Below are 233,354 nucleotides of genomic sequence, written 5' to 3'. Positions count from 1 at the left end.
ATACGGAGAAGGAAGTGAGCAAGGAGGAAGATGTCTGGACGGCAATCAAGCACAGCACAAACAGGAAATGTACATCTGCGGATGCCTCGACTGTTTTGTTTGGCCTCGCTGCTGTTCCAGTCGAATCAAAGTGGAATGAAACGACTTGAGTCATCCAAAATAGCCCGTTTACATTCGACAAAGTTTTCCCACTGTTTCAACGGCGCAGTGTTTGGAGCAAAACCATGTTGTTTATGACCTATGTGTATCCGCCGCCATAATAGAGGACACTTAACTCGGCGTGAGACAGATGGCACATGGGTGTGTTTTTGAGGATGTCGTCTCGATGGTTAATGGCTGCTGAATATTGATTACAGCAGCAACGTCGGACTAACGCGGTACTGGTCCTCTCCCTGATAAAAAAGGGTTAACCACTTGACCCCGTGCATGCCGAAGGGTTGGGCTCATACCTGCGTCCGCGCCCCGCCTGATAAAAGACCTGGCTCGCGCCGAGACTACGGCCCGCCGCACCCCAAGCTTGGCCCGTAGATCACGGCGTTGTCACGGAGACACACCGGAGGGAAATGTGCCAGACTTCATTAAGGGCAGATTAAAAGCAAGAGAAGGCTACTTAAACTGTGATTTATTTTCACTTTGAGGTTGCTGGCTCGGGTGTTGGCTGCCTTATCCAGAAATGATGTCATGGTTTCCATGTTTGTTTAGTGCAAATATCAGATTGGATGGGGGGATTTTGTCCTTGGTAGCAGAGTTCATCAGGAGGAAAATGAAGAATGCCTCCGTTTCAGTCAGCGTCAGGAGGAGAACGGAAACACATTTTCAACGTATTAACACGCGATTAAAATCATGTCTGGTTGTTGCGGCAGCTTCCGAATGAATTCTGGCTATTAATAGATGCACTAATCACCGCCAAGTATACACATTAACATGATGACCTCATTACTGGCAAATGCCACCATTTCATAGGTGACTCTCTCTCTCCCATCTGCATGTGTGTGTGTGTGTGTGTGTGTGAGAGAGGAACCTAAAAGCATCTTTCAACACATTTCTTTTTCCTTATAAGCACATCAGACTGTGTTAAGCCAGAGTGTTTTTCTGTAGATCTTTCACATTCTTTCCATAATCCTCCAGAAATGGATACAACGACTTGTTGTTCTTGTTCCAGTGCCACGTGTCATGGTAAACGCTGCCGGTTCGACATTCATTTTCATTACTTCCCACAGTATATGTTGGCGTGATATTGTCCTTGGCCAATAAAGGGATCCTGATCCCCAGCTATGGCTTGATCATAGTATAGTGTGAGATGTCGACTGTTAACGCCTCAGAGTCTTATTCCTATTGCACTATTAGCGCAGGCTGTGGTAGACCTCAAGCTCTTCTACGCTGGCTGCTTTCTGAAAGATCAGGTGTCCATCGGAGACTTTGTGCTGCAGAGGTATCAGGTTAAAACCAAATGTCGATATAATTAGTTCAAGAGGTATTTGGATAGTGTCCGTTTGTATTTTTACTTCTTTCAAAAAACAAGCAATATTCTATTTATTTGCCTTTAGGGAGTCTGCTTGTATAAAAGCTCATTATTCATGTGCAATGTTAGTGTAATTTGTCTGCTCCAAAACACTTTGCACGGATCTTGTCACTTCTGTCAGTCATCAAAAATGCCAGTTAGCCTCACTCATTAATTCCAATGAGTGCACCGTCTCTTTCATGATGTGGTATACTCATGAGCTGCTTCTATGCTTATGTATACTTTTCTCATGAAAATGTGAATAGATAATCTGGATCATATTTTAAAGACATTTGCTGACTCCAACCACAAAGGGTGAGACCCCACCCTGCATAATTTGGATGGATTACATTGGGGAACAATTAGATGAAAGAAAATCTGTTGAGTTAGATTTCTAAATATTGGCACACGGATTCCAAGATTGCAGTCAGTTTTTTTCAAGCACATCCATTTTTTTCTCTCCAAAGTGTAGCTACTGTTACACCCTGCATTCGATCTTGACACACAGGGGGAAATAATCAGAACAGCGAGATGTTGTTGTTAGTTCAATCCAAACTTTTACTGTAATCTATTAACACAAAAACCCATAACATACAATTAAACCCATATATATACATTATCAACACGTTAGAACCCAAAACATAATGTACAATTACACCTATATATATAAATATATATATATTCAACACTTTAGAACCCAAAACACAATGCACACACACACTCGTTCAACACACGGTCATAACTTGTCATATCTTTTCCCATTACAACTTCCAGTAGTCCTACTATTATTCAACAGGGCAAACAATGCAATATCAACAATATAACATCCTTTCTATGACCGTTATAGACACTGTCAACGATAATGGTGGCCGAAGGTAGCGTGCTAAATGCTATTCCATGTGCGTGCCCCGAGACTCTCACATTCACGCCCGTAATTCAAAAGTAAATAAACATTAATAACCATTATCTCTTTTCTCACACGCTAAACAGTGTATATTACAAACCCCAAACTCAAACAACCTTTACAACAAACAGCATACCTTGACACACAGGGGGAAATAATCAGAACAGCGAGATGTTGTTGTTAGTTCAATCCAAACTTTTACTGTAATGATTCAACAGACCTCCCGTGCCTCAAGCTCTTTGCTAAGACATCAATAATCGAATACCGATCTACTTTAACATGCCCCACACTTGCCATGTGGATCCAAGGATCACCAATCGAACACCGATACACACATTCAATCCAAACTCGTCATAGCTTCTTTACATGCAATCGTTAATAAATCAAACACTCTAGCATGTCACACTAATAAATCAAACACTCTAGTATGTCACACTAATAGATCAAACACTCTAGTATGTCACACTCTCCCCCACAAAAACAAATGTCGTCCCGACATCAGTATATTCCAAATATCTTCCCCTTGTTGGTTGTTATGCTGAACAGTCTAGCGAACTTGTCATTTCACATCCTCTTCTGTAAACTGATACTCATGAAAACTCCAGGCGGCAAGGGCCACAGTTCAAATATAATCCACACCTCGTACGGTCCACGTTCACTGGATGGAAACTGTAATCACAGTCGTAACAGTCCATGTTCGCATAATACATGCCACCCTTGTAGGCTCAAGCCCGTTGGAGTCCATACATAAAGGGTGGTTGAATGTAATATGGCTGCAGGTGTACTAACCAAGGAACCACTCCTGGTGCAGGGTAAGAAGGTAGCAGCTGATGTGGTGACTGAGTACTATAACAGGAGGGGACACCAAGCTGATCATAGGTCGTTCGTCGTGGTGGATGTCTCTCCCTTCTTGGCCGTTCATAAGTCAACGCCTCAGGTTCATTCACACCGGTTGGCGGAGAGGTCTCTGATAAATGATCATCACGAGGATCTTCAACAGCCAGATTTGTTCCCTCACCAGGCAGGTCCTCCCGCTGATAGTCATCTTCTCGTTGTACTGGTCCGGAAGCAGGGCCCTTCACTCCGAGTCTCTGATTCGCTGGCAGTGGCCTGTGCTCAGACTCCATCCCTTGTCTTCCTTTCTCCACTTTGGCCTTGTATAACTCCAGCTTGTCAGCTTTGATTGCGCGTTCTCTCAGCGCATCCAGTTCATCGCGATAGGCGCGGGCTGCACGGGCGTCTACGAGCAGCCTCAAATTCTCCTGCTGGAGCCTCTTTATTTCTTCCTCCATGTTTTCCTGCTGGTGTCTGTTGTCCAGCAGTTGTTCATTCCTCTCTTCTAGCTCTTGTCTAAGTCGTCTGATCTTTGCCTTTGAATCGGCAGGTTCCACCATCAGGTGTTGCTGAGTTCCCACCTGCTGCTGTTGCATGCTGGGAGGATTGACGATGGCCAGTGGACTGGGTGTGCCACAAAGCACACGAACCACACCTTCCCTTTCCTGAGTTAGCTCTGCTATAGTCTCTTCTTTTAGTGGTCTGCCTCCTCGGATTTTACATCCAGCTTGGAAATGTTCTCCACTCCCACACCGATAACAATGTGTGCACTTCACATCTCGCCCTCCCTGCTGACAAGCAAAACACCTTCTTGGGACATAAGCAGGGCGGCTAGTGTTCCAGGGGGGTGCTGGGGGCTTGCTGTAGTAATTTTGTTTTGCAAAAGGTGGCTGGGGCTCCCTAACTGGTCTTCTAACTGAAGGTGGGAGGTAGGATTGAGGCTGAAACATAGCCTGCTGTAGTGTCTCTCTGATCTGAGCTATCTCTGCACTGAGATCTTTAAGAGAAGCAACACTTGCCTTAAGTTCAGTCAACTCCGCTCGTACCTCAGGGGACACTTTTGGTTTTTCTTCTACAGGGCAATTGGTAGGTCGTAGTTCTTCTGACTGCACCTTGCTAACATGTGTCGCTGCCTGTGGGGTACAAAACTTCTTTTTATTTCTCCTTTCCACTTCATTAGCACAGGCTATATTTAACCGCTCTAGTAACAGTTCATCTGAAGTCTTACAGTCCAGCAAGAGAGGCTGCATATCTACTCTAACACTGTCACTCTGGAGACCAGTGAGTATCGTGTGCAAGCACATACGCTGGACTAAACTTGGGTTGTACTGGATTCCTGATTCTGATTCTCGAGATGCAAACAGTACCTTCTGCCTAAGAACTAAGACTCACATTAAGAAACTTTGAGGAGTCTCTTTGATATGCTGCACTTCTGAAGCTAACTGCACATAGAGGTCGGTAGCACTCCTTTCCTGAAAATGAGCGCGTAGGATGCGTTTGAGTGTGGGAAGATTGAGGTTAGGTTTCTCTTCCAAATAATTACGTAGCTGCAAACTGGGGGAGATAGCTCTGATAACTGCATCAATAATTTCCACATCTAGGTAACCCCTATTCAGTCCATTTTCAATTTGATGAACAAGGCTGGAGTATGTCAGCTTGTCCCTCTGGCCTGGTTCACCTATTTGGCCGGCAATTTTGAAGTCCTTGCGCCAGTATGAGCTTGGCTGGGGCTGGGGAGACACACCCCCTTGAGGGCCCGCAGCATCTGGTAGCTGGGGCAAAGTTATTGGAGTCTCTTCCAATCTTGATCCTTGCTTTTCGTTTTCATCTATTTTGACTTCATGCTTCATATCTGATATTTTATCTTTCAGTTTCAACAATTCAGACATGCCTTCATCCTCTACTTCCTCTAGTTCTTCTCTTTCTAGGTACTTTACAATGTGAGCCACTAATGATAGACGCGATTTCCGTTTAACACTTCTTAATATGTTAAGAAAATCACATATTTCCAGTAGGTTATTTTCCGTCAGGTTGTTCAATGTTCCTACCACCTCTTCGAGTAACTGTTCCATTTTGTTGACGATCTAGGAGCTCTGTTGACTGTACAGGAGTGAACTCTGAACTGGCACGTCTTTACTGTCCATCTGATGATCTCGTAGGCCTCAGATGACAAGTGCTCAACCGCCAACTTCCAGTTCTTCTTAAACAGCAACACCTCCTCTCACTGCCATCGGCCTGGTTTGTGGGGGGATTTAGCTGGCTCAGAATTCAGTGAGCAGGTCTTGGACACTGGACATCTGAACAGCAATCCCAGCGGTGCCTCCAAAATGTTACACCCTGCATTCGATCTTGACACACAGGGGGAAATAATCAGAACAGCGAGATGTTGTTGTTAGTTCAATCCAAACTTTTACTGTAATCTATTAACACAAAAACCCATAACATACAATTAAACCCATATATATACATTATCAACACGTTAGAACCCAAAACATAATGTACAATTACACCTATATATATAAATATATATATATTCAACACTTTAGAACCCAAAACACAATGCACACACACACTCGTTCAACACACGGTCATAACTTGTCATATCTTTTCCCATTACAACTTCCAGTAGTCCTACTATTATTCAACAGGGCAAACAATGCAATATCAACAATATAACATCCTTTCTATGACCGTTATAGACACTGTCAACGATAATGGTGGCCGAAGGTAGCGTGCTAAATGCTATTCCATGTGCGTGCCCCGAGACTCTCACATTCACGCCCGTAATTCAAAAGTAAATAAACATTAATAACCATTATCTCTTTTCTCACACGCTAAACAGTGTATATTACAAACCCCAAACTCAAACAACCTTTACAACAAACAGCATACCTTGACACACAGGGGGAAATAATCAGAACAGCGAGATGTTGTTGTTAGTTCAATCCAAACTTTTACTGTAATGATTCAACAGACCTCCCGTGCCTCAAGCTCTTTGCTAAGACATCAATAATCGAATACCGATCTACTTTAACATGCCCCACACTTGCCATGTGGATCCAAGGATCACCAATCGAACACCGATACACACATTCAATCCAAACTCGTCATAGCTTCTTTACATGCAATCGTTAATAAATCAAACACTCTAGCATGTCACACTAATAAATCAAACACTCTAGTATGTCACACTAATAGATCAAACACTCTAGTATGTCACACTACCACAATATGCAATTATAACTTTGGAATAGACAACACCTATGTTAAGTACAGTATATTTTTTCCCAACTAGGAAAACTGATAAACCATAGTTTAAAAACGTGGCATGATAGAGAATTTTATAATTCCGCACTCGAATGATTGGCTAAAAACACCTGTTAGACCTAACTCAACAAAAAGTATTTTGCCTAAAGATGTGTGTTTCTGCCTTTTTTAAGACCCAGACTTAAATATGATAGAACTAGAATAAAAAAATCCTTATCCATTGCCAGGGTTCGTCACCAAAACAACCACAACCCTATTAGGCATATGCAAGAAAACTATTGGACAGACAGAACCCTCATTTCACTATGTTCTCCCCAAATGCAAATTCATTTTGTGCGCCTCTTTCCCAAAATATTCTTAATTCCTCTTTAGGTTAGGCATTTTAACATCTGCATGCTCTCCTCACGTTCCAGTCATCGCCGTTAGGGGGCAGTATTGTTTGACCAAATCGAGTCGACAACAAGTCGAATCTCTCTCGTCGCGCCTTCCAAACTAAACACACACAGCAGACTCACAAAGGGGGCACAGACATGGACATGATCAATTATGTGTCAAGCATTTCTTCTCCGGTGAATGAATGGCTTGCAGTGACTATAGGCTACCGGCCTGCCATTGTCTCGAAACACTGGAGGATAAGTTCTCATGCAGTTCATTATCCCAAAAGGGGACAACTCGAAAAGAGATCCAAAGAGGCCATTAATCACCATTGCCTTCAAAGAAGAGAAAGAATGGACCAGAATAACTGCCACTGTAATCCTATAGTCACGAAGAAATATTCCAAACACTCCGACTGATACAAATTTAGACGTTTTGTTTACATAGAAATGATAGTCACTCGGTTAGATTTATTTCAGCGTCAACGTTGGCGATATGTTTACGGGGCGATGTTAAAGGGATATTCCGGCGTCTTGTGATTTATAGAGGCCAGAGTTTAAAAGTCCACCGGGCTGTCACAAGCAACGGTTTCGCTATGACGAAAACTCATAGCAAAGTCCGTTTTAATTTAGGTCGAGAGCTGCTGGTGGTTGTGGGGGGCGAGGGGGGTGGTGAGCAGCCCCCCCTCGGTCTCCTCTGGACGGATGCCATCACTTCCTGCTATCCAGTTGGAACCAAGCGACGTGATTGGTTGGTACGCGCGTTGGGCGGGTCCTAATCACTGCTCGCTCGAGCTCGTGTTACAGTCAGGCTGGAGCAGCCGGTGTGAGTGCGACTCGGACACGGCGCAAACAAAATCCACCGGCATGGAAGCAAGCGGTTGGATTCACTGAGCGAGCAGATTTTGCCTTTCTCATTTTAATTTGACACAAATTTCTTTCTTTAAAAAAAAAAAAAATCTTATCATTATTTTTTTAATTTGGATCCAGGAGCGTGTCCGATTCGGAGCGCAGATCCGCCGGGGACGCACGCCGAGCAACCCCTGGAGACCGGAGGGATATTTACAATAGAAACTCAATTCAATCGCAATAAGAAAAGCCGCGAGTGACAGCGCACCCGGGGATGACTTGGAGATCTCGGACCCCCAGCCGGACTTGTGACTGATGGATGGATGTGGAGGTAGCGACAGGTATCAATAGACTGAGCGAGAGGAACAGCCATCTGATTGGACGCCCCCTGCCGTGAAACCTGCCTTTTATTTTTTTTGCAATTCGCTTCTTTCGTCGAGAAGGTCGCTCGCTGCTTTTGCGTCAGACGCAGGCCACCGGGGACACTTGTCACCCACCTAAAGACAGGGTTCAGTCAAGGACACTGGGCCTGGACTAGAATTCACCAAATTGGCCACAAGGACATGTATATGATAGCCAGGTCACATGCTCCAGACTGACCGACGCTCATCTTCCCAGAGGCCCATATTCTCCTAAAGACTGTCCATTCTGGGCTTCCTGTCCCAATTTACTCTCACTTTGTGTGTGTCAGTGTGTTAGTGTACATTCAGCAGCATGGCAGGACTGGGCTGTTGGAAGTATTACCTCTGGATCTTTATCTTGATGTGTAGAACGCTGCTACTTTCAGCCAAATCTCTGGAGGCCATCGTTTGGAACTCGCAAAATTCCAGGTAAGTGTCCAACTTTCATTTATTTCTGACTCTTCGAGTGCATGCATAATGAAGGAATCCTGTAAAAAAAAAAAACTTGCCAATTGTTAATCTTGGTGTAACTGTTCTGTGAAATCTGACAATTATTTACAGCTGAAGCTAAATATTGGTAATTGTTTTTGGCCTTGATTAATTTCAACCACAATCTACACGCTGACTCATTATAAACATAATCTTACTCCAGGCGCCATGATAAATGCTTCATTATAATGAATTGTAACATCCACCTTTACACGCTACATTAAAAACATTTTGGTTCCAATCAAGGCGATGTAGGAGTTCTTTAAAAAAAAAAAAATCTCACTCACTTCCCACCAATTGTAATCAACAGGATCTGGAATCAAACTAATGCGTCAGCACACAAATGGAAAGGGAGAAACTGGCTAAATGGATCAAGTTTGGTCCAGGTGTTCTGAACACTAACTCCTGGGTGGTTAGCTTTGCACCCTTGCACACTGATCCATAGAAATGTGTGAGACTGTGGTTTCAGATAGCAAGGGAATAAGTGTTTTAACCACTTGGGAGATGAAGTGGGCCAGGTTGACGTTTGGGTCGTCAATTCAGAGAAATCCGCCATTAGGATTAGGTTCTCCGATGCAAGCACCTGGGAAAAGTTCCTATTATTGGTCTCATTCTCAAAACACGGCAACGCGAGTCCAGACTGCTTCTAATGAAATACGTTCTGGTAGCAATTATCACCCATTGAGTCTCGACTCCTGTGTTTGCGTGGTGTTGAATCGCACGCGCCGAGTGTGGAAATTTAGTCAAAAGAAACAAAAACCAAAAATAGCCTCTGTATTTGTGTGCTTGGAGGGAGAGCGTTGACCTTCAGCAGTGACTGAGGCCAGAATTTATTTATCCCTTAAATGCCACATGTCATAAGAGCTTGTTGTGGAGCCAGTGGGTAGAAGGAATATTAGTTCTGTTCATTGGTGTATTTATATACTACGTACAGAATGTATACAGAATGTGCGTGAGGTCAGAGTCGGACCCTGATGGCCGCACGACAACCCGTCACTTTTTTATTTGTCCGCGCCCTCAGAAGCAATAATCCCGGTCCGATACGTTAAAGACATTATAACAGCCTCAGTTGGGTCTAGACAAATACAAAAGGGCGACATTTATTACATTTATTGATTTATTGTTGATGTCACCTGAAGGGAATAGCTTCAAAACTAGCCGTGCTGCTTTAGGGAGTCAAAGATTATTCTTCCATCTGTTTTTTCACTCTGCTTCATGTCAATTCCCCACACTGACCAAATATTTCATAAAGTTCACGGTGGAACAATAAGGCGCTCGGTAAAGTGTTAGCAACCCCCCCCCCCCCCCCCCCAATCTAATTATTCTGCTGCTGTGTGCTTTGAAAACAATAGACAATTATCTTGCCGTTTGCAGGCTCGGCAATAACAACACACAAACCTGTTTTTCTTCTGCAACATATCCGTCAGCGGGCTGTCTGATGGCCAATAAAAAAAAGGAATACATGCGCGGCAATCAGCATTGCTTGTATTTTTCGTAAATCCATCTGTGTCAAGGCCTATACCAGCCTTCTGCGATAACACGGCAATGTACTATACAGTACACTATCAGGTGACCTATCTGGATTTATGATGTCTTACTTTCTCTTCCCAGTTTGGGGAGAACTGCTGCCTCGGCTAATAAATTAATACAGCCTTCTGCTTGCACACTGTTCCACGTAGACACCAAATATAACAATACCAGCACCTCCCCACAGGCCATGAGTTATGAGCCCATGTATAGGAAAGCAGTTGGGCTGGCCCTGTTATTTTTATTTAGGTGTGTGCCTACGTTTATGTTCACATTGCTGCTGCTGCTCCATTAGTTATAGATTTTAATGTGTTAGAAGTCTGGCGCCCGTCTTATCAATAGCTGAAGTCCACTTAATTGATTTTTTTCCCTTCAGCGTTTGAACAGGAAGATACATCAAGACAAAAGTGCTTTGTATGAAAGAGTCAGACTTTTACTTCAAGATAGAGAGGCTAATCAATGCTGTGATCATTAAAAACTTTTCTGGATTCAATTGCTTTGTAGATTAATCACGTCTCGAGGCAATGGAGGGGAAAGCCTGAGCATTGCTTTGGCCGAGTCAGCGGGGGGCCTGTTAGTAACGTGTCGAATAGATTGCAGTCACATCTTCTAGGAAAAGTTGAGATTGAATGCTGGCATCGAGACAGGTGTTCAACATTCAGCGAGAATTTTGCCCGTCTCATTTGAAGTAGCATAAACGGCGTATGGAAAACAAATACAGCTTTTTCCTGACTGTAAATGTATTCATAGTGTGTCTGGGCCATGCTAGAGTAGGAATTATGTTTTTTTCCCCCTCCTCGTTGTGCATTTTTTGCCTGGTGCGACTTTTGTGTGATTTATAGTCCCTAAAATACGGTGATAGTTAATTGATCATTTACTAACTCACTTTGGGTCAGATACGTAGTTAATTTAATTTGAGCCAAAGTGGGGGGAATCTGGGCAGAAGAAGGTTGAATGCTTCAACTCATGGCTGGCAAAAATTAAATAAATAAATAAAAACCAAAAGGACTGTTACATTTGATCAGAGCAAATCGGATTAGCTCTCATTTAGCTGAGTGGGATTACTCCGGAAAATGTCACTTTGTTATGACTGATCACGTCCTGTCAGTATGGCCGAAACTCCCGCATACACACACTGCACCTAGGAATTCTTCAGCGATGTCAATTTAATGATAATCTGACAAGGTTGCTGCGAGTGGCTCCTGCACGTCCTCTAGGGACCCCCATCCCCCGAGCTAATATTTACCTCATGACCCGCCGTCACAGTGGCGTGTTTGCCGCAGCTCGGGAAGCAAACAGCGCGATGGGAGAGGTTGGCGAACATTCTCGTACGCCTCGGAAATAAGTAAGTAAGACGACGGCTGCAGGCCGGCCAACAATATGGCGCGCCGGCGTTGAACTTGCAATCCGCCGAGGCTTGGGAACAGATATTTTGGCCTCTGACTTTTGAAGGTCGCAAAAATAAAAGCAGCACAAGGGAGGTTTTCGTGTCGATAAGGGTCAACACTCAACACACCTCTCTTGCCGCGAGTCTCTTCTCGTGCAATGTTGCTGTCTATTGACTTTAGTTGGCTTCAGTTTACTGCTTTCGTTTAGAGCACATGTGTCAAAGTGGCGGCCCGGGGGCCAAATCTGGCCCGCCGCATCATTTTGTGTGGCCCGGGAAAGTAAATTATGAGTGCAGACTTTCTGTTTTAGGATCAAATTAAAATGAAGAGTATAGATGTATATTAAATTTCCTGATCCCCCCCCCCTTTTAAATCAATAATTGTAATTTTTAAATCATTTTTTTCTGTGTTTTTAGTTCAAAAATCATTTTGTAAAATCTAAAAATATTTAAAAAAGCTAAAATAAACATTGTTTTAGATCTATAAAAAACTGAATATTCAGGGCTTTTAATCCAGTTCTTTTCATCCATTTATTAAAAAAAATAATCTAAATATTATATCTAAAATGGTCCGGCCCGCATGAAATCAAGTTCACGTTAATGTGGCCCGCAAACCAACCCAAGTTTGACACCCTTGGTTTAGACTTTAGAGCATGTTTTTTGACTATTGTGAAGGGGAAAATAGCATTTGGAGCATGTAAAAAATGCTGGTAATTTAGTTGTTGGCTGTCTCCTCAGGTAGAAATTCTATTCAATGTTCTGTTTTTTCTGCCTTAATTAGCTAGATAAGGGAAAGGAGGAAAATGCTTTTACAACGAGGCAATTAGTTTTAAGGACCTTGTCGTCTTAACTTTTTTTTCTAACCAACGTCTCTTATCAAAGCCACACCGGAATATCTTCCTCTCGAGCTGATCCATGTTCACAATGTTCCTGTGTACAGACATTTAAATGACAAAAAACAGAAAAACAGAAAAACAACCTCACTGACTAACTCCGAAACTGCCGTAACCCGTTGAACAAGAAGCAAAAGCAGCCCAAGCTCGGGAACGGGATTCGTTTGCTGGCGTGAAGCACTCCCTTTTGCCGCTGGCTGTGGTGCGGGTCACTGCTGAGAGGGTCAGAGGCCTGCTTGGCCCCTTTATCCCTGCGATATGCACCTTGGCGCCCCCACCTCACTCTTTAGACTCTGATTGTGTTTCCCTCTGATAGAGATCTTATTACACGCAGAGAGGACTTAGAGCCTGAGCCCCATTCCGGGAGCCGGACAGCGGCCCCGCGACCAATAAGAAATACTTTTCCCAAAGCAACTGCCGTAAAGGCACCCTGTGTCTCAGTATGACGACAGCTGCGTTTGCTTTTATGTGCGTGCACTTCTGCGTGGACATGTCTGTTGTTTCAGGGCCGCGGAACGAACGACACAGACACCTGGGTCCAGAAAAGGAGTAGCAGCTCCTCGGGATATTTTGGGGAAAAAAATGTTTTCTTTTCCCTCATGGTTTCAATCCAGATGGAGTCACTTTATCCGCTGGCGGTTTGGCTGCCGCGTCACTGAAAACTGATCATACTGATTTTCTGTGCTATTGATGAATCATTTCTGTTTATTCAAGCAGTTGCACATTCCCCAGCTCAGTTCGGATCAACTTGGTTCTCTGAAATGAGTTGCATTTGCAAGACATTTTATATATAATATACAAATATATATATATATATATATATATATATATATATATATATATATATATATATATATATATATATATATATATATATATATATATATATATATATATATATATATATATATATATATATATATATATATATATATATATATATATATATATATATATATATATATATATATATATATATATATATATATATTTATATTTATATTTATATTTATATTTTACCTCCCTCTTGTTCACTGCACATACGCCATGTGTTCCCACCCGGCCAACATGACATGAGCTACAGTTGGATTTCTTTGAAGACATATTATAGGACCGATTCACAACTGGAACAACAGCTGAATGTAATAAATGACTCGGAAAGACAGACCTCTGCAGGCATGATTCAACGCAGATTAATTACTTGATGGACAGAACATTAATTGAAATGATCAAGCGCCAAAACTAAAGTCATTCATGATTTTTATACGTCTGTCTCGCCGTCCCTCAAGCACACACATTGACTTTTTTTTTTACATTTAATACTAACAGCTTTGTCAGTCACATTCAGTTCCTAGTAAAAACATTTTGATCTTTTTATGAAGAAAAAAAACACTAACATTTTACACCATTGTTGTCAAACTAGCGGCCTGGGGGCTGGATCTAGCCCACCACATCATTTGGTGTGGCCCGCAAAAGTGAATCATGTTCTATCAACTTCATATTTTTCTGAAAAATATTATGTCTATGAAACGTCTGTCTCCTTGCAGAAAGATCAAGGACTCCAGATATTGGAAAATATTCACTGTTGCTTTTTTTATTTAAACAGAAGTAACTTCAAAGATCAAAACTACAAAATATGGAGAATATTATCAGTTTTCCCATTTTTATATAAAATAAATAAATTAAAAACTAAATAAACAAGTGGTTATCATTTCCTTTTTTGTTTCTTTTTATTAAATTATATAAATCAATAAAAGATGAAACTATGTAGAGCCTAATAAATAAAATGGAGAATCCCAATATTTTTCCTTTTTAATTAATAAAAGAAAACAAGTGAGAAATTTATGTTTATTTACCCACAATTTTTTTTAAAGAATTTTGAAAGTTTGAGGTCAACAAAGTGTCTCAAAAGGCTTCATTTACTAATCAATTTTGTGATCAATTTATCGTGGCAGCTCCACATTCACTACCAATGACGGCGCGAGACGTCAAATCCAATTTGACCGTCAAATTAATAAATATTCATCCAGTCAAAATTGCTTGGACATTTAGCGTTGTCCATGGCAGCCAAATTAGTTAACTATTCGAATGGGTTGGCCGACATAATGGCCATCCGTAAGAGACCATTACTCCAATGTTAAATATAACTGTCACTTGGGTGATAATTGTGATTTGTGGTATGCTTACATTTAAATCAACAGATGCCCTAAATGCAGACATCTTAAATATTTGGAACAGCAATAACATGGCACTTTAGAATCCCCTAAATGACCATTATAGAAACTCCAAGCCCTTACACTGGCGCACTTCTCAGTTGGCTGTTGAATTTCGCACATAAAACTACACCTCAACTCTTTACAATCGCTCACATTATTGAGAAGGTAGAACGACCATTAAAAAAACCTGCCAATTTGCTTTAATTGCACTGCGAGGGCCACTTGGAACGCCTAAAGTCAGTACAATTTCTGCTACTGTGCAAGTTCACACTCTCGGTAAAGAAAACACGATGGCCGCATGTGAAAGGGGCGAGTGTAAGCTTATGGCAGGCAGCAAACGAGCGCTTGAGAACGTCGCCTGGCTATTGTTCTTTGTTCAGCCACAGTAGAACATTAAGGAAGTGTGAGGAGTGTGCCAGTTTGCCCCCGTGAAAGTGTCGAGGAAGAGCGTGGAGTGGCTCAACAGTGGCTGCCTTTACAGGAGGCTGTTGGTTAGCAAACGGCCTTCATTAGACAGGAGCCGGGCTGGCACGGAGTGGGTGGAAGTTCCCATCGGCCTCGTCGGTGCCAATCTCCCTCGGAACGTTTCTACCCGTCTCCCGGTCTTTGCTCGGCCTGAATTAATTGAAAATGTTGGTATGCGGAGTTACAGGAAGTAGGGAGAAAGTTGAATACGCAAAGTCGTCCTTTGTTTGCCATTTTAATTCTTTTACATAGGCGCAGATGAAAATGAAGGGGATTAAGCGGCAGAGGAAAGGAAGCTAATATAGAGCGTTGAAACACAGCCCTGGGCTCAACCACACATCCTTTCAGACTGGCGCACAGCTCCCAGATTACTTCCATGTGTCAGTACGAGGTGGAAGGCGAGGGAATAAAGAAGCAGGGGGACACGGGGAGAGAAGTTGAGCGATTGAAAAGCGAGGGGCTTTGGATTGCTGGAGATCAGCGCTAGTGTTGGACAGTGGAACGGATCTGGGTGACAGCCATCTCTAAAACCATTACCCCCGCGGCTCCGACTGGAGAACTCGTAACCTCCTCATTCGGTCTGACTTCATCGACTTTCCGAGAGAGAGCCCGTCCGTCTGTGAAGCCGAGGCAGACCTCATCAGACGGCAGGGCAGGGCCGGCAATTTTCGCAGCCAGCCACGCACTGCACGTCCTCCCAGACGTCACCGCTCGCCGTTGGCCCGCGGGCGGGGACGGATGTGTTTTCCTCCACTTTACGGCACCGCAAATACCTTTGTGGGGACGCTGGTATTCAGTGCTCTTGGACTTGAGGGGAATTGGAATTGCGGCGGCCAGGGAGGAAACATTGGAAGGACAAATTGTTTTCGAAAATGTTAACTTACATGGCCCTTCTCAGAAAAGTCGAACAGTCATTGGAAAGTACTTTTTTTTTTAACCTTTGGAAACACTGTAGCTTTTTTTTCAAGGTTGGCGAGGTGTGAAAAAGGGGACTCGACACTTTTTATTTGAAGGAATTAAGGGAGCTTTTTCCAAAATGCACACAAAGATAAAATGAAAAGGTCATGCTGAAAGACATTAGTCCAGTGTTATGCTGCTAAGTCATTTAAATCACTTACATTTATCAAAGAATTAATTCAGAACAGAACAGATGAAACTTTCTTATATGAACTATGATTAATAGGTTTTCTACAGTTATCAGCACCAACAAGGTATTTCTTTGCCTAAAAATACACGAGATAGTGTAAAAAAATAGATTTTTAAAATTTAGAAATACATTTTAAAGAGTTTTAAATAGTAAACACCCAACCAAAAGGAATTTCCATACATCTAATACTCCAGACATTGACTCAAAAACACTAAAACCACAGTGATACAGTATATTTAACTAAATCCCAGTCCACAAAAAGTCATTTTTTTTATAACCAAGGTCATCTCCGACAATTATTGGGTGGCAGTAAAGATAATCCTGACCGTTATCTTGAGGTGTGGGTGTGTCAGGATTTTGTACTCTTCCAAAAACACTCAAAAATGTCAATGTTTATGATGAAAAATGTTGGTGCGTGCGTGTGGTCAACACGAAAGATTGTGATGTCGTCAAACAAATGCTAGTCAGGAAGTGAACAGAGGCTTGTGCTGTTGTCAACAACTTCAACAGGTTGTTTGTTGGAAAATATTGGTTGTTTGGGAAATACTGCAATAACGAATATATGATTAAATAAATATCTCAATATTTATCATTAGTGTCATTTTAAAGACAAAATGTCAATGCGGATGTTGCTTTAAGTGTCAATAGAGAAATGGTAAAGTGATCGTGATCATCCTGCATAGAACTTTTCTGGGTACTTGTGCGCTCTTGAAGAGAAAGAGAAAGTAATTAGCAGCAAAGTACTTCGACTTCAGATGTGACTGTAAGTATTGGAAGACTGAATGAATCATGGCCGCGCCAAACGAGCTCTGAACATCTCATCAATGATCATCATGGAGCTCTTTGTTCACTGTTATGAGTACACTAATGGAGTGGCAGTGTAATTGAATGGAGTGGTAAGATAATAGAATGATGGAATGATAAAGTCATGGAATAGCATGGTATAGCAGTCTGCTTTTCCCAATGGATCCCCCTCAGTAAAGTGTCTCGGCTTCGTAGATGGGTGGTCTGCGATAGCCGCCTTCCCCTGCAACACACACACACACACACACACACACACACACTCGCACATACACTCGTGTTAATTATAAAGCATCATAATCCATCTATGGCATACAGAGGCAGAACATGGAGACTATTAGGGAGAGCATGGAAATGGCACAGTGTATAATCCTCAGGACTTTGCCACCATTAGGCTCTCCAGGCCCCTGAGCAAAAAAAAAGTCATTCCTCCAGTAATTTAGCTGCTGTCCTCTCTTTCGCCCTCTCGATGTTTTCTCATTTTCCCTTCCGTTACAAACAACTGCAGCCTTTGAGTTTGTGTGTGTGTGTGTGTGTGTGTGTGTGTGTGTGTGTGTGTGTGTGTGAGTTACATCTATGTGAGTGTATGTATGCATGCTTCTGTTAACCCATTCTGCCAAGTCTCGGCTCAGCTTTTTCTAAGCAAACTCCCAGCATGGGGGCGCTCCCCCTTGTGTTAGTGAGGTTTTAGAAGAAAAGGGCTATGGGACTCCCGCCGATCCCAGGCCCGGGCCCGGCCCCTTTACCCGCGTGGGCCGGTCCTGGGATTTGCTGCGCGCCGGGGCTCTGTGTGGCAGCTGTGACTGACGCTTCAATCGGCGCTCCCCGGGACACCGCAGCGCAAGGCCGCATTCCCTTTCACACCTCGGAAACGGCAGAGAAAGACAATTACACACAAATTCTGCAACCTCCTCCTCTCGGGCTCCCACAAGCATACATCTGTGATGCATGCCCGTTTAGCACATGGATGAGATAAATCTCTCAAGTCATCTCTCGACAACAGTCCTTCTTTTGAAGAATCGGCAAATTAGTTTAGACGTCCGGGTCGCCTGTGTGCAATTTGACCAAAGTTGCTGTTGTTTAGTTTATGCCTTGAATTGTCTGCGTTTTGAGTAAACAGTATAACTCAGCTATTTCCTTTGAAAGTCCCTGGGTATTTAGAAAATGTAAGTAATGGAAAAAACATTTGAGCCTTAAAGTGGAAGTAATGCTATCATGTATGGATTGTCAGCAAATTGAGTTTGTCTCTGGCCTGTTGGAGCAGAGACTCGTGAGCCAGCAGGATTTAAGTCTCTTAATTGAATTATTTTGATTGCCAACTTGATTGATGGAGTCAGATGTGGAACGTTTTCCTTGAGTTTTTGTCCAACTAATTCTTCTTGCAATGCCGCCAGAGCAGACAGATACAATAGGAACCTGCTATCAATCACAAAGACAACCCAGAGCGTTTTGTTTAGAAAGAAACGGGCCTGCCGCGAGGTCCGAGTTCCATAAGGCTTCCAGACAACATAAAACCAACAATGACATCAGATAGCAGGGCACTCTAAAGTCTAATCTTCCCATGATGCCATGCTAAAACTCCAGAAAGACCAACGGTGGGGAAAATGTTTTATTTATTTATTTTTTTGAAATGCCCCAGGGCTGAACTTCCACTCACGGTCTTTAGTGCTCAGTGTTTTTGTGTGTGTGCGTCCTTGTACGTTGGGAGACTGAATGGAGATGTCACTGTCAGACTCAGGCTTCCTCGTGAATCCGCTCCAGAACGGCCATATTGGCAGCTGTGTGTGTTGAGTGAGAGAGCGTGTCGGGGGTCTGGTGCCCCCTATTCCTCCATAACACCCACCACCCCCTCACCTCCCTCGCCAAGTTCTTATGGCGGTGATTGCCGCGCAGTGGGGCACACGTCTATATTTCATCCTATTCCTATGAAGGAAGCTGCTTCATCTCGTGCACATGTGCTTCTCATTAGATGGGTGTTTATTCTCCCCCATGATGTGCACGACCGTGGAAGCCTCTCATCGCCACTATATTGGAAATAGCAGTGAAGGCCCTGCTAAAGCAAACACAATATCTTCCATCCTTGCACCCGCCAAATGTAGTACGTCGACGTTTTACACCCAAACTTGTTCCCTTGACTTGCCTGACTCAACTGTGATAGTAATGTAAACCTTGATTTCGAATAGTTGTCATATTATGTGGCGCTCTCCCTGAAGTCTTCTTTTCTTCTGCACTGAAAACTTTGACTACTTTTAACTGTTCTGCTCATCTGTCTCCCACTGTGCAACATGACAGGCTGCACCACCACATCACTCCTCCACTCTTCTGTCTTTGAGATAAAAGTGTTTCGCTGCAGATGGTCCCTTCATCCATGCTGGGTCTGGCCCGTGTTGCTGATTTTTGTAACTCCTTTGCTGCATTTTCTCGTGTATTTACCGTTCTTTCCGGACTATAAGTTGTTTTTTTGGGGGGAAAGTCTGGCTAGGTCTGTTACTTATACACATCTTTTTTTTCCCAGATGGACAGTCATGAGAAAGGCGCTCTAGTTTAACCAAACAAAAAAAATCGTGAATTGGAAGATATCGTTTTTTTAAATCTTTCGGGGCAAATTAATAATTATGTTATGTTGGCAGACACCTATTGAGTGTTCAGCATTTTATTACTTTTACTATCATGCATATTTGTTCTATTTTCATTCATTTTCCGACCCACTTATCCTCACAGGGGTTGTGGGGGGTGACATGCAAACTCCACACAGTGAGGACCCACCTGGGGTCGAACCTTCGACCCTAGAACTGTGGGGGTGACGCGCTAACCACTTGAACACCTGGCCGCCTTTGTTCTTCTATTTGTTCATAAGATAGAATTCCCCTCAAAATGTGATTTCTACTCCAGTTCAACCTTCTATATATTTTTCCTCCTGATTGTGTAGTTTTTAATTGGTGCGACTTAAAATCAGTGACGGATAGTCCTTAAAATTCTGCGCGATCGCTATCCCTTTTCTTTGTGTATGCGTAATCTATTTCGAAAATGATAAAACTGTTTGTAAACACATCTATTGTGGGGGAGACTCCGGTGCTTGTAGTTTAATATCCTGCTGTTGCCCTGCTCCGGAATGGAGTGGCGTGATTCCAGTTGACGGCCCACAGGAGGACACCAAATATAGTGGACTGATGCGCCCTTTGCAAAATGAAACGGCAGCGAAAAGGGAAATGATTTCTCTCCTATTGGAATGACTGCAGCAGTCGCTTCAAAGCAGCATATCTGGCTGAGGCTTTAAGCGGCCTTCCCTCCGCATTAGACGTGCGTTCCGTGATGAGCCTTTGAAGGGAGTGAGGATTCCTGGCGGCAAGATTGTGCTCCACGGGCGTCGGGGTTCAACCTCTGCGAGATTGCGCCCCCACACCACTGGTCTAAGAGTAAACACGTTGACCCGAAAGCTGCAATGTGACAACCAAACAGCTGTCGAGTTACGTTTGAATGTACAAGGGGACTCGTCTCGTAACAGAAGGTGGCGTGGATGCAGCGCGCGCTCAAGAGTCAGCTGTGGTTGGTTTGCGGAGATTAACATTTAAGTGCACGCTACAGATGGCGGTAATAACGACCAGATAGCCCTTGTAATAGAGATGGCCCAGTACGTAATGGCTTCCTAAAACAACACATGGAGCATCTTTACGAGGCCGTGATCCACCCAACTATCGCGGCGCAGACGAATGGTGTGAATGTGAATCGCGTGGTTTCAAATAAGCTATTCATTTCATTTTAATAGCGACAGCCTGCATCTTGCCTGCTTAGTGTTATCAGACTACAGCAGTCGGGCCATCCGCCCCTTTTGCATTCACTCTTAATGAGCCTAATGATGTGTGTCTGTGATTGCATCAGTCAATTTGGCGTTCAATAAGGCCTCAAGAAACCCACTGACATATAATGTATGTCTGCTGGGATAAGATCTCCCATCCAAAGGAGACAAGAAAGATCAACTATAATTTGTCTGGAATTGGCTAGGACATGTGTAACTGTCTCTTACTATCACGATTTGAGAGTAAACAGAAAATAGACCTGTCACTCAAATGATCTGATAAGAAGCTTCTTCTAAGACACCAAAGGCAGCTGTTTATCAAAAATAGTCTCCTAGTTTGAACTAAGGATGTCCCAATGCTCATTTTTTGTCTTCCGATTTTTTTCCAGCAATGTTTTGCCAATACCGAACCGATGTCCACATTTTTAATCCATAAAAAATATGGCTAGTATTATTTTTAGTATCAAAGTGAGCCCTAGTGCTACCTCCTCCATACATACTCTGTTTACACGATGCTCTGTTACCATTCACCATCTGTATTTTCCAAAGAGAAATTGTCACACTCAGCAGACATGTTTGCCAACTGCTTGGATTTACTGCAGTCAAAAAGCTCAACGGCACTGAAAACACTGACTGTCCAAAAATAGTCGTATCGGGCGCCGATATTGAGTATCGGATAGGGACATCACTAGGTAGAACACTATCTCTCATGTGGAATTAATCCCTTTACTAGATTTTATTTTTATCACGTCAAGAAATTCGCCTGAAAGTATTTTTTTAGTTTAGCTCCTTGACGTAATTTATGAGCGCCACAGATTTGAACCCATGCTTTCTTTATTTGTATAGTTGCCCCTTTCTACCAAAATAGGTCCCTTCCCACAATAAAAAATAGTGAGCAAATACCCTTGTGAGTGTGATAAAAGCCCCTTCTATTATAAAGCACAGAGCATTTGATTGATCTGTCCCTCGGTCTTGATCCCTGGGCTCGGCTGATTAAACCTATCCATCAGCTTCTCTTATCAGCGTACTCGCAGATCGACCGCAGGACACTGAACTAAACCCCCTCGTATTGTTGTAACACAGAAAAAGTCAAAGGCTAAGGACGCGAAGGGAGAGGTTTACCAGAACTCTTCTCTTCAAGGCCAGAACAAAGCCAAAAAAAAAAAGAAAAGTCATTACGTTGTTTTAAAGAAATGGCCTCTGTTAAAAGGGGTTTTAGATAAGTATCTGTCATGGGTGGCACACTTAGCTGCTGCACATATTGGAATAACCTTTTGGAAGAGGTTGAACAGCAGCACTGCACAATGTGACAAGAGTGTTTCCCCTCTAGAGGGAAATCAGAAAGTAATGTTTCCTGTCCACGGTGTCAGCTCGCTACGAGTGACGTGACCCCGCACCTGCTCAACACTCACACACACACATCACACAGATAATAATGTCTCTTTCACTGACAGCCTGTCATTCACACGCCTGTGCATGCACGCACACACTCGTGCAAAGGCAGGTATTTGCTTGAAAATGAGGCCAGACAGTCACTGTTATGTATCATCCAAATCATTTGCAAGTCAAATAGCCAGTTTTATAAGACGTGCCAGTTATTTTCTGAAATACATTTCAATTTTCCACCGTCTGAGTGAGTGTTAAAGCAAATACATCCGGGCTACTCAAATTGGAATGATTGCATGTCACTTTGCTCTCATTTACGCCCGCACATCAACTCCCATCATGTTGTCAAGTAAATGAAAACATGCCGTAAAAGCCTGCAGATGGGCTTTTATGACTTTTTAAAGGGCTGTTTTGAAAAAAGATAAAGCCACTGGCATTGATTTTGCAGCGAAAAAGCAAATAATTTTACAAGGCCTTCAAAAGATAACGATCATATTACGGCTCGCATTGGCACGTTCAAATCAGATAGCATTGACACGGCAAGACAACATGCTTCCTCACAATCTAAACACTTAGTTGGAATCTGATGTTGACAGGAAATGGTTTACCGAAATCAAGCCGCAGCGTGCCTCGCAGGGGCAAGTGGGAACCTGCCAGTCATTTCGCGACCAGGGGGGCACAGCGTGTGAACTTTCTCCCAACGCTAGACTGCATGGCACTTTCATTAACCTGGAAGCCCAACTAATCTCTTAGCCGATTCATTTAGCCCCCCGAGAACTCCCTTGTATTAATATCCTCTCTGTGTCTGCTCGTGGGACGCAAAAGGAGTGTAGCCATGGCGATGATTGTGTCATTATTTTGCAGTCAGATGAGTGATATCCCAGAGGGCCGAAGCCGGGTTGTCCAGGCCGGTTGAGAGGGACTGATTAGAATTGCAAATATCCGCCAAGTGTTGTGTTTATTGTGCGTCTCAATATTGGAGACAATCAGGCGAATCAAAGCCCTCAGCTGGAGAGATGGGACTGAGGCACGGTGGGCCTCTCTGCTTGGCACCGCGTCCTCGCCGCTTCCTCCTCTCCCCTTTTCTGCTCTCCTCGCAGCTCCATCACCGGGTCTGAAGCACGTAGACGTAGCTGGAGAAAGACGAGGGGATGCGGAAGGAGCCACTAAATCTTGCGCGCTCAATCATTCGCGACGTGGACGCCCTCTCACGGGGCTCGGAAATATTAAACACGTTTTATGATAATGAAAGCTCCGGCAATAGTCATAAATATCCCTGGCAAAGTGCTATAGGAATTTAATGTCTTGTACATTTGCTCCGAACACAAATTTGTCATTGATTTCATCGCTTTCGGAATCATTACAGGCATAATTATCAGCTTTTCATCAGTAGAATTTCTTTTCCACTCCTCAGAGGCTTTCTCGCATTAAGGAAAATTGAATGAGTACACATACAGACAGTATAAAGGGTTTGAAACACCTGCATGCAGTTCTGGGAAGGGATCCTATTGGCAGGGTGCCCTTGTTATGTTGGGTGACTGGCGGTGGTGCAAAGCGCCCCTGGCAAATCACTTGTGAATGGTTCTTCTTCAACGATTGGCCATTAGCTTATTATTGACTCAGTGTTTGTACTCAATTCCAGCAAATCCATCTAAAAGCCATCCAGTGGTCTTGTGTGAGTCAGGATGCTGCTGTTTCAATTCCAACTGTAATTACGCCTGTCAGTTGTTCCTTTCTGGGCCCTTTCTTTATCGTTTTGCCTAGGCTTGTTAGGATAACAAAAAAAGCATACAACTATTGTGATAAGGTACCATCATGGAACCCCCCAAGCTGGAATAATATTACCACCCGATGGTGCAGTGGTTCTTCCGCCTGACTTCGGCAGTCTCAGTTCATTCCCACTTGTTGGCGGTGTGATTGTGGTTATCAGTTTCATTATGCCCTGCAATTGGCTGGGAACCCTCTCAGGGTTTCCCATACTTACTGCCCACAGTTGGCTGGGATAGGCTCCAGCACCCCCCATGACCCTTGTGAGGAAAAGCGGTATGAAACGCGAGTGAATGCCATTATTATAATAAGTAAGTCGCAGGATACTTGAAAGTCAAGAAAAATTAGATTTGGTGATTTGATGAGCCATCTACCTTAAATATGAAATAGTATCTGTTTCATATGTTTATTGGCGAAACTGTCGCAAGTTGGACTAGATCGATGCCAAAATATGCAGAAATATACACCATTATTCTCCACATGGTCTGTTTTTTTCTCTACTGTGAATTCCTTTTAGGGCTTGGGAGTTTTAAGATCGAGATTGTAGATGGAAAAAAAAATCAAAGTTGATCTCGGTGATTTTCCGTGACATATTTAAATGACCATTATTGTCTGGATAGAAACTGACTACATTGGCAGATTTTTAACAGTTCCTTAAATAGAGTCAGACCAAGCCATTTACTTTAATTTCTACCAAGTAAACTGTTACAGTAATTCCACATGACAAAGAAAATTTTGAAAATGCATTAACATTCAAAATTTCCCTCCACGTAATGCTAACATCCAATCCAATATGGCATTCAAGCGCTAATAAGAATTAAAGATATTAACTTCCCAAAATAATAAGCATTAACAAACACTAATGCAAATCATATGAGAAAAACAATGCATTCGTTTTTGCTTTTCCTTTAAAAAATAATAATCTTAGGCAAGTGACAAAAAAAACAACGGTAATGAATGTTAACAACATGTAGTATAACCGCCCTGAAAAACGAAATCACCAGTTTATATATCTGATGATCAAGGCGATATAGTAATTATTGTTACTGGCTAGTCTAGCTATTGCTGGCTTGCAAAAGAATGTGTGTGCATACAAGTGCTCGTGCAAGAACATTTGTCAGAGTATATAGGCACATACATGACCCTGGAAATATAGAGGATAAGACCTCAGGTCATACATGATCCTCTTATAGCCCTGCATGACCAGTCCCAACAGGCATGTTGAGGCCCAGGTATGGGCATGTGAGCAGGTATGGCTACAGGGACCTGACTGTTCCAAATACGTTTCATTGCTCTACTTCTGCTTCGGGTCAACTGAAAAGTGAAGAGAATTATGTTTCCATGGTGTAGAAATGGCGCAGATTCGCAGCGAGTCAAGAGGTCAACATACGACTCGTGTTTGACGTGATATGATCAAGGTTTAGCAGCCGTGAAGCACAACAGTACGTAACTGTAGCTTTTGAGGCTTGTGGCCTGTTTTGTGCCTTTTGAGTTTGACAAGCAGTCGAAGAGCGAGTTTTAGAATTTTCTCAAGTCCGTGTGTGCGCGGCGCGCCAGCAGAAAAGAAGAGACTGAGAGGGAGAATTGTGTCGGATCGCAGACGTGGCGGGTTTGCAAGTGTGTGAAACCGAGGCGGGAGTTCATGAGGTGACATCTCGTCAGCTGTTTGACTTTTCCCGTTTTCCCAGGGAGGCACTTTTAAGAACAATGCTGACTTGGATTAAGCCACCAACAAGCGACAATTCAATGCCACAAAACGCTACTGTTTGCCGTCCGCCGGAATCATTGGCGTCATTTAAGATTACAGGCGAGGGAAATGTGTGAGAGACAAGCCTGCATATGTATCGCAGTTACATATCTGCTCGGCGATCAGACTCATCCAGCCATCAATCTCCTAGTCTTTCACACAATAGCAGGAATATATTAAAAATAGTGTCATGAAGAAAAGGGCACGTACCAAGATAAATATTGTCGCTCCCTCCCTTTTGCTGCCGTCCCCACATTCAAAGAAGAACAATGAAAGCACTGTATTTTGAACTTTACTCTTTGCTATTTTATATCTGTCTATGGTACAATGAACCTGATTGCTTCTGTGCAACTTGCCTTCCCTTAGTTATTAAAAGTAAACTGAGTTTATTGAATGAAAGCAAAGCAATCTACCACAGAGTAATATAACATGTGTTTGAGAGATTTTCTTAGGGTCCAATTAAGCTCATTTTTTGGTCAATTTTCCAAAACCCAACAGTATAAAAAACATTATGCGTTAGAGGTGGAAAAGCAGGAATTACCAGCATTTAAAAAACTGAACTTTGTTTGTTAATCAAACTCTCAATTAACATTAATTTGAATGTGATTACGTAATTCTAAACACAACCACACCCATGTTTGATAAGGGAGTGCATACTAAATGGCCTGCTTTAATGTTGATCCCCTCATTAAGGGAATTATGGCCGACATTATTTATCTTGCTCTCACTTTTTTATATCACAAAAATGTGGAAAAATGCAGAGACCTTTTTAGTATCTATAATATTGCTTTATTGGTCATTGTTTGAATCTTCATACATTAATAAAAACAACTTCTAAAATGATAAACTAATACCACACACTAATCCAATCAAATTAGGCAACGCCAACTTGAAATTGCAGCATTTCTGTCTTTTTCCGCAAAGTTAGCCTCATTATTCAGTCTTAAAACTCTGATCCCATGTGTTTAAATGAGCCATGCTGAGATAGCAGTGTAATTGTCAAAAATTGAATTTAACCATGACTGGCTCCATTGAAGCCCAAAACAATTAAAATAGCACAAAGCTGTGTGTGGCTGTGTATGAGTGTATGCGCTTTTATTAGTACAGCGATGTGCTGATTAGGTTGCATCATTAAACGGCTGGTCGCTAAGAGATGTTTTGTTTATAACAGAGTGTAAAATGGCTGCTGGTTACTCGCCTATGCCGCCTGCTTGGCTTTGATAATGGCTATGATTCTTCTCCCTCCCAGTTTCTTCCCTCAAGTGCGAGTGAAATGCAATCTTTTTGGAGTGGGAGATGCTATTGTTCGTCTGGGAGGTCTTCTTGCTCACTTCCCTCATGCTCTGCTCCGAGCTGATTACAACCTCACGTACACGTCCAGCTTTAGACTCGGGCTCTGAAGCGCTTGTTGCTTGGGGGTCCATCCCTGTGTGACTATCAAGTAAACCTTCTCGAAAAAGATCGCTCTCCTTCTCTCTCTTTCACTCAGTTAAGACACCAGCTCTCCCACTTCCTACACGGGTGTCGGGAAGGCGAGCACAGAGCTGCTCAGACATGTTCGGGCACACATAGATCTACAAAGACAGTCGCACATTCAGTGGGTTCTAGCCAGACGGGTTTTGGCAGCCACTGTAGACTGGGCCTGTGGAGAGATCTTTACGGAGCAAGCAGAGCCCATCTGTGGCTGCTCCTCGGGGATGGAAGGCAGCTGGCTTTATGTGTGTGCGTGAGAGAGAAAATGTGGGATGACCAAGCTAATGTGTGTGGAGCACAGAAGTAGCCCAGAAGGAGACTAAACTTGAAGAGACAAGGCTTTTGCATGAAATAACCACGAATACGGTGAAGATATGATCCTGAAGGAACTACAAAGAGAGAAAATCCGAGTCACTTTGTCGACTTTTATTAATTACAAATGGACTCGTGGAGATTTTTTTATTTTAATTAAAAAGAAAAATGTTGTTTCAAAACAAGTCAAAGTAAAGGTCTGGCTTTGATTTTTTAATTTAAGAGTGCTGGGATTACAACACAAAAGAGCTCAAGGTTGCAGGTGGTTTGTTGTATGAGAATGTCAGCCGACACACAATAGTATGCTAGGTTACAGCTGTGTTTTCATTATGATAGTGACTTTACAGATACATTTACTACTGCGATTGCGTGGGACACTGATGGACTCCATGGACTAATTATAAATACAGCATTGTAGCAGGACCATTTTGACCTTGGACGATAGGAAGGGTCAAAGCTGGACTGGTTACCAACCAATTGCAGAAGGCCTAACTTGAACTAAAGTAGAAAAAAATCTTCTAGGAACCTAATAGGCATGCTTATGGATTTTTTGCATGACTAAAAACCCACGCAGGATAAGATATAACCTCCACACAGGAAGGACAGAATATAGATTTGGACCCCTAAACTCAGAATTATGATGCGGATGTACTAACCACTCGTCCACCACACTGCTATTCTGTTATGCGTTCCATATAAATGTCGTACTTTGGCTGCCTTAGCTCAATAAGTCATATTTATTACTTTTTTGGTGCAACAGAATACGCTCGTCCTATTTAATTAATTTTGGAGCTAATGCAGACTTTGCTATTCAATCACAAACTGGATAGGTTCGGCCAAAACAAACATCTGGCTTTCACGAAAGAATAAATGTGATGGCTCATCTATTTATGTTCAGAAATTGGTAACAGCATGTTTAAAAATTTGTGGTTTCATAATTCAAAAACAATGCCAAATGTTCAATTTTTCTTTCCAGTGGAACGGGGAAGTTTGGTGGTTTTGCAACGTTGGAATCTTTTGTTTTTCGTTCGAATAAATAAACGTGCATTTGCGTGACTGCACATTTGTTTCTTCCAAAATGGAAGTATTCAGGGTCAAAGGTCGCCTCTCGCACTCCTGATGGATGATAAGTGGAGACACGGCAAGCGAGGGAGACTCCCGGCCTCCTCGCTGTCACCGATACCGACAATGACGTTCAATCATTACCGCACGCGGGCCGTGTTTAACTGGTCTGCTCTTAGAGAGGGATGGGCTCGGCTGGGTGGAAAACCACAGAAGCCATGAGGGGAAACAGATTATCCTCTTCGGACTCCGTAATGACTCCTGACACTCGTCTCGCTCAGCAGTTCTTCTCAGCCTGTTGGGTGTACAAACCGGTCGGCTTGTTTCCTCCTTGTGGCAAGGCCATCTGGGTGTCATCTTGTTAGCTCATTACGACGCCACGCGAGCCCCCGTGTGACAGTGATAGAGCGCGAGAGTGTACCGAGCTTGTCCGACGAAGATGGGAGGTGTGCGCGTGTACGTCGAAGATTGTCGATGTGCAACTGCTATGAGTCACACAGAAACGCATATACTCTGCGTGCTATCTTGTTAACTAACTCAAACGTGTGTGTGTGTATGCCTATGTGAGAGAAGAGGAAGGGTGTTTGACTTCACACGTACAAAAGCATCTCTCCGCAGGGTGGAAAGCAAATCATCTCTTTCTATTCATTTACGCTTACCAGTTTCTGTGATCACATCTCACCCATAATGCAGTTCCGCCGCTTAGTCGAGCCTACAGCAGGGATCCAATCGTTCCTGCTATTCTAAACAATTCCGGAGACGTTTGGGGTTTTGTTTTCTTGAATTTGAGGATGCTTGCCTGCTTGTGCACTCCCGTAGAGGTGACGTGTTTACTGAGTTCATCGTGAGGAAATTTGCGTGTGTATGTTCCGAGTTGCGTGTTTATATATGTGTATGACTGTGTTTGTAGTTCATGGGAACATCTACCCCTTCACTAGTCTGACATTATCCAGTTATGCATACAAGCTATTAAGTTGAATTTCTGGTCACAAGCTCGATGACCAGTATGCTTTCATAAGACGGCGAACGTTGGCGCGAGGCGCTTTTGTGACGAGCGGCTCCCAGAACTCTGAGGCGTCCACTTCAAGCTTCCTGACAGCTTTACCATGCATGTCTCACTCCCTAATACGAAATGATCACACCAAGTCAACAACTCTCGATGGATCTTAACCACACTTGATGAGTGGAGACAGTTCACACACCACATCTTGAATTCTTCCATTGTGTGAGCTTTAATCTGTCTTTAGTGACTCTCTTAACAGTTTTCGACTGTAACAACCCGGAATAAATGCTTTTTATGCAGACTTTAAGTTGCACTTTTTACATAGTTTTGCCGGTCCTGGGACTTAGGACCTGTGAGACTTGTGTATGTTTTTTTTCCCCCCGCCTTCATTTTTCATTTTTTGGCTGCCGCGATTTATACTCCAGTGTGAATTATTTTCCAAAAAATACAATACATTGCTGGTGGAGGAAAAAGGCTTAATTCTTTGTCACTCAAAAATAAGAAAGTCTTTGGCCTCAGAAGCATCATTTCAAATCGGTCTATGTGCTTGATTAAATGAACATATGGTCTTCCATAAATCGGAACTCTACAACAATGGATTATTGTATAAAATTATTGTACACATCATTGCACTATGTGAGGTGTCTCAACTGATAATGTGCAGGGCGGGAGTTAGAAGACACACTGATTGTGCGTGTGAGAAAGAAATGATAATTAAGTAGGGAAGACTTTTCCTGGTGCGATAATTACCGAACAAACTGACAGGGAGAGGAATGGAGTACCTGGTGTGGTGTTGATTGCATTTCTATGTGTGTGTTTTCTCACTCTTGTGTTCATTTTAAAGGTCACGCAATAGTCCTGAGTCCATGTTGAAGAGCCCTTTATCGTGATGGTTTTTCTTCCTATACTGTACCTGCATGGGAGCTGTTGGCTGATAACCCTTTAGATGTGTTGTTGTGGAGAATTGATTTTTATTGATATGTGTGACATACTCCTGCTGCTTCTCAGGAGGAACAAATCAATTAAATGCCCTTTTGTTGGTATTGAGTTGTTCGGCCTCTTCCTCTCCCGTTCCTGTTTTCGGGTTCATCCATTCAAGCGGCGAAGGATGCTTGCCAGCACGGCAGTCGGGACGCGGGGCTGAGTTGACTGGACGGGGGCGGGAGGATGAGGGCTGGTTGAGGCTCCGTGAGGGGTTCTGAGTGGGTCTTCATGTGGGCGGCGTTTCATACGAAAGTCGGCGAGGGCACGGCAAGTGAATAGGGGTGTCTGAGAAGGTCCAGGATGCACCCCGCGGTGCTTTTGTGCACGCTCACACCCGTGTGTGTATGGGAAAATGGGAAGGGTGAAGCATATGTGAGATCATGTGCTCATATTCACCATTGGAATGTAAAAAAATATGTTTCTTGGGGGGTTTGGAGGCAGGGGTCGGCTCCTTTCAGCTGCTTGGTTGTTTTCTGTTCTCTCTGCTGTGCTGTTTGTGTAAGCTCTTTACAGGATTGAGCTCACACTAGAGCCGTCCAGATGAAACAAAATCAACCTTGTTTGGGTTGATAGAAAAACAATTCTTTTTATTTTGCTTGGTACAGGAAGATCTTTCCAATTTCGCATCAGGGAATAGAGCCGGTCTCACAGTGAGGGTTTCTTCCTCCCTGCCCCAATCAACTTAAGTTTCTATCTGCATGATTGTTGTTCCTCTCTTTTAAAGTCTCTCGACATCCTGAATGAAAGATTCAATTCAACTCCCCCTTTTCGAACCAATCTCCCTTTTGACCTCTTCAAAAGTACAATAATCTTTAGTCCCACATCCCCTCCTCTTCAATGCGTGGCTGTTTGTAGCAAAGGAGTGCTGCTGATTAACCCAGCTGAGAAACAAACGCAAGACAAAGTCACAGCCCCACCAGTTTAGTTTCACATCCTGGACGCGAGATGGCATGCAGCTTGCCAAGTGGAGGGCTAAACACTAATTGCTGCCCTATTTCTTTTATGTTGCTTCTTTCCCATCTGCGATGGCGCTTCCAGACCTCCGCAGCAGCCAGAGCCTCATTATAGCAGACCGTTGACAAAAGCTGGGAAACAGAAGCAGGATAGCAATCTAACCGCCGACTATAAGACACGCTCAGAAAATTGAATCAATGACATGGGCGGGTTTGTGATTAAATCCTTGAAGGATATTAAGACATTCAGATTTTGGAAATCTTAATTATTCATCAAAAAGGTTGTGGCTATCTTTGATACCCGAACAAATGGTTTGTAGAAATGAGAAACGGGACGTGGTTATGCGCTTCAACTGATGGCCTTTTGAACGAGTACGCTTGCGGAAGCGATATCTGTTCAAAGGATAACAAAGACCCTACTTGTGGAGTGAAACAATTCCAGGTCTAATCATGATAGTCTTTCTTTTCACCTCTCTGGTTTCACACTTGTTTGTCTGCTTTTTTGTGTCTGTACTGTGAGGGCAAGTGGGGTAGGGGGATGTAATGAGAGAAATGTTGAAGAGGTGAATGGGCGAAAGGATAAAGCAATAGAGGATGGGATCGGCGAGAGAAATAAAGAAGAGAGTGCGTGAGAGATGGGAAGGCGGGGAGTAGATGAGATGGTCAGCAACAAAGCCCAATGTTGCCATGGGAACATGTTTATGCCTCACTGATGAATCTTGTAGATCCAATTAGAGACTGATTGTGTCCATGTCTTCATAGACTCACACACGTGAATTTGGGGATATTGTCTACGCACACACACGTATGCACTTGAAAGTCGGGTGTTGCTGTTGAAATGAAGAAATTGTTCAAAGACATTGGACAATGGATTTCCTGCATTCTCGTTCTTATAGCTCCCTCAATTAGCCCGCACCCTCGCCACAGACTCACAAGCAGCGCATAAAAGCACCTCACCGTCCAAGTTTGTGCTCTCATATTTTCCAAAAAGAAAACATAAACAGAACTAAGCTATAGTTGGATGCGGCAGTGTTGGACTATTTTTTTTTTTCAATTCCTTTTTGCATTCATCCTTTCATGTGATGGAAGACATTTATTTGGTAATGACTTACTAAGAAGGATGCTCATGAATGGTGAAAGGCTTTAATCCGATCATGTCCATTTTCATGGGGAGTTAACCCACGCAAATGTGACTTTTATGGAATTGTTTTTTTTTTAAATTTAATTTTGACAATGGCTGACTTTCTGCCCGTGTTTACCCCAAACTAAGGCATATTCCCAACAAATAGTACTCACAGGCTCCTGTTGTTAATATTGAAAGAACTCTCGCCAGCCCATCTGAAGTGTCAGATATTTAGTAAGCCATGATGAAATACGGAATCTAGATAAAGTGAGATTATGCTCTCAGAGAGAGAGACAGTGAGGGCCCCGGCCCCTGATGCCTTGTTAAAATGTGAGGGATCAGAAATAACAACAAATGCATTGCACACAGCTAAATCCTGCTTAAATCCGCTGGCATGGGCAGATCTTGCAGATAGGCTCGCTGCTGTGCTCACTGTCTGCGACCACGACACACACACACACACTCAAACATATACACACACACACACACACATACATACACACACATACGCGCACACACACACACCCGTGGTCAGTCCGGCTGTCTGGGTTAATGCTTGGCTAACTGGGACAGCAGAGCTGAAACATGTTGACATTTTAAGCCTCAAACAAGTCCAGAACAATGATTCAGTCCAGTCTGACCCCCCGTGCCCCCATCCCATCAGACCGCAAACTCAGCCCATTTTGCAGAAAACTATTTCACACACACACACACACACACACACACACATTCGCACCCACGCTGACCTGCATAAAGACAAACACCACTGCCCAAACACACTGCAATTCCTGCCTGCGGACCCCCTGCCCCCACCCATCACACACACATGCGTACATACTCGTCTCCTGTTCACAAGCTTTTGAGAATAAAAGAGAATAGAATCTGATCTGATTGAGTTGGCAGAAGCGAGCGAGGTGGAGTGGTACAGTAAGGCCAAATGGATTATCTTAATCCCCTAGCAGATGATCAGTCAGTGGGAAGATGAACCAGGAAGCCTGACCCCGCACAGTTTGTGTCTTTATAGCCAGACCTCTGTCGTCAAATAGATATCCTGTTGTAACTGGCCGTACGTAAAAGTATATGTGAAGCTGAAACACAAAAATGACAGCAGTCGATTCATGATAAAATGTAACATCTGATACACATTTCTGAAATAGCAATTTTACTTAGATTACTCATACCTTTTAAATTATTAACCAATATTGAATGACTGTACTGAACATGGAGCTGTGCAATTAATTCAAATTTAAACTTCATTATTTCTCCACTCTGGAATAAATTGTTTGTGATTATGACTTTTAAAATGTGCGATCTGGTGCACAAGTGGAAATATTTCAACAATGATAATGAAGCAACCCTGGCATTTTTTAAATAAAAATGTTTCTAATTATAAAACATTCACCAAATACTTACGTTTATTAATGTTCCTGAAAAATATGAGTAAAATTACCATTATTTTAAAGTGTCTATTTAGGGAACTAATGGTGAATTCCCATCTATATTGGGTACTTTTAGGTAATTATTCTAATTTATTCTAAAATGACAAAATATGAATTGAAAAGTTAAATTATGCGCTGCTTACATAATGTATTTTTGAAAAGTATTACAGCAAAATTTGCATTGCATACAGGATTAAACAAATGATAGAAAACAGGCTTTTATTTTAAATCTTTTCAAGTGTTTGCATTCTAAGTCCTATCTTGTAAAATATTTCTAGAAAATTATAAAATCCATCCGCTGGTCTTCAGTCTTCAGGGCACAAAGTCACTGAATTCCAGTTGACGTTTTTTATGTGCCTTCAGCTTCTTATCCTTTTTATGACCATCATTTTGAATGTGGTTATGTTGTTTCCTCCCTTATAAACATTTGGTATGTTTTATTTCAAACCTGCGTATATGGGATGGAACTTCAGAGGATTTGTGTGCCTGAATCTTGTCAAGCTGTAACGTGTCTTGCTTTTGTGGTCCCAAATTAACGGCTGTGCCTAAAAGCTGGTGCTAGACAACTTAAACACATTAAAGCCCAAAGCATTAGGACCATATAAACTGTTTTGAAATTATGTGGCTGCTTTTCCAGACTTTCTTTATGATGTGTTACTAACAGTCTGCCTTTTTTTGCCTCATAGATTTGTTGCTGGCAAAGGCTTGGTTCTATACCCTGACATCGGTGACAAGCTGGATATCATCTGTCCCAAAGGGGACCAAGGCCGAGAGTATGAGTTCTACAAGCTGTACTTGGTGAAAAGGGAGCAGGCGGAGAGCTGCAGCACAGTCCTTGACCCAAATGTGCTGGTCAACTGCAACAAGCCGGAGAAGGACATCAAGTTTACCATCAAATTCCAGGAGTTTAGTCCCAACTACATGGGCCTTGAATTCAAGAGGAACGTCAACTACTACATCACCTGTAAGTTTCCTAGGCAATTTGATGTATTGATGTCATGCTTTAACATTCATTAAGCCAGAGAAGCTTGAGGGAACAGGTAATGCACTCCAGTTCACACGCTATTGAACGCCGACATGGGCGGCAGGGGGGTTTTCAGTTAAACTGTTTTTTAATGGTGATGGCCGCATCACCGTGACAACGGTCCAAAGTGATTTACTTGTCTAATGTTTAAGGTCAATGTGGAAGGGGCCATTCAGTGCATTTTCTCGACATATTTATCCTATGAAAACGTCTAAAAAAGTCCTTTCAGAATTCTTATGCCCAAATATGTTGCGGCACTTGTAGCATTTAGGGCTTTGGGAGAGGAAATATCGCAATGTTTTTACAGCACATAAAGAAAACATGCATTCCATCACAGCCAGCGGCAGCAGTTTTATTACAGTTTACATTTTAACCCACCGGTAATAAAAGCAAGGTAATCTTGCACAGGGTTTTACGGATAATGCCATGAAATTCTTGATTTATCAGCATTTAAGTTTCATGTATTGTTTAAAGACTTCTAATGAAAAGGAAAGTAGCTATTGGAGGGGTGCTAGTCTGCTTCCTGCCCACTGACGCCCTCACTGCTTAATTACAGGATTTTTTTGAAAATAATTGAGTAAATAAATAAATGAGCTCATTATTAGTAAGCAGTAATACTAATTTATATCTAAACTAGATTATAGGTGAAGGAGACTATTGTGCTATGACTTATTATCATATTTTTCCAAAACTATTATCCTCACTATTGTCACGGTTGAGCTGGGTTCCATCCCAGACAACCTTGGGCAAGGGCGATGATATTAAACAGGCAATACAAAAACTATTTTGTACAAACTGTCCAGCTATTTCGGAAAAATAAAAGATTTGACCAATGTGCTTGTTATAAAGAACCTCCACAGTATTTCTGCTCGCGCTAAACTAAAGTCGCAGTTCAAATGCCACAATCTCTTGTGTTTTGAGACACTTTATTCATATTTTGGAACTGCATTCCTCCTCAAAAGCAGGCTTTAAGAAGGCATGCTGATTTTATCAAACAGCTTTGGTGGCCAAGGTATTATGTGGGCTAAAGAAATCATTTCTTTTATAATACACAAATGCCTTATGGGAGCACTTGGATTTTAAGATCTCTGCTCTTACCTTTTGTTGCTGTTTTATTCCATGAGTACATTCTGTCCCTTACGGCCAACGCAATCACCTCTCGGGCCACAGGGGACAGGATGGGCAAACAGACGGTGATTGCAGTTGATGTCTGGCTAGATTTTGAAACTCGCCGTAACTTTGCAGTCCCAGTATATACGTGAGAAAGATGTATTATAGAAAATGTCATGAGTTACGGTTGATTAAATACAATAGGATTTTTAGTGCAGTATTATTGTGTTCCAGGTTTATTCACACCAATTTATACATTGTAATATCAGACATTTCCACAGCATCTAGAAGTAGCTCTTACAAATAAGATTGGTTTTGTGCAATTGATTTGACAATAACTTTAAAGGAGCTCTCCTTTCTTTCTGCCGTGAATAGCGTATTGATAGTACCAACTAGAAATACTTGCCCGCAGTGTTTTGTTAGATGCGCCGACTCCATCCAAGTGATGGTGTATCATTATTAGCCTCATACAATGTACATCTCTCTTGTCAGCAATAATCAGATGTTGTATTCATCTTTGTTGTATGGTAATGCTGTTGTCATTTGCAGCGGGATTTCCTTTCGGCATTTATTACAATGCAGTCTGGGCATTCACCATGGTTAACGTCATTTATCATGTACAGTGTATAATGGCCGTGTCAGCCATATGTACAGTATGTATTTAAAGCCCAAGCCAGTGAAAAGTGAGCACATTTTTGCTGCTTTTCCTGTCCAGTGGAGTCTGTCGTAAGAAGGCTTGTTTTTCCAATGCGCTCCTATTGTCTTCGGTCGGAATGTGGTCCACTCGCTCAGCAGTGGGATGCAAATGTAAATCGAAAAAGCAGGATAATCTGGGCTCATTAACGCTCAGGCATGGCAAAGACTGGAGACGACAGAAAGAGGCAACGGGAGGGCGCATTCCTAAAGTCCACCTGCACTTTGACCTCGTGGCTCTGTATGTCTTTTCCTTGATCAACTTGACTACCCCCTCCACTTTATACTCCAAGAAAGGGGCTGAATAAGCAACAAAAGGTGTGGGGTAAAGTAAGCAACAAATGGTGCGTGTTTGTGTGACTCCCCGCTGCCCTTGTGTCCCTGCAGGGGATGTCCACTGGTTTGTGCATCCCAGGCAAACTCTGACAGCCGTGCGCATATGTGCTTGTGTAGTCGGTAGGGGACGGTGGCGGGGCAAAAAGTCGGAACCCACGCATAAAGGGTCACAGAGACACAGCAGGGGTCAGTAATGATAACCCCGCTCTGATCTAAATTCCAGCCCTCGTCTGTGATGTCCATCAGCACACGCGTACACGCGCACTGGCACGCTGACACGCGAATAACCAAACAGAACTGGCTGCATTTCATTGTGTTGTCTAAACATGGGATTTGAAATGAGATGTTTGTTTGGAAAATAGCTGTGCTGGTTTAGAGGCCAGAGACCTCAGAGGGGAGTGACTTGAGATTGCAAGCTTTTAAAGGAAATGAATTAAGGTGGAGAAGATGGGGAGGATGGCTAGGATTGTATACACAAGAGAAGCACATCCGAGAAGCAAGGCAGAAATCTATATTTATTTTAGAGATGGCATCCAGCTCACTTCTGACCTGATCGAATTGAAGAAATTAGAATAGATAGAAATTGGATGGACAGAAAATGAAAAAGCAGCATTGTCATTCGCCATTTGTAACTATTTCAATATGTCAGGCTTTTAGCCTACAAGCCCTCCACTTGCTCACTTGAAAAACACACAAGATTGTTTCACTCTGCGTTTGCAAATTTTACACTACATCTATAAAAATAAACACATTGTTTAATAATTATATCTCAGACATTAGCATCGACTGCAAAGAGAGTTGGGACAAATCTGCACTTTAAGATTTAATTTACAGTATATAGTAAAAAGTACTCCGTGTGTTAAGTTTCACAAATCATGGATGAACAGATGTTATTTTTATATACATTTTGCTCTGAGATCACAAACATAATCACCTGTGTAATGGTTTTTATGCGAGCAATCATGATGGTGAAGTATTTAATGTTTACCTAATTAATAGTATGTATAGTAGCTACGATCTAGAAAGGGCTTGTTTTCTTAGCGAGATTTTAAAATCATCACTTTATTCTCACATTGTATTTTTCCAAGAAAAAAAAAATATTTAATGGGCTCACATATTCTTTTTTTTTATTGGAAAAATACAATTTAATGGGAATTGTCTTGAAACGTGTCTTACTTTATCCCACAATTATTTTCACTTATCTGAATAACCACTAATATGTGAACTGACGTGTATTATTTGACAGTTTTTTAATTTCTGTTTTTGGTCTTTGACAGTTTGACTTACTATAATATACTGTATATTTTTTTTCCAACGCATTTTGCACGTTTTGACTGACGTCTTTCCTACTCATGTCCGACTTATATTTCGAATAATAGGATTTATGCACATTCTTTGAGCTCTCGTAAAAATGAAGTAGCAGTAGCCCGAGTGCTGGCTATGACTGTATGCTACGCAAGGATGAGGCCATGAAGCGGTAAACCCTAGCAGCCAATCCTTATAGACTCCTTTAGCCCTCTCCCATGATTCCTTATGAGGTCGTCAGGGTAAGCCTGATCCTTCCTGACAGCTGTCACTCCATCTCAGTGTGCCGTCGTAGACTCAGACAACCATAGACTCCTACACTGGAAGAATGAGGCAGCAGGGCACACGCTCCCTCAACCTCAGAAGACAACCCGCCCTCGTAATGACTTGCAGCAAACAGCAGAGATGTTTGTGCTCTTGTCACTCAATAGGCTTGACACTAAACCCCAGGAAACTCTCAACTTAACTATGATTAGCATTGGACAGAGAACGTGTCCAAGGATAAACTTGTTAGGTAAATATTTGGCATTACTTTTTGTAATTGTTGACAGGATTAAAAGTTAGTAGTCTTGTTTCGCATCCCCCAAAAATATTTTTCTTTTGCTCGAGTTATTTCTGTATTCTGTATTTATGCTTAACAACCTACACATAGACTTTAGCAATTCCCAACCAAACGATTATATATACATTGTACACAATCTTATGTTACAAACCGCCTTAGGGTTGGAGATGAAGGTCAAGTGTGAAATCCCCCGCAAGGTTACAGCAGATCACCAGAATCCCCCCATTACTCTACATTCAGTATCAATGTGCAGTGTGTGCTCTTGTAAGAACGTTCTCACACTGTTTTATAAAAGCGACATCAGGCTTCCTCTCAGATTTTGCCATAAAAGTCATCTGTTTTTTTTTTAAAAATTGTTAGATGTCATCTTTTGGAGTTAACATGAAATTACCATAATCAAATCACAGCCCCCTATTCAAAAGACATTCATTTGTCAGCTGCACCCTTGAAAAGACAAAGGCATTTTGAATGTCAGATTATAGAGATGCAAATGACTCACACATTTTCCAACTTGCAATTAAATGGGTTTTTAACATCTGGTAACCTCCCTCTGTAAAATCACGCAAAGATTTGTCTTACTGAAGAGACTGTGCTGCAGAGTTTCTTTTTGTCTAAATGGTTGAACCCCATGCATGCTTTTTATCAATGTAGAACAAAGGACAAGCTCCATTATTGCACATTCATCAGACTGCAGACATTTAAAATCACTTACAGAACCTACCAGCCTGATTGATGTTCTTACGTTTCACATACAATCTCAGTAAATAGATGAAAAATGCTGCACGGCAATGTTTAATTGAAATGTTTTTGGTAAGTCAAAATGCTTCATTTAGCCTCGATTGCTCGCATCACCTGAGGAAATCCATGTTGCTTATTGACTCGGGGTAACTGTCATTGATGTTACCGGTTAGAGTTTTAAGTAGCTAATCAGTAATACTTAGCGGATTTCCTTTTCAAAGTAAACCCCGCTAACAGCTCAGGTTAGACCCGATGAAGCGGCATGGCCCAGGATAAGGAGACCCCGCACCCCTCTCTTCTCGTTTTAGTGTTTATGGAGCAGCGGTGTAATATGTGACTTTCTGCTTGCTTTGCAAATCTATCCAGGCTGCCTCTCCTACTTCTCCTTTGGATATTTCATTCTGAGGGGGTTAGCAGGCACAGCGTTATTGCCTTTCGTTTATTACCGAGGAGTTTGTTTAGAGTGGGGTATGGTGTGGGGGTGAGGGGGCGGGTGAGAGGCCATGAGGACTTTGTCGCAACGGCAGGGCTGCTCACGTGGCCAGACAAGTGAATGGTCGTCATTGGTTACGACTGAACCCTTCTCTCCCACATGATATATTCATGTATTCGTCTCAATTAGTTAGCCTCGAACATCTCCTAACGCAGACACTCAGGGCGAGCTCCACACTTACCTTATTAGAATATTTTACCCCCCGCCTGGCTGTCGCCCTCTCCTCATCGTACCCGCCATTATTCAGCCTTTTAAGATCCCTAAATGTGCTAAGATTGCGTTCAAGTCACCATCTTGAGCGCACAGCTCGGATCTCCTTTCAAGCACAAAACCACACAACAGTCCTATTCATTTTTTGTATTGTATTTCTCCTCGGCCTCATTTGCCAACCTCTCACACAATGTTCCTTTTCTCCGAGAAGACCTCACTAAAAAAAAAGTTGAAAGCGAGCTCCAGGGTTTCATTTATTTCCATCGGCGACGTCAAATCCATCCGAGTGTCTTTAAAGCCTCCAAATAGCTCTCGGCAACAGGAAGAGGAGACACTTTAAGACTGTTGGAAAGATTAATGTTTGGGGTAGTGATTGCAAAGAGTCAATTTAGGAGATGAGCTGAGTTGCTGAAACATTGCGGTGTGGTCCTGATGAAACAATGGCATCTGCTCCCCTTTTTAACACATGCAAATCGATGTTTCCTCTTCCAGTTCAGATGTCTGAGGTTGTTTGCGCTGAGCTTTGCCAATAGCACATATTCTTTCTTCGTGGGCCAATGGCTAAGCTAAAATCATAGCCCTCTGTCAGATTGGCCTCGCTTTTCCCCCTCCAAGCAGTCACAGAACAGCGGTTTCTGTTTTCCAAGGCGCGCACTAAAATGACTTTGTTTTCTAACAGCCGCTCTGTTGCACTCTCAGACGGCTCTTGCCAAGAAGTCCTTTCCCGAGTTGGAACCCGAGCCTCTTTGCACATTCTCATCGGAGAAATATGGATTTATAATTATGGAGGTTATTAGTTTTAATGTCTTATCCTTTCTGAGGAAAACCGCGGCGTGCCCGCAAATGAGGGGTGGTGTGAACAATCCTGCAGAAAGCCAGGTTTGGGGGGGGTTGGCGAAAGAAAAGGGCCTCGTGATGAAATTGAATCGGCTCCGAGCAAAGCAAACAAACATGAATCACAAAGCGGTGATAGAGATTGCTGTGGTTCCCCAACGGATAAATAGGGAGTATAAATACTGTTCTGCAGGCCAGGACCAAGCCTGTTTCTGTGAATTCAGCTCAGTGGCAAAATGGCCATGTCCCTTTCCAGCATGACCACAAGCAACAGGAGCAGAGAGACGTGTGCGTGCCAACACAGGAAGAAATATCTTTTAAGCCACATAAGCAAATTCAAACCTATATCAAGTCATAACCCTACACTCATATGCAAATAGAGATACGGGAAAGAAACCGTGTGAACTTGCTGTCCCCTACCTTGAATAGTGCTGGAGTTATTGTGTTTAACAAATTATCTAATGCGTTCTATCATTTCTTAATGTTAGGTTACATCTTGTTGAGCAATTTTGACTGACTCTCTGACAGAAAAAGCAAGAAGACAAATACAAATAAATATAGTTATATAATATAGTTGGGATAAACTTCACTTTCTTTAAAAATGTAAAAATATACCTTACATGCAAATGACATTTTTGAGTACATTTCAATAAGCAGATACATCATATTTTTATTCATGTTTGCTTTGAAAGAACAGACATGACTTCCGTTCTATTCCTATTTGGTGTGTAATAAACTGTGAGACGGGTTGACGCCGACGAAGGAGAAAATAGACCTGCACCCTATTTTTATCACAGAGGTGGGATTGACGCGGAGTGGAACTTTGTACCGTATTTCCTGGACTATAAGTCGCACCTTTCCTCATAGTTTGGCTGAGCCTGTGATTAATACTCAAGTGTGACTATATGTATGTATTCTTTTCTCTCTCTGATCGTAACAGGATGTTATGTTTTTCGTTTAGGTTATAGTTATCTACAAAACTGTTAACAGATGCCTATTTAGCCTGTTTTTCTCCATTTTACTATTGTTCCTAGTGGCAAGACCTTCACAAAACAGACAGTGCCTCTCTTGAGCGTTTTTCTAAAGATAGATTGGACATAAATGAAAGCTTACACCCAACAAATAAGGACTGGCTTTTGCATGTGTTGATACACATTCAAACCATGTGTGACTAGAACAGGATTTTTTTCATTTTGGGTGTGAATGAATGCCACTGACCACAGTTTTTTTTCATGTTGACGGACGGGTAATGAAAATTAAGTGTCATCAAATAAGTATGTGCGATAGAATTCAGCCTATCGCATGATGGTTTGATTAAAATCCAAAGCCACTAGGCCGACTCCCTTCCCTCATTCTCTTCCTTTTCTGTTCCCCCGCAATATAATCTTGCTCAACTGTCTCCAGCCGCTTCACTCTTTAGATCCTCCACGCCTCTCCACTTCCTCTGCACATCGACAGATCCTTCAGGAAATTGTTTCGAATCTGCCAGACATTTTTGTGTCCTAGCTGTTTATTTGTATTGGGGAGCTCTGGGGCCCGGAGACTCCGTCGCTCCCTCCTGTATTGAAATGGAGGTTAAGCCCCCCAAACTCCTTCACCGCCCCGCGCCCAAAACGCTGATCCTCGATCAGCATGGCTTTACCGTGTAACCGATACCTGGGATGAGGAGAGAGGAGAGCCGTGGAGGACGTAATCAGTGTGTTTTTGCACCAGCTACTGGCTTTGTGTGTATTAGGATGTAATCAGCAGTATTTTCTCTGTGGTCCACTGCACTTTCTGATTGGGCTTTTGTCAAATAACAAGCAAAGGGAAGAAAAATCTTTTCGTCATTGTGTCACCGCATGGCCTGTTCTAACACTGTGGTCCAAGCAATTCAAATCTAAGGCACTGATTTAGAACGTATGCCTGTGCGTTTTTATACCCTGACTTGGCTCTCACATTGGCTTCAATTTTGTTCAGTTTGTGTATGTTAAAGGGTCGCCACAAGTGAGGATTTTTTTTTCCTTTAAAAAATAATTCAAAATGGTAAGGCTTTAGATTTCGTGATTTGGTTTTTCTCTTCAAAATAACTTCATACGTGAGAAATATTCTACCATCTAGAACAGGGGTGTCAGACTCGGGTTGGTTCGCGGGCCGCTTTAACGTCAAACTTGATTTCACGTGGGCCGGACCATTTTAGATATAATATTTAGGTTTTTTTTTAAATAAATGGATTAAAAGAACTGGATTAAAAGCCCTGAATATTCGGTTTTTCTAGATCCAAAACAATGTTTATTTTAGCTTTTTTTAATATATTTTTAGATTTTACAAAATGATTTTTGAACTAAAAACACGGAAAAAATGATAAAAAATTACAATTATTGATTTAAAAGGGGGAAAATCAGGAAATTTAATATGCATCTATACTCTTCATTTTAATTTGATCCTAAAACAGAAAGTCGGCACTCATGATTTACTTTCCCGGGCCACACAAAATGATGCGGCGGGCCAGATTTGCCCCCCCGGGCCGCCACTTTGACACCTGTGATCTAGAAGATTGTGTTAGATATTTCAAATGAAATTTCTCATGAGGATAAGCAACCTGGAAAATGATTGAGTGAATGGATGTTTTTTTTAATTTGATTGAAAATATTTCAAACAATATATTATAAAAATGAACACAAAAATCAACAAAATTAAAACAAGAGACTATTTACTTAACTCATTCACTGCCATGACAAATTAAAACAAGTGAATATTTACAGCAATAGACATCCATTCCATTTTGACTGGGAGGGTTGGTAGCAATTCATCAATAGTTAAAATGAGTTGGATGCCTATAAGTATCTTTTGCTGCCAGTAATTGAAGTGCCAAAAAGGAGAATTTGGACAATTTCAAGGTCAACCATGTCTTTAAAAACATTTATTAACTATCAAAATGGTTCAACTAATTTAATAATCGATCAGTTTTCGTCTGGTAGCGGCAGCCCTCGTAGGTCAGGATGTTCATTTGCATTAAAATCTACTTTCTTGAGTCAGAAGTTGCACGTGAACTGGGACACTAAAATTGCCAGCCCACACAGTGCTTTGTTCTTCTACTTTTCTCTCCCCTTTAATACATGCAATCTTTCCAGTCCTGTCACTTCTAGTAGATTTCATTCTTAAAGCACCAAGTGAAAACAGCAATTATCTCATGTCATATAGAGCAGGATTAGGTGCACCTTATATAATTAAAGAGGCCCCTTGAGTGAGAAACTCCCCTCTTACACAAAGAAACCTTAGAGTACAAAACTCAGAGTCAAGTCGATGAGGTAAGTATTTAATTTTAATTTCAACCTTCGAAATGGACTCTTTTTTTTTCTTGTGTTTCTAAATAATGTACCTCACATTTGAAATTACAATGAAAGCTTTAAACAGCCAAGTCATGATATTGATTTTTAATTCCTTTTCTTTCTGTGGCAATCACATTCGCGTAGATGCTGTATTAGCTTAGAATACACTCTCTAGGACACATCTTAATCAATCAATGAAATCAATCAAGTTGTCATCTGCACAGCTTCTTTATTCTTTCTAAATAGGACAATAGTCCTTTCAACTTGGATACATTACAAAATATCCAGTAAAAAAAAAGGATAAACGGTAGAACATGGAGAAAAATATCTATTTTCTAAACTCTCATGATTCCATTTTGCATTCCACTTTTACATTTGCACTAAAAGAAGAATTTGTCATTCACAACACCCCCTTTTTTTGTCCTGCCTGTGGGCCGATATTTCTTCTGTTTAGCATACCCTCCTCACCGATGCCTGCGGTGTGTTGCGGTTGTTGTTTACTTGCTTGTTTGTGTCCCATCCTTGACGTGTGCTATTGCGCCGCGGATGGCCCCACTCGGTTGTCATAATTCAGCCTGAAAAGGTCAGTGACGATGAAGCACCCTTCTTCTCAGCGTGTGAACAGACGCAGTCTTGGAGCTGTGCACACAGATGACTCATACGCACACACACACACACACACACACACACACACACACACACACACACACACACACACACTGGCATCCAAGCACATTTGCATAAACGCACACACAACTGCATTTTTTTCACGTGCATAAGCACTTGTGGCAAATGTGGGTATTTTGTCTTAGTCTCTTCGTTAATGTGTTCCAGCTCCTTGGCTCTTGTTTCATTCACGACTGGGTGGCGCGGGGATTTGGGTGGGGGGGGATCTTTATGCTGGGGTATTGCACACAGATGAGCTCTTTAGCACGATAGATTTTTGGAGCCTTGTGGCCTTTGACACGCCGCTACTATCTCTCATCGCATTCCGATCCATCCCACTGCTCCTTTTATCAGCGGAATTGGCTGATTTGTGGCTCGTGGACCTTCGGATTAGAGGAGGGTGACTTCTTTTTGGAGTCCAGAGTCCTAAACCACCTTTTTTTTGTATGACAACAAAGGCTGGACAAAAGATGAAGAGGATCACTATTATCATCTGGTGGGATTTAGTGAGTGAACTAGCGTTCACCTCATGTGATTATCAGTACAAATGAGGCCCAAAGAGCAAAACTTCAGTTTGCCTCCTGCTGGGGACAAGCTCACCAGGAGACTCTTTGTCTGTGTGAAGCCGCTGATTGCATAACCAGACAAGAGAAACATGGCTCACAAATCTGTAGCTTTGTTGTTGTGGAAAAATACAATTAGGGCTTTTAAAAATCTTGATAATATCATCTCTATGTCCGAAAACCTGTAAACCTAAATACTAATTTCACCAAGCAGTTTAACAGAAATTGAGATATTTTCAACAGTGAAAATTTTAAAAGGACATACCATCATTTACAAACATGGTAAATAAAACAACAGAGAATTCCTGATCACATATTTTCGCCCCGAGGTAAAAAGCCCATTTGAATATAAAGTGCAAATATTATCACTCTTGCAAGATGCTATCTTACTGTTATCGTCTTGCCCCTGCTACCAGAACATTCTCTGATAGCTACCAGAACATTTACTTCAGCTGTTTCTTGCAGAGCTCAGGACAAGTGTGAATGGCGGACATGCCGATAAAAAATATATATATATATATGTATATATAACAATGTGCAATGACACATTCCGTGGGAAACAGTCCAAAATAAGAACACGGGGGTTTCTTCAACATGCAGGGGACGTGCTCTTTAATTAAATCAACGTCTCCACTCCTGTCTCCTAATAGTTTTTCATACCTCACATTCCGCGATTGGGCACAGTAGAGATGTCAGCCTCCTTGCCATCAGCGGCTGTAATGAAAGGTTGTCATAAGAAAAATAAGGGTTTTCCATTCGACAGGAAGGCATCGTAAAAGATGAAGGCCTAGATTTATTCATACTCCAATAAGAACTTGTCGCCTGCAGCCTGTCATCTCATCCTCCTCTCGCTGATCTGTGTGGTGAAAAACCTGATAAACATCTGTATCGCCATATAAATCAGTGATTCCTCTCGGAATGCTTCTCTGAAAGGGAATGTTTTAAATCTCTGACGCTTTTTTCCTCCTCTTTCGTTCTTTCTAATGACCGACCTGTCTACTTTGGTCTTCTTGGAGAGAGAGATAGAAAAAAAACTCTATTTAGTAAAACTGCATACTCAAATGTAGCGAAGGGTCCCTTTGGATTTATTTTACGAGACGCACTAATATCACCATGTAAAAAGGGACACTTGACTTCATTTTAGCAGCCTTATAACAAAAAAACCACATGTGCTCAGTGAAGACCAAAATATTACTTTGTCACAAAAAACTGTCACGAGACGGGATTTTCGTTCTCCCGTAATCCCTTGCAGAATTTCCTGCATTTACCCTTTCTCTTTTTATTATTTCGAAAATATTTACTGCATCCGCTATGAGTTGTTTCATTTCATTACACAACTCTTTGTTTTCCCTCAGCGATACTTTCCTTTGGCCATCAATTTTCTTCCCACAAGTGTGTTTTTCTGCTTAATAGAGAATGAAACGACAATTCTATGCTCAATTTAACCGTGTTCGCCATTCTTTTCCAAGCAAAGGGAAAAAAAAGACTTCAGGAACTTATCAGACTATACACTAATGCTGCCAATAGCAACGACAAGCCGTGAAGCTGCTGTCTTTCACATGGAAGACGACTGCAGACGGGAGTAGATGTCAAATAGAGTGTTGATTTACTAACATCTCCCTTGCTGCCTTATGTTGTAAGGGATACATTAGCCATGTGATGGGATTATTGGCAACGCTATTTTCAACTCCCCCTAACCATAGACGAATCGGTGTATGTTCACCTTCCACACGCTCATAAACAAGCCTTGTGCACACATTAGTGCAAACAAGATAAACAGTAACTCGGCAACACCCACATGAACAATATTAACCTTTTGCACTTATGCGTGCCTCTAGCCGTTCGCTCCAACTGATTGGAAGGTAAAATTACTTTTTTTTTTCTCCCTCTTCTTGTGACCTAGTTTCTTCTCTGCTTATTTCTCTGAACACGCAACATTTCTCCTGCCATTAGTTAAACCACGTCAACAACTGTGAGGGGAGTTTACGTGCGAGAGCGTGCACTAGCTGTATTTTGTCTGGAAGTCTTTCTGGGTGTGCTGCACTCAACGTGCGTTTATCCACCTGTACATTTTGTTTATTCAGGGGGGCTAATGTGTGTGTTCCCACCAGGGCTATGCCATTTGAAGTGTAACCCCCCCGCGCAAAAAAAAAAAAAATACAAGGAGAGGCTTTTATGTACTGAGGGTGAGCTTTTAGGGGAAGACATAAATCTGAATTTGATATTATTAACAATTTATTGTGTTCATTTATAATTCAATTTTGATGATACTCTTCACTTAAGTCACTAATGTATCATTTAAAAATCCATGTGATTTCTCGTCCCAATATATGTCAGATATTTGTGCAACCTGATGGCATCACTCTTAACACTTGGCTGAAATATATATATATATATATATATATATATATATATATATATATATATATATATATATATATATATATATATATATATATATATATATATATATATATATATATATATATATATATATATATAATAGCTAAGATTTCTTGAAAAATTGAAATGATAAAAATAGTTTAGGCAAAAAATGTTTTAGCTACAACTATATTAATAAATGCAGTCATTTCGGCTGTTCATTTTCTGCCTATTTAAAATGTTCACATGCGTATAACAATTACCCAATGTGCATTTCTTTATGCTTGATTGTTTTTTTTTGTGTACTTACAAAGAATTTGTCAAGCTTGCCTGACCGTATGCAGTGGCGACAGTACAGGACTGCCTGTTATACATATCCTAATGTTGTCAACCATTTTTGCCAGTTTAAGTCATTGCTTCCTCAAATTGTATTGGACATCTACGCAGTCAATCGCAGACGATTAATTTAATGAGTTGAGATCAGTTAGACAGAACCCTGTGAATATGGACAAAAACAAAGATACCCTGATTTTACTAGGTCATCGTCATGTAACTACAATTGCAGAGGACATGAGTGTATGAGAACCAAACTATAATTGCCAACCACAAAGCACTGCACACGATGTGGGTAAAAATGTCATTTTTTTTCCAGCTCGATCACCACAATACTGAAAAGTACCATTAGAGACAATTATCTCATTTGTCATTAGGGAGGCTTGCGTGGGATACTACCAATGGATTCTATTATATCTGAAAAAGCTAGGAAAGGTGAATTGCCGAATGTTCCACGCAACACTGCCGTGATGGATTTCTATTTTGCATTCAAGGTAATTATGATGTCAATAGCGAATATTTCAGAAGCTTTTCTTCTCTTACCTTAGTGCTGTATTATTTGCAAGCATTGACAGATCCACATAGCCTCCTGCTGGCTTTTCTATTTTATTCCGCCAATCGACTATAATCAAAATTCCACTATCTTGCCTCCCCTTGGTGCATTCCTGCCCCATTATATGGGTATCAGCCCAGAGGCATGCATGCACATTTTGAGCAGGTTTCATTTTGTGTGCCCGTGCATGTGTGTGTGTGTGTGTAGCGGGGAGGCGCGCAGGGGGCTGCTTGAGGATGTGATGTGTTCAAAGACGTGTGTGTCCACATCTGTCATATTGGAGTGGGCTCAGTCTGCTTCTATTTGAGACAGATGACTTATTCTGCTCCCTATGGTCCTCCTGTTATTCTGCATCCTTTATCCCCCCGCTGATCTGACAGGCGACCTGTGCCGTGTGCACATATTTCATATGCCAATAGACGCGCATGTGGAAGCCCCAAATGTGTGCGGGGCTATGCTGTCTTCAGGTGTTTGTGTCACGGATGCTTTGTGCGAAGAATGAGAGCAAGGGGGCTTTAGCAGCACGCCGAGCCGGGAAATGGAGAGTGGAGAGTGCAAGGGTGTTAAAGCTCTTCCCTGCTGGATTCAGCACAAGGTGACACCTAGACACCCGCAGCTAAATGATGCAGGGTCTCTCTCTGCTGCCTGATTCCTGTATTCGAACACCTACGGACACTTTTGGGCGCATTGCAAGGTGCTGACAGCTCCTCTGTGGAGGTTAAAAAGCTTTTATAGGCAGTCATGAAGCACCTAGGTGATGGGCTGGTTCTGGAGTCCTTACCAATAATACACACACACGTACTTATTCACACTTTCAGAATAAACCATTACCAGAAAAATATATATAGAGTATGTGAATATCCACAATCGTGTCCACGCATAATGGGGAGAGAGGCCCGTCCTAGCATGCACACGATGCATAATACAATCACAGCTGAATATAGAAATGTGCAAATACACACAATGTGGCACCCAACCCAAAGTGGGGAGTAAGAAAATTGGTTAGTGTGAGAGAATCAAGTTGGCAGACACTTTGGCTCGCACGCACGCGCACGTATGCTCCCCTGCCTCACCGAAAAAGATCACCTCCCACTTGGTTTTCCTTCCAAACTAAGCTCGCCTCCTATCAACTCCTCACTTCATCACCTCCTTTCAAAATACCCCTCGCCGCCTCATGCGCGCACACCCTCCGACAGCCTTTCCTCCGCTTTTTGCACGCACATACACACGTTTGCATGAGCACACTTCAGTCAGATCAAGTCTCACTCCTCCCTGACTCGCAAAAAAAGGAATCACCAGCTTCCTCTCCTCTGCTCCCGATTCTCACCCAGCTCTCCCTTTCCAATCCATCTCCTCTTTTAACACCCCCATCACCGCACACTCGCCCTCCCTCACCCTTTCACAGCACCTCCTCCCACCCCATGTAAGGCCCATAGTGCTCTCTGCTGGGAGGATTTAGATGTACCCTGTAATTTTGGTGCCGGAGGAGCTCTTAAGTCCTTCCTGATCTTCTGGCTGCACAGGCAGCCAGACTGTAGTGTTTGTCCGGGTGTGTGCAAGAATGGTTAGATTTGATTGAGTTTTAGTATGTGCTGGACATTTTTGGTAGATGCCCAAGTTATGTGAAATTGTATGAATTTTAAGAGAGCAAATCAGTCCATTGGCATTTAAATCCGAATTTCGAACATTTTTTTGCAATAGTCGAAATTCTCGCATGAATTCAATCACGAAAAAATAACAAAATTAAATAAAAGAAATTCAGGCGCAACGATACCAGTCGTTTCAGTCCAGTTGAAAAAAAATCCCTTGTTAAAGTCGTTATATGGATGTTGCAAATGACGTTTTTTGCAACTGAAATCTGGGACTAAATATTTTGCAATTAAATGTTGATGCAAAAAAATTTCCATGTTAGAAACTCATTACTCATTCCAATGGCACAGATTTCCATATTGTTTTTTCCCGTTATATTTGTTTGTTCATGCGTGTAAAACTCTAATCAGGCGCACCAAGTAGAGGTGTTCTTCCTTTGGCTATACATAGTATGTATCCAAACTCTTCACAAGCAACAGTTTGTGTACTTGTTGTGCTTTGTGTATCTTAATACTGTGTGGGTTTTTTCTTGTCCAAGCCACTGCCAACAGTCATTATGGAAAAGAAACAGAACAATGAACAATCGGTCCGGCTGCGCATTCCTAATTCAAATGAGCTGATATGAAAAGTCGAGTTCGTTTATGTTGGAAAAAAGAAGAAAAAAAAAAAAGAAAGCGCGAGAGACAGAGAGCAAAAGACTAGGTTGATTGCGTATCACCTTTTCTATTTCTAGGACAAAGAAATGAAGGCTTGATAGGCTTTGACATCTATTTAGATCCATTTCATTCGGGTATAATCAGGTTTTGGGCCTGCCCTAATACTCTGGATTAGAGTGGGTTCAAAGTGCAAAAATCCAAATCTTTCATATTATTCCAGTCTGCCTTGCACACTCTCAACATGTCATGTTATGTGTCTGTGTGTCTGTCTGCACATGCGTGTGTATGTGCACATGCTCGCATGCATGTCGAGGCTGTGAAGGGGAGGGGGACATCTCTGGAATCGTGCCCATAAACCTAATCTTACCCTCTCTATGCTCATTCATGAGTGAAATATTTGTGCAAATAGTCTCTATTCCCCCCTCCCCCTGCCCCCCACCGCTCCTTTATGCTTTGTGAGCATAAATAAAAATGAGATGGAAATATTCCAGGTATACTAAGTGCCCATTTTTGTTGTGATGCGGTGTTAATGCACAAATTACAGGCTCGAGAGTGTTGCACGCTTTGTCAAAAATGGCTGATATTTTGCTCTATGCTAGGTGTGAGTGATCAGATTGCGGTTTGGCGTATGCTCCTTGCAAGTACAGACATTCGAGCAGGGAGTCGCTGTGACTATGAGGTCCCTGCTTGGCCGTCCAAGCGAGAGCCTGAATGCTGCGCAGAATAGTAGTGGTGACGATGGGAGGGAATGAGGGGCACTGTGTGAAAGGTAGCCAATGAATGTCACCTCTCATCCACTTTCTCATTAAACAACCTGTTCTATGTCTGTCGCATGGGCTGTCTCTTTCCTTTCATTCTGTGCTTTAGGCAGACGCCACGCACTCAGTCTTGCAAAAGTAGATGTACACACCACACACAAGTACCCACACAGACACAGCCTACTGCGCTGTATGGAAGCGAGCCCCTTGGGCTGGACAGGAATAATAAGCAGCAGATGATTCATGATGGAGATAGGGAATGTATTCAGTGGGACCACCTGAGTGACCTCATTTAGCAGACCTGAGAATAAATATAGAGCAGCGCACGGCACTCTGGCCTGTGCTGGTTTCGTTTCAGCCAGTCGGCACAGCGTCCCTCGTCACCTACTCTTTTGGTTGGAGTACCAAGGGGAGTAGTCACCCCAAACCTAACTTAAATAGAAGTAGGGAGGTCCCCGATCCGATCCGATCATGTGATAGGAAATCAGGCACAGTCAGGTCGAATCAGTTAAAAAGGATTGGGTTTTTAAAAACGTTTCATTTTATTTTGGAGTATTAGGTCATTGGCTGCCTTTGTGAGGGAGGGATTTGCTTGCAGCCTTGGATGGGAGGGAAAGAGGATCACTCAATGCCATGGATTTAATGTCTATAACTGCGATGAATTAAGGGCTAAAAGTGACAAAGTTATTAAAACATACGGAAAGTTTAGACTCCAGAAGCAGACTAGACAAAACATGTCCATTAACAGCATAATTGTCAAGAATAGGCAAGATAACTCAATTCATAACACTGGATGACCAACGTTATTTTTTTATTCATGGAAAAAAGTAAAAGAAAAATACTATTTGTAATATGTTTGCAATTATTTCTGTCTTTCGCAAAATGACAGGGATTTGTAAATGTTTCTTTTTTGCTTTGTTAAAGTCACGGCTGTGCTAATAGCCCTTTAATATGGCTGTAATATTTGGATAACTTTGTACAAATTGGGGAACTTTTTTTCTTCTTAATGGATTTCCAAGGAATTGGATCAGGACTTCACTAGCAAACATATGTGATCATCCTGAAATATAAGTAATCTTTGTATATGTAGCTGTTTCAATTTGAGGCCGCATGATTTTGCGCAAAATGATCATCCTAATAATAATAACTAGGACCAGAATTGGTGATGTCATTTTTTTAATTTTGTTTATTTATTACGTTTATAAATCTATGTAGTTTGGATTGAATAACAGCTATGAATGAGAAAAACCTAATATTTACTGTTTCCTTCCCCCTTCCCTCTTAAATCTTTTTAAACTACAAATGTCATGAGATCCCCAAGAAGTCCAGGCAACATCTGCATCCCTGTCGAAGCAATAACTACTCAAATGATGCTTCTCATGTTAAATTTTGGCACTGTAAATAGCATATTTTTGGGACGATGAGTCGCCACAGCCAAAGAATGACAAAAAGCATATAAATCTCACTGGACTATACTTATTTTTGGGAGAGCAAGTTTGCATTTGAGAACAAACATAGGTTTAAGTAACAATCGTAAAATGAAGAACAGGCTAAACTGGCATATGTTAACATAACGCTTTTATAGATATCTATAACCTAAAAAATATCACAGGCTGTTGGTGGTCAGAAAAAAAAAGCAAATATAAATTAATAAATATAAATCGAACTTTAGTATTAGTTGCAGGCTATAAAAAAAGTGTGACTTACAGTCCGAAAATTATGGTATTTTGTCTAATGTTTTTACTTGCTATTACTCTCCTGGAGAGTTTTCTTGTTAGGTAATCCACTTAATTGAGCTTTTAAGCAGGGCCAACATTTTAATGTAGTAATTTACTATCCCCTTTATATAAATGGGACTGCCAAAATTCTTATCACGGTTAAAATCCCATTCAGTGTGCAGCCCTAATTTCTATACCATATTGATTTGAGCCATCATCAGATTTGCTGCTTCAAGGGAAATTCCAATTTTAAACACAATCGAAAAACTAATTGCACTGTGATGTAAAATTGTAAGAAGCCTCTACTATCGGAATATAAAAAAATCCAGAAGAAAAATCAGTCAAAATTCGAACACCTCCATGCTTTGATAGTAGCTGATCCAAAGATTTGCTTTATATGCTGACAAATTCCAACTATACGATCTCATCGGTGCTTCTTTAGAAGTTCCACTGTACTTGACATGCATGTCAATAGAGAGTAATGTGTGTATGCGCGGAGCTGGAATTCTTGTTCAAAGCCAGTATTTCCCCCTGTAAGGCAGTCTCTTGGCCAACGTGACTTTCGATATTTCCCATCATTGACATTTGGCACCTGGTTTCTCTTATGACTTCAGCAGCTGTATATCTTTTGTTCACCAGTCACACTGCGGCCAACCGTCCACACCCACAAAGAAACCGTAAATCATACTTGCATAAACAGCTTTGTAACTGACTGCTTTATTTTAAAGAGCTACATTTCTTCATGTGATGACCATTTTTTTTTCACTATTCCTGGTCGTCGATGTTAATCCGGTCCTCCCTTCCGTTAAATCATTAACAGAAGAGTGGGACTTAGTTCTTGTCTTTATCCTCATTTGTTTTTTTTATCTCTCTGGAGACTCAGGAAGACCCCATTCCCCGCTTTCCAAAACACGGCACAAACGACAAACTGTTAATATCTGGAAATCCTGATTTGGATTAACATCAGGGTGAAGGGATGAAATGAGAGCGAGAGAGGGTTGGCCGAGGACTAAAAGATGGAGTGAAAGGACGACAAGGGAGATAGACTGAGTGAGAGGCTTTCAGATTAAATGAAAAGATGACAACGTGTCCTTGTTGCGTAGTCGTGCTGGTTCGAGAGCGGTGGCTGGCAATCATCTTTTCCTGGGTGTACTCTTGACTTGACTCGATGTAAATACTATATATGACAGGTTATAATGACAAACCCAGTGTTTAACAGTCACTCAGTTGTTTTTAGGCCCAAGTGTGATTATCTAGTACTTTATACACTCAACAGTAGTTTCTGTAGGCTACCTACCATCTTGAATAATACTCAAAAGAGGGTTTCACATGGAATAACACACAAGGAAATGTGGTTAAATTTGGACACAGTTAATCAGATTATTATTTCCAGCGGCTCGACTAAAACCCAGAATTATTTGACGTTTGAAATGGCCCGAACACAAACAACATATAAAGTGATCGTCTCTTCATGAATCCGGCCGGCCTCCAGCTGTTGGCCCAAACAGACGCCTCAAAGGGCGAAGCTATCATCGTGCCAATCGCTAATGCTGGAACCTGTTCAGCCAGCCTGAAGGAATGGTTAATTCAAATGACAGACGCAAGTTAACGCTAGGAAGATTTGCTCTCCCTGAGTGGATATAAAATTCAGAGCATGACACTTAGCTTTTAGTCTGATTATTCAAGTGGCTTTGAGCTCATCCTTCAAAGAACTCATTTTTTGGTTAACTTGGCTCCACAAATGTCAAAATTCTAAACTCATGAAATTGGCCGGCAAATGGATGACTTAAGTTACTGGCTGTAGAGACATTACGACGGTATGGAGACCTCACTGTTTTTAACTGTTTTCCTGACATGCGCTCAGCATGGCCTTGAACCAGATCATAAAAATTCCACTGCAAAAAACTTTTGGGAAACAATGGTGGGGGTTGTAGCCTTGACTTTTTAATTGCTACAGTAGAGAACATACCTGCAACTTTTTGGCCTACAGAGCAAGGAGAAAGTATATGGTTACCGGCAGTCAAATAAATATAATTAGTGACATTTCTCAAACAGAGATTAATTCAAGACTTTCAGTAAAGGCAGAAGCGAAAGCCTTCAATTGAAGTTTATCTGAGCCAAACTTAAATGTTTCAAGCAATAATCCTATTTGCTCCTGTTTTATGTGGTGTTAAACTACAAGCTTAGTTGTTAAGAAGCATTCTCCATATTAAGATCAGCACCGTGAAAGTTGCCTCGATATTCTGAATTTGCTTGCTCCAGGACATAGAAAATAATGATAAAAATAACAATACTTGAAAATGCACTGCAATGTCAGTTCTCCAGCATATTGATAATCACAATAAAAATAGTAAGAACACTTGGAAATATCCTGCAATATCAGAATGAAAATTACATTTAATTACTCTCCTTGACCAAATTCTCTACATTTTATCATGTTGCTGATTTTCTTCATCTTATCTAGTAAGCCATTATATCTAGGTGTTGTCTCCCTGCTGTCTACAAGAAAGAATTTGCTCATGACACGATGTTATTACATCCTTTGGCGCAAATTACCTCAAACGAACCTTTTCCACTTTAATAGCTCAATGTTGTCGTCATTATTTAGAATTTGCGTTAAGGTAGGAAAAGACAACAAGACAAGAACTAATTAATTCACTTCACGCTCCCACATAGTAGTGCCGTTGACTTACTGTAGCATTCTATGCCTTAAAATGTTAAACCCTGATATTGCCTCTTTTCCTGGCGCCACAGTGTAGCCTGCTAATGAATTCAGTTCACAGAACATCCAGAAATCCAGCATTTTGCTTTCTGTCTTGCGTGCGAGTCCTTTGATAGTGCTGTTTTTTTTAATTAATTTTTTTATTCTAACCATTCCCTCAAAATATTTGTATTTAACACAGTGATTCAGATGTGAAGCAAATCTGACCTATATCAGTGAAATTGTCTTGTAATCCTTTTAGTGATGTTTTTTTTAGTGTAATCTTCTTAGTGTGTGTAGGTTTAATTTCCTGTTCCTGTCTGCCTTCTGTCCAGAGGCAAAGCGTAGTTTGAGCCTGATGAACTCAGCCAAGTGACAGTTGGCCACACCAATATGTGATGCAACCAAAAAATGTTGATCAGTGTCATCGTGTGGATTTGTTATTTAGTTTTTCAACTATTATTATTTTAATTGTATTTTTTGTCCAGATTTTAGGCACTGTAGAACTGAAATGTGCAAAACAGCAGTAAAACCCAGCTCTTCAACTTCGTAGTACCAAAATGTTGTCCCGAATTGAATCAAGCGTTATTATTGAGTAGTAGAGTGTTTGTCATCTTAATTTAAAAGCCTTCCAGTCATATGAGTATCTGAGAGATATGTCTGAAAGGGAATAAAAACAAACAACCCAAAAAAAGACTAAATAAAGGGAGCCGAATGGGAAGAAGAGATAAATACCACAAGGTTAAGGTGATAGAGGAAGAGAAACAAGAAAGCTTTTTCACGGAAAGGGAGTATGTTTGAACAGCAAATGGAGTTAGAGATAATTTGGGGAATTCCAGACGGAGAGATTCCATGGCATTTAGCATACACACGCACACAACTCCTTGCCCAGTGTTAAGGTCAGTGCTACACTCCGTCTCCCCAGGTCATTATCATGGGCTCTAAAATAGACAGGCAATTGTGTCACGGTGTGTGAAGTGAGCATGACATTGAATAAACAGCCTTCGACCCTGAGCCCCCCGCTCATGTCAGCCCCGAACACACGCAAGAAAAACAAACGGAGAAGCTGACACTCACAATCTGCACGACTGGACACAAATGCCCACACATAAATATTATTGCATGCCTTTAGCTCTCAGCACTACCAACCATGCGTGGCGCATGCGGCTCGGAATCGGGAAGCTAGAGGCACCGGAACTCTGGCTGGTTTGTCTCGCGGCTACAACTAAATACCCCCCTAAACACACACAAAACAGCCTGAGCGTAGTTTCCTCTTCCATCTCCAAATCCACTGTCTCTAATGTTGTTCCATTCATTTGCCTCCACTTTATTGTGTTAATGAGCAATAGGGTATAGAGGAGTTGACACTTGATTGAGGGCGAGGAAGGCTAATCACTGGAACAGCAAATCACTTCTTGTCGTAAATATTGATTAGCGCTGCACGTTATAGACCTGCTCATTAACCAGTGTCTTGTCTTCGCTCCACATTTTTTTTTTCTTCTTCTTTATCCTCCTGCCTCAAACTCATCCTTGTCCTCCCTTCGTCTATTTTCTCCAACAGCTACTTCGAACGGTACAGTGGAGGGCCTGGAGAACCGCGAGGGAGGCGTGTGCAAGAGCCGAGCCATGAAAGTCATCATGAAAGTCGGACAAGGTAAATGTTGCGCTCACCTCCGATGTAGAACACAATGCAGCGTTGAGGCCTTACAGCCATGTTTCACTTTGCGGTGACATTTTCATTTATCGCCATGCGTGTGGAGCGTGACTCCGCCTGCCGCTCGCTGGCTTCCAACGAGGCCTCTCCTATTTTATGATTTTTATTTATGTCGGTGTGCCCACACTTGTCCTGTTGTGACATACATTCAATAGCATCTATCAGGCACAACCAGGTAAAACTAATAAAGTTTTATACAATAGCCGTGCAATAAATCCAGTCCGTCGTATATAAATACACACACCATCTACTGAATATGTCTACATATAGATATATTGACACCATTTTTAAAATATATTTAGTACCTAATTATGTAATACAAAAGACCTAAATCAAAACAGGTTAAAAAAACAATGACATTGATTTACATTTTCTTTTTTGGTGTAAACTGCCCCCACCTTAATGCAAGTATGCACTCGAACATTCAAAATGAATTATCTCGTGGGGGGTGCTGGAGCCTATCCCACCTAACTACGGGCACCAGGAACGGGACACCCTGAATTGTTTGCCAGCGAGTCGCAGGTCACAACGAGACTACCAACCATGCACTCATACCTAGGGCCAATTTAGTGTTCAACCAGCCTACTCTACATGTTTTTGGTATGTGGGGGAAAACCGGAGTACCCATAGAAAACCCACGCATGCCCGGGGAGAACATGCAAACTCCACACGGTAAGGACCCACCTGGGATCGAACTCTCGACCCCAGAACTGTGAGGCTGATGCGCAAATCGGTTGGATGCCCCTGGAAAAGATCATGGATATATTATTATACTATTGTTCAGTCTCCTTATTTAGGGGTGTGACTAGATTATGAAAAATCTAATTTCAAAGGCTTTATAAATAATTGATGTAGATTAATCATCCTTTAATCATGTGACATTCTTTGTTCAGAAAAGCTCTATTTAATATGAAAGGATTTTAATCACTGAAATGCTATTACGTTTCAATGCAAAACGGAAAAAAATAGGAAATAACCCTAAAAATAGAATGAGATGTAAAGTCAAATGCCATTTTAGGGAATTTATATAAAACAGCACAAGCCTTTAAATAATCAAAATAGAATCTTTTTTCTTATGGTCAAAGAGAAAAAATATTTCAGTAAATTAGGCAAGTAGGTGAGCCCCCCCTTGTTTTGCGTCACAGATTGATTTCAGGCTAAGACATATTATTTTGACGTACCTTTTCAAATCCACATCTCGTGTTTCATAGCATTATAATCAGGTTAAAAACAAAACAAAACATTTTTCTCTCTCGCTGTTTCATTTGACATTTGTTATTATTTTAATTTGAATATATGACATGCATAATTAGGAATTGGCTGTGCGCTGTCAGTTTTGATTCAAAATTTATACAGACCGATAAAATGCCGCAAGATGTACTTACAAAGTTTCCGTGCTGTCTAGACGGCAAGCTGTAATTAAAATGTTTTTTTTAACTTGTTAAATGTTTGGAATACTATAATAATCATGAGGAATGTGTTAAAAACACACCTCTATTATATGTATCTATGTATGAATACATTAATTACAGCATTTCAATTTGCTGTGTCTTGTTCCAGAATTTTCGTTACGGTTTAATTTGATTGTAAATATATATAAAATAAGGCATGTCATAACATCTGCTTAATTATATGTTGAAGTCCACATTCTGTTTGGAAAACAGTAGCTCACCATGGCTCTCCATGTAAATGAACAAATACAAAGGTTATTGCCAGAGAACACTCACTTTCCGTTACAAACCAGTGCAAGTCACCAAAGATAACACTGATTTTTAACATTTACAATTATGTCAACCAGCCTGCATGTCGAGACAAGCAAGGTGTGCCACAATTTTTTTTCGTCAACACGAAAACACAGAATATAATAATCACACGGTACCACTGCGTGTGACAGCAACAGTTTGGACTACAGCCATTAATGTTTAGTTCCGTCCGGGGATTTTTCAAAACCACGACAACATTTACTTGCCAAGTTATTCACTCTGGAATCCAAATATTAAGAAGGTGAAAAAGGAAGCACGCTAACCTCAGTATTGGAAACAAGTTGGAACTTATTAAGAATTTCTAGTTGGCATGTCCTTGGCTCACTTCCCTGTAACTCCACTAATTCATCACGCCATCTTTATTGCACTTTTAAACCATCACTGCAACATTTAATGATAAGGTAAAAGTGTTAGAAACATTTTCATCCTGCTTTACATTCATTTGCAATTGCTGTTTTTTGGCCATCAAAAATTTAAACCTTGTTCCTCTAATCGAGCAAAGTCAACTGTCTATGAAAATATACACTTGTACGTGTGTAAACAAGTATAGGAATGATTTTTAAATTGACTATTCATTCATTTTCTCAACCGCTTATCCTCACAAGGGTCACAGGGATGTGGATTTTTTCCAAATTTAACCATTTAATTAATTAAAAAAATGTTTTTACTACATACATATAAGACAGGAGTCTTAAGCTTGCAGTTCAATCACGTCCCGTGGGACAATATTAGTGTTTCTCGAATGTATTTTGAGATAGGCCAAGTATATGTCTATATTTTTAAATAAAATAAAAGCAATCACACAGTCACATAAAAACACATTAAATAAATTAAAACGCTAAACAAACAAAATGCAATAAATTGGGAAAAAGGAAGAAAAACAACATTGGCATAAGTGTTGCCTATGTCTGTTTTACTCTGAGATTCTTATTTCTTGTATTTTATAAATCTTTTATGGCTTCGGCTGATGATACTTTGGAAAAGGGTTGATAAACAGTGAAGATGCAGTTTGACGTTGATGTGAAAGCTAAAGTATGTTTGTGTATAAGTGGCCAGTGGAAAGTACGTAAAAACACTGGACATCAAGTAAACAATTGAGTTTTGTTTGGATTTGTTTGGACGCATTTGCATAGCACTTTATTTTAGTTACGAGGCAGATTCACGTATCCTGGAAATGACAGTGTGCTACACACAGACATAAACAAGCACCATCCTCTTGAGACACACACACACATACACACCGCATGCTTGTAAGTCTATCAAAGTGCAAGATTTATGATTTGCTTTAAAAAAAATGAGACTTGCAAGTAAAAAAAAAAATGACAGTAGAGGCTTGTTCGTCTGTGTTTGTAAATTGATATTTAAACGTTGGCTGGCAAGATGAGGCCAGCGTATCCTGGCAGTCGATAGGAAAATAGAATCTAACGAGCTGCTGATGCTAGCAAGGTTGGACTTGGAGCAAATTCAGCCGATACAGTCAAAAAATGGCCACAATCATTTGACAAACAAGCATGCCTTGCATTATTCTTCCATGTAGGTCACTTGAAGCATCCTGCAGGATGACGTCCCACCACCAAAAGACAACACAGCTGCATAAGTGCAGGCAAGGCTTTAGCAGGGGGAAAACAAATTTGTGAACTTAATGGAAGTCGAAAGCAAACATCTGACTCGACCAGAGTCTTAGGAAACTTCTCGGTTCCAGTGTGTTCAAGTTGCTCCCGGCGGTTCATCTTCTTTGCTAGAGTACGCACTTATTTCACAGAATTGTCAGAAGCAATCTGTCACTCACAATCCTCGGCGCCCTGAAAACCTGGTTTAAAAAATGCTGTCAGATTTACTTTTCGTTAATGCAGTAGATCACGTGCCTATCCAACTGCGAAACAATTTGACAATGGCCTGTGAGTAATTCCACCCCTTTTACTTGCTTTTGTATAACTTTCAGTCAACCAAAACGGGAAGTTAAGTAGAAAAATACCTTACCATATGTTTCTAAATGCCCCTAGCTGGTCATAAACAGTAGAAAATATTTTGATTGTACTAAGAAAATGTGAGTGTAGATTCATTAGTTTGTGCTTAAATTCACCAGGCTTACTTTTCTTTAAGGCACAAAGTGGTGGCCCGGGGGCCAAATCTGGCCCGCCGCATCATTTTGTGTGGCCCGGGAAAGTAAATCATGTGTGCCGACTTTCTGTTTTAGGATCAAATTAAAATGAAGAGTATAGATGTCTATTAAATTTCCTGATTTTACCCCTTTTAAATCAATAATTGTAATTTTTTGATCATTTTTTTCAGTTTTTAGTTCAAAAATTATTTTGTAAAATCTAAAAATATATAAAAAGGCTAAAATAAACATTGTTTTAGATCTATAAAAAACTGAATGTTCAGGGCTTTTAATCCAGTTCTTTTAATCCATTTATTATTATTTTTTAATTTTATATCTAAAATGGTCCGGCCCACGTGAAATCAAGTTGGCGTTAAAGCGGCCCGCGAAACAACCAGAGTCTGACACCCCTGCTTTAAAGGTGTATGAACAAAAAAATCCAATCAATATTATGATTTTAATTCATTTCATCCACCTTTATTAAAAGAAATAAAACATCCAAAACAACACCAATGTACCTTAACTTTTAAGAGGTCACATTGAAATGTGTTCTTTATCTAGAACTGGCGCGTTTCCAGTCGATAGGGATAAATAAACAATAACTGTTGATTTTTTTGTTAGTTCTGCAATTATTTTAATTGTCAAATTCAGAAGGCGAGGTAGGCATGCAAGCTCCTCCTTGTTGCTTCAATAAACGTTGTTGCCCCGGGGCCAATTCTTGCTGTGTGGTCTGACTTGCTCATTAAACACTGAGATAATGTAGTTTCAGTCTGGGGTCGTCTTCATTGGAGATGTCAGACCGTAAAGTCTAACCCACTTCCTCAGCCATGCGTCTTGATGCTGTGACATAGTGATAGTGACGAACATCAGTGATTGCACAATTTGGAATATGTCGTTAATCATTCAGTGCTCTCCCCCCCCCTTTAACATGTGCAGTTAAGCTATCTTTGCTTTATGTCCAAACCTTAATTGAGCAGAATAATTTATTTGTTAGGGACACATCAGTATTATTTACATCAGGGGTCTCGAACTCAATTTACCTGGGGGCCGCTAGAGGCCGAGTCTGGGTGAGACTGGGCCGCATCAGGATTTCCACAAGAAAAGCACTGATAAAACATTCCAACGTTATCAAATATCTTTATTTTTTAACAAAAAATAATGAATTAAATAAATTAACTTAAAGATGAATAAAAAATAAATCAATCAGTAATACAAAACCAAATAATACTAATGAGCATACAGTAGATATACACTGGCTGGCTAAGTAGAGAAAATGAATTATTTTTATTCCGTTTCAAATGTCTGTATTAACAGCTCTTTAACCTTTAACTTTCTGAATTTGAATGGAACATTGAACATGAAATATTCTGAACACGGCTTCTCTTGCCTACTCCTTGCTGCTAGAGACCTGGCAGCGCTTCTTCTCACATAGTCACATTTGGCTTGAGGGAGGAAACAGTGGAGACCCTCAGTAGAGCTTGAAGATGCTCATCAGTAAGTCTGGACCTGTACTTGGACTTATTGAAGTTCAAGGTGGAGAAGAGCTTCTCACACAAGTATGTGCTCCCAAAAAGGCACATGGTCCGCTTGAACCTTCGGGAAAGTTCAGGGAAGCTGGGGGTCAACTCTCTCAAAAATTGCCCAAGCTTGTCTGCTTCTCCACTCACCTCCCTGAACTTGGCTTTGAGTGCAGAATTGCACTGCAGGTCAATGAGCTCCATTTGAAGCTCAGGAGGGGCATCTTGCACATCAAAAGAGAAGGGGTCCGCAAAAATTTGAAATGTGGCTTTGTGTGTCTTGAAGTCTGCAAATCTGTGATCAAATTCCTCCTGTAGCTTCGAAATGGCCTCAACATACTTCTCACCACTGAATGGTGTGCCTGCATCCACGAGAGCCTTGCATGCTGGGAAATGGCAAAGGTTTGTCTGAGAGAGCTGGGCTTTCCATAACACAAGTTTAGTGCAGAATGCTCTCACGTTGTCATAGGCAGCACTGACAAGTTGCCCCTGGCCTTGTAGCTTCTTGTTCAGTACATTAAGCTCATGTGTGTTATCAACAAGAAAAGCCAAGTCCATGAGCCATTTGGGATCACAGCACAGGATCAATCAACTCACAAACGGCGTAGCTAGCTTTGACTGCTGCATTACTGTCTTTGGTAGCCTTCTTGAAGAGATCCTGTTGCCTCAGAAGACGTGTTTTAAGACTGGCAACCTGGTTGGCTCTCTCATCTCCCTGGTATTTTTCGTACTCCTCAGCATGTCTCGTAGTACAATTACGTTTCAAATTGTATTCCTTGTGCACCGCAACTTTTTCAGTGTAAATGAGACACGTCGGGGTGCCCCTGTGTTCAACAAAGAGATATTGCACTCCCCACTTTTCTTGAAACTGTCTGTGCTCATCACCGACCTTTCTCTTCACGGCAGGCTTTGAAAGAGACATCTCTGGGGCTCTGTAATATGTTTTTCCACTTGGAATGAGTCTCGGGTTGATCTTTCACATTCAGTCGCGTGGGTTTGTGGCGCATGTGCACTTTCGCTCTCCGTTTCAATCGCGGACATGGCTACAGACAATGACACAGGCTGGATCATGGATCATAGCGCCTCATTCAGTTCTATGCTGAGAGCAGCGGAGGAGTGTGCGCGCCGAGCGGAGTGATCGGCCTCACGGCTTCTCCTCCGCCCAGCCTAATTGGAGGAATGAATGAGTGAGTGAGCGAGGCACTGGACAGCCCGGCCGATGTCCCGCCCTCCAGAGCCGTATACCTCACCGTGATTGGTTCATTCAGCTCCGAACCAAAGTTCCCTCTAATTTTTTGTTGGTCTGAGCAGAAAGACAACCTCCCTGAGCGCACTGAGTACCAGTGTGAGCGACATCATCGGTACTCGGATGATTCGCCTAAAGACGTTTCGCCGACGGACGTTTGACAGACGGGCAGGTCGCCGAATGGACGTTCCACCGAACGTTCATTCGGCCGAACGGAGGTTTCGCCGAAACGGGATTCGAACGCTCGCCCCGCCGGATCGTGTGTGTACAAGTTTTTCAACCTCGGCCCGCGGGCCATATACGGCCCGTTAGGATTTTTAATCCGGCCCGCCGCCGGTGTTGTCCAAATTATAGTAAAAATCAATGTTCGTCTACCATCAATGGCAGTCCGGGAATAACCACTCTTGGGCAGGCAGATGTAGCAGAACCGAGCCGTAAAATGACAGCAATCGGGTCAAATCCATCCTAAAACAGCATTTAATGATTAAATACAAATACTGGATGATATCGCGATGGAGGCAAAAAAACGTCTATAGACGTCCATTCGCCAAACGGCTCAAAATGCTCTCAAATTCGGTCAAATCCAGCTGAAAACAGCGTTTAATGATTAAATACAAATACTAGTATTTGTATTTAATCATTAAACTAACAAATACTAGTACGACCTGTCCGTCTGTCAAACGTCCGTCGGCGAAACGTCTTTAGGCGAATCATCCGGTCACGACATCATCATTGCTCGCTATCGGCACACCATTATCACACCTGCCACAAGCAGGTGCATGTCAATGTTCCCTCTAATTTTTCATGTAAAACATGCTGTAAAACAAGAAAAACATGAGTGGACAGAGCTACTGCCACTGGCTGCCACTTAAACGGCGCCATCATGGGGAAAGGGGTAAAAAAAAATAAATAAATAAATAAATAAATAAATAAAAAAATTTTAAAAAAAAATCGATCTTTCATATTAAGACGGGGGCCGCAAATTATCGTCCCGAGGGCCGCAGTTGGCCCGTGGGCCGCAAGTTTGAGACCCCTGATTTACATCCAGCAAGTGATGAGGTTTGTTCCATTTTTACATGCTGGCTTATAAAACTGTATTCATTTTTTAAGGTGTTTATGATTTAATTCACATTTTTCTTCATATGCTACGGCAGAGAATGAATACCAAACCAAAGAGAGAGATATTAATAGTACATTTGGACAAAATATATTTCTTTTTTTCCTGCATAATAGCATTTTGCCAAGTACAAAAATAACTTTCTCTCCAGAAATGATGTGACATTTAGACAAGAAGAACACAAATTTAAGACATTTTCCTTTAATTACAAAGTGCTTTAGTACAAAAATCCTCCTTAATTCTCCCAAGATCAAGCTCCACCAAATCATAACAGCAGATATCTCAGAGCACGTTTGATTTGGGCCAGCCTTTGAACCACACTTCTATTTTTAAAGCGAGCTGACTTGAAGTAAGTCAAAGAAAGGCCTTTTTAACAGGAAGGAAAAAGTAGACGGGCTCAGGGTGGGGCGGCCATCTGCCTCTACTTTCTGGATAATTTATGAGCGTTGTGTTTTCTATATTTTGTTATATAATTGAATATAAGTCAAACTCCAAAATGGTTGGCCCGTGATTGGCTCTGACCCCAGATGTCATTGTGTTTTAATCCACATTCCCTGTCTGTCTTGCTGAATGCCAACATTCCTGTCGCCAAGTTCCCGTGCGTTCCCATATGTCCACTCCTCTGCCTTTTGCACTTTGCTCGTGGGTTGCGGTTTGGTGAACCGTCATCGTGTGCAATATGCGCATTGTTTTATAGTGGCGGTGAATCACCGCCGATTCACCCTCTTAAGTTGTTTACCTGGTTTGTATTCCATCTGTTGTTTCCTTTGGTAGAGGAACACTCAAATTGTATACTGAGCTTTTATTGTTTCATTGTTGAGTCATTCCACAATTGGAACACTTTTTACATACCACCCATCATATTTTAAATAATCCACACTGTAAATACCAAAACGTACAGTTTCTGTGTAAACCTTCTTGTCCTGAGACCAAAAATATATATATAAAAAGGGAGTAATTACTAATAATAGAAACTAGGGCTGGATAATAGTTTTAATACAATCAAATGAACCTAAATTTCAAGCAAACATTTTATTTAAAATGTAATTTAAATGTACACTTAAAACCGTTTGAATGAAATCTTAAATCTAGTTTCTTGGGGATTACTGAATTTTTCTTACTATAAGTCGCACCAGCCAAAAAATACACAGTGAAGAGGAAAAATATATATTATAATTTTGGGAGGGCATTTTTTTATTTTATTAGAAACCAAGAATAAATATACATTAATGTAACAATTGTAAAATAGAGGACAACGGGTTAAATAGGCATCTGTTAACATAACAGTTTTTTTAAGATGACTATAGTTTGAAAAAAAAAACATGGTGGTCAGAGAGAAATAAAGAGAGAGCATAAAAACACAAAGTTCGCACTTTAGTATTAGTCACAGTCCCAGCCAAACTATAAAAAAGTGTGACTTATAGTCCGGAAAATATGGTATTTGTTTCATGGCTGTTTGTTGTACTGTGGGAACATTTCTTTTCATAAACATATTTCAAATAGTCATTTCTTATGGAGTGTGTGTCCTTCAACAAGCTGCGTGCCTTTTACCATAACCTTTTTATCATGCTAGAAGAAGAAAGCACTGAATTACATGCATAATGTACTGGATTTAACATCATCAAACAGTTTTCTAAAAGTATTGATTTAACAAATTTATACCCTCTCTTGTATTTTTCATGTTTCTATAAAGTAGTTAGACTTGACTGAATGTCCCGTGCTACCGCATGAATTCCCGTTATGATTAAAATCAAATTTGGACATGTTTTTCTTTTCTTAATTGCATATCGAATTTTTTTTCAGCAGTAACAGTTAGATAAACAGTTAGCGGCTACTCATGAGAGGAAAGATGACATTATTATGGATTTTTAATCCTATCTGAAATCATGTTCTAGTGATTATACCAATTATGTATATTGCATACATCAAGTGGTAACTCTACTTATGAAAGCTTCTATACATAAATTTTTTTTGATATGCAAATCACTTTTCCAATATACGAAAACAACATCCAAGCTACAAAATTCCCCGAAAGGTCAATACATTTCCTGTATCCATTATTTTATTTTGAAAGTGTAGCGTTGCGTCTTTCTTGACAATCTTCCTACACTCCGTTGGCCTCGCAATGGCTGTTTCACAACAACAACTCTCCTTTTTTTTTCTCGAATGTGGTTAAAGAAACTATCTTTATTTAAAATTGATGCTGCGAGTGAAATGAAGAAACGGGGCTGTTATCCATCCATTACGGATGTTGCAAGGGAATACGGCCGTAACCCACTTGCCTTTGCTACGATATTGAAGTAGGAGGAAGCATTAAAAGCTGCAATTCCTTAGCATGGCCTCTCTGAATGACTCAGGGACTATTACTCCTTTGGGTAGGGGAAGAAATTGCAGGGCGTACATTGACAGTGTCGTTTGTTTCTGAAAAAGCAACTACACGAATAGAAAATATTTTTGCTTATTCATTTTAATACATTAATACATCATTTTCTTATCACCTACTCTTATTTTTACGTGTTTCTCACCTCTTTCATACAAAATTGCGACACTTTGATCATTTTTAATGGGTTTAGTTGGCAGTTTTTGTGTGTTGAGGACAGTGGAATGAATTCACATATAAAATACTGTTCTGTTTACAAATAATCCAAGTTATAAAACAAGTTCTTGATCCGATTAATTTCATAAGTATAGGTACTATTGTAAATCATATCAATGTGTAGCTGAAACTCCAAAAAGTGAAGGTTTATTTTTTCTGAATTTTGAAGCCAAATTTTCAAATTGCGTGACCGGACGTTTCGTCGAAAGACGTTTGGTCGACCGGACGTTTGGTCGACCGGACGTTTGGTCGACCGGACGTTTGGTCGACCGGACGTTTGGTCGACCGGACGTTTGGTCGACCGGACGTTTGGTCGACCGGACGTTTGGTCGAACGGACGTTTGGTCGAACGGACGTTTGGTCGCCGGGTTCGCTCGCTATCAAATTATGACAGAGTTTACTGTTGATATTTTGATATTAGATATTTAGATATTAAACTCATTCTCTCTCTCTCTCCCATGATTATAATTTTGAGAGCTGGTTTCAACAGTAACCCGGCGACCAAACGTCCGTTCTACCAAACGTCCGTTCTACCAAACGTCCGTTCTACCAAACGTCCGTTCTACCAAATGTCCGTTCTACCAAACGTCCGTTCGACCAAACGTCCGGTCGACCAAACGTCCGGTCGACCAAACGTCCGGTCGACCAAACGTCCGGGGACCAAACGTCTTTGGACCAAACATCCGAGTGCCGTCAAATTGTGGAATGACCTCATTTTGATCTCTTTTGGCCACCGCCATGTTGCGTCGATAGTTTTTTTGTATCAACAGTTAGCAGTTACTCATGAGAGAAAACTAACATTATTGCAGATTTTCAACCCTGTTACCGTTGATATGTAATCTGAGATAATCAAGCTTTACTAGTTTATTACCTATTTATTGGTGAGTATGTAGCAGAAAATCAGAGAAGCAACGGTTTATTTTTCAAGAATTTTCCAGCCAAAATTTTCGAATGACTCGTTCTGGCCGCCATCATGCCACTACATTTGTTCGAAATATGTTGAGTCGCCTCCTTGCGCGCAACTCATTTCCTCGCTCTTCCCTTGCCGCCTCAGCTCTATCATTGTCTCCCTCGACTCCCCACTCCCCTCCCCGCCGTCTCCATCCTTCCTTCTGGCGGCTTGGCACTTCTGAGGTAGTCGTTGTCTTCGCAGCTAAGGGAAATGTCAGCGGTGCATGCCGAAAAATGGGTCAGAACATGCATCGACGCAGGCTGTACATGCTCACCGGGTAACAAACGGCAATGGGGCAAGTGAATCATATCAGTGTGTCCCCTCATATCGAGCATGATGTGCAAATGTTTCTACCTCTTACCGCTGTCTTTTCTCATCAATTATTGACACTCCTCCAAGCCTCACGGCATTACTCACGAATACCGCAAAGGTAGCAAAGTGGTGACCTGAGCATTAGGAAGACAAATGTGTTAATAGCGTAATTATGTTTGGATGCTAAAGAAAATGGAATGTACGCCAGTGTAGGCTGAGATCACAATTTTTTTTTTCTCTATCCCTATTCGTAGCATGTCGTGCTGTACCGGAGAAAGAAAATCAATGCATCCAAACACTGCCTTAAGGGAGTTGCCTGCCCAAAAACACTAGTCCTTACACGTTCCCCCTGAGCAGGCCCTGGGCACATGCAGATAAAAAGACCCGGGGTCAGCGAATAGCATCAGATATTGTAATGTGGAACCCGTCCGACTGGCCTCGCTAATAGTTTCTAAGCGACGGCCACCCGCACCATCGTAAAAGCCACACGAGCACGAGGCTTCAAAGAGCGTGTGTTGAAATTGCTACAGACAGACTGATAAACTATCTGTTTCCCTCACGTTCCCCTCAGCGCGACCCCTCCTCTTCCTGCCCTCCTCCTCAAAAGTGTGCCTCTTTTCAGGCAGAGTTGGAGCCAGTGCAATAAATAAGACATATTATGGCCTTTTAACGTGATGAATAATGTAAAGCAATAAAAAGTTAATATATAACTACTTCACCCTCATTCTGCCATGCCTAAGTGTATTGTAAGTAGAGTCTAGGTTTATGCTTTGCTGTGTTTACCCGTGTACGTGTGTGTGTGTGTGTGTGTGTGTGTGTGTGTGTGTGTGTGTGTGTGTGTGTGTGTGTGTGTGTGTGTGTCGTGGTCGAAAATGTCTGCTGATGTAGATGGGAGTTCATTTTTTACGACAGGACAAGGATTCTGCTGTTTCGCAGACCCTGGCAAACTCGTCCTTCCCTTTTTTTTGTTCTTTCATCGTGACTTCTAAGACGCTCTCAACACGTGCAACGATAACCTTGTCTGTACATGAAAGATATATCCAAAGATAACAAAATTTGTTCCTTTCTGTAGCTGAGGAAGGTGTCATTGTAATGCTGAGTGCGTGCGGTGCCAAAGACTGACTTTGTTTCTTTTAAACTTGGTTCCCACAGTTCCGAATGCAGTCAACCCTGGAGTGCCAGAGAATCCAGAAGATAATACCATACCAGAGTCCAGTCCAAATCCACCAGACCAGGATCAAATGGGAAATGAGCTGCCTGGAAACCCTGGTAAATACACTTTCTGTTCTTTAAACAACATTCCAGTGCAAATATTTCGATAAAATGATTTTAAACACTACCTTTTTTGCTCAGATTAAAAATTAAAAAAAAAAAACATCTCAGCCTCCAGTATACCTTTAATAATTTGTAGATATTCACTCACCGCTATTGTTTTTTTCATCTCTTTGGGAGAAAGGTTAAGTAAGTTCAGAGATAATCATTAAAATACACCTTATATTTAAATCTCTATTGCCGTGGTATTTTGCACTTGTGAGCAACCGCAAGGCAAGATGAGTGAAAGAACAATTTCCCCTTCCTATGAATAATAAAGCTTTGCTTTAAATTCCTGTCTAATTTTTGGCTGCATATTACTTCAAAATTAAGGCTGGAATTTATCAAATCCCAAATAGAAGGTACTAGATAGCATGTTCTGGTTAACACAGATGTCGTTAAATTATGGCTTGCGGGCCAGATCTGCCCTGTACACAATTATTGAATGGCACTCCAATATGTTCAGGATAATGAATGTTACATGTTCTGTGCAGTGTGGAAAGTGTCAGTTCGCTCAATGCGGTGGTTTCACAAATGGAAATGTTTTTTTTATTTTATTTTTTTAAGCACATCCAATACAAAGGAGATTCAGTGGTGGAGGGATTTAGTTTAATCAAAAATAGGAATTGAAAAATAAAATGGAAAAAAATACATTTGCCTTTTTTCCCCTGACATTTGTCAGGCCAAAACATCCATTAAATGAAATCAATTCACCTTTAAATAGAACTTCAACAATATTAAAACAAAAGCCAGACATTTTGTTCTTAAAGTCATCTTTTTTTATAGCCTTGGCTGAATGAGTTAATCACAGTTGGATGAATAATGAAATAGGTCGGCTTAATGCATGGAATCATTCAGAAGCTCCAAACCTACAATATTGAATAGGCTTTTTTAAATTAATAAAAGAGAATAAGTTCTCATCAGCACACCTTATTTTCCCTTAGCTACCGTTGCACTGTTTTGCATGTTGGTTTGCTCCTGCCTTTTATCTAGTTTATTTGAAACCACAAAATTAGCCTGGAAAATTCATCTCAGGTTTGATTAATGACATTTCATGTAGTTAATTAATCAGCATGCGTGTACTCATCCCACAATGAGAAAAATAAATTGCACTGCAATTAGCCAAGTTGGCCAGTGCAATCCTGGTCCTGTGTCACTTTTGGCATGTGCAAACCTTGAATAAATTATGCTTTAAGAGTTTTGACTACTAATTTGATTACTTTATTTAACGTACACGAGCGAGGCAACAAGAAAAGGGAGAAACATCTCATTAGCTTTTCCATTATATTGGATCCCATTAACTTGTGCAGGTGTATCCATGGGTCCGGTGAGTGTATACACTATTAAATTAATGAGACCGCCATTTAAGATTCAGTGTAGGATCAAATGAAGTGTGCTCAACGGCCGTTTTGTATTTTTTTTTTTCACCGGTAATTTTTTTATCTACATTTTACAGATATATACATATATATATATATATATATATATATATATATATATATATATATACATACATATACACATATATATACACATATATACACATGTATATACACACTTATATATATACATATATATATATATATACATATATATGTATGTATTAATATGTATATATATATATATATGTATGTGTATATATATGTATGTGTGTATATATATACATATATATAAGTCAAAGTGATCTTGAAAGGAGCATATATATGTATATGTATATATATGCAAATATATATATCCCAAGTACATATATACATATATATATGTATGTATATATATGTATATATATGTGTATATATGTGTATATATATATGTGTATATATATGTGTGTATATATGTATGTGTGTATATATATATACATACATATCTACATATATATGTGTCAAAGTGATCTTGAAAGGAGCATATATATGTAAATATATGTATGTATATATATCTATGTATATATATATGCATATATATATATATATATATATATATATATATATATATATATATATATCCCAAGTACATACTGCTCCATCTGGCTCAATGTGATAAGCCACCCCCATTCAATAATTGCTTATTTGACATTAGCTTCTCTATAAAAAGATTCCATAATATCCTTTTTTCGTATACTCAGGCTTTTACCTGTCTACCACTGTTAGATCAGCGATTATGTCAAGTGAACAGGTGAAAGGTGTAATGAAGGAAGTGTCACTGCGGCTTGAAGAGCTGATATTTCTGGAATGATATTTCTGAACAGCCTCTTTCCAACATTGCCGTGTGCAGAATGTATGAAATTCCTCGTGCCTCCGATTGCACTGATAAGGTGGGGGACCGCTAGCTTTCAGTCGTGTCATTTACTCGTCATTAGCAGCGTTGAGCTACTCGCCCAACGGTTAAGTGCGGAGTGGTCAGCCGAGTTTGCAGACATAGTCATTATGGAGGATGGCAATCTGCACGGTTATCTCTCTGGAGAGCCTCCACAACATGTTGCCGGAGCGGACGCTCGTGGACAGTGAGAAGGTGGTGCCGCTTCTAATGGGGTGGGGGCCTTGGCAGCAGCTGCACGCATGCATGGTAAAGAGATTTGCTTCTCAGATTTCAGTCACCGGAGGAGCCAATCATTCTTTCTCATGTCCGCTGACAATCTCCCCCCCCCCATTTGAACTTTCATCCGAGGCCCCACGACGCCTCTTTTAAAATAAATACAGGATACTAATCGGATGTTTTGATATCCAGTTCTCAATTTGTCATAATCGTTGCTGCCCACTGAGAATGTCTAAGCGTTTTGTTTTAAAGGGGCTTTTTCATGTGTGGGCGAGACTCATTGTTTTCACAAAAACTACAATCAGTTTTGATGCTTGAAAGTTTAAACACATGTGGCATGTATTTTCTTTGATCAAATTGCAGGGATGACACAAATATATTTAACTAAAGTCTAATTTAGTAATTTGACATTCATCATTACTATAGGATGACCCCAAAAAGACAGCCCCCAACTTTGGTTTGGTCTCATTTCTTGAATTCTATTTTTCTTTAATAAGATCATAATAAAAAAGAGCTAGTTTTAGAGGTATGGGCTTTTTTGTTTTGTTTTCAATCCTCACAGGATGCTTAACCAAATCTGGGACCTGTTTTTTTGGGTCACCCTGTAGTTTTCTCAGCTCCATTTCTTCTATACTGTGTGTTTTAAGTTTTTTGTGTTTTTTAAAAACATATATTTATTTCATACATCTAAGGGGGGTCCTACTTCCATGATGCCGATACCAAACATCAATGTGATTTTTTTTCAACCAAACATTGATGTGATTTTTTTTCTTCTTTCAAATCTTTATTCATGCATCATCATCTTTTAAATGGTGACCATTACTTTTGTTCCTCAGAAAATGGCATGAAAACTCTTGAAAGTCTTTAAAAAAAGCATTGAGCTTCATTATTTAGGTCTTGAATTCCATTTATGATTTTTTTTAGCATGAAATTGTGTTAGAAATTTTCCAACATTCTATGAGTTACTATTATCATGTAGTTCCAAAATTCACATTCTCTTCTATGTGGCGTTAATAAATCTAAAATATTATCTTGATGAACCGTGTAAGAACCTGCTGAAATCTCTCAATTTCTTGCCAAGCCATTGTTGAGAAACATTTTTCAAATTTTGGACTACTTTCTTTTACAGTTGCTCACAAAGTGGCGAATCTGAGCTCTTTTGAACAACAGCGCCTTTCGGAGACTCTTTTTACATTCACCTGTTTTCAATGAACCTGTTCAACTGTTGAATGTTCCAAGCAGATGTTTTTGCGCCCGTGCCCAGCTTTTTTGGAACATGTTGAAGGCTTAAAATTCCGAGATGGGAATAAACCAGAACATTCATCATTTTGCCTTTGTAGTGTATTCAGTTGAACAATAACCAACATGAAACAAATACAAAATGTGCAAAGCACTGAGCTCGGTTTTTATCAACATTTAGCTGTCAATTTATTAACCTTGAATTTTTCCTTTTGTCCTCAGACACAATGAACCAGGACCAGTCTGGCTCCTCCGCAAACTCGGACGGTTTCCTGGGCTCCAAAGCGGCCGTGTTCTCCGCCATCGGAGCGGGATGCATCATCTTCCTGTTGCTCATCCTCCTCTTGGTCATCCTGCTCATCAAGATGCGCAAACGATCCAGGAAAAACGCCCACTCGCAGCCCCGTCCCTCGGCATTGTCGCTTAGCACGTTGTCCAATCCCAAGATGCCCGGGGGCACTGCTGGCACGGAGCCTAGTGACATCATCATTCCTCTGCGGACAGAGAACAACTACTGCCCTCACTATGAGAAGGTGAGCGGCGACTACGGTCACCCGGTCTACATTGTCCAGGAGATGCCCCCCCAGAGCCCCGCCAACATCTACTACAAAGTCTGACACTTAGCAGCAGGAGCAGCCCAGAGGAGATTCCGATTCCCGTTCTGGGGAGAACTTTGTTTTGTGTTCCGGAGACTCGACGGTTACTTTGAGCCCGTGTTATTTCGACCACCTGCTGCACGAATCTGGAGAGATGAGCGCGGATCAGCATCCGGTCATCAGACTGATGACAGAGGTTGATTCTGTGGGTTGTTGTTCTTCAGCTTGTTTGGAAATCCCCACCCTTCCCTTCTCCTCCCTTCACCTCCCATCCACTTAACGCGTCTCCCCGCCAAGGGGTGAGAGGGCGGCTGGAGCAAATCAAAAGATAGAACTTCCTGGCTTGCTGTCCTCTTTAATGGACCGGATATAACCCCAACTGGCTCCCCGACGCTACAACACACAAACCTTGCACACTAGCCAGGAACAGGCAGTTTGCGTTACGTATGTGTGCGTATGTTTGTGTGTCTGCGCGTACACCTGGGCGGGTGTCAGAGGGGGCTCCGTGGCGGGCCAGGAAACTCTCCAGATAGCTCAGGTATCAGACACAGTGTGTGACATATTGTGTTCCTCTCCCTTGGCACCTCGGATACTTGCCTTACTATTTTTGATGGAGAACTTCTCTGATTCAGTTCACAAAGCAGTTGTATTTTGTTAGTCTTTTCCTACAAGTGCACAATGTATAGAGTTAAATACATTATCCTTATTAGTCATCACACCACTCATGTCATCCATCACAGTGGAAACCCACACTGTTGGTATCATGGTGTCTTTTTTCCCCCACATATTATTCCCTCTAATACACTCTGTGTCAGTACTCTGGTATTTATGGCCGGCCTTGTGTACATTCGGGTGTGTCCTGTTTGAGTGTGTGTATGTGTGTCTGGGCATGTCTGGGCCATGCACCTAACAGGACTTTTTTTTTTTGCATAGGGAATTAGAGTTGCAAGTTTAACAAAGACACCAAATCCCTCAATTTGAAGTGAGCATTGAGGATTTTTTTTTCTTTCTTCAAAAAGGCAACACATGTTGCGGAGTGTTTGCTCTAGTTTGTGGTGCGCCAGTACAAGTAAGCAGTTTGACATAGTTAGGTTAACCTATATAAGTGGAACGGCCAACCGCAGATGGATGCTCTATTATCGGATGCCAATTGGCTGCCATCCGTAGATGAGTCAGTGAAGTTCACACTAATATGTGCCATCTCCATGCCCACATTCACCAGCCGGGGAGAAGAAAAATGTCCCTGAGAGTTGGTTTTTAAACGGTAAGATTGAGGTCGTTTTCTTTTACCAGGCTCACACCAGTTCTGGTGTGAATTAGGAAAGATGAAATAGTAAAATTCCTCTGTCGAGGTGTTGAGTTTGCAAGGGTACCGCTGCTCACTTAATCAGCAGCACCGGGAGCTTGGCTTGGCACACGTCGGGTAAGAGTTAATTGCCTATAGTTGCCGTTCGTGGGTGTGAGTTAGTACGTGCGTGAATGGTTTTGTGGTCTAGCAGACCCGTTTCGAAACAGGAAATAGGTGCTCCGCACTTTGAGACTGCCAAAGTAGGGAGCGGTCTCAGGTAACGATGTGTAAGAAGGAGGACGGCCATTCCCCAGCATGAAAACTGACACACTCGTGCGCACACAGACACATTTATAGCGACGGGTCCAGGTTGATCTTCGGGTCAGACTGCTGCTTGGTGTTTACTCACCGTCAGAGGCACCTATCATCTCCAGCCACGTCCATGGATGTTTGCTGCTGAGTTAAAAGGCAGCCCCGCCAGAGGAGCTCGGGAAAAACTCTTGCGTGTCGTTAACCTCAGAGTTAACAACCTAAACAGCTGCCCGGGCTTTTGTGGTCCCGGGTTTTTAACTCGGCACGCGGGCCTCGGGAGTTCCTCTGCGAAAAACATCGACATCAAATATTTTGCTTTGGGATTAGCGTGCCTCCGCCTTCACCAGCCGAGGGAGTCGTTACCACGTCACCGCAAACCATATTTCATTTTCATCCATTCTTGTGACCACTTAATTCCATTCAAATTGGGGGGAACATGTAAATATATGCGTAGAGCCCAATTTAAGATGTAATTTCACCTAAGCACTGCTTATAAGCAAAAGCAAACAAAAAATGGAATTAGAATTTTGTAATGGAGAATATTTGTAAATAGCTGTCTTTTTTAAATGTGTTTTGTATGACTCCTCCTTGTCTCTATTTGCAATATGTCTATTTTAATTTCTTTCAAAGTCAAATAGTCTTTTTTTGCAGCGTTCTTTGCATTTTTTTCAAAATACGGCCGTTCAACTCGCTTCTGGATATTTGTAACACTTCGCGTCTAACAAAAATGACAACATCCTCCCAATTGTTGGGAACAGCAATGAGCGCTGCAAATGAATACCGTGTTTTTCAGACTATAAGTCGCATCGCACCCGGAGTACAAATCGCAGGGCCGGATGAAAAAAAGGTGGCATAGTCTGAAAAATGCGGTACTTTGTTGAAATTCCTCTGTTCACGAGTAAACCTACACTTCCGCCAAGGATATAGAGTATAAGAAAACCGAGAAAGATGAAACTTTATTCATGTACACGCAGGTGCGAATAGGCAGGGGAGGAGAGGAAAAAGAAAAGGGGCCATCTTTGACCGCTCTCCTATAAATCATCCACGTTCCACCACTCATTATCTCCCAGGCTCTCCTTTGTTTGACTTTTTTTTCTCTGCCGCCACCTCCCTCAGCCCCTGTCATCCTCCTAATTTAGCACGTGGATGTCGCTAGCTGTCGGGTGATTTCTGCCATTGTTCAAAGCCACAGTATTATTTTTCGGTGTGCATGTATAAGCAGAACCTGTTAAAATTGTTTCCCTATGTTTGAATCATTACTGTCACGTCGTATTACGTATTTGATTTCAGTTTTTATTTTGACTCCTTTTTTCTCCACGTAACCTATCGGCACCAGCTACAACGGAAACACCGCCAGTTTGGAAAATACTGCATATTGATAAATAAAACTTTTCCCATGGACCATGGCCTTTCTTTGGTCTGTCTTTGTTTTTCCAAGTGAGCTTTAAAAAAAATTGAGAAAATATTTTTTTCTCATCTTGCTGACCACTTTGTAGTGGAGGCAGGAACTAGGCCGCCCACTCTCACTGTGCTTCCAGGCTAAAACCCCCCCTCACCTCCCCACCACCACCACCCAGCTCACCTCGGGGGTCAGCGAGACACAGATGGGTTTGTTCTGATACATTAGTCAGATTGAAATCACACACCGGCTTCATAAATTCATATTCGGCGGGTGTGGTCACGCTTTTTAGCATAGTAACTAATATCCGTATCAAGCCGCTCTGCCGTGTTGTCCTCCCAAATTACATTTCTTCATACATGATTACATCTGATTGGCTGCACTTTGCCTTTCCATTGAGTTCGTCTGGAATTACAGTCTGTGTTTATCTGACTGAAGAGCAAATTTTCCGTCCTTGGCGAAAGCGGAGATGGCGTGAAACATTATTAAAGTGATTGGGCATTTTCTCTGACAAACACAGTAGTGTAAGTACACTTTTGTGTTGGTCTCATCTTGCGATTGCGGATGAGTGGGCGTAGAAGAAAAAATGATGGCCGGACAGCAAAAGAAAGAGTGGAGAAGAGATATGACATGCCTGTGGCTCCAGTGGACCCCAATACACAAACACACACACACACACACACACTGCTTTCATGGCGCCCCAGGCCAACTACGTTCATCTGTTTTTCTGGCTCAGCCCTAAGACGCCCCAATAGATCACCATTACTGTGTGTTTATTAAAACCTTCCCCCCACTGTGTGCTACCTACCATGCGTACGTGCATGGGCATTTGCCTAAGGCATCCTCCGTTGTTCCTCTCAATGTCACATAAACCCGGAATTTTTACTGCAAAAGTATACACTAGAGTCTTTTTTGTCTCGCCATTTTTTTATAGCGGAAATGCATGAAATCATTACTGAATGAACTTGCTCCACATTTGACTCGTTCTATATTTAAACAGTGTTGCATCATTGAAATATTTGAAAGATTAACAAATATTGCCTCTCAAAATTTCCATATTCCAAAACATGTGCATATTCAATAAGACACACACACGCGTATCTATTTTTTTTTTTTTTACACAACACCCAAGTGGGTCGTCACTTGATGTGAGCATGTCCAATTCCCCCAGCAGTTTTTTGTCTTTGCCGTGTAACATGTAAGTTCACGCGTCTTTATAGATAGAACAAGTCACCTGGGAGCGCAACAGCTGCCAGCATTTTCAAGTGGTTTGGGAGCATTTTCCCTATTTTTTTCCTCCTCCCTTCATCCATGTCTTTGAATACAAATTGTGGGAAAGCTTACTTTGCATTTGCAATCTGGTTTGAACAAAACAACAACAGCATTGAGGTGGATTATCCTTCAAATCAGTGGTCCCCAAGCTATTCCAGAAAGGGCCGCAGTGGGTGCAGGTTTTCGTTCCAACCTGTAAGAGGAAACCTTTCCACCAATCAGGTATTGTAGAAGTGCAATCAGTGGATTGCAGTGAGGCGCTTCTTTTTTCAGCAGAAAGCTCATTGGTTAAACCAGGGGTGTCAGACTCGGGCTGGTTCGCGGGCCGCTTAACGTCAACTTGATTTCACGTGGGCCTGACCATTTTAGATACAATATTTAGATTTTTTTTTTTATAAATGGATCAAAAGAACTGGATTAAAATCCCTAAATAGTCAGTTTTTTATAGATCTAAAACAATGTTTATTTTAGCTTTTTTTAAATATTTTTTAGATTTTACAAAATAATTTTTGAACTAAAAACACAGAAAAAATTGATTAAAAAATTACAATTATTGATTTAAAAGGGGGAAAATCAGAACATTTAATATACATCTATACTCTTCATTTTAATTTGATCCTAAAACAGAAAGTCGGCACTCATGATTCACTTTCCCGGGCCACACAAAATAATGACACGTGGATTAAACTGTTTGTGTTGGATGGGTTGGAACAAAAACCATGGATAGACTCATTTTAAGGGCAATTTTTCACCTTTTAATTTAAAGCAGAGGTCTCCAAACTGGTTTGGAGACCTCTGCTTTAAATTGAAAGGTGCAAAATTGCCTTTAAAATGAGTCTATCTATGGCAGGGGTGGCCAAGTCCGGTCCTCAAGAGCCCTGATCCAGTCTGTTTTCCATCTCTCCCTCCTCTACCACACCTGAATCAAATGATCAACTCATCAGCAAGCTATCCGGAAGCTTCATACCGATCCGGATTATTTGATTCAGGTGTGTTGGTGGAGGGAGACATGGAAAATAGACTGGATAGAGGCTCTCGAAGACCGGACTTGTCCACCCCTTTTAGCTATGAATTGTGGTGGCTGGCACTGTTGAATGTGAGTACCAAAATAATGATTTACATTTATAGATGATTGCAATGGTAATTAGACCAAAATTAATTAAAGAAATACAAACAGGTTTTACTGCTTCAAGGAGAACTGAAATGTTGGTATAATGTTTTATAAGATAATGACCTCATCTCATTCATTGATGGTGTTAGAAGTCCAATTCATTTAATCTTGTAAATCCAAATGAATGAACATTCATGAGCGATCTAAAAGGCATATTCGTAAAATTAATGGGGTTAAATGCAGACATAAATAGTTCTTTTAATTTGATATTTTTTCACAAGAAGCAATATTTGCACATCCAAATGAAGAAATTCAAAATAACTGAATACATTTCAAAATGGTACTTTTTGCTGTTTTTAATCCTCCACCTGACAAATCACCTCACATATGTAAAAATTTACTAAACCTAATTTTAAAAAACAACTAAAGTTAATCATTAAAAAAAATCTAATTAGAAAAAAACCCTGCAAATCCATTCTAAAAATAACAAAAAAAATTGAAAGAAAAAAACCCAACTATATTGATGAGTATAAATGTAAACCATATGGAGTTTGAAGGATCATCCAGTCTATTTAAGCCTGACAGGTTGGCAATGATTACGTTTTATTGCCTTTTGCGGCGATAGATGTCCAATCCATTATGACCATCTGCCTGTTGATATGTTGGAAATCAGTCCTGAATGTACCAATGTCTACTGAGGATCACACCAGAAAAAAAGGGTTCAGTCTAGCTCCTGATTGATTAATTAGCTGAATTAGAACTGAATCTGTATCCTTTTCTGTGGCTGTGAGGCAAGTTGTTTTTACTTCTTGTGAGTTGCTGCCAGCGGAGCCTGTAGGGAAGCCACAAATAGAAAATAAAGTTGTCAGTTACGGGTGGAACCCGATAGCAAAGCAGAGAAGACGAATTCAATAACCGGTACAATTCCTTTGACAGAGTCGGTAGGCGCAATCGTTGACTTTCAACTCAGTTTGTATTCATGTTATTTTACACAGTCGGCTTCCTGTGCAAAATCTGCTTCATGTGCAAACGCGCCCATTGATGTGTTACCGCTAGCGAGTTCAAACTGGGACCACTGTGACCGCACGCCAACATTGAGAGGGCGTCAATAGCTCTTAAGCCGGTTGGTGGGCCTTCTCCCCAAAATTTTTTCAAATGGATTGTGCCAGAGCCCTGTAACTTGCACCGGAATCAATGTGGCACGCCGTGGGAATTGTTCCTTGCCATGTAATGCGCATATGCATTTTTAATGAGTTAATGCATCACTCACCGATCGTCAATAATGCAAACGCGCTAATGTCTCGTCAAATGTGGCTCATCAAATATCAAGCAGATTTTCCGGCAGTTCTTCACCTTTCCAGGAAATACGAGATGCCACCATGAAGCAGAATGTTGTTTTAAAGGGATATGCTGAAAATGTTAACGAATTGAAACAGTTCCATCTTCAACATATTCACAACCTTCAGGACATCTTAAGAACTAAATTCCTCCTTTTCCCACAATCCCACATTTTCCTTAAACAATTCCTCCAAAATTATGGGAGACATTTTCCAGATTTAACGCAGCCTTCTATATTTCACAACCTATTAACACGCGCCCCTTATTTTTCCAGCCAGCTGTTTTTAATACAAATAAAATTCCTTAAGTTGTCATTTTTCCAAATCAAATTAAATTCAGACATGTTTATATTTGCCTATATATCTTCATCAATTCAAATGATTGAACTTCGCAATATTTAGACCATTTAATCCTTATCTCTTTCCCAAAATATAATTATAACATTACCTAAATAAGAAATATTTGATAGATTCACCCCTACCCATTTTTTTTTTAAATTTTAGGAATTTACCGTATTTTCTGGAGTACAGGTCGCCTTTTTTCCTTAGTTTGTCTGGTTAATATTCAAGTGCGACTTGTGTTTTTTTTCCTCTGACCACAGACAGCCTCTTTTGTTGTCTTTTTAAAGGCTAGAGTTATCTGAAAAACTGATTTCTTAACAGATGTCTATTAAGCATATTGTTCTCCACTTTACTATTGTTACTTACTACTACGTTTGTTCATAGTTTCTGCTAAAATAAAAAAAATGCCCTCCCAAAATGCGACTCATCCTCCAGTTTGTATTCATATAATACATTTTTTCCTCTTCATTGTGTACTTTTTTTGGCTGGTGCGACTTCTAGTTCAAAAAATACGGTACATGATATTTTCAGAATGATATTTGGCACCCCTAAACACAGTTTTAACATTAAATTCAATTTCCTACAGCTAGATAATATCGAATAGAGTTTCCACATTAACTTCCGATACCATTCTTGACATGTTCAAACTATTATAAATTCTCTCCTATTCCTCATCCTCTATTCCAAAAAATGTTACGAATTGTTCATCTTTTCAAAAGTGCATTCTTTGCTTCAGGGATCACCACATAACTCCAAGGAACATATACGTATCTGAATATCTCACCACCCGGGATGAGACAATGTGATTTCCTTGGAATGTTGGCAAGGTCGCTCTTCCCTTCAAAAGGTGGGTGACCTCTGTTCTTCTCCGTATTATATTTCAAGCCCCAGTAAAATGAAAGGAACCAAATCGGAAAACACCCATCGTGGCTAACAGCAATAACAGCACAGGTTGTCATTTCCTTGGGTCATACCCCATCTTTTTCTGTCTCATTACATGCGAACACACGCACAAAGGTCAGCCGCAAATTGATGTCACTGTTCTGACCACATCGTGACGGATCGGGCTTAAAAGGAAGGGGGCCTGTTCTCACATTCATCAATCATACATCGAGTGACAGAACCTGACGAGACCTATACCCGCAGTTGCATGACAGGTGTGGCGAGTGGGAATAATTCCACCCGCTTTCTCCGCTCCACCCCTTTAAAAAGGAACAGCTTGCTCTCAGACTTCCTGCCTCACATCCAATTTCCATCCACATTCCTCCCCCAATCCGTACATCCTTCAACCCCCAGCACCAACATCACCACCCCTCTCCACCTCCTCCATCTCATACTCTCAATTAGACCAGGCCTGGAATCATTGACATTATCTCTGCTGGCCATTTATATAATGTGACTCCAAAACGCATTTGCACAATTTTGCAATTACAGTATTATGCCTTGAAGCTTTCCTTCCTCAAGACGTTTTCATTTCCCCCCTTTCACTCACAATGCCCTCGTGTTTGACACTGGCATAGAGTCACCTTGCTGATACAGTCGTAGAGGGAGGAATTGCTCTCTCTTTTTTGCATTGTTGCTGTTATCCTAATCACGGGTTTGTCCTGATAAATGGCAGCTAGGTGAGGGACAATGGGGGTGCGAGGGTTGCTTGGTCCACCATTATTATAAGTGTCAATGTATTTTTTATAACATTGAGTGAAACAATTTTGATAAGGGCAGCCTGGTGCTAGAGAGGTTATTTAGATCGAGGGTTTGATCCCAAGTTTGGATCTTCCTCTGGAGTGTGCATGTTCTCCCCCAGGCTTGCGTGGGTTTTCTCTAGGTACTCCGGTTTCTTCCCACATCCCAAAAAAATACAGCGTAGGCTGGTTGAACACTCTAAATTGCCCCTAGGTATGAGTTTGCGTGGTTGTTTCCTTGTGCCCTGCAATTGGCTGGGATGTACCCCAGCCGTGACCGGACGTTTCGTCAAAAGACGTTTGGTCGACTGGGCGTTTGGCCGACCGGGCGTTTGGCCGACCGGGCGTTTGGCCGACCGGGCGTTTGGCTGACCGGGCGTTTGGTTGCTGTCAAATTATGACAGAGTTTACTGTTGTTATTTTGATATTAGATATTTAGATATTAAACTCACTCTCTCTCTCATGATCATAATCGAGAGCTGGTTTCAACAGTAACAACCCGGCGACCAAACGTCCGTTATTCCAAACGTCTTTCGACGAAACGTCCGAGTACCGGCTCCAGCACCCCTTGTTATCTGCGGTCTGCAAAATGAATGAACGGATCTTGATAGGTGAACAGCACAATTTGATAGATTTTTCTTTTCTTTAAATTCCAATTCACTCTTTGACACTAAATTTGACAGGGGATGGATGTCCAATCCATTTGAATTGGAAAGGCTGGTAGCAATGAAAACGACTCATGAAATATCCAGACAATAAAAGTAATTCATGATTCATTATGAACTGGAGTAAGTGAAATAACACTCAAGCAGTTGAGGCAGCCACATATATTAATCATTAGTTCAGATGCTTTTTTTGGGTTGCATATTTCTTCTTTCAAAGCACAGTTAATGGGGCTCAACTTCAGAAAACCTCTCAGCCAAGAAAAAAAATGACCTCACTATAAAAACAAGGTTTCCGTAAAGCATATTAAAGTATACAAATTCATTTCCCAATGGGCTTGTAATTGGAAAAAACAAAATCTCACGTGTATATTAAGTATCACTCACCTTTGGAATGAAAGCATAAAACTCAAAATGAAATAGTTTTTATACGACAATGCATGGAATAAAATTAGGATTGTGTTTTCAACATTTAAAAAAAAACTGTAGGTAAATATATTAAATAAATAGACAATCTGACAAAAAATTAAGGCACTTACATGTCATCCGAATTGGCACATGTGGACTTTGTCATGAATATTATATGGATAAATAACATAATAAATAATTCACAGCAGCCTAGAACTCAGCGGTCTTAAACAGGTCCTCAAAAGGCCACAGTGGGGGGTTTCATTCAAACCGAACAAGCGGACACCTTTTGCTAGTGTAGTCAGTTGGTTGCAGCCACGTGCTACTTATTTTAGAAGACCCCTCATTGGTTAAACTGTCGACACTGGATCGGTTGAAAAAAAGACCAGGACCCACTGCGGCCATTTGCGGAATCGGATTGAGACCCCCGCTATAACTCATTCGCTTTTCGGCTTATTCAGCACAAGTAGATAATTTGTTGATGACTGCTACTCATCACAGCTATATCTTGCACCTTTGATCCAAAATTGCATTTTTACACGCACAGTAAGAGCTCCCTAGCCCACTATTAACCCCCATTCACCCCTCATCCCGGGGGGTTCCCAAGCAAAATCGTACAAGTCACCAGTGGCCACATACTGTAAATAGGCCACAGCTTTTATTTTACTATGTTGCAACCTCCACTTCAACATAACATTTCCCCTTGTAATCTAAAACTTGCGCGCTTTACAATACTGTCTGTTTGGATTATAAAGAACTGTGCTCCGGGGTGGCCCGAGAGCTGAGTGGCCTATTGTATCAATTCCTGGAAATCCAAGCCAACACACGAGCATCGCTGACCACCCATCTGCAAAATGAATGACCTAAATACTGGCTAACATCTGCAGGGGTGGAAGTGGCCGATGCTGAGGGATGGCCAATACGTGATTCTCAGCGTGCATGCTTGTCTCACAGTTTAACAGTGGTGTCATTAAAATAAACGTATATTGTGAAGACCAACTGAACCTTTAAATTTTAGAGGCTTTGCTAAAAAAACATTGCAACAAAAGAAGCTCAAGCTGAGAGGGACAGCCAGCAAGACTAGTGAGGACACTTGTCAGGTTGCATTACACAACGCCTCACTTGTGTGACTGACCTAAACATGGGACCCGGGGGGTGCCCTAGTTTTAAGGGTCAGCACAAGATCGGCTTTGTGTTGTTGCTCAGCCTCGAGGTTTTCCGTTGTAAATAGAAAAATAAAAAATAGGATAAAAAATGCCCTTTTTTTTCACCTTTAAAATAGCTTTGGGGGAGCATTTTTACCAAGGTTACTACCTTTTCCACACGCAAGAAGCTAACAACAGTCTAACCCAGAGATGGTGGGCTTGGGTTGAATATTCATGAAGGGCAGGGACTCATTTCAGCCCGATAATCATACACACTTGGTCGTATGCACACAAACTCACACATTCCCACTCTCTCAGAAGACGCACACAAGAAGTACAAGGACTTTTTCCATTTCAGCAGGCACATATTCATCTCACGCCTCACTGCTCTCATTCATATCAAAAGCGCGTGCTCGTGACATACAACAGATGAACACACACTCATACGCACAAAGTACGAAATCAAACTTAACTTCCCTCTTAAAGATTACGTCTGATAATCATGCGAATAACATGACACACTTGCTTCGGCAGCCATAAGCTCAATTAGTGCCTCTCTTGTTTCTTCGTGAAATGAAAATGTCTCCTGGCTAAATCTGCCATATGCAAGAGAAGCAAAAGCAAGAAGCATCTCTACTCAGAGCAGATGGTTCCTCGATGCACCGACAGCTGGATCCCCATTCAAGCCAACATTGTTATACACTATAATTATTAAGCAGAGCCACTTCAGGAATACGTTTTTTTATATATATATTTAAAAAATGTAAATTCAAAGTGAAATACTGTCCGTTCGCAGTTAGCAGGTTCACCTCACAGTTCTGAGATCAAGGAATCAATCCCCATTGGGTTCCGAGCTTCCCGTGTGGAGTTTGCATGTTCTCTCCGGCTTGCGTAGATTTTCTTCAGGTGCTACTTTTTCTTCCCAAATCCCAAAAACATGCAGGATAGGCTGGTCGAAGACTCTGTATTGCCCCGCTGTGTCACGAGCGGCTCGTTTGTCCCTCCTGGCTTGCCGTTAGGTTAGAGCAGCTGCAAGTGATCCTTGATTACTTCCTGATGTGTGTATTTAAGCACGACGGAAGTGGTTCATCATTGTCAGATCGTCCTGCATGACACTGCATACATCGCCGCAAAGGTACAGTTCTCCCTGCTACGGTTTTGTTTCGTTTTGGGATGTACAAGTCCTTATTTTTTTTTAAAGCTTTTGAGTCATTAAAGTTACTGTCATGAGCTCAGTTCGTGTCGCCTCCCCCTGCTTCCCTGCTACTGCGTCCAAATTCCTCCGATCGCGCCACGACGTCTCGGCGCGATCGTAACACACTGGCTGGCAACTAATTAGGGGTGCCCGCGACCTGCTGCCAATAGTTGGCTTCAGCACCCCCTTCGGCCCTTGTGAGGAGGATAAGTGGTACAGAAAATGAATTAATTAATGCCCAAAGCTCACGTTGCCAGAATTGTACCATAAAATAATCTATTGTAAAACTAACAATATTTTCAGGTTTTTGTTTTTTTTAAGCCAACAAGAGTTAACGTGTAACTGGTTTTAAAGGGGCATCGGCTGTGTGGGACTCAACCGTGCTGTCTGCTGAGCTGATAACCCAGTCTAAAGTAAGCTATTTGCAATCTCTTTTAACTTCATATTGTGAACTTTTCTTAACCTTCTATATACAGTACTTGCTCCAACTAATCCTCAGTAGCTCAATAGTCAGCACGTTAAAGCTATGTTCTAGATTTTAATATCACTTGGCTAGTGAGCCAAATGAGAAAGAAGTGACCTCACTATCAATATTTTTCTTCTATAACACTTTCAGTTAAAAAATGAAACCAAAAGTCTAACATAATATGTATAGTTACTGAAGGACTTTGCCTTGTCGTCGTCTAGTGTACGATTTTCCATTTATTTTTGCTTCTTTTATTTTCGGTAAATTTCTGAAAACCACAACTGACAGTATTTTATCGTAAATTTAACTTTTTTTTTCCTTTTGCCGGTAAACATAGAGGCTAAAGAGTTTGGCGAGATGAAAAAAAGATGAACTTGAATACGAAGAGGGCAGCCAGTCAGTCTGGATGTTTGGCACTGAGACAGCAGATTCCATTTTCATGCCAATCTGCCTTGTCTCTGGCGGAATCGGATTTGACCTTCACAGGCTGATGACTCTAGAGGCTGGTCTGGCCTGCACTTTTTACCTCAAACCAGATATGTTGCAGCTCACAAGCATGCACAATGGGAACAGCATTTGTGCATTCTGCTAAGTAGAAAGCATGCTCACTCCCAAAAGTCTCCTATAATTTAGTGTAAAGGAGTGATACAAAAGATTGAAGGGACCAATCAGATTGTCTTTAGAGAGCCAACCCTCGGCGCAGATGGCTCTGTTTTTCATCTTTGCTCTCATGAGATCTAATTTTGCGTGCTCTGTTCTGCAATTGCACTGTTTCTTGCCATATGAGTTTATTTCTAGAACACACTATTGCAATTCAGTTTTACAAAACAAATAACAAACAATACTAATTACTCTCCAAAGCTGTTTTGGAATATTTTCTCTTAATTCTTTTGAGACCTTCAATGCCTTTTTTTTTTTGGAACAGAACTTCTTAATAGTCAAGGTCCAGGTATACCCATCCCCCCGGCCTGTCGACTGAAACAGACCTTTACAAGTCGACTAATGAAAGTGACTCCGGGCCCTCTGGTTAATTGACCACCTTTAATGAGTGTCAAACTGTGTCGGTCATTAGATCGGGGGATGCTAGGGGTCACCGCTTGGTTGAGTAAAAAGGAAAGAAGAGAAAGCAAAAGGGAAGGCTATAAAAATAGCAAAAACACTCCAAATTGTCTGTCTGGATTTATTTGAAACTATGATTCGCGTGGGAATCGAACTTAGTGGGAGGGCTCGTGTAGGCCGCAGAATGAATTAGTTTTTTAATAATTGGTCGACAAATGGCCAAGAAATTGGTTACCTAAAAATACAGTCACATGACCAAATGCAAGCTTATTCTCGGAAGTTCTACAATAACGCTGCCCTGTATAATTACGTGGCATCTTTAAGGTGCCATCAAAAATAAACAAATTCACATAAAGGACTGCCGTCAAGATTACTACTTAAAATAGTGAATTTCAGTTTCAGATTTTTTTTGGCTCTGACAGAGCAGGGAAACATGAGTAATCATTTTACTTTCGCACTCTTCGAATAGATTATGTTGCACTTGAGTAGATTTTTCTAGTTGAAATCTGATGATTTTTTAGCCTCACACGAACATCTAATCAGTTATAGTACACCATAATAATAATAATAATATAGATGACGTACTGAAAAAGAAATTATAGCAGTGCTTACAAAAAAATCACACATCGTAAGCAGTTGTGCAATTGTGTTATTTTGCTATTTTGGGCACCCTCTGGTGTTTCTTAATTTAGTATTTGGACTGGTCAAAATTCAATGGGAAGAATGCAGTGGCGGTCGGTGCATTTTCTCGTAGCGCCTTCAATGTATCAATCCAACCCTCAAAAACTATTTTATGGCTATAAAACCTCTACTGCAGCTAGAGCTGCGACACATAAAAAATAATCAATAAATCAATGCACAAAAATGGGGTAAAATCCACTTCCTAGCAGCAGTTCATGATTAAATACAAATACTGGAGCTTTTCAGACATTAAAACCAGGCCAGGGGGGCGAAAAAAGCCTTACTATACATGGTCATTTTTGAAACAAAAAAGCCTTAATCTACATGGTCATTTTTGAAACAAAAAAGCCTTACTCTACATGGTCATTTTTGCAAGAAAAATGCCTTGCTATACATGGTCATTTTTGCAAAAAAAAGCCTTGCTATACATGGTCATTTTTACAAGAAAAAAGCCTTACTATACATGGTCATTTTTGCAAGAAAAAAGCCTTACTATACGTGGTCATTTTTGCAAGAAAAAAACCTTACTATACATGGTCATTTTTGCAAGAAAATGCCTTACTATATAAATCAGGGGTAGGGAACCTATGGCTCGTGAGCCATATGTGGCTCTTTCCATGGGTGCATATGGCTCTCCACTTACCTGTGAGGTAAAATAGGTAAATCACTGGTGAGAAAGCTGAGTCCCGAACGCACTAATAGAGCGTCACTGTGGCGTTGACACTACATCTACCACCACTTTAATCATCTTTTTTTTTTTTATTACTCTTCTGCATGCATGATATCATTGATACTGATTTATTAGCAGCATAACAATGTTGTCAAGAGAATTTGGAGACTTTTTGTACTTCAAAAGTGGTGAAATGACCAAAAAATAAATCACACATTTTCATGTATTTTTACTTTTCAATTCTGAGAATGGCTCTCAAAAAATAACATTAGAAAATAGGAATTGTTTATGGCTCTCTCAGTCAAAAAGGATCCCGACACCTGCTATAAATGGTCATTTTTGCAAGAAAAAAGCCTTACTATACGTGGTCATTTTTGCAAGAAAAAAAGCCTTACTTACATGGTCATCATAAATATTCATGGACAAAATATAATAAACTTCAGTCTGTTTCAGATACTATTTTAGACCAACAGAGAAGGCCTTGCAGTCCCTGATGGTCCACCACGCCTATTGTAGACGCAGCAGAGTTAATTAAGCGCATGCGCAGTAACCATTCCTTTTGGAAGCCTTTCACACGCTGACGAGGTAAGGAATATAACAATTCACTGGCGTAAATGCGTTTTATCACGCTATCGGGAGATTTTTCACCAATCAATTGAGCCCAAAACGCCAACAAATATCTTAGTTTAATGCCAGGTTTAGCACACCGTCGACAATTTAAGTTTGCACTGCTTTTCCTCACCGGCTGTGTGCCGTATGTTACTAGTTAACATTAGCGTTAGTGTCACGATTTGACTTTAAAAGTATGTTGTCCGTTTTCTCTCCATTATTGAGTCGTGTGGCAAGACTTTAAATTTAATCAAACAACGCCGAGTCATCAACCGACAGTTTGCTGGGTAAATGCTCTCTCGTTGCCGATTTGTAATTGTTCTGTTTTTACAAAAAAAAAATCACTTATACAAAACTGTTAGGCCAACTTTCTCCTAGCTGTTAACGTCTGTCTGTATATTTAATCGCCGTATGCAAAACTATTAAGCCAACTTTCTCCTAGCTCACTGGTGTCAAAGCGGCGGCCCGGGGGCCAAATCTGGCCCGCCGCGTCATTTTGTGCGGCCCGAGAAAGTAAATCATGAGTGCCGACTTTCTGTTAGGATCAAATTCAAATGAAGACTATACATGTATATTATATTTCCTCATTTCCCCCTTTTTAAATCAATAATTGTAGTTTTTAATCCATTTTTTTCCTTTTTGTGTTTTTAGTTCAAAAAGCATTTAGTAAAATCTAAAAATAAATATATTTAAAAAAATCTGTTTTCCACTCTAATATTGAACATATTCCCAAAATTATTTTGTTTCCTTTTGAAATGAAAAACAAATTATTATAAGATATTTTCCCTCATGAAGAAAAAAAAGCTCAAACACATATTACATCTATAAAAACTGAATATTTAGGGCTTTTGATAGTTATTTTTAATCCAATTTAAATAGAAAAAACTATCAAAATATTATTTCAAAAATGATCCGGCCCACGTGAAATCGAGTTGACGTTATTGCGACCCGCGAACCAACCCGAGTTTGACACCCTTGTCCTAGCTGTTAACGTCAGTCTGTATATTTAACCGCCTTGTCTGGAAAAGGAAAAATAGCACGTGGTACTTGCTAACTCATTTTCATTTTTATCTTCATCGTTTATTAAATTTCTTATAAGATTTCTCTATCCCGTAATTGTTTGGCAACCCCCAAATACCTTGGTTAAATCAAGTTTTCCCTGTTTACCATCAAGATAAAACTACTTCCCCCAAAAAACAACTAAGCCTATCTGTTGAATCTCCAGGCTCTATATATGCTAACTTATGTTTTTTGTGTGTGCAAATGTTCCCTGTTTAGCACCAAGATGCAGCTCTTCTAGCATGCCTTGAGCACTATTGAGGTTATAGAAGAGGAGACTGTGCCAGATCAAGGTAAAACTATTAAAACTTTTATTTTCTAAGTGTTTATTCCCCCGATCTTTTTTTTCTAATTTTATTTTCTAAGTGTTTATTCCCCCCCATCTTTTTTTCTAAGTGTTTATTCCCCCCCCATCTTTTTTTCCTAATTGTTTGTTCCCCCATCTTTATTTTCTAAGTGTTTATTCCCCCCCCCCATCTTTTTTTCTAAGTGTTTATTCCCCCCCCATCTTTATTTTCTAAGTGTTTATTCCCCCATCTTTTTTTCAAATTTTATTTTCTAAGTGTTTATTCCCTCATCTTTTTTTTCTAATTTTATTTTCTAAGTGTTTATTCCCCCCATCTATTTTTTCAATTTTATTTTCTAAGTGTTTATTCCCCCATTTTATTTTCTAAGTCTTTATTCCCCCATCTTTTTTTTCTAATTTTATTTTCTAAGTGTTTATTCCCCCCCCCATCTTCTTTTTCAATTTTATTTTCTAAGTGTTTATTCCCCCATCTATTTTCTAAATGTATTTTACAAAAATTAATTGTAAGTGTAAAATTGTTTTGTGAACCTTTAACTAAAATGTCTTATGTCTACAGGTGGACAAACCAGAGAAAAGACTGGCTACACCAATCAACACTTCAATGTAATGCCAACTAAGTATGCTAAAGTTGAAATGTTTACCTGTAAATAAATTTTTTAACTTGGATTGTGACTTGCATTTTTTGTTAGATAAAGACAAACACATGTATACATTTAAAAACTTTTATTTTGAAAAACTTCAGAGAGGTTCGTGCAGGCCCTCCAGCATTTTTAAAAATCAGTTTTGCCTTCATCCATTTTCAAATGGACAAAGAAACTCCCCTTGGCACCAGGTGGAATTCTGAAAAAAAAGGGGGGTAAATAGACAAAGTTAGGTAAAACACCATTCAAGGTCTTACCTTTTATTTTGAAAAAGTTTGGAGATAGGTTCTAGCGTAACACCCAGCACCGAGAAATGTGGGGGTGCGTCAGCCTATCTGTACATAGGCAGGAAACCTTGTCCCCCATTGGGTGGAATTCTGGAAAACAAAAAAGGGGTTAAGTAAAAAAACCATTCGCAAGGTCTTACCTTTTATTTTGAAAAAGTTTGGAGATAGGCTGAAGCACCCCCTCATTGCTGGGTGTTACGCCAGAACCTATCTCCAAACTTTTTCAAAATAAAAGGTAAGACCTTGCAAATGGTGTTTTACTTAACTTTGTGTATTGACCCCTTTTTTGTTTTCCAGAATTCCACCCAATGGGGGACAAGGTTTCCTGCCTATGTACAGATAGGCTGATGCACCCCCTCATTTCTCGGTGCTGGGTGTTACGCCAGCACCGAGAAATGAGGGGGTGCATCAGCCTATCTGTACATAGGCAGGAAACCTTGTCCCCCATTGGGTGGAATTCTGGAAAACAAAAAAGGGGTCAAGGCACAGAGTTAAGTAAAAAACCATTCACAAGGTCTTACCTTTTATTTTGAAGATAGGTTCTGGTGTAACACTGAGGGGGTGCATCAGCCTATCTCAACATAGGCAGGGAACTCTGGAAAACAAAAAGGGGTCAAGGCACAAAAGATTAAGTTACATAAAAAATAAATACAGACTAGGGCCTAATTTAACTAAAAAAACCCTCCTACATTTAGCTTTTTTTCTATAAAACATCAAAAGGGTACCCATTATTTAGATGCTGCAAAAGGCAATATTAGACATAATCCTGATGGTCTGGGTTTTCTGCAGAGACTAAAAAATGATCCGAGTCTTTAAAGGCCCCTATCCAGTCTATTTTTCACATTTTCCTCCACAAACAAATAATCAGGATCTTGATGTGGTGGGAAATATAGACGGCCCACAAGGTGCAAATTACATGAAAATAACAAATAAAATAAATCTTGCTTCTGTTTTTCTCTTCTTATGTCGAGTCAAAAATGACACCTGCACTATTGTTGAATAAATGTCACTTGGGTTTTGTCAAAACCACATTTAAAAATAAAACAGTCCAAGCCCTGAGGTCTTTAAGAAGGTTAACGGGGTAAAGGTATATAATCTGAGTGCACAGTTCCACTACATGGCAGAATTTTTTGTACCAATTACCAATTTCATCATACACAGTTATCTGGGTATGATCACAAAGCCTATGTTCGATTATTATTTGTAAGTTCAGAAATATGTGAAACTCACAAGCGGAAGCTAATCCTACACTTGCCACTATAGTATTAAAAAAAAAAAAATTAAATTCAATAGGGATGACCCTACATTACAGTTTTTCATTTATCACAGCCATGTCTGGTCTACATTAACCGCGATAATCGAGGGATTACTGTTTATTCCTTACACGTCCACTAATGGCATTTGTGTGGGTGACATCCACAGGTTTTTCTATTAAAAAACACCAAGCTAGTTAGTGTTTTCATTCAAAAGTTGAATGTATCATGATGACAAATGAGCCAATTGCGCAAAGCCTTGAATACTGAACGCTGACGTTTAAATGTTACACGGATAGAGAAAATCGGAACCATTTAAAACTGACTCACTTTGTTATGGCGTCGACAAGATGCCCCTTTCTGGTCGTTTTGGCCACATTCTTGATGTTTCCCAGCAGTCTGTGCTCGTTGAGGGACTGAAACACACAATGAAATGATTTCTTTTAAAAACAAAGAGCGATCGGTAACACAATGTAGCCAATTTGTTTGCAAACATTTTGCTGTCTGCACACACATGGGGCTACATCACGTCAACGAATCATGCTCTTATCACTCTTAAGACGAGAACTGGGGCTTCGAAATCCCCAAATGACAACGTACCGAATGTGCTGCATCGTCCTGTGAGAAGTTTGTCAGGCTTTCTTCGGCAAATCGTCACTTTAGAGCTGCTCTGCAGTGCACGCCCGTGCTGCTTCCTGGCTAGACAGCCATTTTGGGTTTGACGTCGGCTATTTGAACCGTGACCTCGGCCACGCCTATTAAAAATAGACACACAAAAAATATAAATTGTTTTCATAATAACGTGCGTTAGTCAGTGTGTGTGTGTGTGTGTGTGGGGGGGGGGGCTGTAAATGCTTTTTGGTTGGACTTTAATACATTGTTTTCATTATAAAGTATAAATAATAATAAAGTTATCCAATCCAATAATAACATGCATTAGTCAGTGGGTGGGGCGGGGGCGTGGCTGTAAATACGTGTTGATTGGGCATTCATACTTAAAAACACATTGTTTTCATCATAACGTGCATTAGTTAGTGGGGGGAGCTGTAAATATTTTTTGGTTGGGCTTTAATCCTTTAAAATACAGTATTTCACGTTATGAACATTGTGATGACATTCACTTTAGTGTTTGTTTTTTACTTCTAGACATTTAAACAGTGGCGGGCCGTCAGGGCCTTCAAGGCCTTTTCTGCTGGCCTAAGAAATATCTGATTCATATATTATATTTTTTCCATCAATACTTATTATTCCAAATGGTCTGTTAGCTTCCTTTCATTGGTTTTCCCCCTGGTTGCACTGCTTCCAGATGTGTGTATTCATAACATTTTCGGGCAATGTTTGCCCGTACGCCATTGACGTTCATTGCTGTCTTTTCCCGGAAAAATCACCCCCCGGCCCGGTTGTAATGTCTGAAAAGCTCCAGTATTTGTATTTAATCATGAAATGCTGCTAGGAAGTGGATTTTACCCCATTTTTGTGCATTGATTTATTGATTATTTTTTTATGTGTCGCAGCTGTAGCTGCAGTAGAGGTTTTATAGCCATAAAATAGTTTTTGAGGGTTGGATTGATACGTTGAAGGCGCTACGAGAAAATGCACCGACCGCCACTGGATTTGTTAATGTGCCTTGCCTCAGGGCAGCACCTGTCCTGCTAAGTATCTCTGACGTTACAGTCCTAGCAGTGGAGATTCCTTCATATCTACCACATCCAGATTTGCCCTACTTCATCAGTCCACCAACTTCATTAGTTTTTTTTTCTTCCTCTGCAGCAGCTGGCGGCTTCTAGACAAAATAAATCTAATAAACAAGTCGGTGGAAATAGAATAAGCTGCAGTAGTTTGCAAGACCCTGCTGGGCTTTCTGTCATTTTCCATCTATCCTTCAGTCCCATGATTTCCAAACCAGAGGCCGTAAATGACCAGCATCATCGAGTCTGTCAATGCTGATGAGATTTGGATTTTGTGATCATTCCGGCTCCCCCTGAGATGTGTGCATTTACGGCCTGATTTCAAAACCATATTGCAAACAAACACGATGTCCTTGTCTGTGGATTTGCCGTTCCGTACAAAAGCTTCTCAAGGGTACATGCGCACTAGCTCATAAGCGTGCCGCCAAATGCACACACCTAAAGCCGCTGTGTTATTGGATTGAAATGGAGTCCACCATTCATTTCCTCGGAGTATTGATTTAATCAACGGCGTATCATGTTGGTGCCCGTATCATTTGATGAAACACACACTAAAGGTGGCCAAAAGAAGCCATCCATCACCATTTAGCAGGACAGGCCCATGTAGTCTAAACACGGAGCCATTACGCATGGTTTAACATGGACACTTTGACCTCTGGGAGGTGATAAGGTCAATGACATCATTAGACAGGAGTCCGTCTGTGTGATGGAGTGAGACTAATTGCTATCAGACCTCATTCACAACTAATAACTTCTCAGATCTGCCTCCATACACACCTTATCCACTTTTAATATCGGCAAGATTTTGTCGTCACTTCCGAAGCAACACGTGGGAAGCCAGCACGCCGTTTGGTAGCTTGGCGGACCGCTTCATCCTAAGGCCCTCCTAATCTATTCGAAGGTGGTTAAGCTTACAAAATAGCTGCCGGGTGATTTCCCACACACAGATAAAGCCCACATTTTGGAAATTATTTTTCAAAGCAGGCGCTCCTCTTGAGATGCTTTGAAGGCTAGAAGAACTTGGGGAAAAATTGGCGCAGGGGATCGAGATGTCTCTTGGGTGGGATGTAAATATAATTTCAGAAGTGGAGGATGTTTTTTTTTTTTAAATCACACCCTATGAATTTTAAATAATACAAAATATATAAACATGCTGTTTCTGAGTAAATATACTTGTTATTAGGTGAAATCAAAAATAAATAAAACAAAGTATGAATACACACGTCATTATTTACTAGGCGGCCCAGTGGGGCAAGTGGTTAGTGCGTTGGCCTCACAGCTCTGGGGTCCTGGGTTTGAATCCAGGTCATGTCCACCTGTGTGGAGTTTGAATGTTCTCCCCTGGCCTGCCAAGATTTCCTCCGGGTACTCCGGTTTTCCCACATTCCATAAACATGCATGGTAGACTGATTGGACACTCTAAATCAAGGGTGTCAGACTCGGGTTGGTTCGCGGGCTACATTAACGTCAATGTCATTTCATGTGGGCCGGACCATTTTAAATCTGATATTTAGATTTTATTTTTATTTTTATAATTGGATTAAAAGAACTGGATTAAAAGCCCTGAATATTCAGCTTTTTATAGATCTAAAACAATGTTTATTTTAGCTCTTTTTATATTTTTTTAGATTTATATTTAGTAAAATCTTGCAAGACCTCCACGTCACCATGTGACTGAGTGACTGCCAAGTCTTGCCAGATTTTAGACAGTTTCTCTGATGTAGCAGAAAAAAAGAAAAAGTGAAACCAGGTTTTTGGGAGAAATTTAAAACAAGATTATCTTCCAACTCTGTTATAACTTGTGGCTTAGTTTTCTTTTTTGGCTCTTGATTGGGAGCTTCCATCTGGTTAACCCAATTTTATAACACTAAAGTGGGTTGGCCGCGGATGCACCGCACACACTTGCCTTCCAAACGCGAACCCGCACACACGTGATTGGCTATCACGGCTTAGTCAACGACCTCTCTGCACTCGGAACACAGCACACACCGGAATGTCAGCGGGGTCAGTATTGACTCAGTGCTCAAATGGACATAGATGAGTGCATCCAAGCATGAACGCATATACCCGCAGAGGAAACTTGATCCAAATGACACAAGAACTACCCCGGTGTGCAGCTAACCTCCTTATCTCTCTCTGGCCGTGCTCCCCTTTCCTCTCAACATTCTTCCAGGTATTTGGCCGAGACCTTTTCTTTTTGTCTGCCCTTTTCAAAGGCCTGCTTTATGTTGGAGTCCTCCAGCCGGCGTCCCGCCTGCCCCTCTCACCTTCTTTCCCTCCGTATCGCTTTCTCTCTGCACAAACTTGCTTCCCTGCCATCACATCCTCCACCCCCCCCCCACACTTTCATATCCTCCCGCCGCCTTTCTTGCCGCCTGAGTCGCATTCAAGCGGTGCACGTTTGTCTAAGAAAGGAGGCTAACGATCTTACGCTTGACCACAGCCTGAGGTTAGACTAATGAGACCTGTGATTGGTTTCTTGTAATGCAGCGAGGATGTCTTAGTTTGAAGAGACAGGTGGAGTGGTCCTGGATACAAATGTGGGTGGATCGCAATCAGCTCCCATCTGTGGAGGGCCGTACACAAGCTTCAAAAGCCCCGCCGTAATCTGTCACAGGATAACTGCGACTATACTGATCACACTTGAGAAAGCAATTGCACCCTGCTACCTACGCATATGCTGTGTTTAGATGATCTGTGTATTTCCCCCCCCCTACGGACGTCTATGCCAATACAATCAACACAATACCTGTGCATATTTTAGAGGGCTTTTGGACTAATCAGCTCTGACAGGTGGAACAAAACCATTTAATACAGGGCTGATTTCACATCTGAGCGGTTCGTCATTTACATAAGCCTTCACGGTCTGCTCACTGAGCTGCGACAAGCATGCGGTGAGCACGGAGAGACCGGAAGGCTGTTCTGAATATTCTACCCCTGACCTCATCAAGGAGAAGGCTACGCATACTCCACTTCATGCAAAGACTGATTAGAGTACAAATGTGCTTGTCTCGGCACATGATCACGCACAAATGGAGGACTCGGTCTTATTGTTTCAACTGTTGTGTTCAGATGCTTAGACATGGAGAATGCTAAATCGGAGTGTCTTTAGAGGCTGAAAGTGTTGGAAGAGTAGCAAATTAGTATTTAAAAGATCTGTTAGGGTTCCAAAGTAGGGATTCAAATGAGAGTTTAGTTTACAAAGTGGGGTTTTAAACTCCAATTAAGGTTCTACTCTGGTTAGGGTTCCAAATTTGTATTTCAAATTCAGGTTAGGGTGTCAAAGTAGGGTTTAAAATCAAATTACGGTTTCAAATTAGGGATGTTAAGTGGGGTAAAGGTCCCAATATAGAATTTTAAAGTAGGATGAGGGCTCTAAAAAAGGTCTAAAACTTGAGTTAGGGTTCCAACTTGAAATTTCCAACTAGTTAGCAAATTAGATTGAGATTTAAAACTAAGGAAAAGTCTCCAAAATCGGGTTTAAAACAAGGGTTAATCTGCAAAATTAGGATTTCAACAAGAGTTATGGTTCCAAAGTAGATTTTAACTCCTAAATACTTTTTGTCTTTACATTCTCAATCGTAAAGAAGACTACTCATCCTCAACAATCTACTGATAACATTTATTTTAAACCTTTACCAACTTTGTTGCATTTTCTCAGCACACTTTCCATATCTGAACTGTTGTAATCATCCCAATTTTGTTTTGTGTGCCATGACAAAACAGAAAGCCAAGCCTGGCAAAGTGGAATAAAATGCCACATGGTGTTCATCTTGTGATTCTGACAGATCTGAGGTCTCACAGTGGGCTGATGTCTCACAAGATTGACGGCTTTCAACTAAGGAGGACCCTTAGGGTGTTCGAATTTTAAGGTTGCTCTATAACTCTACTTCAAAAGTATTGGTCCAATGAGGCAACCTTTTGCAGGGTTCTCAAGAGGACTTCATGACTACTAAAGTGACAAAAGCAGATGACAGAAACATCGTCAGAGCTTTAAAGCCCCTCACTTTAAAGACCAAAAAGAGGAGTCATGCCTACTCTCACATCTCCCATCATGACATCATTCATTGTAGCATTTCTCTACCCTGAAAAAACCAAACCACGCCTGTGAAAAACCACAGGATATATATCAAAATGAGACAAGGGCCAGATTCCTTTTCTTACAGATAGCGTCAACGCCACTGAAGCCAAAAAGTATTTAATCCTTACCAGAAACATGTCTTCAAACCTTTTTGCTCTCATTACTTCTCATTAACTCTCCACTAATCCAGCTTTGATTGTTTGTGCTTGAAGGTGAGTGTAAATTATGATAATTGCTCAAAACAATACAAGAGTGATGATGTCACAAAACTAATCAGTAAGACTGATTTCCATGATTGTGTCAGCAAGGTTCTACAGGGAAATATTGGTCTCAATCAAGTGGATTACTGCCTTTATCTTTAAATGGCTAAAAATTAAAGGTTATCTAAAACATAATTCCAGTGAATTTTTTCATTATTTCAATAAATGTATTTTATTCCTGGGGTTATTATCTCAATTTGTAATGAAATGATATACTAAATCAGATTAAAAGTTCTTTCATTCATTTTCCGTTCTGCTTACCCTCACAAGGGTCACAGGGGGTGCTGGAGCCTATCCCAGCCAAATTTCAAAATCAAAGAAAGTAGGAAGCTAATGACAAAAAGTGACAGGTTAGTGTACAAAGCGTTAATGAAAAGAAACAGAAAAACCTTACAAACTTAGGACTTGGTAAAATCAACAAAGAAACAAACTAACAGGGATGACAACGATGAGGAGACGCCATGACCAAACAAAGCAATAATCCCACAACGATTGACAATGACACAGGGTTTAAATACTACAAGACAATTACAAACACCTTGGTCACACAAGGAAAACATACGCACATCCACCCAAAATTGTTCAACCTGCCTATTAGTGCTTTTGGAACATGGGAGAAAACCAGAATACCTGGAAAAAACCCACACGACCACAGAGAGAACATGCAAACTCCCCACAGGAAATTCAGAATCCACCCAAACAGGGATTGAACCCTCGGTCACAGAACTTTGAGTTCAATGTGTCACCATGTAGTCTTAATTGCTTAATAAATAACAATTTACACCACTCAAATATACAAAGGATAAACTTTAACCTGGTATCAGAAATTCAAAAAACACACACATACCTATGTTTGGTGAAAGCTGATTATTGACTGTTGAGCCATAAATAAACCACAAACCAAAAGAGAAATGCTTTGGTGCGCATCTGCTTGCAATCCCAAGCATCCAAATTCATCTGTGAAACTCATGGCTTCTTCTGCAACCAACTCATCAATCTTCATCGGTAACGTATCACGCAATGGCAGCAACAACAGCAACTCTGATGTCTTCAGAAAGAGATTGTCTGCCAATTTAAAATGAAAGATGCAATCAAACTGATTGGGAGCACATTCATCATGCTGCAATATTGAATTAAAAAAAATAAATGCACAGCCAAAACAACAAAGGAGTTCATCAGAGGCAAAAACTCGAGGATATGAACCTGGTCATTTTGCTTCCATTTCAATGAGTTTTACATGCTCGCTCTTTGGGTTAAGTATAATCTTAATTCAATATTCTTTTTCCCCCCAGAATCGCTATTTACATGCATGATTGAGATATATAATATAGATATAGATAGATATAGATAGATATAGATAGATATAGATAGATATAGATAGATATAGATAGATATAGATAGATATAGATAGATATAGATAGATATAGATAGATATAGATAGATATAGATAGATATAGATAGATATAGATAGATATAGATAGATATAGATAGATATAGATAGATATAGATAGATATAGATAGATATAGATAGATATAGATAGATATAGATAGATATAGATAGAGATAGATAGAGATAGATATAGATAGATATAGATAGAGATAGATATAGATAGATATAGATAGATATAGATCTATATATATATATACATGTTTAAAAAAAAACTTTTAAGTCACCTTTTTCTAAATCTTCCCACCATTAATAAAACAGTTTTTGTTCAAGCCTTTCATTACTCTTTTGAAGTGATGAGTTTCCCTCTCACTTCAAAGGCTAGTGCACTGTTTCCATCCGTCGATTTTGCCCTGCATTCGGCAAAGACTATATTCTCCACTCAAAAGACCCTTTTCTCTGAGGGAACATAAGCAGAATTCAGAGTAGAGTACTAATAAAAATGTATACTTCTAATATTTCACTCTTTAAAAAAATGAATATCTCGAGTAGTTTTATTATTATTATTATTGGTGCAGAAAGCTCCTAAGTGGGTCATTGCCCGATGATGCATGGGTTAGTGAGTGGCATTTAAACAAACAGCAAATATGTCTAAACCAAACTAAATATAAACTAAACAAAACCCCCGATCCTGACTGTCACTTTCTGTAAGTGATTCTAACTAAGTCATGTAGAAATAAGTATATGTGCTCATTATAGCATTGCTAAAACAGCTCATCTAATTTTGGCACAGTACTGCACACACACACACACACCCACACACACGCACGTACGTACGCACGCGTACACACACACACACACACGCACACACACTCCAGCGTCCTGTGGTTAGCACCGAGAGGAAGCAGCGGCGCGTCTCTGCTGACTTAATGTCTTTTAACAGTTTGGCTCCAGGACCAGGGCTTGGCCAGAGATGCAGCTGAAGCCAAAACTGGGCCTGTTCATCTGTGACGGCATTAAAAAAAAAGAAGAAAAAAAAACACGCCCGGGGCGGAATCTGTGAATGCGTGTGTGTGTGCTTGTCCTTTATCTCACTTCACTCTACTTCCCTCATTTTCTCTATTTCAGTCTCTCTGTAGCTGAATGTGTGTGTGTGTGTGTGCACCCAGTGTCCACAGATGTGTGTGTGGGAGTCTACTAGCCGGCGGAAGCCAGAGGGGACAAAAACACCGGCGAACTGAATTTCACCAGCCAAACACCATTGATGGAGGCATTAAAGTGACAATAGAATATTTATGGCACACGCTGCTGATTCACTCTAATCTGAGGCACATCAAAATGGCACAATAGCATGCTGTTTGCGTTTGGCGATGTGTCGTAAGGGAAATTTGCCCAACGTTGAGCCGTGCGCGAATGAACGCACATTTAGTGGAAAGTCCTAACTGCTAGTGACTTGAAAGCAAACATGGAAAGATTGGGAGCAGATCAGAGGACAAGCAAGGGTGGGGAAATAAATGCCGCTATGCTTGAGTAAATTCCTCTCATTGGTGAGTAGATTGGTATGTCCCCTTGTGGGGCGTATCTCTCAGGTGGCCGCAAACCAAGTCACCTTGTCTTTTAAATTCACAAAAGGTGCACTTCATTTTTGTTGGGGATTAGAGATATGACTTCATTCTTTGCCTGTACGTGTAAATCCTTTAAAATTCAAAGACCAGAGGTCCACAGTTAGTCCCTCTATCAAAGGAGGTACACGGACATTTCGTTGAAAGACGTTTGGTCCCCGGACGTTTGGACCCCCGGACATTTGGTCGACCGGACGTATGGTCGACCGGACATTTGGTCGCCGGGTTGTTACTGTTGAGACCAGCTCTCAAAATTATAATAATGAGAGAGAGAGAGAGTTAGTTTAATATCTAAATATCTAATATCAACAGTAAACTCTCTGTCATAATTTGACAGCGAGCAAACCCGGCGACCAAACGTCCTTTCGACCAACCGTCCGTTCGACCAACCGTCCGTTCGACCAACCGTCCGTTCGACCAACCGTCCGTTCGACCAACCGTCCGTTCGACCAACCGTCCGTTCGACCAACCGTCCGTTCGACCAACCGTCCGTTCGACCAACCGTCCGTTCGACCAACCGTCCGTTCGACCAACCGTCCGTTCGACCAACCGTCCGTTCGACCAACCGTCCGTTCGACCAACCGTCCGTTCGACCAACCGTCCGTTCGACCAACCGTCCGTTCGACCAACCGTCCGTTCGACCAACCGTCCGGTCGACCAACCGTCCGGTCGACCAACCGTCCGGTCGACCAACCGTCCGGTCGACCAACCGTCCGGTCGACCAACCGTCCGGTCGACCAACCGTCCGGTCGACCAACCGTCCGGTCGACCAAACGTCCGGTCGACCAAACGTCCGGTCACGATCAAAGGGTCGCAGGAAAATCTGCATCCCATCACACAAAAGGCCCTTGGGTCGCAAACTTTCCCTTCCAAACCACCATCTCTCGGTTTTGCAGCTCGTCGGATTAACGCTCACATGCGAGACAGACCTCTTTCCGTCATCCGTCCTGTCTCGTTTTCAAAGTACGGAGCTGCCAAAATGGCCAACATGTGTTTGGAAAATATATGTGCTACATAGAGGTCAAACTGCTACGCAGTATACACAGTTTTGGGTTCCTTTGGTTGAGTACAGCCCACCTCGTACTCACCCCGATTATCCGCTTCTTGCTGTGACTCTCTGCTGCTTTTTAAATATTTCATTTCATTCATAATTCACACGCTCTGGAAAGTTAAGAGTGCTTACAAAGGTTGTAATTTGAGAGAAGAAACAAGTGGACGTGGGGAACTGCCTAGCGACAGTGATCGATTCAGGCAGCGCTGATGAGAAATGTACAAATGGAAGTTACATGCATGAGAGCCGAAATGGAGACAGATATATCACGTGTTGGTATACATCCTAGCTCAGCAGAGAGGTGGGAAACATTAATGTGTAATTAATTATAAGCAGTTTGGCCTTTATCAAATGACCCACATTCTTTATATCTGGCTCACAAAGTTGGGATCTTAGGAAAAAATCCTGGAGTTTTTCTGCAGCTGTGAGTTAAAGTACGTGATATAGATGGAGAGCTCGGGCAGACAGTCGTTATTGACTCCATGTGGGAAATTGTTGAGGTTAGAAATGATAAATGTAGCCCTATGCACTGTAGGGATTCATTCTTAATCGCAAACAGGCGAATGGCTCAAAAATCAGCAAATCTCAAGGATAACTTTGTCAACAGTGACAAAGATCACACAACAGTTGATTTGGATTCCAATTTGTTAAATAACATGCAAAGACAAGAACTGACTAACTTCTATAGAATTTTGGAAATAAATACAGAACACAAAAATAGGCAACAAAATGAATGCATTTTTGTCCAATGACTATCTGTACAATTGGTCAGTTGTGAAGGCTTCAACAAATATGGACAGCTCACCCAATTCACGTCATTGGCTGCCAGTGATGGCTGCTAAATGGTCATTTGATCGCTGCCAACCCACCAGTGGAATTAGACTGGACGTCTATTGTCGTCAATGGCAGTGAAACATGATCCCTTGAGGCCAGGCATCCCATTTCAAATGGATTTGATGTCTATTACTGTCAATAAATGAGTTAAACTGTAATTTCTTGTGAGGGAAATGTTACGTTGTAACAAATTAACCACAGATGAATAAACTGCTGAACCATTATTTTTACGAAATAGTTTAGTAAAAATAGCAAGGATTAAATGAACATTATGAAAAACTTGTCATATGATGATCACATTAATGAATATGTTCGTAGTAGTATGTACATATGGACTAATGCTGTAAAATAATGAAATTATGAGGGCAAGCAACTTGATGACCTAATTAGTTTTTTTGCAAAATAGTGCAAGCTAGTGCACATTTTACATAGAATATACTAATATATACTTTATACTATCATTATTGAATGAGAAAAGGCAACATTCTAAACCCTTCTTCAATTACAACAGACAGCGAAGGTGGAGGAGGTCGAGGGCATGATTATTCCTGACCACATGGGACTGAAACCAAGTGAGAAATAATAGCAATATACAGCTGTGAAATGTCCGAAACTCAAGTAGACTGGGCACAGAGGAAAAACGGAGGTGTGGCTATTGACCAACAACGCATGACACATGAAAGAGTCCAGCCTGCTGTCTGCTGTCCTTCATTAGAACTTGCCCTGGATGCAGATGGCTATACTTACCTTTAATAGAGCTGATCATTAGCTCCGCCATTCAACGTTCTCCTGATGTAAACACACTGCCAGTCACGCACACACACACATGCACAAAACCACCATATTCTCCTTTTTATACATGGAAGGGAATCATTATCAGGGATAATTTGGACACAATTTTGAGGCTCACCTATTACCTCTGTTTTGGTTCCTCCTGGTCATTAGCGAAGCTGTCAGGAAGATTGAATATTACACATTTAGAGGGGGGGTCCATGACTCCAGGTGTCAAGAGAGGTTAGGTAGAGCAAACGCAATGACAGACTATCACACACTGCAGCCACTGCCTGTCCCCTCAAGTGCAACCATATTTACGTTTCGGTTTGAAAAATGAGTTTGGTTAGTAATTTTGAACGTTTGTCTATTTATCAACAGAGGTTTTATGGTCCTTCTTGAGATAATTCTCAAGTTCAGTGAGGTAAAGGAGGCATGTCGGGACATTTTTTTTGTTAGCTAGCAAAATATTCAACTCTTTTTCAGGAGCTGCACTGAGAATGTCAATAACGGGACCAATTATGAAAGCGACCCTCAATTATTGTCTTTGCAAGACTTTTGTAGAATTAATTATGCCGCGGTCTTCTACCTGCTGATTTTATTGAAGCTTTCATGTTTCAACATCTATCTGTTCTTTAGTTATTAATATGCAGATCAAAAAGAAAAGTGATTTTCCCTGGCAAACAGCGAGGTCATGCTTTCATATTTGCATTTTACTAATCTACATGAAATTGCTCCAAAGACACACTGCACTCTCATTAAGGTCCACTCAGCAGTGACAAGGTGGAGCGGACTAGTCCGAAATGTACTTAACACAATTAATATTCATTCATCTTCCATACTGTTTATCCTCACAAAGGTCGTGGGGGGTGTTGGAGCCTATTCCAGCTGTGTTCGGGCCAGAGGTGGGGGGCACCCTGCATTGGTTGCCAGCCAATTGCACAGCACCATGAAACAGACAACCACCCGATTGTGAATCGAACCCTGACTGCCCACACTGAAGTCAGACGGAAGAACCATTGCACCATCAGTTGGCGCCACAATTATTATAAAGTCACCTTTTTGACTGCTTATATTTGCCCTAATGGTAATGTGTTCACATCTTGGGATTTACAAGTCTTTCATTGGTTATCAGTCTTGTTATTTTTCGCTTCTGTCACTTAAGTTGGCTATTAAGATGAAATTGAAAGGCACATAGAGAGACAACTCTGCCAATGTTTAATAGCTCGCAGAGAAACAGTGATGGAAAAGACAAGGCTAAACCAATGAATAATCTGCATGTCTATAGTTGATATTTTCCGGCGGGATCGGAATGGCAACGTCTTCATACATCATCTTTGGTCCGACTGTTTTGTATTCTCAGTGCATGACGAGGGTAAAGCAAAGAAAATTAAATCTTGAAATCATTGCTTAGAAAGGTCAAACTATAAATATTTCATAACCTGATATTTTCTAGAAAAAAACAGTTTATGGTTGGGGATGATAAGGGTTTGTGAATAGAGGGATATCAAGGTGTTACGTCTTTGTCACCAAGGGGAACCGTCATGCTGTCAGTGGTGGAGATCAACTCAGCTCCTGATGGATGTTACACTTCAATCCAGTTCTCTGGAATTCGTTAATATTTTTTAACACTTGGAGCTGATCATGGAGACGCTCTGTAACTTTGCATAAAACGGTCTGGTAACCCGAGTGTCCGCACTCTGCCCTGTGCTGCTTCTGTACTCTGCTTCTCCACACCCTTCTCGCTCTTAATGATCAGGATTAGAGAGGCTAGGGCCTCTACTGTAGGCGGAAGCAGCTGCTTCCATGCTCATTATAATCTCACAACTCCATAGAGTAGGAACAGCTGGAGCCCACGTTTTGGAGTGAGGGAGCTGAATTCGACCGAGTTCTCTTGTGGGAATAAACATTCCACTGTGAGCTACAGCAGATGACAAGGGGAATTTGGGTAAACTGACTTGTGCATTAGTGGAATCATTTGTTTGATTTCTTTAAATCCCTCCAAGCACAAAAGCATGTGGGAGTGAGGTATAGGGGTGACGTCATTTTGCGGGATGCAGAATATATCCTAGTACCTAACAAATGCATAAACAAAAATATGGCGAGACAGGATTTGTTTCTCTGTGTTTGAGAAAAGTCTTTGATTCCCCAGGGGCAGGGAGGTCAAAATCATGTTTGTCTAGCGTCGCATATGGTTTCCAAAAGGTGGACCACTATTAACTGTGAAATCATATTGAAGTTTATTTACATTTTTTACAGTAATTAGTCAGTCATTCATGCATTTTCAATACTGATTATCCTAGTCAGGTGCGCTGGAGCCTATTCCAGCGGATTTCAGGCGAAAGTCGTAGGGCACACATGAAGACCGACAATGCACTTAAAAATTCATTCTCATAATCAGACCAACACACCTGAGTGAGGACCGGTACCACACTGCTCGTACTGTTGTCAGGCGAAAGAACCACTACACCATTGAGTGCTCTATTACTGCTGTTCTAGGCAACAGATTTAATGATATTCATTCATACTAGGCTGGTTGAACACTAAACTGTCCCTAGTTGTGTTTGTTTGTCTCCTTGTGCCCTTACATTTGGCCTGGAGCCAATTCAGGGTGTCCCCCCTGCCTACTGCCCACAGTTGGCTAGAAAAGGCTCTTGCACCCTCATGACCTTTGTGAGGAAAAGTGCTACGGAAAATGAATGAATGAACTATTCAATTTGAGCAATTTTAAATACTGTATATAAGCCTGCAAAAGATCACTGTTTTCAAAACGAGATAATCTGAAATTTAAAACTTACCTAAAAGGTAGATTTAGGAAAACATAAGACTTCTTATCCTCAAAAGAATCATAGAACTGCAGTGAAGCATGGTGGCGTCGCAGCATGGAGGTGATTTAAGTTCTGTCAGGGTGAACAGTTCCAAACAAGAGTCAGTGTTACCATAAAACCTTCCGTCTTCTGTTAGCACTGTCAGCAAAAGTCTACCAGAGCTGCTGCAATGTAACTGGGATTTAACAGAAGCACTTAAAAAGGTGTCAAGTTTGAATGTGATTGGTTGATTGTGAACACAGCCACAGTTATACAAGCGTGGGCCTGCTTTCGTAATTATTTTGTGCTTTGATTATTGACTTATGTTGTTCTTATTTTGATTAAATTGTACATTTCAAAAGGTGACAATAATTATGTCTACAAAAAAAACAGAGAAGCTAGCGGTTCAACCTTGGTGGAGGTCTGATCTCTCCAATTATTGCCATTTTCATCCGATTGCTTGTCATAAATTCTGCTGAACTCTTGATTACTCTCAAGCCGAACCATAATCAAGCAAATTCGTGGAAGAAGACGAGGTTGATTCATGGCGAAACAATATAAGCGTGTCACCTAATAGGACACTTTAATCAAGGTTTCGTGGCGGAGCTGCAAGCACGTTAGCTCCGTCGTGACTCTATCGGCCGCTTATGATCCTAACAAGATGAAGTGTTGTGAACGCGGCGTTAGAAGAGGACGATGCTCTGATAAAGCTGCCGAGTCTGAGCTCTCAATTCTATCTTATGACTTTGATCGTCCTTTGAATTTTGAATGCAGTCCCTAACTAGATGAAAGGTTTGGTGTATGAGAGTAGCAGGATATTTTATAGCACAGATCTCACCTGCACTACGTATAGGTGGCTGCAGCCATGACACGGGGAGCGAGTTGGTTGAACTTAATAATGTTTTCAAATGTAATAGCCCAAGCTGTCTCGGTGGACAACCTTTAAATATGCGTAGATATTGAGTTTGCACCCATTTAAGTGGTTTGAAAGCTGTCTGCCTCCAGGCAAGATTGGAGGCCCTCTCCCCTGCTGAGAGAAGTCACAAATATTTCCTGCTGCCAAGTGAGGCCAAGGCTGAGGCGAGACGGACTTCGTAAATTACCCAACACCTCGCCTTCCATAATTCTCCACTAATTGTCTGGAAGGTCTCTGCATTCAGCTGTGGAATAATACTGACCGGGTGGCGTATTGAAATTCCACCACTCTGCTCCCCTGGGGTCACATTTACAATATCCAGCTCCACAGGGCTGTGAATCTTGACTTCAGCCTTCCGCATGAGGTAATGAAGGGCCCGGTGCATTCAGCGGAACTCCTCCTCCGCTCTGATGAGGCAGTGGTACCTCCGGGGCCATTATCGCGCCACTGCTATGACAGTAACAGGCCCTCCACTCCAAGACAGCCCGAACTTTCATTACAGAGAGGCTTTGAGGTGGCGTCACAATCATAACAAGGACGTTTTATGTCCCTACATCTATCCCATCCGGCCTGTGACACAGCTTGCGAGGGAATGGCAAGGGAATGAAAAGAAAACAAAAGAAAGTCAAAGAAATTATGACGTAAATGAGCGTATAAGTGTGTGTGAGGGGGAAAACTGCTAAACAATCAGAGAGAACAGAAAAGAAGAGTCGATTTTGCATGATAAAACAGCACCCAACAAAAGCTCCACAGCAGGCCTAAAGCAACTCTATACGAGTCCCAATTCCTTTGTTACCCTCCTATTGAATGGATAGGCACCATGCGGACGTGCATATTTCCTGTACCACAAACCCCCGTTCAGTGACTAATGAAGTTGACACAGAGCTTTCAACTATTCATGACTTGAGGCCTGAATTATTTGTTGGCTTGATGGGACCAGGCAAATAGTATTTTAGGCTATCAAGCCCGGGAAAAAACGTTTTCCTCTGTGGGAATTTTCTGACTAGGCAGGACTTTAATTTCTTAAAATGTCTGTTCCGCACATCAAGCCCAAGACGATCACATTGGCTCCTCGGGAGGGACGCGTCGCCCAGCTGTGATCGTGTGGAACTGGGATATTGAGACAGAAAAGAAGCTAAATTAATTTATTCTTCTTGCTTACAGGCGTTGGGTGGGTGGATATTCTATTAGCAATCTCGGAAGAGTAATTGTACCAGTGGGGTGGTGGCATTGTCGGGGTGCCAAGCTTTCTTTCAGCGCCTAGCGAAGTGTGGTAATCTCACACACCATCTCATTATGGTTTAAACCCCCAGCAGCTGCTCGCATTAGACTTTTATTACATGCTGCTGCTCACAGCTGTGCAATGTGAATAGCGTAGACCTGGATGGGACGGCGAGAGATGGCAACAAAGGCGGACGCACAAATACAGACCCGGATTTCGGGATTCCAGCACAGCTATTTGGCTGGCTCTAAACAAAGTGGAAATATTGAAGCGGAGGGTTATAACGACCATAACAGCCTCTCAGTGGGATCACGCCGCAGTCTCCTGAAGCTTGGAAGTGAAAGCCAGCCCAAGGACAGTCGCACAGATGGACCGAGTCAGGCCTGCTAAGACTGGGGTTCAATCAAACCTGCATGGCCCGTAGTCATGCTACACCTCACGCAGGGACACCTTCCAGAAGCATTTGTTTCATTCTCAGCACTGCATGGGGCAAATGTTGGCTATCACATCTGTTTTAGACGTCATGTGTGACTATGCATTCACAGAGACAATGAACCAATTCCTATTGCAATAAACCCCCTCACTACTTCATTAGGCACAACATTAAAATGAAATGCATTTCTAGGACATTGTAATGACTCCTACACGGATTTACATATCATGCACAGTATCTTTCAACATTTGTTGTTTACGTTCTCACAGACAGAATTACCACTTTTAAACTGATGGATTGTTTTTGACTGCGTTAAAATGTAAATGCAAGGCTGACCCTGAAGAAGAAAATTAGTCAAACGAATATAAACCTATATCAGTATCAAATGTTGTAGATGAGGATAGGATTTAGCCCCGTGTTTTACATCCAATCCATTAGTAAAACTCCTCAGATGGCTAACCGCATTCTGCCCCAATGATTAAAATACACTCACTAGCTATTATCTGCCCCTTGAGGGAAAAAAAAAAAAGATTGAGATTAAATTAATAGAAGTAAATGTGTTTGTAATATTTTCCCTTCCCATGTAAGTAAATTGCAAAACCGCAACATGGAATGCAGCTTTTATGATGATGCAATACAGTTGTACCCTACAGCAAGCCGCAGCCACAGTGATCATATTATATGTTGTTGAATTATTACCCCTCCAGCAGTATCAGTATCGATCAAAAGTGAGCATTATTATGTTTAGGAAAGCACAGAGTTTATTGTAGCTTTTGTATCGCATATAATCTGTTTGTGCAGGCATACCTCATGTTGTGGCCAGTAAGTGCCTACTGAGATGTTGTTTCAAATTGAATAGTATTCATTCCACTGTGAATAAGCCTAAAAGAAAAATCTATGATATCTTTGGTAAAAAAATATTTTATTTAACTTGGCTGAACTTTCATACATTGGGCAATGTTCTCCTGTTCACACGTATGTCTTTATTTTTTTTATGCACCTGGCTGGGGCACATTGAAGGTTCTGAGATTCTATCGACCGCAACCGACGAAACACCCACTGTGCGTAAACTGGCCAAATGCATGCGGCGATGCAAGCGGTGTGACTGAAGTCTTGAGTTTTTCTGGATCGTTGAATTTTCCTGAGACATGTGACTGCCATACAGATCCATTTGGGAAAGATGTCCTACATTAAATGTGAGATCAACTCTCTGTATTTGTAATGACAACCATAACCATGGCTTGATGATATAATGTTGCAAGCCCAAATGGGCAAATTTGGTCCAAACCATCATGTCATCAACCCGTAATTGTGATAGTCATCAGCTATATAGTATGTATACCACACAATTAAAGCTGAAGGCTTCCAGTTAAAGCTCATCATGTTCTATTCATATCAAGTCTATTGTGGCGATGTTTAGAGCAAAAAAAAGGAAACCTCTATGATAGCTAGCGTCAACCTCATTGGTTTTGACGCGTGACATTTAATACTAAATACAAGAGCGGTGTCATTTCTAAAATTGGAATTCCGTGACATAAGGTTCTTAACCATGGAATAAACACACAGGCACATTCCTTCCCTCTCTGCAACCCTATGCACACACATGCCCTGCTTTACTGGACCCCATTCCCCCCTTGTTCTCTCTCTCTCTCTCTCCTTCCCTCTCGCTATCTCTCTACCCTCCCTCTCTCACTCTCCTTTCAACTCTTAATTATACATACTTTGTTCATACAGAAGCGGCCATGGTCTTCCTAATCACGCGTGATCACTCAGAATTCCCAATTAGAATAGCTTGGGGAAAAAATGAAATCCTGGACATTTTCAACACAAATTGTCTTGCAAATGCAATAAAATGACATTAAAGAGGATCAAAAATCCTTTTAAAATGTTTGATCTTCCCTTAAATGGCAGGCGGTTCAATAAACCTGTATATTCACCTGATTTTCATTAGACAAACGCATGATTTTTATGTGACAGTGTAAGCAGTGTGTTCAATTGAACACGGAGTCAACAAAACTTGAAAAAAGTCAAAGTTAAGTCAACAATTTTTGTGCTTGGGACCTGCTTGACCTCAACCTATTAAATACTTGTTTTGACATCGACTTGGAAATGATGAGAATCGACTAGACTTCAACCTTAACTACATGACTTGAGTTAGAATGACAATATTGTTGCTCCTTTTGTCATTAAAAGAAAAGTATAGTTTTTTTGCTGTGCATACCGCAAAACTTACAACTGCAGTCAGGATTACTGAGGTCACTTCATTAAGTCAAAATTTTCCTGTAAGCATTTTTTTCCCCCAACTTTTTTTTAACTGGCCTGGCTAGCGTACCTTTCATCTCTGCTCATTTTCCCATTCAGACTCCTGCCTGACACACCCAACATGTCTAACTTGGGGATTTGTATCCAACCACCAAAAAGTTGTTTCTTCTTAAAACACGACACTTTTAAGGAAAACAGAGCTTGGAAACTTCATTTGCTTGATTTGTTTGGATCCCTGCTGCATATTGCCTTGCCAGCTCGTCTGGCATTTTTGAAAAGGCAAATCTGCTCTAAACAATGCTAGTAAATAGACTGAATTAATCATCGCCCAACACCGCCTCACGTACATTAGTTAGTAATACTATAAAGTATTTATGCAAATGTAAGGGGGAAAGAGTATGTTTCTAAATAATTTATGTAAACTCTATAGGGATGTTGTTCATTTACTATTTAGGTGTTGACCTATAGTTTATTGTTTTATGATCATTTTCCAATATAACTCCGAGTTATCTTGTGAACGTATAATTTTTTACAGAAACTTGGGACTTAGTTAAAAGTGAGGTTAAGATATGCGTAATTTACACGCACCTGTGAAACATTTGAAAAAAAATTCATCATTCCAGCATTCAGACTGAGATATTTAAGTGAAATACACATATATATATATTTTATTTGTTAATAAATTCCTTTGCTCAATTGGTCAGGAAACACTGCAGTAAATATGCAGAACATATGATTCATGAATCAAAATATTTATGTTAAGTCGTATAGGATTAAAAAATGTATCTTTTATTAGAAGACCAAGCTAAAATGCTCAGCTACTCTATAAAATTTTAATGCATTATCACCACTTGATTTGAGGCTGGTAGAATGTTTAAAGAAATTCCATTGTTAGCATAGAGAGTTGATTTTGGGCGAGAGGCCAAACTGGGCTGACTAAACAATCACAGGTCACCTATAGAAAAAACATTCAATGTTGATGTACTCTTTAGGTTCTCTTTGTTGACGTAACATGGATGTTTTTAGGATGTGGAGGAAGCAATGGCATCCGGAGAATAACCCACACATCCACTTGGACAATATAACAGAGTTGGATGTGCTACTTGACCACAGTCAAGTAAAATGAATGAGAGAAATATAGACAAGTATCCCCCCAAATTAATGAGACGACCTCACGCTGTGAATTGAATGAAATCAGTTTGACTGTCAAGATTGTGTATTACAAGCACATTTATGTTCATAGGTGGTGAAGGATGATTGAATTAACTTTTGTGCAGCTGTTCATGTTATTTTGTCTGTCCACATTAATTTGCCCATGCATATAGTGTGTGTCCGCCTGTCAAAGTGTAGGGGTGTGCGTGCATGCGTGTGTCTCACCTTGACTTGAGTGGGAATGCGGCGTTCTGGCAGAGGACACTGGGACATCGAGCCCAGCTGGGGAGGGATGAAGCACAGCTGGGGATAATTAAACCCAGGACTGTCTCTACGAAGCGAGCCGGACAGGCAGGACAGGCTGAGCCTGTTCCATGCGGTCCATACGGGGCAGTTTGGATATGCCCCCCCCGCCCTTTTGCTCCTCCCTACTGCATTCCCAGATCACATGAAGGCCACAGCAACGCAGTGGTTGGAATCTTTTTTCTGGATACTAATACGAGCAAACCCAAGAAAAGGCCAGATTTGTTGTCACTTTCCTCAAAGAACAACACACGGTGATGCCCCTCAGACCTTCTCGTGTGTGCATTGCCCATGACACACAATGCACTCACATAGGCATCTGAGAAGCAATTTGGCCGAGGGAGGTTAACCTGTAACAGACCCGGCCAATTTCAGCTCGGAATTTTCCTTGGCTCCATATGAGACGTGGATGGCGGCCATATCACAGCCGGGGCTCGCCTGCATCATGCTGGGGCTGGGGTTTGTACAATTTGAGCAGCGCTGTTTCCTGTTTCTCCTCCAAAAGGCTGATTAATTTACAATGGCACCACTCTCACTGCCTCCCACCCGCTTCTTTCTGCCTCGCCGGTTCTGTATCATTTGAAATGAAAAGGTTTACTTTGGATGCTGCTAACAGTCGCAGTAAAGTGAGCCCTTCTCCCCACCGCCAAAATATCTTTTTAAAAAGCTTGACAGCCTGCCAACTTAAACAACTTTTGACTGGATGAATTGACCTGTCCTATAAAAGCCTGCACTTGCCGGGATGATAAAACGCCACTTTCCGAGAATCCTCAAACTCCGTGCTGTTTCCAGATTTACCAGGGCGAATGACCTAGAACGAAAGAAATTGCAGTGTGATTACCCAGAAAAAGGCCCGAGGGAAGAGCATGTTGCTGGATGTGTACATGAGCACTAAACACAATTTTCTTCTTCTCTGTTACCTGGGACACTGATGAACATCAAAATTTGATTACAAGAACTGCATCAGGTCATCAATAATACTCATAATGGCATCTTTCATCATGGGGGAATCAAGATGTTGCGCCATCAATTCAGTCAATACAGCAGTCATTTCACTGCCCTTATTACTTTCCACTTAAGTGGTCCGTATAGTTGGAGTGCAGGCATTCTATTTGCCATTTCGTGACAGCGGTGTTTGAAATATGGCCTTTTGGGATCATGCAGGATGTCAGTCTTATTCCTACCTCATTGTAAGCTTATATTCTCCTCTGGCTGGTAAACAATGCAGGTGTGCTATATCTATGGCGAAACCTTCAATACCCCTGGGGTCATACAACTTGGAATTTAACAAAAATCCTAGTTAAAGATAACTTCTAACCAGATAAAACTGCTATTAAGCAAGAAATCTGCTTGTCTGGTAACATTTCAGGTCAGTGAACATCTTAATTATAGCGAGTACATCAGGTATTGATTTAACTTTAATGAATAGTCAAGCATCAGTTGACTTTTTTTTTTTTTTTTTTTTTTTTTTTTTTTAAATCGTTCCAACAGCAGTTAGAGAGACTATAGTGTCAAGATGGTTCCATTTTCTTCACTAACAAGCTTACTTGCTTGCATGCTAATGTCAATCCATTTTAGAGCATTCTGTAAATAAGTATTTATTCCTAAAACTGCCCCTAAATTATACAGTAATTGAAGGGATTAAACACTCAATTTGTTCATTGACAAGCACACAAAGAAGTAATTTATTTATGTATTCATTAAATGAACTACTTAATAATTATTTATATAGAAGTCCATTCCACCAATACAGATATTAGTGCCATAGTTCAGTCTATAAAATGCACTTAAAATATTTTATTTCCTCCCTAAATAGATAATGTTCCTTTAATCCAGTGCGCTTCATGTACGATTTCTGCTTGTGCTTAATGACCTCAAACCTATTTTGTTAGCGCACAACTGGATTATACTGCTTCAGTAAAATGCCCAAGGCGCATTCATTATTCATCAAAACTATAAATAAACTAATAAAACAAGTACTAAATAAACTAAAAAATAAAAACACAATTAGCATGTTGAAATATAAAAAACAAATGACAAATCTAGTACAGAAATACTTTAAAGTCCATTATTATCAGGTGTGCCTTTTGTAGGAATATAAACGTATTTATTGAAGGCATATTTTATAGTCTGCTGCACCTTCCCTTGAGAATCACTGAAACATACATAAATGCTACTTTAATTTAAAACAACCCAGAGGTGGATCATTTTCTTGTTCAACCACTCCAATTAATTTGACTAAAAGACACCAATGCTTGGCCATGTGCACCTTAATTTATGTTTCCTTTGTCACAAAATGAGCAAACAAGGCCAACGGGACACTATTATCTATGGTTAGCGCACTCATTTTTCTTAGATGCTATACCAGCCATCCGTTGTCTAGTCTACGACTGTGCAATATATCTTCATTACTGAAATCATTACAATGTAATCCTAAATAGGTGAGAGGACTTTGGAATAAATAGCTAGGTGCAGCCTTTAATCAAAAGAGTTTCATTGTCAATTTTACTATTTATTGTCTTTACCTTCAAATGAAGCCATATTTGATCAATTCAAGACGTCTTCCCCAATTGTAGTTCATTTCTATGACAGGCGTTGATCTTAAATTAGGCTGTCAGCTGTTAGCGATGCAACTGGAAAGATACAGATAAAGACATACAAGTCAAGACATGCTCACAGGCCATAATCAGTCACGAACGCATTTGCAAAATTGCCTGTTTTCTCGAATCACTGTAAGCAACATATAAAACGGCAATAACGCTCAATTCACATCAAGCAACTCCAGAGATTAAAATGTTGTCAATATGCATCGATAATAAGGATTGACGCACATGTGCCCAAAAAATTATTTGTGCGCGTCTTCACATCTACCAATAGTTAGTTACCGTATTTTTGGACTATAAGTCGCACCTGAGTACAAGTCGCACTAGTCAAACAATGCGCAATGAAAGGAATGTATACAGTATTTTTGAAAGGGCAATGTTTTTACTTTATCCTTAACCAAAAACAAACATATTTTAAAGTAACAATCGTAAAATGGAGAACAACAGGCTAAATAGGCATCTGTTAACATATTAGTTTTTCATATGGCTATAGCCTAAAAGAACACATAACAGGCATTCGGTGGTCACTGAGAAAAAATGAAATATATAAGTTAACTATTAGATCACATGTGTCCAAGTGGCGGCCCGGGGGCCAAATCTGGCCCGCTGCATCATTTTGTGTGGCCCGGGAAAGTAAATCATGAGTGCCGACTTTCTGTTTTAGGATCAAATTAAAATGAAGAGTATAGATGTATATTAAATTTCCTCATTTTCCCCCTTTTAAATCAATAATAGTAATTTTTTAATCCATTTTTCTGTGTTTTTAGTTCAAAAATCATTTTGTAAATTCTCAAAATATATAACAAAAAGCTAAAATAAACATTGTTTTAGATCTATAAAAAAACTGAACATTCAGGGATTTTAATCCAGTTCTTTTAATCAATTTCTAATTTTAAAAAAATCTAAATATTATATCTAAAATGGTCCGGCCCCTTGAAATCAAGTTGACGTTAAACCGGCCCGCGAACCAACCAGAGTCTGACACCCCTGTATTAGATGCTATGGGAAAAGAAATTGCGCCTTATAGTCCGGAAAAAACGGTAAATAGCTAAATCATGATTAAGAATGTGCTCCTATTCCTCTCCCGCATGCTTGTTCCTGTTCCTTTATACAATGTGACATCTCCTCTATTATTAGAGGGGCGGGAGCAACCCTCCAACGTTGAAATCCATCAGGCTTTTGGAGGATGTCTCAGAACAGCTTGTTAAAGAAACACGTATGACCATGAAAGAGCACTAATGAGTTGAGCGCTAGCTGGGAGAATTGTGTCTGGACGGCGGTGAACATAAATCTCCTGTCCTGCTTTGCACCCGGGGGACTGCACCAACTCAAAAACTGTGCTATAGGTGGCCTGAATGTACATAACACTTTTGTGTATGTGTGTGTGCACCTAATGGAAATGAGCAGAATTGTATCCTTCTGCGGTTTTCATCCACCACAGTTGAAAGAAGCAGCTTGCGTGAATTATGATCCGACAACAGTGTTCCTCTAGTGCTCTACATACGGTAGACGGATCCAAGAGTGTCTTATACATCATTACCACAGGACTAGCTCTCGGTTTCCTCTTTTATTTGCAGCCAGTTTGCAAATCAATCCAGTCACTGTCTGCTTTGCATAAACTATGCTGCAGGTTATGGTAATGTCTTTTTAGATTCACAGTACATAAACTGTAATTGAGTGTGTGGCATTGATCTGATTTAGTGCATATCGCGCCTTTCCTTCCTTCTTTATTCCAGAGAGAACTCTTATCATCTGGGCTTGATTAAATATAGGCTTCTCGTCTGTTTCCCAGTGATGTGCCGTTGGACAAATGACTGCAGTATTAAGGGTCGAATGAGGGTTTGAGATGTCTATCGACTGAAAAAGTAAAGGTCACCCTTTCCCCGTAGTTGTGTTTATGCTATAGAGTTTGAGTATGTTTACTTGAAAATGTAATAACAGTAGTCTCTGTTTCTTTCTTTAAAAGGGCGACAAGATTATTAAGATGATTCCTGTTCGGCTGGAGCCGCAAATATGTCAGTATTTGGGGTGAGAATGTGATTTATGGAAGTAACGTGTATCTGCTTCACACTTCCTTGGCTCGTTCCAAAAATGGAAGCCATTTTACGTCAAACCCATCACATTGTAATTACATGCAAAACACTAAAATACAATAAAGAACTACAAGAAAAGAATGCTTGAAAATAATTACAAAAAAATTGCACCTCCAAAATGCGATTATTTTCTTGTCCACTCCACCCCATGACCAAATTAACTTAAAAAAAAATAGTTTTTTATTTTATGAATTGATTCAACAGGTGATTTAGACAAAGGGGCGGGGCTATGCAACACACCTGCGGTGAATTGATGCACCCAATTGATGCCACAATCAGCGGATTGTCGGAGTATTGCTTTGTGCTTGCTTACCTCCGTGTGTGCCCGACACCCCTCCGAGATCTACTGTCGTATGGTTGAATTTTGTGATTATTTTGGTACTTTGCGTCTTTAGTTCCTCCGCTGACTCGGTTGTCCTATTTTTGTTATGCCTTTTGATACTCGCATTTTTTGGAATGCTTCCTTTGTGAAAGAAATACCACTGTTCCTCTGATTATTTTTGTATGTCGCGTCCTTTGTTTATTGGACAACTTGGCCATTCTGTTTTTTGTTATACCCTGTGATATTTGCGTTTGTCTTTTAGTTTTTTTTTGCTCCCTTTGTCAAATACCAGTGTGCGTTTTCCATTCCTTTGCCTGAGTCGTGTTTGGATCCATCTTTCAACAGCATGCCTTTCCTAACAGTATGTCTTTTATTATTTTTCACTCTGAACGCCAAAAACTTGTTATGTTGTGTTTAGGCTATAGTTATCCCCCCAAAAAACATATTATGTTACATCAATGTGCCTATTTTTTGTTGTTGCCTATTTTTGATTACATTAATGTAGTATAATGTTTTCTTGGTTTTTGATTAGTTAAAAAACTGCCCCTCAAAAATGTACTTCTATATTTTTCCCCTTTCATTGTGCATTTTTGGCTAGTGTGATTTATACTCCGGTGCGAATTATAATTAAAAAAAACATGGTACCAGTTTTTTTTCCTGTTTATTATCTCTTCTTATTTAATATGAAATCACAAAAGTCAAGTTTTAAATTCAATTAAAAACTCACTCGCTTCTGTGACTATCCTTCATTTTTGAGAAGTTGAATTTTCACTTATTTTTTAAATAACAGAAACAACATATGAAAAACAAAACATTTACCTTTGACTTTCAAAGTACCTAAAGTAAACGATCCAGTAAATGCTTAAGTTTGGGTATATGCATTAAAGGGCCCAAGCCCTGCTCGCATATGTGCCACAGGAATGCGAAGCGCAGTGTGTGAGACAGTCTATAAGAGAGTTATATAGCCCTTGGGAGCTACTATGGTCATATTTTAATAACTCGCACTGTGTTGGATTATGTACCGTGGGCTTGTAATATCACACCGCCAGAGCAAAGCCCGAACGGTCTCTGTTAGCTGGTCCATGGCAGCAAAAACATACCGAGGGACTCACCAAAAACATTGTTTCCAGCACTGCAGCACTTGTGAAAAAGCCAGTTCCCTCATGATTCCAGTTCAAAGGTATGCTTGCCCCTTTTTTGTCTGCCTCAGCATTCATTCGCTCTCTACTGGCTACAATGACCAGAGCCTCAGGTTTGATGGAACTTGCAGTACGACATAGCACACACATTCTCTGCAGCCTTTGAAGAGCAAATACACAACAATTGCGCCACTTTTTTTTAAAGGCAGATACATTCCGCTGTGTGTGCAGTAAAGCGGCTTGTTCAGTCACATCAAAAAGGGGAGGTGACGGGAGTAATGTGTGGAATGGTGTGCATGTGTACACCAAGGTTAGGATGCCATTCAAGGCTGCATAGCTGCGGATTTTACTACCAGGACGTTCAAGGCAAACACTTTTCTGCTTTGGGTACAATATGCGACGTTGTTTGCGTAGGCCGAGTCATTTGCGTCTCGGTCATTTACACGAGTTCCAAACAAAGTCCAGGGAAATAAGTAGATGAATGATGCCATGTGCTCGTTAGAATGGCAGCAATATCACTCATAAACGCTCCATCTATAAAAGCAATAAAGAGCAACATCCTCTTCAAAAGGGAGTGAAAAAGAACAGTGCGCATACGGCGTTGAGTGCATGAGCGTGCATGGAAGGACTCATGCATGTTCATTTCTCAGACTGCCAGCTATCAAATAACCCAGTCGCTGCAGAAGAAGGGGAACGTTGCAATTAGCCCGCTGCCCAAAGTGTAGCCCCATTCGTACGAGACATGTTTACTCTTCAGTCACGCTATAATTAAATATGTCGTCTTTTGTTTTCTATTTCCCCATAAAGTTGGGAACATGATGAGGGGAGGGGGTACCTGCAACAAAATACTCTTTTTCAAGCTCATTTTGGGCCTCAGGGGACGTCGAAGGGCATTAAAGAGGAAGCGAGGATTGTAAACATTACAGAATGATGCAAGCGTACTTGATAAATGCTCCTGCTTCGAAGTGAAGCCCTAGAAATGTTACAGTAAATGTCTTTTCCCTGCTGTATTCTCTATATGATATCCACTTCAAAGCATACCTGGAAGCGCGGCGTATTTCTGAAATGCTCTTCGGCTGGCCATTTTTCTTGTTTTAAATAGAAGAGCAGGGAAGAACAAATGGGAAGAAAAAAAATCGGAGACTCGCAGGGACGGCTGCAAATGGGACAGATTTCAGCAGCTGCATTAACAAATCTGTTTGGGTTCAGTCTCCTAAGTAAAGTTGTCAGGCCGTGTGTCCAGTCTGCTATGTTTAGAAGAGCTAAAAGACGTGTGTTTTCTGGCAGTGGCACATAATAAACGCTGTTGCAGCGACCTTACGTCTTTCTCGGTGATGTTGCTCTACCGCCATTCTCCAAACAGACGGAGAAATCCTCCTGAGCCGAGGTCAAGAATCCATCACCGGCGTTTTGCAATAACACACATTTCCATACCGACTCTGTGAGAAAAGGCCTGCGGGAAAAGATGAGAGCCAGTCAACCTCTTTTCAAAACATCAAAATGCAACTTATACATATTACTTTCAGTTTAATCTCCAGTGTGTTAACGAAGGTTAAAATGCTTGCATCTCTCGCAGCGTAGTTCTTCTTTACAAATGCTAATGCGGCAATGCCTTCTTCTTTGCTCACATTTCCATAATGTGAGTCATGAATGTGAATTAGGATTGCTTGGTTGATTTCCAACTACACTCAAGAAGCAAAATCCATATTTGGCAGGACAAAAAAGAGCCGAGATTGGAGCTTTCTGACGGATGCCAGACTACAGACAATAAAGCGCACATAGATAGACACACGTACACGCCGACATCTTCCGTGGCGTTGTGAAAAAGCTCCATGATTATGAATTACTCTACTATACGAGCTCTCCTGATGAAAATGTATTGCTATGCCCTTGGAAACCATGCACAGCAGTCGATATAATTCTGCAGACTCAATAATCCTCTCCACTGAGAGGAAAACTAACTGGAGTTGCTTCTACTGGTGAAACAATAGAGGCGGGTGTGATTGCATTTAGGGAGTTATTTTTGCAACATCGGCGTTATTGGATTTGGATTGTAACATGGTAGAATCCAGTTGGGCTGAGAGAATATCATGTTCGAATCACAATAGACAAGGCTGATTGTTATTGCAGCGCTCTTCCATTAATAATTCAATCATTTGACCCCTGACACAGTTTCCCGCAAAACAGGACCATCCTCTGAGGGCCGGTAGACATATTTGAAATCTTTAAGTGTGTGCATTTCTTCTGACCTTTCTTTGCATGACATATATCCCGCGCCTGGAGCAGCAGCTACAATTACAAGATTTAGGAGGAAGAAAAATGGGGGAAGATATACTGTATATGTAGTCAAGAGAATGTATAGTTGAACTTACTCATACGTCTCTGTCGCCTCTCATAAAAGTTACTTTTTTTACGGTCAACTTTTTACACTTACACCAGAATTAGCTATGGCACTGTTTCATATTTTGCTCATACTTAATGTCTGAATCCATCAAGGTGTATTTTTCGAATCCCGGTCAGTGAGATCATTTCTTTTGGAATAATACATGGGGTTCAAGTTTGAAAATCATATTTTCGGTACAAAGCTTGGCAGTAGAAGGAGGTCTCGAACTCGGAAATTTGTTCATTTGAAAAAAGTTCAACTTGCATGGCCAAAGGTTACGGTTTGATTTTTTTCAATAAAAAATTAATAAATTCAAATCATGCACAATAAAAAAAGCCGTGGAATTTATCTTTGCAACGAGCAATTACATTGGAGATGTTTTCTCAGTAACTCTCTTAAAAAACAGTTATAAACTGGAGATTCCTGGCAAAGACTAATAAAAGAATAATATTTCAGTTGAAAAAAAAATCGTTATAATTTATAGCTCCAATTTCAACATCTGGTTTGATTTACAGTGCATTTGTTGCAAGCATATGGTTGCCAATAAGCTTTTTAGAATTAGCACAAAGCCTTTCTTTTGTAATTTAATGATTTATTTTTTGCATTATTGTAACTACTTGCCTATCAACTCTTAGTTTAGCTGTAACTGTAGATTAAAAAAATAAAATAAACATGCAAACATGTCTGTGTTGCTCCATTGTGGTCACTGTAACATGGCCAGAACTTTTACTGGAAATGTAAAATTATCTAACTTGAATGGCTTGTGTGTCATGGTGAAGAATGTTCAAATTTCCTCCAAAAATTGCCTGTACATAAATGTTTTATGACGCTGACAGTTTTGACACTGGAACGGATTCATTCTACATTCATGATATGTGAGAAAGTGTGTCCTTCCACCGAAGTTAGAGTGTCAAAGTAAAGATGTATCGCTGCAACGAGCATACCACAGGAATGGAAGGCCTCCGTTCACACACCATGCATTTCAAAACCTGAGCAGCGGTGACTATGAGGAAAGAGACGTATTAAATGTAAAAACAGTGCACAGGAATGGAAGCATAGCCCAGTAATATTGTAATTCATTGTTGTAGGATGCATTAGTGACATAGAGGGAGCATTACTTTTCCAAGCACACACACACATGCAGCCAAACAGATGAATGGAGAAAGAAAATGAGGCCTGGGCAGCTCCAGAACACAACAGCGAAAAAAGCATGGGTGCCATCTATCAAGCTACACAACGGGGCCCCGGAACGGGAAATCTGTCCTGTGATGGCTGTAAATGAGTGCGGTGGCGCTGCTGTCACATTGTGTTTGCCTAGGACATGGGAGTGACGAAGGGTGGAACGCAGACACACTCTGCACAAATAATGAAGTGGAAGATGGCTAGAGAGCCTAAAAAATGGAGGAAGGGAAAATAGGGCATATTCACACAAAGGAAAGTGCATAGTTTGCTTTCTTTCTTCCGGACCAAAAAAACAATGTACCGTATTTCCACGACTATATGGCGCATTGTATTTTTAGCCGCAGTGTCAATAACGAATGCCATTTCTGTATTTTACACACACAAAGGACGCACCGTTTTTATAGACGCAGCCAGGCATGGCAAAACATACACGCTACACCCACACGCTAAAACACGTTTTTAAAAAGGCAACGGAAGCAAAACGGAGTTCGGTTGTACTTTATTTAGCCATTTTACAATGTACGCACGTCATCATCACCCACAAATCCATCAAAGTTGCTTCGTAAAGCTGTGTTGATGCCGATCGCCAGGCCACAATCCATTCGCAAATAGTAGCTAGCTAGTAGCTAGCGTCCATGCTTCGTAAAGCTGTGTTGATGCTGATCGCCAGGCCACAATCCATTGGGTGTATTGACAAAAGAACTATATATCCCAGCAGTCACTGCGCAGTACTTTTTCTACGGGAAAATAATAGAGTCGGGGGCTGCTTGCTGTAGTTGTGAGAGCTGTAGAGGATGGTGTGCCCTATCAGCTGATTTATTTTATTTTATCGTGATAACAATTTTAGTATTGGTCCATATATAAAGCGAACTGGATTATAAGGTGCCCTGTCTATTTTGGAGAAAATTTAAGACTTATGTGCGCCTTATAGTCGTGAAAATAGGGTATGCTTTTGGGATAAGACAACAAAATCACACGTGCAAACATCGCTCAATAATTGGACAAAACGTTGTGGACAGCGGTAAAATAATGAATATATTATAGCATTACAAGATTTATATTGTAATAATACGAGAATACATCATTTTGTTGCTTTGGTTTTTTTGTATCTCGAACCAAAGGCATCAACTTTTAGTGACAAAACATATGTGTGAGCACAAAACTGCTTTTCGAGTAATATTGGGAGGAAAAGTTATGAGATTAAAATCGTTACAATACTTATTTTGACATCATTCCAAGCAGAAGTTACTCGGACATTACATTTTGACAAAATAAGGTCGGTGTGAAAAATGTAGATTTTGAAAGTACTTTATGGTTTTTTTTTTAATTCCTGTTGATAAAGATTTACTATCATTAATATAGCCGATACAGTTTTAAATTAAAAGATTTTCAGCTGCTGGTGTGCCTTAAGATTTTTTTAAATGCAAAAAGTGTACTGCAGCTCAAACTAATGTTGGGAGACACTGAAGTGGACATTTTGGGTCCTCATTGCCCCACATTTAACCACATTTGATGTTAGCCGCCGTACTACTAACAACAAATGGGGATACTAACCAAAACAGCATATTCCATAATGCCACTTTCCCCTCCGGCCAGGTCTTGGACTGGCTGTTTGCCCCTCACCAGAATTTTCAGCTTTGTATTCACGCCAGACCAAAAGGTGCATGCCACAAACTTCTTGGGTTGATTCCAACCATAGAGAACAGGTGTGAATACGCCCAGAGGGGGGAAATTGAGTCCAAAAGTATGACAAAAAAAGAGACGGTCAGATGGAAAATAGGAAAAACGAATCCAAATGCAATGCAAAAACAGGCCTAATCACTGCTAGGTTGGTGAAGAAATACTCAAGAGAAACACTTAGAGCCTGCTAATGTGTCTTTCCAGGTATGAACACGTTTTCTCGTTCAGTGTTTCCCAACCTTTTATGAGCTGCGGCATATTTTTTGCATTGAAAAATTTTAAGGCAGAGGACCATCTGAAAATCTTCTCATTTAAAACCATGTCACATACATTAACAATATGAAGCCATTCTCATAAAGGTTTTATCACCAGGAATCAAATAAAACATTATTCCAAAATCAAATTTTTCAGTGACCTAACGTCACCAAAATTTGATTTTGATGAAATATGACCGGTCTAGTAGAACGCTGCAGACCACTCTTTGTATAATCTTAACGCTTCGCTGACAAAAAAATGAATACAATCACCCAAGTGAATTTATTATAATGTGGTCTTTTCACACATCCTGTTGTTGAAATAGTTATTATTGGAAAAGTAGCAAGTTTACGCCTCCTCTTTCACTCAAAATTCAACGAGGCGTCCAACTTCCCAAACTCTGTCCTACTCTGACCAGAGGTCATCTCTCCATTTCCCTTCTTTTCCCCTTAATAGATTAAAAACAACAACAAACCCGTCAACATGATAAATGTAATTTCACATAACCGTGCAATCATCACTTGTTAAAACACACAATGTATTTTAAAAAAAGACGCATTGCTTCTGAGTCTGAGCCAAATGTATAGATTTACAATTGCACTCCCAACTTCCCAACCATGTTTTAATGCATCATAAACACTTTGGTGTTTTTGGTCTCTGGTCCAATAAAAACAGGGTGCACGGGGGTGTAATATCTGGAGCTGGGGGAAATTAAAGCTGAAGTTCCTCTCCTCCTCAGTGCATTCGCAGCACACACACAACACACACACAACACACACACACACACCCCACTTAATCAGGCCGAGAAAAATCTAAGACTACATCTACACCCAGTGGAAGGAACCCGATACAACCACATCTCCCCCTTCCCACATTCCCCTTCATCATCCACACACAGATGCTGATAAATTACAAGCAAGGTTCAGGCAACATATGATTAACTGGAGTTAATGAAGACTAAGAGAGATCTCGAACAAGCAAACCATAGAACTCCCTGACATAAAGCTGGCATTAGAAAACCAGTTGACATTCTTTTCTCTCCCTTTCTGCTTCTGCTGCTATTTCCAAAAGTCCTTTCAGTGTGCGGTGACAAACATAACCCTTCTGACTTGGTGGAAAAATAAATCATACTTTCAAGCGAAGACAAATGCCTTATCCGCTGGGAGTAGCCTGAGGCTGAAGGCACATAATGGCCTCTCTCGCTTTCACTTTTTCTCTCAAGGCAGGGAGTTTCCCCTCGACAGGCGAGAACCATCCAGCCGCACCAGTCCGAAGCCCACAGTTGCTTCACTGCAGAGCACGAGAAAAAGTAGATATTACGCTTCCATAGGTTGCTTTTTGGAGAAGATGACAGGAAGCCCGCAGGGGGGGAAAAAAACAAAAAACTGCAGTTCTGCTCTGAGGGAAAAAAAGACGAAACCCATCAGTAACATGTTTATTTTCAACACACATGACATGAGGTCATTATTCATGCTCGATCCCGTGACCGAGCCGTAAAAGTCAAGGATTTCCTAACGTGGCTTTGGCCCGGCTCCGCGGGCTTGGCTCGGAACAGGCCGGGCCAGCTGCGGGAGCCCGTCTCCTCTCCTCTCGGTGCTATCGGGTTGCCACTCCTCCTCCTCAACCTCCTCCTCCAGCCCATTACACAGGCCTCTTTATGCTGTGCTAAAAGCTGCTCATGTTCAAGCACTCCTGGGAAAAGGCTCCTTAAAACACATCAGGATGAGAGGCCCTGTCTGGTAAAATATTAATAGGAACTTAATTGGTTGTTAATGGACTGCTACTTGAGAAGGAATCACCTTCCATTACTAGAAAGGCCACCGAAACAAGCCATTCAACAGGGTCGCCCTACCACCTTCACGTTCTAATTGTTGTCCACTCACTGTAACCGTCCAATTGCTCCAGCCTGCTGTTAAGCACATAATCACTTTACTAAATTAAAAAAAAAAGTTCTTGCAAGACGTTTGACCGCTTTCACGTCTATTGCTCCTGCACAGTAGTCGAATCCAAACCAAGCCCTTATTTTCATACTTTTCACTCATTTTCTCAGCAAACTCCTTCCCTATGTTAATTTTCCGACATAAGGAAGTAGTTTTAACTTTTGTTTGCGGCCATTGTGTTTGCGCTCTCTGTGGTTGATGTTAGCCAACGGGAAAGAAAGAATTCCTACTCCGTTAGGGTAAGGCATGTAAAATTGATGCAGAGCAGACTCGGAAAGTCACCCAAATGAAATGGAATCTAAACTGGGTTCAAATGTCGACATCAACGCATACATTTTTGATTATTGCAAACCGACAGGACGCCATTCCTTTTAGAGAAAGCCACAGGGACCAGACGAGCAAAGAATATATTCACAAACAAGCAATGGCCTTCGCATCAGACTTTCCGATTCTTCATGAAAATTGCTTACCCTAACAGTGGTGGCTACTTACTAACCCTTTCAAGCACAATCAAGATTTTTTTTTTTTTTTGTGGTAACCTTTACAGGGCACTCATTCAGCACATGGGCTGCCATCGACGGCGCCAGACATCCAATAACTTTTGACGGGTAGCGGCAAATGACGTTCGTTCGCCGCTATCAAGCTAGTCTTGGCACTGAAACATGAAAATTCACAGCCAGTCTTACAGACTTGAATTAATTTGACGTCTATCGCCGCAAATGGCAATGAGTGCAATACTATGAGAAAAAATACTAAAATAAAATCAACTTTAGAGTGTTACTTAAGGCCGTAAATAGTGTCCTTTCTATTTTTTTTATTTAAATTTAATTCACTTAGGTTTTCTTAACAATGCATTAATTTATATACATGTATATATATATATATATATATATATATATATATATATATTTAAACTACAGAAATAAAATACAGATGAACAATTTAAAAACTATTCAATAATGAGAGGCAGCCCAGAGTGGAGTGGTTGGCACGTTGACCTCACTCACTGTTCAGGGTTCGAGGGTTTGATCCCAGGTGGGTGGGTCTTCACGGTGTGGAGTTTGCATATTCTTCCGAGTTTGCATGGGATTTCTCTGGGTACTCCAGTGTCCTCTGCCTGGTACCCATAGTTAGCTGGGATGGGCTCCAGCACCCCCCACAACCCTTGAGAGGATGTTTTCAGAAAATGAATAATAGCGACAATTTTAAAGATTTTTTTAAACAGACAAATAGTCAATAGCCCTATAAAAGTTAGTGCCCTAAAAAAATAAATCACATTCTCTAACAGGTTAAAGGTCATGAATGTCAATGTGAGTGCTGTTCACTGTAATGACCACTGTCATGAAAGGGCAAACATGCAGTGAAATTGTGTCCATTAACATTTTAAACTGATTGAACAGATGGCGACCCCAATAGTCGAGTCCCATTCGGACAATGCACTTTTAGCAACTGCCACTGCATGGCAGTATAATTCCAGAGAACAGTGGCTCATTTGAGTTAACGCTGAAGCAGTGTTTCTGCAGACATGCTTTTCTCAAAACTTTAGATTCGAATCCAAAACAAAACAGATTGAGTTCATAGATGAACAAATTCACCAAGTTGAATAATTATGCTCCATGCTTCATAAAACAGTCTCATTTGTGTTGACTTGTCCAAAAATGACACATTGCCTTGCAACCGTATGTCATTGTTAGATTTTATATTAAAACAGCGCTTTAATTATTTCATTTTCTGAACCACTTTATCCTCATTAGGGTCATAGGGGGTGCTGGAGCCTATCCCAGCTGACTCCATGGACATTCACACCCATACCTAGAGTGTCCTATCAGCCTACCATGCATGGTTTTTTGGGGAATGTGGGAGGAAACCGGAGTACCCAGAGGAAACCCACACAGGAGAACATGCAAACTCCACACAGGTGGACTGACCCTGGATTTGAACCCAGGACCCCAGAGCTGTGTGGCCGACGCACTAACCACTCGCTCCACCAGGCCGCCCCGCTTTAATTATTTCTTATCTTATTGTATAATATCACCTGATGCATTAAATGAATACAAGTCACTTGTCACATACTGTATATGGTTATACACTTGAATAACATAAAATGAGATGTAACAAATTACTCAAGGACCTGCCTCTAAAAACCCTGTCATTGCTAATTTTAAATTGTATGTTGTCATATTATACAAAACAAACAACTTCTCTCCATCTTTACCATCCAAACAAACAATCTCGTGATCCTGTTTTTATTACGTCACAGAATAACAGGGGTCGTGGTTACTTTTTTTGCCGCACAATCAAATGCTACAATGAATACATGGTGATACACAACAATGTACTTGCAAAGAACACTTTAAGAACGCACACTTGTAGAAAAGTTCCAACCGTGGAAAATTTGTATTACATTCAAAATAAACTAGCAAAATGTAAAGTTTTTTTTTTTTTTCAAGCCAACTACTAGTGTGGATTACATTAGAGTATTTTGTCAAGTATTTTAAAAAGCTTTAGAATCAGATCCATAATTGTTGGTCTTTAGTTAGATAAGGTGCACAGAGTAGCATTCAGTATGATAAGGAAAAAAAGCTAGTGCATAACTCAGTGCACACAAATCAGTTAACTCATCAAACAATAGCTTTATCAGCTTACCTCTCAAAATTGAAAGATTGTGATGCTGTAGTAGGCCACAGAAACATATTATGCACTTGAGACATAGCAGGCACAAAGAACAGAGTAGATATGATTAGATTTCATTGGACATAAGCAGCAGGAGCTTCGTTTACTGCAGGGGTGGCCAATCCAATCCACGAGAGCCGCTGTGGGTGCAGGTTCCAACCAATCAAGCACAGACATTTTGACCAATGAGATTTCTGCAGAAAACAAGAAGCACCTGACTGCAATCAACTGATTGCACTTGCAGTACACCAGATTGGTCAAAAGGTGTCCTCTTGATGGGTTGGAATGAAAAGCCGCACCCACTGCGGCCCTTTGTGGAATAGTTTGGACATCCCTGGTTTAATGTTTTTACCCAGATGTGGAAGGTCTGTGCCCTTCCATCATCCATTGGATGACAGCAAAAGTGTCATTCTTGAAATTTTTGCCACAGCTGTTCAGAGGAGGGTGTGTCAGCACTCAAGTGATTAATAGCATAATCAAAGAAGCCCCTCTTTAGCTGGAATTATGGAATAAAATGGGTTTGACCATGCCCGAGAGGATCCTGGGCACGTGTACGCTTACAATTTCTGAGATCATCTCCGGGAAGTTGACACGAGTCTGCAAAGACTGAGCTTCAATGAACAGCTCGTAAGTGAATTGATGCAACTTCTTCACAACCTACAAAAAGAAGGGCAAAGGACATTTGAATATTATAAAACAAACTGCTTCACCTAAGCATAATAGCCAGATACTAACATTGTGATGCAGTTCCTAGAAAATGTAACTTTTGCACAAACTTTCTAACAATCTTGCTCCACTGCCTTTAGTGTGCTGCCAGACAGTGCGGTATGCATAATCCAACAAATTAGATGCACTCCACGAGATGCGTAGACAATGACATCGTTGAGCTTTTAGAGTTAAATTTATGATGAAAGGAGGACATTAGGAAGGCATCTATCACAGACTGTCAGAATGAGACTTCAATAGAACCCTTTTTAAAGATAAAAACAGCACAAATGTACATTAAATATTTGTCTACAAGGAGCAAATTTGTATCTCATCCTCCTAATTTTGTACTTTGCTAGAATTGTGTTATTTTTGGGGGAATAAGAAATTAAATACAACAATTATCCATACTACACTTTTAATTTAAGGTATTTCTTACTGTATAACTAGTTATGGCAAACATTTTTTTCTCATCATATTCTCTGAAACAGCGCAATGGATTTTTTTTAAACCCAATGTCTGTATATTACTAAAAAACAAGCTCTTTATTCCATAATTATTTCAAATAAAAACCTGGATTTAAAGATGAATCATACTAATAACGATTTCAAGGTGTAATATGTTTCAATAGGATATTTGACTTCATTCTTTGATCGAATGCTATTCAGTCCTAAGGGAACTTTAGTGAGATATATTGACAAATTACGCCCTCTCGTGGTGGCACCAAGATTATCCAATCCATCTAAAATAAATAAAATCCCTGGAAAAAAACTGCTTTGCTTTTGAGAGGAAAAGATTAGAGCCGTAAAATGCCACCCTCATGCTTTTAAACAACACTACAAAAAAGAAATAACATTGCCTGAGGCACATTTTTGTACTCTAGGAGAAAATGTATGATTTTGTGGAAAGATAATTATGGAATAATAAAAATAATAATAAAAGGAAAAACAGCAAGTTCTTTGTGTCACCATGTCTGCCTTTTTTTAAATAGTGTGAGTCTCTCGGGCAATGACATAGTCAGCGTTCACGAGTTTCCTTGTTTTCTTCAAGGAGTTATATTCCTAAATCTTGCAGACACTGCATCAAACAAAAATACTGACATCACTTTACCCAATGCAGATTTGAGACTTATTAATGAAAAAAATCATTTTCATCTAATCTTCCAGACAACGACTTCTTTGCTTTAACCCACTATAAAGCATTGCGCCCAGAAAATTGAGTGACAGTTTTATTTTTGTATTTAAATAAAAAAAACATGCACGGTAGGCTGATTGACCAATCAAAAATTTTCCTAGGTATGATTGAGTTTGCACGGTTGCCTGGCAACTAATTCAGGGTGTACACCGCCTATTCCTCGTCGGCTGGGATAGGCTGCAGCACCCCCGCAACCCTCATGAGGATGAGCGGTTCAGAAAATGAATGAATGAATAAATGGGAAAAAAAAAATATACTGACAAAAACATGTTTTTTTGTCTTTCCCAAAGCCAAAGTGTGGGAATTTTAAACAAAAATTCCTTTGGGAAAGTCCTTGATTTGCCAGTTTTTCCTTCATTATTAAACATTTCCCATTATCGTCAAGGAGTGACATTTCCATAATTCCAGCTCCATCATATGAATGAGGTCAGACAGTTTACAGTCAATCCTGCTACATAAACGGAATAGAAAAAGTCAAACTTGAAATCACAAGGGCTGGTTGTGGATTTTCTGCACCACGTGGAGTAGTTAGTAGTAGAGAGGAATTACAAGCCGGACGTAATTTAACGAAAGGAAACATAATGATGTCAAGTCTGCATATTTGGGAAAAGTCTCTCCTAATGGATGTCTACATTTAAATACACTTTAATCTACACGATTTTCCACTCAAACATTTCTGCGACACTTACAACAATGACATTTATACGGCAGTTCAAAGTCACAGTGTAATGTGTTTAGGTGTGTAAAGTGGAGTTGCGTCTATTACCGATTGGAGGTAGTCGAGCAGCTGCGTGAGCTGAAACAACCTCTGTGTCCGGGTGGCCTCCCCACGGCGACTGGCCAAACGTTCCAGTTCCTTGAAGTAGGAGGTCCGCAGATCTTCAAAGCAATGCTGGTTCTTCAAGCCCTCCACTGGCACTTATACAACAAAGCAATAACAAAATAACTCTATGACTCTTGACATTGTCTACTATCATTTTAGACTTTGCTGGACTTACTAATGCTAAAGAGGACCAGGGCCTTCATGCACAGGAACTCTTCCTGGGTGACCTTCAGCATACAGAAGCGTTGGGATAGAACCTTCATTCGCACACAGTGCTCATACATACTGGATATCTGCATCCGCTGACTATGTGGAAGAATAAAAAAAAATATCACGTAGGATCAGGAGGGAGCATGAGAAACACGGTAGAGAAAGATTTGTATAAAAATGACCACAGTTAAGAGAATGGCAGAAACGAGGGGAGAAATATGAGCCAGATGGATAATGGAAAAAAGAGAATGATGGAATAGGGAGAGCAAAATAGAGGTCAGAGGAAGGGGCAGGTGTACCCATTACCATGCAGGTTGGAATCAACCAGAGCCAAAAGAGTGGCACCAGCACATTCACTGACTCGTTGCCAAGGCTTCCAAAGGAAGGCAGACTATTGATTGAAATACCATTTACATAGCACAGTTTCTCGCGCAAAATGAGACATTTTCTGGGCAATAATATCACTATAAATTGTGGGAGGTGCATAATAGATAATGTGGTTATAAAAAAAAAAGGTCTGTTATATTGTATTTCCCTAAAGGTTAAGGAAATAGGTAGCCGTTCATTCTGATAGTATAAGTCCAAGAAATAAAACAGCTGTTTCTTTTGTTGCTTTTAAATATCTAAAAGAGATATAACCATATCAGGTGATCGTCTCCGGGCCAATTTGAAATATTCAGATGCTTAAGGTGAGAACAGAAAGAACTCGTGTCTAATTGAAAATAAATGTCATTTTTCCCCCTCGGATGCAGTGTGATCTTTTAAACAAATGTGGCGCCCCATGAACAACTATTTTAACTATTTTTTAAGTTGTACCTGGTCTTACGGAGTTCCAATTATAAATTCTACCCCAGTACAAGAGCCATATTTGAGGGTAACTTACTCATTGAAAACAAGGTCTGGAGCAAAGTAGAGCATGGAGCTGTTGGTTTGGGTGTAGGACCTCCACCCTAGAGCGAACACCATGACGCCCATCCAGGACAACTGAATTGCTGTCATCTGATCATCTACATGTAAGTTGCGGAATCCTGTCAAGATGACAATTATATTTCGTGTATAATCTTAACAGTACTTTAACGGTCACATTGGACTCAGATTGCAACTGTTGAGAAAATTGTGGGGAATATGATTTTTTATTTTTTATGTATCGTTCAGATAAGGCTTGTGGGTAAACTGGAGTTTATCTCAGAATATACATATATAATATAGAATAGAATATATTGAATATCAATATTACTCAGAATATATATAAATTATATTCATATACTATTAATCAGTATATTTAAACCTAGAGAAAGGAAATTATTTTTTTAATATTATATATATATATATATATATATATATATATATATATATATATATATATATATATATATATATATATATATATAACAATTCAACAGAAGGTAATTAAAAGTGCTGCACAACTACATTGCATCTAAAAGGAGCAAGAAAAAATTAGGGAAAAATGTTTAGAAATCTTCAATACATTTGAACTCAAAATTAATTTGTCTTCAATAAACCTGAGATTTGGATATTTATTTATTTTTAAACATGGGGTCTAATTTGTCACCAGGCAGACATTCTTAACCACAATCTCATCGGGTTGCCACTTCAATTTTGAAACTGCCCTATATTTAACTCTTAAAACTCCAAACTATTAACTTCCAGAATGCATTTATTATTTGTTGTATGAAATACTGTCAAATAAAATCTCCAGGTTAAATGTGCACATATTGCCCTCTTGTGGTGAATTTTGAAGCGCTGCCTTTATTTAGAACAATTGGCAGGATAGTTATATTGTCTGCGAATGGGTAAAACAAAGACATGTTGTACGTGTTTAGTGTTATGGCTGCTTAGAAATTAAACGATACCTGGCATTGCCTTGGCCCAGCGTACAACGGTGACAAGTTGTCTTTCTCCGAGCTCATTGAGGCTGGTGAGCAGGGAGGCGGCACTGTCTGGAAGGCCATGGTCATGACCCGCATGGACGGTGGCTGGCTCAATGGACTGGAGCACACTTAGCAGGGATAGGGAGGAGCGTATACTTGGAGGGATGCTTATAACCGCAGCCTGAGATCCTGGAATGAGAAAAATACATGCCATCAGAATAGGTTTTACCCACGGAATAAGGTGGGAGTTCTGGCGACAATTTTAGGGGAGGTTGGCTATTTCCGGTTTGCTCTTGTGGCTTGAGATGTACCTGCAACACGACCAGAAAAATAAATTTATCAGTGAACAAAAAAACACTTATGCGACCTGCTTTATGTTCTTTTGCATACGGGGAGTGCCACTTTCAGAAAAGTCTAAGGATGCATAGGCCAGCTGGCTGGTCAAATCTTCATAACGGCCCATATTTTTTGTCATTTTCACAGAGGCTAATTTCTCTATTTTCCTCAACTAGAAGCACTTGTTAACTATGTTGTATATTCAATAGTTCTCAGCATCTTTTTTCCATGTTTGTATGCTAAATTTGTACATTTTGTGAATCTATTTAATAATAACAGCTTTTAAAAAACGGAGTAAAGACCTGCAATATTAAGCCACATAGTTTGATTATTTAAATAGCGAGTTGAAATTGGTGGATTCTCTTTCTTTTTTTAAAAAGAGACTATTGATCACTGATCCAATGGATAGTCTTTATCTAGTGTTTAAGATAAGAAATGCAGCAGAATGTAAGATGAACTCAAACTTTTTGTTTATTCATTTATTTTCAAAACTGCTAATACTTGTAAGATTGCTAGAGCCTATCCCATCCGACATTGAGCAAAAGCCGGACTACACCCTAAACTGGTCACAAGTCAGTCGTAAGGCACACACAGAGACACCATTCGCACTTATAATAACACCACCACTGAGTGGAAATCAATCCCACGCGGCACGTACCAAAGTCGGGTGAATGTCACTATGGCATGAGTGAGTTTTTTGTGCAGGCTATTTTCAACATTTCCATAATTTGCTGCAGGCCAATAAAAACTGCACTGTGGGCTGTAGTTGGCCCACATGTTTAATTTGGTCTGCAATGTGGTGGCGCTTTTTGGCAGTATCAACCAAAACTATACAAAGGCATGTCTGCTAACAAATTAATCAAAGGGACATGGATCCAGACGCTGTAGTAATTTGAAACCACAATAATTTCTGACCTTTATTAATAATGATTTGATTTTATCTATTGTTTGCTTTGTGTATGGGTGTGATGATTGGATTGGATAACTTTATTGGATGTGTGTCTAAAAGCATTTTCCTGAAAGAGCACTTAAATTATGTTGTATTTTACATGCAATGACAACACTATCCAATTTAATACATGAAACAATAGCAAAACAATAAAGATAATAATCAAATTATTTAATATATCAAATCTATTACAAATTGTTTGTGGTTTCAAGCTCCAGTGTTATCTTGATCCATAACATTTCTCACAATGTGTTAGTTAATAGGCTATTGTGTATATTTGGTTGATACTGCCAAAAAGCTATCGCAAAATCGGATTGAAATAACTTGACACTGTAATCCTTGTTATTTGCTGTTATACTGCAATTTCTATCCTATAAAAGCACACCTGAATATAAGGCACCCGAGAAATTTCACAAAATCTTAGAAAAGAAAAACATATATGTCACACCTGAATAAAACCCGCATGTGTTCATGTCTTAGTATTTCTATTTACATGGATGTACTGTATGGTGCACAGGAACTTTTAATTAACCCAAAAGTATATGTTTTAACCAAATTAACATTAACATGCCAAGTGCATCCTCTGAATGCAGCGGCCTGTAGGGGGAGCCAAACACCACAAGCCATCACTTGTGTTCTTTGAGGCAGTCTGAAACATTAAAACGCACAACTTAAAAATTTCACTACATTTACAAGGAAGATCAAAAAACATCCATTTTACTTTCACCCCAATGCTTGCAGTGGAAGAAGTCCTCCGAAAATCCCCATGGTTAGGTTATTTGACTAACTCAGGGCTAATAGCACTAGCATAGCGGCTTTGTTGTAGTACAATGTCGCGATCTGTCCGAAAACACCCGTGGCTTGCGTTAAACTGTTATTCTGTAATGGCATTAAAAATTAAAAGTCCCTTTTGTGCTAGTTAAAAAAAGGATAACCAGCGTGAGCATAGGATCCTCTCATTTAAAAAAAAAACCTGTGGGTTTTTGATCATTACTGATTGGATTGGATTGGATAACTTTATTCATCCCGTATTTGGGAAATTTCGTTGTCACAGTAGCAAGAGGGTGAGGATGCAGAAATAGGAAAGGCATTTTAGACATAAATAGATAGATAATAAGTAAGTTAATAAATAAATACACGAATAAATATATAAATAAGTGTGTTGCTTGAAAATAAAGTTTTAAAACATTAAAGTATGGAATATAATATATAAAGTAAAGTAACAAGTAAAATCTTAAGAGACAATAAAACATAAAAATAAAGGATAAAAAAAGCTGTAAAAACAGAATACGAGTGAGAGTTTAGGGAGCTACTGCAACAAGCAGCCGCTTTGGCGCCTATGATGCGAGCATGATGATGTAGCAGCTCACAAGCTTTGTTGGCAGTCGAGTCGAACAATGTATATCAAGGGTGTCAGACACTGTTCCCTCTAAGCTGCGCGCGTGCGCAATTGCGCACTACTCTCGTCTTCTCTGCGCAGCAGCAATCCTATGGCGCGCAGTAAAAAAAAAAAAAAGTTTTTTTTTTTTTTTTTTTTTCCCCTTTCTTCATGATGGCGCCGTTTAAGCGGCAGCCAGTGGCAGTAGCTCTGTCCACTTATGTTTTTCGTGTTTTACAGCATGTTTTACATGAAAAATTAGAGGGAACATTGACATGCACCTGCTTGTGGCAGGTGTGATACTGGTGTGCCCATAGCGAGCAATGATGATGTCGTGACCGGATGATTCGCCTAAAGACGTTTCGCCGACGGACGTTTGACAGACGGACAGGTCTCCGAATGAACGTTCGTTCAAACAGCGTTTAATGATTAAATACAAATACTAGTATTTGTATTTAATCATTAAACGCTGTTTTCAGCTGGATTTGACCGAATTTGAGAGCATTTTGAGCCGTTTGGCGAATGGACGTATATGGACATTTTTTTGCCTCCATCGCGACATCATCGCGACATTTTACCGAGGAATTCACTTCCCTGGGCTCGGTTCTAATGTCCAAAGAGCTCCAGTATTTGTATTTAATCATTAAACGCTGTTTTCGGCTGGATTTGACCAAATTTGAGAGCATTTTGAGCCGTTTGGCGAATGGACGTATATAGACGTTTTTTTGCCTCCATCGCGATATCATCACGACATTTTACCGAGGAATTCACTTCCCTGGGCTCGGTTCTAATGTCCAAAGAGCTCCAGTATTTGTATTTAATCATTAAATGCTGTTTTAGGATGGATTTGACCCGATTGCTGTCATTTTACGGCTCGGTTCTGCTACATCTGCCCGCCCAAGAGTGCTTATTCCCGGGCTGCCATTGATGGTAGACTAACATTGATTTTTACTATAATTTGGACAACACCGGCGGCGGGCCGGATTAAAAATCCTAACGGGCCGTATATGGCCCGCAGGCCGAGGTTGAAAAACTTGTACACACACGATCCGGGGGCGGGGCGAGCGCGCGAATCCCGTTTCGGCGAAACCTCCGTTCGGCCGAATGAACGTTCGGCGGAACGTCCATTCGGCGACCTGCCCGTCTGTCAAACGTCCGTCGGCGAAACGTCTTTAGGCGAATCATCCGAGTACCGATGATGTCGCTCACACTGGTACTCAGTGCGCTCAGGGAGGTTGACTTTCTGCTCAGACCAACGAAAAATTAGAGGGAACATTGGTGTCAGACTCGGGTTGGTTCGCGGGCCGCTTTGTCAACTTGATTTCACGTGGGCCGGACAATTTCAGATATACAGTGGTACCTCGACATACGATCTTAATCCGTTCCGGGACTGAGATCGTATGACGAGATTCTCGTAACTCGAGCGGACGTTTCCCATTGAAATGAATGGGAAACAAATTAATTCGTTCCAACCCACTGAAAAAAACAATAACAGGATATTGGATTGGAAAAAATGTTTTATTTCTTATAATTCGTCATCTATTAACAAAGTAACACATAACTAGTGGTTTAATAGTAATTAAATGTGTTTAATCTAACTAAAATTGGGCAGATTTCGCCGACGGGAGACAGAGACGTTTGGGGGCGTGGGGGGGTGGGGTTCGTTTTTTTTCCACGACAACGCACTCGTAAACGGAACAAACAAATTTAAATTAACTTGGATTAATATATACAGACACTCAAAGATACGTTTAATGTAACTTTACACAAAACTGAATTCTAAATTTGTTGTAATCTTTTGTTACCTTCGTTTTCCGGGTTGGCGGTTTGCCACGCCTCCACCCTCACGTTCGCTATCGATGGGCTGTTTGCTGTTGTACTATTCCCTTCAAAATATTCCGAAAATGATTCACACAAATGTCCTCACAATAGGATAACCCACGACCACTTGTCAACAAGAAATAGTCTTGTAGTACATTTTAGCGATCGCTCTGCTGCTCATAAAGACCGGCTCGCAACTCCCTCGTTGAAATGGCTCTGAACGCAGCCGCTTTGAACGGCGCCTATGAGAGAGTTGCGACCAGAAATATTACAAAGAGGGAATTGCGAGCCAGTGCTGCTGATGTTCTTAGGAGCAGCGAACGATAAGTAATATAATACTCCTCGTATTAGATAATAAAAATAACAGGAAATGCAACAGCTATGCTAAGCTTACCCACGTATTGATTGTGGGTAATGAAGTTTCATTCTGAGAAAGAGTGCCATTGTATAGCCAAGTGTACTTCATTACCCAGAAAGCCCTCTTTTTGCCCGCGCATGCGCATTTTGCGTTTCCTGGTCGGAACTCGTCTGAATTAATCGTTCAGTGCTCGTAGATATTGTTATACATGAAAGATATGCAAAAAAGGCTTGGTCGCATCACGAAATTTTGATCGCATGACGGGCGAATTATTCGATCGAAATTTCCGTCGTAAGACGAGAATATTGTGTGACGAACGGTCGTATGACGAGGTACCACTGTAATATTTAGATTTTTTTTTTTAATAAATGGATTAAAAGAACTGGATTAAAAGCCCTGAATATTCTGTTTTTTATAGATCTAAAACAATGTTTATTTTAGCTTTTTTTTTTAAATATATTTTTAGATTTTACAAAATGATTTTTGAACTAAAAACACAGAAAAAATGTATTAAAAAATTACAATTATTGATTTAAAAGGGGGAAAATCAGGAAATGTAATATACATCTATACTCTTCATTTTAATTTGATCCTAAAACAGAAAGTCGGCACTCATAATTTACTTTCCCGGGCCACACAAAATGATGCGACGGGCCAGATTTGGCCCCCGGGCCGCCACTTTGACACAAGTGATGTATATAGTTCCAAAGGTCTTGTGACAAAAACTGACTTTTGGGAATGCTAACACAAAGCTAAGAATAAATGTACATTGTAGCACACGAGTACTCAAGAGCGTTGTTAACTTATCATAATGGAACGGTCGCGATAGTTGTTAGATACTATGAACACACCGCAACATCATTATGATGTGCCGGGTCACAGAGCAAAATTTAATTAAAATAAAACGCCATTTGTAACGAGTAAACGAAGCCAGTTTGAACTCCCAAAAATCTGTAAACAAGCCACAAAGCCATCCTCAAAATTGTCACTGGAAGTCTCCGCATGCATAGACCCCATTGCGGGCAATAAGTAACAAAAAGAGCGAAAAAGACAATAACATTGGCAATGGTGTAAGTGTGGCACAAGTTGACATTACCTCGAGCCCCAGAAAGTGCATTTCCTTGCCCCAACATCGCATCTGTCATGCCTGGCCTCTCTCCTCCTTCTCGAAGCCCACAGGCAGCAGAAGGTTGCTGCTCTTCCCCACTCCTTGTCTGGCCAACGCCCTTCAGCCGGCGACCTAGAATCCCCCAAAAAACAGTGAGAACAAGGAGTAGAAGAAGAACCATAATAACAGACTGTAATGAGTTTTTGGGTCTGACTGAACAATAAATTGCCTGTTAATGGCAAACTTTCAGGCACGGACCTACTCTTTGTTATAACCATGTGAGTAGGTTTTCAGTCATTGCCTGCTTGGAAACAAACAAAAAAAAACATGGTTTTTGGCCGACGTAGAAACAGATTTGTTCCACTGTACTCAAGTGAGAAGAATTGAATTTTTGATCCAATGCACGTGTAAGGTATTCTAGCTACATTGACCTCACTGTTTAACACCAAGGCATTCACACGGCCTTTTTTTCTTTTTCTGCTCTTTTCCGATCTTTCGTACCTCACCTTTGAGACTCATTCCTGACATGAAGCACCTCTTTAAGCGACACGAAGCACAGTTTTTGCGCCTCAGCTTGTCAATGGTGCAGTCGTTTCGGCTGGCGCACAGGTGATTCTGTTTACCTGGGAGAAAAAAAACAAAACAAAACAAGTGTTTGGGACTGTACACCTTCAATGAGGGCAGTCACTCTGAAAATGCCTTTTTATATAAAGATAGAGCTTTTGCTGATAAGAAATATCTGGCAGACATGTGAGGTCGTTGCGCCCGGCTGGCTACAAATGTGAGTGGGTGTAAATAAAATAAAATAAAATGAAATACGTGGATGTGTGTGTGTGTGTGTGTCACACCCACCAGCGGCGGCCCGCTTAAAGAATACTTTGCAGCTGCCACAGGTGACCGCTCCGTAATGGCAACCTGAGGCATCGTCCCCACACACCTGACACACCCGCCGGTCTGACAGGAACACGCCAGGAAACAGGTCTTCAGGCCTGAACACACATGGACTTTGCTCAACCTGCTTGACTTTCACTGAAATTTACACCGCTTGTCTGTCCAGCGAATCTGATTCTAATAAAACACTGTTGAGCGTATGGCAAAAACACTGCGTTATACAGCGAAGCAGCTTTTGGGAGAAATCGCAGGATGAGCAGCAGGTGCTGTATCTCATGTTGACAGGGACACTGATATATTAACCTGTTTTGCACACACAGCATTGCAAAAGTTAAGGAAAGGGTGAGCTTTGACTTGACAACAGGGCCAAGGCTGAGAGCTGCACATGGTGTTGTGACACAAATTGTGAAATACTGATAGGCAGTCAAAGTGAGCTAACACAGATTTTCTCAATATATTCGTGTGCATGTGTCATGTAGCACAACGCAGCCCGCGTGAAATTAATATTGTTGTCATGCACGGCACAGTAACTTTGAAGAAATCACTGTACCTAACAAAGCCCCCAGTTCAAAAGGACTTTCTTGAACAATAGAATACCCATGAAGACTAACTGTGAAGCTTGACAGCCCCATACAGTTTCCAGACAAGACGTTTACGCTAAATTTCCCCTTTTGTTACTAATTAGAAGAACGTTAACTCCTTGCGAGCCGTAGACGGCGATAGACGTCTCATCCATTTAGATTGGGGTCACCGCCAGCCCCTCCCTGTCAAAAAGAGTTTTTGGGTGTTTTTAGAATAATCTTTTGCCAACTACCACAACACATATAGAAGAACATTAACTCCTTACGTCTTGTCCATTTAGGCTGGGATTTCTGCCCTCCCTGTCAAAAGTAGTTTTTAGAAGAATCCTTTTGCCAAACACCACAATATGAAGTGTAAGGTGAGGGCAAGGCTCTCGAGCCGCATTCGGCTCCTGGCAAAAAATGAATGCGGCTCTTTGCTTCAGGTCATATTTTGTATGCCGTGTGTCAAGTTTCTCTTCTTTTTATCCTCTCTTAAAACACACTCAAATTCACCACGGCCAATTAAACACAAATAAAAAAAAATGATTTAAAAAAAGGTGTGGCTCTTTGACTCTCACGGTTTAAAATTTGGTCTCTTTGTTCGTCCTGGGTTAGGGGAACTCTACCTGGGCTTGCAGAGAATAAATTGAGGCAATGTGTTGATTTGGGGAATAAATGATTGTTACCTGAAGCCTCTTTCTGTGCAGTCCATCCATGCGGGCAACTCGGTTTTGATTGATGGATAAGTGCGCTGGCCGGGGAAACGTTGACTTGGGTAAGTTTCCACTTGGCCGTAGGTTTGCGCCATCGTTGCCCCGGCTCGCATGCCTCCTTTGCTCTGCTCGCCCTTGTTGTGCCAAACACAGCGGCAGTCGGGCACAGATCCAACGCTGGCTTCTCCACAGTTACAATATTTACACTCCAAATGATGTCCGGCCCTCCCCGGCTCCACTCGGTCACTGCAAGCGTGCTCGTTCGAGTGCAACACCCCCGGAAAATCTCGGTAGAAAGTGGGGCGAACGGAGCAGGCGGAGTGCGGTTTGAGAGCGAACAGATGGTCCACTTGGGGGGCGGCTTCCGCGGCGGAGTTGGTGAACAAGTTGGACTCCCGACTCACGAAGGTGGAGATGACCGAGCCGCGCGTCACGGTGCGCGCGCTGTCGACTTCTCCGGATCTCAGCAGGTCCATGCAGCTCACCTGCTGGATGGCGTGGCACACGTCGGCGAACTCGTCCTCCGCCGGGTCGTCACAATGGCGGCGCGAGTTCATGTTCCGAACCACGCCGAACTCCTGCCGCGCAGCCACGGCGGCAGGGTCGCAGTCACCGAACACCCCGCCGGTGCCAACGGGAGCGGCGGCGGCGGCATTCAGGGGCGAGGACGAGGCGTCCAAACCCAGTGAGACGGACACGGCCCTGCTGAGTTCGGCCGTGGTCGCGCACGCACAGGTGTCGAAGTGGTCTCGCTCCTTTCTCGTCCTCGAGTTGGCCAAGTCGGGGGGAAAGGAGCGAAAATCCATCCCAACTCCAACAAGAAGTGCTGTGGCAGCACTGGGCGAGTTAACTGTAAAACACTACGCGGTGAATCTGGTCTCATATCAGGGGAGGAGGGGGGGAGGAAGTCCGTCCGGGCGAGCCGCCGACGTAGTTCAGCCCTCAACAGGGAAGAAGGGACGTCCTGACGATCGAAACGTGGGTTGGATAACTTTTTTCTTTCTTTTTTTTCTTCTCCCCTTCCTCTCTCAAATCCACACGTGCACTCTAAATGGCAAAGTAAAGGCGCTCATACCTCGCACGGCTAAAGTTTGCAGATATTCACACAGACATAGACAATAACCATAAACTATATCATTTTTCTGTTATTGGCAGCCTCAGATGTTACCAGATCTCGCGAGATAAAAGCTGTGGTTGGATAGGAATGTTACTGCAGTCGGCACAAAACCGCTACCTGTCAATATTTGGGAGATATGGAAGCGTTGGTGGTCTCCCCAGACTGTTCCCCCCTTTAAGTGATTTCCCCGTTGTGTATTATGATAATTTTATATGTAAAAAAAAAACCTCTTCTTATATCTGGACCATTGACTCTAATTCAAAATCAATATTATTGATTTGAATGGGATGCCTTTATTGTCATTATACAATTACAATGAGATGTAAAGCCAGAATGACAATAAAGGTATTCCATTCAATTCAATAATATTGGTTTTTCATTAGAGAGTCAATGGTCGATAGATATAAAATGAGGGATTATTAAAGCATTGTGAAGAAACTGGCATTGATTTAATTTTGCACGCACTTTATATTGAAAATAAAACAGATCATGGCCTCACAGCAACACCATAAATATTTATGTGGTTAAACTAAATAAAACAAGCACTTGTAATGTGAATTTTATTTACATTACGGGGTGCTGCAGGTTATCCCAGCGGACTTAGGGCGAAAGGCGGGCAACACCCTAAACTGGATGCCAGTCAGTCACAAGCCACACAAAGTCACAAACCACAAGTGGAAATTGATCCCTCACCACCTGCACCGAACAAATCAAATTCCTTTTAAAAAAATATGTTCTCTTGCTGCCACTTGCAGTTGTGGGATTTTTTGGTTTTTAATATAATTGCAAATCTTTGCTCAGTAAAAATGAAATTGGCATTTATTTTAATTGTTATCAAATGGCACGGAGCAAGTATGATTGTGAGTACAAATCGTCGTCTGTCTGTGTGTTCCCTACGGGTGATTGGCGACCAGTCAAGGGTCTAGTCCAGGGGTGGGCAAACCGGTCCTCGAGGGCCGGTGTGGGTGCAGGTTTTTGTTGCAACCGATCCAGCAAAGGCACTTTAACCAATGAGATTTCTGCAGAACACAAGAAGCACCTGACTGCAATCCACTGATTGCACTTGCAGGACACCAGATTGGTGAAAAGGTGGCTTCTTTATGGGTTGGAATGAAAACCCGCACCCACTGCGGCCTTTTGTGGAATAGTTTGCCCACCCCTGGTCTCGTCTGCCTTTTGCCAGAAGTTGGCTGGGATAGGCTCCAGCAACCCCCGCAACCCTTACGAGAATGTGCGGTATAGAAGATGAATGAATGAAAGAATGGAGAAAAGGATAAATTATAACTCATCTCAAAAACACACTTTTCAAAGGTCTTGATGGCTCCCTGGCTTATTACCTATCTATTTATGTCTAAAATGCCTTTCCTATTTCTGCATCCACACCGTCTTGCTACTGTGACAACGAAATTTCCCGAATACGGGATGAATAAAGTTATCCAATCCAAAGTGGACATGCCCCCACTAATAATTGTTCCAGTGTTGTGACGTCAGTTGAGTCACTGGTGCCAATCACATTGGAAAACACAGTAATTTACGTTGCTTATGACGTCTAAAAGCTCTGAAAACTACAAGCAATGATCACCGGAATTTATGTGTACACATCTCTTCCTAAACCTACTTCAGATGTGCACATTAATTTAAGTGACAATTGTAAACCCATGATGACATACTATAATCTTGATGATAACATAGAACAAATGGTGAGTTGCATTAAAGTCTTTTTCTTTAATTACTGCAGGATAGTGTGGTTAAAGCTGTACTATGTACATTGATGAGTGATGACTTTAAATGAATAATAAATGTCCCTGCTCTAAAATATGCCCGTGAAAGTGACCATAAAGATAGATCAGATCGCCAGTAAAAAAGCCAAGAAAGTAGTTGCAATGAAGTGCCTTTTTGGTCTTGAAGGAAAGGCAAGATTTAATTCCGTAATAAAAAAAACAGCAGTTATAGTTTCAGCTTTGGACAACACAGGAATGCTTTAACCATCTATCATTTTTATTCATATGTTGGAACCTTCACCTTGACTAAGAATAAAAGCTTCAACCGCAAGCACATGAGAAAATATTGTGCACATTTCACTAAAACAGACAAAACAGAATAATGACGGTCATTCTAGCAAAAGTAATGTAACACTGCAACAAGTTTGTGATGCACAGCTATCCCATGACTAAGTTTATTCCGTTTTAAGATTCACAAGTTTTAGACGAAAACAATACTGTAATTGTATTTACATGATTAATTGCTGTTTTTTTCCGTTGAGAGGGTATTTCCAAGTAAAATTGGACTGTGAAGTCAAACACACACAGTTAATGTGATGCTGGGCATTCTCAGCTTCTTTTTTTTTGCTTGCTCTTGACATGAGTTGATCTAATGCAAGCTGTCTGCTTGAATACCAACCTTTTTGAAAACCTGATTAACTGGAAAATATTGTTGGGAATGTGTTCATAGGAACTATAAACAAACTGAAGCTGCCTAAAAAAAATTATATACAGGGAAACCCCGCAAAGGAACACACACTCTTGTGAAGCGCTGCCGGTACCTTGCAGGCAGAACTGTCACGCCTCGTTATTAAATATAGTGTTATCACTTTGAATTATTTAATATTGTAAAAGTTGAAATTGGGACAAATATCAATTGTACCACCACAACGAAACAGACAAGGCCACTATTGTGTGTTGGGTATGACAAGATCAGATGGCCCTGGTGTCACACAAATGTGGCCTTTGCTAGAAATGCTTTTTATAGGGCATTGACTCAATCATAGCTAATCTGTTGTCTCAAAAGATTTTCTACCACTCATTCAAACACCCTTTGTAAGTCATTGCTCAAGGCTTGTTAGGAAAGCGCTGCAATATCCTATTAATGGTGTTATCAGAATGAAAAAGAATATTCAAAGCCATTTACACTACATTTACATATAGTACTATTGGGCTCATTTCTTGAAAAACAAATGCTGCCATTTGGCTACATATTCTTCTGGAGTAAAAGGCAGCAGGAACAGACGTGTCACTATTTAAATTTACGATAAAAGTGGGAATCAGACTTTCCATGTGTGAATCTTTTCCAACTTTTTTTGCACGCAATGCTAAAGTGATCTAAAAAACATACTTGGGTTTGTGTGCATTTCATGTGCAAATATCCATCAAATCTCGGACAATTAAACAAGGAAAAATAAATCTGGGACATGATTTTGGGCATAGACATATTTTACTGTTATCAGTTTTAAGCGACTACATATGAAAATAATTTAAACAAAAGAAAAGAAAAAATAAATCAAGTGTCAGCTTGCTGCTCTCAGTGATGCAGAGTTAAATCATCATCACAGCTCAAACCTTCAGATTATATCGCCACCGATATACTATTAATCTCAGCCCAAAAACATTTCTGAACTGACCTATAGAGGCAGCATTGTCTCCAAAGGAATTCAGACTGCTTGTTAAAAAATACAAAGAGAAGAAAATAAAAGAATGAGACAAAGAAAACATTTTATGCATGCTATACAGCTTACTTGTTTTGTTTATTTTTCTTATTGTCCCTTACGTGATCTGCAAAAGTATTTCTAGGATGTGTATTACAGTGTGCCTCCTTTATTTTTGTTCGTGTTATTTTTTTGTATATTTCCTGGATTGTTTGTGATTAATTAGGAAAAAAAACTTCATGCCAACATAACATGAAACATTTATGATACTCACTCACAACAATAATTTGAAGTGCCTTATGTGATTTGCAAAAGTATTTCTGAGACGTGTATTACAGTGTGCCTCCTTAATGTTTGTTCATTTATTTTTTTTGTATATTTTTGGTAATGCACCTTACATTATTGGTGATTAATTAACTTAGTTAATTTAGTTTTAGTCCGAAGCAATGAAAACAATGCTTATTTCACTGTTTATATTGTATTTCCCTCCTTTGTCATCTTACTTATTCCTAATTCAGTGATTTACAAACCTTTTACACCAAATACCACCAAATTTATTCATGGCACTCCAAATACCCAAATAATGACAAACCTCTAAAGATACCTGAATACTTTTAATTATCCATAAAGAGATGCTTGAATGAATTTTGTGTGGAAGAATTTGTGAGGTCAGACCTCAAACATTTTTTGGTATGCATAAGAAAGATCGGAGATTGTAAACATCCTAATATCCATGACATCTCCCTTAGGTTTTCTTTATGAATGGACAAGTCCGTTCTTTAAAAAGTCTCAAAAGGATTAGGTTTTACTCGTCAACAAACGTTTCTACTGTCAGTTAAGTGAGTGGAATAATGACACACCCCATTTTTTTGTCAGTATCTTTTGACAGCTCTGTAATCCATTCTGGTGGCCTTTTATAAAAATCACTTTATGTTCTTTATGAAGCAATTTGTCAAGACAAAATAAAGGAGCTGTCATTTCTCACCTTTATTTTAGGATTTTCTCTTCTATATGTTCAAATACTTTTTGGATGATTTTTTTTTATTTCTCATCACCATTTCTTTAGTAAATCGTTACTATAATATGATTTACATCAATACTTGGATTTCTCCTGCTAATTTGTTCATCTGTCCTTACATTGTACTTCTGTTCCAGATCGATAAATCAATATTGTAAATATTTACAATCAAGCTTTTTTGTTTTTGTTTTTAAATCTAAAATAAATATATAAATGGGTCTATAAAATTATTAAAAGAAAGAGAAATTGCGATTTGAAATAATGTTAGTGTAGATGGAAAGGCTCAATATTATTTGCTGTCAAAAAAGTGAATGTTAAAACCATTGTCCTGACTAAAACTAGACTAAACTGTCAAACATTGTTGACTAAACTGTAGTAACAAAAATAATGTTGTCTTGGACTAAGATGAAGACTAACATAGTACTTAAATACTGCATTTAGTCGACAAAAATTTGACTAAATAACACGGTGATGTTGACTAAATGTAATAAAAAGGGCACTTGAAACAAGATTATATTGACACAACTTTCTAAATGGACAGTAAATTTAACACTAATATCAGGATAGTTCAACTTTAAATGACGTGTATAATGTTGTTGTCGCCTTTCTGTTTTTTGGGGGGAGAATGACAAACAGTGACAAAACAACATTTAGAAAAAACGCATGATTAGTTATGCTAAAAAGGGACTTCACATTTTGACAATCAAGACTTCAGAAACCCCATATTTTTAAGTGAATAAAAAAATGAGACACAACCCAAGATCACTTTGAGTCAAATAGACGAACACACCAGCGCTTTATGGGGTTTGATTTAAAACCAACAGTGGTTAAAAGAAAATTCTGCACAATTTTAGTTAACCAATGTCCTTTGAACTCAAAGCGGGATTTTAATGATCAATAAACAGAGAATAAGGCTTTTCCTTATCTGTACCCATAAATGGTAGAACAACACGTCGTAAAATAGTGCCCCAAAGCAGGGTATGGGGCAAAAGAGGCAATGAGGCATTTCAACGTGATCAAGACATCCTTCCGTTTTAGATTTCGCTTTTCCCCATTAAAGTCACGGGTGTGTTAGAGTCTATCTGAGATGACTTAGGGCGAGATGCTGAGTTAACTCTACATTGGTCCCCAAATAATCGCAGTGTCAAAGACACAAAACATGGAATTGCCTTTACCAAAGAGCCTATGCTTCTTATCGCATGTTTGCTAAATTCTGTCTCTGAGACTAGTAATATTTTGGGGTCAAAAAGAGTTAGCATCCACTTGTTTATCAACTCATGCAAGCTGTGCATGTCAGAAATGTCAATTTATCCTGAAATTATCCTGACCGGTCAGGTGTTGTACTGCAATGTCAAAATCAAGAACAAGGCAAATCTAAGGATTCCTAACTATGATTTTAGTCCTTACTTCACAATGTATGTTTCTGATTTACTGTCACCAAGATCATCGTACCAAGAAAAGCACGAACTGTTTGTGTTAGGAGTCCATGTGTTGAAACTTTTACCCCAATTAGTTCAGGAGTTGAAGGTCCAATAGATTTGATGACGATAGACTAACTAGCAATGACTATAATAACTACAACAAAGGTGTTTCATCGCTGGCCAGACAGACATTGTGACTGTAAGGGGGATCACTATCATGTCACTAAATTGTCTTAAATATTCATTTAAAAACTAGCAGTAAGTGATTATGGGTTAAAAATAGATTGATAACAATGGCCTTCTAAAATCAACAGTGTCAACATGTGAACAAGTTTTCGCACATATGCTATTCGTTGTTTGGGTCCGGGCGACCAAAAGTCCGGCGACCAAACAGCCGGTCACGGCTTTAATGACATCACCAGATCAATGAACACTGATTCAGAGGGGACACTTGCTGAAATAGCTAGATCGGTATCTTAGAAGTCTAGAAGGGCCAATGCCTCGAAAGCCGCGGTGGAAGACATTAACATCTTTGCCTTGGTTATTCCACAAGAAGGTTTAAATTTAGTATAAGATTAAAACTTATTTTTAAGCGAGTGTGTGTATAGTAATCTAAGTTCATTTAAGTTAAATATAAAGTTTATTTTATGTCACGAGCGCGTCCGTCACGTCGCTCTCCTGTCTTCTTTGGTTTTTTTTTCCAGAGGGTGGGAACGAATTAATTTGTATTTAGTTCATTTCTATGGGAAAAATTGATTTGAGCTATGAGTAAATTGAAATACGAGCTCGGTCCCGGAACACATTACGCTTGTATCTCAAGGCATTATACTGTATTAATAAAACCTATTCAGCCATCATGAAATTCAGTGCCCTTAATCAAATTATTTGGCAAAATAATAGACACGTTTTTAATGACATCCAGTACAACTTGACTATATGCGATCATAAGAAGTATGTTTTGAAAAAGTTGGGTAAAGTTAGGTTATGATTAAACTTTCCAACTCAAAGGTTTGCTGCTGAGGTACACAAAATAAACTTAGACAGAGACGTATTCCACTGTGCTTCTCTATGGCACTAGTATGGGGTTAAATTAGGTTCCTGCACCGAGGACAGCAAAGGCTCAAAGGACTAAAAGAAGACCTGTTCCACTATGTGAGCTCCTGTTATGATTTTATTGTAGAAATATCCACAGTTCCCTGATAGAGTTGAATGAATGTGAAAAAAAAACTTTGTCCTCATCATCCATATAATACAGAACTTCTTTTGGTGCTTTCTGTACTCAGCAATGTGAATTGTACAGAATAACAAAATGAATTTAACAGCTTTGCTTGCAGTTATTTTTTGTGTCTAAATCTTCCAAGATCTAACAAGTTTACTTCATGTGTATTCTCATCAAGAACTGAAACCTTCAATTTCAGGACTTTGTTTTGGAAAAGTTTGTTCATAACTAACTGGGCGTGATATATGGAATGGATAAAAAATTTGAAATGCAATTGAGATGCACAAAGAAATTGCTGTATTCTAGAACACTTATTCATAGCCTATTGTCCCCATCAGGAAAATGTCTTTAAACACTCCTTCATTCAAACTGGTGTAGGCATTGGCTGTGGGCTGATCAAAAATACGTAATGATAACTGCAGAGTATTTATATACCACATTTAGTATATACTACACGTTTTAACCATAATCAAAGTACTTTACATTAGCTCACATTCATCCACCAATTGTGCTGCTGCCATGCAATCAAACTGCAGACCATTCATGTCCAGGAAATTTTAGCTACCAACTCTGCCACAACCATTCTAACATCCATACATTCCAAAATATTGTGGTGATAGTTCTGATATTTCCTGATACTGAGGTGGGCATGAATAGAGACTTTTTTGGTCGTCAAGCTACGTCAAGCTTTTTAGTCACACAGTTGTAGTTCACAAGAGCCAATCATGTCAAACAATCATATAACCTTGCACAGTCATGTCAATGCAGGGACAAGAGGACCCTTATCACTTACTATTTCCACGATAAAATACTGTCAAATGTGGCATCGATGGCCAACAAATACGAATGTCATAAGCTTCTCAAAACAGAACATTCAGTGCCTTGCCTCGCCCCACTTTTCAATGTTTTGTTATCCAATATATTTCATTCCACTTCACAATTGTGTCACACTTGTTGTTGATTCTTGACAAAGAAAATTAAATTGTATATCTTTATGTTTAAAGCCTGAAATGTGGCAAAAGGTAGAAAAGTTCAAGGGGGCCGAATACTTTTGCATGGCACTGTGTCATCGCAGACATTGAATGGATTGCAACTGGTCCAGTCTAGTTGTCTTAAAAGTCAATACCTCTCATCCTAGCAGGCTTCAATCAGAGTAACCAGACATAGGACAGAACGGGCCTGAAATTCGTTAAGGAAAGTCAGCTGGGTGGTATACAAGGGCATAATTCATTTTCGCATATGAACAAAGCTGTGTGAAATGCCTTGTTGAGAGGTCAGTCCACAAGGGTCTTTGGGTTAAAACTCCTTAATTCATATTTAACGCAACTGGAGCTCTCTAAACATTCAAATGAAATGGTTGTTGTTTTGTAAGTACACTCAGTTTCTATTGAACTGATAAAAGGAATCCATTGTATAAGGGGTGTCGTAAGACACCTCTCATCAATGCTGCTTCTGACCTCTCTTTCAAACCATCTGTCAGTGAAAAGAGGTCAGCGGAGGCTGTAGTTGATCATGCCGGGATTAAATGCTTGCCACTCACACCATGTGTACAGAGGAAAGGTTGGCAGCATCGTCACTCACGCTATCACATTGTGGTATGTGATAAACAACACCCTGGCTGGGAAGAGGAAGCGGCAGTGGGTCATCAAACCTCCAGAGAAGGTCATCAGTTCTCACAACCATTCCATGGACACCATTCTTATTTAGGAAAGCATGAGAAAAGCAGTGAGCTCCCCCAAGACAGCCCTACCCACACCGCAAGTTAGAAAGAATCATCCACTTGGCACTTCCACAATAAAAAAAAATGTGGTTTTAAACACTGGATTTTAAAACAAAATCCTGATTACTTGGCTAGAATACACATTTAGTGGTAAATTATTGAATGCAAATAGGTTGTCCACTTGTATTCTAAAGGTGTCTACATTGGTTTTCGGCCTCATGATCCCTCGTGAGTAGAAACTTAATCTTTCACTTTGCTTAAGGGCTCTGTTTCCATTTAATGTTACAAATTGAATATACTATTCATCTAGGGCCAGTGTCTGAAATGGATCCTCAAGTCAGACTTTAATTTTTGTGGCTAACTCCCACCTCTGTTCCCCTATAAACTTGCTGTTCCAGTTGGTATTTACATCTTGTCTGGAAAACCTGGCTGAGAGATATGCGCACTTGCAGGTTTTAAAGCTCTCAGATCAGGCATCTGATATGTGACCATTAAGTACTTTGGTGTTAATATTTTATACTTGAGAGCCATAAACAAAGATAAATAGAGCTCCCAAAGTCGTGCTCTTTTAGTAAGAGTAGATGTTAGCGAGTCTCCCATGAGATGACAATTTAAAGAAAGCATCTTTTCAGAAAGATGCCTCTAAATCAGAGAACATAAAGAGCAACAACAGACCCTTTGGGGGATGTGATAAAATAGCTGTAATTCTGAATAAGTGTGAGCTTGGTTCATTTATTATAGCCGCGCTAATGAAATCAGCACTGATGGACAGAGAGACAGCAAAGATAAAGATGTCAGTGAAATGAAAGGAGGGTCACTTGGAATGAAAGGGCCAGGCTGAGTTACACGAACTGAAATTAGGGTCAATGTGCCAAGAACCCGGCCGGCAAGGATTCCAGTTTTTTTTTTTTACCCTTCTGCACTGGAATGAAGAGTCTTGTGTGTGGAATTTAAACAGATATTTAGAAGATTCACAGAACATGTAACAGTTGCTAATATGGGCTGTAATACAGTCTGATTGACTACTAATTCCTTTCAGTTCAATTAAAGAATAATGCTAAACTGCAACAATATTGATTGACCCATCTCCAAAAAAGTGTACAGTGACGGTCTTTTACTGCAAACTCCAAAGAAACACAAATGCAGGAGACATAAACTACCAATAAAAAGGTTTGGTCATACGTTTTCATGATATTAAATAAGAAACAAGAGAAAAAAGAGTCAACATTTTTGTAGTTGAAATGACAATCTTATCTTGAGCATTTTCCTATTAGTAATTCCAATTGTTTTTGTGAAGTGTATTATTTGGCACATAAAAGAGAATTTGAGGTAAATGAAAAAAAAACGTGCAATCGGCGAGAACAAGATGAACGACTTACTTTAAATGCCAGGACTGCAGTTGTATTATTCATAGGAGATAAAAATAAAAAGGTAAATAAACCGGAAAGGACTACGTGGAGACATCATACACACCAAAACAAACTCATGAGATTCAATACTACTCTGTAATTCCGACTGCTCAGTTTTCACTGACACTGTCAGAAGTTGTTTTTTCATGTTTGTTTGTAAGAGTTAGTTACATAAAACTAAATATTTACGCCTAAAATGACAAGACAGGGAAAACTAGCGTAAATATTAAAAACCATCAGATTAGGTTGACAATAATAAATTACCTAATAAGTAAAATAATAACTCTCTGTCAGAGCTCATAAAACCAGACTTTATTAAGTTTAAAAATGCAGAAGACATTAAATCTGATAAAGATTATGACACTAATTAGGTGCGGTTATACTCAATGATATAGTTTGGTATATATTTGGAGTAAGGTCATTTTCCTCACAGACTCATGTAAAATCAAGATTGAAAATCAAGGACAGTTACAGTGTGCTATTTGTTGTCATGTTACAACTACTCATCAATCTGAGATGTAATACTTGCATCCATTCAATACGTCTTCGACTTCTAATTCACTCTGTCTACAGCGGACTTTTTCTCACATGGACTCAAATTCATCAATGCGCTGTTTGGTGTTGCCCTGACGAATCTTACGAAGGGTTTTGTATTTGTCACGACCAGCCTTTACATTTTCAGCATGGATCAGGTCATTTGGGGTCTTTTTGCTCTCGTCTACGGCTCGAGCGAGCTCAGTACTCAGAAACTGAAAGGGAACACAAACACACAGAAAATGAAATGCTCATAGCTGAAACTACCGAGAATCCACTGCTCTCTCTTCCCGCACCCATGTTCCCCCCTCAGTCCCAATTTGACAACATTCTTTTGTCCGTAGTTATTAAATCCAATTTTGTATTGGAGATTCTATGCAACATCATACTGTATTTTGCTTGAGAGATAAAGTCCAATTTTCTCTGTGGATGACTTGCAGCATGAATAAAACCACTCGAATGACAAAATACCTGCAAAAATGTTCAATTATGGAGAGTGCACTTAGTTCTTGGAAAAACATGCTTTTGGGAAGGGCAGATTAAATTGTCACTTAACTGCACAATTAAAACCATATACACTGTGGTTTAATAGAATAGCCAAAAAATAAAGGGCACCACAATGTGCATCAGAAGGTGATTAAGGATATTTTTTTTGCTCATTGACAGTACAGCATCAATTGAGCCTGAATCAGTTCAACCATAAAATATGAAGTTGCGTAAATTTATGTTACTGTCATTGCTGTATTATAATAGAGTAAATGTTAGGGATGCATTAAAAGTTAATGTTGTTGATCCATTACTGGTAACATTTTTGTAATTATCGCAGAAATCTAAGTCAAAAAGTTGTATTAATTTAATGGGTACACACGCAGACATAATGGACAAATAATTTAAGACCAAACTAGTCTGAATATCCAACACTTATGAATACCGTACACTTTAAATTTCAGAGGTTTCAGTGATGGTCAGATACACAATATCTAAATCCCAATAATATGGCCGCAAAATCATGGAGTTGCTTCTATATTTGTGTAACCATACCTTCAAATTTTTCTGCAGTCTCTGGTTCTTCTGGGCCTCTGTTATTCTTTCCTCTTCACTGCGGTCTCGTACAGTGCCAGGAGACATTAACTCAGCACTCGCCTCTGCGCTGCTCTCATCTGTCTCGTCATGATCATGCATGTGAGTGTGAACAGAATCCTGGATGTGGATTCCCATTATTTTAGACTTCAGCTCTTCTTTTGTTCGCTCTAAATCAGCTTCAACCATCATCGCCTGTCAATAGACAAGATAAAAAATTGTGATTTTATGAACTCCCTGGGAGAATGTTACGCTATTTTTAACGTGGCCCGTGCCCATCATTCATTCATTCATCTTCTATACTGCGCCTCCTCGTAAGGCTTGCGGGGGTTGCCAGAGCCTATCCCAACTGACTTCGGGCGAAAGGACAAAACCCTAGACTGGTCACCGACCAGTCCTAGGGTACAGAGAGAGACAAATGACCAGACCATCCACACTCACAATCCTACCACCACCAGCAGGAATATATATATATATATATATATATATATATATATATATATATATATATATATATATATATATATATATATATACACACATATATATATATATATATATATATACACACACATATATATATATATATATATATATATATACACACACACATATATATATATATATATATATATATATATATATATATATATATATATATTCATCATCTTTTCATCATGAAAGTCTTCAATGTCATATTGACAGCAACATGAGTACATGAGTACTATATATTGTAAAATAAAACATTTTCACTTGGGGTGTGAAAAGAAAAATGAAAGCAATGATCTGTTGTTATTAAAAAAACAGGTACTGAAAGAATATTTGGCAGTCAATCATAAAATGAATGGATTTCCGAAGAAGAAAAACTGGATGAAAAAACATGGGAAATGAATTCAGGTCATTTTGACCCATGTTGTCCATTAGAAGGAATGCATGTACGTTGTGCATCAATGGATTAAAAAGAAAGGCAAGGTAGGGATGTGCTGTGGAGGTAGAACCTCAGTTTGAGGGGGACAGCAGAGATAGGTTTGTTGTTATGTTGCCATTGTTACGGTCAAACGTAAAGCATCCTGTGTTCATTGTAGTCTAACACTTCCTTGCCATCCTCACATTGTCTGATCAGACACTACAATAAAAAAATACATACAAAAAGAAGAAGAAAAAAACAGCTGCTGTGACGGCATGGCACACACAGTTCAAGTTCAATTTATAGTTCCGTGAGATTGAATTACTACTGTTGTGTGTGTGTGTAATAGAAAAAAAATGCACAGTTCAATCAATTAGTAAACAGTGCTTCATAAGCGATTGATTCTGAAAAATCCTGTTGTCATTGCAATCACATCAAATATTTCAAACATGCACAGTACTTCTTATGTATTTTAAAATTAGTTCGTGAGTAACTGAAGTAGTAATTTATTATCAGTACAAGAACAGAGAAATCATGTTGAATATATTTTTTTATAAATGCAGGTAAATGTAATATCATGTAAGTGAGCATATGCACAATTTAAGCAAATGCACTCATTATCAATTGCAGAGACACAGCCATTAATATTTTTGAAATACCAAAAATCCCACATTTTAATCTAGGATCAAATGTTGGATGCAATAATAGTACTAAGTTTCCTGGACTGTGGCTTATGTTATCTCTCCATAAATTCTCAAATCAATGAAATTCATGCCTCTGATGGATTTCTTCCATCTATTATAGCTCATACCGTGTTCATTTAATAGTGTCAGACATCCTTCTTAGCTCATTCTTGATTCACCCTTTATGTGGCTTTTGCTTCTTCCATTAATTCTCACCCTTTTCTGCCATCTCATTGCCTCCTCATCCTTTTTCTTCTTGGCATCTTCCAGCTGGGAGATTTTCGTTGTAAGCTCTGCCAGCTCAGTGGCCTATCCACATGTGCACACAAATGGGGAAAGAGTTAAGAGGGCTCCTGATCTAAGGTCACTGTGTTCTGTCTGTCATGACAATTGTCGTGTGTGTGTGAATGTGTGTGTGTGTATGTCTTTGTGAGTGAGTGTGTACGCGGTTGCGTATGCAGTCTCTTGGAAAACAGCATGCAGAATCCAATTTGGAATATTTTAACTTCATAAATCCCCCAAAATACCTACTTTTATCATTAAAAACAGTAGCGTTGTAGTACCACTATTTTCTTTTGAAATTAGTCACAATAGTGAAGGAGTACAAGGTAGAGACTAGCTGGACACGTTAAGGTGCCAAAGAGGCTAAGAGATGCCCTCAAAAGAGATGAAAAAAAGACTGATCAATTTAGAAAGGGACACCCGTTCTCTGGCAGATATTAGTAGCCTTTTTCACAACCGGGAACAAAATATAGGAGCCAGCAGATACAACTCTGTGGGTGATGACATGCATGAACAAATGCCTTTAAAACGTATATAGTACTTCAAATATTGTGTCCATAGATGAGGTTGTTACGATATAATCTATTTTTGGCACACTTCTAAAGAGTGGAGACATACCAGCTCTTCCTGACTCTTCATGTCAGACAGGGGATGTTGGAGCAGAGCCTCTTTTGCCTGCATTGCAGCCTTATGGTCATTGTCCAGGCTGAGAGCTTCCTCCTGTGCAAGTGCCTTCTCCTTCTCTAATTCAAGCGCCCTGCGGGTTTGCTCCTCCAGCTCTAAAATACAACCACAGTACAGATACTATACACTGTAAATTCCCAAACCATGAATATTTCAATGTGGGAAGACCCTTTTATTTTTAAATGTTCCCAAACAGAAAAAAATGGTTGTATTTTAAAAGTTGTCAGACCAGCTTGAGCTCTCTTTGTCTGCTCTTCAATCTGTCGCAATCTCTCCATCAGCTCCATAGTCTCACGAGCAATCTTCTCTGTTTCCTTCTCAGCATTTTCGCGCTTTTTTTTCTCACTTTCAAGGAGAGCCCTGACAGGAGAATTGTGCATAAATACACATCTGAAACAACTGCATCCCCTGACAGCTCTTTTTGAGTGCAGAGAACACACTTTAACTCTGGAAGAAAAAAAGAAACAAAAAGAGAGAAGTCCTTATTGCTGCTTTTTACCTCTCCATCTGCCTCTTGCTCTTCTCCTCCTTCGCCTGGGCCTTCATCTGCTGCACTTCGATGGTGTCCGGTTTGCGTCTGCGCATGTACAAGTCATGATTCCCCATACACAGTGCCAGTATACGTTTGTTGATGCGAAGACGGGGTACATAGAAAACAAAGTCCTTAAATACAAAAAGCATGGATTATTTATAGTTTGAATCACAACACAAATTCTTAGCATCTACTTTATTGCTCGGTTGTGATGTAGTGCATCTACAAAAAATGTGTTAGTTATGAAAAATAAGTGCTCATCAGTGGAATTATTTAAATGCAAACTGAGATTCAGGCATATAGGAAAATAATAATTTTCTATGGTTGTTTAATTGTATTTAGTGATTTGAATTGTATTTGGCAAAAAAATCGAACATATTGTCATTGTATTTATCTGTATGTGATCAAATTCATTTTGCCTAAAGAAACAATAATAAAAACAAAGGCCACTCAATATGTACCATATACTATATATCATATTCTTTTTTTAAGCCATTCCATACCGGAGATTTCTTGTCAATAGGTTTAATGACGAACTTCTTGTCATTGAAGGAAATGTTCCTGATCTCACTCCATGGGAAGCCAATCTTTGGAGTTAGCCTGCAATATTGGAATTCATTATCACGTTGATCATCACGAGTCATGGGTATTTAGGAGCCTATCCCAATTGTCTATTGCAGAAGGTGAGGTACACCCTGAACTAGGTGTCAAATAGCCATTCACGCAAACACTCATACCTACAAACTATTTTGAAGTGTTCAATCAGCCTACTATGCATGTTTTTGGAATGTTGGAGGAAGCCAGAGTACCCGGAGAAAAATCATGCAGGTACGGGGAGAACATACAAACTCCACACAAGATGGTCCAAACCCACCGGGGATTGAGCCCTTGATCTCAGGACTGTGAGGTGGACACACTAACCACTGTTCAAATCATGTCCAATAAAATTAATCTAGCCGAGGTTAAAGCCAATTAAGATGGAGGAACATCGAAAAAACACGGTGCTCCTGAGCTCAATTTTGAGCTTCCTGACAGAGGCATATGTACCCCCGCTTCCACCACCGTTTTTATTTCCAATATATTTGCTAAAGTTTCCCCCTAAAAACTTTTTCATATTGTCATTGTGGAGTGGTATGTGTAGACCTTTGAGAAGTAAAATGAATTAATTCAATTTTGGAAAGTGGCTGCAATCTGATAAAATGTGAAAAAGTGAAGTGCAATACATAATTTCTGGATGCACTGAAATCAGAAAGCTATCTTAGTCTATTTTACTCCATCTAATCAAGTCAAACTGGCCCAGCCAGATTCATTTTTGAATGGAGTTTTATATACATATTTTGTAAATGTCATGCTTTTGCAAGCATTGGTCAGTGGAGAACAAGACCGTCGATATTATTTTAAAGATTTTTTTTAACCCATTACAAGATAAGTGTTCTAAATGTTTTTTTTCTCCTCCGAACTGCTGAGCTTCAAAATATTCATTACAATTAAGTGCACCTGAGATAGATTGATGCAAAATGAAAAACAGTCATATGGTCTGCTGAGTCCACAAATAATTATGGGAAATCGTGGGAATCGTTTGTTGAGTCAATTAAAATAAATAAATAAATAAAACATTGTTATTAACAATGTTTAATATGTATATATATTTTTTAACATCTTAATCATTATTCTATTTTTTATCTTGATTTTTATTCATTAAAGTAGATTGGACGTCCAGGACCATCAGTGGCAGCCAATGAGTTCAATGAGTGCCTTCATTCATTCATTTTCCATATTGCTTATCCTCACAAGGGTTGCGAGGGGTGCTGGAGCCTATCCCAGCTAAATATGGGCACCAGGCAGGGGACACCCTGAAACGGTGCCCAGGCAATCGCAGGGTGAAAGGAGATGGACAACCTTTCATTCTCACACTCATACCTAGGGGCAATTTAGAGTGTTCAACCAGCCTACCCTGCATGTTTTTGGGATGTGGGAGGAAATCGGAGTACCTGGAGAAAACCCATCAAAAGTTTTGACCCCTTTGTGCCCAGCTGTATTTGTAAATAAGAAGTACAGTATAAAAATAGAGGGAGTTTGAAGATTGTCCTAGGTGAGAGTTGAAGACCTACTTGTCCTTGTTGTCATATATGTTGAGGCCTAGGGCGTCCACTCCCAACCACAGCTCAGTTCCTTTCTTGTTCTTGATACTGAAGTAGTTGACTCCATACATCTCTAGATCCTGGGCTATCTTCAGGTATTCCACGATAGCATCCTCCCTGTGACAAAGAATCATGGCATTGAATTACTTATTTGCAAGGAGGGATAGATTGACTTTGGGTTACCTTAGCATTCCCTTGTGTTCTTGATGCCACACTTGAATTCTTTCCTCCCACTGATTGTTATTCAGTTTGTGCTGTTCTAAAACCCTGGATTTATCATTGGAGACAAGACACTAGTTAGAATTCAGATGGCTGAAAAAGATAAAGTTTGTACCCAGAGGATGGCCTGCCTACCTTTGGGGAAGCAGCTTCTCTCTTGTTAGGTAGCCTGGTACATGATAATCTTTCCTGAAGTCTCCGTGTTTGACCTGAACTGCATATGAGGCTAAAAGCACAGCAGACTCGGGTGGACAGTAAATGTCGTCATTTAGGATGCTCTCTTTTACCTGAAGCAAAAACGATTGCAGTCTCCCATTGCTGATATTCATATCATTATACAGTAACTCACACAGAAAAGAACATGACTCTTCTGAAGTTTATTTGAAGGCCATGGTGCCATTTCTGTGCATGGAAATTCCCCGGTGAAAAACCGAGGAGAGTTACCCTAAGCTTGAGCTGTCGGCAAACCCCTGAAGGTTTTTTTGACATCTGTCTTTGGTGAGATACTTGCGTTGCTGGTGCATCTACAAGTCATTCATTCATCAATTCATCTTCGGGTTTGCAGGAGCCTGTCCCAGCTGACTTCGGGTGGGAGGCAAACTACACCCTAGACTGGCCGCCAGTTAACCATCTACAAGTCACCATTGGAAAATCTAAACTAATTAGTTGAAAAATTGTGTTTGTCTTGTCAGTGTTGGTCTTGTTCTTTTAATGTGCAGAAAAGAAATTTATCTGTTATAGGCATTTGGAATACCCTATAGTGGATGATTATTTCTAAACAAATTTTTATTGAAATATTAAAACGCAAAGAAATTCCAGTTTTTGCATGCTATAATATCACTAAAATTGTTTGTGTGTTTACTAACCTGCAGAAAGAAAAGACGCTGTGTTGCCTCCTGAATGAGTTCTTCTACAACATCCTCAGGGTAAAATTTGGCCCTGAACTTAATCAACAGAGGGTTGTCCCTCTTCACATCTTGGGTGGTCACCTGGGATTAGTACCCCACAACACAGGGATGAACATAGCAAGCAACTAATTAACCTCAATGGATTGACAATATCACGTTCATTTGCGAGCATCTGTCAAGGGTAGGAGGTGGGTTGGCCATGTGAGACATAACAGCAAGTTGACAAAAAGGGCCTTATTTTTGTAGACTGTGCCCGTATGTTTGGTATCAGGCAGTGGTGCAAATTTATTTTCCTGTCATGTGTTTTGGAATTCAGTAGACCGGTCTGGGCCAATACAGATGGACTAGCGTAGCAAGGATGTGTCCTATGTACATAATCAGATCCAGCCGTTGGGGAAAAGATTTTTTCTCCTACCAGATAATGGAAAATTTGCGCTAACAAACATGGCCTTGTTGATGGGAATGAAAACAAGCTTGCTTATTTATTTGAACAGGTCATCATATCCAGTGCATCCCACCCTTTTTTTGAAGCGGGAACTTGCACGAAAATAGGGCCCATGAACTTTCTTCCTACCCTTTTGTTGAGCCTTAGCCAGGTAGAGAAGCTTTTGCTGTCCTGGTACTGAAGACCGAAGAACCAAGTTTCCCTCAGCCCAATAGTTTTCACGATCTAAACAGAACAATGGCTTCACATAAATGTTCAGAGGGGTTTTATTTTTTAAGGTGGTACCTGATCGAAAAGCTGTTTGCCTGTGGTGCTGGGCAAGATGGCAAATTCCAGCTCAGCATCCATACTCGTCACCCGAACATTTATCTGCCAAAAAAACACAATACACAGGAGAAACACATTCTGTTACACAATCATATGTGTCATTGCAAAATATGAATATGATGAGCAACAACCTATCTGAAAAAGAATACATTACTTTTAATCGAATTATTTTCTACTAATATCATTGTAGGTTCTGTTGAACTAAAGTTTGTATCTCTTTCTGGTTCTTGGACAGAAAAAAAGACCAAAAAGAGTGTTTCTTACATTTTTCTGTTCAACCAGGAGCATCCACTCACAAGAGGTTGGTGGAGGCTATAATAAAAAAAATGAAACCCACAGTAGATTTTTAGATGGGGTTCATTCTATCATAAATATTCTATTTGTATCATGAATGAATAAAAAATAGGCGAAGGAAAAAATACTGGTATTATTACAGTTAAAAATCAATACACCAGAAAAAGTTATAAAACAATTACAATGATAATTTGAATTTTTTTTTATGAAAGTGTACACTAAGCAGTTGGGCATTAGGTGACATTTTTTAAATTTTAATATGATGCGAATCACTGTACGTATATCGATATCTCCAATTAGAACACAGTATTCAGTTTATTTGTTGCATCATGTACAATGGGGGAAAATGGTTTCTAAAAGCAAGTCACTTCTATCAAAGACAAAAATAACCTTGAATGTGTATTGCAACACCTACAGTTGCCATGTATCTTTTGGCTAGCAGAGCAAGTACTATGTATTCTCCCCTGCTCCATTTTATATTACAGTGATTTATTTTTAACTGCCATACTGTACATGTTAATTACAAATCCGTAATGTAACAGTATAATAAACCCCCAAAATATATTTTCCAAAATGTGGAAACAAACAATGAAAAGTTTCTACTCACAGTTGACATTTTTCTTCTGTAGTAAAAGAATTCTTCCAGTAGTTGCTTGTCGCCTTTTCTCTGTGGAGTCATATGAAACTGCTTGCAATACCAACACGGATTAGATTGAGTGGAAAAAAAGACCATTGTATTATTCCCAAGTACCTCTCTCTCATTTAATCCAATGGCAGCCTGGGGCCCAAGCATTGCTTAGAGGCACACTTCATCTGACAGCATTTCTTCAAATACAACTTTGATCAAGTATCACTTACCCTGGTATGAATCTCTTGTCTTCCAAAATAGAGACTTTTCCTCCATCTAAAATAAAGAATGATTGTTTTCCTTTGATATCCAATGTTTTAACAGGAGATGATAAATCTAGATCTGAATCAACATCGCCCACTGGGCACTGTTTTCGGATGTTTTGATGTATTTATGTACTCACCGCCAAAACTTGTTTTTTTTTCCTGATTGAAAATAATTGAAAATCTTCCACTTAGTCTGAGATTTAATTGTGATGAGTATGAGCTATCCTTGGAGCAAATTTAGCCCTGCATAAGAGAATAGTGGGTAAGTAGCAAGTCTTTCTGGAGAAGGTTGAAGACGTTATTGTGGTGGCTGTTTTCATTTAAAGGTACTCTTACAGTGGTGCGCGATGCACATGAGAAGTCTCCTGCCAGAAATGATAGAGTAGCCAGACGTTCAATCACTACATCTGCAAATTGTCATTCTTGAAGCTCCATTTCTATGCGATTTGGCCAACAGTGTGACATGTGGTTGGCTAAGGAGAATGACAAGATTTGCTGTCTCTGGCTTCAAAATTCAGGATTGTGCGTCAACCAAAACTTTTTCTCATCTGTGATTCAAAGAAATAAGCATCTCCTTAAAGAATCTTGTGGATGAACCTTTTAATTGGTTCAAGTTCTTGAAGGGGCCATGGCTTAGGAAAGGGGGTGGCATTCTTTACATCAGGGTTCCCAAATTAGTTTTTCTGTGCACTAAATGCTCTTTGATGGAAGCCGTTTGGGATTCTTCTTCATCACTTGTGGGGTTTATAAAAATACCGTAATTACTCGAATATAACACGCAGATTTTTGCTATATAATTAATTCCAATAGTTGGGGGTGCGTGTTATAATCAATAACTAATTTTTATTTTTTATTTTTATTTTTTTTGTCTTGTTACATGGCCCTTAGCCTGGTGCTTTTTCTTGCCAAATAAATTGAATTGAAATTGAATTGAATAAAATAAATTACAAATTTTCGATCGAAAAAAGCATTGTCAAACTCACTTTGACGCACGGATTTTACGTCATCTCGTAGAGCCGACGCACGGATTTTACGTCATCTCGTGAAGCCGACGCACGGATTTTACGTCATCTCGTAAAGCCGAGACCACCACTGCCCCCCTCTAGCCTCGTACCCGTCTCAGTTCACCCTCTCTCAGTTCAGTGTTATAATCAATAACTAAAATAAATTACAAATTTTCGATCGAAAAAAGCATTGTCAAACTCACTTTGACGCACGGATTTTACGTCATCTCGTAAAGCCAATCGGATGATGTGTTGTGGGAGGAAGAGGAAGTGGATGAAGGAAGCGTGGACGTTGATAGGATTCTCAACGAAGAGATGTATGAGAGGACAGACAAAGAGAGAGAGGAACTCTTCATTTGAAGGATTCTAATGAATAAATTTGTTTGAACAAAACAATCGTGAAACGAAGAAAAAAAGGTAAGATTTCTGATTTTCGTCAGCGGGAAATTTTAGGTGCGCACTATATTCGAGTACTGCGTTTTTCCAGATTTTTTTGGCCCAAAATTACCTGCGTGTTATTTTCGAGTGCGCGTTATATTCGAGTAATTACGGTAGGTCAATTGTCTGTTACGAGCTCATGGATATTTTTTTTTAAAAAGCCCAGTGACTCATACCGCCGTTATTATTATTATTATGATCCTTTTCATATTTTGTATATTGCAACAATTTTTCCATTTGGTTATTAGTAACTAAAAAGGCTTGTTCTGATCGCTGGTTCGAAGTTCTCACACCAAGAAGAGTCTCTATCTCCACAGTAACATTTTACTCATGAAAAATTTCCATTTTGAATTAGATTGCAGTGGTTTATTGTATATAGTACCTGAAGTAGGACTTTAATTATATATTTTTGCTGTCTAGTTGCTAGGTTTAGTTGTGAAGTATACAACAGTGAGTCAATACACACTTTGCCCTTTCGGGCCATTTATTGGGGGTGTCTGACTTATAGCTTTGTTGAGTGGTGGACATCAACATGACATCATGTTTCATTCATTTTGCAAGGCTAGGGGATAGTTACGTTTTGTAACATGTCATGTTTGTTGGGGCACAGCCATAATGATACAGATGTGCTGAGTGTACTGAGTTTGAATGGATTTTACTGCATTTTTTCCCCAACAGATGCATCATGCCCAACGATTCATTTAAAAACCAGGGGAGGAAGGCAGAGAACTGAACAGATAATGATAAACACATTCATTACATCATCATGTTCTCAAGTCACGGTCAGCAATATGATGCTTGCATGTATAATGTCCCAGGATGACATGACTAGCCTGGTGAAAATGAAATTATACTTGCAAGGGTTCACAGAAATAACTTATTGTATAATGATATCAATTTGTATTCTATCTTGGAAGATGAATTGATATTTATTGTGAGAAACTATAAAACATGTCAGTGTCTTCACATTGATGAATATCTTTCATTTTTAATTGCTGTTAAGTGTTGGCTTTTGCGGGTTTAGTTTGCATTTCTAGTCTTGGCTTTTCCCCCGGTGTGAAAAAATGGGTCCTAAGAAAGACGGTGCAATGAAGGGTACCCATTTTTTCCCCGGTAACCATGGTAACCCTCTATTTCAGAAGCATGAAAGGTAACCCCTGAAATAGAGGGTTACCATTCTAGGGTTAATCACGTTTTATTTGTATTTACCTTTTTTGCGCAGGTGCCTTTTGTTGTTATAGCATTTTGGCTGTTAGAACTCAGCAAGATGTCTTCATTGTTTATCGAAGATTTTCTCTTTTTCTCTTATAAACTCTAAGCAATGTTACTTCTTATTCTTTCCTAATTTTAAATCATGTTTTATTTCTCTGCCCATTATAGATCTTTTTGAGTTCATTTGTATCTTTATAAAATCCTGGAAAAGTCATGAACATGCAGTTAAAGGCATTCCTGGATGAACATGGTGTTCTGCAGATCTTCCAGTCTAGTTTTAAAACCCTACAGAACACAGAGCTTGCTTTATTAAGAGTTTTAAAATGATATCCTCCTGGCAAATAGCCCTGGCGACAAAGGGCATGTGGAGACATTTGAACAGGCAGGTTCCTTAACTATTAAATGGGCATGTAGACCAGCAACCATCATCGGCTATCATGCCACCACATCCGGCAGTAGCTCCCAATGTTCAAAATTAGAAATTTCATTTGTTGCAGAAATATCTTATTGTACTTTCCAGTTGGTAGAGGATTTCGAAAAGGACTAGTAGTATTTTGGACTGGTTGCCAGTGCATCTGTCTTTAAGTATGTTGTGGGGTTATTGATCACCTTTCCTTAAAATCCTGATATTTTTATGGCCATTTGGAACCAAATAAGATCTGAGGAAAATAACAATTTCTATGAAAACAAGTTATTAATTGCCATATAATTTGCCAAGATTAAAAAATAAAAAACATTGTAAGAGCCATAAAACTGAGTCATGCTGGTGACAAAATGGTCTTCACAAAGCTGCAATTGTACAAGTGTTTTCTACATAGTTATATATTTTTGAGTACTGACGTCAGTTTAAAAGAAAAGCTTAGAGACACTACAGAATTAATATATATACTCATTCATTCATTTATGACGGGCCGGCGGATTGAGTGGTTAGCCCGTCGGCCCCACAACTCTGGGGTCCTGGGTTCAAATCCAGGTCGGTCCACCTGTGTGGAGTTTGGATGTTTTCCCCAGGCCTACATAGGTTTTCTCCGGGTACTCCGGTTTCCTCCCACATTCCAAAAACATGCATGATAGGCTGATTGGACACCCGAAATTGCCCATGGGTATGAGTGTGAGCGTGAATGGTTGTCCATCTCCTCGTGCACTGCGACCGGCTGGGGACACTGAATTTGTGGCCAGCCAATCGCAGGGCACAGGGAAACGGACAACCATTCACGTTCAAACTCATACCTAGGGGCGATTTAGAGTGTTCAACCCGCCTACCATGCATGTTTTTGGGATGTGGAAGGAAATCGGAGTACCCGGAGAAAACCCACGCAAGCCCAGGGAGAACATGCAAACTCAACACCAGAACTGTGAGGCTGACGCACTAACCTCAGTGGGTTTCCTCCGGGTACTCCGGTTTCCTCCCACATTCCAAAAACATGCATGGTAGGCTGATTGGACACTCTAAATTGCCCCTAGGTATGGGTGTGAGTGTACATAGTTGTCCATCTCCTTGTGCCCTGCGATCGGCTGGCCACCGATTAAGGGTGTCCCCCACCTCTGGCCCGAAGTCAGCTGGGATAGGCTCCAGCACCCCCCGCGACCCTAATGAGGATAAAGTGGTTCATAAAATGAGATGAGAAAATCATTTAGAACTTTTTTTTCTAACATAATTAATTAGGAAACCTGTATTCCTCTTACACAATTAACTGTACAGTTGACAGTGGGAGTATTGCTACAATTATATTTTTTTACTTGCTGTGTTTTTAATATTACCTCAGCCATTTTAGAGGGAAGTAGTCTTCCTGGTTTGGTCTTGTTTCGCCACGACTTCACCTTGATCGAGCGTGCCCGTGTGCGCGGTCCCGTCAACTATTTTCCTTCTTTTTTTCTTCGTCTTCATCATCAACAAGAGAAGACCACCCGGCAACACGGCGGCCCCATCTGGGTGACGATTCAAGGAATTTCTTCACCATGACGGACGAGCAAGAAATCATGTGCAAGTTAGAAAACATACTGGATGTACGGTAAGGCTGCAAAACATGTCAAAAGACGACCAGGCTGATGTTTGAGAAAGGTCAGCGAATGCAACACGAGCCCCCCTTAGGCTGCTTTGTTACCATGTTAGCTAACGGGGGCTAGCGGCTGCCCGTGCTGCCTCACCGGCAAACGAAAGAACGTCGCATTGTTTATTTGCCTCGTGTTATGTCGCTGTAGGAGACACAGGTGTTCTAATCATCCATTCATCATCAGTCCAGATGTTTAGGACATTCCGGATGTGGTCTAGTCTCCATGGCGCGCTTGAGCTAGTGAATTAGCCATCATCATTCTGTCAGTTTGGCTGACTGCCACGTACTGCTCTGAATGCCATATGAATAATACATTTTTTTATAAACTTGCAGCTGTAGTTCATGCTTATATTATGTGATTGTCCCCCCCCCCCCCACTACGAACACACTTTCAGCCTACGTGATATAATGCTAACTATGACATTGATGCAGTTGCATTGACAGTCCTTTGTCTATCTGACGACTGTACACGAAAAGGCAATGCTAATTTGACAGACTTCAGATATAACCCAAACTTCGTGGTTATCATCTGTTGTTACCACGGAAAGCACATTTCCCGATTGTCGACAAGTCTTGAATCAATTCTATCAAAGTTGCAATAGAATATTTACACATATTTTACATACCAATCTCATTGGTACGGGTAACAGAAATTTCAAACTAAAGCCATCGTATTCTTCTTAGTCTTGCTGTTATTGCTGGAAAGTTGACAATTTCCCAAAGCCTAAAGCTAAAAGATTTTAATCAAACGGCATCAGTCAACTAAAAATAAATTGAATGGGACCGACCACAAGCTGGTTTTAGTGATGAATCAACATAGCATGCATACATAACATTACTGCTACATTTATCATGATTTTAGTGAAATAATTGAATTCTTGGACAACCGATGGTGCATAGGTTCTTCCACCTGACTTCGGTGCGGACAGACTGGGTTCGATTCTCATTTGTGAGTGGTTGTCCGTTTAACTGGGACAGGCTTCAGCACCCCCTGCGACCCTTGTGAGGATAAGAAGTTCGGAAAATGAATGAATTTAATACCTTGCCACGTCCTGAATTATGTAACCAATCCCTAAATCAAGTTGAAAAGTCTTAAAAAACATTACATTATTTTTTTTTATAAAAAGGCCTTAATTTGCAATAACATGTCTTGAATTTAATATTCAAAATTCTAAAAAAAATATGTAATTACTTAATTTAATTATTTCATTAAACACAGTTTATCATGTTAAATACGATTATTAAATTAACTTACCTAAAATATAAAATACTGTAATACTCAACAATAGGAGAGAAAAAAAGATTCACCTTACCATCTCTGAGATGCAAATGATTAATTTAAATAGATTAGCGTGTTTTTTTTAAATGCTCCATGATTTATCACTTTTGCCACCTGGAGTATGACGTCATATAAAGTGTGGCGTCATGGTGATTTGAGTATCGTAATTTTTTTATTACTAATATCAAATAGCTAAAGTATATGTATTAGTCCAAAATTGCCTTCATTTCTTTCATTAATAGTTTATTACATGCCACTCTTAACCATGTTGTGTCGTATGTCTGTACCATCCTAAACTGAGGACTTTTTAAGTTTTTACAATTTTGAGGACCCGCTTTAAATACTTGAACTCTTGGGCCCTTATCTACCATGTAAGAATCACTTTCTGACATGGTTGTTTACAGGTTACTACTTACTGATTTTCTCCTGTGAACAAAATTTGCCAAGTGTCATATTCTTGTGCCAACAGGAACAAAACAGTCCAAATGCAGAAGATCAAGTCTCGTCTGAAGATTGAGTTTGAGGCATTGGAGTCTGAAGAGAAGCATCTAAAAGAGTACAAGCAAGAAATGGATCTCCTCCTGCAGGAAAAGATGGCACATGTTGAGGAGCTCCGACTCATACATGCAGATATCAACGTGGTGAGTGCAAGCAGGAACATAGCATGTGCTACAGGAAAATTGCTATTTAGATGCAATATATTCCCACAGAAATCTCCAAATGTACATCTTACTTTGATTTTTGTTTTACAAAAGATGGAGAGCACAATCAAGCAGTCTGAAAATGACCTGAACAAGCTGTTAGAAACAACTCGCCGCCTCCATGATGAGTACAAACCTCTGAAGGAGCATGTTGATGCACTGAGAATGACTTTAGGGCTGCACAGACTGCCTCACCTCAGTGAAGAAGAGGAGAAGCTATCTCTGGAGTCAGTATTTTACACACTCACACACGTATTTGCAGACATACCACAAAGTGGTGTGGAAGTGTATCACACATGACTTACTGTAGGGGTGTTCAAACTTTTATGCTCCAAGATCTACTTTTCAAGGAGTTAACCTTCCACGGTCTATCTTTTTTTTTTACAGGCCACTGACAAAGCTCAGCAATTATGTAAAAAAACATAAGTTCCATGTACCTTGCAATGAAAATCTACAGTAGTTGACTCCCCTGTGTATGACTTGAACTTTTAATTGAAAGTATCTGTCTCCCCAATTGAACCTGGAAAATGGTTCCACTTGAGAGAAGCCCAAATAACAAAAGTTCCTGCATTGAATTTAGTCTTACAGATTTTGGCAGCCAGTAGCCACACAATTGTAAACCTGTGAGTGTGATGCTCTGGTCTGTTAAGTTGAAAAAGCATCACAAGCTCTTTAAACTATAAGAGTGTCTGACCTTTTAGTTTTTTATGGTTGTGAAGAAAGGTTTTACCTCCAATTCAAAATTGTACAGGGTGGCAGTGCAGTGCAGTGAAGCCTGCACTAGACAGATTATTTCTCCTTCAAGTTAGTACTGACTCCTGAGTCTATAGCAGGGGTGGGCAAACTATTCCACAAAGGGCCGCAGTGGGTGCGGGTTTTCATTCCAACCCAGAAAGAAGACACCTTTTCACCAATCTGATGTCATACAATTGCAATCAGTGGATTGCGGTCGGGTGCTTCTTGTTTTCTACAGAAATCTTATTGGTCAAAATGTCTGTTCCTGATCGGTTGGAACAAAAACCTGCACCCACAGTGGCCCTCGAGGACCGGTTTGCCCACCCCTGGTCCATAGTGTTTTGTACCAATTAGGAAGTTTCTAAAATGGATGAGTGGTAAACACTTTTACAGAAGCTGGGTTAGTTTTTCCTGTCTAATATTTCTACATTAGAGAAACGTAGAGTGAACAGTAAAGGTCCAAGCACCTTAGGTGATCGACAAGTGCAGTTTAAACCACTTTAAGAAAGTTCCTTCTGTCCTTGATAAATTGGGGAAAAAAATTGATGGCCTGTCATCTCAAAGGTTGCAATTTGATCTAATGAGTGCCAGAGAGATGACACCTGTTTGAAGTAACACGGATGTCATAAGCTACTTTTGTGAGTGCTCTGTTTTATGATGCCTTCTAGTAAATCTGTTGTAAGAAGCAATTTTTTTGTAGCTTTTTAAAATTAAAAGAATCATTGGAAATGGGTCTATGACACTCACGTGTGCTATTACAGTCTAAAGGTTGCCCTCTACTGGCTAACCCGTCACCTACAGGCAACTCGTAGTCTACAAGTAGCAATAATTCCGAATTGCCTTCACTTGGCAATATCCTAACTTCCAGAAGGCAGCCCTCTACTGGACAACTCTTAGTCGTTATTCCGCAATTAGTTAAATCAGGCTTGATACAAAAAAAATGCTTCAAGGATCGATAGATACTGGTCCTAGCTACATGGCCACCTAATTTCAAGCCAATCAGTTCACAAATGACATAGGACTAGGACTATAAAGTTAGTGTACACAAGAACAACAACCTGAGTAGAGACTTGAAATGCCTTCAGCCTCTTATAAGTTGGGAAACCTCAAGCATAAAGTAAATAACCTTAAATGACTGTGGCACTCTTATCAAAAAGTACATTTCCAACAAATGGTAGAACATCCGTAAACACGTGTAATGATTCACAGCTGTAGCTTTGAGAAGTTTGAGAGGAAAAAAACAAGGGTGAAAAGACAACTCTGAAAACCTTGACAAGCATGGAATAGTGATTATATTGTCCTCTAGGGGAACTGAAAAACGTGATGGCAAGTGGTGAGTTCCACTTTCACAGTAACATGTTTGAGGTGAAAATAATAATAAAAAAAAAAGAAATCACCAATGCCGAGCCTCATAAAAAAAACATAGATCAGTACCTGTGGAATGGAAATTTTTAGTTTCCATGCGTTTAAACTTTGCTGACTTGTTTGGATCAGTTAAATTCAATGTATTCATTACCTATTTGTGTGAAGCGTAGCAATCAAGCTCTGCTCAATTGAGCAGGTCAATACTGTCTGGAGGAGTTCTGCCTGAGCAGATGTGTGCGTTGAAGCAGGATAAAGCAGTTCATTTGCAGTCTATTTTTCTAAAGCAAGGTTCTCTAAACCGGTCCTCATGGGCCGCTGTGCGTCTCTGTTCAACCCAATGACTTTCCAGTTAGAATACAATTCTTCACCCCCTATATCCCTTTGTTGGATAGTTCAAAGACCCCTGACCTAAGAAGGTTATTGGCTGGTTAAATCAGGAACCTTTTAATTTTTTTCTGTAGAGCTGCAATGTTGTAATTGAGAATTTCTTGGCAAAATTGGTTGATCAACTCTTTGTTTTTGCAACTAGGGTGCTGGTTACCTTTATTCTGCTCTTCGTTTCACAATGCTGTTAGACTGCAGGCATATCTTACTAGTAGAAAAGTAATTCTGTAATCATGTTCTCTTTTCAACAAGTCCCTACTGAAATTATATTTGAAGGTGTGATAGAGTAACTTGGAAGAAAATTAAGTCACACCTTATATCTGTTGGGTGTTAAGAATATTTTCTAATACACCCAGCGAGAGTGACATGCACACCAAAATGAGCTATTGGTTTGGTCTAAAAAAATACAATTGAGATAATAATACATTCAAATGCATTGAAAACGTAATATTCTAATTTATGTTGTGTTAAACAAATTCATTAATACATGGTACATTGATGGATAGGGGGACTCTTAGATGTATTCCACTGTGAATTGGACTTCATCACAAACCTATTTCGAGAGAAACCAGAGAGAATAATGAAAGAGGATATCACTTTTTTAGGGGGAAAATGCGCCAGAGGGGCATAAAAACCAAGGCAAAATTTATTCCTAGCCCTCCATGCTCGGAACAAAGACACTCACATTAACTCAGACAAACACTCTCACTAGGAGTGTACTTTGGCCAATAGTTTTACATTAAGAAGAGGTTGGGGGGGAAAGAATGTGAGCTCGTATTCTTTGTGGTGATGCTGCTGATGTATAATGGGATAGAGGTTTGTGATATCCTACAAATGAGACTAACAGCCGGGCTCGTTGTGTCTGTCTTGCCTCCGCTAGTTACTTTGAGAAGCAAAAAGCAGAGTGGCAAAAGGAGCCTCATGAGCCAGCTATCCCAGAATCCCTTGCTGCCGCAGCAGCGGCGGCACAGCAGCTTCAGGTGTCCCGCAAACAAGATGCCCGTCAAACCGCCACTTTCCGACAGCAACCACCACCCATGAAGGTATTTACCAGTCCCAAAACAACAAAGGGGGAAAATTAATTGTTCAATATGTTAGTACTCAAAACAGTATGGGATACATATTCATGAATATAATATGGATTTGGAATGTTAAAAAATCATGTCTTCCTCTCAGCGTTTAATAGTAAATGTTCTACTGTACTGAATAAAAATACACTGGCTATGTTACAGGCTAAGAAATTGCAAAGAAATAAAATGTTTTGCATTACATTTTGGTCGAGAAATGACAAGGGTTTGCCCTACTTGGATTCATTTTCTGCTAGACTGAACATAAAAACATGACTATTAAATTTAATACGCTATGAACTTGGAAGTCCCATTTTCGATTGTCTTTAGACTAAACAAGACTGTCCCTTTCATTCTCACTCTAGGCTTGCCTCTCGTGCCACCAGCAGATTCACCGCAATGCACCCATCTGTCCCTTGTGCAAGGCCAAGAGCCGCTCACGCAACCCTAAGAAGCCCAAAAGGAAACCGGATGAGTAGATTCCTAACAAACTACAGTATTTACTCCAAAAACTGGCCCAATTTGCTGATCTTGAATCAGTCATATGCACAGTTGTGCCAGAGCTAGGCATTAGGAAGAATCCCACACACTTTGAATAAATGTTTTATTAGTATTATACTTCATTCAATATCAGTCTAGCACTAAGCCAGGTTTGGATCCTATATACGTTGTGTGTTTCTATCTGTGTTTTTGCTGTATTAATATGTAACTGTATAGTCTCCCTTATTAGGTTTATTATCGCTTAATCGTGTTCCGCCAATAGCAGTTAACAAAATAGTCATTAGTAATCATCCTGTTTATTGCCTTAGATAGTGTATTGAAAGTTCAGTTCGGTTTTTGAGTCCGTTGCATGCGTGCATCCGTGGTTGTCAAATGTGATTTGTGGCCCTAAACATGAATACAATAGGTTTAATTGCTACATGAAATGAAATGTTGTTTTAATGTTTACAATGGGAAAGTGACCTTCGACCCATACGTTGAGAAACTGGCAGAAGTACTTGCTTTAAATTTGGTTCTAAGTTTTCATACGATGATATGGGAATAAATGTTTCTTTTGTACTAAAATGTGTCTTATTCAAATCTTGACCTCAAAATGTAAATCAAGCCACAACGTTTTGGACTTGCATTTACCGTATAGTATTCGTTTTATTATCCTTGCAGCTGCACCGCCCGAGCAAAGTTCTTTTTCTTCCACTTCTCCAAGACACGTTCTGTGTGCAGTTTTAATCAAAGGCAAAGTGACTTCACATTGTTTCTCCAGCCGTGAGAAGGTGACAAAGAAAACCACGCCACACAGACAGAATGGTCAAATGCGGATGGGGAAAAGGACAACAATCCTAAAATCAACAATTTGAATGGCAGACCTGTAAAACGTGAACTGCCACCAAAGTCAACCCATCCTTACCTGGGTTTAAAAAATCATTTAATCAATTTACGTGTTATCTTTCTAACAAACTAGTGTAAACTAACAGATTTTATATAACAGTATTCAATTTTTCCTTTTCATATAAATGAAATATATATATATATATATATATATATATATATATATATATATATATATATATATATATATATATATATATATATATATATATATATATATATATATATATATAAATAAATATAAGACACAAGCACATATGATCTAATGAGGCATCTGGTGAGTATTTGTAGTAACATGTGAATGAAATGAAGCTATTGGACCTTCAGGTTTGTGTGGCCAGCATAATATGAAGCCATAAGGACATCCTTGACTCCACCTTAACATTGTCCCTCACTCGTACAAGTGTTCTGCCTGCCGTGTCTGCTGCGATCTGTCTGAAAAAGGACAGCGAGGTCCTGCTAAATGAGTTCCTGTAGTGTTTTTGTCACGGTAACCCCTCATTTCATCTGTTGCCAGGGCAACTCCACGTTCCTTCGTAGTTGCTAAGGAGACCACAGGTTGCTGTGACCCGCATATTTCCACAAAATAGTTCCTCCCAAATCCAGAGAGGGGCATCTGAGGGCGACCAGGCGTTTTCCACAAACTCGGCTAACAAGCTCACATCACAGGAAAAAAATTATAGAAAATGGTCTAACAGCATTAGATTAAACATGTCTCCAGGAAATATCAATATTAGAGATGTTTGGATTGAAGCCATATAGTGCATGGGTGTATTTAGTCTGCCGTGCACTGTCTGGTACCGCAATTGTGTCTTCTTTCTGATAAAAGTTTTCAAGGCCACAGAAATCTGTTACTCCTAACACGGACCAGTGGGAAACAGGAAGCATACACGCACAGCGTGAACGTGAGCCAGAGTACACAAAACTGGAGGAAAAGACAGAATCGGATTCATTTGCTTTCAATTATGCTATACAGAATGTGCTTGCTGTCATTTTGACCCCAAGCGTGAAATAGGACCAAAGTGGAGCAGGCTTTTACTTGAAATCTTTGAGGAGGCTGCTAAATCACAAGGTCCTCAGAGGCCTTTGGTGGATTTGGTTCAAGACATTAAAAAAAACTTTCCGTGCATTTGTTACCGAAGAATTTCAGTGTGGATATGCTCAATTTAATCAACCTTTTAATACACCGCAATCATGTCACAATCATAGGAAAAAAAACATCAACTCCTTGATAAACTACTACTACATAACAGCTCACAGCTGTGCCATATTCATCATCAGGACAATCCAGAACCAAATGTTTATTTTACAACCGGACAAAAGCATGAGACATAAATAAAAATATGTCAGACTCACCAGATATGTTGATTAATCAAAGCAAGTGCACAGACTGTGGCACTTATGTATTTTTTCAAATTCAAACCTGGCCGCAGGTGATTTTGTTTATGACATGCCATCAGATGATGGAAAAATGCTGATATTATTTTTGGAGGACTGAGAAATCCACTTTGTTAAATTACTAATAATTACTGTATCTTGGGCAGAATTCTAAATGGTCAGGGGAAGTTTGATGATCATAGTTAAAAGTACAGGATAAAATCTAATTTGGTTCTATCTGGTGTCGATTTGAACATGTTTGATATTGGAACGTTGTTCATTCATGTATTTTCAATAACGCTTTTACTAGTCAGGGTCACCTAACAGTTCTGGGGTGGTGGGTTTGATCCCAGGTCAGTCCTCACTGTGCGGGGTTTGCATGTTCTCCTCGGGCTTGTGTGGGTTTTTTCCAGGTACTCTGGTTTCCACCCACATCCCCAAAATGTGCAGGGTAGGCTGGTTGAACAGTGTAAATCAGGGGTGGCCAAGTCCGGTCCTCGGTAGCCCCTATCGGATAGGGGCTATCGAGGACCGGACTTGGCCACCCCTGGTCTAAATTGCCCCAAGGTTTGAGGGTGAGCGTGATTGGCTGGCCACCGATTCAGGGTGTTATATATGCATGGTTTGGGATTGGAAGGGAATTCCAAGTGAGCAGAATAAATTTAATGCATTTATCTTTTTTTTTTGTTAATCATTGTTTTCAATAGACACATAATGTGTCTCTATCGCCATCAAGTGGAGAAAAAAAGAAGGATACAAATTAAAGCATTTCAGTGCTCAATTGAATTTGGTGGATTTAACGATTTAAGACAGGGGTGGGCAAACTATATATAAATAAATACCAAAAAAAGATAACTAATTTAAATAAAGTGCACATAAAAATAAAAATACTACAAATCCTTTAAATTAACAAAGATGAAATGTAGAGTGATTTGAGGCCATGTGAATTGAATAAAACTGTAGTCTGGGCAGTAACTCTGGCACAAAATTAGTTTCACACTGAGAATCAGTTCTTGACTTTGCAGTTAAGTCGTATATCTTTAGTGGCATGCCATCAAAAGATATGGTAAATTATATAAAAAAAACAAAATGTGTACTCACTTTTGTAAAACACTCTTTGTGTTCTCATACACCTGAATACATTGCTCTCCTCATCATGCATGTGAAAAATGGCAGCAATCTGGACAATTTGGCATCTGCAGAAAGAATGTGTTGTTACAGTCAATGAAGGCATGGCAGGGTTTGGCCAAAGAACAGCTGACTGCTGGCTTCCCCTTGGAAACGTCTCAGTCATGCAGCTGACACTTGCTAAAATGGCTTCTGTTGGCAAAACGGGGGTTGAGTGAGAGCGAGAGCAAGAAAGAGAGCGTGATGGCTCACTCATCATAATTTATTCTCCTGTAAATATGCAACATTTCAAATTTCCAAAAGCTAATTTCTCTGTAAGCAGAAATTGACCTTTGTGCATGGTTACAATGGAAACATGTAATTATATTGCATCCAGGCAAACGAAAACACACCAATCTTTGTGTGAATGCCACTGGTCAATCACTTTTCTAATTTTAAACTGGAGCTCCAACTCTCCAAGAATGGAAGTTCAGCCAGGCCCATCTGTGCCCTAAATTTAGCTCCCCACCCAGGAAGTTTTAGCCCCTAGAACACATTCATACACACTATCAGAAACCTTTCACATCGTCTTCACGTGCACACACAAAGGATTTCACGTTTTGTTTCCTTTCTGGATCCTAAATGATCATCTTTGCCTGGAAATAACTTCATCCAAACTAGGTGAGTCTTTATAAAATAAAGAATATTTTTTTCACAGTGTCTGCTTTTATAAGTGTGGCGATTTAATAATGTCAAACTATTTGTGTCAACTCTTATGCACGGTATATTCTACACGTTCTGTTCGTATTTGTCGAGGTTTTGTTTCTCCTATGCATAAACAAAAATGCTCTAGGATGGAGTTATCTTTTGTGTACACCCCCACCACTATTGCAGATGGGAGCCTGGACGTAAATAGGTCTGATGACATGAGTTTGATGGACATTTCCAAGATCTTCTCCCTGCTACAGCCCAAGGAGGAAGACGAAGAGAACGGGCTGAGCCAAGCCTTAAACAACGCCGTGAACGGCAATGATGTCTTTCTTCTCTCCGAGCTTCTTTCTCAGGAGAGCTACAGAAGGTCGATAAACACTCGGAGTGGGTGGGGGGTTCCTGTCACACCCTTACGGGCCGCTGCTGCTTTGGGACACCTGAAATGCTTGGAGCTCCTCCTGGAGCATGGAGCAGAGGTGAGACTCCCAGCAACAAAAAGTAGGCACGTGGGACTCCTGCTCTATTAAAGTATCCGGATTCAAATAATAAAAACATATATTTAGCCTTCAGCGTTTTACACCTGTTTAACATATTATGCATTAAAGCGCATAATTACTGAACATCGCCTTTCATGTTGAATCAGATCGGCTTTACTGAGCTTATCATAGAGAAGAGCTTGTTTTATCGTTATAGAGAGTCAAAAAGTACAATTTTCTAGTGTGGAAATCAAAAGAAAATGACCTAAATTTATATGATTCAAACTTTGTTAACCATTTTAAGATTCAATTAATATTAAGTGGCTATGGTATGAAATTAGAACTAAATGTAAAAATTGTCTTAAGCAGCAAAATTATTTTCTTATAAGTAGAGCAGAGAAAAAAATCCACTATATATAAGAAAGCTTATTGAAATTAATGTTTATTAATTTGTTTTATTGTACATGTTTCTTTGGTCTACATACAAGACCAAAGAAACACGTACAATAAAACAAATTAATAAACATTTTTAAAAGTAGAGTGCTCATACATTTGAATTAGAACAATAATTTCAATAAACTTCCTTATATATAGTGGATTTTTTTCTCTGCTCTACTTATAAGAAAATAATTTTGCTGCTTGAGACAATTTTTACATTTAGTTCTAATTTTATACCATAGCCACTTAATATTAATTGAATCTTAAAATGGATTGGATTGATTGGATAACTTTATTCATCCCGTATTCGGGAAATTTCATTGTGGCAGTAGCAAGAGGGTGATTAGACAGAACAACAAAGCAAAATAAACTATAAACTCTAAATTTAGGGCATTTTATTGTGATTTCAACACTAGAAAATTGTACTTTTTGAATGTTTTAACTTGATTAGGTCAGCCATCTATTTTTTAGACCAGGGAAAAAGTTTATATGTATAGTAATATAATATGAAAGTGAGCGATTTACTGGCACTGCATTGTAATAAATGATGCATGCCATTTTGGTTTAAAAATGTGGGGATAAGTTAAACTCAATTTAAACTGAATGTGGGTGGCATTTTTTTGTGTGTAGTAGAAAGCCTGTAGGATTATCAAAATAATAATAATACAAAAAAACAGTTCGTAGTCATTACACAGTAAACAAGGAAAACATCCCTCAAATGAAAGAACAAAAACACATTTTTTGCAACTCGTTCACTGTGCAAAAATCCTATCGAGTAAAGGCGTGAGTGTTAAATATTTAATTCAACCAAAACTCAAATTTAAAATAAGATACTATGCTTTTAGTGGATGTTATTGGCTTGTTGACTTGAGTGGGTTCAAATCCAGGTCACATCCACTTGTGTGGAGTTTGGATGTTCTCCCTGGGCCTGCGTGGGCTTCCTGCGGGTACTCCGGTTTCCTCCCACATTCCAAAAAAACATGCATGGTTGGCTGAATGGACACTCTAAATTGCCCCTAGGTATTGGTGTGAGTGTGCATGGCTGTCCGTCTCCTTGTGCCCTGCGATCGGCTGGCCACCGATTCAGGGTGACCCCCGCCTGTGGCCCGGCCCAGCTGGGATTGGCTCCAGCACCCCCCGCCACCCTAATGAGGATAAAACGGTTCAGAAAATGAGATGAAATGATTTATAATGAGCATTACATCACATGTTCTTTGTCAAGCTGTATTTGCTGGTGTGACCATCTCCAGATAGACGGCCTAGACGTGAAGGCCCAGACGCCATTGTTCACGGCAGTTAGCGGCAAACATCTACACTGCGTGTTGGCTCTGCTGAAGGCCGGAGCCGACCCAAATGGGAGCCCACACAACAACTGCTCACCGGTGTTGACCGCTGCCCGGGAAGGTGACATTGACATTCTCCGAGAGCTTCTCCTCTTTGGAGCAGAGGTGGACGTTCGACCAAAAGTACCGCAGTGGGCGTCTCACGCTACAGCATGCAAAGGGCCTCTTTATATCGCAGCAGTGTATGGACATTTGGATTGCTTTAAACTCCTCCTTCTCCATGGAAGTAACCCTAATTATAACTGCACAGATGAGAAGATGCTGGCCCGAATGAGGCAGCCAAAGACTGTGCTGGAAGTTTGTTTGCATTACGGTTGCGGAGTGGAGTATATCCAACTTCTCATAGACTTTGGAGCAGACGTATACCTGCCAACAATTCTTGTTGACAAAACAACAAAACTGAATGAAGACTTGGTTCTGCTGCTAAAGGAAAGGGGTAAGACCCATATGATTCCCTCTTTTGTGATCCATCCCATCAAAAGCAGACGTCTGAGTCAAAATTTGCTGATTATAAATTGAGCTGCTGAGCGAGGGGTTTGCTAGAAAGGATATTTAAACACACACTATATTTAAGCTTTGCGAAAGATCTTACGTTTACTTTACGCTTGCCAGCCGGGCCCAGCTGCGAGCCCAATAAACTTTGATCCTGACTTAAAAATGAGATTTTTCATTCGTTTCAAAAATACTCCAATTTTTTTTTTTCATACACTACACGAGGGGTGTCAGATTCGGGTTGGTTCGCGGGCCGCTGTAACGTCAACTTAATTTCAGGTGGGCCGGACCATTTTAGATATATTTAGATTTTTTTTAATATATGGATTAAAAGAACTAGATTAAAAGCCCTGAATATTCAGTTTTTTATAGATCTAAAACAATGTTTATTTTAGCTTTTTATTTATTTATATATTTTTAGATTTTACAAAATGATTTTTGAACTAAAAACACAGAAAGAATTGATTAAAAATTACAATTATTGATTTAAAAGGGGGAAAATCAGATAGATCTATACTCTTCATTTTAATTTGATCCTAAAACAGAAAGTCGGCACTCATGATTTACTTTCCCGGGCCACACAAAATGATGCGACGGGCCAGATTTGGCCCCCGGGCTGCCACTTTGACACATGTGCACTACACACATTAGAGCTAGAATGGGCCAAATCTTGTTTTGATATGGTGCGAGTAGCATCCGGTTTCGGTGTAACGGCTTGAGTTTTATCACCCACAATTTAAACTTCTTTACTAACTTGGGGCTTGTTTCTGTCACAGTTTCTCCCAAACCTCTGATGTCACAGACTCGCTTGGCAATCCGCAGATATCTTCATTTTTCCAACAAAGAGTCAGCCATTGACAGTTTGCACATTCCTCTCATCTTGAAGAATTACCTGAAGCACAACATCTCAGAATTCAAAGACTGTTCTGATTAGAAAATGTTTCTTTTGTCCTGGATTATTTTTCTTCCAAACTGGAATTATTTTATTTTTTTTACACATGGGAATGGATAAATGCTTTGCTGGGACAGTTTTACTTTTGCTGTCTTGGTGCTTTTCATACAATGTAGGCTATCAATTCGTGAATGGTTTGTTCTTCTCATTGTGCCCTGCGATTGGCTAGAAACCGATTTCAATGGTGTCCCCGCCAACTGCCCACAATTGGCTGACATATGTACACTCCAGTACCCCCGTGAGCCTAGTGAGGATAAGCAGGACAGAAAATGAATGCCTTCAAGTTTGGAAAACACCACCTGAATGTGTGCGAGTTCACTCGCTTGACTTTAGTGCAGGCAAGCGTGGGATTGATTCCCGCTTGGTGGAGGTGTGATTGGGCATGCGAATGGTTGCCTGTCATCTGTGTGCCCTATGGCTGACTGGCGACCAGTCTAGGGTGTAATCTACATTTCTCCCGCTGGAATTGTCTACAACAAAACATTGGAATAAAATGCTTCCATGGGGTTGTTAAGTGTAACACCCTTGTTGAGCTATAGAGGTCGCAGTTGTGCTACTCATTGCCTGGCCCACTCTCGGGTCTGCCAAAGGCAGTTGAGCTGATCTATTTTCAAACACGCTTGTCCACTGATCTACTGATTTTGCACAGATCTTCTCTTACAAAAAACAGCTTAATTCCAATTAGCATATTTTCACAGCTGGAGCTAAAGCCTCTAAAAAGGCATCCACATCCCATCAAGACCAGAAGTCTTAATTCTTGACTGAAATACAGTCTTGCATCTGTGGCTTTTAAAATGTGAGGATGAGGAGCAGTTATCTGAGAGATGTATTTGCATGAGACTCATTATTAATTAATGGCAGCATAGTTTCAATCTGCAGATTCCTTTTTGTGAGCATTTTTAAGTAATTTAAGTTTTCTTTACCCGAGTCACCCTGATGAAGACAGATTATACTTACCAACAGGGAATAGCTAACATTTCAGCATAAAAACAATACAATCATAAAGAACTTTTAACATATTTGTAAGATTTCTAATATGAACATTTCACAAATTTAAAACTGGAATTTAAAAAAATATATCTGAAAATCCTCTAATGCCCACCAAAAACTCATGAGACTTTGATAAACATAACCAGAATCAGTGTATGTGAACATAAGATAATGTAAGATATAAAATGAATGAAAAGCCAATTTAGTCAAATGGTTTTTTTATCCATCAATACTATTGTGTTGAAAAACAGTGTGAAGAATTAAACATTTTTTTAAACACATTTCAAAACATACACTTGTAGTGTGAATGAATACAAATAGTACAGACGCTCCCCTACTTACGAACGAGTTAGGTTCCGAGCGATTGTTCATAAGTTGAATTTGTTTGTAAGTTGATTCAGTGCTATATTTTGTATTATAATTTATGTTTAAGGCCTATATAAGTATATTGAAGGTTTATATAAGTACATTTGTATGTTTAAGGCTTGTATAAGTAACACGCATTGGTTTGTACTAAAAACATTTAATAAAATGGAGAGAATATGTACAGTACTGTAGAGAGAGAGAGAGATTTATGTATTAGAAACTGGCCGAAAGAAGCGATCTAACGACAATTGCACAGTTTTCTTCTTTTTTTCATCATAAATGATGCGGTAACACTGTATGGCATCATTCAATTGATTTGCAAACTTTGTGCAACGTTCAATATTTGGGTCCTGCTGCTCGATCTTTCTGTTTATAGATGGTACTGACGGTCGAACGATTCAAGTTGTATGCCCGTGCAACGCTCACCACTCTCACGCGCATCAAGCTTCGTTATTATTGCCACTCGTTTCAAATGAAATGGCTTGCCTCTTCCTTGCACTTCCCTCACTAGAAGCCTTTCGCTTTTCACCAACCATATTGAATAATGGCTGCACGAGATATTTCATGATAAAAATGAAAAAGGTTCTTTGTGCACTGGAGATGCGTCACGCACTTACGCAACTTACGCACTGCAACGAACTGGGCAGAGGAAGGTGGATGCTGGGTGAGCTGAGCGCTCACAGCGCCAGGCGTCGGTATTAGCGGCGGAAAGAAGCACTACTCGGAAAAAGGCGCGCAATACAAAATCGAACTTACGAACATTTTTCGACATAAACGCAATTTGCAGACATGTTCGTATGTACCGTTGTTCGTAAGTCGAATGTTCGTAAGTAGGGGAGCGTCTGTACTAGATTCTGAGACGCTTAAGATTATCTTAGTTTATTTTTTACGGTAGGTTAAAAAAATATTATTACCATGCCCCTGATTATCATTACCATTAATGATTCTGTGTTGATTCTATTAAAATACCATGTATCCGTGTCCCAGAACAAGAACTTTAACAGAATGCACCCACGAATGCATAACATTGTTCTGCAGAGGTTTTATTGTCAACAAAAGTACAGCTATATCAGATATGGATTCTTTTTTTGTTGTTGTTTGTTTGTGTAGTTTTTTTAATATTTTTTTTATTTTTTACAGCGAAGTACAACATATTCCCAGTGCTTCGGAATACACCAAAACATATAATGTACATAGAGTTGACATCTCCATCATTCTCCCATTCACAGTTTCTGGATTGAATAGGCATTATTTTTCAAATCTACATCAAATAATGTAACTCAAAATGTCAGCAAGAACAAAAATGACAAATGTTTGCATATGGATAAAGGATTTTGGGTAGTGAGTAAATTATCTCCGGTAGACAAAACCTACATTTTGGACTCTACTGTATGGTATTATACAATGAACAGTGTGTTTCTTAAAGTGGGATGCCAGGCTTCAGCTCGCATTGCTGTCATTGAAAACCAAAACTACTATGGCTCATTGGACTCTGTGGTACCCTGACTGTTCAGATGCAACAAAGGAATCTGTAGTGTTGGCGTCGCCATGCTCCATGCGAGTGCGTTGTATACACTTAATGAAAAGGGTGACTATAAGCAGCATATGCATTCTCTTTGCTCAATTACATATTCGGCATCATGATCAGAAAACAATCGTGATCTTCATTAGCACTGAAGGCCATCCTCTGGGCCTGGATAAAAAGTTCTGAATGCTACTCATAAAGTAAACGAAAGCAGGATATACATTGTTTGAAAAATTTGGCTCCCAAATTACCGGGTTCTATCAAAATAAATACAAATGAGAAAATAATCTTTAGAATAAGATTGTTGTACTTCAGAGCATCATTTTGTAGCAACAATATGATATGAACTGAAATGAAGTACTCTGTGTGTTTTCAGGATTATGATTATTTTTAGCACAACCCAACAGAGTTCATATGCATTCAGCTCTTCTAATGGACTAAAAATCTATACACGATATCTACGTATGATCAGTGATAACTCCTATTTGGTTGTCGTAGAAAAATGATACCCGTTTTTTTTCTTTCTCAGAATCTGAAGCTCAGCAGTTACTGGTATCTATAAATATCCAGTGATTTGAGCTGTGCCAGTGTAGATTGGATTTAAAAAAAAAGAGAAAACATCTAATATTTGGCAACCACAATGTCAGTGCCTTTCATTTGACCCATGGAAAGCTCATTCTGACTCTGCACGAGGATAGTAAGTCTCTTTCCTCTTTCTGACATGGAAAAAGAACAAAAGTGTAAATTTGATACAGCCAAGAGAAAGGTGGACATAGACCACAACTCCCTCTGGTGAAATGGCAGTGGGTTCACAACCGAATGGTTTGTGGTAGAAATGAAACTGAAGTGAAATGAAACTAAACAAACCGTAAAGAGTTGTTTTAAGTCTCATGCAAAGTATTGGATGCCACAAGCATGCATTTACCTGGTACTGAGCTCTACCATACGCTAGAACTGGAACAACATTCGTCTCCAACGCAAAATACCAATATCCAAATATATGATCTGTTCTTTTTACAGTATATACAGTGTGTAGCTGATAAAGTTAAAATAGATGACTTTGTCTTATTTTAATCCATAACTCATTGCTTATAATATTCTTTGAACAGTATACTCTAACTCGACTAAGCAAAACTAATTATTTCTAATATATATTCCAAAGAAATCTGCATTCGACAATAAAGGAATTCTATGTCATTTCTATATAATGCATCTGAAATAAGAATAACTTATATTTGTGCAAGGTAATTGCAGCTATGCAAGTGTGATTTTTGTAACAAAATAAGTGTTTTGAGTGTGCTGTATGGACAGAAACAGCTCCTACGGAAGAGATATCTGCCCGAGTCGTTCTCATGTGAGAGAAAGAAGGGGACCGTTGCGAGTCCCACACTGAAGGGAAAATACGTGACGAATTCAAATCTGCCTGTGAAACTGAATAGATAATCACTAGTGGAATGCTGGAAGGCACTGTTAGATAGCATCTCTCTTCTCCGCAGCACAACGGGCCAGTAAGTATGCATGATTGTGTGTCTCTGTGTGCGTTTGCATCTGCGGGGGGTGAGAAGGTGTGGTGGGTGCAGCACTGGACCTGAGGTTATCATGGTCTAGGAACCGTATGTCGGTGGTGAAGGGAATTATCTTCCAGAACAGTCCGACTGGAAGAGACAGCGCTCATCCATGTCCCAACTTTCCTGACTAAAACAAAACAAAGATTGTTCAACATGCAAATGAATTGCAAGGTCTTATCCTTGGAAGTCATAATGCCTATTTGAAGGCAAAGAAATTACGTAGAAGAAAATACTGAGAAACTCTTTCATATTGAGTAATACATTAAATGTCATGGCACACTGATCGCAAATCGAATTTTTGTGTCCATTAAAACAAGGTCAAAATATGCTCACACACCTTAGACTGCTGTTTTGCTTACATTCCGACGGTGGCGACGAACAAGTCTTCTCGTGAAGATTTGCAATCCTACAAGCATCTTGTTGATTGTGGATTGTAAAATTTGACCAGGCCAGAGCCTTTGGGAAATTTGATGTGCCAGAACATGGATCAGGTCGGAATAAACGACATGAGATGGTTGGGGAAGGGGTGAGGTGATCTCAAGATTTGAAGTCTGTGCAGAATGACGCTTAAACCCCAATCAAAAAAATGCATTCATCCATCCATACTCATCTCGCTCCTTCTCTACTAAAATCTTTTCTTCTTTGTTTTGACCTTGCGATGGTGAGGGGTCTACCTTATTTTACTACAGCCATCCATGCACATCCATCGTCCACCAAAAAGTACTCAGCCGTGTCGTGCTGTTTTCCAGTGTGAGCAATACACGTTAAGTTAAAAACACAATGATGACAACAACAACAAAAAACAAAATTGAAACCATTTTAGAGATCAACCTTCTTGCTACCTCTCGGTAAATTTCAAGAGGTGGGACGTGCTCTTTCCAAACAGTCCGTGAGCTGCCAGCACAGTGCTACAGGGATGGTCTCTGGGGAAAGTGGGGAGGGGCTCTGGCACCAGGCAGGCGCAACGTAGCCTGCCTATCTCCTGCTCCCAGCAGGTTCATCTGAGCGGCAAGCTCTCCACAAGCCACAGCTTTCGACCTTATGTTTGATGGATTATGAATACCCTGTCAAATCTGCTTGGTGAAATAATGTTTATACACTATACCTTTGACATTCCTGCTATTGATTTGTTACTGCAGCTGTCATATCATAACCTGTGGCGGGTTTCTAAAGGATAGAAACGCTTCCTTTGACTCATGTGGGCTAAGCAGGTGAGCAAAGAGATAAGAGATAAGATGAGAGGGTGACAGAGAGAGGGCGACATCGTGACGAGGGGGCTACTAAAGAACGAAAAGAGGGGAAATCCAAATACGGACGTGAGTTGGGAAAAAGGGCTCTGTAATTAGTGTTGACGCCCAAGCAAGTTGAACCTTGGCGAGCACCGTAGACCCGTCGTTATTTGGCCACACATTCACAAGAATGCAACACGCAACCTCACATGCAGCACAGCAAGATCTTGGACACATTCAAACGACGACCCGGCGCTGCCCGGCGTGTCTTCACACAATGGATTTTAAAGAGGAAAATGACGACAATCTCTAAGAATTCCAGGACATTCAGATGGTGTGATGTTACAGGTAAGTTGCAGTATTCAAGTGAGAGCGCAAGTGACGGTTGACTCTGCTGTAGAAGCATGAGAACTAAGGTTTTCAACATGTATGAATTGGTAGCTTTTATTCTTCCCCTCTCCAGTCTGTGTACGTCCTCAGTCCTCTTGCTGCTTTCAGCCACACCCAATAATGACATTGGTCCTTAATTTTGAAAGTCTCAAGTCAGTGTGTTCTTGTATTTTCTTCATTGTGGGACAAGATCATACAGTGTATAGTGCTTCTAAGAAAAAAATAGCTGGTCCTTTAGAAGGGTCTCTATTTCTTAAATGGAGCTAATCTACTAAAATTCTGCCAGAAAGGAGCCTGGCCTCTTTTGGATTGACTGAATTCAAAAACCTCTCCTTGTGCCATGTCCTCTGTTACCTCATACTGCCCCGCGCTGAGGGGTTCCTGGGGGGGTGGGTACGAGGGGGGCGTGCACCTGTTTACACCTGGAGGAGCAGCGAGTGCAGAAAAGCAAGAAAGGGGTAGGGGGGGGGGGGGGGGGGGTTGGGGTCAAGGGGACAAGGAGGCAGCATAGGCACAAAGCAAAGAGAAAACAATTGTCAGTATTGTCACTGAGCCACTCGGCAACACAACATCGATTCATGCGGCCACGGCACACGAGCGCACGCATAAAAATGAGATTCCATTAGTTACATTCCTGCATGTAAAAGCAGAAATATGATTGTGATGATTGTTGAAGAGGATGGGTAGTGGGTTTCAGCATTAATGATGACACAAGTTAGACTAATGATGCTATTCAAGCAAAGTCTGTTCCATACAAACAAGAGGCCCAAAACGTCACATCCTATACTATGCGGGCAACCGAGCTTTTGGACAACAGACATTTCTGTGCCCTGTTTGTTGACAGCACATTTGTTTGAATAGCACCCTCAACACTTGAGGAACACAAAAAGTGGTGGTGGTGAAAATAAAGCCTTGGAGAAAGCTGCCAATAATATGCACTTCACTAAATTCTACCATGTAGTATGTCATTTAGCTAGTCTAGAAGCATTACAGGTATGCTGGAGTAGTTCCAAACTAGTAAAGATCTGGAGGTGAAAGATTCCAAAGTTGCCATGGCATCTCAGAAATACATACAAAAGGATGGCAAACATTGTGCTTTGTTACAGGTGTTTTGTCAAACACGGTTTCAGCAGCAGTTGAGTTTTAGAAGATGCTGTTTCTCTGAGATACTGCAAGTGATAATGCTTATCAGCACATTGGACAGTGACTGCATGCTCCAGTGCCAACGGTAATGACAACACTTCCCAATGCTGTTTTAGCAGTTGCCATGGCATCTTATTGTGCTAGTTCTAAAGAGAACTGTTTTGCATATACCTTTATCATTTTCAAACCATGCCCATACAACATGGCTCTCTTTCTCAAGATGAAATCTATAAATGAATCTGAAATTCAAGAGAGTACTTCACCTTGTGCCAGCCTTGTACACATTCAGCACATACACAACATTTACTTGTGACCGACATCTAGGAGAGTTGACGCCAGAGAGAACATTCAGAAGTGTTCATTGGTTAATTCATTCATTGATGGATGATTTGATTAAGCTAACGTGCAAATGGACAGCGAGAACATCAACTACGGTGAAAAAACAAACAAAAAGAAACAAAACACAGAGACCAAGACTAAAATGGCTAGAATGCAAAGAATGACACCAGGAATTGTGACATGTGGACCCAGTGTTTGGTGAATTGGTTCTAGCATCTAGAAAACATGTATTTTTTCTTCACTTAATTATTACGTGGTTGGCTTTGACTGACAACTTACTGAGTTGAGTTACACAATTCCAAGTGGAAAACTGCCACTAATAGACATTTAATTGTTTCAAAGAGAACAAAATTAAAAAGAGAGGAAATATCTTTGATGTCTTAAGAATAGTAGAACTACTCATAAATTAAACAATAAACAGATAATGAGTACATTAATAAATAGAACAATCTTTATAATGTTTAAAGACAAAAAACAAATGCAATACACTGATGCACTTATGTATCTTATAATCATTTTAAATCTTATTATCTATGAAGATAAACTCGTTCATTGATATTTCCTTTAGCTTAGATTAATCTGAAAAATCCGGTCCGGCAAAATCCGGTGTTAATCCTACACAGTATCCAATCTAAACTAGATCCAGCCATAAAGTACACGGTGAATCTTTGGATATTAAAATCAAGTCAAAACCAACCCACATTTGACTTGACTGAGTAAAAAAAAATACATTACTACACGTTGATAAACCTTTCTCAAACATTTGTTGAATAGAAATATCTAGGATCCATGTCCCATAAAACGGGTGCCATCTTTAAAACTCAATACTTCATGCGAACAGTCCCTCTGTCTTTTCATTGATGTTTAAAAGCTGCTTTTAGTACATGTGGCGAGTCATCGTAATGTGAGCAGACACACAATTAACTGTAATTAAAGACTGAAAGCATTCCATCTACTGTTGTTTTCCAATTTGCTAGTACACCCATCCTAAAATGCATGTTTTGTGTTAAAGACAAATTAAAGAAAGGAAATATGAAAGCAGGTTGAAAGAACAGTAAACAACGATGAGAAGACAGAGCACATCAGCGGTGAAAAGAAAATGGAAATCACCTGATATCTTCTTGTTGCCTCACCTTTCTGTTTGGTCACTTTTCTCACTGTCATGGCTGCTTGCCGCTTCTGATACTCTGAGATCTCAAAACCTAAACAGCACAAACCAAAGTAGGTTCTGAATATTAGGTGGCAACACTGAAAAGTAGTTCAGAAAAGTAAAAAAAAAACGCTTTCAGAAAATTCAAAGGATGTGAAGGCCAATTTGAAAACATTCTACTTTCATTTTTTTAAAGAGAGGATTGGAATTGAGAAAAAAATATATATTAGGAGGAAACCGGAGGACCTGGAAAAATCCTTGGAACCGGGATTGAACCCTCGATCTCAGAACTGTGAGGTGCACATGTTAGCCACTCTACTATCGGACCACCTAGATATATATTATTATATGTATACTATATTATATTGAATGAATCATTTCGCAAAGGTGTCAAATGCATCCCACACTTGAACATGGCCTGTATTGTACTGTACGCTACATGAGAAATAGTCTCAAAAAAAAACCCTTTAATACATATGATAAATGACTGACGTGGCTCTTCCCACTGTGAATGAAGCAAATGCCTTCGAAAAATGTGACTAACCTATTTTCTCATCCTCCTGCACCATTTTCCTCTCTTCATGGAAAGCCCTGAGCCAGCGAATCTTCTCCTCCGGCTTCTTGGCCAGGAAGATGTGGATCTCGTCACTGTCTTTGTTGCACAATTTGAAGGCGTTCTTCACACTAACATTGAAGTCATCGTCTCTACCATCAATGGCATCCCGCACCTCGTAGCGATCCATGTCGATGCGACCCTTATAGTAAAGAATGTCTCGTCGTATCAGATCCTATTGAAATAGACACAAAGACACGTTGCATATAAATGTGCAAGTACTGGTGTATGGTGTGTTTGTGTATGTTTGTGTGTTTAATTTTTTCTGGCATGTTAACAAGCCACCTTGTATTGATATCAGGCAGCTTGTCTTATGTAACACTTTCCATTCCCGTCTCCTTTTTCACATTGAGGGATGCCAAAAATAAGCGTATCAACAGTACCCTTAACAGTGGCATATTTAAGTGTATTGTATCAAAGCCCATACAAAGCAGTACGGTTATTTAAATATGTTTCAACTTTTTGAAGCCAAAAGACAAGGTACCTACCACAATCAACTTTTTTTAGACAGATTCTAGATACCATAAACACAAGTTCGCTTATCACTTAATTTGTGTGAATGTGGATATTTTTGAAGCAGACAAAAAAGGGAATATAGTGGTAACATTTATGATTCATGGCAGGGGGCAGTGTTCCCTCTAAGCTGCGCGCGTGCGCAATTGCGCACTACTCTCGTCTTCGCTGCGCAGCAGCAATCATATGGCGCGCATTTTACCCCTTTCCCCATGATGGCGCCGTTTAAGCGGCAGCAAGTGGCAGTAGCTCTGTCCACTTATGTTTTTCGTGTTTTACAGCATGTTTTACATGAAAAATGGACAGGTCGCCGAATGGACGTTCCGCCGAACGTTCATTCGGCGACCTGCCCGTCTGTCAAACGTCCGTCGCCGAAACGTCTTTAGGCGAATCATCCGAGTACCGATGATGTCGCTCACACTGGTACTCAGTGCGCTCAGGGAGGTTGACTTTCTACTCAGACCAACGAAAAATTAGAGGGAACATTGGCAGGGGGTGTCAAAACTTTTACACTAAGTACTACCCAGAAAATATTTAGGTCTCCAACTACCACCATGAAGACCATACTCAAAATATAGTAGCACAGGAGGTACAAGTGTTCCTTAAAATTAAAAACACACAAAAAAGAATGTAGCAGACTTTTAAGGAATGCTAGAAAATGCTATGCAGTTACAACATTGTCATCATATACAGGCGCCAAATTTTTGTACAAAGGCTGTAAAAGAGCTGCCTTTATACATGGTCAGACTCACCTCACCCTAATTTCATTTCAATATTTCTAAATAAGTTAAGCTGTATTGACACAAGGCTACAACACAATGGGTACATAGTGTACATCTGCAGATTGTTGTTTTTAATCGATAACAGACCATTAGATAACACACACATTCACAATTTCCGAAAAGGCCCATAGCAAAATCTGACCATGCCAACAGTCCATTGCATCCGGCACAAATAACCTTAACCAAAGTAATTTATTTACTTGTGTACAATCCACATAAGTGTAACTGCCAGATAATAACATTAGTGCCATAGGCCCAAATAACATAATCACATGATTAGGTCACTGTGGCTAAAAGAGAGAAAGAACCTTTAATAAGCAAAGATAAACCCGCATCCATGTATAGTGGTAATAAGAACAATAAGAGAGGAAAAGATGGAGGGTTAACACCCCAGAGGCCTCTCGCTGGATCGAGAATGCAAGAGAAGGAAGTATGGGTGGACTAAAATGTATAATTCAGCGTATGTTTGAGCTTCTTTCTGTGGCAGTGCAAAAAAATAAAAAGATCTGCACGAATGGAATTGATTTGGGGTGCCAGAAATGATCAGTTGTGCTAAAGGATAGAAGAGGTGTAGAAATTATTGATTATTGATCACCAACAGCAGGTAAGCCATACATTAAGTATATATTGACTTGTGGTCTGTGTCTAAATGGTGAGATAATTGTTTTCAGTTCACCTTTGGATGTTTGTGAGGACGTACTTTCTTTGCCTTGGTCAAATCAAATCAAAAGCCTTTATTGTTATTGGTGAGACTGTGTGCGCAAATGTCTTGCTGAATTTGGGCCTGTGTCCTTGTGTGCATATATAGTCAAGTGTATCCAAGCGTGAATATGCGTCTGACAGGCGAGCAGAGCCTGGGTACATGGAAGCCCAAACTACTGCGGCTACGTTTTAAGAAATGAAGCGAGTGTTTGAACCTAACGGAGGGCTTGTGCACGAGTCGCAGCGCCTTCGAGTATTTCCATCATCATCATGGGATGCACAACTTTCAAGGAGCGGTCTGGGTTTGTAATTCGCCCTATTAGTGGCTTCTCAAGCAAACAGGAATCAAAAAAGAAAGTGAACAAAGATAAAGATATTCTACCTTTTTACAGAGAACCAGCTGGTGATCAAAGAGGAAGAAGACACGCTGCTGGCTGCGCCCATATGGCTGATAGATCCAAGACAGCTCCCCAGTGTAGATGAGCTCAGAGCTTCTGTCCAGGATATCATCCCCCTCGAGACATTCAAACAAATATGAAAATCAATAAATGAAAGACTTCAATTTAAAGAGAATGTTTTTTTCCTTATCTATTTTGAATCAGAACCCATAATGTACTTCACAGCCACATCATAAAGAATATACAAAGTAAAAGTTAAAAATCCCTTCCAGTTAGATGTGTAGAACCCCACTGGAAAGTGCTAAATAGTGGAATAACAATAACTTCAAATGTTCAAATTACTTGGTACAGTGTTCTACAATGCTCAAAATTTCTGAGGATCCTTCAAAAACTTTCTTTCTTTCCTCATTGTTCGGGAAACAGTGAACCCAATTGTTGCTATTATTAATGTCTGTAATTCCTAAAAACATTAAGTGAGAATAGTAAATTCAGATAGATTTCAGTAGGATTTTTTTGTTAAAATTGATTGCTTTAAATCTTTGCTAAAGAAGAGAAGCATCACCTCTAAAAACTCAGGGTTAATCAGGTCAGTGTTTTATCTATTGCATCATTCAAAAACCCTAGGCGTTTTCTTTCATAATCCAATGAGAAGATATTTGTACTCAACCAAATTCATGTACACACGCACACGTACCTACCTCCCAGTCCAAAACGGACGCTTGCCACTGGGCAATTTTGTCAATGTTTTCCAGTCTCCTCTTCCTCTCATTGATCTGCTGGGTGACGTTTCGCATTACTGCCAGGGCTGCTGCCACGTATCGATAGTCGCTGCAGAAACGGCGCAACACATAATGACTCTTGGGGAATTGAACGGTCGAGTTAAGGTGAAATGTGGCCACTCTTTAAAAAAAAAATCTGGTGATGTTGCAGTCAGTATTAAAAGACACAATCTACCTCATTAGACATAGGCCGTTTACTGGGGTAAAAGAAACAAAGGTAGGACTACTGGAATATCATCTGAATACTATTAAATTCCAATTTGCCACTTTGCCTTCTAAAATACTGTATGATTACATCATATGTAACGGTGTAGAGTGTTTTTCCTCGCTACTTCTGATTGCAAAGGCTTTCAATGTATTGTTTGAGTTTGACATAAGAAAGGATGGCCTGTAGCTGGCAGAATCTCACCAGTCAAACACTGCAAACAGTCAAACACTGTGAATTGGCAAGCATCGTTGGCAGAGCTGGCAGCTGTCCCTATCTGACTGGTTTGTAAATGACCTGCAGCTGGCTTAGTTATGCTACATCTTTTACGCTTTGCTTTCACGCATGCATGCACATCTGGATTTCTTTCAGTTAGTTTAGAAAAGAACAACTGAAGCATCATCCCTGAGTCCATCCAAATTTTTGATATGCAATGGAGCACAAGGGGTATTCATCCTAGAATAATTACCGTATTTTCCGGACTATAAATCACACTTTTTTTTCATAGTTTGGTTTGGCCTGCAACTAAAACTCAAGTTCAACATATATTTTTTTTCTCTCTAAACACCGACAAACTGTTATGTTGTTTATTTTAATGCTATAGTTGTCTGATAAACTGTCATGTTAACAGGTGACTATTTAGCCTGTTGTTCTCCAGTTTATTACTGTTAATTTACCTTTATTTGTTGTTGGTTTCTGACAAAATAAAGAATTGCCCTCCCAAAAATGCAACTTATATATATACACACACACACATATATATATATATATATATATATATATATATATATATATATATATTTCCTTTTTATTGTGTATTATTTGGTAGCTGCGTCCAAAAAATACGGTACTACTGATGCAATGTTTTTATACTCAATGTGCAATGTTCCATACCTGTGCTCTTGTGCAGTGTATTTGAGAAGCTCTGCCAACTGGAGGGGATATTTGCAGATCTTCTGGACAGGCGTGAGCAAGAAGCCGTCTATGGCAATGTCAATCATTTGCTGGAGGAGTCGACAGGCCTCAAAGAAGTGCTGGTACCTGCCATCCCTCATCAACTTGCTCAGTTCCATGCAGGCATCCAAGTGGTTATTACAGTACTCTGAATAGATCCAGAAGCCATCTTGCTGAAAAATAGAAGAGTAGTAATAGCAAATTAAAAATTGAATGAAAAAGGAGGATCTTCCAAGCTTAACCATGCAATTCAATATAATTCATTCGTTTCCTTTCAGCTTCTCCAATAAAGCTAGGTATCCAAAAGGACAAGGTTATATTTGTCCCAATTTTGGTTCTTTGTGACCAGCGTTGTCAGATGCCTGAAATCACTTATAAAAAGATTATCCTATGCCAGAAATCACTTTTAAAAAGATTATTATATAAAAGATTTTCTTTACGACTGTGTTGCGTTAGAGTAGGTTTCCCCCAATAATACAGTCTGAAAGAGGTCAGATTTTTTAATTTTGAACATGTCAAATAGTGTTTTTTGATAAAAGTGACGTACCCAGGTAGAATGCAGTATTTTCCGAATCAAGACTTTAAAAAAATATATATAATTTTTTAACAATGCTTCCACATCCAGTCCCTTCACACCACTGTATAAATAGAGTTTTTAGCCAGCCTTAGTTTTTGTAAGAACATGTGTAAACATGCTCTCCACCTCAGAGGTCTCGTTTGTGATGTGTTGGAGTAATGGAATTTTTATCTGTGGTTGACTTTTTTTTAAAATCCAAAATGTGAAAATAATTCTGTTTTTGATTTTGTTTTGTTACTTTATAGTCTACCACAATGGCTTCTTCTACTTCTCTCATCTGTCTTCATTCAGGCATTCAATCCAGCTATCCAGCACACTGAACTCACATGTTCTAAAAAACATGGTCCAATTTCAGAAAGGTGGGGCTCCTCCGTGTTGTACTGTTTTTCCAAGTCTCTAACAAATCCCATTTGGAAGCGGTAGATGTCCTCAATGTTTCCAAAGATGACCTTCAGTTGATCATCATTGAACATGTCCACACGCTTCCTGCACTGGCGCAGATAACCCTGCAAAGGAAAAGGTTAAAGTTCAATAATGCTATCGAAGGTTTTATGGTTGGGTTGTCTCTAATTGAATAATTCAGCTGTTTTGAAATGAATACGTTTAGATTTTAATTACCATTACATAAAATTTAACATGTTGATAAGACATCTGCAATCACTTCTAACAGTACTGATTTGCTTCGTTGTCCAACTTTTAAATTTGTGTTTGATTAGACTTTCATTCTGGGTAAAAAAAAGATTGGGAAATTAGCCAAATTGGGTTGGCAGTCGCCCATCTTTCACAAATGTGGCAGAAGTAGATAACGAGCAGTACAGACAGATTTTTCAAACTGGGCAGACAAAAAAAATATCTTCAAAATGTTTACTTAAGGGAGGGCATTTTATTCAATCAGGATTTTCTAATTGATGCTGGCTAACAGCGAATCATGATATATAATAAAGAATCAATAGTCTGTATTCATTTTATACCTCACAGATGTCCTTGAGGTGCTTGATGTAATGTCTTTCTGTGCTCATGATCTCATTAATGACATTAGCTCTCATCTGGTCACGGTTCTGGAGAGGCGAGCCGAGACATAAACAGTCGTTGGCTGGGTCCAGGTGCCCATTTTGAACGTCGCTGGTGCCTTCGGCAGGTTCCCCTCCTCCATCCTCTTGATTGACCCACAACTAAAAACAAATACATTCACACGCACGTACATGTGAGGACTTAGTATATTATGCATTAATCCGTTGATAAAAAATGTAATTCCAAACAAATCAAAGTAGGCAACCTTCATTAAAAAATCTAAAGGCACAGAGACCATTAAAGCTCACACATCAGTCACAAACACACACCATAGCATTTTTAAAAGGTACTGAACGCACTTAATCCCTTTCACTTACGCATACATATACAGAGGATATAGACAAGAGGTGACCACACCACTGTTATATCTACTGTATACTGTGGTTCGGCCTAACTATGTGGTAAAATCTTGACCTACTTGGGGCTTTGCGCAACGATTGATTTTTTTTTTTAAACTCAAACCGTTGTAAAAATATTTGAATGCTGTTATACTGCATTCATTATATACCAAATATTTAACAATAATAACTGACACAACAAATTTCTAAGAGAGAAAAAATTGCATGTATAAAATATCGTCTTTTCTTTGTGACATTCTGCCTAAGTGTTGTACTTGCTCTTTCCTTAACGATCGCAACCAAAAGGCCTTGCTCCTACTAATGCCTCCGGGGAACAGCAGAAGAGCCAGAAGAAAGTAATGACAAATGATGAGAAGTTAAACATTCAGAGTATGCACTAAAATGAGCAAGTTGCATTACAGTATTCCGCCTATAAGGTATGAATGAGAGTACTATGAGGGCATCCAGTAAATCTTGAAAACAGAGGTGGGTAGAGAAGCCAAAAATGTTGCACAAGAGTTTCATTACTTCAAAACAATATCACTCAATTAAAAGTAAAAGTAGTCATTAAAAAATGGACTCAAGTAAAAGTTAAAAAGTATTTAGTAAATGTTTACACTGTCTGATTTTCTTTTTAAACAATAGTATATTTATTTTTGAGCATTACGCTATCTATATGAACTGTTATAATCATCATGTGTCATCAAATTAGCATCAAATTCCAACTAGAAAAATCTACAGATGAAACACCATCTATTCCAATTGCGTGAGTGTCCTTTAGTCGAGAAAACATATTTCCAAACCAAGAAATTAAAATGATCATATCCCCGGTTTTCCGGTGTTGAATAAAAAGTAGGACAAAGTTTAAAATCTGCGCTTTTGATGGTAGCGTCCTATGTGAAATAGAAAATGTTTTAAGGGTGCATTTAAGATGACATGTGACTGAATAAATTGGCATGATCATAGAACTTCCAACTGCAAACTTGAGTGTGGTCATGTGATTATATGCCATACATGTCATTGGTGAAACTGGTGGAGCCAATGTGGGTATTTCAGGCAAAAAATAAAGTAAAAACTAATTTGTAAAATAAAAAGGGAACACTCGATTGAAGCACAAAGCAGTAAAGTAAAAGTAGTGTTTCTGCTTTACAAAGCTCCGCAAGTAAAAATTAAAAAAAAGAATAGCGTGTTAAAACTACAATTATAAATATTTTTTCTCAAAAAGTTACTCAAGTAAATGTTATGCGTAACCACCCACCTCTGCTGTTGACAATATGATAGAGTTGTAATAAAAAGAACCCTCTCTCATCATGAAGAATAAGCAACAGCAGCTCCCTATAGACATTACCAACAACGTGACACAATAAACAGCTCCCTGCGACCCACCCAAGGAAGAAAAGGGGATTTTGATGGGCTGTCATTCATTGGACAATACTCCTAATGGAGCCTTACCATCACAATTATAATCTTTATGTAACTTTGAATTTGGATGACGTGTAAACTTGCGCAACAAAAGTTGAAAAACAGTTGTTATTGGCCTTAGGTGGCAGCTTTTATATCATGTGATTTATTTAAGAGTGGTGGTTTCCATTCTATACCCACTGAAGAACTTTGCACACATCTGCTCCTAAACATTCACATTTGCAGCTTCACATGCTAAACATTCACTAAAAAGCATACGGCGAGCGCAATTTTAAATGCCCAGGAGTCAACACCTGGCGGCACACACTATTACCAGTATAACATTGAAGAACCGACAGGTAAAATGCCAAACACATGATGAGAAAAGCAGCACCACAGACAAGCAGAGTGACTGGTGGGAGAGCACTGACTGCAGTGACGAGAACTAGTAGCGCAGCCTTAAAACTGAAAATTTGTCAGAGTCAACAGTAAATGAACTACAGACAAAATGAAAACAGGTATTCATATTAAGTTGTCTTCAACCTTAATAGAAGTTGTCACTCAAACTGCCTAATATTTTAAACATTTTAGGTCAAAGTCTTGAGGAAGAACATGAAGATCTTTACTTTTGACTCATCATTACTACCCATCTATGACACCTGACAAGGGTGATTGGATGAGGTTAATGTCGAGTAATGAGGTGCGTTGCGTGGAGGTGGGGCAGGCTGGATGGGTGGATGATGCTGGAAAAAACGCACCTTTGACGTAGTGTTTTGGAACCGTGGAGTTGCTATAGGGTTGATATAGAAAACCTGTTTTGTTTGGGGCTGAGGAGGGTGGGGTTCCACCTTAGAGAGAAAGAATGACACAACAGAAAGATACTTTTTGGTAGACAGTCCTGCCCTCTTAAGAGTGACAATGGAAAGGTGGACAGGTGGGAATGGCAATGAGGGGTGCCTTGGGAAGAAGGGGATGTATTACGCTGAGAGCCTCCACCTACAAGGATTCTAGATCTTCCATCAGTGAGCACTCTGGGTTATAACAATAGTTTCAATTTGAACATTATGCTCAAACATTGTTGAGTTAGTTCTGTTCACATTGGGATAGTTACGTAAAAGGAACATAAAACCATTATGTGTTGAGTGCATTTAAGTGAGAAAAGATCAATGTGATGCCACACAAAAGGAAATCCCACAGCATTTACTTTGAGGAGAGTAATATCTATTATTCAGATAAAGGATTGTTCAACGTTGTAGATGTTTGTAAAGGGATAAGATATCAATGTTTGTTTGCATATGTTAATGCCCCTCCAATTTTGCGTGTGTGTGTGTGTATGTTGTGACTCTATTGGCCAGGTGCAGTTGCATCAGACTCACCCGCACGAAGCTGGCAGGGAACCATCCCTCCTCCTCATCAATCTGGCCCCACCACCAGTCCTTGTTGGAGGCATCCAGCACCTTTATGACGTCACCGGCTTTAAACGCCAATTCCCGGTCCGCCATGGTCACATGGTCCCATACCGCCTCAGCGTTGACGATTGACCCTCCACTAATCAACTGAAAAAAAGAAGAAAAAGAATATATCTCATTGTTAAACTCATAAAAAATAGGCTCCAACTGTGTTGACACCACAAACACAACTTTTAAGGAAGAAAATAAAGTAGGATCTGCTTTATCAGATCCATCCATCTGCATATCATCACAAATTATTGCCCACTTATGTGGTTAGAGTTTTTTTATATTCATAACTTTGGTATACTACAGGTTTGAGTCATATAGAGTTTCAATTAAATAAAAATAATTCATAACAAATACACTTTATATGTGACAGAGAGCAGACTGCAGTATGTCTGCAGTTTGTTGAAACCACTAATGGGTGCAAAAACAAACCATCAAGCCTGCTTGTAACATTGAACAGTTGCTAACACAAAACACAGCACAATACAACAAAGTTCATTAACACAAAAGGGCTATATGACACAACACATTTTTCAGACATGCAAAGGTCAATAGAGGGATCATGGCCTGTGAGCTTATTGTCATTCTTTCGGGGATGCTAGCAGCCAAAAGTTTTTTTTTCATTAAAAGGATGGAAAAGCAACATTGCCTGTAAAGGGGATGGAGATTAGGAATCATCTATATACTGCACAGTAATGCCACCCATCATAACACATTGCCAATTTTACTAACATTGTCCACGGTGTGCATCATTGCATCTTTGGCAAAGCTCCATAATTTTGTTTGACACATTTTTCTCTTCCATTCCTGCTCTTTTCATCAGTATGTTCTTGCCAAACTATTATAATGTCATAACGTTTGGGCAGCACAGACACTTCTATCCAAACTATTCAAGTGGTGCTTTGGCTTTGGTTAAGATGTTTTAATGGTCTAAACTACATTAAACATTCATTAATTTATCTTCTAAACCGCTCATCCTCACAAGAGTCACAGACACAGTAAACATGGAAAATTAACTTTTTTAGCATTCATTCATTTTCTGTACCGCTGATCCTCATAAGGTTCGAGGGGCATGCCTATTCAAGTGAACTATGAGCACCAAGCAGGGTACGCCCTGAATTGGTGGACAGCCAATCGCAGGGCAATCATTCATGCTCATAGTCATATCAATCAAATCAAATCAAATCAAAAGCCTTTATTGTCATCATACACAGCTGCGTATAACGAAATTGGTGGTGCTACTCCACAAAGTGCGTTTTCCCATTAATAAACCATAAATAGTAATATAAAAGTATAAAAAGTCACATCCCGGCTAGGTAAATTCTAAAATATTGCACAATCTAAGATATTGCACATTGTTATTGCATAACCCAAAGTTATTGCACAGAAGGGATTGGGTGTCGTGCTAACGCAAGTTCAGAGTCCTGATGGCTGTGGGAAAGAAACTGTCCTTAAATCTATTTGTCCGTGCTTTGTGAGACCTGTAGCGTCTGCCAGACGGCAGCAGCTGGAGCAGGTTGTGACCAGGGTGGTATTGGTCCCTGACAATGTTCCTGGCTCTGCTGAGGTAGCGAGGGCTGGCAATGTCATCCAGTGAGGGCAGAGAGCAGCCAATGATCTTCTGGGGAGTGTTGATCACTCTCTGCATGGCCTTTCTGTCTGCTGCCGTGCTTCCAGCTTACCACACTGTAATGCAGTATGCCAGGATGCTCTCCACAGTGGCTCTATAGAAGGTTACCAGAAGCTTAGTATCCAAGTTGTTCCTCCTGAGTACCCTCAGGAAATGGAGTCGTTTCTGGGCCTTCTTCACCACTGCCGTGGAGTTGGTAGAACAGGAGAGCTTGTCCGTGACGTGGACCCCCAGGAATTTGAAGGACTGGACTACGCATACTCCATTTATGAGGAGTGGGGCCAGATCTGTGCTGCGTTTGCAAAAGTCCAGGATTATTTCTTTAGTTTTCATGGTGTTTAGTGTGAGATTGTTCAACAAACACCACGAAGACAGTTTGTCGACCTCATCTCTGTAAGCAGACTCATCCCCTGAGATGAGTCCGACCATAGTGGTGTCATCGGCAAATTTGATGATGGAGTTAGACTGGTGGGTTGGTGTACAGTCGTATGTGTACAGGGAGTACAGAAGAGGACTCAGTACACAGCCTTGAGGGGAGCCAGTGCTCAGTGTAATGGAGGAAGAGAGGTGGGGACCAAGTCTAACAGTTTGTGGATGGTTGGTTAAGAATTTCTTAATCTGTAAGCAGATGGAAGAGGATAGTCCAAGGTGGGAGAGTTTGTCAGCCAGAATGTCCGGTATTATAGTGTTGAAGGCTGAGCTATAGTCAATGAAAAGCATCCTCACGTAGTTCCCATGGTGCTCCAGGTGGCTCAGTGCTGTGTGTAGAGCTATGGCGATGGTGTCCTCAGTGGACCTATTTGCTCTTTAGGCAAACTGGTGAGGGTCAACTGAGGGAGGGATTGTATCCCTGATATGGCGGGCGACCAACTTTTCAAAGCACTTCATGATCACAGGCGTGAGTGCAACAGGCTTATAATCATTCAGGCTGTCAATGGTTGGCTTTTTAGGGACAGGGATAATGGTGGCAGATTTCAGGCAGGATGGGATGATGGATTGTTGCAGGGAACAATTGAAGATCTTTGTGAAAACACCAGTCAGCTGGTCAGCACAGGCTTTGAGCACCTTCCCAGGTACTCCGTCAGGACCAGCAGCCTTCCTGGTGTTCAGAGTCTGCAGTACCTGTCTCACTTCATGTTCCTGAAGCTCCAGTGTACTGCTGCAGGGTGGTGGTGGATGTGTTGAGACTGGGTCTGATTTGTCAGTCTCAAAGCGGGCAAAGAAACGGTTCAGTTCCTCTACTAGTGAGGCATCTGCATTAACAGACACATTATTGTCATTGTAATTGGTAATATGTCGTATTCCCTGCCACATCTTCTTTGGGTTATCTCCTGTGAAGTGCTCCTCAATTTTCCTTGTATATGCTGCCTCGCCCTTTTTAATGCCTCTCTTCGGCTCTGCTCTGGCAGCGCTGTATTGTACCTTGTCCCCTGACCTGAAGGCGGTGTTACGGCATTTGATGAGTGCCTGTGTCTCACTGGTCATCCAGGGTTTTTGGTTAGGAAAAACCTGTATCCGTTTATTAACAGTGACGTTGTCCGTGCAGTTTTTGATGTAGGAAAGTACAGTGTCCGTATAGTCCTGGAGGTTGTGGTGTTCAAAAAGTTCCCAAATGGTGCGGGAAAACAGTCCTACAGCTGAGAAAGGGCGTCCTCGGGCCATGTTTTTATTATCTTTATTTGTGGCCTTGTTAGCCTCTGGAGTGGGGTGTATGCGGGGGTAAGGGACAGGCAGAGATGGTCTGATCCAGCAAGGTGAGGGAGGGGTGTGACTCTATAAGCATGTTTGATATTAGAATAAACATGGTCTAGAGTTTTATCTCCTCTGGTGTGACACTTTACGTACTGGATAAACTTAGGCAGAACAGTCTTTAAACATGCTTTGTTGAAGTCACCAGCGACAATAAAGACTCCATTGGGGTGGTCAAGCTGCTGTTTGTTTACAGCCGCTAGCAGGAGGCTAAGTGCCGTGCTAACGTTAGCAGCCGGAGGGATGTAAGCCATTACAATGACCATCGGTAGCTCTCTAGGTAGATAGAAGCGCCTGCACTGTACTGCCAAGAGCTCTAAATCCGGGGTGCAGTGAGTGTTAATGATCCTTCATTGTGTATGTACATATCTAGGGGCAATTTAAAGTGTTCAACATTCCTACCAACTGCAATACCTGGAGAAAATCTAAACTATTTTTTGTTAATTGAGTGTGACTCAGTAAAATTATTCCAAATTAGGAAAAAATAGTTTTTCCTGAAAAAAATCCTGAGAATACGTGTATCTATTTGTAACTACAATTACAATATATTTTGTCATTACCCTTAAACATAAAAAACCTCATTCCTGAAAAAAGCCACTTAAGGTCCAGTTGTGGTTGGGAAAAAAAGAGAGAACTGTTTCGGTTTGGAAGATAAGAACTGACAATGATAAAATTGTAAATGGACACGGCACTGTGTTAAAAAACACACGCAAAAAAGATTGCAAGTGATTCTCTGTTACTTGTTTGCTCAACATCACTAATAGTTTAGCACTTTAGGTAAAGTTTGCATTTAGAATGAAATTAGCATATGACGAACTTCTTTAATGTTAGAACACACTCAAGAGTGTGCATTAAAAATGCTACATTTCATTTCCAGGGATACATACGGCAACATGTTGGGTCTTTCATGAAGTGTTTGATGAGTCTAGTTGATGATATTAATTAAACTAAGGCAACGGGACTTCAAATCCGACTAAATTCTTCTTGCGAGCCTTGCAAACGCACCGATTTGAGCGTGTAGGTTTTTGCTCAAAGATGTCACTGAGTAGGTTGATTACATCGGCAATCACACAGGCCTGTGAGCTGCTGCAACAATAGCTCCAGCCTATATCTCAAAGCTCTTCACTTCAGGAAGAGAGGAGGATTACTGCAAAAACATGTGTCACGCTGCCATGGAAACAGCATGGATGGAGGCTGCTCAAAAAGATTAAAAATCTTTGTTCATTCAGGAAGATAAATTAGATTTATACATTTCCAACTGAAATGATTGAAATGAAGGAATACATCGTGAACTGATAGGAGATTTCTACCTGATTGGGCCAGCACATACAGAACAAAGGTCAGTCTTGATGCGCCCCTTAACTTATCAGGTTCTCATCACTGCACTACAAGATCTTCTGCCCCATACACCACAGTGCAGTTCCTATTACTCTACTGCAGGTGTCTCAAACCGATTCCGCCGAGGGCCGCAGTGGGTCCTGGTTTTTGTTCCAACCGATCCAGTGCCGACATTTTAACCAATCAGGTGTCTTCTAAAATAAGTAGCACCTGGCTGCAATCAACTGATTAACTGATTACACTTGCAAAAGGTATCCTCTTGTTGAGTTGGAATGAAAACCTGCACCCACTGCGGCCCTTTGAGGACCGGTTTGAGACCACTGCTCTACTGTAATACAGGCAAAATGCATGAAAAAGAGGGACACAGTGATCCATTCACTATACATCTTCATGAGATCAGTACTGTTTCTTTCCCTGTCTGAATAGATTAAAAGCTTTACATAATATTAGAAACCTCACAATATAACATCAGAAAAAGCTGACATGCAAACAATGTTGACCTGCACATCTCACAATGACCTATACAGTATGTCAAATTGCACTGCTTAAGAGCCGAGGTTCGTCCTCACACTGCAAGATTTGTATTTAGGTCAAAGCATATAAAGGGAGAGGAATGATTAACTTACCATGGACATACATAGTACCTATGTGCCAGATTATATAGAGAAAAACACTTCTACAAGAAATACAAAACAGTATACAATGGTTTGAGTGATTCTATCCTTGCACCACAACGCATCTGCATTCCCTGCACTGGCAGCCCCACTGCATTCTTCCACTATTTGTAGTTGTAGCATAGCTGCACCAATGCACCGGTGGCGTTTCGTAGCAGATACATATGTTTCAACAAGCCTTACCATGTTCTTAGCATTTATCTGTAAGGCGAGCATATGCATGGAGAAGTCCGGCTCATATAATCATGATAGATGATCCCTGTCAAATTGATGGTTGTTCACGAGAGCGTTGGATGAGCTGTCGATTAACAGGGTGCCTAATTCCAAAAAGAGGTTTCTCTTTCTGACGCACAGAGTGAGTCTCGCGGTCCTTCCTCCCTGCGTCTGCCAATGTTGTTATGTAACACACATATACCCTGAGTCTGGGAGCCAATCAGAAATAGCTCTTCCTCAAACCACCGAGAAATAGCAGCACATCCTTCACACATGGTTTTCTCACTTTCACGCACCATTCGCGCATTAAACTTTTGTTAGCACAATATTAAACAGAACTCTAAAAGCGGACACCAGCCCTGGAAGGTGTACAAATTGTGGAAAATATGCATGCCTTCCAATTCAATGAAAGACAAATAACCCAGCCAGAACAGGTGATAATACAGCCACAAAAACATTACACTGCAGGACTTGTGCTGTGCATTCTTATGCAGAACAAACTGTTGTTTTGCTCATTGTCCTGTTTGACTATGGGAGTAAGCCTAAGCCTTCTACTACAGTGAACAGAACATTTGCCTGCATGCCATGACAAGTGAGTGTTACCTTCCATGGTAAAATGTGGCTGACCGGTATTTGTCTACACATGCAAAGAAATATTTCAACCTTCACTAAACAAACACATTACTTGGATGGAAGCACTCTCTCTCTCTCTCTCTCTCTCTCTCTCTCTCTCTCTCTCTCTCTCTCTCTCTCTCTCTCTCTCTCTCTCTCTCTCTCTATGTAGGGAGTCTATATATCAATATATATGAATACAAAGCAAGCTGGCCATTCTTACTATAACTAATAATAGGAAAACCATGGACAACTGTGAGATGGGCTTTTAGCATATCTATTTATGACATCCATTAAACATTTACGACACCTGCCTTCCATCCTTTATTGGTTCATGTGGAAGAAATGAAACAGGCAATTCCTCTCAAACAAGCCTTTTCACTTGGCAGAAAAAATAAGCTCATGTTCAATGCATTTTGCAATGGTCAGAGAACGGTGAGCCTCAAAAATGTGTGCATTGTTAAAGTTTGATTATTCTGGGATTGGAAAGGGGAGCCACATTAAAGTATCTCTTAAATAGGGGAAACCTAAAGTGGAGGCCCTCGTTTATTAGGCCGTGCCTTGTACACAACTGATTGCTGTTCAGAGATCATGATCTTGCAGCGTATGCAGTACACACTTGCAACCCCATCTCCTATGAATATAAGGTGGCCTTCAGTAGGGAAAGCACCCATAAGCTGATATGTTATGATTAGCAATGACCCAAAAAAAATGACCACTCGCTTCAGTCTAATAATAACATGATGGTATAGTTAAAACACTGTCATGCTCATAAACCATGGAATACAACATGGAGGAGAGAGAAGAGAGGAGATCGAGGAAGGAAGGCGACGTGTCTATATGCAATACTAGTGACCACAGGGATAGGAGCGTGACAGATTTAGTGTTTCCAGCACCAAACAACATCATGATGTATCACAAACGAAAGGTGAGAGGACATGATACACAACAGGGAGTCGGGGAGGAGGGTTACACAAAGACATGATGTTGTACCAACGTCATTCATTTCAACGCGTAGCCGTGATGGAGCGCCGGGTGTCCCCGCTCTTAACCAGCGAGCACCGCCTGTCTCCTCTCCTCTCCTGCATGACAGCGAGGTGCGCTGCAAACCGGGCCCTGATCGCCGATCCATTAACGAGTACCGAGGATGAACATCAACAGCACGTTCACAAGCACCAGCAACGCGATCACCGTAAACACCACGCAAGTCTGGACATCCAAGGCCATGGCGCAGCACTGCGGGCCGTGAGAGGCGTTCTCGCTCGGGCGGAATTCAGCTGCGAAGAGCCCAGGAAAGCATGTCATCCACCACAAAAGACGCCGATACGCCTCTTCACACTGCGTCTTGTAATTCACAATGGCACGGGAAGGGATGCATCATCCTCACCATCATCATCGTCATCAGCCTGCACAGCGACTTCTCTCCGCCTGTCAACACCTGACGGTGTTATGCCGCTTCCCCTATTCGAGCGAGCGAGCAACTCTCCGGGCTGCAGATTGAAGCAAGCAGGGGGTGTGGGGGGAACGGGGGAGGGGGCGACACGCAGGCTGTTCGCAGCAGCGGAGCCGCCTTCCTTCCGGCGAGCAGGGACCGGCCAGAGAAGGGCTCAGGCTAGGAGAGGCGGTCCCGAATTAATACTCATCAAGCCTCCACCGCTAAACTACCGGCGTCAGACATCACACCAGGCAGCGAGGGAGGGGCACGACGAGCCCCTCCGCTGACTTCATTGACCACCGAGGCTGACATCGCAACCTCCTGCCCACCAGAAAATTCCATGAGCTGAGCTGATCTGTATCATTTATTGGTCACATCTTATGGGAGAAGTTCTGGAAAAAAATGTGCATCTTATTTAAAGTCGTGGACACATTGTTCTCTAGTTGGTATGATGTCAGCATTTTCCACTGTAATATCCGAGGCTGGTGCTGTATTACAGCACAAGCTCAATATTCACATCGCAATGTCAGTCTTTTAAGCCCATTTTCCTTTATGAAAATGTTCCTATGTAACTAATATAATGCTCACAATTAATGACTGTGCTCTGATTCTTGTGCCACGTGAAAATAGAGTTCTATAAATTGCAATTGGGGCTATGGAAAAGTAATGTTGACCTTGCACAGGACACAAAACATTGAGGTTTGTTTGTCATGTTGGAGATTGGGAGGATAAATTAGGTTTAAAACAGTACAGAAAGACTAGTGAGTTGTACCAGTTTTTATTTAAAATTGTCTTTAAAACAAGTGGGTGACAGGAGCCTCCAATTGAAATATGGTATATTTAGTTTAGATGTGACGGCCTGGTGATTAGCGTGTTGGCCTCACAATTCTTTGATCGAGGGTTCAATCCTCCCTGTGTGGAGTTTGCATCTTCTCTTGCATGGATTTTCTCTGGGTACTCAGTTTATTCCCACAGCTCCAAAACATGCAGAGTAGGCTGGTTGAACACTCTAATTTGCCCCTAGGTATGGGAGTGAGCGTGTATAGTGGTTGTACGTCTCCTAGTGCCAGCGATTGGCTGGCCAACAATTTAAGGTGTCCTCGGCCTGGTACCAATAGTCAGCTGGGATAGGCTCCAGCACAAAATGAATGAATGAATAGTTTAAATGCATCGGAGACAGACAAGCATTCACACACACACTTATACCTAGGGGAAATTTAGAGTGTCCAAACAGCCACCCGACAATGCATGTTTTTGGAATGTGGCAGGAAACCAGAGAACCCGGAGAAAACCCACACAGGCCTGGGGAGAACATGCAAACTACACACAGAGGACTGAGCTAGATTTGAACCCAGGACCCCAGAACTGTGAAGCACTCATTCGCCCGGCCGCCTGTACTAAATATAGCTTCAAAAAAGGTTTTGTGATGTAACTTGCTCCTGCTTTGGGGTTAAGTCCATGTACCATTGAGTAAAATGCACTGCAATTTCTACTACTGATTATTAAAGTAAAACAGATAATCTGACTAATTAAACTGAATCTAACTACTACTGTACTCTCCTATAACTCCCAAAACTCCAAAATATCAAGCGCTACCTTGAGCATGATGATCGGTCTGTAATTTTCTCATGTTTATGCCCTTCTTGGTGTGAAGATTATGACAGGAACTCACTGTGATCATAAATAAATTTATAGGCTGCATTCGGTTCATTCATCTTCCATACCGTGCATCCTCGAAAGGGTTGTGGGGTTTGCTGTAGCCTAACCCAGTTGACTTTGGCAGACTACACCGTAGACTGGTCGCCAGTCAGCCGTAGGGCACACAAAGAGACAAATGACTTTCCGCACTCACAGTCATATTGCCACCAGCGGGAATCGAGCCCCCGCCTCCCTGACCCAAAGTCAGGCAAGTGAACCTCTACACCACGAGGCAGCACCACATTCGGTCCAGTTAAGTCATGTTCCCAGACTAGCAATCCAAACATCACTCAACACAACTTCACATAGAGCTTTGGGTTTCGATCAAAGAATATGTTTAAAAGAATAACACCAAAAAGGAGTGGACCAGTATTTTTAAAGCCATAAATAATTTCCAGGGTACTCTGTGCACATACGTTCAGATAAAAGTGAAGCATCATGAAAGTGAGGCTTTCAGTGAATTGCAAAGAGCTGTACGAAGCATCACAGCTAAGATATGACAACCCTTCTCAAACAAGAGCCTGTTTTGTGCTTGTGTGTGTGCGCACGCACAACCATGTGTATGAAAGACTGGGGGAGTGAGCATATTACATAAGCATGCCATTCCACTGTGGGCTCACTCTCCAATCTCCCTGACATTTAGACAACAAAGGTCACATCTGAAAGTCTAAATTTGCCCAGACACCAATGCCAATTTACTAATACATATACAGAAGAGATTTGCTTGGTGAAAACTCTACAATTGCTCACAGTATTATAGCTGATAAAATGCTGAGCGTTTTATCTTTTTTCCATGAACATGCATCGAAACCTGTCCGTGCATGTTCTTCTCTTTGAATGACCTAGACCTCATATTGTTCACGCACATTTACACCGTACTTAAAACCTGAAGAACCAGTTTTAAATATTTTAATTATTTATTTATTAGATATATACATTAGTTAATGAGAAGAACTTGCTAATAATTATCACTGAGTAATTGACTAAACTGGCAGCCCGGTGGGCGAGTGGTTAGCACATCGGCCTCACTGCTCTGAGGTCGAGGGTTTGATCCCAGGTCGGTCCTCACTGTGTGGAGTTTGCATATTCTTCCCATTCTTGCGTGGGTTTTCTCAGGGTGATCCCATTGTGATCCCAAAAGCAAACATGCATCGAAGGCTAGCTAGTTGAACATTCTAAATTGCCCCTAGGAATCTGTGTGCGCGTGTCCGTCCCCTTGTGACTTGATGTTGGCTGGTCACCCATTCAGGGTGTCCCCCGCCTGGTGCCTGTAGTAAGCAGGGTTAGGCTCCAGCGCCCCCCAAAACACTTGAGGATAAGCGGTTAAGAAAATGAATGAATCAATGTTTAAACTTCCAATGAAGGAGTCAATTTTAAATTGCTAGAATTAGTATCTGCATAAGCTTTATTGGCCAAGTACTGCATCCAAGAAAAAAAAAAAAAAAAAAAAAATATATATATATATATATATATATATATATATATATATATATATATATATATATATATATATATATATATATATATATATGTATATATGTATATATGTATATATGTATATATATATGGATATTTTCCCCTAGTAAATTGAGCCACATTAGTTTTCAGACACACAATCAAAAGGTGCATTTGCACATGGCTATGATTGAGATCCACAAATGTGTTTGTAAAGGTTAAGAGTTTTCATAAAACAACTTGCCTCAAAAACAAGACTTGTCTCTACAGGAACCTACTACATTCATTGGTTTCTCCAAACGAGCAGCTATTGCTTAATTATAAGGTCGATGGGTTAAAAAATAAATTGTGAAAGGACAAATTTATTTTGGTTGAAAATTTAGTCACCAACGGTCAAATGCTTAGCGCATCTGCAGGGGTCCTGGCTTCGATCCCAGGTCGGTCCTCACTGTGAGATTATTTTAATCCTGTATTTTTTTATTCACGGTGTATGAGACCACAAACATTTTTAGTATGTTACTAAAAGAATAAGAATTCTGTGTGATCATTTTTTTGTGGCTGGAGGGCATTTGAGGCAGTGGTCACCACCACACCCATAATTCAAACCCGGTCTACTCCTGTTCTTTTGTTTTACTTCCATCCCCACGACAACCACACTATTTTTTTTTTCAGACCACAGGATACCTAAAAATACTAGATGTTTTCTTCCACCCAGCTCTTTCACTATTTTTTTCTCGGAATACCGCTGTTGGGTCAGATAAACTGTGCAAGTTTATGTTTTGGTTGGTTAGAAAGAAGATCAATTAATGATTAAACATAGTTCCTTTTCTTTTTTACAATATACTACAATGTGTTTGATCTTGGTCAGGATTCCCAATTTTGAAAGAAAATCCTAAGTATCGATATTTAAAAAATATATATATTTGGGTAGGCATGTGTGTCTCTTGAGAAGAACGTCCCCCTGACCAAAATAGCTGTTTCAGCTTTGATTTGTTGCAAGCGTGTGCAGCACTGCTGCACTCGCATTGTGCCAGTTATGAGTGTGTTTACTATTGTCAAAATTCATTATTACACTGGCAGCTACCTGGGGCCTTAAACATTGGAATCCTGGCTGTGTTTTTGTGCTTTCTGGCTTGCTTTTTTTGCATGCAATGTCTGTTTGATTTTGTAAGATGTCAACTTGAGCTCCTTATGTTTATAATATCCTGTCTTTTTATGGTTGACAATACACAGTCTTCCCATACACTTAACACAAGGATCATGTACAATGGAAGCCCCAGGTCCGGCCTTGCTGTGAGCGCATAGCCATAACAAAAACAAAACAAAAAAAGTGGAGAAAACTATACTATGTCATCATATGATTTTTTCATGTAGGTCTCGATTTAGTAACACATCTTATTTTAATCCCCTGCTGATATCAATCAGAACCTTTACCGACAATAAATTCCAAAAGTGACAGAAAATGGATTTGCACCATGCTTTGTAAAATAGTCATGCTGGCTGAACACATACGAAACAAAAAAGATGGTTATCCAAGTACTTCCTAAGCTGCTAAATAAGGTTCCTTCCAAAACTAAGATATTACAACACAGTAATATTGTTAACGATCAAATGTTTAGCAGACTCAAACTTGTGTTATACTGCAAAATACAAGAAAAAGCAAACTAAATAAAAACATGCTATTATCCTGACTCCCTGACAAGAGAATATAACAGCACCTGAAAAGCTGGTACTGTACTCCAAAATGCCTGCAGGGAAGGACCACATGGAGAGTATGCAAGTCAGGTGAGCAGTTGAAAAATAAACATTGGGGAGTTAAAATCAACTGGATGTGAGTAAAGGGAGAAAAAAGAGATTCCAGTGATTTGGATCTAGCTCTCAACTCAGGGCTTAAAGGGAGAGGCAAAGTGAAAAAGAAAAACTAGTAGTGAAGGGGTTGCATAAGACTAAGGTTGTGTGATGGAGACATTTATCTGACAGCTCTGTGAGGTCAGAGACGGAGAGAATGATAAGGGCTTGACCCAAACTTATTCTAACAGCACTTTCTTTATGGCTAATATCTTTGGACAATGGTTATATGATATTATGTATAGAATGTAAAGGCGAACAAGCCCTAAATCTAAGGTAATGCCACCTTTGGGAGCTCTTTGAAACATATACCGGTAAAACAAAAAAGCATCCGATACCTTTAAAGCTCAAACGGGTTCTTGGTCCTTTGAGGATTCTACTGCCATACAGCACCATCCTCAACAGTTAACCAACTACTTCAGGGCCAAACAGTTTGTCTGTTATACAAGAGTTTGTCACAATTAGTATAGGCCCTACTTAAATATTCGTGTAGGAGGTTTAAATAATTAATTTGTTTTTTACTGCCATGCCTTAACGGGATCACTGCAGGAATTAAGTGTATTTGCAATGTATATTTGTGTAAAGTAAATAGCAGATGAACATAGGGATGGTAGGAGTGCTCAGACCAGCCAAAGAAGCTGTGAAAAAATCCTAACCTCTCTGGTGATGCTTCTTTTTAAGTGATTTTACAGTGTCTCCTATCTGTGTGTGCATTATGTCATGTGTAGTACAGGTGCATTAACAGTTTAACTTTTGAGAACCTGTTTTTTTCCAGCACAGCAATTTATAATTTGAGCCATTGGTTCGCCAGTGTTTCAAAAAAAATACTCAATATACTTCCAACTTTAGTTCTAGAAAAAATAGTATTAAATTAACCCTAAAAAATAAATTACATTTTATTAATTGCTGATCATGTGATATAATCAGCCTACTTTGCATTGCAAGTGCAAATGCCATGTTGTCAATAGGTTAAAGTTAAAGTGTGGAGGATTTTGGCCAGAGGGTGACCTCAGAGAAAGCCGAGGCAGCAACCTAAATGTCAAGTACCCGTACTTTGTGCACAGCCAATAAAATGAAAAGATTTCATGTGAACACAACACAACCAAGAAATTTTCCGAATACGGGATGAAATAAAGTTCGAATCTAATCTACTCTAATTATTGATGTAATTTGCATGCCGGATTAATATTGGCACAGCCTGTTCTATATGTCTGCCAGTATTTAAAAAATATTAAGACACCTGGCAAACACTGACAGTTCATCTTATACAGAAAATACATCAATGAAAGCCTTTATGGTCATTTCTGTGTACTTTTCGGCACCTATACTGTATGCTTTTACAGAAAAGAGCCAATTTCACTGTGTTCGCACACCATTGAAAGCAGATATATGCCTTCATGACTGGTAAATGGGAGATAAGGAGAGTAAAATATAAGCGAAGTCAGTCAAGAAGGAGATTAACAGTATAATTGTGGAGATAAATTACCTAATCAAACAGACAAAATGACAGATATAATCTGATGAGGGATGAGACGTACTGCATGGGCTAAAGCTGTCCCAAAAGAAAAATTACATAACACATTTGGCACACCATCTACCAAAATGTCCTCACTGTCCTGATATGGCATGAACATATGACTGCTTCAATGAGGATGCTGAAAAAAACATATAGTCCTCTGTAAGTACAGAACAAAAAGGGCAACAACAAAAAAAAGCTGCATTTGATCATGAGAATAGTAATTATAATAGAGTTCCAGTAAATCAGGCTACTACAATGAGGCAGTTCAGGGTGTTACCACAGTCTGCGGCAACATGAAGCATTAAATAAAAAGTGGGAATGGCTTTTATAGGGAGCAAAGGAAACTCTCTCGACAATTATGTAAGAAAAAGGCCCCGAGCCTCTTCGTCTTTCAAACACACATGCACGTGCAGAGGCACACACCTGACAAGCACAAACTGAGTCGGTAGAAGAAACAACCTCAGGAGGCTGTGACACAACCACCTGCTTAGATTCTATCAGCAGCAATTTATCGCAACTGTTACAGCTGGTGGCTGCGGGATGTCACCCTGCGTATGGGTTTGCACCTTGGTAGAGCAGTGGTGCTGAATAAACACACATGGCTGGTTCAAGAAATTCAGAGAGGAGATGTTGGTCGTTCTTAATTGATAATGTTTGACAAACACATAACGAGTTGGTCATTTTTCTCCCCGACACATCAGAAATGTTAACCCTCAACGTTTCATTGGAGCTTAAACGTATAACTGAAGTGGAGGACACGTTGGCAGGTTTTGCAAACAACAATCTAAATAATATTGAAAGAGTGGAGTCAACATATGAGAACTGGTGCCCCAGCATGTCTACAGTTGCGTGCACAAGTAGCTCGTTCATCGCTGGCCCACTCACTGCTCAACTAACCACTGCCTGCTGACTCATGCATTCATAATTAAAAGATCGCGTTGCATAATATGATTATGACCGCACATACCGTTAGTCTTACACTTAATCGTGTAAAATTTCGAAATTCAGCTTTAAGCTGCAGGAAGGCCTTAATAAGTTAACTTTCCTCGTAACTAGTCAGGACAGATGCTATCACAGCAACCGTGTCAAACCACAGAAAACTGTCCCCCTGATCACAGAAGAATTAACGAAGGCGAGGAGGAGAGGGGGCAGTGACTGGAGGAGAAATCCATTTAAATGAAATGAAGAAGAGAGGCGTCAGCATTAGCAGTTAATCCACTGCAGTGAGAATGCTTTCTTTCTGCCCGCGGCCTCCAGGCAAGTAGTCACCCTAATAGGAACAGTAACCCATACTGCAGTGTACCTCAAATATGTCCACCACAGCCCCAATCTGCGTACTATACTGAAATAAGACATGAAAATTGTGCAACATCTGTGAATGCCTCACATAAATGTCTCTCACTATTCAGCGACCTTTCCAGCGGTGCATGTCCCTACCCTAAGGCTTGCTAAGACACATGCACACAAAAAAAGGAAACATGTCTCATTCCCTCACCCTCTCTTCTTTTTCCCGTCCACCCCCTTTTCTCTCTCTCTCACCCACACACTGTCTTCTTTTAGCCCTCGCTTAAAAAGCCTGCCTAAAGATAGAAGCAAGTAGATGAACGCGAGACAGCCAGTGTCATGGCAACATCTTGCAGCGGTTTGCAAACACCATTAAGCATAGAGTGCTTCGAATGCTTTATTATCTAGAGATGTCTTAAGAGAAATCAAATTTAGGTCACTGAATGTGAATGAAAGGGCCTTCTGAACAAATGATGACAAACTATTTAGCAACACACCCACACATCCATAATAAAACATCTCCTTTATACCCTATAGCCGCTATGTCAAGAATTCTACCAAGGCCACGTGCACATAAAAACACAAATTCTCACAATTGTGCTATCTGATTGTATTTTGCTGGATGTAATTCTATTAGAATAATAAAGACTTTTGGTGATCACAAGAAAGATTGACAATATTGCAAGAGTGAAATCAATAATAAAACAGAGGGCTCAGTTTGATTCATGTCAGTAATGAGTAGTCACTGTTTATGAACTTTCATTGAACTACATTATAGGTTAAAACAGAAAAAATATATATTATATTGAAAATTACAAGTGTATTCCTGCAGATGCATTAGTGAATGTAAATCTAGTCTTTAATATCACTCCACTTGTCTAGTTTAAAATGAGCAATGGCTTTGGTGATTGAGGGTAGTCAATCCATGGGGCCAACACATTAGTGCATCATATCATATATATTTGTGATGGCGTATTGATGGAACCTGTGTCATCTTCATATTACAAAATTTAATGAAATGCACAATTAAAGTTGAGAGTTCACCTTAATTATTCCTATGGGAAAACAAATTTCAAATAAAATACGAGGCCTATTTGCTTAGCGTTTGGGGTTTCACTCTAGAGGTGCTCTTGTAAAGGCCCTTTAACAATATTAAGAACAGCAAAGCTGCGAGCTTCAATGCTACAAAATGCTGGACTTACAATGTTGACCGCCAACGGTTCTGACCCGGGTCGTAGCAATCTCTTTCTCCTGCAACTACTGCCTCCAGACCGCAGCCGTACTGATGACGATGATTGAACCACATCTGTTAAACAGGTTGAAGTATAATGGTGAGCAACAGATGATGTGATCAAACTAAAATATTTAAATACATATTTAAATTGAAAATATGTAACACTGGTACCTGAATGGGGCAGAAGTAGAGCCAGGGCAGTTAAAGTGCTTGGGGGTAGAGGTAGGGAGCGGCAACGCTGCAGAGAAGCCCTCAGGGGCGGCTCTAATGGAGACACCCCCACAGGGCGAGACAAGGCCTAAAGAGTACTCAGGAATTAGTGGAATTCCTATGTTCCATACAGGGCTGCTTTGATATATATAGTCAAGACTCAACGTACACATATCAAGGGAAAACCTGGCCTTTCTATTTGTTCAGTACATTCAAAATATTTCACATCTAGCATGCCAAATGTGGTGGGTTAGTGTTGCTTGCCTGGCTGCAAACTGTCAGACTGCACAGCGCATCAATCTAGGAAGGCCGCCTCGAAAGTTAAAAACATACTGAGTTAGGCAAACGAGAATGATAACTTATGCGAGCAATGAGGCAGAAAATTGGATAGATTGTAGACAAAGAAATGAGAGACAAAGATGGAAGAGTGAAAGACGATGCAAGCTGGTAGAAAATAAAAGCCATCCTTAATAAATGGGACAGAACATGCGTGCAATGTTCCGGCAAACGCAGAGTGGTGAATAAATACTGGGTTAGGAACAGGTTGAGCTTCTGAATCTGAAGTGTGTTCATTCATTATATTACGTGCTAAATTTATCAGCGAGGTGGAGGAGACTAAAAGTGGGACTCAGACCTCTTTTTGGATGTGGGCTACTTGAACATTTTACTGGGTTTATGTGAGAAATGCCAATAGGACATTTGAATATTGATGCCAGAAGTGGTTAACGGGTGCACAAATGCCTGATGGCTAATTTAACATCTTACTCTGCGGTGCAAGTCCATGGTCTGCATCTCGTTCGTAACACTGGCTCCAATGACAGAGCAGGGCCTGGGACCAGCAGGCATCCATTTAAATCCCAGTGAGTGCTGCATGGTGAGATTAGGTCTGCGACTCCGTCGGGATCGTGAGCCAAACTCACTATCATTGTTGTGGAGATCTCGGTTTGGGTTTGGCCTCCACAGATCCAGTACAGCTGATGCCGGGCAAGGATGAGGGTGCAGCAGCTTCTGATGTACAGAGGTCTCCTCTGTGTTAGAATGGGGCAAAGCTGGGCCTGGCAGTCTTGCACTGCAGCCTGTCTGGCTTGCAATCTGCTCACACAGCTGGGATTGGCAAAGATTCTCAGAGGCTTGGCCCAGACACACGGTGCAATAATGAATGCTTCCAGGACACTACATTAGGTATACCTACAACTGAAAATTTCAGGTCGAAATGAGGCCCAAAACAACACTGAGTCTTTAACAAACACAACACTTTGATTCATTTTCATTGAGAAACAGCGTTATTTCAACAATCTTAAAGATCTATTTCTCAGTAAGGTGAACAATTATCTCTATGCATCAATTTGTGCCATTCATAGTTCAGATGTCAGAAAACACTACAGAACATAGGTTCGACCATAAACAAATCTATTGAGTTCAGGTTAATGGTGGTAAAGTGGTCCACACGACTGACTTTTGTGCAGCCGGTGTGGTACTGATTCCAACCCTGTGACTGTAAGTGTGAATATGAGCATCAAGTGTGATTTTGTAAACAACAAAGATACGATTTTGGCAGAAGAAAGGCTGCTGTATGTCCAAACTGATCACAAGAGTACCTAATGAGCATGGACAATACTTCACTATAGAGTATTACCTGTTGATTCTATTACATTAAAACATTTTTGTTCTACACACGCACCTGTTTGACCAACGAACTGTTAGAAAGAGGAAATACTATACGTGGAATTGCCTTCATACATTTGCACAGGAGAAAATGCACGTGGTAATTCAACTAGAAAGCATTTATATAGCTGCATATCTCAACTTAACTCTTAGCAGTGCAACAACAACAAAGATTAAGAGCACGTGTCTTTGCATAGCAAAGCCTTATGCTCGTGTGAATGCCTGAGATGCCATATCTCATTTTTTTCAAAAGGACTGGTGTCTTGACTCAGTGTGACTGCCAGCGACATGACTAATACTTTCACAAGAGTGCAAAAAAAGGAAAAAAACTGAGGATTGCCTCCCTGAAAGATCTACAAGACCTTGTTTTCTGGGCAGTCACAAAAAAACAAGCTTCATGGGAATACAGCTGTCCTTGAAGGCTAGCTGAGTCTGGCAGGGCAGGAAAAAGGGAAAAACACCCATGTTTAAAGTAGTCTGTCATTGATATTCTTACCTCCTCTTTACCAACAGATGGTGCTAAATGACAACTCTAGTAATGTCTACCTAAAGTTAGCGTATCATTTTTTTTTTTAAATTCCCACTCATACCACACCAAACGAAGAACAAAATCCAAGGGAAATTACAGCTTTGATGCTATTTTACTATTTGACTGCTGTTACAGGAAATTTAACTGGTTAATACAGTATATGTGGCGGCCTGGATAGTGCGTCAGCCTCACAGTTCTGAGATCGACGGTTCGATCCCACGTCTGGACCTTCCTGTGTGGAGTTTGCATGTTCCCCCCACGGTTACGTGGGGTTTCTCAGGGTATGCCGGTTTCCTCCCACTTCCCAAAAACAGGCACGGCTGGTTGAACACTGTAAATTGCTCCTATGCATGAGTGTGAGCACGAATGGTTGTCCGTCTATTTGTGCCCTGTAATTGGCTGCCCACCAACTCAGGGTGCCCCCCGCTTGTTGCCCGAAGTCAGCTGGGATAGGCTCCAGCACCCCTGTGACCCTTGTGAGGATAAGCGGTACAGAAAATGAATTAATGAATGTTACACGGCATATAGGATTATAAACATTGACACGGCACTGTTAATGATGAGGAAAAGTCTGTGATGGAATGTGGTTATGGCATCACTGTGAAATATATTATGGACTTCTTTCACAATAAGTTAATTGATGTTTGGGGGAATAAGTGTTAAAAACATACTTTTTAACATAATTTTAAAATGACATACATTACCTTAAATATCTCTTCTGTGGAATCAGATGATGGTATGCTATGAGTCATGCTCACTTTACATTTTTTTTGTAATTGAATATTCACTTCCTGTGTCTGCTTTGAGTCAGGTGGATCATCCTTGGAATCTTCCTCATTTCCTGCGCCTTCCTTTACCATTTCTCCAATGTGCAGGTGTTTTAAAGGATCCATTTTATGCTCGTGACCAGTCTCAGTGTTTAAATCCGAGTGAGGAATATGATTCTGTACAACGGTGGATGTGTTTGTTGAAGTGTACTGATGTTTACCTGGACACGCTGAACTCTGAAACCCATTGGCACTCCCAGACACTGAGCATGATGATGGCCGAAAAGCTTTGAAGCCAACTTCGGGGGATGCCCCACCTGTCACAGGTGCTGGGACTTCACGGTCAAAGCTACTGGATTTTGAGGATTTAGTGTTCAATGACGTCGATGGCGAATTCTGACTTTGAGGAAGTCCTCCACTGCGGAGTGTTAAAGACACACTGGGAACTTTTTGCACGGTTCGATGAAGAGCCTGAGGCGAGCGAATTGGGGTCTTCTCTTCTTCAGGAGGGGTGAAAGAGCGGGATGTTGTCCGCCATTTTCGGGCTGATTCTGCTACATTATTAAAAAATTTAAACAGTCCACCAAAATGGCCTTTCATGTCAGCATTCTTTTGAGGCAGTGGGTGGGAATCTTTGACATTCTCAAGGTCTACAGAACAATAATCAGAGTCAATAGTCTTGTCAAGAGAGTGAAGCTCCGAATCAAAGCTCCTCTCCGAATAGACAGGATTGGCCTTTCCCAAAAGAGAGATCCTCCGTAGGTAACACCACACGTCTTTGTTTCGCCTTCCTCCGCCCTGTGTGGTACTTTTGCCAGCCTTAGCACAAGCTTCCTCACAGCCTGTAGCTTTGTTACAGTTAGTTGAACTGCTGTGGTTCCTTTTTGAGTAGGAAGACTTTTCTGATGGTTTACAGCCATTCTGAACAGTCATTTCTGGCACCGCAGTAGGTTGATTGTCGTCCGTTGGAACTGGGAGGTCAATGTCTTCGAATGAACAGTCAAAGTCTGCTGTGTAGCCAGCATATGAATGCCTTTTGCCACGGTGTTTAAGCGTGCCTCTGCTGGATTGTTGTGGAGTGCCAATGTCTGTGCAGAAAGACTCCTCATCCACCAATGAGCTGCTAAGCTTGGTCGCAGATAATTTCCCAGTCTTCCCTCTGAACACAGACGGGGATTTAAGTTTCTTAAAGGAGCGAACTTTATCAGCAAATGAGAGTTTAGGGATGGACGCTTCCCCGAGCAGGATCATGGAGTGTGGTCTTCGTTCCAGTTCCGAGACGGCTCTTTTCCGGTTTAAGATCTTCCAGATTCCCGCGGAGGCACGCTGCCTTCGGTTGACCTCCTGTCTGTCCTTGACAGGGGTCTGAAAAGACGAAGCCTGGTCATGGCCTTGCAATTCCGCAGGCTCTGACACTGTCTCTTTGATACAAACACTGCTGGTCTCATTCGCTACATCTAGAGAAACATTAAACACTCGGTTGACAAACCCATTAGGATTGTTACTCTCAGGGACAGAACTGTCTGTTTGCTCCATCTCTCATTCCACCTCAGCTGCTAGATCCAATGACCATCATGTCTTGGTCTGCTCTGTTATCTACACCTAGAAGATTTAACAACAAGTGTTAATAACTATAACAATTTGACACTTTGCTTTCGCACAAGCTTGTCCAGACTTATTCATTTAATTCAGGAGACAGTGTTGCCATGGAAACGGTCAAGACAGCCATGTTGTTATTTGAAGATATACATCATAAAGCTCCTTCAGAAAACATGTTGAGAAAGTGAATTGTAATTGATAGTTGTATCACGAGCTCCTCAATCATGAATAGAAGAACTGCGTGTTATGTATGGCTACAAAGTGTGTTTAAGAGGTAGTCTTGAGTGAAGTTCTTAATTCATTTAGTTACAGATTTTATCATGTAGACCAGGGGTGGCCAAGTCCGGTCTGTTTTCTTGCTGATGAGTTGATCATTTGATTCAGGTGTGGACCAGACTTGGCCACACCTGATGTAAACAATATGTTGCATTCGGTACATAGGTGTTATAATTTAGTGACCATTTCATTATTTATAAATTGTTAAGTATGTTGATGATGGCTTTTGGCATTTGCGTCTGTTGTTCTTAAGAATAGTTATTATTATTATCATTATTATTATTATTATTATTATTATTATTATTATTATTATTATTATTATTATTATTATTATTATTATTATTTTATTTTTTAAATATGACTTGTAAACATTACTTCCATTCAACGTACATCAAGACATTTTCGCAAATACAAACTACTTGACAGAAGCGTGACACTCCCCCGGATTAAATGTGACAATGGGCGACTACTTAAAAGAGGCAAATTCTTCAACACAGACAAGTCAAACAAAACACGAACGACAATAAATTTAAAAAGTTGACGATAAAGTCGTTCGCTTACTTTCCAGTCGCCGTGGAAGATGCCATTGTCGCTCCAGTCCTTCAGTGTAACACAAACTCCCAACTTTCACATAAAAGCTTAACTTTATCCGGGGGTTTAGCTGCCATCCATGAGCTACTAAGCAGAAGTTCCGAGGCGGGCGGACATTCCCCGACAAGATCCCTTCCTGCTCGGTTTATACAACAAAACCTCGCCTGATGTAGTCTGTCCAAAGCAGCAGTGTTATTTAAACCACACGCCGGTGAACTATTGGCACGCGGGCACGCGCACTCTTCGACACGGTGATTTCAGATGCGTGCGCGCGCACGTGAGAAGTCCGTGGTTCATAATGCAAACTCATATTAATACTTCCTTCCCATTCTTAACATAGCAAATAGAAAGCAGGTATAAACACACGTTCTTTACAAGTCATTTAGTTTGCAAAAGTGGGGTAGTCGTTTTTTGTTAAAATTAATAGGCTCGTGACTGTGCAAAAAAAATGAGTCGCAAAAAAATATTATAAATTAAGACATTAAAAGAAAAACACACAAAATATGTATTTCCTAAAATCAAACTATGGGTATATACAGTTCAAAATTATATAAAAGAAAAAAGAAGAGATAAAACCCAATATATTAATTTCTTTACATAGTCATATTCATCTTCAACTTCACAAGAATGTTTTAAAGATCAAATTTAGGATTAGATTTTTCTGTTACAACATGAGTTTATGTTTCATCCCTTCTACAAAAATTTAAAGGACTTAAAGCTTTTATCTACACCACTAAAGGCTTCACTCATTCACTCACACACATTCCTACAGCAGCAGCTTGCTGCCATGTCCACTCAGAATAATTTGGGGTTTAATGCCTTTCCAACGACCCTGCACTGCATGGATCAAATTGCTGACTGACCTTTGATTCTCCAGATGATCCTCTACCAATTGCACGATAGCCACAATTTTCTGTAAGTGGGTCCCTGACAACAGTTTAGAATCAATATCAGAACAACAAAAACCCCTTTTTCTCACACAGGCCATACAACATCTTAGCAAAGGTTTATGTGGGTTCTATGAACGTACACATTTAAATATTTTGGAAAGGAAACAGAACATTTCAATAAGAATTTATCAGAAGATAGTAAACAATTCAATAATTTTTCACGTCATATCAGTCAGTTGCAGGGATATTTAGTGACAGCCATTCTGAAACACTTTTGCCATTTTGCTGATGAGGATCTGAACTTTGACTGCAACTACCATTTCTGTGATGTCAAGTAAATGTAGACTACCACTGAACCTCCACTGACTGTATTATGGCTTTCTAATTTGAACAACAAACAAACAAAAAAGCATATTAACAAGGATATAATTTTTGGTAATTTAAGTGACATTGTTCCGGGATTACAGTGCTGTAAGAATACAATTTAGTGCATTTTTTAGCCACAAAATATCTGTTTAAATCATTGCTTCTATTATTTTTTATCTTTAAACACCTAAGTCAACTTTTCCAGCCAAAGATTGTCTTTGTGCATTTTGGTGAAGCAGATTTACGTACACTAAAGCACATTTGTCAGTGAAAACAAGTAATTGACTGCACTCTGGTCTCACTTGCTGATCCTCCTTTGGGATTTGCCTTGAATGTGAAAATCCTTCCATTGAAAGGACACAATGGGGAGAGGGAGCTTGGGGGGTCGGGGAACTAAAGGAATTCACAAAACCTAAACAGCTCCACCGCTCCATAGCCGATAGAAAGAGGAGATGGTGGAAGAAGGGACCTAAATTTAAACATTTCCTCTCTGTCCTGTTTTTGGCCCATTGTCATTACACAGAGTTCTCCCTTCTGCACAGGAAGGAGTGGATCTGACATCAATGCTCTTAGGCTGACAATGCCAGGAAGTCTGTCTGACTGTATGTAAATATCTCTATGTGTCCATGCTTCCCTTGCTGCCCATGGAGCCACACTTTTCTCCCTGGTACTACAATTTCAATAAGCACTTAGAAACAGTGATTAACATGCTATACTCCACCATAACACATCCCGCAAGGGTCACAAAGAACTACAGCAACCTTAACATCTCCATATCTTCCCACTAAGCCTTCACTTCTTATACAGTACATACATACACCTAGCAATATTGATTTACATTTAGACTTTTTTGTCTTTGTGCTGTTCGTTTCTGCCCATGACTCACTTCCAATCCTTCCCTTCCCTCTCTCCACAAACTCAGTCACTTCCTCAGGACCCCAAGAAGTCTTCCTGCTGTCCCCTCCCCTCACAAGACATCCTGGTCTTAATGGTGCAGTTTTCTGGCTTAAGCACACATGAAACAGTGACAATGATCTAAAGTAATGTATAAAATAACTTGATATGTTCATTTTCTGGAAGGAAATAATGCATTTTGATGGAAATGTAATGTGAGAGAGCAGGGGTGTCAGACTCGGGTTGGTTCACGGGCCGCTTTAACGTCAACTCGATTTCATGTGGGCCGGACCATTTTAGATATAATATTTAGATATTTTTTTTATAAATGGATTAAATGAACTGGATTAAAGGCCCTGAATATTCAGTTTTTTTAATAGATCTAAAACAATGTTTATTTTACCTTTTTTATATGTTATTAGATTTTACAAAATGATTTTTGAACTAAAACACAGAAAAAAATGATTAAAACATTACAATTATTGATTTAAAAGGGGGAAACTAAGGAAATTTAATGTACATCTATACTCTTCATTTTAATTTAATCCTAAAACAGAAAATCGGCACTCATGATTCACTTTCTCGGACCACACAAAATGATGCGGCTGGCCAGATTTGGCCCCCGGGCCGCCACTTTGACACCTGTGTGATAGAGAAATGATGTGTGGACTTGTGAACAGCTGGGCATATGGTAAATTGTGTTGATGTTTTAGTCGGGTACATTACGGCCAGTAGCCTATTTATTCCAAGTGTTGAACACTATCAATAGATTAAAAGAACGCTTTGAAATGATGTCATTGAATTCGCATTGTCAGAACAATCAACCTCTTCCTCCTTTTCCTATGACACAGTCCTCACTGGTAGAGATTACAGTACACAAACACTCACTGACTTTCAGCCCAGCTGTAATTATTTCACCAGTCTTTGTCAAAGCTGTTGAGTAAAAACAGGCAGCCTTAGAAAAAAAAGCGGGTCAGACTGGGTCAGAGCGGCGGGTGTATGGTGGTAGAAATGTTGTGATATCAAATAGGCGGCTTAGGTAATCATGGGAACTGGATTCACGAGGTATGTGTCTTTTGTGAAAACAGCTGGGAGTTCCGTATTCTTTTTTTCTCATGATGGCTGTTTGGGAAAACTGATTTGTAAAAGGCCCGGAGAAAAAATCCCGTGTGCGTGTGTTTAATGCACAACCAATGCATTTGCATATGTGTCAAATAATTAAATACCACCATTTTCACCAGACTTTTTACATTAAGCAGGCCCAGGTACAAGAGTCAAAAAGAGTTTAAATTATCCTAACATTCCTGACATTCCCTCTCTGCTGACCTGCATTCTACCCTGACCACTCATTTACATGGCAATATCATTGCCACACACGTACACACATAAGCACACACTTTTCAGTCCAATTCACATTTTCTTTTCAATTTTTAATTTAATTTAATTTGACTCTGCTGCATCCTCTTACGGCATATTAGCCTGTTTAGTTTAGAATATGAGACACACTAAGTAAATTTAACATGACTATCAAGGAGGACAGGTTTGTGAGTCATTTGTGATGGAAAGCTCTATTAAACAAAATAGGTCACATATATAAAAGACATAACCAACAAATGTGTGTTGAATGCATGGAGGCCTTGAACTGGGGACCTTTTTTCTTTATCAGAGTGAATCTGAAAACAGGAAGGCGGGTTCCAATAAACAAGGCGAACGGAAGACAACCACAGCACTACTTCCTGTTTCAGGAGCAAGAAAGGAAACAGCAGATTTTTTAGGAATTTAAATCTGAACTCTGGGTTCCTCACCTATAATTTGTCCATAATTAACATTCACAAGTCATACTTGTGTTCTTTTTCTGCCTATTTGTCTGTTCTTATGTTCGATCTTTGTTGACTGTTGATATTTTTCGATTTGGATAGGAGGATTTGAAATTGGTAGTTCCCATGAAACCTAGAGGAAAAAAGTAAAACATTACTCACCTAAATATGGCAACCCAATGTCTGTCACATAATGAGAGAGGTGATCAGAAGGTACTTAGTACACAGTATACAATTAGTCTGTGATTTATAGAACACTGGCATTCCTTTTAGTGATTGTGTATAAGGAATGTCCATTTAGATCTGTTTTACATCTGTTTTATCTCTCTGATGAATGCTGACCTCTGACCTAAGCATTGTTTATGTCCCGTTTCTAGCTCAGTTGACAAAGCGACATTATTGTATCACAATGAGATGAGATCCCATCCCCTTTCCTGTCCAGTGTTCCATTTTCCATGACACAGTTTGAAGACTATAAATGCCATTATCGGTGCATTCATTCATTCATCTTCCGTACCTCGCATCCTTGAAAGGGTTGCCGGGGGTGCAAGAGCTTATACCAGCTGACTTTGTGCGAAATGCAGACTACACCCTAGACTGGTCGCCAGTCAGCCATAGGGCACACAGAGAGACAGACAACCACCATTCTTGCCTGCACCAATGTCAGGCAAGTGAACCACTACACCATCAGATGGCTATTATTGGCGCAATCACTTTATTTATTTATTTTTATTTTTATTTACATTGTTTTTAGTATGGAGGTAAGCACAGAAGAGGGGTTGGGATGGCGCTAGGGTTGCGAACTTGGCTTTAAGTGTGGTATAAAAAAACAAAAGTTGTTAATGAATGGGTCAGATTAACTACATTATGATTTTAAATTGATGTTCCTGTTTTGAAAGAACCTTCTAAAGTAGACTGTCTAGTGAAGAATGAGAACCTACTAACCTAGTGGTCACATTTGTGCATATTCATCTTCTGGACAATGATTATTGTATAAATCCCAACATATATCTTTGTCAACGTTCTCCATAAAGGAAAATTAAGGCGGCTTGTTTCCTTAGTGACTGGAAGCTTTTAGGAGGCTTTAAAGTTAAACATGAACGAAGGGAGACATCTACAGGTATTCACTGAAACTACTAAATTGGTGAAAATATTTTAAATACACAAAATAATGAAAATGCTGGGTGCGGTTGGTTGATTTAAACATAAACAATATATATTTAAAAAAACTAAAAAGAAAGTATGTATCAAATCAGTCTGGTTTTTCTTTTTCTTTTCATTTGCACCAAAAGACTAAACATTTTTTCCAGGTTCCTCAATAAAAAAAATTGTTAAAGATGAGTGTAGTAAAATCTTCTTGCCACATAGTAGCGCTCTTGGTCTTCCGAATAAATAATAGTTATCTATTTTACCAGACCATCATTCATTATTACAAATCAGATAGAATGCTAATTTGAGAATATTATTATTTTTTCAGAAGCCACATAACAGAAGCACATCTTGCCTGCTGTGGGATTTGCACTGATACACCGAATTAATCTAATATGATGAAATGATATAAAGGCCGAGTTTGCTCCTTGGATTTTAATTAACTGCTTGGGCAAGTTGTTCACTCTTTCATTGAATTATCAGTTAGTGTTACAGGATTCCAATAAGCCACTACCCCAAACTTGATCAAACTTCTTTGATTGTCAACAACAACCTTTATGCTTCTTTCTTCTGCCAGACATAAATGGCACCCAGAGGCTTCTAGATCACACCCTTGTTATAAGGGTGTAATTGCACAGCTACATGTGCAATAGTAATTCCAGGCAGCCTGCCATATGTGGAAAAATGATAGCTCTCCACTAAGACCTATCTATCATTAAGTGAATCATAGCATACTTTTTGTAAACTGTGAGTGACCAGAGCATGCCTCTGTGAGCGTATATATAAAACATGTTTTAGGCTTACACCTGATTACATGCAGATAAATCTAATGAGACGTGTGGCTGTCTCTTCCGTTAAAGTTTGACGTTATAAAACTAGTGCCTCCACAAGTCTTTCATATGGCAAAAATTGAAGTTCCTGATATTCACTCTTGTGAATTTCACTCACTATCACAATCTTTCCTTGAACATTTCCTTGAACATGCTCTTCTTTTTACCTTCTTTTTTTACTAATCTCAAACTTTTACTGGGAAATCTAATAAAATCTGATAATAGTTAATTGATACAAGTTAGGTAATAGCTGGGTCTAAATTAAAAGCTACAAGTCAAGTGGAACGTTCTCATTTATTATTCAGTGAAGCATATCATCTCTGCTAAAGGCTTCAAGAGGAAAGATAAGAGCCTCTTTTAATCTGTGTATATGGGAGACATACATCTGTCACATCTCTCCTTTCCTATCAGTCACAACAAGGTCTTACCGTTGAGGTTATTCTTCAAATTTCCACCTTTTGATCATTTTTTTCCCTGAGTGCCGATTCGAAAATTCATGGTAGGCCTATACATGGGTAAAAAAGAGAAATTGTGATTATTAGAGAAAAGATTGCACTAGGATATTTTTCAGCACTCCAAGCCAAAGCCACTCAACTTCATGTTAGCAGCTGCCTGAGCCAAAAAAATTGCCAATTACCATCATTTTCCTGCTGGTGTTGGTCACGTTAGCAGGCGCATCGCGCAGATGGAAAAGACCCAATGGCAGATGAGGTAAAAACGGTAGAGATAAGCCACAAAATGAGACTGTGGAAATCAGACAACATCCACCATGACAGGAAGTGAATCCATCATTTGTAAAGGAAATAGATTCAATTAAATGGGTCCCTCTGGTGTGTGACTACCTACGCACAGGAATTGTTTTTATGGTAATAATATCATTGGAATTGCATCACCTGGTCTGCTCACATTGATTATGCAGTGTAAATAAGCAAGGCCGGATGAACACCAGAAAAAGTAAACTGTATGTGGTGTCAGCGTACTGAAATTGAGAGTGAAATGAATTTTGATACCCTGTCACTGATCTGATTAGGTACATGCATTGTTTTTTAATATTAGTGGAGAATACAGACTCTAAAGAATATGATATTTTATTCTTTATTCTATTTTAAAACTGCTAGATACAATAAAATAAATGTATCCAACATGTTAAATAACTAAAACGTTTTCATTTTGATAGTGGCTGAAGTGAAATATTCTTTTAAAACCAGTGGAAAAACTCACAACGTTGATGAATAGAAGCGCAAACATCAGGAGGGTCTGAGATAGTGAAAGGGTAGTATTTTCTCTGATGAAATATCTGAATGTTACATGTGGTGGATTGCTTTTCAAAAGGGATACATAATATGTTTTATTTCCTTCGCTCAGCCGGATGTTTGCTATTGACAGACAAGCGTATCTGTTTAGTCGAAAAGAAAGACACTGTTTGGAAACAGATTTTAATCAGAGAATGAAAATCTGAAAAGGAGTCAAATACTTTATAGAACGGAGCCTATTGATGCCCAGATTAGATCTGATGTGTGCCTGAATACGTTTGCAAACGGATCCAGTTGACCCAAAATACTCAATGATCCCGTATTTATAATGAACTACTATAAACTACTGAACTTTTAAACATGGTACATCTGATATTTCAGATTGTTTCAGCAATGTTTTTGTGTGACATCATTAACCACAGGTGTCAAAGTGGCGGCCCGGGGGCCAAATCTGGCCCGCCGCATCATTTTGTGCGGCCCGGGAAAGTAAATCATGAGTGCCGACTTTCTGTTTTAGGATAAAATCTTATAAAATCTAAAAATATATAAAAATATTTTATGTTTTCCACTTTAATATGGAACATAATTAAAGAAAAATTTGGCAGAGATTTTCCCTCACTAAGAAAAAAAGCTCAAATAAAGCCTTTTCTTAGATCTATAAAATTGAATATTCAGGGCGTTTGATCCAGTTCTTTTAATCCATTTATTTAAAAAAATCTAAATATTATATCTAAAATGGTCTGGCCCAC

The 233,354-nt window shown here is 40.2% G+C and overlaps 6 protein-coding genes and 1 long non-coding RNA gene across 30 annotated transcripts; 4 read left to right on the top strand and 3 right to left on the bottom strand.

Moving 5' to 3' along the window:
* The first annotated feature begins 7,673 nt into the window (after window positions 1-7,673).
* LOC144082538 (ephrin-B1-like) lies at window positions 7,674-78,635 on the top strand. Its single transcript, XM_077609768.1, has 5 exons — window positions 7,674-8,559; window positions 34,787-35,064; window positions 58,198-58,290; window positions 71,107-71,223; window positions 75,256-78,635. Exons 1-5 carry the CDS (start codon window positions 8,444-8,446, stop codon window positions 75,648-75,650), a joined length of 999 nt encoding a protein of 332 aa, XP_077465894.1. The 5' UTR covers window positions 7,674-8,443; the 3' UTR covers window positions 75,651-78,635.
* Window positions 78,636-80,866: 2,231 nt separating this feature from the next.
* On the top strand, window positions 80,867-93,394 carry LOC144082158 (uncharacterized). 3 transcript variants are annotated; one of them, XR_013303175.1, is made up of 6 exons: window positions 80,867-80,996; window positions 83,427-83,537; window positions 88,137-88,195; window positions 91,102-91,243; window positions 92,546-92,619; window positions 93,190-93,394. It is a non-coding gene; the product is annotated as an uncharacterized LOC144082158 (long non-coding RNA). The 3 variants fall into 3 exon arrangements; XR_013303174.1 differs by having other exon boundaries at window positions 91,112-91,243; window positions 93,190-93,392; XR_013303176.1 differs by lacking the exons at window positions 91,102-91,243; window positions 92,546-92,619; window positions 93,190-93,394 and adding an exon at window positions 89,174-89,364.
* LOC144082156 (progesterone receptor-like) lies at window positions 93,342-146,048 on the bottom strand. 10 transcript variants are annotated; one of them, XR_013303166.1, is made up of 19 exons: window positions 144,788-146,048; window positions 143,500-143,636; window positions 143,154-143,270; window positions 142,636-142,779; window positions 136,680-136,886; window positions 135,689-135,833; window positions 134,771-134,901; window positions 134,539-134,690; window positions 131,847-132,530; window positions 123,082-123,213; window positions 122,802-122,916; window positions 118,129-118,236; window positions 115,526-116,414; window positions 109,307-109,408; window positions 102,518-102,689; window positions 101,691-101,908; window positions 95,415-95,569; window positions 95,145-95,230; window positions 93,980-94,020 (listed from the first exon to the last, which is right to left on the bottom strand). XR_013303166.1 is itself a non-coding variant. In XM_077609066.1 (9 exons), exons 1-9 carry the CDS (start codon window positions 145,618-145,620, stop codon window positions 132,366-132,368), a joined length of 2,031 nt encoding a protein of 676 aa, XP_077465192.1. In that variant the 5' UTR covers window positions 145,621-146,048; the 3' UTR covers window positions 131,433-132,365. The 10 variants fall into 10 exon arrangements, 1 of the variants encoding a protein (XP_077465192.1); XR_013303168.1 differs by lacking the exon at window positions 122,802-122,916 and adding an exon at window positions 94,083-94,156; XR_013303167.1 differs by lacking the exon at window positions 122,802-122,916 and having other exon boundaries at window positions 123,077-123,213.
* A 10,384-nt stretch (window positions 146,049-156,432) lies between these two features.
* LOC144082540 (moesin a-like) lies at window positions 156,433-170,873 on the bottom strand. 4 transcript variants are annotated; one of them, XM_077609771.1, is made up of 18 exons: window positions 170,726-170,873; window positions 170,485-170,652; window positions 165,927-166,079; window positions 165,783-165,842; window positions 165,146-165,193; window positions 164,840-164,923; window positions 164,684-164,779; window positions 164,068-164,190; window positions 163,337-163,488; window positions 163,166-163,249; window positions 162,953-163,099; window positions 161,345-161,441; window positions 160,809-160,972; window positions 160,539-160,669; window positions 160,244-160,404; window positions 159,560-159,652; window positions 157,715-157,948; window positions 156,433-156,888 (listed from the first exon to the last, which is right to left on the bottom strand). In XM_077609771.1, the coding sequence occupies exons 3-18, from the start codon at window positions 165,966-165,968 to the stop codon at window positions 156,724-156,726; spliced, it is 1,881 nt and encodes a 626-aa protein (XP_077465897.1). In that variant the 5' UTR covers window positions 165,969-166,079; window positions 170,485-170,652; window positions 170,726-170,873; the 3' UTR covers window positions 156,433-156,723. The 4 variants fall into 4 exon arrangements, with proteins under 4 accessions (XP_077465897.1, XP_077465899.1, XP_077465898.1 ...); XM_077609773.1 differs by lacking the exon at window positions 164,068-164,190; XM_077609772.1 differs by lacking the exons at window positions 165,146-165,193; window positions 165,927-166,079; window positions 170,485-170,652; window positions 170,726-170,873 and having other exon boundaries at window positions 165,783-165,865.
* LOC144082541 (zinc finger C4H2 domain-containing protein) lies at window positions 170,526-177,373 on the top strand. Its single transcript, XM_077609775.1, has 5 exons — window positions 170,526-170,735; window positions 172,526-172,697; window positions 172,812-172,984; window positions 176,122-176,284; window positions 176,674-177,373. The coding sequence occupies exons 1-5, from the start codon at window positions 170,683-170,685 to the stop codon at window positions 176,785-176,787; spliced, it is 675 nt and encodes a 224-aa protein (XP_077465901.1). The 5' UTR covers window positions 170,526-170,682; the 3' UTR covers window positions 176,788-177,373.
* Window positions 177,374-180,773: 3,400 nt separating this feature from the next.
* On the top strand, window positions 180,774-184,572 carry LOC144082616 (ankyrin repeat and SOCS box protein 12-like). The gene is made up of 4 exons (XM_077609885.1): window positions 180,774-180,859; window positions 181,073-181,365; window positions 183,054-183,582; window positions 184,415-184,572. Exons 2-4 carry the CDS (start codon window positions 181,105-181,107, stop codon window positions 184,570-184,572), a joined length of 948 nt encoding a protein of 315 aa, XP_077466011.1. The 5' UTR covers window positions 180,774-180,859; window positions 181,073-181,104.
* A 5,853-nt stretch (window positions 184,573-190,425) lies between these two features.
* On the bottom strand, window positions 190,426-225,617 carry LOC144082182 (rho guanine nucleotide exchange factor 9). Of its 10 annotated transcripts, XM_077609111.1 has the most exons (15): window positions 225,377-225,617; window positions 222,878-224,542; window positions 220,745-221,083; window positions 219,941-220,067; window positions 219,738-219,841; window positions 203,000-203,179; window positions 202,382-202,471; window positions 199,785-199,985; window positions 199,140-199,319; window positions 198,177-198,409; window positions 196,997-197,126; window positions 196,283-196,414; window positions 193,835-194,078; window positions 193,274-193,342; window positions 190,426-191,080 (listed from the first exon to the last, which is right to left on the bottom strand). In XM_077609111.1, exons 2-15 carry the CDS (start codon window positions 224,474-224,476, stop codon window positions 190,905-190,907), a joined length of 3,804 nt encoding a protein of 1,267 aa, XP_077465237.1. In that variant the 5' UTR covers window positions 224,477-224,542; window positions 225,377-225,617; the 3' UTR covers window positions 190,426-190,904. The 10 variants fall into 10 exon arrangements, with proteins under 10 accessions (XP_077465237.1, XP_077465238.1, XP_077465239.1 ...); XM_077609112.1 differs by lacking the exon at window positions 202,382-202,471; XM_077609113.1 differs by lacking the exon at window positions 220,745-221,083.
* Between the last annotated feature and the right edge of the window lie 7,737 nt (window positions 225,618-233,354).

The sequence above is a fragment of the Stigmatopora argus genome, chromosome 9 (genome assembly GCF_051989625.1).
Source record: "Stigmatopora argus isolate UIUO_Sarg chromosome 9, RoL_Sarg_1.0, whole genome shotgun sequence".
Taxonomy (NCBI): domain Eukaryota; kingdom Metazoa; phylum Chordata; class Actinopteri; order Syngnathiformes; family Syngnathidae; genus Stigmatopora; species Stigmatopora argus.
Note: the sequence above shows the minus strand (reverse complement) of the source record. Positions and strands in the feature narration are given on the sequence as shown.

What these genes read in the sequence shown, in the direction of transcription:
- LOC144082616 (XM_077609885.1), top strand. Translation starts at nt 181,105, where the DNA reads ATGAGTTTGATGGACATTTCCAAGATCTTCTCCCTGCTACAGCCCAAG. An exon ending in TCCTGGAGCATGGAGCAGAG is followed by an intron (nt 181,366 to 183,053) that starts GTGAGACTCCCA and finishes GACCATCTCCAG; the next exon opens with ATAGACGGCCTAGACGTGAA. An exon ending in TCTGCTGCTAAAGGAAAGGG is followed by an intron (nt 183,583 to 184,414) that starts GTAAGACCCATA and finishes TTTCTGTCACAG; the next exon opens with TTTCTCCCAAACCTCTGATG.
- LOC144082540 (XM_077609771.1), bottom strand. Translation starts at nt 165,968, where the DNA reads ATGCTTGGGCCCCAGGCTGCCATTGGATTAAATGAGAGAGAG. An exon ending in GGCTAAGGCTCAACAAAAGG is followed by an intron (nt 164,191 to 164,683) that starts GTAGGAAGAAAG and finishes TACTAATCCCAG; the next exon opens with GTGACCACCCAAGATGTGAA. An exon ending in CTATTGACAAGAAATCTCCG is followed by an intron (nt 160,973 to 161,344) that starts GTATGGAATGGC and finishes TTTGTATTTAAG; the next exon opens with GACTTTGTTTTCTATGTACC.
- LOC144082541 (XM_077609775.1), top strand. Translation starts at nt 170,683, where the DNA reads ATGACGGACGAGCAAGAAATCATGTGCAAGTTAGAAAACATACTGGAT. An exon ending in GAAAACATACTGGATGTACG is followed by an intron (nt 170,736 to 172,525) that starts GTAAGGCTGCAA and finishes TTGTGCCAACAG; the next exon opens with GAACAAAACAGTCCAAATGC. An exon ending in TACATGCAGATATCAACGTG is followed by an intron (nt 172,698 to 172,811) that starts GTGAGTGCAAGC and finishes GTTTTACAAAAG; the next exon opens with ATGGAGAGCACAATCAAGCA.
- LOC144082538 (XM_077609768.1), top strand. Translation starts at nt 8,444, where the DNA reads ATGGCAGGACTGGGCTGTTGGAAGTATTACCTCTGGATCTTTATCTTG. An exon ending in TGGAACTCGCAAAATTCCAG is followed by an intron (nt 8,560 to 34,786) that starts GTAAGTGTCCAA and finishes TTTGCCTCATAG; the next exon opens with ATTTGTTGCTGGCAAAGGCT. An exon ending in CGTCAACTACTACATCACCT is followed by an intron (nt 35,065 to 58,197) that starts GTAAGTTTCCTA and finishes TTTCTCCAACAG; the next exon opens with CTACTTCGAACGGTACAGTG.
- LOC144082156 (XM_077609066.1), bottom strand. Translation starts at nt 145,620, where the DNA reads ATGGATTTTCGCTCCTTTCCCCCCGACTTGGCCAACTCGAGGACGAGA. An exon ending in CTTTAAGCGGGCCGCCGCTG is followed by an intron (nt 143,271 to 143,499) that starts GTGGGTGTGACA and finishes TTTTTCTCCCAG; the next exon opens with GTAAACAGAATCACCTGTGC. An exon ending in CTGGGCCAAGGCAATGCCAG is followed by an intron (nt 135,834 to 136,679) that starts GTATCGTTTAAT and finishes TCATCTTGACAG; the next exon opens with GATTCCGCAACTTACATGTA.
- LOC144082182 (XM_077609111.1), bottom strand. Translation starts at nt 224,476, where the DNA reads ATGGAGCAAACAGACAGTTCTGTCCCTGAGAGTAACAATCCTAATGGG. An exon ending in ACCTCAAGGACATCTGTGAG is followed by an intron (nt 199,320 to 199,784) that starts GTATAAAATGAA and finishes TTTCCTTTGCAG; the next exon opens with GGTTATCTGCGCCAGTGCAG. An exon ending in AGCTGGTTCTCTGTAAAAAG is followed by an intron (nt 194,079 to 196,282) that starts GTAGAATATCTT and finishes CTATTTCAATAG; the next exon opens with GATCTGATACGACGAGACAT.